This window comes from Lithobates pipiens, unplaced genomic scaffold (genome assembly GCF_037356315.1).
Source record: "Lithobates pipiens isolate NorthernLeopardFrog02 unplaced genomic scaffold, aLitPip1_a1.2 Scaffold_8, whole genome shotgun sequence".
NCBI classification, from domain to species: domain Eukaryota; kingdom Metazoa; phylum Chordata; class Amphibia; order Anura; family Ranidae; genus Lithobates; species Lithobates pipiens.
In genome coordinates this window covers 674,709,516-674,997,873 of record NW_027507903.1, presented here as the reverse complement: position 1 = coordinate 674,997,873, position 288,358 = coordinate 674,709,516, and the positions used below count along the sequence as shown (strand labels likewise).

General features: G+C 45.1%; 1 protein-coding gene across 2 annotated transcripts; it reads left to right on the top strand.

Moving 5' to 3' along the window:
• Positions 1-68,078: 68,078 nt before the first annotated feature.
• LOC143961988 (NACHT, LRR and PYD domains-containing protein 3-like) lies at positions 68,079-242,844 on the top strand. Of its 2 annotated transcripts, none has more exons than XM_077471331.1 (10): positions 68,079-68,125; positions 130,913-130,980; positions 132,832-133,134; positions 156,991-157,029; positions 158,133-159,840; positions 173,115-173,258; positions 211,053-211,223; positions 231,957-232,253; positions 234,293-234,372; positions 241,259-242,844. In XM_077471331.1, exons 2-9 carry the CDS (start codon positions 130,944-130,946, stop codon positions 234,336-234,338), a joined length of 2,745 nt encoding a protein of 914 aa, XP_077327457.1. In that variant the 5' UTR covers positions 68,079-68,125; positions 130,913-130,943; the 3' UTR covers positions 234,339-234,372; positions 241,259-242,844. The 2 variants fall into 2 exon arrangements, with proteins under 2 accessions (XP_077327457.1, XP_077327458.1); XM_077471332.1 differs by lacking the exon at positions 156,991-157,029 and adding an exon at positions 141,586-141,624.
• The last annotated feature ends 45,514 nt before the right edge of the window (positions 242,845-288,358 follow it).

The following is a 288,358-nucleotide window of genomic DNA, read 5'->3' as shown; positions in this document are numbered from 1 at the left end:
CACGACTTAGGAAGCGGTATTACTGACGGAAACACTCAAGCGGATTGTGGGGGACATTCTGTCACACCTCCCATTTCTCATAAGCCCCACCTCTTATAGAATAAACCCACTCCGTCCCCTGTATGCCACCCATATAGTGTCAGGAGTACATAGCTCAGTATCAAAGATCATTGTATATATGTCAGCAGCATCACATATACTGATCTTGCAGCACACTGTCAGCACCCCCACACTGGTGAAGGACATGAAAAGCTCCACCCCGGATCACAGCACACTGGCTCAGAGGTCACAGGACACACTGACAGCAATTCCCCCCCCAGTGGGGATCGAGGCACACTGATAACCTCCCCCACCTCGGGGCTCACAGGACACACTGACAGCAATTCCTCCCCCAGTGGGGATCGAGGCACACTGATAACATAGTTGTCAACTGTCCCGAATTTCGCGGGACATTCCCGCCATTAGGACATTTGTCCCAAATTAATTTTGTGCCGGGAAATGTCCCGCGAAATTCGGTTTGTCATGGGAAATTGAATTTCCCGTTTTTTTGCCGTCGGCCGATAGAGGTCGGCGGCCGGCAGAGACAATGTCTCCGCCGGCCGCCATTTTTAAGAAGACCAGAAGTTGGTCTACACCTGTGGCGCCGCCCACCCCCGCTGCTAGTGTGTGTTTGTGTCAGTGAAGGGCGGTGGGCGGCTCCACAGTTATGTCTGCGCGTGGCAACGGTGGCCAGTATGTCAATGTGTATGTCGGGGCGGGGGCTAGTCAGATGTCGGGGGCCAGTGACAGTCATGGTATGTGGCCAGTCTGTGAATGTAGGGATTCAGTCTGTGAATGTGGGGGGCCAGTCTGTGAATGTGGGGGGCCAGTCTGTGAATGTGGGGGCCAGTGGTATGTGGGGGCCAGTGGTATGTGGGGGGCCAATCTGTGGATGTGGGGGCCAGTCTGTGGATGTGGGGGCCAGTCTGTGGATGTCGGGGGCCAGTTGTATGTCGGGGGCCAGTTGTATATCGGGGGCCAGTCTGTGGATGTTGGGGGGCCAGTGGTATGTTGGGGGCCAGTCTGGAGATGTGGGGGCCGGTCTGTGGAGTATGTGGGGGCAGGTCTGTGCAGGATGTGGGGGGGGCGGTCTGTGGATGTCAGAGGGACACCAGATGTAAGGAGGGGCTCCGCTGATGGACACAGATGTGAGGAAGGTACCTCTGATGGGGCACCTGATGTAAGGACAGACTCCGCTTGGGACACCTGATGGCATCTGGTGGCAGGCAACGTGGCTAGTGACTCGCGCATGGCTCCCACTGATTCTGCATTATGGTGAGTGGAATGATTTCATTTCATATTACAATGTAATAATAGAAATAATGCGCTTCAATCATCCTGACACCATAACAATCATGGTGTCGGGATGATTGAAGCGCCAACACCAGGTATTTGGAGTATCTTTATCTGCTGATTGTCAAACTCTGGAAAACACATATTGCTATTGTGGTGTAGGATCGGGGGGCTGCTGTCCCTCCTTTCCCTCCCCCCTCCTCTCTCCATCCCCCTCCTTTCCCTCTCTCCATCCCCCTCCTTTCCCTCTCTCCATCCTCCTCCTTTCCCTCTCCATTCATCTCAGACTCTAACCACACCCCTTTGAGCCACACCCTATGTAAGTCACGCCCACTATTTAATGTAAACCACACCCACTTTTTTGCCGCGGCGCGCACAGCGCTTCGCATTTTTACCTTTTCCTATGCCACACCTATAAACGCATGTCCCGCCCCCTAATTATACCACGACTCCACCCACTGCCAAAAAGTGTCCCGAATTTTTTTTTTTTTAATGTTGGCAACTATGCGATAACATCCCCCACCTCGGGCCTCACAGGACATACTGACAGCACCACCAGCCAATCCCCCCGGCTTGCAGGCAGGGCTGCTGATAGAAATCACAGGGCCCCATACAGTCTACCTGACAGGCTCCCACCCTCCCTGAAAAGATCAAATGACATTTTTGCTGAAATGCGGTGGTTGCAATGCGGTTTTCTAGCCGTGCCAGAAATGATATCCTTGCTACAGCCACCCCCTGATTTTTGTTATACTTTTTTCAATTGCTGAATGGTAATTTTACATTGTGAGATTGCACTGTGAGCCAAGTGTTTGGCTTGCCGTTGCAGAGTGGCCCCATTGAACTCACCAGGGAGTTTGCTAGGTGATGCCGCCTTGCACACTCTGTAGCCTGGGATAAAAGTGCTGCAGCTGTATAGTAAACCATTGCAGCAACAGCATGTATAAAGCCCTGTCTGGCTGTATCTTTAGGATTTGGGTACACAGCCAGAGATGGCGGTAAATCCATGGCCCAGCCACCCAGGTGAAAGAGTCCTTAGGCCGCATTCACACTTTGCATTTCCTAAAAATGTGACAAAGTGCACAGGAAACGCAAGCTTTGCATTATATTTTATAAATGCATTGCAAACTCGCATAGCACTTGTGGTGCCATTAATTGTTAATGGTGCCACAAAACACTTAGCAGACTTGTGTTTTGTCATGTGGCAATCCTGAAAAGCTGCATGCCACAAAAGAGCATTCTATAGTGCATTTGTCAAACGTGGGGCAGTCCATTCAAGTGAATAGGCTGTCCTATGTGTGAAAAACAGGCTAAAAAAAGTGAGCAGGAGCATGCATTCCCGCTATGCAAAGTGTGAATGGGGCCTCAGAAGTGGCATATAGAAATGGCTGATGCAGAGAAGTCTGTCAGGTGGAGAGGAGTATTCACTGGCCGGTCACGGGACCCGCGGACTCGATCGCCGCGGGCATCCCCGCGATCGTCTTACGGAACGGCCGAATGGAGGAAATGCTGTATAAACAACATTTCTCCATTCTGCCTAGCAACTAGTGACGCTGATCTCTGCTCCATGTGATTGGAGCAGAGATCAGTGTTCACTAAATGAAAGCCCAACCCCCCCCCACAGTTAGTAACACACCCCTAGGAACACTTAACCCCTACACTGCCACCCACTGGTTAACCCTTTCACTGCCAGTGTCATTTACACAGGAATCACTGCATTTATATAGCAGTGATTACTGTAGAAATGACAATGGTCCCAAAAATGTGTAAAAAATGTCCGATGGGTCCCCCAAAATGTCGCAGTCACAATAAAAATCGCTGATCGCCACCATTACTAGTAAAAAAAAATAATAAAAAATTATTAATAAAAATGCTATAAAACTATCCCTATTTTGTAAACGCTATAACTTTTGCACAAACCAATCAATAATCGCTTATTGCGATTTTTTTTACCAAAAATATGTAGAAGAATATGTATCGGCCTAAACTGAGGGAAAAATTGTTTTTTTTAATATTTTTGGGGGATATTTATTATAACAAAAAGTAAAAAATAATGCGTTTTTTTCAAAATTGTCGCTCTATTTTTGTTTATAACGCAAAAAATAAAAACCGCAGGGGTGATCAAATACCACCAAAAGAAAGCTCTATTTGTGGGAAAAAAAGGACGTCAATTTTGTTTGGGAGCCACGTCGCACGACCGCGCAATTGTCAGTTAAAGCGACGCAGTGCCAAATCGCAAAAAGTGGTCTGGTCTTTGACCAGCAAAATGGTCCGGTCTGCAAGTGGATAACCACTTCAGCCCCGGACCAATTGGCAGCCTAAGGACCAGAGGTCTTTTTACAATTTCCCACTGCACTGCTTTAACTGGTAATTGCGCGGTCATGCAATGTTGTAACCAAACAAAATTTGTGTCCTTTTCTTCCCACAAATAGAGCTTTCTTTTGATGGTATTTGATTGCTTCTGCGATTTTTATTTTTTGCGATACAAATGGAAAAAGACTGAAAATTTTGAAAAAAAAAAGATATTTTCTTCTTTTTGTTATAAGAAAAATCGAATAAACTAAATTTTAGTCATACATTTAGGGCAAAATGTATTCAGCCACATGTCTTTAGTAAAAAAAAATGTCAATAAGCGTATATTTATTGGTTTGCGCAGAAGTTATAGCGTCTACAAACTAGAGTAGATTTTCTGGAATTTACACAGCTTTTAATTTATGACTGCCTATCTCATTTCTTGAGGTGCTAAAATGGCAGGTCAGTACAAACCCCCCCCAAATGACCACAGTGCATTTTGGAAAGTAGACACCCCAAGGAAATTGCTGAGGGGCATGTTGAGCCCATTGAATATTTATTTTTTTGTCCTAAGGGATTGAATAATGAAAAAAAAAAAAAAATTGTCACTAAATGATATATTGCTCACACATGCCATGGTTATATGTGGAATTGCACCCCAAAATACATTTTGTTGCTTCTCCTGAGTACGGGGATACCACATGTGTGGGACTTTTTGGGAGCCTAGCTGTGTACGGGGCCCCGAAATCCAATCACCACCTTCTGGATTTCTAAGGGCGCAAATTTTTGATTTTACTCCTCACTACCTATCACAGTTTTGAAGGCCATAAAATGCCAAGATGGCACAAACCCCCCCAAATGACCCCATTTTGGAAAGTAGATACCCCAAGCTATTTTCTGAGGGGCATGTTGAGCCCATTGAATATTTTTTTTTGTCCCAAGGGATTGAATAATGACAAAAAATAAAAATAGTTTTTTTTTTACAAAAAGTTGTCACTAAATTATATATTGCTCACACATTCCATGGTTATATGTGGAATTGCACCTCAAAATACATTTTGCTGCTTCTCCTGAGTACAGGGATACCACATGTGTGGGACTTTTTGGGAGCCTAGCTGTGTACGGGGCCCCAAAAACCAATCGCCACCTTCTGGATTTCTAAGGGCGCAAATTTTTGATTTTCACTCCTCACTACCTATTACAGTTTCGAAGGCCATAGAATGCCAAAATAGCACAAACCCCCCCCCCCCCAAATGACCCCATTTTGGAAAGTAGACACCCCAAGCTATTTGCTGAGAGTCATGTTGGCTGAACGAAAAAAAAGAGATTGATCGGTGGGTATGCCCACCATTAGAATCCACCCACTTCTAATGATGGGCATACATGCACCATTTATATATGCTGAAGCATGGGGGCATCCTCCCACAAAAAAGTTATGCCCCGTACACACGGTCAACTTTTCCACGGGCAAGCCCTCCATCGGAATTTCGACCGTATGTACGCGGCATTAGGAGCAAAATCGCTCCTCCGCCCCTGCTGCCCCCATGCTTCGGCATATATGCTCTTTTTTTTAAACTATAGTAGTGAAATCACCTCCTACAGCGTTGGAGTCACGGCTTTATGTATCTTGGGAGCAAACGCTGTTGCTGTCAAGATAAATAAATCCACGCTGCAACTGAATGGCGTACCTGCTAAGCAAATTATGGTTAACGTTAAAACAAAGTAACATTACAGTATAACAGTAAAACCTTACCATACCATACCTGCAAAGCAAATGCCAAAAAAAAACAGTAAACAGTAAAAAAAAAAAACATTTTTTAACACAACCTGTGCCTAAAATATATATATGCCGAAGCATGGGGGCATCCTCCTGCAAAAGAAGTTATGCCGCATACACACGGTCAAACTTTTCCACGGGCAAGCCCTCCGTCGTAATTTCGACCGTATGTATGCGGCATTAGGAGCAAAATCACTCCTCCTCCCCTGCTGCCCCCCATGCTTCGGCATATATGCTCTTTTTTTTTAACTGTGGTGGTGAAATCACCTCCTACAGCACTGAAGTCACAGCTTTATGTATCGTGGGAGCAAACGCTATTGCTGTCAAGATAAATAAATCCGTGCTGCAGCTGAGAGTCCCTGTGTTAATGTGCCTAGCCTGTGAAATGCTGTACCCTACGCTAATACTTCACTAGTGAATGGTAGCGTTCAAAACATTCACCAAGGCAAAGACCAGGATTGCCAGGACAGCGTGGACAATAACAACGGGTGTCACGCCTATATCCGTGCTTGGTACAGACACAACATCTTCTTTGGGGGGCTCGTTGGGTAAGGGTACTCGGAAGGGCATAAGGATAATGCCTCTCATGCAGCCGGCTTACTGCATTTGGTTGGGAATGGTGAGGTGCAGAACCATCTGGATACAGAAGGTCTTTGACAACCTCTCTCTGGAAAAAAAGAAAGGTTAAAGTCCCGCCTGAAGCTTTGTATAGCACATAAGCATTCAGCAAAGCCAATTGAAATAAGTAAACAGACACTTTTTTGTACCAGCATCTGGCCTTACGGGCAACTAGATACGGTGCCAACAACTGGTCATTGAGGTCCACACCTCCCATATTTTTGTTATATTCGTGGACATAGAGGGGTTTCTCCACAATACCAGTCGCCGTATGAATTTGGATCGTCGTGTCTGCATGAAGGGAGGTAAGAACGAAAACATTCTTATTATCCCTCCACTTCACAGCGAGCAAATTATTACACCGATAGCAGGCTCTCTCCCCCAGCCTAAGACGGGAATCTACAAGCCGCTGGGGAAAGCCCCGGCGATTAGGTCGCACGGTGCCACATGCTCCAATCTGATGATCAAACAAATGACTAAACAGTGGCACGCTCGTGTAATAATTGTCCACGTACAAGTGGTACCCCTTTCCTTTGCTTTGCCTGATGCTTTGGGGAGTATGTCAGGGGGGCGGCTGGGTGCACGGCGCGGGGCCGCGCGGACGCGGGGGTGGTATCGCTTTAGGCGGGCGGTCTGCCCGCCTCCGGCGGGACCCAGGAATCGTTGCAGGCGTTGTTGGGTGGTTTGAAGGATCTGATACAAAGATTTGCTAACGGGGCTTCCGGGGGACCCCCACAGGTTGCGCCCTGGGTGGGGAGCCTGGGGGCGGGGTCGGGTTTGAGTTCCCTTCCAGGGGGCGGGGTGTCCCACGGGGGGGAAGGCCTCGCAGGGGCTAGGGCTTGGGGCGGGCCCGGGGCGGGCCCGGGGCAGGCGGCGCTAGGGTCGCTGGGTTTAGGCTCCCAATCAGTGGTTCCGGTGCCGGCGTCCGGGAGCGTGGCGGTGGAGGTGAGTTCTCAACAGGGGATGACGGTGGCTGGAGCGCCCTCGGTAAGTACAGGGGACGAAAAGGCGGTGAAGGAGGCCGCGGCTGGGGTCGAATTGGTTCGGCTTGCGGACACGGCTAAGTGTGAGGTTTATGTCTGTTACGAAGGGCCCTTGGGGGCACATCTCAAGCAGGAGGTACGGGACAAGATAAAAAAGGGTGAGTATGTGGAGATCTTTTCGTTGCTCCCCTTAGAGAAGTTCAATTTGGATAGGGTCAAGCCCGTTGACTCTAAGAAGGACGATGAGGAAAAGAGGCGGTATCGGCTGATACCGCAGACTTTCCCTAATTGGCTACAGGCATTTGCCATTCTGGCTAGCGTGATTGGCGAGACGGCGCCGGAGCATTGCTCGGCCCTGTTTTGTTACATGGATGCCATCGGGGAAGCACATAGGGTGTATGGGGGTACGGCTTGGCTGCGCTATGACGAGCAGTTTAGGCAGCGGAGGGCCGTGCGGCCTGATATTCGGTGGGACCACAAGGATATCAGCCTTTGGATGCGATTGATGTCGTCAGCGCAGACGCCTTCGCAGTTTTTTTTAGGGGGGGCCTCAGGACTTCCGGCCGGGAAAAAAATGGGGGTGTGCTGGCAGTTTAACGAAGGGGCCTGCAAGTTCGGGGGGTCCTGGCAACCACTCACTCTCCCGTTGTTTTAAAAAAGGCAAGCGTGCCGGGGAGCCTGCGTTCAAGAGGGATAACCCCGGTGAGGGTGGAAAGGATGCAGCCTTTTCTAAATAGGTACCCGGACAAGGGGGCTGCGCGGGTGCTGGGGGAGGGGTTCGCTGTGGGTTTTAGGATTCCGTGTTCCTTGCAAGTAGTTCCTCCGGTGGCCAAGAACTTGCGGTCCGCCTTGCGGAATCCGGGGGTGGTCAGCGAGAAATTGGCGAAGGAGGTTTCGTTGGGGAGGATGTGTGGCCCATTCGCGGAACAACCGTTGCCAGATTTGGTGGTGTCTCCGTTGGGGATGGTGCCTAAGAAGGAGCCTAACAAGTTCCGGCTTATCCATCATCTGTCCTTTCCAAAAGGGGGTTCGTGAACGACGCCATAGACCCGGAGGCCTGCACGGTGTCCTACACGTCGTTTGACGCTGCAGTGGGCTGGGTACGGCATTACGGAAAAGGGGCCCTGATGGCGAAGTCTGACATCGAGGCGGCGTTTCGGCTGTTGCCAGTGCACCCGGAAAGCTTTTGGCTCTTGGGGTGTTGTTGGCAGGAACAGTTTTACGTGGACCAATGCTTGCCCATGGGCTGTTCCGTGTCCTGTGCCTTGTTTGAACTGTTTAGTTCATTCTTGGAATGGGTGGTGCGCGATGTGTCGGGCTGGGCATCCGTGATTCATTACCTGGATGACTTTCTCGTCATGGGCCCCCCGTCTTCCAATGTGTGTGCGATCCTTTTGGCCACGTTGCAGCACATTGCGGAACGATTCGGGGTGCCGTTGGCTGCCGACAAGACGGAAGGGCCTGCCACGGTTTTAAGTTTTTTGGCCTACGGCTGGAACGCAGGTTCCGACCCACTTCATTCGGTTAACTCGGGAACTTAGGGAGGACTTGCGGATTTGGCAGACCTTTTTGGAAGGCTTCAATGGACGGTCGGTGCGGATGAAGGGGCCAGTGAGTAACTTTGACGTGGAGTTGGTGACGGATGCGGCAGGGTCCACGGGCTATGGGGCCTTTTTTCAGGGACAATGGAGCGCGGAGGCCTGGCCCCAGACGTGGGTGGAGGCGGGGTATACAAGGAACCTAGTGCTGCTGGAATTGTTTCCGGTGGTGTTGGCAATGGAGCTGTGGGGAGTGCCGTGCCGGGATCTGAAGATCAGGTTGCACTGCGACAACATGGGCGTGGTGCAGGTGATCAATCGGATGTCGGCGTCTTTGCAGCCGGTGATTCGGCTGCTGCGCCATCTGGTGCTGCGGTGTTTGCAGACGAACATTTTTTTGTATGCCGTCCATATCCCGGGGGTAGACAATAACGTTGCCGATGCCTTATCTCGATTTCAGTGGGAGAGGTTTCGGGCTTTGGCTCTGGATGCGGCGAGAGAGGGGATCCCCTGCCCGGGGTGGCTCTGGGAGGTTGCGTTGGAATCACCGCAGAATGGATCAGGAGGTCGGTGAGCGGTGCAACCTGGGCGGCATACAGTAAGGTGTGGAAGGAATGGCTGGATTTTACACGGCTGCAAGACGCTGAGCTGGGGAGGTGGGGATCAGGGGCTGTTGGTGTTGTGTTTTGTTTCTAAGGTCATGGAACGCTCGGGGTCCGTGGCTTCGATTGAACGTAAGCTAGCGGCGCTGGCCTTTTGGTTTAAGTTGTGCGGGGAGGTGGATCACACGAAAGGGTTTTGGGTGAAGCAGGCGTTCAAGGGGTACAAGAAGGGCAATCCGCGAAAAGATATGAGGAGGCCGGTGACGTTCCATGTCTTGCAGGTAATTTGCAGTCCATTGGGAGAACAGTGCACTTCCAGTTATGAAGTGCGGTTGTTCCGAGCAGCGTTTTCGTTGGCGTCTTTGGGGCTTTTCGGGTGGGGGAGTTGGTTAGTCCGGCGAAGACTGTTGGGGGAGGTCTGTTGGGTCAGGATGTGACGCTGGGGGCCGATAGGGTGCTGTTGAGGCTGCGTAGGTCCAAGACGGACCAAATGGTGAAGGGGGTGGACATATGTCTTTTTGCTCTGCCAGGATCGGGGTTATGCCCGGTGCGGGTGGTCTCGGAGTTTCTGGGGGTTAGACCTCACGGGGTGGGCCCTTTACTGGTGCATCAGGACGGGACTTTTTTAGCGCGATTTCAATTTGTGGCTGTGTTTCGGAAGTGTTTGCGGGTGGGGGGTTTGGATTGCTCGCAGTTCGCCTCCCACTCCTTCCGCATCGGGGCAGCCACTGAGGCGGCCAGATGCGGGTTGGACAAGGCTGTGGTCAAGAGGATTGGGCACTGGGAATCGAGGAGGTTTAGGTCGTACGTGAGGCCACATTTGGTGTAGGTGGAGTTCGGGGGTTTTGGTTTGTGTTTTACAGGTGGGGGGGACGGATGTTTTTTGGGCTGGACGGGGGGACACGGACGGGTGTTGCACAGTTGCTTTAGTATTTTGCCTTTTCATTTCAGATGGAGGTCGCGAACGCCTCGTCTGGATATTGGGGCACTCCTACTTTTTTGGGGTGCCAGGAGAGCGGATGTCAGGCCGGAAGGAAGGCAGCTGGGGATTTCTCGTAGGGAGGTGAGCATAAGGTGGTTGGGGATCCCTGGGATGAAGTGGAGCAGGGTGGTGCCGGAAATTCATTGGTATGCCAGACTGGATAGGCCCCCGGATGTGTTGGTGTTACATGTGGGGGGTAACGACTTAGGGGTCCGGTCCACAAGGGACCTCGTTGCGGATGTCAAACGGGACTTTCTCATGCTTCGGAGGGATTTTCCTAGTATGGTGGTAATCTGGTCCCACATCGTTGCACGGACTGCGTGGCGTATGGCTCGCTCTGTGGTCTGGCTCAATAAAGCCAGGATTAAGGTGAATAAGGCCCTGGGGAGGTTTGTGACACGGAATGGAGCATTGGTTATACGGCACACGGAGTTGGAGGTGAATGTGGGCATGTACCTTAGGGGGGATGGCGTGCATCTGACGGCGGTGGGGACTGACCTTTGGGCCCTGGGGGTGCAGGATGGGATTGAACGGGCTCTGCGGGTGTGGAGGGGCCCTTAAGGCTAAGGTGGTCATCCTTGCGGGCAGTGGCGGTGTCTTTGGTCTTTGACGGGGTAAAGAAAATTAGGTGATGAAAGTGTGTGTGGGGGGGGGGGGCTCATAGGTAGTATGTGCCCCTTTTGGTGTATCCCAGCGGAAGGGTATTCTGGGATACGGGTTTGGTGACACTGCGGGAAGGTGGGGTTGTCTCCGGGCTGTTAAACGGCCGGAGGCCTGGTATGGTAAAATTTTGGTCCCGCAGTGGATTGGGTAAAAGGTAACGTTAAATGGAACCGAGGTACCGTCAAGGACCAAACAACTGGGAGTTGTAATTGCTGTTGCAATATAAGTATTTTTCTATTATAGCAATAAAGTTATTTATTTTATTTTGGTTAAAGTTTTGGTTAAATAAAAGGCTGCTATGGCCAATTTTATACTCCAAACTCCAGTGTGGTCTATTTATTGGGAAAGGGGAAGGTAAAAATGGGAATGGTAAAGGTATGGGTAGTAAAATGGAATATTTACGGGAAGGGGTAATTACCGAATGCATAGGCCATGACCCCGTATCTGGTACGCTTGTTGGGAATGTATTGTTTGAATGACAAGCGACCAGAAAACTTAATCAGGGACTCATCAATGCAGACAACTTGATGGGGAGTAAACAAGTCTGCAAATTGTTAGTTGAAGTGGTTTATGAGGAGCCAAATTTTGTAGAGCCGATCGTATTCAGGGTCTCCACGAGGACGACAGAGTTCATTGTCATTGAAGTGCATGAACTGCAAGATCTGCTCGCATCATTTCCTGGACATGGAGTTAGAGAACACAGACATGTGGTCAGTCGGATGCGTGGACCAATATGCCCGCAACGTCATGAATTTATGTGTGCCCATGTTGAGGGAAAGGCCCAGAAAGGTCTTAAATTCGAAAACCGTAACTGGTTTCCAATCTCTGGCAAGGGAAGGCAACTGGGGATTAGCGGCGATGTGTTGACCAGCATATAAATGAGTTTGGTCCACAATAGATCTATAGAGATCTTCCGTGAAAAACAGCGAATAAAAATCAAGTGGCGTAAAATCAGCTGTATCCACCTGAATACCGGATTGGCCAGTGAATGGGGGAAGTACTGGTGCTGCAGAAGTGGTGGGCACCCAATCAGGATTGGCGAATTCTGCAGGAAGGGCACTATGGGAACGATGGGCCTGCCTTTGTCTTCTTCTTGGTGGCAGCAGGACACTACTTGTGCTTGCCACCTCGCCAGCTTGAACTGCACTTATGGGACTCGCCACATCACCACGTGATGCTGCAGTGCTGGATGTACGTCCAGGGTGTACTAGGCCGCTGGTGCTTGCCAGTTCACCAGAAGGATGAGCGGCTCTAGTACTTCTCTGCTCCATATGAGGGACCTGCGATTCTTGCACCTCAACAACATCAGAAGATCGGGGTCTGGTAGACCTGACGTTAGCAGGGACCTCACCTTCGTCGTCAGAGCTATCTGTCATGGAGCTGCTGTCCTCTACAGGATCATATTCTGAGCCTGAATCTGACAGATCAGTGACTTCCTCTTCACTATCTGTCATGCCCAGAAACGTGTAGGCCTCTTCACTACTGTACCTTCGCTTTGCCATTTTGGGCTCTAAATTTAGGGGTACACTAGTGAGACTCACAGGTAAAAAAGCCCCTAGGCTGTTAGCGACTGTATAAAATGCTACCAAAAAAAAACTGTTAGCAATCGCAGGGATCAGGCCTGACTCTGTGAACGCTGCAGTTATGTGTGTTGTGTTTTGTAAGTGACAGTGATCGATCGATACTGCACTTGGGTGGGCTGGGCTGGGCGGAGGGGCAAAACGCAGGTGCTAGCAGGTATCTGGATTGATCCCGCTAACAATGCATTTTTTTGGAACCCTAAACTGCTGGGGACGCTAGTATAGATCTGATCAGATCAGATATTGATCTTTTCAGATTCTATACCACTAAGGGACGTGTATGCTTTGCGCGTGGGTATTAGCGGTACTGGCACTAACCTAGCACTGCCTGGGGCAACGCAGACCCTATCTGACCCTAAAACCTAATTGATATCACTCGCCGGGTGATCAGGGGGGTTAAACCTTTATTGGGTAATAAATGGCGGGTGCCCTGATGCTATAAAAAGCGAACTACCTAACCAGCGTCACCTGATCACTGGTGAAAGGGCAATCAGGGGGTTAAAACCTTTATTAGGTATTATATGGGGTCCCTGATGCTATATAAAAACCTAACGGGGAACCTAAATAACTAAATAACTAACTGGCTAACCAGCGTCACCAGTGACACTTATACAGTGATCGCTGGTGAAAGGGTTAACTCTAGGGGCAATCAGGGGGTTAAAACCTTTATTAGGTTATATATGGGGGTACCTAACACTATAAAAACCTGCCGGTGAACCTAAAAAAATAACTAGCTTCCTAGCGGCACCAGTGACACTAATGCAGCGACCAGAAAAACAATTGCTTAGTGACATTGGTAAAAGGGGGTGAAAGGGTTAACTGGGGGGCAATCAAGGGGTTAAACATTTATTAGGGGGGGGTAGGGGGCTACCCTGGACCTAAAGGGGCCTAACACTAACTGCCCTGACACTTTTTAAAGTCACAACTGACACTAAATGCAGTGATCAATAAATAAATGATCACTGCAATCAGTGACACTGTGATGGGGGGGGGGGGGGGGCGGGGGGCGATTGGGGGGATGATTGGGTGGGTGATCGGGGGTGACTGGGGTGAAAAGTGTGCCTATGTGTACCTACGTGTCAGTGTAGTGTTGGTGCACTTACTTGGATGTCTTCTCTCCTCGCTGCCCGGTCAAAAAGACCGCCACGAGGGGAGTGACATCACTTCCTGCCTGCCTGTGTTTACACTACACAGGTGGGGGAAGCTTCTCATTCGCCAGGAGCGATCGAGAGGGGATGGCCAGAAACGCAACGGCCATCCCCTCATCCCGAATCACTCCTGATGCAAAACGGACCGCCGCAGCCAGCAGGAGGGGGTCCGATCGGACCGCACATCCGCTGGAAGGCAAGCACGTACATGTACGTGCTTGTGCCTGTCGGTGCCATTCTGCCGACGTACATTGCCATGCGGCGGTCCTTAAGTGGTTATTACACTAAATGTTTTGGCCACTAGATGTCCTCATTACATGAGCCCACAATTCACACACATTATATGTATACATGAAATCTAATTATAAAATGAATGAGTGGGGGAATTAGTTGTATTATTATGGAAATGGATTAAGGGGTTGTAGGAGAAACTCCGACCAAAAGAACGACCTTTGGTGTTGGGAGTATGTAGGGACTATCCAAAAATCATCAGATAATGATTACAAATTAAAAAAAAAAACAATATTTATTGATACAAAAAAGTAAAAAGAATGAGAGAATAGAAGTAGAAATGCAGAGAATGTAATATACATCACATTGATAAGACACTTCCAGGTCACCAAAGATCGATCGTCCCATACTGACCATGGAAGCCTATACAGAGGCATATGGGGAACGCAGAAGGAAATATTCTGATGTGCTCAACCAATCATGGACCACTGAGATCTCCCAAAGGGTGCACGATGCTGGGCCAGCTGACCTCTAGTAGGGAGTGTTGGAAAAGATGGCAGTAATAAGGGGAGCTGGAAGTGTATAAAGATCTAGATTTGTTTACTAGAAATCCTTCATAGAGATGCAGAATGTAGAATTCCACCGATCAACATTTCTTGTAATAAAAGTCATCAATTTTTTTTTAACAGGGAAAGTGTAAAAATAAAAAAATAATAAAATAAACAATAAATAAAGTGCCCCGCCCCCGCGAGCTCACATGCAGAAGAAAACACATACATAGGTTGCGCCCGTATATGTAAAGAACGATCAGACCACACATGTGAGGTATCACCGCGATCATGAGAGCGATAATTCTAGAACTAGACCTCCTCTGTAACTCCAAAAATGTCACCTGGAAAAAGTATTAAAGCATCGCCATGTGAGGTATCTATTTACTCGTTGTGTCAAATTATACAAAAAAATTGGGATAACTTTACTGTTTTTTGTTTTTTATTATTCATAAATGTTTTATTTCCAAAAAAATCACGTTTGAAAAATTTCCAAACCGCCATTTTATTCCCCGGGGTCTCTGCTAAAACACATATATATATATATATATATATATATATATATATATATATATATATATATATATATATATATATATATATATATGTTTGGGGGTTCTGAGTAATTTTATAGCAAAAATAAATGCTGATTTTTCCATGTCGGAGGAAAGCGCCAGAATTGTCTGGTGGGGAAGCGGTTAATGATCGGACATTATTTGGTGATGCGGCACGGAGTCGCTTTAACTGACAATTGCATGATCCTGCGGCGCTGTACACAAATACATTTTATCTCCTTTTTCCCCACAAATAGAGATTTCTTTTGGTGATATTTAATCACCTCTACTCTTAATTTTTTTTTTATTTTTTGCTATATAAACAAAAAAGAGTGACATTTTTTAAAACAAAACAATAATTTTTACTTTTTTCTATAATAAATATCCAAAAAAATGTAGAAAATCTAATTTCTTCTTCAGTTTAGACCGATATTTATTCTTCTATATATTATTGGTAAATAATCTTATATTGATTGGTTTGTGCAAAAGTTATACAAAATAGGGGAAAGATTTATGTCATCTTTATTATATATATTTTTTTTACTAGTAATGGCAGTGATCAGCGATTTTTATCATGACTGCGACATTATGGCGGACAGACCAGACAATTTTGACACATTTTTGGGACAATTCACACTTATACAGCGATCAGTGCTATAAAAATTAACTGATTATTGTGTAAATGTCACTGGCAGGGAAGGGGTTATCACTAGGGGGAGATCAAGGGGTTAAGTGTGTTCCCTGTGTGTGTTCTAACTGTAGGGTAGGGGAGTGACTAGGGGGATGACAGATCGCTGTTCTCAGCTTGTAGGAACTCACAATCTCTCCTCTTCTCACAGAACAGGTGTCTTTACACAACACATTCCTGTTCTGCCTCTCGTTCCCGCGATCACACGCCTGCCAACCTGCCACTGTATAATGACGGTGACTGGTCAGCAAGTGGTTAAAAAGGGGTAACTGGGCTTTTGTTTCCATGGTTACCAAAGCTTCTTATGCACAGTGATGGGCAGTGGGGGAGGGGCTGTAACATCTCATCTCTGATCACATACAGAGCCCGGGGACACACCATTACTAATCATTTATAATACAGGAATAGGATGGAGCAGTTTTGATGGGGCAATTTTGATGGTGACAATATGATGGGACAGTTTGATGCGGGCAATTTGATGGAGTCATTTGATGGGGAAATAGAATGGGGCAGTTTTGATGGAGCAATTTTGATGGTGGCAGTATGATGGGGCAATTTTGATGGTGGCAGTTTTGATGGGTCAATTTTGATGGTGGCAGTATGATGGAGCAATTTTGATGGGGGAAAAATTAATGGGCAATTTTGATGGGGCAATAAGACGGTTTTGATTGGGCAATTTTGGTGGAGAAATTTTGATGGAGCAATTTTGATGGTGGCAGTATGATGGGGCAGTTTTGATGAGGCAATTTTGATGGGGGCAAAATTAAGGGGCAATTTTGATGGGGGCAATAGGATGGGACAATTTTCATGGGAAGATTTTGATGGGGCAATAGGATGGGATAATAGGATTAGGCAGTTTTGATGGGGCAATTTTGATGGTGGCAGTATGATGGGGCAGTTTTGGTGGGGCGATTTTGATGGTGGCAGTATGATGGGGCAGTTTTTATGGGGCAATTTTGATGGGGGCAAAATTAAGGGGCAATTTTGATGGGGGCAATAGGATGAGACAATTTTCATGGGAAGATTTTGATGGGGCAATAGAATGGGATAATAGGATTAGGCAGTTTTGATGGGGCAATTTTGATGGTGGCAGTATGATGGGGCAATGGGATAGGACAATTTTGATGGGGAAATATGATAGGGTAATAGGATGAGGCAGTTTTTATGGGGGGGATTTTGATAGGGTAATTTTGATGGGGCAATATAATGGGGTAATAGGACAAGGCAATTTTGATGGGGAAGTTCCTGCAAAAGGAAATGGCTTTTTAAATTATGCTAATTGTAAATGATATCCCTCTATCTGTGCATATATATATATATATATATATATATATATATATATATATATATATATATATATATATATATATCTCACACACATAAACAAGGGATATCATTTACAATTATCGTCTTTTATAAAGTAAATTCATTTTGCAGGAAATTTTTGTATTTCTAGATTTATAATCTTTGTAAATGTAGATAAACTTCCTGCTTCCTCGAGGGGGAGGGGAGGTTTCCATAGCTAAGGAGGAACTTCCTCTGACACTGCTATTGCTATGGAAACCCGACCTACAACCTATTACACGGCTCGTGCTGCTCTGAGCATGTGTGAGATCTGGAGGTGCATGCTGGGTAACCATGAAATCCAGGAAGAGATACAGTCTGGTTTCAGATGCCCACACATGAGATGGCGGCGGCCTGCTGGGGCTTACAAAAGTAAGAAATCAATGCTGCAAAAATACAAAGTGGACCTTGGATTACAGCGTAACCTTTACTAGAATACATGAATCATGAGGATTATAGGGGGAGATTTATCTACAAAGAAGCATTTCTCCGGAGCACGGCTTTAAATACTTAATAGTTATTATTAGTTAGTTATTTCGGATTTTCGAATTTTCATTCTTGTTTTTGGATTATTGAATTTTGGATTTTTCCAAATGATCAAAATAATGAATCCCGCATCTAAATGAATGGAGCATAGCAAATTCAAATTTTTATGAATCTGAGAATCGGCACCTTGCCCCCATAACGAATGACCCGAAAAAACAACAAAAAATGACTGAAATGAAAAGGAATGCATTTTTTCGGCAGTGCGCATGTGTAAAGAATATGCTGAGCCCCTCCCAGCCTTCTGGCGGGTGATTTCCCTGAGAAGCTCCATACTCACTGCAGCTCAAAAATAAAAAAAAGCTGCTTTTTACCAGCGTTTAAGCTTTTATTTCTCTCTACAGAAGCTTGAAGAAGCTTGTCCTTTTTTGTGATCTTACATTTTTATCGAGCTCTTTCAATCTTTTTTGAGCATAAGCATTTTTTTCCCCACAAACCCTCCTAGAAAGTGTTTTCTTAACCACTCTATAAACAGAACAAAAAGCTGGAACAAAAGTTTTCACTTTTAAGCTGTGTGGGGTACGAGCGCCTCTCAAACACGAGTTTGGTGGTGTTTTTTATATCCCTGAAAATGCCTGAAAAACCCATAGTGTGTACAGGGCATTAGTGTGTATGGACACGTTGGGGGTGATTGACTGAGACAAATGCGCTGCACCACTTCACACCTTAATCGGTGTGCCGGAAAAGTCATTAACCAAACTTTGAAGCGCAAAATTATAGTAAATATGTAAACTGCAACTGTCGCTGGGGCAACTGCGGTTTTCTCATTGATAATAGCGCACGCCCAATCCAATTGGTTAATTTCATCTCATTGGTTGTGTCTTGTTAGGCAATTAGTAGGTGTTCTCAGTGAATTAACCCTTTTGCTGTTAATCTCATTCCTACCACTTCTAATACATCTTTGAAATTTGCTTTTTTTTTTTTCTTTTTTTTTTACCCAAATCTTCCAATACATTACACAGAACAGAGAAGAGTTTCTAAACCCAATCAATTAATATTTTCAGATTTTGATCTTTAAAGGTGACCATACACTGCAAAAACCGTTAGAACTTAATAAATTCTATTTAGTGCAAGAGCCTGATTGATTTCCTATAATTTGAATTAATTGTTCAAGTGCATCTTTCTGTTACCTATTTTTCAGAAATATTGAGTTGTATAGGGATTGGCCGATCATATTGCATAGTGCATGACCATATTAGGTGCCAAATTTGGGATGTAGATGTGCCATGACCCACTTGTGTTTTCCTAACGATATTTCTTTGGCATTATACAAGGAACATGAGAAACCACCTTTTTCCAAGACATGCAAGAGAGATCAGGAATCTTCAAACTACGGCTCTCCAGCTGTTGTGGAACTACATGTCCCATGAGGCATTGTAACACTCTGACATTCACAGACATGACTAGGCAGACATTCCAACCTGTAACAACTCATTTCAGGGAGGTGCGCATGGCTTAAACCGTGCTACATATTTGGCGTGGCTTAAATGGGGTGTGGTTTAATAGAGTCTGACATGACTTCCATAGTGCAAAATGTAGTAATGTTAAATAGGGAATATGTGGAGTGTATGGGGGTATAATGTCCATGTGAGGAGTGTGGAGTGTATGGGGGGTATAATGTCCATGTGAGGAGTGTGGAGAGTATGGCGGAGAGTATAATGTCCATGTGAGGAGTGTGGAGTGTATGGTTGGGGTATAATGACCATGTAAGGAGTGTGGAGTGAACAGGGGGGGATAATGTCCATGTGAGGAGTGTGGAGTGTATGGTGGGGGTATTATGTCCATGTAAGGAGTGTGGAGTGTACGGGGGTATAATGTCCATGTGTGGAGTGTATGGGGGGTATAATGTCCATGTGAGGAGTGTGGAGTGTATGGGGGGTGTGATGTCCATGTGAGGAGTGTGTGGGGGGTATAATGTCCATGTGAGGAGTGTGGAGTGTATGGGAGGTATAATGTCCATGTGAGGAGTGTGGAATGTATGGGGGGTGTAATGTCCATGTGAGGAGTGTGGAGTGTATGGGTGGTATAATGTCCATGTTAGGAGTGTGGAGTGTATGGGGGGTATAATGTCAATGTGAGGAGTGTGGAGTGAATGGGGGTATAATGTCAATGTGAGGAGTGTGGAGTGTATGGCGGGGTGTAATGTCCATGTGAGGAGTGTGGAGTTTATGGCAGGGGGTATAATATCAATGTGAGGAGTGTGGAGTGTATGGCGGGGGTGTAATGTCCATGTGAGGAGTGTGGAGTGTATGGCAGGGGGTATAATGTCAATGTGAGGAGTGTGGAGTGTATGGCGGGGGGTATAATGTGCATATGAGGAGTGTGGAGTGTATGGCGGGGGGTATAATGTCCATGTGAGGATTGTGGAGTGTACGGGAGGTATAATGTCCATGTGAGGAGTGTGGAGTGTATGGTGGGGGTATAATGTCCATGTAAGGAGTGTGGAGTGTACGGGGGTATAATGTCCATGTGAGGAGTGTGGAGAGTATGGCAGGGGTATAATGCCCATGTGAGGAGTGTAGAGTGTATGTCGGGGGGTATAATGTCCATGTGAGGAGTGTGGAGTGTATGGGGGGTATAATGTCCATGTGAGGAGTGTGGAGTGTATGGGGGGTATAATGTCCATGTGAGGAGTGTATGGGGGGTATAATGTCGATGTGAGGAGTGTGGAGAGTATGGCAGGGGTATAATGTCCATGTGAGGAGTGTAGAGTGTATGGCGGGGAGTATAATGTCCATGGGAGGAGTGTGGAGTGTATGGGGGGTATAATGTCCATATGAGGAGTGTGGAGTGTATGGGGGGTATAATGTCCATGTGAGGAGTGTGGAGAGTATGGCAGGGGTATAATGTCCATGTGAGGAGTGTAGAGTGTATGGCGGGGGGTATAATGTACATGTGAGGAGTGTGGAGTGTATGGGGGTATAATGGCCATGTGAGGAGTGTGGCGTGTATGGGGGGTATAATGTCCATGTGAGGAGTGTGGCGTGTATGGGGGGTATAATGTCCATGCGAGGAGTGTGGAGTGTATGGCAGGGGGTATAATGTCCATGGTAAGAGTGTGGAGTGCATGGGGGGTATAATGTCCATGTGAGGAGTGTGGAGTGTATGGGGGTAGGGATGAGCTTCGAGTTCGACTCGAACATTGCCTGTTCGCCTGTTCATCGAACAGTGAACAATTTGTGGTGTTCGCGGCACATTCGAAAAGCCGGAACACCCTTTACAAGTCTATGGGAGAAATCTGAAGTGCTAAAAAGTGTTTGGGGACCTGGGTCCTGCCCTAGGGGACATGGATCAATGCAAAAAAAGTTTTAAAAACTGCCGTTTTTTCAGGAGCAGTGATTTTAATAATGATAAAGTGAAACAATAAAAGTGTAATATTCCTTTAAATTTCGTACCTGGGGGGTGTCTATAGTATGCCTGTGAAGGGGCGCATGTTTCTGGTATGGATATTAAGGGGAACACCATGTCAAATTAAAAAAAAAAAAATTATGTGGGCCCCCCCCCCTAAATATTCATACCAGACCTGAAGGGCCTCACATGGATTTGTCCATGTGAGGAGTGTGGAGTGTATGGCTGGGGGTATAATATCCATGTGAGGAGTGTGGAGTGTATGGGGGTATAATGTCCATGTGTGGAGTGTGGAGTGTATGGTGGGTATAATGTCCAGGTGAGGAGTGTGGAGTGTATGGGGGGTATAATGTCTATGTGAGGAGTGTATGGCGGGGGGGTATAATGTCCATGTGAGGAGTGTGGAGTGTATAGCGGGGGGGTATAATGTCTATGTGAGGAGTGTATGGCTGGGGGTATAATGTCCATGTGAGGAGCAGTGGCGGCCCATCCCCGTGTAGTAAAAAAAAATGTTTTTTAAAACTGCCCCTTTAAGAAAAAAAAAGTCCTTTAACATAGTGCACTGTGTAAGAGCGCCAGACACAGTGCACTATGGAAGCGCCACGTAAATGCAATCACAATATTGCAGACGTGGCGCTTCATTTGCGGGCTTTTATCTCGCCTTGGGGTGCTTTCCGAAGCGCCACTAGCTTCCGCCCGGCGCTCATAGTATCTATGCAGAGTACAATGTTCGGGTATGGCCATCTCAGTCCCCAGACCTGAATATCACTGAACATCTGTGGGGTGATTTGAAGCAGGCTGCTCTGCAACCATAAATCCTAACTGAACTGGAGATGTTTTGTAAGGAGGAATTGTCTAAAATACATTCATCTAGAATCAAAACACTCAGTACAGGCTATAGGAAGCGTCTAGAGGCTGTTATTTCTGCTAAAGGAGGCTCTACTAATATTGATGTGATTTTTCTGTTGGGGTGCCCAAATGTTAAAAGTTGTTTATACTGTATATATATATATATATATATATATATATATATATATATATATACACTGACTGTTATGTCTGAAGGAAGGTATTCTATTGCATCGGCTGTACCACCATCACACCACTTCTGCATCCAGGCCCCTATCCAAGATCCCACAAGCTCAGGGACAACTATTGCCACCTTCTTGCCCAATACAGCCCGATGACCGATAGCCTGTGATTACCAAATAGGGAAGGTACCCATACCGAGATAGGCCCAACCCATTCCACACCATATACTGTATACCTTCCACCATTCTGACTTTCACGAACCAGAGACCCGTGCATACCACCTGAAACAGAAAACATATCATCAAAATTATCAGTATCAACTACAGGGAGGGAGGGAGGGAACAAAAAGTTTCTATGGTGTTGCCTCTTCCCCTGCTTACCCCCAACTGACTAATCCCCACCCCCACTGACCATGTTACCTAAGTAAACCACACCTCTTATCTCTCTAATTGCACCAAACCCATTCTTAACCAAACCTTTTTAACCACACCCCTTCCAGGATTTGGCAGATTTGGCAGAGTTTTTGGAAAGAGTGGAACCTGGCAACTGACTTTGGTTTGATGCTTTTGATAGACCTAGTATAAGCGCTGGTGCACTCAGACACTGCTATGAAAGCATTGTGGTTAGGGATGAGCCGAACACCCCCCCCCCGGTTCGGTTCGCACCAGAACTTTCGAACGGACCCCAAATTCGTACGAAGCTTAGAACCCCATTGAAGTCTATGGGACTCGAACGTTCAAAATTAAAAGTGCTAATTTTAACTGCTAATATGCAAGATACTGTCCTAAAAAAGGGGTTTCGGACCTGGCTCCTGCCCCAGGGGACATGGGTCAATGCCTAAAATGTTTTTAAAAATGGCCGTTTTGGAGGGAGCACTGATTTTAATGACGATTAAAGTGAAAAAAAAAGTGAAATATCCCTTTAAATATCGTGCCTGGGGGGTGTCTATAGTATGCCTGTGAAGTGCCACATGTTTCCCGTGTTTAGAACAGTCCCTGCACAAAATGACATTTAACGGAAATAACGTAATTTAAAACTGCTTGCGGTTTTAACCACTTGCCGACCGCCGCACGCCGATGTACGTCGGCAGAATGGCACGGGCAGGCATAAGGACATACATGTACGTCCTTTGCCTCCCGCGGGTCGGGGGCCCGATCGGGCCCCCGCCCGGTGCCTGCGGCGGTCGGTATTCGTTCGGGAGCGATCCCGGACGAGGGGACGGCCATTCATTCATGGCCACCCCCTCGCGATCGCTCCCGACGAATGAAAATGCTCGGTGACATCACTTCCTCTCCTGTAATGTAAACACAGGAGAGGAAGTGAAGTAATCTCTCCTCGTGTCGGTCTTTTTCGTTCCGGCACGGAGGAGAGAGGATCGGTAAGTTGCACCCAACACTACACTTACAGTAGAACACGCCAGGCACACTTTTCACCCCCCTGATCACCCCCAATCACCCCCCAATCACCCCTGCCCCCCCCCCAGTCACAGTGACACCAAGTGCATTTTTTTTTTTTCTTTTTTTTTTTTTTTTTGCATTGGTGTCATTTGTGACTGTAATAACTGTTAGGGCAGTTAGGGCTAGCCCCCTTTAGCTCTAGGGTGCCCCCCTAACCCCCCCAATAAAGGTTTAACCCCGTGATCACCCCCCGTCGCCAGTGTCACTAATAAGCGATTTTTTTCTGATCGCTGTATTAGTGTCACAGGTGACCCTAGATAGGCAGGTAAGTATTTGGGTTCGCCACAGCTTTTTATAGCGTCAGGGACCCCCATATACTACCGCATAGCCCCCTGATTGCCCCCCAGTTAACCCTTTCACCAGTGATCACCATATAACTGTTACAGGTGACGCTGGTTGGTTAGCTATTTTTTTTTTGTTTCAGGGCACCCGCCATTTATTACCTAATAAAGGTTTAACCCCCTGATCACCCGGCGGGTGATATAAGTTTTTTAGGGTCAGATAAGGCCTGCGTCGCCCCAGCGTCAGGTTAGTGCCAGTACCGCTAACACCCACGCGCAAAGCATACACCTCCCTTAGTAATATAGTATCTGATCAGATATATATTAGCGTTGCCAGCATTTTAGGTTTCCCAAAACGCATTGTTAGCGGGATCAGCCCAGATACCCGCTAGCACCTGCGTTTAGCCCCTCCGCCAAGCCCAGCCCAGCCCACCCAAGTGCAGTATCGATCGATCACTGTCACTTACAAAACACAACACACATAACTGCAGCGTTCGCAGAGTCAGGCTTGATCCCTGCGATCGCTAACAGTTTTTTTTGTAGCGTTTTGAAACAGTCGCTGACAGGCTAGGTGCTTTTTTACCTCTGAGTCTCACTAGTGTACCCCTAAATTTAGAGCCCAAAATGGCAAAGCGAAGGTACACTAGTGATGAGGCCTACACGTTTCTGAGCATGACAGATAGTGAAGAGGACGTCACTCATCTGTCAGATTCAGGCTCAGAATACGATCCTGTAGAGGACAGCGGCTCCATGACAGATAGCTCTGACGACGGAGATGAGGCCTCTGTTAAGAACAGGTGTGCCCAATCCCGTATGTATTCTGTTGTTGAGGTGCAGGAACCGCAGGTCACTCGTATGGAGCAGAGACGTACTAGAGCCGCTCATCCTTCTGGTGAACTGGCAAGCACCAGCGGCCTAGTACACCCTGGACCTACATCCAGCACTGCAGTAACACGTGGTGACGTGGCGAGTCCCATAAGTGCAGTTCAAGCTGGCGAGGTGGCAAGCACAAGTAGTGTCCCGCTGCCACCAAGAAAACAAAGACAGGCCCGTCGTACCCATAGTGCCCTTCCTGCAGAATTCGCCAATCCTATTTGGGTGCCCACCACTTCTGCAGAACCCGTACTTCCCCCATTCACTGGCCAACCTGGCATTAACGTGGAAACAGTTGATTTTACGACACTTGACTTTTACTCACTGTTTTTCACCGAAGATCTCTTTAGATCTATTGTGGACCAAACCAATTTGTACGCTGGTCAACACATCGCCACTATTCCCCAGTCCGCCCTTGCCAGACAATGGAAACCAGTTACGGTTTCCGAATTTAAAATCTTTCTGGGCCTCTCCCTCAACATGGGCATAACCAAAAAGAGTGAGTTGCGGTCATATTGGTCCATTGACCCAATTCACCATATGCGCGTGTTCTCTGCTTCCATGTCCAGGGCACGATATGAGCAGATTTTGCGGTTCATGCACTTCAGCGACAATGAACTCTGTCGTCCTCGTGGAGACCCTGAGTACGATCGGCTCTACAAAATTCGGCCCCTCATAAACCACTTCAACCAACGTTTTGCAGACTTGTATACTCCCGATCAAGTTGTCTGCGTTGATGAGTCCCTGATTAAATTTTCTGGTCGCTTGTCATTCAAACAATACGTCCCCAACAAGCGTTCCAGATACGGGGTCAAGATGTATAAGCTCTGTGACAGGGCCACAGGCTATACACGTAGTTTCATGGTTTATGAGGGAAGAGATAGTCACGTAGAGCCGGAGAACTGCCCTGACTACATAGGAAGCGCTGGCAAGATAGTGTGGGACTTGGTGTCACCCTTATTCGGAAAGGGGTACCACTTGTACGTGGACAATTATTACACAAGCGTGCCACTGTTTAGTCACTTGTTTGATCATCAGATTGGAGCATGTGGCACCGTGCGACCTAATCGCCGGGGCTTTCCCCAGCGGCTTGTAGAGTCCCGTCTTAGGCTGGGGGAGAGAGCCTGCTTGCGCAGTAATAATTTGCTCGCTATGAAGTGGAGGGATAATAAGAATGTTTTCGTTCTTACCTCCCTTCATGCAGACACGACGGTCCAAATTTCTACGGCGACTGGTATTGTGGAGAAACCCCTCTGTGTCCACAAATATAACCTTAACATGGGAGGGGTGGACCTCAATGACCAGTTGTTGGCGCCGTATCTAGTTGCCCGTAAGTCCAGACGCTGGTACAAAAAAGTGTCTGTTTATTTATTCCAATTGGCTATACTGAATGCTTATGTACTACACAAAGCTTCAGGACGGACTGGATCCTTCCTCAAATTCCAGGAGGATATCGTCAGAGCCCTTCTGTATCCAGGCGGTGCTCCACCTCACCTTCCCCTACCAGATGCAGTAAGCCGGCTGCATGAGAGGCATTATTCTTATGTCCTCCCGAGTACCCCTACCCAACGAGCCCCCCAAAGAAAATGTCGTGTCTGCAGAAAGCGCGGATTTAGGCGTGACACCCGTTCTTATTGTCCCCGCTGTCCTGGCCAGCCTGGTCTTTGTCAGGGTGAGTGTTTTGAACGCTACCATGAACTAGTTGAGTATTAGCGTAGGGTACAGCATTGCACAAGCTAGGCACACGTTCACAGGGTCTCCCAAGATGCCATCACATTTTGAGAGACCCAAACCGCTGGAACCGTTAAACAGAAGTGTTAAAGTTACATAAAAAAGTGTTTAAAAAAAAAAAAAAAAGTAAAAAAAACAAAAAAAATATAAAATAAAAAAACCAAAAATAGTTGTCGTTTTATTGTTCTCTCTCTCTCTCTCTATTCTCTCTCTATTGTTCTGCTCCTTTGTACTGTATTCTATTCTGCAATGTTTTATTGTTAACCATTTTTTGTTTTCAGGTACGCCATTCAGCTGTAGCGTGGATTTATTTATCTTGACAGCAACAGCGTTTGCTCCCACGATACGTAAAGCCACGACTCCAGCGCTGTCGGAGGTGATTTCACCACCACAGTTAAAAAAGAGCATATATGCCGAAGCATGGGGGCATAAGGGGTGGAGGAGCGATTTTGCTCCTAATGCCACGTACATACAGTCAAAATTCCGACGGAGGGCTTGCCCGTGGAAAAGTTTAAATGTATGTACGCGGCATAACTTTTTTGCGGGAGGATGCCCCCATGCTTCGGCATATATATATTTTAGGCACAGATTGTGTTAAATGTGTTATTTTTTGCGATTTTTTTTGTATTTGCTTTGCAGGTATGGTAAGTCCTACTGTTATACTGTAATGTTACTTTGTTTTATTGTTAACCATCATTTGCTTAGCAGGTACGCCATTCTGCTGCAGAGCGGATTTATTTATCTTGACAGCAACAGCGTTTGCTCCCATGATACATAAAGCCGCGACTCCAGCGCTGTCGGGGGTGATTTCACCACCACAGTTAAAAAAGAGCATATATGCCGAAGCATGGGGGCATACGGGGTGGAGGAGCGATCTGCTCCTACCTTTTGCGGGAGGATGCCCCCATGCTTCGGCATATATAAATGGTGCATGTATGCCCACCATTAGAAAGTGGGTGGATGAAGGGTGGTATCTAATGGTGGGCATACCCACCGATCAATATTTTTTTTCGTTCAGCCCACAGGCTGCATGAAAAAAAAAATACAATATATGCCCAACCAGTTCCAGCAACATACTGGTATGTTGCGGGACTTTGAGTGCTTATACCAGAATGATGCCTGCAGGTTTAGGTATCATCTTGGTATCATTCTTTTCAGCCAGCAGTCGGCTTTTATGTAAAAGCAATCCTAGCGGCTAATTAGCCTCTAGACTACTTTTACAAGCAGTGGGAGGGAATGTCCCCTCCCCCCGCACCATCTTCCATGGTTTTCTCAGGCTCTCCTGTCCCAACAGGGAACCTGAGAATGCAGCCGGTGGTTCCGCCAGCTGACCACAGAGCTGATCAGAGACCAGAATGGCTCCAATCATCTCTATGGCCTAAGACACCGGAAGCTACGAGCATTTCATGACTTAGATTTTGCGGGATGTAAACAGCGCCATTGGGAAATTGGGAAAGCATTTTATCACACCGATCTTGGTGTGGTCAGATGCTTTGAGGACAGAGGAGAGATCTAGGGTCTGATAGACCCTAATTTTTTTTAAAAAGAGTACCTGTCACTACCTATTGCAATCATAGGGGATATTTACATTCCCTGAGATAACAATAAAAATCATAAAAAAATATATATAAATGAAAGGAACAGTTTAAAAAAAAAAAAAAAAAGCAAAAAAAATAATAAAAAAAAAATAAATAAAAAAAAACACCCCTGTCCCCCCCTGCTAAGGCGCAACGCGGAACACAAGCGTTGGTCTGGTGGCATATGTAAACGGCAATTGCACCATGCATGTGAGGTATCACCACGAAGGTCAGATCGAGGGTACTAATTTTAGCAGTAGACCTCCTCCGTAAATCTAAAGTGGTCACCTGTAAAGGCATTTAAAGGCTTTTAAAAATGTACGTAGTTTGTCGCCGCTGCACGTTTCTGCGCAATTTTAAAGCATGTCGTGTTTGGTATCCATGTACTCGGCCTAAGATCATATTTTTTATTTCATCAAACATTTGGGCAATATAGTGATTTTTAGTGCATTAAAATAAAAAAAAGTGTGTTTTTTCCCCAAAAAATGCGTTTGAAAAATCGCCGCGCAAATACCGTGTGAAAAAAAAAATGAAACACCCACCATTTTAATCGGTAGGGCTTTTGCTTTAAAAAAACACTTCATGTTTGGGGGTTCAAAGTAATTTTCTTGCAAAAAAAAATATTTTTTCATGTAAACAAAAAGTGTCAGAAAGGGCTTTTTCTTCAAGTGGTTAGAAGAGTGGGTGATGTGTGACATAAGCTTCAAAATGTTGTGCATAAAATGCCAGGACAGTTCAAAACCCCCCCAAATGACCCCATTTTAGAAAGTAGACACCCCAAGCTATTTGCTGAGAGGCAGGTCGAGTCCATGGAATATTTTATATTTTGACAAAAGTTGTGGAAAAAATACATTATTATTATTTTTTTTTTTTTTTTTTTGCACAAAGTTGTCATTAAATGATATATTGCTCAAACATGCCATGGTTATATGTAAAATTACACCCCAAAATACATTCTGTTGCTTCTCCTGAGTACGGGGATACCACAAGTGTGAGACCTTTTGGGAGCCTAACCGCGTACGGTACCCCAAAATCCAAGCACCACCTTCAGGATTTCTAAGGGTGTAAATTTTAGATTTCATTCCTCACTGCCTATCACAGTTTCGGAGGCCATGGAATGCCCAGATAGCACAAAATCCCCCCAAGTGACCCCATTTTGGAAAGGAGACACCCCAAGCTATTTGCCGAGAGGTATGGTTAGTATTTTGCAGACCTTCATTTTTGTCACAAAGTTTTGAAAATTGAAAAAAAGAAAAAAAATATACATTATTTTTTTTTTTCTTCATTTTCAAAAACAAATGAGAGCTGCAAAATACTCACCATGCCTCTCGGCAAATAGCTTGGGGTGTCTACTTTCCAAAATGGGGTCATTTTGGGGGGTTTTGTGCTACTTTGGCATTTTATGGCCTTCAAAACTGTGATAGGTAGTGAGGTGTAAAATCAAAAATTTACACCCTTAGGAATCCTGAAGGCGGTTCTTGGTTTTCGGGGCCCCGTACGCGACTAGGCTCCCAAAAAGTCCCACACATGTGGTATCCCCGTACTCAGGAGAAGCAGCAGAATTTATTTTGGGGTGTCATTTCACATATGTCCCTGGCATGTGTGAGCAATATATCATTTAGTGACAACTTTGTGAAAAAAAAATAAAAAAAATAAAAGTTTGTAATTTTCCCGCAACTTGTGGCAAAATATAAAATATTCCATGGACTCAACATGCCTCTCAGCAAATAGCTTGGGGTGTCTACTTTCTAAAATGGGGTCATTTGTGGGGGTTTTGTGCCATCTTGGCATTTTATGGCCTTCAAAACTGTAATAGGTAGTGAGGCGTGAAATCAAAAATTTACGCCCTTAGAAAGCCTGAAGGCGGTTCTTGGCTTTCGGGGCCCCGTACGCACCTAGGCTCCCAAAAAATCCCACACATGTGGTATCCCTGTACTCAGGAGAAGCAGCAGAATTTATTTTGGGGTGTCATTTTACATATGCCCATGGCATGCGTGAGCAATATATCATTTAGTGACAACTTTGTGAAAAAAAAAATAATAAAAAAAAAGTTTGTAATTTTCCCGCAACTTGCGGCAAAATATAAAATATTCCATGGACTCAACATGCCTCTCAGCAAATAGCTTGGGGTGTCTACTTTCTAAAATGGGGTCATTTGTGGGGGTTTTGTGCCATCTTGGCATTTTATGGCCTTCAAAACTGTAATAGGTAGTGAGGCGTGAAATCAAAGATTTACGCCCTTAGAAAGCCTGAAGGCGGTTCTTGGTTTTTGGGGCCCCGTACGCAGCTAGGCTCCCAAAAAGTCCCACATATGTGGTATCCCCGTACTCAGGAGAAGCAGCAGAATTTATTTTGGGGTGTCATTTCACATATGCCCATGGCATGCGTGAGCAATATATCATTTAGTGACAACTTTGTGAAAAAAATAAATAAAAAAAAAAAAGTTTGTAACTTTCCCGCAACTTGCGGCAAAATATAAAATATTCCATGGACTCAACATGCCTCTCAGCAAATAGCTTGGGGTGTCTACTTTCTAAAATGGGGTCATTTGTGGGGGTTTTGTGCCATCTTGGCATTTTATGGCCTTCAAAACTGTAATAGGTAGTGAGGCGTGAAATTAAAAATGTATGCCCTTAGAAAGCCTGAAGGCGGTGCTTGGTTTTCGGGGCCCCGTACGCGGCTAGGCTCCCAAAAAATCCCACACATGTGGTATCCCCGTACTCAGGAGAAGCAGCAGAATTTATTTTGGGGTGTAATTTCACATATGCCCATAGCATGTGTGAGCAATATATCATTTAGTGACAACTTTGTGAAAAATTTATAAAGTTTGTCATTTTCCCGCAACTTGTGGCAAAATATAAAATATTCCATGGACTCAACATGCCTCTCAGCAAATAGCTTGGGGTGTCTACTTTCCAAAATGGGGTCATTTGTGGGGGTTTTGTGCCATCTTGGCATTTTATGGCCTTCAAAACTGTGATAGGTAGTGAGGAGTAAAATGACATATGTATGCCCTTAGAAATCCTGAAGGCGGTGCTTGGCTTTCGGGGCCCCGTACGCGGCTAGGCTTCCAAAAAGTCGACCACATGTGGTATCCCCGTACTCAGGAGAAGCAGCAGAATGTATTTTGGGGTACAATTCCACATATAACCATGGCATGTGTGAGCAATATATCATTTAGTGACAACTTTGTGTAAAAAAAAAAAAAAAATTTTTTTTTTGTCATTATTCAATCGCTTGCGGCAAAAAAATAAAATATTCAATGGGCTCAACATGCCTCTTATCAATTTCCTTAGGGTGTCTACTTTCCAAAATGGGGTCATTTGGGGGGGTTTTGTACTGCCCTGCCATTTTAGCACCTCAAGAAATGAGATAGGCAGTCATAAAATAAAAGCTGCGTAAATTCCAGAAAATGTACCTTAGTTTGTAGATGTGACAACTTTTGCGCAAACCAATAAATATACAGTTATTGACTTTTTTTTTACTAAAGACATGTGGCTGAATACATTTTGGCCTAAATGTATGACTAAAATTGAGTTTATTGGATTTTTCTAATAACAAAAAGTAGAAAATATCATTTTTTTTCAAAATTTGCGGTCTTTTTACGTTTATATCGCAAAAAATAAAAATTGCAGAATCAGTCAAATACCTTTAAAAGAAAGCTCTATTTGTGGGAAGAAAAGGACGCAAATTTCGTTTGGGTACAACATTGCATGACCGCGCAATTACCAGTTAAAGCAGCGCAGTGCCAAAGTGTAAAAAGACCTCTGGTCATTTACCAGCAAAATGGTCCGGTCTGAAAGTGGTTAATGTTATATCTGGTTCCTGCAATATGGTTGAAAATCATTGAGAAAAATGGCATGGGTAGCCCTTCCTGCCCATTACCAGCCCCTTTGGGTCTTGTACGGATATTAAGGGGAACCCCGTACCCATATTAAAAAAAGGAAATATGTGTGGCCCCCAGGCCCTATATACTCAGAACAGCAGTATACAGGCGGTGCAAACAAGACAGGGACTGTGTAGGTTTGTTGTGTTAAGTAGAATCTGTTTGTAATTTTCAACTGGTACATTTTTAAAGTGTAGCTCCAGTCAAAACATCTATTTTTAAGCTTTTTGGAAAACATAGGGAAGGGTTATCACCCCTGTATAATTTGTTTTGTCGTCCATCTTTTTTCATCTCACTTGCTGTTGTCTCCTTCCGTTTGCAAGTAGGAGATGTTTGTAAATTGGATGTTTGAAAGTAGGGGCCTGCCCTATATGCTCTGCAGAAATGGCGGAACAAGGTGTTGGTTTTGCCACAACATTGTAAGCCCTCAAAGTGACTCTTGGTGGGCGCTGGAGCGCCCTGCTGTGAACGATTATATCAAGAATTGTACTTACATGCCATTGTTGAACAGTGGTAGAAAAATTGACCTTTGGTGGTTGTGGTGCTGGTGCCACAACACTATAAGTCCTCACAGTTACTCTGGGTGGGCACAGGAATGGGCCCTCCTGTGAAATATTATATCAAGAATTGTAATTACATGCCCCTGTTAAACAGGGGCAGAAAAATTGGGCTGCTGGCACTGGTGCTGGTGCCACGACACTGCAACCTCTCCCATATACTCTAGTTGTAGTGCAGGAATGAGCCCTGCTGCAAAGCATTGCATCAACAATTGTAATTAAATGCCCCTGTTAAACAGGGGCAGAAAAATTCAGCTGGTGGCATCAGCCAGAACCAAAAATGTTCTTCCAACATATCAGCGGAGGAGGAAGAGGATAGACAATCAACATAACAGGACAGTCACTCAGCATCAGCATAGGCAGTCTTGAAGGGATGTGATATTTCTAAAAATATTATTCGGTTACATCAGCTTCAGGTGCTTGGTAGCTGTGGGGGATCCAAGACTGATTCATCTTGATGAAGGTCAGTCGATCAACTGAGTCGGTGGACAGGCGCACCCTGTGATCGGTAACAAAGCCACCAGCAGCACTGAAGGTGCATTCCGAAAAACGCTGGATGCAGGACAGGCCAGTAGCTCAATTGCATACTGTGCAAGCTCTGGCCAGTGATCCATCCTCAAGACCCAGTAAGCCAGAGGATTTTCGGTGGGAAAGGTGTCCAAGTCTGACCTTTCCCCTAGGTATTCCTGCACCATGTAAATCAGACGCTAGCGATGGTTGCTGGAACCAATCATACCTTAGGGCTGCGGACTAAAAAATTGTCTGAAAGCATCGGTCAGACGGCCACCTTCTCCACCGCTCCTTCTGACCGATGCCTCAGCAACACATTGTCCAGGACCAGAAGTTTGTAACCTCCCAGTCTCTGGGAACGCGTTGCACAGACCTTTCTGCAAGGCCTCTCGGAGATGTCTCATCCTCTGCTCCCTCTGCGACGGCAAGATAAGGTCGGCGACCTTACCCTTGTACCGTGGATCAAGGAGAGTGGCCAGCCAGTAATGGTCCCTCTCCTTGATCCGAAGAATACGAGGATCCTTCCGCAGGCTTTGCAGGATCAGGGAGGCCATGCAGTGTAGGTTAGCTGAGGCATTCGGTCCGGAGTCCTCTGGGTCACTAAGGACAACATGATCCACAGCTACCTCCTCCCAGCTACGTACAAGTCCACAGGTTTCTTGGGACTGTAAATCATCCCTATAAAACTGCTGCTGCTGCTGATGCTGAGTGCTAGCCTCCACCTTCAGGCTGACACAATCATCCTCCTACTCCTCCTCCTCCTCATCCTCTTCCTGTGTGATGGGTGGCACAGCAGGAACACTGTCTGGATAAAGGGGGCCTTGAGAGGCAAGGAAGTCCTCCTCTTCCTGCCTCTGTTCTGCCTCAAGTGCCCTGTCCATTATTCCACGCAGTGTATGCTCCAAGAGGTGGACAAGAGGTACAGTGTCACTGATGCATGCACTGTCACTGCTCACCATCCTTGTGGCCTCCTCAAACAGTGACAGGACAGTGCATGCATCCCTGATCATGCCCCACTGGCATGGTGAGAAAAAACCGAGCTCCCCTGACCCTGTCCTGGTGCTGTAGTCGCACAGGTACTCATTGATGGCCCTCTGCTGGGTGTGCAGCCGCTGCAGCATGGCCAACGTTGAGTTCCACCTGGTGGGCATGTCACATATAAGGCGGTTCTTGGGCAGGTTCAACTCCTTTTGGAGCTCAGCCAGCCGAGCACAGGCATTAAATGATCGGCGGAAATGCACACAGACTTTCCTGGCTTGCTTCAGGACATCCTGTAAGCCCAGGTACCTGCCCAAGAACCGCTGCACCACCAGGTTAAGGACGTGAGCTACACAGGGCACATGGGTCAGTTGTCCCTGTCGGAGGGCGGAGAGGAGGTTGGTGCCATTGTCACAAACCACCATTCCTGGCTTAAGCTGGCGTGGCGTCAACCACCTCTCAGCCTGCCCCTGCATAGCTGACAAAACATCCACCCCAGTGTTGCTCCTGTCCCCCAAACAAACCAGCGCAAGCACGGCATGGCATCGTTTTGCCTGCGTACTTGCGTAGCCCCTGGAACGCCTTCGGCGCACCGCTGGTTCTGAGGACAGAGCACTGGAAGAGGCAATGGAGGAAGAAGAAGAGGAGGGGGTGGAGGAGAGAGGTGTGTCACAACCAATAGTAGCATTTTGGGGGCGTGGTGGCGGAACAACCTCCAACACTACTGCACCTTGTCCTGCATGCTTCCCAGCTGCCAGAAGAGTGACCCAATGGGCCGTGAAAGACAGGTAACGTCCCTGTCCATTCCTGCTGGACCATGAGTCAGCCGTAATATGCACCTTACCGCTGACCGCCCTGTCCAGCGAGGCAAGGACATTGCCTTCCACATGCTGGTAGAGAGCCGGAATCGCCTTCCGTGAGAAAAAGTGGCGTTTGGGGACCTGCCACTGAGGAACCGCACATTGTACATACTCACAGAAGGGGGCCGAGTCTACCAACTGAAAAGGCAGCAGTTGAAGTGCTAGCAATTTAGCCAAGCTAGCATTCAACCGCTGGGCATGTGGATGGCTGGGAGTGAACTTCTTTCACCGGTCCAGCAGCTGTGGCAGGGACATTTGCCTGCTATAATTGGACGTGGGTGTACTGCTAGCAGAGTGCCCGGAAGCACTTGGCTGTGACACAACTAATTCTACACCTTCATTCCTCTCAGAGCAGATTTCAGAGTGGGGTTGGAGATCCCAGCTGATGAGGAGCAAGGAGAGGTCCGCTTTGTTCTTTGGTGTGGGTCTTTGAGGTACTCTTGCCAACAAGCTGCATGGCAGGTCAACATATGTCTGGTCAAGCATGTGGTGCCCAAGCGGCTGATGTTTTGGCCACGCGAGATACGCTTGAGACATATGTTGCAAATAGCAGCGGTTCAATCTGATGCACTCTTCTCAAAAAAGGCCCACACCAAAGAACTTTTAGAATAACGCGCAGAGGCAGCGCCCTGCACAGGCGGAGCTCTGTGGTGTGATTCAGTCGGCGTGCTGCCCCTAAGCTGGCCCCGGAGGGCATCCTGCCTCGTTGGACATGTGCCTCCTCCTCCTCCTCCTCTCTCCTAGCAGGCACCCACGTGGAGTCAGTGCCCTCATCCTCCCCTCCCTCTTCATTGCTGGAGCAAACCTGGCAGTATGCTGCAGCTTGTGGAACATGACTGCCAGATTGCTGTCCTTCTTGAGCATCCCCTCTCTCTGCATTCACGCTACTGCCTTCCTCTAGCTGAGTATCATAATCAGAGCCTACAAAACACTGGGCATCCTACTGGAGCATGTACCCAACACTATGCTCAAAGAGTTCAGGAGACTCCTCAGGAGGACGTGGTGGGTCTAGGGAAGGAGTCACTGATGATAACATTGAGAGGAGGGAAGACGATGCGTTGGCAGCTGCTTTGCTAGTACACTGAGCCTGGGTGAGAGAGGATGAGGAGGATGAAGAGGGCTTGATCATCCACTCTACCAAGTAGTTGGCATGTTGCGGCTCAACATGTCCAGCTGCCGAAAAGAAGGACAAGCGTGTCCCATGGCCACGTGCTGATGATGACGATGCACCGCGTCCATGACCAGCACTGTTGTCTCTAGACACAGAGCCTGCTTGCCCTCTTTTATCAGCTCGTGCCTGTCTGCCTCTCCTTGCTTGCCTTCCAGACATGGTAATGGCCTGAAGGGAGATGGGAAAACCAGCAATTGGGTAGTGTATATTGTGCTGGAGGCACACACAACATCCACTAACTCCTGCAGATGGCAGATGGCTCAATTAGAGAAGAGCTATGTAGGTGGATATAACGGTGTATACTGGGTTCAGGGCACGCAGACAGCACGCACAATCTCCTACAACTGACTGCAAGCTCAATTTAAAAAGAGCAACATAGTTAGCTATATATGTAGATATAGCGGTGTATACTGGGTTCAGAGCATGCAGACAGCACACACAATCTCCTACAACTGTCTGCAAGCTCTATTTAAAACTAGCAAGATAGCTAGCTATATAAATGGATATAGTGGTGTATACTGGGTTCAGAGCACGCAGACAGCACGCACAATCTCCTACAACTGACTGCAAGCTCTATTTAAAAAGAGCAAGATAGGTGGATATAGCGGTGTATACTGGGTTCAGAGCACGCAGACAGCACGCACAATCTCCTACAACTGACTGCAAGCTCTATTTAAAACGAGCAAGATAGCTAGCTATATAGGTGGATATAGCGGTGTATACTGGGTTCAGGGCACGCAGACAGCACGCACAATCTCCTACAACTGACTGCAAGCTCTATTTAAAACGAGCAAGATAGCTAGCTATATAGGTGGATATAGCGGTGTATACTGGGTTCAGGGCACGCATACAGCACGCACAATCTCCTACAACTGACTGCAAGCTCTATTTAAAACGAGCAAGATAGCTAGCTATATAAGTGTATATAGCGGTGTATACTGGGTTCAGGGCATGCAGACAGCACGCACCATCTCCTACAACTGACTGCAAGCTCTATTAAAAAAGAGAAATATAGCTAGCTATATAGGTGGATATAGCGGTGTATACTGCGGTCAGGGCACGCAGGCAACAACCAATACAGAAGAGCAAGAACGCAAAATCGGCCAATAACGATCGGTGTATACTGTGTTGAAGGTACACAGAACACCAAATAACTCCTCCAGACGCCAACACACTACACAAGGCCGCCGCGCTGGCGGCCTTATATAGTGTGGGGCGTGTACTACACAGCCTGAGCTATGATTGGCCACAGGCATCCTGCCTGTGGCCAATCATGGCTCTCCTCGCTGCCGGCGCTGTGAATGGCCAAGAATGCGGGGTCACAGTGTATGCTTGGCCAATCATGAGCCAGCAATGCACTGCGATGGCACAGTGCATTGTGGGCCGTGAGTGCCACACAAATTTGGCGCAATCGACCCATAACGTTCGGAATTCGCTGGACGGCTGAACAGCCGATGTTTGAGTCGAACATATGTTCGACTCGAACACAAAGCTCATCCGTAATTGTGGTTATGCCACTGGAGGGCAGGCAGAACTTCTACAAGAGCCTTCAACATTTCCTATAATGGGAGGTTATTGTTTGGCCAAACACTGAACAAAGCAATTAAGCGAATGACAGGAGGAAAAGACCGGACTGTAGCCACAGACTAGTAGGAGGAAGCCTCCATCCTTCACTCAAGCCTACTGAACTTCAGAAGGTGCAGGAGGCCAAATCTTATAGGACAGGTTGCAGATTTAACAGAGGTGTCTCAAAGTTACTTTTGACATGAAATCAAGTCCAGACCAAGCTGCTAAGAGTGCTGGGAAGTCTTTCTGAAGGTACGTCCAACCAGTCTCTTCCAGTTGGGGCTAGGGGGCCTGAGTAAAGTTGATGAATGTAGCCTCCTTCTGGAGGGTTTGGACGACAATCATCAAAGACCAGTGGGTTCAGAAGATAGGTGGGAGTATAAAGGAGAATTCCAAAGTTGACCACTGAATTCATTAAATTTATGTTCAACAGATCTCAGATTAGAAACAGTTTGCAAGATTTTTATACTACTAAAAGACCATCATGCCAGTGATGCCAGAAACATAGAATTATCTGGGGCCCTTCTCCCCAGTTTTTCTAGTACTTAAGGTAGGAGCCTTCTGGCCTGTTAGAGTTTGAAGTTATCGAATGTGTTCATACACACCAAGAGGTTCAAGATGGAGTCAATGCAGACAGTCACAGGTACAGTTCAGCAGGAGGACCAGTTGGTATCAATCGATTGGCCGACTCATACTTCCATGTACTGATCATTGCCGAGCACCAGAGGCATGTGAGATTTGCGGTGGCCAGATGTCACTTCCAGTTCAAGTGTCTACCTTTTACAGAATTGGCACAGCCCCAAGAATCTTTTTGAAGACCTTATTGACAGTGGTAATACCTTGGCCCAGGTGGTACATGAGGGTGTTTCAATTTGCCTTCTTTAGCCTATGAGCTGGGCCGTCTACGGATCAGAAAATCTTTCGACAATAACTGAAATTTTGGACATCGCCACTGTGCTTCTTTCGGAGGCATGCCTCTCAGCCCAGAAGATGGGATGATTCTGAGGCCAGTCTCTGGGAGTCCACAATCTCAAGAAACAAGTGCAAGGCCATTAGAGCGCAGTGAAGCGCAGACTCTCCAAGTATCTTGAATGGAAGGAAACCTTTTTCCAGCATTGCAAGCCTTTCAGGATCTTCAAGGAGGCCTGAGTAAGGTTAACAACAAGACAGTAGTAACCTACATTGCCTGACAAGGGGACACCAAAAGTAGTTTCTTGTTACGTCTTGAAAAGAAACTTTTTGTGGGGTAGAGAACCACATACAGTCAGTTAAGGTTGGTCTTCTTGTCAGGGAAGCAAATCCAATTATTGGTTCGGTTAGGCAGAATATTTATTTAACAAGTGCCTCGTACCAATATTGGCCCTATGGTACGATCCAGCAGAAGTTCTCAGGGAGACTTCACTGAGCATGCAGTTTCTAATATTTGTAACAGGGTACCAATGCAAAGACTCCGTCATACAAGATAGGTTCACAGTGCCATGGAATTTTCTGTTTGATCTTCATCTTTGGTCGAATGAAATCTTTCATGGCAAGGTCAATAACAGCACCCCAATCAAATGAGACTACTTTTAATAGCCTGGCTATGGAATAGGCTACACTAAAGATGCATGGATTCTCACCTGAGGTTGTTCAGACCTTGGTGACCAGAAGATCATCCATGAACAATACACAGGAAAGGATATGAAAGAAGTGTGTTTTGTTTGCTCAGCAAAAGCTTTCTCTCCTGTGTTCCCTGCTCTAGCCAATATCCTTGACATTTTACAATCAGCGCTAGAGGTTGATCTGTCATACAACTCCATTTAAGGTACAGATCTTTACTTTAGCTTTTCACAGGCTGCATATAGGTGCAAAAGCCAGTGACCAGATGCTTCTTCCAGATGACAATGACCTTGAGGGAAATCCTTATTCCCTCTGTGGGACTTGGGCTTAGATCTGAGAGCACCCTTTGCTCCAATAGGTTTAATTTCCAAGTACTTCGCTGTAAAACTAGTTCTCCTGACAGCAGCTACTTCAGACAGAAGGATGTTGAAGATTGCAACACTTTCCTGAAAGGGCCCTTTGTTTTTTTGTTCCTTTTACCAGATATAAGGATATCATGTTTATCTCCAAAGTTCAATTTTAAAGTGGTATCCAGTTTCCGGAAAAATTGGGAAGTAGTCCTTATGAGTTTTCACATGAGAGGCACTGAGTGCACAGCAGGAAGACTTCAGTTTTCTTACACATGGTTAAGTTACTTGACCAGTGTAGTCCAAATGACCACCATATATTAAAGTGTTATGCACCTATACTCCAACCCACTTTATTACCCACCTAAAATAACTGAGACCACACCTTGATTTGCAGTATAACTGGCCATAGCAGCCTTTATTAACCACTTGACCAATGGGCACTTAAACACCCTTAATAACCAGACCAATTTTCAGCTTTTGGTGCTCTCACATTTTGAATGACAATTACTTAGTCATGCAACACTGTACCCATATGAAATTTGTGTCTTTTTTTCACACAAATGGAGCTTTCTTTTGGTGGTATTTAATCACCGCTGGGTTTTTTATTTTTTGTGCTATAAAAGAAAAAAGACCGAAAATTCTGTAAAAAAAATAATTTTTCTTCGTTTATGTTATAAAATTTTGCAGATTAGTAATTTTTCTTCATAAATTTTGGCCAAAATTTACACTAGTATATATCTTTGGTAAAAATAAGTACAAATTAGTGGATATTATTTTGGTCTTTATGAAAGTTATAGAGTCCACAAGCTATGGTGCCAATATCTGAAAATTGATCACACCTGAAGTACTGATGGCCTATTTCAATTCTTGAGACCTTAACATGCCGTAAAAGTATAAATATCCCCCAAAAGACCCATTTATGAAAAGAAGACATTCCAAGGTATTTAGTAAGAGGCATGATGAGTTTTTTGAAGTTGTAATTTTTTCCCACAATTCTTTGCAAAATCAAGATTTTTTTTTCCTTTTTTTTTCACAAAATTGTCATATTATCAGTTTATTTCTCACACACAGCATATGCATACCACAAATTACACCCCAAAACACATTCTGCTATTACTCCCGAGTACGGCGATACCACATGTGTGACATTTTTAAACAGCGTGGCCACATACAGAGGCCCAACATGCAGGGAGCACCATCAGGCGTTCTGGAGGAACCAGGCCAATTCTGACATTTCTCTCCTACATGTAAAAAATTATCATTTATTTGCTAGAAAATGTACATAGAACCCCAAAACATTATATATGTTTTTTTTTTGCAAAGACCCTAGAAAATACAATGCTGGTCATTGCAAATTTTTATCTCTCACGGTATTTGCGCAGCAATTTTTCGAACGTGTTTTTTTTGGAAAAAAACAGTTTTGTGCTTTAAAAAAAACAAAACAGTAAAGTTAGCCCAATTTTTGCATAATGTGAAAGATGAAGTTACGCTGAGTAAATAGATACCTAACATGTCACTCTTCAAAATTGCACATGCTCGTGGAATGGCGCCAAACTTCGCTACTTAAAAATCCCCATAGGCGATACTTTAATTTTTTTTACTGGTTACATGTTTTGAGTTACAGAGTAGGTCTAGGGCTAGAATTATTGCTCTCGCTCTAACGTTCGCAGCGATACCTCACATGTGTGGTTTGAACACTGTTTTCTGCATGCGAGCACATGGGGACAGGGGCGCTTTATTTATTTATTTTTTATTGTTCATTTTACTTTATTTATTTTAGTTTGAATTTTTTTTCCCCAAAAATAATTTTTTGATCACTTTTATTCCTATTACAAGGAATGTAAACATCCCTTGTAATAGGAATATAGCATGACAGGTCCTCTTTACAGTGAGATATGGGGTCAATAAGACCCAACATCTCACCTCTAGGCTGGGAAGCCTGAAATAAAGAAAAAAAAAAAGATTCTGGCTTTGATCATATTGGCGAGTCAGTAGAAGCACCGGAGGGCAGCGAGGGGGGCGTCTATGGCTGGGTATTGCTGGGTATCTCCGAGAATGGCTGGGTATTGCAGGGTATCTCCGAGTATGGCTGGGTATGGCAATTTATGGCAGGGTATTGCAGAGTATTGGCGGGGTATTTCAGAGTATTGGTGAGTATTGCAGAGTATTGGCAGGGTATTGCAGAGTATTGGTGGGTATTGCAGAGTATTGGTGGGTATGGCTGGTATTGCAGAGTATTGGTGGGTATTGGAGAGTATTGGTGGGTATTGGAGAGTATTGGCAGGGTATTGCAGAGTATTGGCAGGGTATTGCAGTATTGCAGAGTATTGGCTGGTATTGCAGAGTATTGGCGGGTATTGCAGAGTATTGGCAGGGTATTGCAGAGTATTGGCAGGGTATTGCAGAGTATTGGCAGGGTATTGGCAGGGTATTGCAGAGTATTGGCGGGTATTGCAGAATATTGCCAGGGTATTGAGGGGTTAAATTCGGTGAGCAGCGATGTGGGCACTGCAGATGCAGCCCACAGCGCTGCTGACACCGATCTCTTCCTCCTCCGCTGTACCGATCAGTACAGAGAGGGGAGGGAGGAACTGGCGTCATGTCATTTGACGGAGCGATCACGTGGTAAACGGCCGCGATGAGCGGCCGTTTACCGTGATCCCTGATGCGCCGGGTCCACAGGATGCTCTCAAGTGCGCACCCCAGGGGGCGCGCAAGAGCAGAATTCTGGGAGGTTGTTAATTAACGGCCTCTCAGAGTTAAACAACCACCCTGTAGCCGTTAATCGGCTATGGGCCAGTTGTTAAGTGGTTAAACAATCCAACCAAATAACTCCAATATCAAATATAAACATAAAAACACACACCATAAACATTTTATCCCAGTCTGTTGGTCTCTGACAGCGACCCACCTTTTACCATATATACCACCATGCACTGTGGGACCATTTTAAAACCTGTTAGGCCTCCAGCTGTAGCCGTTCAGAGACACCCCTTTCCCGCAGTGCCACCATTACCGTATTCCATCCACCTTGTTGGAATACACCAGAGAGGCTCATACTGCCGATGATCCCCCCACCCCTTTTTGATCACCTACATTTTACTGGCACTGTCAGAGACCAACAAGCAACACCACCACAGCCAGAAAGGGTGATAGACTTACTCTTGAGGGCACCTTCACACCCGCAGGTCCCTTTGAATCCTCTCCTGCAAGCCCATTGTCCAGAGATCTGAAAGATGAACTCCATCCTTCCTCAAATAGAGCTCAACATTTCTCTCCAATTCATTATGTCTGATTACTAAGCCTCCATTCTTAACCACGAACCGCCCCACCACTTTGTTTATACGTATGCGGGTCTTCTGAGTGCTCTCCACTGACCTAGCCCAATCGCCACACTGTCCATGGGACAATGTCCAACCACAGCAATAGAGTACCAGGAAAGTTCACTTTCAACTGTAGAAAATCATACTTGATGTCCGCGATCAGATCCCTGACCGGGCGGACCCCCAAGTCATTGCCCCCTGCGTGTATAGCCAAGACAGTGGGAGGTCTGTCTAAACTGGCATACCTCACCACCTCCCGTACTACTCTCTCCCACTTCATCCTGGGCATACCCAACCATTGCACATAAGCTTCCCTCCGCGAGATGCCCAATTGTCTGCCAGCCGGCCTAACATCTCCTCTCCTGGCCCCCCAACACACATAAGAGTGGCCAAGGATCCAGATGAGGCACGTAGAACCTCCATCTGAAACGAGACAAACAAAAAAGGTAGAAATATCCATCCTACCTTACAACTTACTGACAACCTCATTTCAACCATCATGTGTATCCTGCCTACCCCACCCTTTCCTTTGTTTTTGTATTATTCAACCACCATTTGTGACCTAATATAGGTACAGAATCTCTTTGATTCCCACCTCCCAATCCGTCACGCCGCCTCATCCTACCCACATCTGCCAGCTTCGGTAGCCGCCCCTATGCGGAAGGAGTGTGAAGCGTATTGTGCCCCGTCTAAGCCCGCCCTTGTAAGGCAGTTTCTGAACACCGAAACAAACTGGAATTTTGACAAATAGGACCCATCCTTATGTCTCAAGAATGGCCCTCCCCCAGTCATTCTGACCCTCAAAAATTCCCACACCGCTACCACGGGGCATTCCTCGGACCCCGGCAGCCAAACATCCACCCCTTTTCCTTGTTGGTCTGTTTTCGACCTCTGCAGCCTACAATACACCCTGTCCTCTTCCACCCATAATTCCCGCTCCAAAATCCCACCTGCCGCTACCCTAGATGGGCTCACTAATTCCCCTATCTGGAATGCCCCGTAAAATGCCAATGAAAACACTGCCATAAACAGTAGGACCTCATAACTTGAGGTACACACTGAACTTAACATCCCACAGATGGACATCAAATTGGCAAACGTGAAAGGCCATCTTGTATCCAATATCTTGTGACCCTTCCTGAAACCCTTTATTGCCTGTTTCACCCAAAAATCTTTAGTTCTCTCCGCCATTAGCTTGAAAAGGAATGACAGGCCTGCCATATTCCGCTCGATGGCAGAGACCGATCCCCCACTTTCCATGTTCCGAGACACGAAATACAACACCAACAACCTTACCTTTGCCCTGTCCTTGCCAATCCCGGCCTCCTGTACCAGTGACAACCACTCTTTCCATACCTTATTGTAATACGCCCACGTGGCCTTGCTTACTGACTGTCAAATCCATCCCCTGGCAACTCCAATGCCAGCTTCCAGATCCAATCTGATCAAGGAACTACATCCTTCTCTGCACCCAGGGCCAGCTCTCTGAACCTGTCCCACTGAAATAGAGACAGTGCATCAACCAGCGTATTGTCCACGCCAGGGATGTGAACAGCATATATGAAAACGTTCAATCCCAAGCACCTCAACACCAACCTACGCAATAGCCTTATTTCTGGTGGGGATGACGCCGACATGCAGTTGATCACATGGACCACTCCCATGTTGTCGCAATTCAATCTCAATTTCAGGTTCCAACAAGCCTCCCCCCACAGTTCCACTGCCAGTACTACTGGAAAAAGTTCCAGTAGCACCAGGTTACGCGAAAACCCTGTGTCTACCTATGATTGTGGCCAAGGTTCAGCACTCCACTGCCCGTGGAAAAAAGCACCATAACCCGTGGATCCTGCCGCATCTGTAACTAATTCCATGTCAAATTTACTCACCGTGCTCCACATTCACACTGATCTGCCATTGTATGACTCCAGAAACTCATGCCACACCTTCAAATCCTCCCGGTGTTCCTTGGTAAGCCTAAGAAAATACGTAGGTGCCTTTACCCTTACCGTAGCCACCGACAGCCGTCGGCAGAACACTCTCCCTATCAGGATTATCCTATAAGCGAAATTCAACTTACCCAGTAATGACTGCAAAGCCATCAACTGGACTTTCTGCAGTCCGTGGATCCCTCAAATTTATTTTTGTAAGTCCTCCAACTTACCTCTGGGCAGGCGACACTCCATTGCTTCTGCATCTATCACTGTTCCCAAAAAACTGAGTTCCATCATCGGGCCTTCAGTTTTCACAGCTGCCAAAGGCACTCCAAACCTGCCCGCAATGTGCTGCAACATAGAGAGTAAAATCACACACACAGCGGAGACAGGGGGGGCAATGCACAGAATGTCATCCAAATAATGGATGACCGAATCTAGGCCCGACACGTCCCTAACTACCCACTCCAAAAATGAGCTAAATGCCTCAAACATGGCACAAGAAATGGATCAACCCATTGGTAAGCATTTGTCTACATAGAACTGCTCCTGCCAAAAACAACCCAACAGCCGGAAACTATCCGGATGCACCGGAAGCAAGTGGAACACAGATTCTATGTTTAACTTTGCCATCAGTGCCCCCTTGCCATATCTCCTAACCCACCGCACTGTCACGTCGAATGACATGTAATCATTCACCGGCCCCCTTTTGGAAATGACAAGTGATGAATAAGTTGGAACTTGTTTGGTTCCTTCTTAGGCACCACCCCCAAAGGTGAAACCACCAGGTCCTCCAAGGCCACTTCCTTCGCCAACTTCTCCCCCACCACCCCCGCATGTTGCAATGCAGAGTTCAGATTCCTTTCCAGTGGTGGAACCACTGCCAATGAACAGTGTATGTGAAAACCCTCCCTAAACCCCTGCGGCCAGTAGCCTCGCCGCTTCCTTGTCCTGATACCTATTTAGAAAAGGCTGGATCCTTTCCCCCTTCACCGGAGTCATCCCTTTTGTGAGCAGGCTCCCTGGAATGCTTTCCTTTTTTGAAGCATCGGGACAGTGGGTGGGCTCCCCCACATCCTGAGCACTCCTGCTTAAATTTACAGGATCCCCCAAATTTGCAAGAGCCTTCATTGTACTGCCAGCACCCCCACTTTTTCCTGGCTGAAAGTCCTGAGGCATGTGCACTCCTGGCATCCCCTTGAAGAAACTGTGGTGGGGCCCTCGAGGATGACATAAGTCGCATCCAGAGGCTGATGTCCTTGTGGTCCCAGTGAAGGGAAGGATGAACTGCCCTGCACTGGCAAAACTTCTTGTCGTACCATAGCCAAGCAGAACCACCGTATACCCTGTGTGCCTCCCCAATTGCATCCATGTAACAAAATAATGCCAAGCAATGCTCGAGGTTCTTTTCCCCAATTATGCTTGCCGTAATGGCAAACACCTGAAGCCAGTTTACAAATGTCCGCAGAATCAACCTATACCTCCCTTTCTCCTCGTCCTCTTTCTTGGAGTCATCTGGTTTTACCCTATCCGGGTTAAATTTCTCCAAGGGCAATAGTGAAAATATCTCTACATACTCAACCTTGCAAATCTTATCTCGGACCTCCTGCTTTAAGTGTGCTCCTAGGGGAACCTCGAAGCACACGTACACCTCACACTTTGCCGCATCTGCAATCCTCATCACATCCATTCTGGCTGTTGGCTCCGAACTCCCTTTTGCCCCCCCCCCCCTTTTCAGGGCCCATTCCCCCCTCTGCTGTCCCTGGGGGGGTTTGTCACAGTGTGCATCACTATGCTAGATTTCTCCGCACTTCCTTCCGCTGTCCCAGTTACCAAACCCATCCAAGGGGCCACCTGTGGCGGCTGGTCCTGCCCTTTCTCAAATCTACCCACCAAGGCCCTCAATCCCTCCAGTAAATCCTTCAGTTGTGCCCCTGATCCGGAGCTAGCAGGCCCTTTTGCCGCTAATTGCTGGTCAGGCGCCCCCCCTTGTTGTCTCCACTGTACCCACTGATACAACCCCTAGTAAATCATTCAGTGCATTACTCAAAGATAAGTAAGTAGTGGACTTATCGGGCTGTCTGGGAGCTCGCCCCACCGCCTCTGTACTGGTCTCTCTTGCTGGCACTTGTTGTTCCTCTGCTTCTGACTGTTTGTCTTTCCCCATGACGGGTGGCATTGTCAGCCCCCGGGTGAAGTGGCCCCAGAGGCCATGGCATTCTGGCTGTTTGAGGGCCGACTCGCTCCTTCAGCTGTGCCCCTTACTTATCCACCACTTGGAGTCGCCCTGGCTGCACACTGACCGGCCTGCTTGTGACCACCACCACCATCTTGTCCTTGCGCCCGTCTTTCTTTTAGGCCCCACCCTCTCAAGGACTCGCTGGCTGCTCTTGTCCCCACTCTGATGGCTGCTGCTTTCTCTCTCCTCCCCCCGCTGCCCCCGGGTCACTGCTGTTTTTATGGGATAGCTCCCCACTATGTGGCCTGTGAACACCCGGCGGGGAAGCGGCGCCATAATGGCCCATGGCCCCGCCCCCTGAACTAGGCCCACGGTGTGCGGACCGCTCAGACCCTGTAGAAGCCTGCTGCTGTGTTAGCTTTGCTGGGGGTGCCGATCGGTCCTCCCGCAGGCTCCATGTCTGCCAAATGGGCTGTGATGGGCGGCCTGGGTGAAAAGCAACCTCCGTGTGTGAGGGGTCTCCTCTACTACCGCCGATCCGCACGCTTCTTCCTCCATCAGTGCCCCAACTTGCCTGTGCAGTCAGTCCAGACCTCTTGTCGCCGCTGCAGCCCTCAAACTTGCCAGGATGGTGTCTATGTCAGTCATGGTGATGGAGGAGCAGTGAAGAAAAACTGCCTCCTCATGTATCTTCTTCTTCTGACTGCCCTGTCCTGGCTCCTCATTTCCTTTAAATAATGCCACTCCCCTTCACCAAAAGTTCCTAGTTCCCCCTCCCCTTTAGACACTCCTAATATCACTTTCTGATTAACCCTTTCTGTGTCTCCTTATCCACACTGTCAAGCCTGGCCCTCCCTTATCATTCCTTTCTATCATTTTCTCTCCCAGTCTCACTAACAGTGCATTTGGTCAAAAGAAGTGTACAATATTTGCATTTAGCCATCAGGCCCTCAAGAGTCATCCAGTCTTGGGTTACCAGGGTAATCAGATTGACATGCAGTAAGTACGCTTTTTTTGCTCTGAAACTATTGCAAGCCTATTTGACTAGAGGGGTGGCAGTCTTTGGGGCAGTTATGCCAGGATTGCTTGGAAGACATAGGTAAGGGCTAGCTTGAAGGTCTGGTGCGGCCTTCATTCAAACTTACAAACTAAATATGCGACCAGCAAGTTTGGGACAAGAGAGATCAATTCTTTCTGGCTTTAGCAACTTTTCTCTGATTGTCAGTATCTCTTGATTGGTGGGGACTTCCTCGGACTCCTCCAGCTCTCCTGCCATAACCGATAGAGGAAAACCCGGGGAGCCCTGAGAGGAATCCCCTGTACCCACGTTGTCAGTAGTGTCCAGGAGTTCTGGCACTGAGTCAGGTACTGCGACCGGGTCGGGACGATCCCACAGTTCCCAAAACTTAGGGAAGTCCCTACCAATGATGGCCTTGTGCACCAAGTCGGGGACAAGTCCAACCTGATGGGTCACCGTACCTAAGTCAGTTTTAAACCGAACAGTGGTTATAGGGTACTCCCGGGTATCCCCATGAATACAGATCACAGCAATTTTTTTTTAGAATGACAAGTCACAGGTTCAATCATTTCAGCTGTAACCAAAGTCACTAGACTTCCAGAGTCCAGCAAAGCTGTAATAGGCTTATCATTAACAGTCATTTGGCACATTGGTTTTCCCATATTTGGCGCTGCAGCACATGAAACAGCTGCAAACATAGACTGTCTCCTAATGAAAAAATCACACTGCATCGGTTCATCTGTCAATGGACAATTTGCTGCAACATGTCCCAGTTCTTGGCAACGAAAACACCTGACGTTTCCCCAGTTTGGTTTGCTGACAGGCAGTGGCTTCCCTTGTTTGGGACGCCAAACTTCAGTCCTGGCACCAAAATTCCTCCCCCCTATTTCCTTGCCATATTTATCACCCACTACCCCTGGAACATTCTTACTTTGGGTGGAAAGTTCGTGCAGTTGTAGGGGTGGTGACCAGGTTTTCTGCAGCAAAGTACCTTTCAACGAGTTCCTCCAGATTATCCACCGATTTGGGGTCTCCTTGACTCACCCACTTCTGCAGGGGAATTGGTAGTGACCTCAGGAACCGGTCCATGACCACACGCTCCACTATTTGTGGCCCAGACAGGGACTCCGGCTGTAGCCATTTCCTCACCAGGTGAATTAGGTCGAACATCTGTGATCTTGGGGGCTTCTCACCTTGAAAGAACCAGCTGTGAACCCGCTGTGCTCAAACTGCCAAAGTGACACCAAGTCGTGCCAGGATTTCCCGTTTGACTTTTTCATAGTCCCCCACTTCTGCCAATTCCAAATCATAGTAGGCCTTCTGTGATTCTCCAGAAAGCAAGGGAGCAACCAGTTGGGTTTTAGGCCAACCCTCCCTCTCAGCGGTTTGTTCAAACGTTAGCAGAAAGGTCTCTGGATCATCATCTGCAGTCAGTTAGAAAGAAAGCGACCCACATGGATGACTGAGGGCTTATCTCCAACATCATCCACTTTAGCAGGTGACCGCTGTGCTAGCATCTCCACAACCTCAGCCAAGGTTTTCCTATCTGCTTTTGCATCAGTGGCTAGCTGTTCAAACAGCCTCTGCGATTGCTCCTGTGCGATAGCATTAGCTTGCTGTTGTTCAGCGTGGAGTGCAGCGTTTGCTTGCTGTTGTGCAGCATTGGCTTGCCGTTGTTCATCGTTTACTTGCTGTTGTGCAGCGTGGAGTGCGGCGTTTGCTTGCTGTTGTGCGGATTTGGTTTGCCGTAGTTCAGCTTTGGATATCATCAATTGTTTTAGGATTTCCTCCATGTTTAGTCACTCTAGGTACTGACCTTTTAAGTAGTAACTTACTACAACTGCCCGCATTCTCCACCATATGTAACCTGGGGGACAGGTAGCAGGTACAAAGCTCCCTGGGATGAGCAGTTTCTCAGGCACAGATACCAAATCCAGTGATGAAGTGACAAACACTGCTGTGTTTATTTGTGTTACATACAAGTCTGGTGCGGCCTTCATTCAAACTTACAAACTAAATATGCGACCAGCAAGTTTGGGACAAGAGAGATCAATTCTTTCTGGCTTTAGCAACTTTTCTCTGATTGTCAGTATCTCTTGATTGGTGGGGACTTCCTCGGACTCCTCCAGCTCTCCTGCCATAACCGATAGAGGAAAACCCGGGGAGCCCTGAGAGGAATCCCCTGTACCCACGTTGTCAGTAGTGTCCAGGAGTTCTGGCACTGAGTCAGGTACTGCGACCGGGTCGGGACGATCCCACAGTTCCCAAAACTTAGGGAAGTCCCTACCAATGATGGCCTTGTGCACCAAGTCGGGGACAAGTCCAACCTGATGGGTCACCGTACCTAAGTCAGTTTTAAACCGAACAGTGGTTATAGGGTACTCCCGGGTATCCCCATGAATACAGATCACAGCAATTTTTTTTTAGAATGACAAGTCACAGGTTCAATCATTTCAGCTGTAACCAAAGTCACTAGACTTCCAGAGTCCAGCAAAGCTGTAATAGGCTTATCATTAACAGTCATTTGGCACATTGGTTTTCCCATATTTGGCGCTGCAGCACATGAAACAGCTGCAAACATAGACTGTCTCCTAATGAAAAAATCACACTGCATCGGTTCATCTGTCAATGGACAATTTGCTGCAACATGTCCCAGTTCTTGGCAACGAAAACACCTGACGTTTCCCCAGTTTGGTTTGCTGACAGGCAGTGGCTTCCCTTGTTTGGGACGCCAAACTTCAGTCCTGGCACCAAAATTCCTCCCCCCTATTTCCTTGCCATATTTATCACCCACTTCCCCTGGAACATTCTTACTTTGGGTGGAAAGTCCGTGCAGTTGTAGGGGTGGTGACCAGGTTTTCTGCAGCAAAGTACCTTTCAACGAGTTCCTCCAGATTATCCACCGATTTGGGGTCTCCTTGACTCACCCACTTCTGCAGGGGAATTGGTAGTGACCTCAGGAACCGGTCCATGACCACACGCTCCACTATTTGTGGCCCAGACAGGGACTCCGGCTGTAGCCATTTCCTCACCAGGTGAATTAGGTCGAACATCTGTGATCTTGGGGGCTTCTCACCTTGAAAGAACCAGCTGTGAACCCGCTGTGCTCAAACTGCCAAAGTGACACCAAGTCGTGCCAGGATTTCCCGTTTGACTTTTTCATAGTCCCCCACTTCTGCCAATTCCAAATCATAGTAGGCCTTCTGTGATTCTCCAGAAAGCAAGGGAGCAACCAGTTGGGTTTTAGGCCAACCCTCCCTCTCAGCGGTTTGTTCAAACGTTAGCAGAAAGGTCTCTGGATCATCATCTGCAGTCAGTTAGAAAGAAAGCGACCCACATGGATGACTGAGGGCTTATCTCCAACATCATCCACTTTAGCAGGTGACCGCTGTGCTAGCATCTCCACAACCTCAGCCAAGGTTTTCCTATCTGCTTTTGCATCAGTGGCTAGCTGTTCAAACAGCCTCTGCGATTGCTCCTGTGCGATAGCATTAGCTTGCTGTTGTTCAGCGTGGAGTGCAGCGTTTGCTTGCTGTTGTGCAGCATTGGCTTGCCGTTGTTCATCGTTTACTTGCTGTTGTGCAGCGTGGAGTGCGGCGTTTGCTTGCTGTTGTGCGGATTTGGTTTGCCGTAGTTCAGCTTTGGATATCATCAATTGTTTTAGGATTTCCTCCATGTTTAGTCACTCTAGGTACTGACCTTTTAAGTAGTAACTTACTACAACTGCCCGCATTCTCCACCATATGTAACCTGGGGGACAGGTAGCAGGTACAAAGCTCCCTGGGATGAGCAGTTTCTCAGGCACAGATACCAAATCCAGTGATGAAGTGACAAACACTGCTGTGTTTATTTGTGTTACATACAAGTCCAAATAGAGGTGCTGTATAGTGTTCCAGAAAACAAAATAAAGGACAAAATAGCAAAACACAAATCCTAGCCGTGTCTCGGCTCTAACTATACAATCTGCAGGCCCTCACTACGGGAGGACTCCGCCACTGCCTAATTTTTCCCTCTGACATTCTTATTTGACCTCAATGGAAATGTGAGTTTGATATTTTACTTTTATTAAAGCAAAATTTTTTTTTGAAAAACTTTATCACGCTATGTCGGCTCTACCTTCTTATTTTCATGCCTGAACTGCTGCTGGAGCTGTCTATATATATGTAAAAACGGTGATTATACACAACTTGCCATACTGAATGAACCATTTGTGTTGGGACTCCCCCTACGGTGGAATGCTGAATCCAAGGTTGCAGTAGCTGGGATTACACGCTATTATTGACCCCTTAGGCATATGTCTATTCGGGTCACATCCATCTGGTAAGCCTTTGCCCTTTAAGGTGGTGGGAGCCACACTGGGTGAAATTTCTTTTGGTCACAGTAAAGTGGGACGTTTGTGGACATCGAAGTTTATTGGGACTTGCACCTTGCACGTGTTTGCTTCATTAATCTATGAACTTGAATGTTGTCTTTTTTTCTTTTTATTATATACATATGTTGACAATTATTGCACATTTCTTTCTTACCCCCTTTTTTTTGGGGTTATGTCACAGAAAATTGAGACTTCTTTTTGTTATTTGAATACATATTCACAAGTTGTAGTTTTAGAGATACACAGACTTTAATGTTCATATATTCACTATTTTTGTCTCCCATATATGTTGAGATATCCCCAGATTTGGGGTCACGTTGTATGTATTTACTATATGTACACATATATTGTTTTGTTTCATTCTTCAAGGTTTACCTATTTCAAAAGTCTCATTTACATAAGCTTGGCGCTTACACTTTACATTTGTCGCGTTTTCTGAGCTAAAAAGATCCCAGTTTTAGCGTGTCAGCAGCCTTTCATTCAATTTTCTTTTCTCAGCTTCTTCCTATTGTAGACTATTGCGCAGTGTTATTGTATACATCTACCAGGCTGAACAAGCCTACCACTTGTCAGTCTCTACATAAACAGCTTTTACTAACCTTTCTCTCTTCACAGACCAATTTTGTCTGTATGTCCCAGGCAGAGAGAAAGGCTGTCTGCTCAGGTGAGCTTAAATTAGCCTGGGGAAGAGGACCAAGACCCGAACTGGATCATGGATCAGAGATTTCTGAATGTGTATGAGAGGAGCCTGGGAGACGTATAAACCCCGAACAGGACTTTTCCTGGCTCTCTCTGGGACGCTCTGCTACAATATAAACACAGCAAACCTTCTCACCAGGGGCGTAACTATAGGGGGTGCAGCAGTTGCGACCGCAACCGGGCCCTGTGATGCAGGGGGCCCATGCAGCCCCCTCTACATATGACCAGCAGCAGCATAGGCAGCTAGTGGTACCAGTGCACCATGCACACGAGTGGCTGGAGGGTGACTAGCAGAGCTCCATGCTCGACTATCGCACTGGCTGCTCTTCAGTTGTGCATTCCCCGCATGACCTGTGTCCTCAGCCGGCTCCTCAGAGTACCCCTCTCCTGCTCCATGCATTGCCGCTCAGTCCGAGTCTGTTTTCCCCAGACAGAGTCCCGCCCCCCCCCTCCCCGAGTCCGGCCTGCACTACATACTTCTCCCGGATAAACAAACTTTAAGCACACAGATGCAGTTCAGCCCTATGAGAGCCGGCTCCTGGAGGACATTGCAGGCTTGTGTGCCAGCCCCCCTCCTCCCCCGTCATACACAGATGATGAAAGGTCTTTCTGGGAGATATGCTGATCGCCCGTCCAGCACACTGGATGGAGCCCAGGCCAACATGGATGAGTGCGCAGCCTACAGCTTGGTCATGGTGAGTGAGAGGACCCCATCCCCCACATACCATTCCATACCCCCTCCATCTCCCCCTGGGGACAGGGACCCCTTCTCACCTGGGGGCAGTAGCTTCATCTGCCCTGAAGAAAAGGACCTCATCTCTTCTGGGGACGGGGACCCCATCCTGCCTAGGGACAGTCCCCCAATGAGGCACCTAAATAATAAAAAAAAAATACTGATACCAGTGGTGGAACTACAGGGCTCACAAAGGTCATACCTGTGACCACGCTCTGGAGTACCACCGCCGGACTCGGAGGGAAGGGCGCTGGCTCAGGTTCAGGGGGGCCCTTCATGGTTTCTTGCATCGGGGCCCTGAAGGTTCTAGTTACGCCACTGCTTCTCACTATAGCAGAAGCTAATTATAATTAAAAATACAAACAGGGGTTTCACCCCATCCTCAGCCTAGTAGGCAACAAACTATAATAGAAATAGACCAGGGGTGTCAAACTCAATTTCATTGTGGGCCACATCAACATTATGATTGTCCTCAAAAGGGCCAGTTGTATCTGTAAGATTAGATGTCCAGCGCTTCCCCTCCCCTTACATTCAATGTCAAAAGCCACCCCACCACTCTCCCTAACATCACAGTGCACCCCCTTTCCTTATGCTGCTGCTGAGAAGAAGCTGGAAGCATTTCTTGAAAGCAGAAAGTAGGGGTCTGGAGGAGGACCACAGGAGGGCTGGAGCTCTCCTGCAGCTACAGGAGAGGCTTGAGGGCCACATGAAATGGCCTGGAGGGCCAGATTCGTCCTGCGGGCCTTGTGTTTGACACCTGTGAAGTAGACTGTCCGACTCTTACTCTGTTCTAGAGGCCTGTGAACAGCTCTTTATATATATCCTGGGAGGTATTGTGGATAAATATTACTATTATATTTAATTAACCACCTTCTCATTGCCCATTAAACAGCTGTCCATCATTTTTCTCATTTACCCTGTGCCCCCAATGGACACAGGGTAATTTAGACATAGGAGGTGAAACAAGGGTTTGCCAACCTCTCTAAGGGATTCTGGGTTCCACTGGCCCTCCCATCACAGTAAGTTTTTAGGGGCTGCTACACGCAAAGTTTTTTTTTATCTTACTTTCAATAAATTTTTATTGAAATAACAATGATATACAGAACAACAGCAGAATCGTGCTCAAGTTAATAGCTTACAACAATGAGTTTCACATAGACTGAAATCAAAGCATATGGTATGCTAAAAAAAATTTTTTCTAGCATAATAGAGATAACTAAAGTAGGCATACAAACTGGTACACAAAAAGAATATCTCGAGAGATACCTGCAGGGGTGCATAACAACATTTGGGCTTATAAACCCATAATACTTTCAGTTAAACAGTAGTGGCAGGCCACCCGTGTCCGACACCCCAAATGGGATCACACTGTGCCGGACACCTGAGGGTTCGAACCCATTCAAAATAAAGAAAAAAAAGGAATATCATAAGCCTACAAATAACCTATCAACTGGATTAGGTAAAAAAAAAAAAAAAAATACTCCCTCACCCAAGCCAGTGAAAAACAGCTCTAGTATCAGGTAATTGAAGGAATAATTGAGCGAAATAAAGGCAATTGCCAGGAAAAAGTCATTAAACATATTTAGCATTGTAATGTTGTACTCCTATAGAGTATAGTAACCCATCGTTGAACCTAGATAAGGTAGTAAAGAGAGCACTTGATAGAGAAAAATGGTAAAGAGAAAGAAAAGAAGAAGAATAGGGAGGAAAAGGAAAAATAGAGATAGGAAGGAACAGTTGAAATAGAAGATACTGTCGAACTGGACCGCTCTCACCTGGCTTCAAGGACATAGCTCAGAAGTGTGAAGACATTTGGAAGTGTATCTGATCCACGGATCCCATGTCGCTGTGTGTTTATCTACCTTGTCAAGGAAGATGCTCACTATTTTTTCTTGAACCATAATCCATGATATTTTCCTTTTAACCAATCGCAAGGAAACAGTGGGCTGCTTCCAGGCCCTAGCAATGGTAAGTTTAGTACCGATGAGAATAAATCTAATGAATGAATGAATGAATGAATGAAATACTGTGAGGTTTTGTGTTAATTTTGGGACACCCTGTAGAGAGAAATTTAGTAGGGCTATTTGAGGTGTTTTGTGGATAGGCAAGGTTGTGATCTTCCGGATAATATGGAACACCTTATTCCATAGATTTCTAATTTTGGGGCACTCCCACCAAATGTGTACCATAGAGTCAATATGACCACATTCGCGAAAACAGAGGGGAGAAGCATTCGGGTATATTTTTGCTAGTCTCAGAGGAACCATGTACCACCTCATAAGAACCTTTAAGTTAGCTTCAATAAGAGTTGTATTGAGTAAGCCTTTAGATGCCGCAAGAGATGCCATGTGCCAATCACCTAAAGACCATTGCTGATGGAGATCATTTTCCACTTCCCGCATAAAAAGCGTTTTAGAATCTGTTTGGGCAAGCGCACGATAGATCACAGAAATCCCCCCTCTCTGCTCCATGGCCTGGCCACCCCAAAGTTCATATTCAGTGATTGAGAGAGGAGAGCCTGAAGACAATCCTAGAGATTTGAGGAAATTAGAGATTTGTTGGAATCTGAATCTTTCCGAAACTGGCATGTGCAGTTTCCTCAGACAATGACTTAGAGAAAAAGGACCCGCGGGGGAGACTAGGTGGCCAATCCTATAAATGCCCTTATCTAGCCACCAACGAAATGCCTTAATGTCCTGGCCCGGCGGAAACAGGGGGTTCCTGAAAACGTGAGAGAGGGGCTTCCAATTGGAGGTAATATGTGGATTTGCTTTCATGGAGTCCCAAAGAGCAATAGAGTGTGAGAGTGTAGGTACTAGTATGGCCGGTCTAATCTTAGGTGCACACCAAAGGAGATAGTCAAGTGTAAAGTTGGGTACTGCCTGTCTTTCCATATTAACCCAATCCGGGTGAGCAGTTTTTAAGTATACTGTAGATAGTTTGGACAGTTGTGCAGTTTTTTTTTATCTTGATGCATAGAATGCACCATCTGCCTTTACAAATCCTTCAACCCTTCTGGGAAGGCTGCCCACGATGTTTAGGAGTGTGTCTATGGGAATGTTTGACCATTCTTCCAGAAGTAGACTTGTGAGTTCAGGCACTGATGTTTTATAAGAAGGCCTGGCTCACAGTCTCCACTCTAATTCATCCCAAAGGTGTTCTGTCGGGTTGAGGTCAGGACAGGTGCAAGACAGTCAAGTTCCTCCACCCCAAACTTGCTCATCCATTTCTTTATGGACTTTGCTTTCTGCACTGGTGCAAAGTCATGTTGGAACAGGAAGGGGCTATCCCCAAACTGTTCCCACAAAGTTGTGAGCATGAAATTGTCCAAAATGTCTTGTATACTGACGCCTTACATAGTTACATAATAGGTGAGGTTGAAAAAAGTCACAAGTCCATCAAGTCCAACCTATGTGTGTAATTATATGTCAGTATTACATTGTATATCCCTGTATGTTGTGGTCGTTCAGGTGCTTATCTAATATTTTTTTTAAACTATTGATGCCCCTCGCTAAGACCACCACTAGGGATGAGCCGAACACCCCCAGGTTTGGTTTGCACCAGAACTTTCGAACGGACCGAAAATTTATGCAAACTTTAGAACCTCATTGAACTCTATGGGACTCAGAATAAAAAGCACTAATTTTAATGGCTAATATGCAAGATATTGGTCTAAAAAGGGTTTGGGGACCAGGCTCCCCCAGGGGACATGGGTCAATGCCTAGAATGTTTTAAAAAACTGCAATTTTTTCAGGAGCACTGATTTTAATGATGATTAAAGTGAAAAAAAAGTGAAATATTCTTTTAAATACTGTGCCTGTGGGGTGTCTATAGTATGCCTGTGAAGTGCTACATGTTTCCCGTGTTTAAAACGGTCCCTGCAAAAAATGACATTTAACGGAAACAAAATCATTTAAAACTGCTTGCGGTTTTAATGTAATATCTGTAATACTCCATATACTCTAGTTGGAGTACAGGAATGAGCCCCGCTGGAAAGCATTGCATCAAAAATTGTATTACATGCCCCTGTTAAACAGGGGCTGAAAAATTGGGCCTTAGGCACTGGTGCTGCTGCCACGACACTGCAACCTTTCACGTATACTCTAGTTGGATTGCAGGAATGAGCCCTGCTGCAAAACATTGCATCAAAAATTATATTACATGCCCCTGTTAAACAGGGGCTGAAAAATTAGGCTGGTGGCATCACCCAGAAACAAAAATGTTCTTCCAAGATATCAGCAGGATCATTGAGGAGGAAGAGGATAGTCAGTCAACATAACAGGACAGTCACTCAGCATCAGCATAGGCAGTCTTGATGGGATGTGAAATTTCAAAAAAAATTATTTGGTTACATCAGCTTCAGGTGCTTGGTAGCTGGTGGTGATCCAAGACTGATTCATCTTTATGAAGGTCAGATTATCAACCGAGTCAGTGGACAGGCGCACCCTGTGATCGGTTACAAAGCTACCAGTAGCACTGAAGGTGCGTTCCAAAAGAACGATGGATGCAGGACAGGCCAGTAGCTCAATTGCATACTGTGCAAGCTCTGGCCAGTGATCCATCCTCAAGACACAGTAAGCCAGAGGATTTTCGGTGGGGAAGGTGTTCAAGTCTGACCTTGCCCCTAGGTATTCCTGCAACATGTAAATCAGATGCTGGCGATGGTTGCTGGAATCGATCATACCTTGGGGCTGTGGACTAAAAAATTGTCTGAACGCATCGGTCAGATGGCCACCTCCTCCACCGTTCCTTCTGTGACTGAATGAAGCCTCAGCAAAACGTTGTCCAGGACCAACAGTTTATAACCTCCCAGTCTCTGGGAACGTGTTGGACAGACCTTTCTGCAAGGCCTCCCCGAGATGTCTCATCCTCTGTGATGGCAAGATAAGGTCGGCAACCTTACCCTTGTACCGTGGATCAAGGAGAGTGGCCAGCCAATAATGGTCCCTCTCCTTGATCCGAAGAATACGAGGATCCTTCCGCAGGCTTTGCAGCATCAGGGAGGCCATGCAGCATAGTTTAGCTGAGGCATTCGGTCCGGAGTCCTCTGGGTCACTAAGGACAACATGATCCGCAGCCACCTCCTCCCAGCCACGTACAACTTCACGTGTTTATTGGGACTATAAATCATCCCTAAAAGACTGCTGCTATGGATGCTAAGTGCCAGGCTTCACCTCCATGCTGTCACAAGCCATTTCCTCCTCCTCCTCCTTGTCCTCTTCCTGTGTGATGGGAGGGACAGCAGGAACACTGTCTGGATAAAGGGGGCCTTGAGAGGCAAGAAAGTCCTCCTCTTCCTGCCTCTGTTCTGCCTCAAGTGCCCTGTCCATTATTCCACGCAGTGTATGCTCCAAGAGGTGGACAAGAGGTACAGTGTCACTGATGCATGCACTGTCACTGCTCACCATCCTCGTGGCCTCCTCAAATGGTGACAGGACAGAGCATGCATCCCTGATCATGCCCCACTGGTGTGGTGAAAAAAAAACAAGCTCCCCTGACCCTGTCCTGGTGCCGTAGTTGCACAGGTTCTCATTGATGGCCCTCTGCTGCATGTGCAGCTGCTACAGCAAGGCCAACGTTGAGTTCCACCTGGTGGGCATGTCATATATAAGGCGGTTCTTGGGCAGGTTCAACTCCTTTTGGAGCTCAGCCAGCCGAGCACTGGCATTAAATGATCGGCAGAAATGCACACAGACTTTCCTGGCCTTCCTCAGGAAATCCTGTGAGCCCGGGTACCTGCCCAAGAACCGCTGCACTACCAGGTTAAGGATGTGAGCCACATAGGGCACATGGGTCAGTTGTCCCTGTCGGAGGGCGGAGAGGAGGTTGGTGCCATTGTCGCAAACCATTATTCCTGGCTTAAGCTGGCGTGGCGTCAACCACCCCTTGGCCTGCCCCTGCAGAGCTGACAAAATATCTGCCCCAGTGTGGCTCCTGTCCCCCAAACAAACTAGCGCAAGCACGGCATGGCATCTTTTTGCCTGCGTACTTGCATAGCCCCTTGAACGCCTACAGAGCACCGCTGGTTCCAAGGACAGAGCACTGGAAGAGGCAATGGAGGAAGAAGAAGAGGAGGGGGTAGAGGAGAGAGGTGTGTCACAAACAGTAGTAGCATTTTGGGGGCGTGGTGTTGGAACAACCTCCAAAATTACTGCACCTTGTCCTGCATCCTTCCCACCTGCCAGAAGAGTGACACAATGGACCTTGAAAGATAGGTAACGTCCCTGTCCATGCCTGCTGGACCATGAGTCAGTGGTAATATGCACCTTACCGCTGACCGCCCTGTCCAGCGGGGCACGGACATTGCCTTCCACATGCCGGTAGAGAGCCGGAATCGCCTTCTCTGAGAAAAGTGACATTTGGGGACCTGCCACTGAGGAACCGCACATTGCACAAACTCATGGAAGGGGGCTGAGTCTACCAACTGAAAAGGCAGCAGTTGAAGCGCTAGCAATTTAGCCAAGCTAGCATTCAATCGGTGGGCATGTGGATGGCTGGGAGTGAACTTCTTTTGACGGTCCAGCAGCTGGGGCAGGGAAATTTGCCTGCTACAATCGGACGTGGGTGTACTGCTAGCAGAGTGCCCGCAAGTACTTGGCTGTGACACACCTAATTCTTCACCTTCATTCCTCTCAGTGCAGGCTTCAGAGAGGACTGAAGGTCTAGTGGGGTTGGAGATCCCAGCTGATGAGGAGCAAGGAGAGGTCCACTTTGTTCTTTGGTGTGGGTCTTTAAGGTATGCTAGCCAACGAGCTGCATGGCAGGTCAACATATGTCTGGTCAAGCATGTGGTGCCCAAGCAGCTGATGTTTTGGCCACGCAAAATACGCTTGAGACATATGTTGCAAATAGCAGCGCACTGGTCTCAAAAAAGGCCCACACCAAAGAACTTTTGAAATAATGTGCAGAGGCAGCGCCCTGCACAGGCGGAGCTCTGCAGTGTGATTCAGTCGGTGTGCTGCCCCTAAGTTGGCCCCCGGAGGGCATCCTGCCTCATTGGAGATGTGCCTCCTCCTCCTCCTCTCTCCTATCAGGCACCCACGTGGAGTCAGTGACCTCATCATGCCCTCCCTCTTCATCACTGGAGCAAACCTGGCAGTATGCTGCAGCTTGTGGAACATGACTGGCCGGTTGCTGTCCTTCTTGAGCATCCCCTCTCTCTGCACTCATGCTACTGCCTTCCTCTAGCTGGGTATCATCATCAGAGCCTTCAAAACGCTGGGGATCCTCCTGGAGCATGTACCCAACACTGGGCTCAAACAGTTCGGGGGACTCCTCAGGAGGACATGGTGGGTCTAGGGAAGGAGTGACTGATGACATTGAGACGAGGGAAGAGGATGCGTTGACAGCTGCTTTGCTAGTACCCTGAGCCTGGGTGAAAGATGATGAGGAGGATGAAAAGGGCTTGGTCATCCACTCTACAAAGTCTTCGGCATGATGCGGCTCAACATGTGCAGCTGCTGAAAATAAGGACAAGTGTGTCCCATGGCCACGTGTTGATGACGATGCATCGCGTCCACGACCAGCACTGTTGTCTCTAGACACAGAGCCTGCTTGCTCTCTTTTATTGGCTCGTGACTATCTGCCTCTCCTTGTTGGCCTTCCAGACATAGTAATGGCCTGCAGGGAGATGGGAAAACCAGCAATTGGGTAGTGTATATTGTGCTGGAGGCACACAACACCCACTGTAAAGGCTGCAGATGCCTGTATTAGAGAACACCAGCAAAAAAGGGTAGATACAGGTTTATACTGTGCTGGAGACACACAACACCAACTAACTCCTGCAGATGCCTGTATTACAGAACACCAGCAATAAAGGGTAGATACAGGTGTATACTGTGCTGGAGGCACACAACACCCACTAACTCCTGCAGATGCCTTTTTTATAGAACACCAGCAATAAACTGTACATATAGGTGTATACTGTGCTGGAGGCACACAACACCCACTAACTCCTGCAGATGCCTTTATTATGGAACACTAGCAATAAAGGTTAGATACAGGTGTATACTGTGCTGGAGGCACACAACACCCAGTAACTCCTGCAGATGCCTGTATTAGAGAACACCAGCGAAAAAGGGTAGCTACAGATGTATACTGTGCTGGAGGCACACAACACCCACTTTAACTTCTGCAGATGTCTGTATTAGAGAACGCCAGCAAAAAAGGGTAGATACAGGTGTATACTGTGCTGTGCTGTAGGCACACAACACCCACTAACTCCTGCAGATGCCCGTATTAGAGAACACCAGCAAAAAAGGGTAGACACAAGTGTATACTGTGTTTTGCTGTAGGCACACAACACCCACTAACTCCAGGAGATGCCTGTATTAGAGAACACCAGCAAAAAAGGGTAGATACAGGTGTATACTGTGATGTGCTGGAGGCACACAACACCCACTAACTCCTGCAGATGCGTGTATTAGAGAACACCAGCAAAAAAGGGTAGCTAAAGATGTATACTGTGCTGTAGGCACACAACACCCACTAACTTCTGCAGATGCCTGTATTAGAGAACACCAGCAAAAAAGGGTAGCTACATATGCATACTGTGCTGGAGGCACACAACACCCACTAACTCCTGCAGATGCCTGTATTATAGAACACCAGCAAAAAAGGGTAGCTACAGGTGTATACTGTGCTGGAGGCACACAACACCCACTTAACTCCTGTAGATGCCTGTATTAGAGAACACCAGCAATAAAGGGTAGATACAGGTGTATACTGTGCTGTGCTGGAGGCACACAACACCCACTAACTCCTGCAGATGCCTGTATTAGAGAACAACAGCAATAAAGGGTAGATACAGGTGTATATTGTGCTGGAGGCACACAACACCCACTAACTCCTGCAGATGCGTGAGAAATGAACACACCATCCCTACCTATCTTGCTCTTTCCCTGCACGCTGGAACACACTACACAAGGCCGCCGCGCTGGCAGCCTTATATAGTGTGGGGCATGTACTAAACAAAACAAAACAGAATAGGAGGCCGCACCGACCTAGTGCATTACCACTGATAGAGCTTTATTCAAATCAAACACATAGCAAAATAAATACTCACATACAAGTATTGATAAAAGGCATAATCAATACAGCAGGGTCCACTTCTCCGAACATCAACAAGCCCAGACCTGATGCCAAGTAGATCGAACGATACCCCAACTCAATGGCTGACACGTTTCGGGGGAGAACCCCGTTCGATGACTTGAGCCCTGATTAAAACACATGTCTACCACATACATATGTCCCACTAAAATCACATGTCCCAATGGTTATCTGCACACATATGTCCGTGATCACCTGCGCACATCTGTACATAATCATTTGCATACATCTGTCCGTGATCACACAAACCAATTATTATACACTTAACAAAATTTTTTTTTACCAAAAACATGTAGCAGAATACATTTTGGCTTAAATTTATGACAAAATTCGATTTTATTGTATTTCTTTTAAAATAGAAAGAAGAACATTTTTTTTTTCCAAAATTTTTCTCTTTTTTCGCTTATATCGCAAAAAATAAAAAAACTCAGTCGTGAATAAATACCACCAAAAGAAAGCTCTATTTGTGCAAACAAAATGATAAAAATGTCATTTGGGTACAGCGTAGCGTGACTGCGCAATTGTCAGTAAAAGTGCGAGGGCGCTGAAAATTGGTCTGGGAAGGAAGGGGGCGAAAGTTCCCTTATTGATGTGGTTAAAGAATTTCTTGTGATTTTTTTGCTCTCCTCCGCTGTGTGTCTTTCATGTTCTATCTTAGCTGCCCTAATTGTGCCCTTACATTTCTTGATGCATTCTTTGTAAAGAAGTTCCCTTCACTGGAACTAAGGGGCCAAGCCCAACCTCAGAGGGGCTAGGCCCAACCCCAACCCCTTGGCATAGACAAATACAGGCCTAACTGGAGAGGTAGTTGCTTGGTCCGTAGTATCTCCAGGTTGGAGATGGCCTGGGTACACAAATTAAAGAGCTACACCCCTTTTGGGTTAAATATTGATGTTGACGTCAATTGTTTTATTGACAACTCGTAAATATGGTGTACCTTGTCACCACCCCCCCTGTTTATTAAAGATGATTCCGTCATTCCAATTTAATATATTTTTTTGTTTTTTGAATTTTCGAACTCAGGCATCAATTTTGGGAGTCAAGTATGGCTCTATGCTGCATATAGTTCTTAGCCCTAGGGCGGGATTTGGTTTATTGCCCAGTTTACCTTGTTGTAATCACTGACATAGTGCAACTTAATTTTAATCTTGCTATGGCCACTTATTTAATATAAGATATATTTTCAGTCTGATTTTCAGGTTGGATATTTTTATGTGGCCAAATTTATTTAAGGGGTCTTTTCAGGTCTTTATATCCTGATGGTATGTATGTCAGTATTGTCTATACATATTTTTATGGTTCCGTGACTAGGACGTAATTATGGACGTAATACATACAAACAATTTCTCTCTCTTTTTTATATTTTATTTTATATTTTTTATTTATCATTTTTGCTACATGAGCATCAGAGTTGTTTGTAGCTTAAAATTGTTTTATAAGAGCTGTACAGGTATGGTTTGGCCCTTGGAACTGAGTAGAATACACATGTGGTTAAATTATTCGCTCTTTTGTTTTATTTAGTTTAAATGTTGCCCCTTTTAGGGTTTTTCCTTATGAAATCCTTCTTGGGGCGGCTACATTTACATTAATTTTATTTTTGCCACATATCTATGGGCATAGATTATCTTTATATTTTTATATTTTATTAAACGTATATTTTGGGTTACATTCTCCTCAGCGGAATTATGGAGCCTTTACTCATATTTTATTTTTCATTAACTTTTGCGTGCTAAATCCATGTAATTCATGTGGTGGCCGTTTTTGGCAGCACTAGTCACTGTTAATTTCCCTAAACCAATATGGCGTTTTCTGTCTCGGCCTCGGGGTCAAACCGAGGCATGGTTTAATGTTTGTATTATATAAGCGGTGCGTCAGGACGCCGCCCGTACCCCGTGACCACGTCCTATCGTGACGAAACGCGTAGGGAGGAGCGACGTCCTGACGCCACCATCTCGTGTTGTATGTTTTCGGTGTAACGGGCGCTAACCGAGACTGGCCGGCTCGGTTTTGCTGTAACGATCGTTTTAATCGTCATTTCTGTAAGTGTGCATTTGTCTCTTACGTTCGATTAAAGTTACTTTTGGGTTTTACACTATTGTGAGTCTCATTGCCTTCTATGTAAATCCACAAACGGGAGTGTATCGAGAGACGCGCAGACTCTGAAGTCCCTTACATTTCATCCGTGCAGGCCCTGGACTGGGGAATTAGTCAACATCTTTATATGGTTCTCTGTAATAAGGAACCATTCGTTTCTGGTAAGCGGCAATAATATCATTGGTGGAGGCTGAGCACAAGTCACGTTCGTGTTGGATATCTCTACTGTCACTACTTCACTGTGGGAAACCTTGCAAATAGAGACTGTATATGGACTTTTTGAACATTGTTCCATTCTCATTACGTTCTTAAACAATTTCCATATTCATGTTTCACTAATGTTATGAGATAACGGACCATTGGATGCCACATTATTTCATTATTGTTTTAAGACAACAGATTTTTTGGATGTTATACTGTTTTTTGCAGGTTCACCTTATATGAATATTACTTAATGTAATTTTTATTTTCACCACATATATTTTTTGATACCGAATACGATTCCAATCTTTAGGTATCATTGGTGTAATATATTTTTTTTACACGTTTGGGTTTTATCAGCAAAGGTTTGCTTGCATTATCCCACATTTATTTGATCATTCACTCCTACTAAGGGTATTCGGTGTATAACCACACTAAGAGGTATCTGTTATTTTCACTGATTTAGTACTTTCTATCTTTACTAGATAGTCCCTTTTTTTGTCGCATTCTAATCCTTTTCTGGCATGCGACAAACACACCACTAAGTTCAAACTTTGTTGTTTCACATGGGTAAAATTTTTTTATTTTTTTTGAGTTTAGTTATTTTTTTGTAGCGCAACCCACTCCTTTTTTCTTTTATGCCAAATGTAGTATAACATTTGGGTTGCTGCTCCTTTCTTTAGTTTCTGGTTTAATTTCTTTTTCAAGCGCGGCGTTCCTCTGTTTTCCAACCCCAGAGGGGCCAGGCCCAACCCCTGAAAAACGACCCCACACCATCAGTGGCAGTCTGTCCATTAGGGGAGCACGAGCATTGCCCCCCCTTATTCATGTGTACAGCCCCTAATCTACATGCAGGGCACCAGATGCATGGATTCCAATGGGGTTGGAAAGGCTCTAATAGACTTAAAAAAGGGTGAGCTTCAAAAAAAGGATGGGCTTGGGGTGCAGAGCACTGCGCTCCAAGCCCACCCAGTTGTTTGACAATAGCAAATGAATATTCACTATTTTAACACTGATCCTCCTCCCAGCCAATCAGGAAGTGGACCCTGACACCCAACACCCAATTGGCTGAAAGGACAGGCAATCCTTTTGGATGCCTGGGAGGAGGAGGGAGAAGATGGTAAGTGTGGGGCTAAATGACCGTCCGCAAGACTCCTGTGGGGGAGAGTGCCCCAACCAATTGGGAGCAGAGGGGGTGGTTGTTTGCCTGCCCAAAAAAAAAAACACCAGCCCCCACTGCACATCATAATCCCCCTCCACCAAATGATTTGGACCAGTGCAAGGTCCATAAAGACATGGATGAGCGAGTTTGGGGTAGATGAACCTGACTAACCTGAACCTGATAGAACACCTTTGGGATGAATTTGAGCAGAGGCTGCGAGCCAGGCCTTCTCGTCCAACATCAGTGCCTGACCTCACAAATGTGCTTCTGGAAGAACGGTCAAACATTCCCATAGACACACTCCTAAACCTTGTGGACGGCCTTCCCAGGAGAGTTGAAGCTGTTATAGCTGCAAAGGGTGGGCCAACTCTATATATTCAACCCTATGGACTAAGCCCTTGTACACACGGTCAGAGATTCCGACAGAATGTGTCCTATCGGACCGTTTTGTCGGATAATCCAACTGTGTGTGGTATGCATCGGACTTTTTCCGTCGGAATATCCGTCGCACCCAATTTTCTAACTTGTTGGAAATATTTTCCGACAAACTGGTCCGATCGGACATACTCCGATCATGTGTAGAGAATTTTGATCGGACAAAGTGCCACGCATGCTCAGATCAAATTCCTACACCAAAGCTATTGGCTACTAGCGTGAACGTAGTCCCATCGTAACGAAATAACGTCATCACGTTCTGAACGATCGGATTTTCCGACAACTTGGTCCGACCGTGTGTATGCAACAGTTTCGGACACAATCCGTCGGACAAAATCCGTCGGACAAAATCCAATGGATTTGGTTGGCAGAATGTCCGACCGTGTGTACAAGGGCTAAGACTGGGATGTCATTAAAGTTTGTAAAGGTGGGCGTCCCAATTCTTTTGGTAAGATAGTGTTTCTCAGTGCTGCTGACTGATTGAAAATGATAATATTTCGCCCTGACCGATCGACTCAGTTTGATCGAATCCTAACTAAATTGATTGGATGAGACGTTAAGGCTATTAAATTGTTTGTGGATTTGATTGTTTTGATGGAAAATGCAGCAAGCTGTACTATTTTTAAACACACATAAAGACCACATAATGGTATAAACGAGGTTTATTGAAATACATAAACTTTTTGTTTTGCATATACATTTGTACTGTGTTAAAAAAAAAAACAATAGCGCATCTGAGTGTTGTAAACAAGTCCTGAAGGAGCTCAGAGGGTGAGTTTAAAGTGGTTGTATAACCTGTACACCCTGCACACCTTGTATACCCTGTACACCCTGTACACCCTGCAAACCCTGTACACCCTGTACACTATGTACACCATGCACACCCTGCACACCCTATACACTCTGTACACCCTGCACACTCTGTACACCCTGCAAACCCTGTACACCCTGTACACTCTGTACACCATGCACACCCTGCAAACCCTATATACTCTGTACACCCTGCACACCTTGTATACCCTGTACATCCTGCACACTCTGTACACCATGCACACCCTGTCCACCCTGCACACCCTGTCCACCCTGCACACCCTGCACACCCACTTTTACCTACAGGTAGGCCTATATTAGGGCTTATATTAATGCCTTCCTGTAGGTGCTGGAAATATTTTGTAAACCTTCCACCTTTTAGGAGATATTTACAATAAAGTTGTGTCCGATGCACACTTTAGAAAGGGCAGATCGTGCCGTTTCTAAAGGGGTCATGCCGTGCCTGGCGGCTCCCGCGTGCATGTGCGGGAGTTATGCTATGCGACTTTGACCAATCACAGAGCCTGCTGCCCCAGAAGGAAGAGGGGTGTAGATGGACGCTCTCTGCTAGTGGAGACAGCGGTGACATCGCAGGCTTCGGTTTCAGGTAAGTGGCACATAATGGGCTACTATGCGATGCGATGCATAGTAGCCCATTTTGCTTTACTTTTTGCAGGGAAATAAAGCTGAAGTAAAAAATATCACGGTTTACTTCCCCTGTAACCGCCAGATTTGTACACTTTCCTCTCGGAGACCACAGCTCAGGAAACACGCGATTTCCTGCTATGGGTGTGGGAGAATATATCCAAGAGATTGTTATAAGGAAGTGAAATATTACGAGATTCATCTGAGCGTGTCACAGAGGTAAGAATTTGTTGTATCTTTCTGACTTTTCGTGTCTGAAATGAACGAGGGATAGAGGGAGAAATAGATAGGGAGAGAAGGAGAGAGAAGGAAGGAAAGAAAGAGAGATGGAGGGTCAGCAGGCTCACATCCTACACCACAATAGAAATATGTGTATTCCAGAAATGTTATCAATCAGCAGACAAAGGTACTCCAAACACCTGGTGTTGGTGCTCCAATCATCCCGACACCATGGTTGTTATGGTGTCAGGATGGTTGAAGCGCATTATTTCTATTGTGAAAAAAAATATGTAATGAGGGGCGCTGAAAATTGAACACTAATAATTCCTAGTCGTTGTAACTATAGCTAATGCTGCATACACGCGACCGGACTTTTTGACAGCAAAGGTCCGACGGAACAAGTCCGTCGGACAATTCGATTGTGTGTGGGCTCCATCGAACCTTTGCTTGCCAAAAATCCGGCGGACTTTAGAAATAGAACATGTTTTAAATTTTTCCACCGGAACTCCGCCGGACTGAGAAATCCGTTTGTGTATATGCTAGTCCGACAGACAAAAACCGACGCTAGGGCAGCTATTGGCTACTGGCTATGAACTTCCTTATTATAGTGCAGTCTTACGTCATCACGTTAGAATCCGTCGGACTTTGGTGTGATTGTGTGTGACCAAGTCCGTTCATTCGGAAAGTCCATCGGAACTCCGCCGAAAGTCCGTCGGAAAGACCGTCGTGCCTAGTCCCTCGAAAAGTCCGGTGGTGTGTACGCGGCATTAGTATGCGTGCAAAAAAAAAAATTTTTTACAACAAAATATGATATGAAAAAATTGACCTATAATCACCAAACGCATCTACGTGAAAATAATGCTATTAAACATGAAAGTCCAATCGTAAATAATGTCAGAAAAAATGCAATAAGGTACATAAAATCTGTGCAATCCTGAAAAGAGATCTATATAAATGTCCTCTGTACAGATTCCAATCCGAGCTGTTTGTGATCATGTACAGAAATTACTTCCACTGTGCAGATGAAACCACCGTCACCAATTATAACACACACCCAAATGTGCTCTATGTATGGACGTCTCCTTACCAGCAGGTGACCTTAATGGTTAGAAAAAGGTCAAATGCGCTTTCTGCAAGTGTTACTTGCTGTCTCAACCAAGCATTGTCCCATGCAGAGTTTATGCACCTCCTCTCCACCAGTATATGCCAGCCGGGGTATTTATGCAAAGAAATCAGGCAGCAACATAGTGTAATCCCATTTTACTAAAACATATGATCAAAACAAGATGCCAAATGGGCGCTTACTTTTGATGGTGCCAGCACCCGGCACTGGGGCTAATAAGCGCGTACAATAATGGAGAAACCGCTCTGTATCTGTATACTGCTACAGCGCACATTCCTGCGCTGACAGCCAGAGGGGCCGGAAGAATAAAGATAGACTTGCGTAACCAGGCACGCCTCTACGTACGTTTCTAGTCCCGTCCTCAGGAGACCACGCCTCCTGAGGACGGGACTCGAGATCATTTGGTTACATTTGGTGAGAAGTAGTGCCTGTCAAATGCAACTGGTGATAAAAGACCCCTTTTCCACTGAGGCACTTTACAGGCGCTATAGCGCTAAAAATATCACCTGCATAGCACCTGTAAAGAGCCTCTCCTGTTCCCCCAGTGTGATATCCCGAGGGGTTTCACACTGGAGCTCTGCGCTGGGAGGACGCCAAAAAAAAAGTCCTGCAAGCCGCATCTTTGAGGCGTTTCAGGAGCGCAGCGCCCCTGCCCACTGAAATCAATGGGCATCACCGCCAAGGTGCCCGCAAAGCGCCACTGCAGTGGCGCTTTGAACCCTTTTTCAGGGATTAAAAGCGCCCGCTAGCGGCCAAAAAAGCGCAGCAAAAACCACGGAAAGCGCCGCTAAAAATAGCGGCGCTTTACTGCCGACGCCCCCAATGCCCCAGTGTGAAAGTAGCCTTTTCCCCCGTACACACGATAGGATTTTCAGACAACAAAATCCATGTTTTTTTTCCAACAGGCTCAAGGTTTGTTGGCTCAAACTTGTCTTGCATACACACGGTCACGCAAATGTTGTTGGAAGTTGTGAACGTCAAGAACGCGGTGACGTACAACACGTACGATGAGCCAAGAAAAATTAAGTTCAATAGCCAGCCAGCTCTTCTGCTTGATTCCGAGCATGCGCGGAACTTTGTGCTTCGGAATTGTATACACGCGATCGGAATTTCCGACAATGGATTTTGTTGTCTGAAAATTTGAGAACCAGATCTCAAATTTTGTGTGATGGAAATTCCGATGGAAAATGTCAGATGGAACCTACACACAGAATTTCCAACAACAAGCTCCGATCGAACATTTTCCGTCAGAAAATCCTATCATGTGTACGGGGCATTATTCTTTCTGCAGTTACAAAGCATTGTGGCTCCAGCATGTGTACACCCTCAGCTACTGCCTTGTCAGCAATTCACTCCAGCTTCTGCATTACAACATGCTGTGCTTCCTTTTTTTAACTGCTTGCCAACCGTATATTCTATATATACGGTGGTGGAGCAGCTCTCCTGCACAGGATCCTGTACCTAGTATGTGATCCCGCACTTCCACCCCAGACCTGGAATTGGACACATTGGGAACTGGATTGGACACAGCGGGAGCCCATCAGCGGGTCCAGTGGACTCGATATCTGCTGGCACCCGCCGATCATTCGGGACACAAGCAGAATGCCACTCTGCCTATGTAAACAAGACAGATTGCCATTCTCTCAGTAGGAAAGGTATTGATCCTGTATTCCTGCAAATCAGGAACATAGATCAATGCCTTCCCTTAGTAAAAACTCCTCCCCCACAGTGAATAAGCAATAGCTTGGCACACAGTTAACCCTTTGATCACCCAGATGTTAATTCCTTCCCTGCCAGTGTCATTAGTACAGTGACAGTACATTTTTTTAGCACTGATCACTGTATTTGTGCCACTGGTCTCCCAAAAGTGTCACATTGTATCTGATTTGTCCGCCGCAATATCGCAGTTTCACTATAAGTCGCTGATCACTGCCATTACTAGAAAATAAAAAAATCCAAAAATCGATTCCATAGTTTGTAGACGCTAAAACCTTTGCACAAGCCAATCAATATACGATTATTATATATATATATTGGGATTTTTTTACCAAAAATATGTAGAATAATACATATTGGCCTAAGTTCACATTTCTTAATTCAATGTGTTTTATAGAAGAAAGTAAAAATATATATTTGTATAAGTGTCGCTTTTTTTTCTTTATAGTGCTAAGAATAAAACCTCAATTCAAATCTATCAACTATTTATACTGTCATTCTTGAGAGTAGGTGCGTAAAGTGGGGAAGGCTTGCGGGGCCTCAGTGCATTCATTTGCCCAAGGGTCCATGATGCTATTAAGATGGCCCTGCTGTGGATATCTGGGTTGTGGGCTAATATACCCCTGGTAAGGCTGACTGAGATCAATTGCACTTTGTACTACCTTAGCGTGATGACACGAGGTGCAAGCCCACCCCAAGGAGCAAGGTTATGTCCCGCGTCACCGCGCCACCGACGCTCATGTAGCCTGCCGCTCTGCGCCTCACAGTGAAGCGCAACCAGAAAGGAACCTGTCATCAGGCAGGCTCCAAAGGGCAGGGATGTCCCAAGTGTGGCCCTCAGACAGAAATGTGGCTCGGAGCAGGGATTGACAGGAAGGTGGGGGAGCACTAGGTGAGCCTCATTACTATTCTCTTTGGAGTGCCCAAAGGTGTCTGTTAAGCCCCGTACACTATCAGATTGTCTGCTGAGTTTTTCCTTCAGATTTACCAAAACCATGTAGTAGAAGGGCCTGCCTGATTGCACACACATTGAAACTCCTAAGGTTTGACCTCATATTATATGGTTTTGGTAAATCTGAAGGAAAAACTCAGCAGACAATCTGATAGTGTGTAGGGGGCTTAACAATCCTATAGTGTATGCTAAAACAAAAAAAAAATTACTGTGCGCCGATAAAGTGTTCAGGTTTGGCTTGAAGAAAAAGTGACAACCTTACTCCCCACAAGAGGGCGGTGTCCGTGTATCACTTGTGCTCCCCCTTATGTGATTCACAGTGGTAAACGGGTCTTTCTGTGGATATCTCACTCTCCTTAGTGTAATTGGTCAGCAGGTATCATGTAGTGATAATAAAACACCTCCATAGGGTGATTCTGTTTAATAATTAGAAGGTAAATATTGCACTTCCATCAGGTAACAGGCAACAAGCATTGAAAAGCAGGAAGTCCGGCTTTTGCTGCGCTCCACGGACCCAAACCGGATGTGACATAATGACGTTCTAGCTCCATCACATCCGGTTTGGGTCCGCAGATTGCAGCGAGCACCGGACTTCCTGCTTTTCCATGCTTGTTGTCTGTTATTCATGAATTCTATAGGCTGTTTACTTTAGATCAGGCATGTCCAAAGTCTAATTGCGGCCTGCATTCTGGTTTGATGTGGCCCCCACTTGCAATTTGCATATATATCCTTCTGTGGCCCCTAAGCTTGGGCGTGTTATGTTTTTTGTAACTATATATATATATATATATATATATATATATATATATATATATCTTCTTTAGCCTGAAAAATCCCAGAGTGCCACTCAGGGTTAGGATGAGCTGGGGCGTGTTGCTGGACGTGTTGCTGGGGCATGTTGCTGGGTGTGTTGCTGGGGCATGTTGCTGGGGCATGTTGCTGGGCAAGTTGATGGGCGTGTTGCTGGGGCGTGTTGCTGAGAGTGTTGCCGGGTGTGTTTTTGGACGTGCTGCTGGGTGTGTTGCTGGACATATTGCTGGACATGTTGCTGGGGTGTGTTGCTGGACATGTTAATGGGCATGTTGCTGAACATGTTGCTGGGCATGTTGCTGGGTGTGTAGCTGGGCGTGTTGCTGGGACACTTTCCCAGTCCGCAGCTGCAGTGATTGGGAAATGTCTCAGTGCCTGTGATTTGTGGTGGTGCTGCACGCTCTAAGCTTCCTTGCAGGCTCAATACATGGACTTGTGAACATGCCTGAGCTCATCCTTACACTGGGAGGTACTGGTGGATTTATTTTTTTCAGACTAAATAAGAGATTATTAATGTTATTTAAAAAGAACATAAAAATGTCCGAGCTCCTCCTTACTCTGAGAGGATTGGACAGGGGCTAAAGAAGAGAGATATATATATATTAAAAAAATAACACACTTGAGCTCATTGTTAACCTGAGGGGAGCTCGGGGATAGGGATGGCCTTGCGGTTTACCCGGCGGTCGGTTCGTGGCGAATTTTGTGTGTTCGCGATTCGCCAAACCGGTGGACTTCTTGCGCTGTTTGCCCGGCGGGCATATGCGTTTACATTGTGGAAGAACTTTGACCCATGATGACACATTCATCATGGAGTATAGGACAGCCAATTGAGACATTACAGCACATGGACACTTGGACATTCCCCCTACCTTATAAATAGACCTATTATACTTGACTGTTGACTGATTCTGCAGCTGTCTTTTATCAGTATAGGGACTGAGGGACAGTCTGCAAATCACTAGCTACTAGGTCCACAAAGGTCCTTTTAAGGACTGGTATAGATGTACTATTTGGTGTGCAGTATATAGGGGTGTAATACACATATAAAATATTTTCACATATATAAAGCATAGTATAGTGCATTTCCATTGTGCAGCATTGTGACTGTTGAGCGGTTCTGCAGCGAAACTACAAAGAGTGACAAATGCAATAAAAAAAAAAGTTTTTTAACTGGTGTGATAGACCAGTGGCCCCCAAAAATGACAGATTGAAGCGGGGTGTTATATACCTTCTTCCACATACATACTGCACTTCTCTAGAGACTTTTGTCACAGGGTCATTTAAAAAATGACAGGCAGAGGAAGAGGTGGGCCCTTCCACAGGGGTGGTTTGACACATGAGTTACTCCATGTGTCAATACTGCTGCATATCAGTAAGGACTGTATGATCTATCTCTATGGATTTCTCGTTCTGTCATTATTTGCGTTTCTTGTATCGCTATTTTGGCTGCCTCATCTGCCCTTTTATTTCCCTTTATGATGGGGTCTGTATATTTTGTGTGCGCTTGACATTTGCAGATTATAAACTCTTTTGGTAACTGTATTGCATCTAGGAATTCTAGAATGAAGGCCGTGTGTGAAATTGGTTTACCACTGGAGGTGACCATCCCCCTGTTTTTCCATTGTTGTGCAAAAACATGTACTGTTGAAAAGGCATATTGGCTGTCAGTGTATATGGTTACGGATTTTCCTTCTGATAGTATGCATGCTCTTGTCAGTGCTACAAGTTCTGCAACTTGTGCTAAATAATATTTTGGTAGTGGCCCAGCTTCCATAATCTCATCCTGTGTCACTACTGCATATGCAGTTGCATGACTATTGTATAACAGATGTGACTTACTAAACCCACCGTTTACCCTCTTAAACTGCTACGCCCCCCACTTACTAACCTCAGAAATTAAGACCACACCAATCTGGAGTAAACATGGCCGTAGCAGCCAATTATCTTTATTATCACATATATTCAAAAAACAATTAACATAAATAACATAAATTAACATAACTAAGTCAGGAAGTAAGGCACTTCCTCCATTTCAACTCCTCCCGTTGGTCTGTGCTAGGATAACCCACCAATCACCATCAACCATTATGGCACTGCGGTACCCAAACTATAATGGACCTCAAGCTGACTAACTAGCTCAGAGGCCAAACACTGACCGCAGTGCACCTGATCACCAACTTTATCTAAACTACCGTTAGCTGTATCACCACCGACGGGTACTATACCACCGATAGGCCCTGAACTCTTCCATCCCTGGGGTAAAATCCTTCATCCGCACAGACCAACAACATGCCACAGCACGCAAGGGCAACACCTTACCCTTGCACGCCCTGCCACACCCTCACAGCTCGCTGGATCCCATCCTGAATCCCCAGGGACCATATATCAGTCCCCACATCGTTTAGGTGGACCCCGTCCTTCTTCAAGTAGCGCCAGGTATCCACTTCTAGTTCAAGGTGCTGTATAGCCAACCCCCCATTCCTGACGACAAAAGCGCTAACCTCCTTGTTTACTTTTTTCCTGGCCCTATTCAGCTTATCTACCGACCTCACAAACCTCCATGCCATCCTGGCCACCATGTCAGACCACACAATGATCATGTGTGGAAAAGCAAGGCGGAGCTGCCAAAAATCAAACTTGATTTCCTTGATGAGATCCAGCATGGTCTTGACACCTAGGTCATTGCCTCCAACGTGCAGCACCAGCACATCCGGAGGCCCGTCCCAGCATGCAAAACGGTGTAGTTCCGACACCGCCCTGCCCCACAGCATGCCTGGCACCTCCAGCCATCGGATCAGTGCCTCTTGCCTAGAAAAACCAAGCTGCCGACCCTCCGGGCAGGCATCACCCCGTCTACCCCCCCAACAAACATAGGAGTGGCCTACTATCTACACCACGCCTGGCCGGCCGCCTGTAAGAAATGAAGAGAAGAAAAACATAACCCCAAACATCAATATTGGACATAAGCCAACAAATGAAAAGAAAAAACAAGCAACACATACGCAGTCTCCTACCCCACCGGCACTTTACGTAACCAATAAATGTGGGCGAACGTACAACTGGAACCGCCTGGATTCCCACCTCCCAATTCGCTTCACCGCTGCCTCATCCAAACCCCACCTGAGCGCCTCAGTGGCCACCCTTATGCGGAATGAATGTGAGGAAAACTTCTGCTCCCCCAAACCCAACTCCACCAAGCACTGCTTAAAAATCGCTGTAATCTGGAATCTCAAGAGAAATTGCCCATCCTGATGTACCAATCATATTTTTATTTAAATGTATATTTATTGAAAAAATTTTAAACAGTACAAAAGAGTTGTAAATACGGTACAATAGTCAGTAACATTGGTTAAACATAGTAAGAGCACCATATTGCAGGTTTCAAAAAAGTTAAGTAAAAGAAAAAAAAATCAATTGTAAGTACCATACGAGACAAGAAGGAGGATACACCATGAATCTATATACAATAATAATTGCATAATAAAAAAGAAAAAAAAAAAAACCAAATGTGTGGGTATGGGTGGGAGGCATTGGTCTGATACGCTATGATATATTAAACACAATATCAGATCTCCCTGAGGCTACTCTAGAAAGGGTTGGCAGAGGGGTCAACAGAGGGTTCTGGGTTGAATAGGGAAATATCCCAGGGATCCCATATCTTGGAAAATTTAGGCAGGGAATCATGAACTACTGCCGTCAAATGTTCCATCCTACGCATTTGAGCAATGGATGAGACCACTTGTGCTTGTGTAGGAGGTATAGGAGAGAGCCAATGGGCCGGTATTACTCTTTTTGGCAGCTAGGAGTATAAAAGCCATCAGTTTTTTAGCACATTTAGGGAGACCCAGGATCGGAAGGCCTAAAAGGTAATGTGTTGGATTCAGTGGGATAGCTCTCTTTAATACTGATTGGAGAATGGATTGGACCATAGACCAAAAAGGTGTGATTCGTGGACAGTCCCAGAAGATATGGTAGTGTGTGCCTATATCCTGTAGGCACCTCCAGCATAGATGGGATAGTGAGGGATCATATTTATGTAGAACTTTAGGAGTCCTATACCAAAACATCAATACTTTATAAGCAGTCTCTTTCTGCTCTACACATCTCGAGACTTTGGAGATGGAAGTCCAGATCTCCTGCCACTGAGGGAGAGATATAGCAGTGGGTAGAATCTTGGCCCATTTCCGCATTTAGAGGTGAGAGTCCAGAGTTGGGGGTAGTGAGTCATGGAGAATCTTGTAGATAGCGGATATGAGACCTTTCTCGTGTGGGTCCTGGGTACACAAAACTTCAAAGGTATTAGGTTTTTCTAGGCTCATGGCAGGAGATATGGAGCAAAAATAGTGTTTAAATTGGAGGTAGGCAAAAACGGACTGTTGTGGAATTTCGAATTTGTTTTGAAGGTCTAGGAAGGGCAAAAGTTTGCGGGTCACCGGGACGAAGTTGGAAAATGCCCGCTCGAGTCCAAGGAGTCATAGCCACCGTAGACAGGCTGTCAGGTATGTCCGGGTTGTGAGTAACATTTAAAAGGGGTGGAGAGGAGGAAGAGAGAGAGAATTTCTTGTGGCATTTTTTCCAAATATCTAAAATAAATAGCATTGGTGCTAGGCAGATACGTTTAAGTTGTGACATAGAAGAGGATAGGTCAGACCATAACATAGAACAAGGATGAACGGGGTCGGTGACACTCATCTCTATCTCTGCCCAACGACTCATCGCAGAATAAAAGGACCAGGAGACCGTCGCAGATAAGTGGACCGCGTAGTAATACCATACAATATCGGGAGCTCCTAGACCTCCATGTGAGCGCGGAGCAAAGACAACCATGTGGGCAATTCTATGTGCTTTGTTTCCCCATATAAATTTAGTAAAGGCCCGCTGGATACTTCGAAGCTGAGGCATGGGAAGGGCAATAGGTAAGGTTTCGAAAAGATACAAAAATTTGGGGAGTATAGCCATTTTGAGAACATTTATCCTACCTAAAAGGGACAGAGGGCATTCCATCCATTTACGGAGTAGACTGTGCGTTTCTGAGATTAAAGAGAGGAAGTTGGCTTGGTATAGTGTGCGGTAGGACGCCTTTAAATGAATGCCTAAATATTTGAGTGACTCAGAGCGCCACTGATAAGGGAAGGTGTTTTGTAAAGCGACAAGAAGTGGGGGAGGGATGTGAATGGGGAGTGCTTCGGTCTTAGCTGTATTAACTTTATATCCTGAAATTCTGCCGAATTTATCTAATAGGGCGTGGAGGTTGGGGAGTGAGGTGTGTGGTTTTGTTAAAGTAAGCAGTATGTCGTCTGCAAATAAAGACAGTTTATATTCCTTCTGTCGCAAAGAGACCCCCCTTATGTCTGGGTTTTCCCAGATGCGTGCAGCCAAGGGTTCGAGGCACAATATAAATAACAAGGGGGAAAGGGGGCAACCCTGTCTAGTACCATTACCGTGTGTAAATGTTGGGGGTATGAAGGATGCCAATTGAACTTGTGAGGTGGGGCGGGAGCAGAGGGCTTGGAGAGCCGATATAAAGGAGCCCGAAAAACCGTATCGCGCAAGTGTGGCAAACATGTAGGGCCAACCAAGCCTATCAAAAGCTTTTTGGGCATCTAAGCTGAGGATAAGGGCAGAACGAGAGGTTTTATCAAGCATATCAATTAAATTAATGGCACGTCTAGTGTTATCGCCTGCTCGTCTACCCAAAACAAAACCCACCTGATCGTTATGAACAAGGGTGGGGAATCATAGAGGAAAGTCTGTTGACTAAGATTTTAGTAAAGATTTTATAATCTGAGTTGAGTAGGGCTATGGGTCTGTAATTATCTGGCAGGGACGGGGGCTTGCCTGGTTTTGGAAGGACCGTGATATGAGCGTGTAGAAATTGTGAATGTGGAACGATCCCTTTTTGTAGGGAGGAGTAGAGCTTTAATAAGTGGGGGCTGAGGATGGGAAGGAAAGTCTTATAATACTGATATGGTAAACCATCAGGTCCAGGAGATTTATGTAAGGGCAGTTCCTTCACTACTGCTGCTAACTCATCTGGTGGGATACCCGCATTTAGGGTGGCTACCTGTGACGGTGATAGTTTAGGCAGCTTTAAGGGGGAGCAAAAAGAGTCAAATGCCTCTTGAGTAAATAGGTGTTTAGAGTCGGAGGCCAAACAGTTGTACAGTTTGTCGTAAAATGTGCCAAAAACTTTGGACATCATCAATGGACAATGAGTCGGGGAACCATCTGCCTGAAGGAGGAGTTCAGGATAAGATTGAAAAGGACGTGGTTTAACCACTTTCAGACCGGACCATTTTGCTGGTAAATGACCAGAGGTCTTTTTACACTTTGGCACTGCGCTGCTTTAACTGGTAATTGCGCGGTCATGCAATGTTGTACCCAAACAAAATTTGCGTCCTTTTCTTCCCACAAATAGAGCTTTCTTTTGATGGTATTTGATTGCCTCTGCGATTTTTATTTTTTGCGATATAAACGTAAAAAGACCGCAAATTTTGAAAAAAAATGATATTTTCTACTTTTTGTTATTAGAAAAATCCAATAAACTCAATTTTAGTCATACATTTAGGCCAAAATGTATTCAGCCACATGTCTTTGGTAAAAAAAAAGTCAATAATTGTATATTTATTGGTTTGCGCAAAAGTTGTCACATCTACAAACTAAGGTACGTTTTCTGGAATTTACGCAGCTTTTAGTTTACGACTGTCTATCTCATTTCTTGAGGTGCTAAAATGACAGGGCAGTACAAAACCCCCCCAAATGACCCCATTTTGGAAAGTAGACCCCCTAAGGAAATTGATAAGAGGCATGTTGAGCCCATTGAATATTTTATTTTTTTGCCTCAAGCGATTGAATAATGACAAAAAAAAAATTTTTTTTTTTTTTTTACACAAAGTTGTCACTAAATGATATATTGCTCACACATGCTATGGGCGTATGTGAAATGACACCCCAAAATAAATTCTGCTGCTTCTCCTGAGTACGGGGATACCACATATGTGGGACTTTTTGGGAGCCTAGCCGCGTACAGGGCCCCGAAAACCAAGCACCGCCTTCAGGCTTTCTAAGGGCGTAAATTTTTGATTTCACGCCTCACTACCTATTACAGTTTTGAAGGCCATAAAATGCCAAGATGGCACAAAACCCCCACAAATGACCCCATTTTAGAAAGTAGACACCCCAAGCTATTTGCTGAGAGGCATGTTGAGTCCATGGAATATTTTATATTTTGCCACAAGTTGCGGGAAAATTACAAACTTTTTTTTTTTTTTTTTTTTTTTCACAAAGTTGTCACTAAATGATATATTGCTCATGCATGCCATGGGCATATGTGAAATGACACCCCAAAATAAATTCTGCTGCTTCTCCTGAGTACGGGGATACCACATATGTGGGACTTTTTGGGAGCCTAGCCGCGTACGGGGCCCCGAAAACCAAGCACCGCCTTCAGGCTTTCTAAGGGCGTAAATTTTTGATTTCACGCCTCACTACCTATTACAGTTTTGAAGGCCATAAAATGCCAAGATGGCACAAAACCCCCACAAATGACCCCATTTTAGAAAGTAGACACCCCAAGCTATTTGCTGAGAGGCATGTTGAGTCCATGGAATATTTTATATTTTGCCACAAGTTGCGGGAAAATTACAAACTTTTTTTTTTTTTTTTTTTTTTTCACAAAGTTGTCACTAAATGATATATTGCTCATGCATGCCATGGGCATATGTGAAATGACACCCCAAAATAAATTCTGCTGCTTCTCGTGAGTACGGGGATACCACATATGTGGGACTTTTTGGGAGCCTAGCCGCGTACGGGGCCCCGAAATCCAAGCACCGCCTTCAGGCTTTCTAAGGGCGTAATTTTTTGAGTTCACTTCTCACTACCTATTACAGTTTTGAAGGCCATAAAATGCCAAGATGGCACAAAACCCCCACAAATGACCCCATTTTAGAAAGTAGACACCCCAAGCTATTTGCTGAGAGGCATGTTGAGTCCATGGAATATTTTATATTTTGCCACAAGTTGCGGGAAAATTACAAACTTTTTTTTTTTTTCACAAAGTTGTCACTAAATGATATATTGCTCACGCATGCCATGGGCATATGTGAAATGACACCCCAAAATAAATTCTGCTGCTTCTCCTGAGTACGGGGATACCACATATGTGGGACTTTTTGGGAGCCTAGCCGCGTACGGGGCCCCAAAAACCAAGCACCGCCTTCAGGCTTTCTAAGGGCGTTACAGTTTTGAAGGCCATAAAATGCCAAGATGGCACAAACCCCCCCCCCCAAATGACCCCATTTTAGAAAGTAGACACCCCTAAATTTAGGGGTACACTAGTGAGACTAGGTAATAAATGGCGGGTGCCCTGAAACTATAAAAAAATAACTAACCAACCAGCGTCACCTGTAACAGTTATATGGTGATCACTGGTGAAAGGGTTAACTAGGGGGCAATCAGGGGGCTTTATGCGGTAGTATATGGGGGTCCCTGGCGCTATAAAAAGCTGCGGCGAACCTAAATACCTACCTGCCTAACTAGCGTCACCTGTGACACTAATACAGCGATCAGAAAAACGATCGCTTATTAGGCTGGGTTCACACTGGAGCGATGCGGGAACGCCACGAATGCGCGGCGGGTTCCCGCATCGCATGCCTCCCGGCGGCAGTTCACACTGCCCTATGCGAACTGCTGGGAGTGTCAGTGAAATGTTAATGACACCCCCAGATCAGTTCGCATATCGCAGTGCGATCTGCAAACTTGGATCGCATGGTGTGAACACCCATGCGATCCGATTCTGCTGCGGACCAAAAAAAGGGTCCCGTGCGAGTTTGCGGCGGGTGCGGCGGGTGCGACACGAATTCAGCCATACTATCTGTATAGCTGAACTCGAATCGCACAGAGATCGGATGTGATTTGCACTGCAGTGCGGTGCGAATCACATCCGTTCTCATAAACCGCTGCAATGTGAACCCAGCCTTAGTGACACTGGCGACGGGGGGTGATCACGGGGTTAAACCTTTATTGGGGGGGTTAGGGGGGTACCTTAGAACTAAAGGGGGCTAACCCTAACTGCCCTAACAGTTATTAGTCACAAATGACACCTGCCGGGTGATCAGGGGGTTAAACCTTTATTAGGTAATAAATGGCGGGTGCCCTGAAACTATAAAAAAATAACTAACCAACCAGCGTCACCTGTAACAGTTATATGGTGATCACTGGTGAAAGGGTTAACTAGGGGGCAATCAGGGGGCTTTATGCGGTAGTATATGGGGGTCCCTAGCGCTATAAAAAGCTGCGGCGAACCTAAATACCTACCTGCCTAACTAGCGTCACCTGTGACACTAATACGGCGATCAGAAAAATGATCGCTTATTAGGCTGGGTTCACACTGGAGCGATGCGGAAACGCCGCGAATCCGCGGCGGGTTCCCGCATCGCATGCCTCCCGGCGGCAGTTCACACTGCCCTATGCGAACTGCTGGGAGTGTCAGTGAAATGTTACTGACACCCCCAGATCAGTTCGCATATCGCAGTGCGATCTGCAAACTCGGATCGCATGGTGTGAACACCCATGCGATCCGATTCTGCTGCGGGCCAAAAAAAGGGTCCCGTGCGAATTTGCGGCGGGTGCGGCGGGTGTGGCGGGTGCGGCGGGTGCGGCGAATGGCTGAACTCGAATCGCACAGAGATCGGATGTGATTTGCACTGCAGTGCGGTGCGAATCACATTCGTTCTCATAAACCGCTGCAATGTGAACCCAGCCTTAGTGACACTGGCGACGGGGGGTGATCACGGGGTTAAACCTTTATTGGGGGGGTTAGGGGGGTACATTAGAACTAAAGGGGGCTAACCCTAACTGCCCTAACAGTTATTACAGTCACAAATGACACCAATGCAAAAAAAAAAAAAAAAAAAAAAAAAAATGACATTGGTGTCACTGTGACTGGGGGGCAGGGGTAATTGGGGGGGTGATCGGGGGGTAAAGGGGGGGTGTGAGTGTGCCTGGCATGTTCTACTGTGTGTGGGATGTGTTGGTGCAACTCACTGATCCGCTCTCCTCCGTGTCGGAACGAAAAATACCGACACGGAGGAGAGAATACATCACTTCCTCTCCTGTGTTTACATTACAGGAGAGGAAGTGATGTCACCGGGGATTTCCATTCGTCGGGAGCGATCGCGAGGGGGTGGCCATGAATGAATGGCCGTCCCCTCGTCCGGGATCGCTCCCGAACGAAAACCGACCGCCGCAGGCACCGGGCGGGGGCCCGATCGGGCCCCCGACCCGCGGGAGGCAAAGCACGTACATGTACGTGCTTATGCCTGCCCGTGCCATTCTGATGACGTACATCGGCGTGAGGCGGTCGGCAAGTGGTTAAGCTTGTTCACTAGCATCCTATGGGGCTTATTAGCGAACTCATAAAATTTCTGCTTCACCCAAATTAGGGCCCTAGAGCATTTTTGCATGTCTAATGATCTTAAACGCTCACGAAGGGATGTAACTGTGCGTAGGCGTGTCACCGTAGGGGAAGCCAGAAGTAAATTTTCAGCCTTACGGAGCTGCAAGAGAGTATCCTGCCTCTGAGCTGCCGAGTCCCGCTTTAAGCGGGAGCCGGCAGAGATGCATGCACCTCTAAAAAACGCCTTGTGGGCTTCCCATAGGGTAGACACCTCCGCCACCAAGCCCTCATTCAGTTGGAAAAAATCTGATACATTTTGGGATAATTGTGCCTCAAAAATAGGGTTGCAGAAAAGAAAGTCATTGAGTCTCCAATGACAGGTTCTCGGCGTGGAACAGGCAAGTGCTAGATCAAGCTGAACGGAGGCATGGTCCGACCACGTTATGGGGTTTAGCTCCGACGCGACCGCCGATGTCAGTAAAGGCGCTGTTATAAAGAGGTGGTCGAGTCTGGAGTACATCTTATGTGGGGGAGAGAAAAAATAAAATTGCCTGCTGGTGGGGTGCTTAATTCTCCATATATCCAACAGGTTATGGGCCCTGATTAGTTTGCGAAATGCGGTGGACTGGCGTTCTACTTTAGATGAGGGATTGGAAGGGAAAAGTGTCTGTCTGTCTCTTCTAGGAGACATGATCATGTTAAAATCACCTTCTACAATCATGAAGGGTTGAGCGTATTTGCCTAAGCTGTCCAATAAGTCAGAGAGAAATTGGATTTGACCCGAGTTAGGAGCGTAAACATTAATCACAGTAAGAGAGCATGAGAGATATTCGCAGTCCAGGAGAATATATCTACCCCGGGGATCTATAAACAAAGATTTTACCCTCAACGGGCATGATTTCTTAATCAGGATTGCAACCCCCGCTTTGCCAGAGGGGTCAGAAGCCATAAAAGAATTTGGAAAGTGCTTAGCAGCAAATTTAAGAGAACCCCAGGGAAGAAAATGAGTCTCCTGGACCAGGACTATGTCTTCAGCTGAAGATTTGAACTCTTTCAGAGCCAACCAGCATTTGTGAATAGAGTTCAAGCCTTTAACATTATAAGTAAGAACCCTTAAAGCCATCTTTATGGATTGGCATTAGTGCAATGTAAGCATAACAAACACATATTGACCAAAAATACCCATATGAATTAACTAGGCAACATGTACCATGGTGTATCCTGTGGAAGGAAAGCAGACGTATGCATATAACATCAACCATAAGGAAAGAAGTTACAGAAGACCATGAGTAGTGTAAGTCAAAAGTAGCAAATAGGCCAAAAAAAGGCCTATAAAAAGAAAAAAAAAAGAAAAAACTGGAGAAAAAGAGCCTGGGGGGTAAAAACCACCCAGGAGTCCACGGCCAAGGCCGTGGAACAAAAGGAGGCACACAAGGGGTTCCATCTCATCTGGAGTGGTCCCCCCCGCCGCCCTCCATCAGCGACTGAAGATAGCAAAAACTTAACTTATCTCTAGTCCGTAGGAGTGGTGAAAACCCATAATTATGGGTGTGGATGACCCCAAAACAAGGGAAACATGGTGACACATGGGCCGAAGCCAATCCCAGCCAGGTTGTGGGGATGAGTTCCCCTCAGGGAGGATGTCTGGCAAACGGAGAGCGTTGAGGGGTAGAAAAGTTCTTCTGTGGCTTTTGACGAGCGGGGGTCCAGATCCGTCCTGGGATGGATGTGGGTTTAGGCGTCATGGGAAGAGGAGTGGGATCTTCATCTGGGATCGGTGGAAGACCAAGGTTGCGGAAAAATGCTTCGCTTTCCTGTAAGTCCCTCATGGAGTATTGAATTCCGTCTTTCGTGGCCGATAGGCGGAAGGGGAACCCCCACCGGTACGGGAATTGATGATTCTGTAGATGTGTGGTCACAGGTCGGAAGCTGCGGCGTTTAGCAAGAGAGATTGGAGACAGGTCGCTGAAAATCTGTATCTTTGTCCCCTTAAACTCTAGGCGGGGGCCACAGTTAAAGCTTCTTTACTGTCATAATAATGAAAGGGTACTATGATGTCTCTGGGAATAGCACCTGCTGGGGGCTTAGGGGCCAGGGATCTGTGTGACCTATCCAGTCTCCAGTCAATGTCCGGAATCCGGGGGGCCATCACATTAAACAAGCTGAGAAGGTAAGGTCTGATCTCCCCCTCGCCAACGGTCTCAGGCACACCTCTGATACATAGATTTTGACGGCGTTCCCTATTTTCCAAGTCCTCTTGCTGGGACTGGAGCTGGGAAATTCATTGTTTCAAGCCAGCATTGTCCTCTTCTAGAACGTGAACGTATTGTATCAAATCATCAAACTTCGTTTCCAAGACATCAGTGCGTTCACCGATTTGAGCCAGCTCCCCCCGCAGTTCGTGTGCAAGTTTTCCCATTTCCTTAGAGACGTTACTGGTCAGATCTTGCAGGAGGGCCTTTAGTTTGTCATCAAGGACTTCTACCGTGACAGGGGCGGCCATTGTTTCTGGGGTGATGTCTGATGAGCACTTAGAGGCGTTTTGCACTGCAGCTTGAGAAGATGCCTGTGTGGAAGAGGTATCTACCAAGGGTGGGGGAGGGGACGCAGGTCTACTCAGAAAGCAATCAAGCTTCTGTGAGGGTCGCAGGTCTGGAGATTGAGACTGAGTGGGATGCTTTGGCCCATACTTCACCATGAGGCACTTGGACTAGGTATCAGACAATTGCGCTGTCCCCCGTTGTAAAGGTGCTTGTTATGCGTTGTAGGGGGGATAGGAAGGCGGCTTGGGTCGACGTAGAATGGTTACATGGCTCTCATCCTATGGGGCCTGATGTGCGGCTCCCACAGTAGAGAATGCAACACATGAAGCAAAGGACAACACGGGGGGGGGGTTGACATGAAGTCCCTAGTTGAATTGGAGGATTCCGGGGAGGACAGGAACACTGCCAGGTAAAAGGAGGGGTAAAAGGGGGGGGGGGTGAGAAGCTGGTGGGGCTAGGGAGTCAGGAGAGGAGATAGGAACAGTTTTTAATGGAAAGGCCTCGAGAGTCCCAATATGGCCGCCAGCTAGGCCAGAGCCCCAACATTCAGCAGAGGGTGGTTGTAGGGGGGAGACAGAGGTCTGCTGCCCTGCCTGTATTGACAAAGTTCAGAGCCAGGCCAGCGGGAAAACCAGTGGCAATAAACTCCCAGGGCGTCTTCCCACCCTAGGCCCTGGGTGTAGCAAGATGGCCGCCAGGGCTCACCTGGAGTCTGAAGAGCTGCCTCACCTCGATGCCATCCAATAACCCACTACAGGCTCCCCACCGTGTGTGTGACCAACCTCAGTGTCTTGCAGTGGACGTGTGGTGGATGGATGTGTCCGCCTTCTGGACGGAGCCCGGAGCCAGCAGGGCCTGATGGCAAGATGGCGGCGACAGGGCTACCGTTGTGGCACCGGCCGCGCACTAGGCCGTGGATGGTAGGAGCGCCGCGGAGCGAAAATTCCGCCCGCAAGTCGAGCCGAGTGATTCCCTCACTTATGATGAACCTTTTCAGGGCATTAGAGAACGATCCTGAGTGTGGATGGAGGTGGATGGAGAAGGGGATATACGGAGCTCTTCTCCAATGCGTCCGTCCACCTCGGCTTCCGGCCACGCCCCCCAGTGTGGATGGGTTTAATGTAGTACACCTCTGTATTGTTAAGTGAGGTGTCAAAAGTATCGTCGTACAGGAAAGTGTCCTGCTGAGCTCAAGTGTAATAAAGGATAACAGACACTGCATGTGGTACTTTAACCACTTTCAGACCGGACCAATTTGCTGGTCAAAGACCAGACCACTTTTTGTGATTCGGCACTGCGTCACTTTAACTGACAATTGCGCGGTCGTGCGACGTGGCTCCCAAACAAAATTGACGTCCTTTTTTTCCCACAAATAGAGCTTTCTTTTGGTGGTATTTGATCACCCCTGCGGTTTTTATTTTTTGCGCTCTAAACAAAAATAGAGCGACAATTTTGAAAAAAAACACATTATTTTTTACTTTTTGTTATAATAAATATCCCCCAAAAATATATAAAAAAACATTTTTTTCCCTCAATTTAGGCTGATACGTATTCTTCTACATATTTTTGGTAAAAAAATCGCAATAAGCGATTATTGATTGGTTTGCGCAAAAGATATAGCGTTTACAAAATAGGGATAGTTTTATAGCATTTTTATTAATAATTTTTTATTATTTTTTTTTTTACTAGTAATAGCGGCGATCTGCGATTTTTATTGTGACTGCGACATTGTCGGGGACCCATCGGACATTTTTGACACCATTGTCATTTATACAGTAATCACTGCTATATAAATGCAGTGATTCCTGTGTAAATGACACTGGCAGTGAAAGGGTTAACCAGTGGGTGGCAGTGTAGGGGTTAAGTGTTCCTAGGGGAGTGTTACTAACTGTGGGGGGGTTGGGCTTTCATTTAGTGTACACTGATCTCTGCTCCAATCACATGGAGCAGAGATCAGCGTCACTAGTTGCTAGGCAGAATGAGAAAATGTTGTTTATACAGCATTTCCTCCATTCCGCCGCTCCGTGAGACGATCGCGGGGATGCCCGCGGCGATCGAGTCCGCGGGTCCCGCGACCGGACTCACGGGGGTCCCGACCAGCGCGGGAGCGTGCCGCCGGCGGCGCGCTCCCGATGGCACGGCGGCAACGAATATTGGACGTACATGTACGCCAATATGCCTGCCCGTGCCATGCTGTCGACGTACATCGTCGTGCGCTGGTCGGGAAGTGGTTAAGTGTCAGCGTGTGATATAGCACTACAGATGCTGAGGTCATGACTGCTTCAGCTGCAGCTACCAGTGCCTGTACACAGGGTGGAAGTGCTCTAGTTACACTGTCTAATTTTGTATAGTAAGCAATCGGCCTCTGGTGCCCGCCATGTAAATACTGATGTCATGTGACCTTCCCTTGAGTCTACTGTTTGTTTGAAAGGTTTGTCATTGGTTGGTAAGGCTAGTACTGATGAACTAGAAAGGACTTGTTTTATGTCAGTAAAATCCGTCTGTTTCCTCACTCCATTTTATGGCATCCTGGGGGGCCATTGGGCTCCCATGTATTGCCTGTACCAATGGGGCAGTCAGCATGGAATGCCCAGGAATCCAGGCTCTACAAAAATTTGTCATACCCAGGAAGGACATCACTTGTTTTTGTTTCTAAGGACTGTGTAGTCTACATTATTTCATACCTTCATTTAATTCTCTAAACTCTAAAATACCTCCTAAAGGTTCAGTTTTGTACTCATTCATGTAATCAGTAGACACCCACCCCATAGAAAGGAACGCGCCTCATTCTTCGGTTGTGTAGAAGGAGGGGGGTGGGGGGTGTCATATCTGCACTTGAATTTGGGCTGGGAAAATGGATACTCTTTATCTAACAGGATCACAGATCAAACTACCAAATGCCCTCCTTACCTTGAAGTTGTTAAAAACAATATTCTTTCATTTATAAAAATACATATATTACACACACACACACACACACCTGAATATATTTCCTCAGACCCCAATATTTTAGCAAAATTTAAGAAAACTTGAACCTCTTTTGTATTGTTCCCCTCATTCTCTGGTCCCAAGTGAAATCCACAGGGTCCCAAAATAGAACTTTCTTTCTTTTTAATTAATATTTAATATTCTGATTCAGAACTTAGCCTTTTAACTTTATAAATGTACCCAAATATAAACAGCATTGTATCATTAACACTTCACAGTTGAAAGTCTGTGAATTCTAAAAATAACTTATCCAATATAAATATTTACTTTAAGACTATTATTCAGACTTTCTTTCCCACCAAAAGTACTAATATTTTCACAGATGCACAAATTAACCTCTGTGTGCTCAAAGGGTTAATGCTGCCCTATGTCACCCATTGTTGTCTCCATCTCTTCTGCTACCTCTGTCAGGCAATCTGCATTTTCTTGTTTCAGAGAAACAGCTTCTTGACCATCATAGTAATGAAAACATCCTCAGCCTTTTCTTTTCTCACATTCATCAAGCCACCTGATAATAATTCTACAACATTCTATTCACTCCACAGTGCAATCCACCTTCATGTCTCCCATCCACCTCCAAACCATCAACAATTTCTGCCACTTGCTTCCTGTAACACCATGGCTTGCTAAAATAATAAAGCAACCTGGTGTTATCAGTGTACCTTTTTTCTTTTATGCTAAGTTTCAATTTTTTTTTTAATTTATATAATCTTTATTTATTTTCCATAATCATTTTTCCATTCATAAACTTTATACAGTTAAACACTCCGTTTTCCACATTAACATTTCCCTCCCCCTCCCCCCCCCCCCCCCCTCACGTACATAACAGGAAGAATAACCCTTCTGTATTGTCATAGTTGGTCAAGAGTTAACTTTTTACAGAAACAACCTTTCACACAGGAATTTGAAGAGCATTTCTCACTCCTTACATGAGGGGAGGGGGAGGGGGGGGTGAGTCTGGTGTGTAGCTTTCTTTTTTTTTTTTTACAGACACACAGAACATGAGAACATGAAGAATGATTCTTATCTCCTTCTAATGGCACATTAGGAATACGCAGCACAAAACATGTAAAAGAACAAAGACTGTTTTACCCGATCCACGGTAACAATAGGAATACAAGAGTAAAAATATCAGCACTCTGTACACTACATACTATAGAGAGAATCAAAAAAGGTTAAACATGAGCAAAGATAAAGTAAACACACACAGAGGAAAGTTAGCCTAGCGATCTTTTTAGATCACTTAACCACTTGCCGACCGCCTCACGCCGATGTACGTCATCAGAATGGCACGGGCAGGCATAAGCACATATATGTACGTCCTTTGCCTCCCGCGGGTCGGGGGCCCGATCGGGCCCCCGCCCGGTGCCTGCGGCGGTCGGTTTTCGTTCGGGAGCGATCCCGGACGAGGGGACGGCCATTCATTCATGGCCACCCCCTCGCGATCGCTCCCGACGAATGGAAATCCCCGGTGACATCACTTCCTCTCCTGTAATGTAAACACAGGAGAGGAAGTGATGTATTCTCTCCTCCGTGTCGGTATTTTTCGTTCCGACACGGAGGAGAGCGGATCAGTGAGTTGCACCAACACATCCCACACACAGTAGAACATGCCAGGCACACTCACACCCCCCCTTTACCCCCCGATCACCCCCCCAATTACCCCTGCCCCCCAGTCACAGTGACACCAATGTCATTTTTTTTTTTTTTTTTTTTTTTTTTGCATTGGTGTCATTTGTGACTGTAATAACTGTTAGGGCAGTTAGGGTTAGCCCCCTTTAGTTCTAATGTACCCCCCTAACCCCCCCAATAAAGGTTTAACCCCGTGATCACCCCCCGTCGCCAGTGTCACTAAGGCTGGGTTCACATTGCAGCGGTTTATGAGAACGAATGTGATTCGCACCGCACTGCAGTGCAAATCACATCCGATCTCTGTGCGATTCGAGTTCAGCCATTCGCCGCACCCGCCGCACCCGCCACACCCGCCGCACCCGCCGCAAATTCGCACGGGACCCTTTTTTTGGCCCGCAGCAGAATCGGATCGCATGGGTGTTCACACCATGCGATCCGAGTTTGCAGATCGCACTGCGATATGCGAACTGATCTGGGGGTGTCAGTAACATTTCACTGACACTCCCAGCAGTTCGCATAGGGCAGTGTGAACTGCCGCCGGGAGGCATGCGATGCGGGAACCCGCCGCGGATTCGCGGCGTTTCCGCATCGCTCCAGTGTGAACCCAGCCTAATAAGCGATCATTTTTCTGATCGCCGTATTAGTGTCACAGGTGACGCTAGTTAGGCAGGTAGGTATTTAGGTTCGCCGCAGCTTTTTATAGCGCCAGGGACCCCCATATACTACCGCATAAAGCCCCCTGATTGCCCCCTAGTTAACCCTTTCACCAGTGATCACCATATAACTGTTACAGGTGACGCTGGTTGGTTAGTTATTTTTTTATAGTTTCAGGGCACCCGCCATTTATTACCTAGTCTCACTAGTGTACCCCTAAATTTAGGGGTGTCTACTTTCTAAAATGGGGTCATTTGGGGGGGGGGGGTTTGTGCCATCTTGGCATTTTATGGCCTTCAAAACTGTAACGCCCTTAGAAAGCCTGAAGGCGGTGCTTGGTTTTTGGGGCCCCGTACGCGGCTAGGCTCCCAAAAAGTCCCACATATGTGGTATCCCCGTACTCAGGAGAAGCAGCAGAATTTATTTTGGGGTGTCATTTCACATATGCCCATGGCATGCGTGAGCAATATATCATTTAGTGACAACTTTGTGAAAAAAAAAAAAAGTTTGTAATTTTCCCGCAACTTGTGGCAAAATATAAAATATTCCATGGACTCAACATGCCTCTCAGCAAATAGCTTGGGGTGTCTACTTTCTAAAATGGGGTCATTTGTGGGGGTTTTGTGCCATCTTGGCATTTTATGGCCTTCAAAACTGTAATAGGTAGTGAGAAGTGAACTCAAAAAATTACGCCCTTAGAAAGCCTGAAGGCGGTGCTTGGTTTTCGGGGCCCCGTACGCGGCTAGGCTCCCAAAAAGTCCCACATATGTGGTATCCCCGTACTCAGGAGAAGCAGCAGAATTTATTTTGGGGTGTCATTTCACATATGCCCATGGCATGCATGAGCAATATATCATTTAGTGACAACTTTGTGAAAAAAAAAAAAAAAAAAAAAAGTTTGTAATTTTCCCGCAACTTGTGGCAAAATATAAAATATTCCATGGACTCAACATGCCTCTCAGCAAATAGCTTGGGGTGTCTACTTTCTAAAATGGGGTCATTTGTGGGGGTTTTGTGCCATCTTGGCATTTTATGGCCTTCAAAACTGTAATAGGTAGTGAGGCGTGAAATCAAAAATTGACGCCCTTAGAAAGCCTGAAGGCGGTGCTTGGTTTTCGGGGCCCTGTACGCGGCTAGGCTCCCAAAAAGTCCCACATATGTGGTATCCCCGTACTCAGGAGAAGCAGCAGAATTTATTTTGGGGTGTCATTTCACATACGCCCATAGCATGTGTGAGCAATATATCATTTAGTGACAACTTTGTGTAAAAAAAAAAAAAAAATTTTTTTTTTGTCATTATTCAATCGCTTGAGGCAAAAAAATAAAATATTCAATGGGCTCAACATGCCTCTTATCAATTTCCTTAGGGGGTCTACTTTCCAAAATGGGGTCATTTGGGGGGGTTTTGTACTGCCCTGTCATTTTAGCACCTCAAGAAATGAGATAGGCAGTCGTAAACTAAAAGCTGCGTAAATTCCAGAAAACGTACCTTAGTTTGTAGATGTGACAACTTTTGCGCAAACCAATAAATATACAATTATTGACTTTTTTTTTACCAAAGACATGTGGCTGAATACATTTTGTCCTAAATGTATGACTAAAATTGAGTTTATTGGATTTTTCTAATAACAAAAAGTAGAAAATATCATTTTTTTTCAAAATTTGCGGTCTTTTTACGTTTATATCGCAAAAAATAAAAATCGCAGAGGCAATCAAATACCATCAAAAGAAAGCTCTATTTGTGGGAAGAAAAGGACGCAAATTTTGTTTGGGTACAACATTGCATGACCGCGCAATTACCAGTTAAAGCAGCGCAGTGCCAAAGTGTAAAAAGACCTCTGGTCATTTACCAGCAAAATGGTCCGGTCTGAAAGTGGTTAACTAAACAGCGCTTAAATCATCGGGCATTCAACCTCCGACAGCATCAGGCAATCAACCTCTGACGTTCGGTATACCTCAAATCTTTTTGTTATCTGTCCAGACAGCGGGCAACGTAATTCTTTACCTTAGACAACGTCCCCAAGTGTCTCTGTCTATGAGCACTGGATCGTCTAGATATTATACGATCAATACCAATGTCGGCAATTACAACACATAATTAAACCAGAATCAAAGAAAAAGAGAAGAAAAGACTCTTAGAAAGAATTAAGAACAATTTAAATTATCTTACCTCTCAAACACCTGGACTAGATCACACAAGTTCGGAAACACAGTGGAATTCAGATCTTAGGCCCCCGCCCCTGTTTCACCACTAACGTTGAGTGGGGGGACTTTTATTTCTCAGTGAGCTCCTAAGTCCAATACTCACCAAAGTTTTGTTGGGGCCATCTGATCCAAAAACCAACTAGTTGTTTGCAGCATCGAAGGACCAAAAATGTTAGGAATTTTCTCTTGTGATCAGTCAAACTCCAGATATATTGAGAAGCAGACAATTTATTTCTGATGTGGCCCACAAAAGGGAGATCCTTACAAACAGAAGTTGCAGTAAGAAATCACACAAAATAAAGCATCTCCCCCCTCCTCATACCTACTATGATACCACCTCTATGCTTCTATTGGCTGAGGAAACATAGATAGCGTGCCTGGTATACAATGGTACTTTATTTTGGCTATCAGGGTTTCCTGTACAATCTTATACTACTATATATAGTAAAGCATAATCATCCTACAACTTACTATGGAGTTAGTTAAGACAAAACGTTACAGCAAGTTAATACAACAACGTGCTCAGAAGTCATTTTAAAAATCAGTCTCAGGGTTATTGTTTTTCTAATAATCACACAATAAACATTTAAAACTTTTCTAAGAAAAGGTATTTAACTTTTACTGCCCACTGGGTGAACCTTCTGATGGCCGTCAAGCATGTAACCTGTGGCACCCATGTAGATTTGGTTTTACCGCCATGGATTTCATGCAGGCCTGCCTCTTCTTCTCCTCCTGCTCCATCCTCCTCCCTCTCCTCATCGGCTGACTCCTCCTTTTCCGCTGCTAGCGTCTCTTCCGCTGCGCCGCCCAAGATCCCCAGAACCTATTCAACATGCCAGGTGAGACGTTGCCATGCTGTGCTGCGTCTGTTGTGCCTGGAAGCCAAGAGCCACACTGGCCCTGCACTCCTTTCAGCTTTGCGTTCACAGGCAGATCAGTGGCTAACACCGCTCAATTTGACAGTTGGTAAAGTGGTGTGTGACAACGGTGCCAATCTGCTTAGTGCATTGAAACAGGGAAAAATTACACACGTGGCATGCATGGCACACGTCTTAAACTTGGTCGTGCAGCGATTCGTTGTCCAATACTCTGGGGTCCAGGACATCTTGCGGCAGGCAAGGAAATTCTCGGCCCATTTCAGAAGATCTTACACGGCCATGGCTCGCCTTGCTGACATTCAGCGGTGACACAATCTGCCAGTCAGACGTCTTATTTGCGATTGCCCGACGCGATGGAACGCAACCTTCTATATGCTTGATAGGCTGCTCCAGCAGAAACGTGCAGTTAATGACTACCTGTACGAACTCTGCAGCAGAACAGGTTCTGGGGAGCTTGGATTTTTTTCACTGCGCCAGTGGCTGCTCATGCACGACGCATGCAGACTTCTGCGGCCATTTTATAAGATCACCAAACTGGTCAGTCGCAGCCATGGCGCCATCAGTGACATGGTACCTTATGCCTTCTTTATGGAGCATGCATTGTGTTGTGTCATTGATCAAACAGTGGAGGAGCAGGAGCAGGAAGATGAGGAAGTCGCAATGCTGGATGAATTCCCAGGGGGGCTACTCTATCTGAGACAAGTCAACAACAGGAGTCTGAAGAGGAGTCAGAGGAGGATGGTGCCGGAGTGGATGAGGAGGAGCAAGAAGAGCATGCCTTAAACCTTTCTGGAATCCCTGTTGTTGTGCGTTGATGGGGAGAGGAGAACGAGGAGGACGACATTATCCTGGATGATGAGCAGGAGTCAGGCCACCACACCGCTTCCAGTTTAGTGCAAATGGGGACCTTCATGCTCCAGTGTTTTAACAGGGACCCCTGTATATAAAGCATAAAGGTCAAGGACCAGTACTGGGTGGCAACGTACTTAGACCCTGGTACAAACACAAAATGGCGGAAATATTACCACCGTCACAGATGGCTGTCAGAATGGAGCACTTACAGGCCTTGCTTCAAGAAATGCTGCATTCTGCTTTTGCGTGAGCTGTCAGAGGAGGAATTCCCACTCCCAGAGAAAGAGTTGCGGGTACCAATCCAACAGTGCCTGCAAGAAGAGGGTGGTTTGAAGATGTGTTGGTGACTTCTGATATGAGGTCATTCTTTCAGCCGACCCATCAACAGGTATCATCTGCATCCAGCATCAGGGAACGCCTAGACCGTCAGGTGTCCAATTACATCGGGGTAACGGGCGTTGTGGACACTCTGAGGAGTGATGAACCCCTGGACTACTAGGTGGGCAGGCTTGACCTCTGGCCAGAGCTTGCTAAATTTGCAATGGAACTGTTGGCTTGCCCCTCGTCCAGTGTCCTGTCTGAAAGTATGTTCAGCTCAGCAGGGGGGATAAGCGCACTCGCCTAGCTCAGGACAGTGTTGATTACCTCACATTTATAAAAATGAACGAGGCATGGATCTCAGAGGAATTCAACACATGTGACCAGTAGACCATGTATATGCATAACTCTATAAACGATTTGTTTAATCAAGCACACGGACCTTTTTTCTATCTTTTGGCTCACTTCCTTGTACAAAAAAAGCACACCGTACTATATGCCCATACCCTCCTGTTTGAAGAGGTTGAGCGGTGTCATATTTTTGGGTCCCGCAGCGAGTTGTTGGTATCAGTGCTGCTGTCAGTGCTTTCTATCTTGGAGCTGGTGTCAGTGCTCTCTATCACGGTGCTGGTATGGTGTCAGTGCCCTCTCTCTATCTCGGTGCTGGTGTGGTGTTAGTGCGCTCTATCACGGTGCTGGTGTCAGTGCTCAGTCTCTATTGCAGGGCTGGTTTCAGACAGTGAGAGTGATAGCAGCGGAGAAGTCAATCAGCAGGCAGTGTACACCAGCAGGAATGGCTACACTAAAAGTTGGGGTGGACCTGGAATTACCTCATGACTTACTAATCGGGCGAGACTGCCCTATGTTTTGGGACTTGTATGAGCAAAAGCTCAAAGGTTCGGGAGTTTACCCCAAAAAGCAAGACCCCACAGAGGGGGTAAATAATACTGTGTTGCAGGAGGTTGTAACTGAGGATCAGTACCAGGTTGCTGAACCAGCAGGAAGTGGTCCCCTGGAGGTGTTTATGGGATTGGAATCGGAAAGTACATCCTCTGAGCCAGATATGTCAGATCTCGGGGCTTCCGGGAAGATTTCCTTAGTGCTCAAATGAGGGACCCCACGTTGATCCCCCCCATTGAAGAGGCCACGGTCTTAAACGGTGAACCATAGCACCATGGGGCAGACGCGCAGTTCCCCAATTTTGCTGTGAATCATGACTTGTACCAAGTAACTAAAGTCAATAAAGAAGTGTTGGAACAACTGGTGGTACCCAAACCTTTTAGGTCTAGGGTGTTGCATTTGGCTTATAGTCATGTACTTGGGGGTCACCTTGGAACGGATACAATTCAGGAACAGGTTTTACAGCGGTTTTTTTTTTGGCCAGGTGTATATCGACAAATTAAGGACTACTGTGAGTCCTACCCTACCTGTCAAAGAACCGCCCCAGCACTCCATTTTCACAGTCTGCTGGTACCACTTCCAATTATCGAGGTTGCCTTTGATTGCATAGCCATGGACATGGTGGGCCGCTTACCTAAGTCAGCTAGGGCACACCAATATATTTTAGTTTTCCTCGACTATGCCACCAGGTATCTGGGAGCGGTCTCTTTAAGAAATTGGTCATGGGGGGACGTGGCTACCGCGCTGCTGGATGGATGTCTGCTAGCACAGCTCCACTCCAGCAACGGGAACCGAGCAACATACATCCACCACTGCTGACTTTTAGACGCATTACTGGTCACCTGAAGACCCGGGCACCTGGGTGAAATGTCCAGGAAGCGGAGGGGAGCGGTGGCTCCACAGAAACTGGACGATTTCTTCCGACGGGCAGGCCGCGACCCGAGGCAAGATGGTGCCGGCCCATGCTCACGCGCGGCCTCCTCCTCAGACGGCTCTGCAGCAACCAGCCCGGAGAATGGAGAGGCAGATTACCGCCGCTCCCCGGAGGTCTCCACACCGCTGTCTCACAGCCCAGCCAAATCCAAGCCACGAATGGCTTTGGACATCACACAGGTGAGCAAGGGCCGGGATCCATTAGAAGACACGAGGGAACTCATTGACCCCTTCACTGCCTTCCCCACCACGGACGGGCCTATATCTGACACAACCCTGAAAGAGATGCTTCTCTCACTCCGCACCTCCATGCACAATGACATGCTTCTTTGCCTTAATAACTTTAAAACTGAGGTAGGAGAACTGGGCTCGCGAGTTGACCATATTGAATCTAAAATGGGAGACTTTGCCACTTCACACAATACCCTGATTGACGCGCACAGTGACCAAGCGGCAGAAGTCGCATGGCTCAAAGCTAAAGTCGCAGACTTGGAAGACAGGTCCCGCAGGAATAATATTAAGGTGCGGGGGGTTCCGGAGGATGTCCTCCCTGCACAACTTCAGCAGTATGCCCAGGACCTAATGAGGGCATTCCTCCCCTCTCTGCCCCATACAGAGTTGCAAATAGACCGTATACACCGGTTGCCCAAACCTGCTTTTCTCCCTGACAATATACCTCGTGATGTCTTAATGAGAGTTCACTTTTTTCAAACAAAGGAGCAACTCATGTCTGCTTTCCGCAAACAACAGAACCCGCCTGCAGAATACGCTCGCATCCAATTGTTTGCCGACCTCTCACAGTTTACTATGCAGAAGCGCAAATCCCTTCTGTCGGTAACTAAGGCTTTGCGTAACCACAATATTCAGTACAGGTGGGGATACCCAGTTAAACTAACAGTCACCCACGAGGGCAAAGCTACTGTGATCACCCCCATTGATGAAGGCCTCGCACTGTTGCGGTCATTAGACATTCTCCCTGCCCCGTCTTCAGTTGGCGCTTCCCCCTCCTCTAACGACCATTTACAAATGGACTGGCAAAAGGTGGTGCGCAAGAAGAAAAACAAATGAAGTCAGCCTCGGATACACATCTCCCGGTGTGTTTATGTTATTCTCTCAACAATAGTGTTCCTGTTGCACTGAGAACCCCAACTCAGTGCGTTTATTCTTCCCCCCCTTGAATATGGGCAGATGTTATGCCTCTACGTGCAGGTTTGCACCTACTTTTTTACAGATCTTTGTTTGCTTGTTTTTCTTTTTATTTTTTTTCTCTTCCCCCCCCCCCCCTTTACTCCCTTCCTAGAGGGCCTGCTCGGTCTGCCTGTCGTTACACTCACCGCTCTGACAGCAAGTCTCCTTGACGCAACAGAAGAAGACCTTTGGGACAGTCTGGAATCGTGCCTCAGGTACCCACCTTATCTTTTAATCATCCTGCTGCTTAATGATGGCTATTAATATAGTTTTGTTTAACGTTAATGGTCTGAACCACCCTGCCAAGAGGTCTTCTCTTTGGAAAGAGGCGGTTAAATTAAATGCCGATGTTCTCTGCATCCAGGAGACCCACTTTGCGGCTGACTCTGTGCCCCAATTTCGCCACAAAAACTTTCCACACATCTTCATGGCATCTAGCGCCAAAAAGCAAAAAGGAGTCCTAATCGCTATCAAAGATTCAGTCGCATTCACCATGAAAGGCCTTCTAGCTGACCCGGAAGGTCGTTATCTTATACTGAGCTGTGATCTCAATAACAAACCCTACACTGTAGTAAACCTGTATGCACCCAACTCTCACCAACTACGATTTCTGAAACGCCTTCACAGGAGAATTTATGCCAACAAGAATGGATCGGTAGTGATATGTGGAGATCATAACCTGACGCCGGATCACACTATGGACACTACCTCCACAGCTAGACGACAACCACCTTCACTTCAACCTCTCCTACATGCGGAGGACTTGTTTGATGTTTGGAGATGTCAGCACGCCAACGAGCGTGATTATTCCTATCACTCCTTAAGGCATAATACGTATTCTAGAATTGATTTAATTTTAGTTGATAAACATCTCTTGCAGGCAGTGTCCTCTTCCACCATACATGATATCACATGGTCTGATCATGCTCCCGTTTCTGTCGTGGTGGTGGAGGGGCACACTCCAGGCCCTGCGTATTTATGGAGGGCTAACCTTCGTATTTTTCAAAAACCAGAACATTCTCTGAATGTGGCTGCTAACCTCTCTGAATTTTTCTCCTTAAATGACCAGTCGGTTTCAGATCCCATGATGTTGTGGTGTGCGCACAAAGCGTATATAAGAGGTGTAATGTTACAAATATGTGCAAGAGAAAAAAGGCAGAGGACACAAAAACTTGACCAAATTATCCATAAGATTAGATCCTTAGAATCACTTAATAAGATAGGTGCGACCTTACAGCTTGCGCATAGTCTTGCTCAATACCGCTCTGATCTCAGACTTCTATTGATAGAACAAAACGACAAACATGTCAGATATTTCAAACTGTCCCACTATTCCTCTGGGAATCGGGCGGGCAAGTTTCTCGCCCAGAGGCTCAGAGCAGCAAGAATTAAATCAAAAATTTCGTACCTAATACATCCTCCAACTAAACGGAAAATCTATAACCCCAAAGAAATAGCAAACTCATTTGCTGAGTACTATGCCTCACTCTATAATTTAAAAGACGACCCCAACACCCCTCAACCAAATGAACATACTATACAAGAGTTCTTGGCGAAAATTAATTTGCCCTCCCTTACCCCCGATCAACTTAACTCCTTGAACTCCCCTATTACGGAACCTGAGATTAGAAGAATCATTAGAACTCTCCCTCTGGGGAAGTCCCCAGGCCCAGATGGGCTCCCCAATGACTATTATAGGTCTTTTCAAGACAACCTTATCCCAACACTTATAAATGTTTTTTCAACAGCAATGTCCTCTGCCTCGTTTCCTGCAGAAATGCTTAAAGCATATGTGGTTACTATCCCGAAACCAGGAAAAGAACCCACTTCACCAGCCAACTTTAGGCCGATCTCATTACTTAACTCTGATGTTAAGCTATATGCGAAAATCCTCGCACATAGACTACTCACGATCCTGCCTGGTCTGGTGAGTGCTGACCAAGCGGGCTTCACTCCGGGTAGGCAGGCCTCTGATGCCACGAGAAGAGTTATTAACATTATGCAATACGCTGGAGCCTGTCGGGTGCCTTCTCTGCTCCTCTCTTTGGATGCGGAGAAGGCATTCGACAGGATTCATTGGGGATACATGAGACTTACATTGCAGAAATATGGCTTTACAGGCCCTATCCTATCGGCCATAATGGCCCTCTACTCATCCCCCTGTGCACAAGTCTATACGTCTAATATGCTATCGACCACGTTTTCCATATCTGATGGTACTAGACAGGGCTGTCCTCTATCTCCTACTATCTTTAACTTACTCATGGAGCCCTTAGCGGAAAGGATTAGAACTCACCCTAATATTGCTGGCTTCGATCTTCTGCATGGTTCACATCATCAATTTATTTGCGGACAATATCATCCTGTTTCTAACCTCGCCACGAACTTCCCTTCCCTACACCCACAGCACACTTATGGAATTTAGTAATATATCCTACTATAAAGTCAACTGCACGAAATCGCTTATTTTCCCATTAGGACTTCCTTCCCCCCTTTGTGAATCTTTACAGAACGCTTTCCCCTACACATGGAACAAAGAGGGTATAACTTACCTGGGCATAAAAATTACTGATCTAAAGACGATAGCAGACGCTAATTATGGGCCCCTCATAGACAAGCTTAATAAAGAAGCCAAACGCTTGGCTAATACTGAACTGACCTGGTCAGGTAGACTTGCTACATTTAAAATGCTACTTCTCCCTCAAGTGCTGTATGTCTTCCGGACCCTGCCTATCCCGGTAAAATCGAAGCATATCAAGGCTCTCAACTCTCTACTTAAAAATTTCATTTGGAAAGATTCGAGACCTAGATGCGCAAAACCTTTACTGACCAAACACAGGTCGGCCGGGGGGATGGGTCTGGTCGACATACAGGACTACTATAGAGCTTCCATTCTCACTCAACTGCGGAAGTGGTTCCACCAACCGATGGACACCCCTTGGTGCAATGTCGAACGTGCCCTGAGCCCGACCAAAGATCTTATACAGCTGCTGTGGGCTGACGCCCTACATCCAACTCCCACACATGGTTTTCCCCCCACTCTCCGTGCCTCCCTGGATGTCTGGAGGACTTTTTTAAAACTTCCTCTGCCATCTGACAGACTGACTACCGTCCCAATACCCTTATCGACCTTACAACAGGCCATACCCAACTTATCAATCACGAGCTGGCAGGAAAAGGGACTACACTTTATTTCTGACCTATATGATGGGAACTCTCTTATCCCCTTCGACACTCTCCGTCTTCGTTTTAACTTATATGCATCTGATCAATATAAATACAACCAAGTCCATCACTTTTGTAGATCAATTACTACACCCACCATTCGCCTTTCAAAAGAGGCCTGGCAATTTTTTCATACGACCCTTTTATCTGTTAAAGGTATCTCCTTATTTTATAATCTATTCCAATGTAAAATGGACTTTGTTAAATCACCCCCCTATCTCAAATGGGAAGCCGACCTCCAGACGACTTTTACTATTCCACAGTGGAAGGAAGCTTTCAAGTGGATATACAGAGCCTCTAAATGCGTGAACCATTGGGAACTGTCACAAAAGATTGCCCTGCGGTGGTATATTACCCCATACAGGGTTGCCCAGTTCGGTAGGGATGGCTCACCGTTGTGCTGGAGGAGCTGTGGGGAAGTAGGCAACTTACTCCATATGTTTTGGACTTGTAAACATCTCACTAGCTACTGGAATTCCATATTCCGTTCGATCTCCAGTATCACGGGCATTATCATTCCCCCCAGCTCGGCCCTGGCCATACTAAATCTGGGAATAGACTCTTTTCCACCAGAATTCAGAATAGTAGTTACCCACGTGTTGATAATTGCCAGGTCTCTAATTAATGGAAGAACAACAAAGCAGCCCAGGGTTGTCGGATGGCTACCTTACGTACGAGTTAAGATATGTCTGATTCACAGTCTGACACTCCCTGGCCTGCGCATTTGTTGAAATTTGCATCGGATGGTTTACTCACATCACTGTACCGATATCCTGTAACTGAGATTTGGGGTTTCTGTTTTCTATGTTATTTTTATTTTACTTTTCTCTCCTTCTCTTTCTTGCCAGTAGGCCTAAGACAATGTGAGATCGGCATATGTTAATTGCTGGGCAAGTTGTTTTCTTTCTGCCCTATGTTTCTTGTATTTTTGTACTCTGAAAAATCTTAATAAAGACTATTTACAAAAAAAAAGAAATTGGTCATGGGATGGCATGGGAGTTGTTTCAGATGTTCATGAGAACAGGGCTCCTATCCGAGATCTTGACAGACCAAGGTACCCCATTCATGTCAAAAATGATGAAGGAACTATGCAAACTATTTAAGATTGAACACTTGCGAACTTCATTGTATCACCCACAAACTGATGGGTTAGTGGAGCGGTTCAACAAAACCTTAAAGGGAATGCTAAAGAAAGCAGTTGAGGAGGCTGGTCGGGATTGGGATTGCTTGTTGCTTCCCTTGTTGTTTGCCATAAGAGAGGTACCCCAGGCCTCCACGGGCTTCTCCCCTTTGAGTTGGTTCATGGGAGACACCCCATGGACTACTTGACATAATGAAAGAGACGTGGGAACAAGAAGCTTAGTTGTATTGGAGTGTGGTAGAACACGTCTCTCAAATGCAGGACCGAATAACATAAGTTATGCCCACAGTACGGGAACATTTGCAGGCTGTGGAAAAATTGCCCAGAGTCATGTATACAAACGATCTGCCAAGGTTAGAGAGTTTAAACCTGGGGATCGGGTACTGTTCTTAGTGCCTACCATGGAGAGTAGGTTTCATGCCAAGTGGCAAGGACCCTTTGAGATAGTTGAGAGGGTGGGCAAGGCCAACTATAAAGTCCATCAGCCCACCAAACATAAACCCTACCAAATTTACCATGTCAACTTGATCAAACCATAGAAAGATAGACAGACAGGTTTTGACAGTCAGTCTGAAGGTCCCGGAAGACCCTGATGCTGAAATTAAGAAGGTAGGGATTTCAGAGGCTCTCTCCCCTTCTCAAAAACAGGAGTCCTGGGAGTTTTTTCAGAGGAATCAAGACATTTTTTAAAACCTGCTGGGCCTAACCTCGGTAATTGAACATAATGTCATTACAGACCCTAGCGTTCGAGTAAACTTCAAACCCTATCGCATACCCGAAGCTCGCCAGGATATTGTCTTGGCCTAGCTTAAGAGTATGTTGGACCTTGGGATCATTGAGGAGTCTTCAAGTAGCTGGTCCAGCCCTATAGTCCTTATACCCAAGCCGAATGGAACCTGGTAGTTATGCAATAACTTTCACAAGTTAAATGAAGTCTCCAAGCCAGACGTGTATCCCATGTCCTGGGTGAATGAGTTAATCGATAGATCAGGAATGGGCAGGTACATCACCACTCTTGACTTGACCAAGGGATACTGGCAGATACCGTTTTCCCCAGAGGCTAAAGAAAAAAATGCATTTGCTACACCAGAGGGGTTATGGCAGTATCCCTGAATGCCGTTTGGGCTACATGGGGCCCCAGCCACTTTCCAGAGGGCCATGGACTTCATCCTGAGACCTTATAACCATTCATTCATAAGGAATTCTCAGGAGCCTATCTTGATAACATTGTCATCTTTAGTCAGGACTTGGAGAGTCACTGGTCTTGGATGCACTTCGAAGGGTGGGGTTCACAGTGAACCCAGAAAAGAGCAAGGTTGGGTTGGAGGAGGCCCACTACCTGTGGTATTTTGTAGGCAGGGTTGTGATTAAACCCCAACTAAACTTACAAAGAAACAGGTACATTCTTTCCTTGGCATTGAGGGCTATTATAGGAGGTTTGTTCCCAACTTTGCCAGTCTAGCAGTGCCTCTCACTGATCTCACCATGTTAAAGAATGCAACTGTTGTTCAGTGGAGTGCAGAAGCAGCATTCTGATGGTTGAAGCAAAGAACCAGTGTTGGTAGCTCCCAACTAGAGCTGCACAATTAATTGTCAAGAATCCTTATCGCAATCTTGAATAAAGGGTTTCACAATTCTTAGCTCATGCCAGCGAAGAGGAATTATTCCATTGTGGAAAGGGAGTGTCTCGCAATAAAATGGGCTTTGAAGAAACTCTGCTACTACTTGTTGGGCCAACCCTTCAAGTTAGTTTCAGATCATGCGCCCCTTACGTGGATGGCCCAAAATAAAGATAAAAACTCCAGAATCTTCCATTGGTTCCTTGCTCTACAGGAATTCAGGTTTGTAGTGGTACATAGACCGGGAAAGGTACATCAGAATGTGGGGGCCCTTTCCCCAGGTCTATTTCCACTGGATTTGTGGTGTCCAGACCCCTGGCCTGGAATAGAGGGGGGATATGTAGAGGGTCAGCCTGGGGTAGGGTTAAGAAGGGGTTAATCGAAGGGGGAAGGTACTTCCCCTTCAGACCTGCTTATTGTCAGCTGGGCTGAAAAAGTCAGAGGGGAGCTGTTTGAGTAGGACAGAGAGACACAGCAGCACCTTGTGTGAAAAGGTCCATTGCTGGATGATGTACCTGCTGGGTGAGCTTAACCACAAAAAGATTGTAACTCTGATTGGAGCCATGAACTGTTACCCGTAAGCCTGTGTGATGCTGAACTGTGAGCTGTACCCGTGTGCACAACCATGTGGCAAGACAAGCCTGTCTTGTCTTCTGTTTGTTTTTGCCATTTTGCTGAATAAAGCCACTTTTATTTTACTGGACTGTCTGAGCCAGCTGTTCACCCATCTGATCCCCTACAGTACACATACATGAGATAGATTATATATACACGATCAGACTATCCGACGGACTTAGTACGGTGGACTTAGTGTGGCGGACAACCCACCGGACTATGGCGGGAGACGACCGGACTTTTGAAATGAACAGACTTGCCCACACATGGAGGAAAGTCCGTTCATTTTGAACGCGGCTTCAGGTAGACGGGACTAGCGCAGGAAGTCAATGTTGCCGCCTCCATCGGCGAGATTGACACCTCATGAGCCCTGTCACCTGGTATGGACTTAAAGGGGAAGCGATACACAGAAAAAACAGTGCGGGGGTTCCCCACAGAGTCCACATCAGACCCTTATCCCGCAGGCAACATTGACTTCCTGCGCTAGTCCCGTCTACCTGGAGCCGCGTTCAAAATGAACAGACTTTTCTCCGTGTGTGGGCAAGTCCGTTCATTTCAAAAGTCTGGCGGAAAAGCACACAGACGGGTGGATTTTGAGTCAAAAATTCTTTCTAAATCCGCCGGACTTTTGGAAAGAAAAAGTACGCCGGGGCCCACACATGGGCGGGTTGCCCTGCGGACTCTTGTCCACCGGATAGTCTGATCGTGTGTACGCAGCATTAGTATCAAAGTCATTATTGAAGAACTTGCTTACTTTGACTGTATCCAGAGAATAGCCATTCACAACTGGTTAGACAGTCCCTCTCTCACAAGGCCTAGCAGCCAACAAGGTGCTTACTCAGGAAAGTCTCTGCCACAGACATTGTTGTAGAACATACAAAGATAAGTCTCTACCACAGATGTTGTTGTAGAACATACAAAGATAAGTCTCTGCCACAGATGATGTTGTAGAACACGTAGGAAAACTAAATTTGTAGAACACTCATGTGATACCTGGATCTTTCAGCCAGCTTGGCGATATTCATGAGACCGGATTCTCTTGGGTACTTCAGCCTTTCCAGGCTCTTGCTAAAAAACCAAACCGTACGTGGTCTTCTTCTGAAGAGTCCTCCCCTGGAATGCTATGAAGTTAATGGGTCTCTCCCAAACCGGAGACGGCACCCAAACACCTCAGAATCCTCCTTTAGTTTCCTTGCCTCGGCTAGCCAAGACAACAAGATCGGGTGGATCTGCACCCCAGGCCATAGCCTTCCTGGGGGCTGGTCAGGAGGACCAGGACCATGAAGTCAGTACATCTTTCTGGACCGGCACCTCGAACCACGTGACATCCGCATCTTAAATACCCTCTCCCAGAAAGCACAGCAAGAGTGCCACTCCCACTGGGCGGGCTCAGAGAGAGAGTAACTTAAACACCCAACAAGACCATAGTTCCATGCCTGCCAGAAGAGACAGTGCCCCCTGCAGCCAGGCTGAACATCTCATAGTCCAGTCAGACTGTTGATGAGGTCCAAATTTAGACAATTGTACCCAAACCAAACTGCAGTTCAGGTGTAACCTTAAATTTTAAAAACACATAGCACATGCTCTTCAGGAGCTGGCGCTACACACTCCCCCTGCCAATTTAGACAATGTCCTCATCATCTGGGAAAGACAGGAAAAACCCAGAGATAACAAAACTATCTCTATCTAAGAAATTAATTAGTGTAGGTAGGTACGCATACAGACGCTCACTTACCTCTCACAGAAATGTTACTTTGTGTGCAGAAACATCCAGACATAACCCGGCTCTGCAATGTGATTGATATGAATAGTTGCTGTCATGGGTGTCTGCATAACTTTTTTCAGGGGGGCATTATTTTATGGTCTGGTCATGTGATCTTACCTGTGTCAGTCAACAACGGCTGCAGGGGAGAAAGCGAGAGGCGATGGGCAGTGCTCAAATTTTTGGGGGGCGCAAACAAACTGAAAATCCCATCAAATGCAGCCTCACTGTGCCCCATCAAACGCAGCCTCGCTGTGCCCCATCATATGCAGCCTTACCTTACAGGCATCTCCGCTCGGGCTGTGCGTTCCACAGAGCTGCTGACGTCACTTTCCCTCTGGATCTTGGATACCGGAAGTAACCTCCTAATTTGAACAACAAAGCTCCCGCCCGTAGTAATACTATGGGCGGAAGCTGTTCAGTGCTTTGGAATGCACCGCAAAGAAGGTCAAAAGCTGGAAAATGAAGCTCCTCATCTGCAATCTTGTGATTGCATTTACGTGGCGCTTCCCATAGTTTACTGTGTCCAGCACCCAAATACAGTGCACTGTGAATTTTTTTTTACATTTTTTTGTAAAGGGGTCTTTTAAAAAAAAAATTGTGACTGCTGGGTGGGGGGGAAGTGCCCGTGTACCCCCTATGGACGGGCCGCCACTGGCGATGGCTGATAAAGCCTGAAGAGGTGATGCCACCCATAGGTTCACAGTTGTTATTGGTGCTCCCTCCTCTCCTCTGCATACGCTGCTGGATTGCACAGGTGAGATAACATGACCAGAATGGAACAGTCTGAAAATAGGTTGGTCAGCATAGGTGTGAGGGTGGATTCACACCTATGCATTTTTAGTGCTTTTTGCATTTTGGAGGTTTGCACTACAGAACGTGTTCTATAGGAAATCATATTAAATGGACTGTAGTGCAAATCTGCAAAATGCAAAAAGCACTAAAAATGAATAGGTGTGAATCCAGCCATAGGGGTAAGAGGGCAGGGGCAGTTTTTAAGGCTAGCACAAGCTGGAATTTTACTTTCAATCTACACTCCCTATTGGTGGCTTGTTGCAGTGTTAAAGCAGAGCTCTACCCAAAGGGGAAGCTCCACTTGTTTGTAACCTCCCCCTTCCACTGTAACATTTGGCACTTTTTGGGGGAGAGAGTGTACCTGATTTTGCTGTGGCGATCTGAGCCACATGCAAAATATGCTGCGAGCGACCACAGCAAGTGAAGGAATAAATAAACATGCAATTAGGCAATCGATTACAAAAAAAAAAAAAACTACACCTGCATGGCGCAGCATTGCCTTAAGCCAGTGGAAATTTTAAAATCTATATGGAAACAATAGCATAATTATGATGTTGGGCCCATATAGCTGCTTTTGTGCCCATATAAATGCTGGTGTGCTTTTATATGGGTACAACAGCATCTATATAGGCACAGTCGCAGTTATATGGGCGAAATGGCATAAAGATGATATTCTGTCTATACTGTATAACTCCTGTTGTGGCCATACAAATGAGACTGTCTCCTATTGTGCCCAGTGACATTGACCTTGCAGCGCTGCCAGTGCCGGGACAAGGTTATCTGGTAAACAGGGCGAAGATGCCAAACTGTGCTAAAATTTGTTTGTCTTTAGTTAGCCTAAAATACAGATTTCTTGTAAAATATTAACAGCTACATACAGAATGCCCAAAATGATTTATACTGAGTAGGGATGAGCCGAACACCCCCAGTTTGGTTCGCATCAGAACTTTCGAACGGACTGCAAATTCGTACGAATTTTAGAACCCCATTGAAGTCTATGGGACTCGAATGTTCGAAATAAAAATTTTAATGGCTAATATGCAAGATACTGTCCTAAAAAGGGTTTGGGGACCTGGCTCCTGCCCCAGGGGACATGGGTCAATGCCTAAAATGTTTTTAAAAATGGCCGTTTTGGCAGGAGCACTGATTTTAATGATGATTAAAGTGAAAAAAAAGTGAAATATTCCTTTAAATATCGTGCCTGGGGGGTGTCTATAGTATGCCTGTGAAGTGCCACGTGTTTCCAGTGTTTAGAACAGTCCCTGCACAAAATGACATTTAACGGAAAAAAAAAGTCATTTAAAACTGCTTGCGGTTTTAATGTAATATCTGGTTCCAGCAATATGGATGAAAATTTTTGAGAAAAATGGCATGGGTAGCCCCCCCTGGCCATTACCAGCCCCTTTGGGTCTTGTACGAATATTAAGGGGAACCCCGTACCCATATTAAAAAAAGGAAAGACGTGGGGCCCTCAGGCCCTATATACTCAGAACAGCAGTATACAGGGACTGTGTAGGTTTGTTGTGTTAAGTAGAATCTGTTTGTAATTTTGAACTGGTACATTTTTAAAGTGTAGCTCCAGTGAAAAAATGTATTTTTAAGCTTTTTGGAAAACATAGGGAAGGGTTATCACCCCTGTATAATTTGTTTTGCCGTCCGTCTTTTTTCATCTCACTTCCTGTTGTCTCCTTCCATTTGCAAGTAGCAGATGTTTGTAAGTTGGATGTTTGAAAGTAGGGGCCTGCCCTATATGCTCTGCAGAAATGGCGGAACAAGGTGTTGGTGTTGCCACAACATTGTAAGCCTTCAAAGTGACTCTTGGTGGGTGCTGGAGCGCCCTGCTGTGAACGATTATATCAAGAATTGTAATTACATGCCATTGTTGAACAGTGGTAGAAAAATTGGGCCTTTGGTGGTTGTGGTGCTAGTGCCACAACACTAGTCCTCACAATTAGTCTCCGTGGGCACAGGAACTGGCCCGGTTGTGAAATATTATATCAAGAATTGTAATTACATGCCCCTGTTAAACAGGGGCTGAAAAATTGGGCCTTAGGCACTGGTGCTTATGCCACAACACTGCAACCTCTCCCATATATTCTAGTTGTAGTGCAGGAATGAGCCCTGCTGCAAATCATTGCATCAAAAATTGTAATTAAATGCCCCCGTTAAACAGGGGCTGAAAAATTAGGCCTTAGGCACTGGTGCTGGTGCCACGACACTGCAACCTTTCCCGTATACTTTAGTTGTAGTGCAGGAATGAGCCCTGCTGCAAAGCATTGCATCAAAAAATTGTAATTAAATGCCCCTGTTAAACAGGGGCTGAAAAATTGGGCCTTAGGCACTGGTGCTACGACACTGCAACCTCTCCCATATACTCTAGTTGTAGTGCAGAAATGAGCCCTGCTGCAAAGCATTGCATCAAAATTGTAATTAAGCGCCCCTGTTAAACAGGGGTGGACAAATTGGGCCTTAAGCACTGGTGCTGGTGCCACGACACTACAACCTTTCCCATATACTCTAGTTGTGGTGCAGGAATGAGCACTGCTGCAAAGCATTGCATCAAACATTGTAATTAAACACCCCTGTTAAACAGGGGCTGAAAAATTGGGCTGGTGGCATCACCCAGAACCAAAAATGTTCTTCCAACATATCAGCGGAGGAGGAAGAGGATAGAAAATCAACATAACAGGACAGTCACTCAGCATCAGCATAGGCAGTCTTGAAGGGATGTGATATTTTAAAAAAAAATTATTCGGTTACATCAGCTTCAGGTGCTTGGTAGCTGTGGGTGATCCAAGATTGATTCATCTTTATGAAGGTCAGTCGATCAACCGAGTCAGTGGACAGGCGCACCCTGTGATCAGTTACAAAGCCACATATATATATATATATATATATATATATATATATATATATATATATATATCCTGCTTTTATAGTTGCCCCCCTACTTTTGTCCCTATCCCCCATGTGCCCCCCTAAATATGAAATCTGGAGTCGCCACTGGATCCAAGACGGATTCATTTTTATGAAGGTCGGTCGATTGGCGCACCCTGTTATCGGTTACAAAGCCACACACATATATATAAATAAAATTGCTTTTTATAGTTGCCCCCTACTTTTGTCCATGTCCCCCCATGTGCCCCCCTAAATATGAAAGCTGGAGTCGCCACTGGATCCAAGACTGATTCATTTTTTTTTTTTTTTCCAAGTGAATAGGTTTATTGGAAACAAACAATCAGCATACAGTATACGTAAAACAAGGCCTTTACATTGTAATACAGAGGGCGTAGTCACAGTGCGGTGGACGAAAGCACTTAACATATAAACAATCTTTTACCAACATCATCACAGGTGAAGAAGTTGTGAAGCAATAATGCTTAGTCGGTCTGATATCTGATTAAGTCTAACAGTAAACTACTAACAAAGGCAGGGTATAGTAAATATAGGCATGCGCCATGTCTGTGGACATATTATAGCTTCTGCCTGTAACATAAACGAACAAAAGCGTCTAAAAACATAACTAACGGAACTGAAGAAGTAAAAGGAACTCGAAGTCACTTAGTCACTTCAGTAACAACAAGAAAGATGGAGGGATGCGGTCACGGACCTCTAGCGATCCCTCTTTAAGAGACCTCTAGAAAGAAAACAGTAACTCAGCCCATAAAGGGTAGAGGGGGTGCAGGGAAAACCGGGGAAAAAGAAATAAAAATAAAAAAAAAAATAAATAATAAAAAAGAAAAACAAAGTCCCATAAATGGGAAGAGAGGGGAGTGAGAAGTGAGAAGGGTATAAGAAATACCTACGATGGGGCGGTATGCTCCTCACCCACACATCTGAGTAATGTTTGGGTCAATAAGCATGGAGGGGTTAAAAGGATTTAATCCTGCCTAAAGAGGGTAAGAGGAGTAGGGATCACCCATAATTTAGATCTGGAAACTACACCTCGCCATCTGTGAGTAAAAGTTTATATTCATTGGACAGTTTAAAATGAGTCCAACAGGACCAAACATTCCTATATTTGTTAGCTGTATCTTTAGATTGATGAATGAGCTCCTCCATCTCAGCAATTCTGGAAATGCGCCGAAACCAATCTGCTGTCGTGGGAGTTTTCGTAGATTTCCAGAATGCAGGGATGCACATCTTTGCCGCATTAATTAGGTGTAAAGCAAGTGAGCGGTGGTAATGTCGGAAGGGAATGGAAGAATAATGTAGTAGCATTTGGGCTGGAGAAAAGTCAATATGATAAGTCGTGACATCAGAAGTAATTTTGTGTACTGTTTTCCAGAAGGGTTGAATTCTAGGGCAGGACCACCAAATGTGTATCATTGAACCAATACCCTCACAACATCTCCAACAAGTGGGAGGGATGGATGGGGAGATCTTGTTCAACTTAGTTGTGGTTTTGTACCATTTAGAGAAAATTTTGAAACCATTTTCTTGGGCTGTCACATTGATGGATCCCTTGTGGATAAGAGTATAAATGTTTTCCCAATCTGCAGAGGAAAGATTGATGGAGAGGTCTCTTTCCCAACTTTGGGTGGCTATGTTGGATTTAGGGTCATGAGTCGAGAATAGCAGGGGGTACACGCTGGAGACTAGGTGTCTTTGCTGTTCCGTTTGCGAGCATAAGGTCTCAAATGGGGAAAGTGGTCTAGAGAAGTCAGCACGTTTGTGGGGATCATTAAGAAAGTGTCTCAGTTGGAAGTACGTCCAGAGAGGACAATGTAGTTCCGGATTTCTCGAGGGTACATCTGAGAGATTCAGAAACTTCCCATTAGCAAAAAAGTGACGAGCCTGAAACTCGGTAAAAGGCCAAAATTCGTTCATAAAGAGAGCAGATAAACCTATCGGGAAGTCCGGATTTTGTCTGATTGGGGTCAGGGGGCTCTGCATCGAGGAGAGACGATGAAGTCTGCATGCCTTCTGAAATGCTTTTAGAGTACTTCCTATGAGCGGGTGTTGCGTACAAAGTTGGGGGGTATGAGTCGGGGCCAACCAAGGTAGTGAACCTAGCGGGAGTCGAGCAAATACCTGTTCTATGTTAGTCCAAGCTTTCGAACGCCTGTGTACATTCCAATCAATGATACGTATTAGTTGGCAAGCCCAATGGTATTTGGCTACGTCTGGCAATCCTATACCCCCTTTCAATTTGGGTAGGGAGAGTCTCTCAAGGCTGAGTCTAGGACGTTGTTTACCCCACAGGAATTAACTGATGGCAGCCCTATATGAGGCAAAAAATGTCGGGGGTACGTGAATGGGGATAGTCTGAAAAATATAAAGCAAGCATGGGAGGACGTTCATCTGCAGTATGGCCGCCCTGCCAAACCAGGAAAACATTCCAGACGACCAAGCTTTAAGATCCTTCTGAATGTTTTGGAGCAGGGGGATGTAATTGGATGAGTATAGGTTGGACAGGCGAGTTGGGAGTTTGATTCCTAAATAAGTGATGGCGTCATTTACCCATCTAAAAGGGGAATTTGCTTTGCACCGTGAGAGATCAGCTGGGTGCAGAGAGACATTCAGGGCTTCTGACTTAGTAAAGTTAATCTGGAGGTTAGACATGGTCTTAAAGGTGGCAAAATCTGCGAGTAGGTTAGGAAGTGACGTGTGGGGCTCTGTCAGGAAAAGGAGGATGTCGTCCGCAAAGGCGGCAAGTTTATATGTGGTGTCAGCTATTGTGACTCCTTTAATGTCAGGATTGGCTCGAAGTCGATGAAGCATCGGTTCAAGAGTCAATACGAATATCAGGGGGGAGAGGGGACATCCTTGGCGCGTTCCATTTGATACGGAGAAGGCGTTCGACAGGGTGCCATTAACACGCACCTTCGCGCTCGGGACTGAGTAAAGGGCTAAGATATATTGAAGCATGCGATCACGTAAACCTATCTTTTTGAGAACTGCCGACATATAGTCCCAGGCTACCCTGTCAAACGCCTTCTCCGCATCAAGGGACAGAAAGAAGCCTTGTTGTTGGGAACATGAGAGCCAATGGTGAATGTTGATAGCTTTGGTTGTATTGTCTCTTGCCTCTCTGCCAGGGATAAATCCTACCTGATCTAAGGAGATCAGGTCGGGCAGGAGAGGCAAGAGACGGTTAGCAAGTATTTTAGCGTAGATTTTTAGGTCCACATTTAGTAAGGAAATGGGCCTATAATTAGTCACTAGGGAAGGATCTTTATTCGGTTTGAGGATTACGGAGATGTGGGCTGTTAGTAGATCTCTAGGAGGGAGAGAACCAGAAGCTAGAGAGTTGAATGCTTTCAAAAAGTGTGATTTAAGGGAATCTATAAAAGTCTTGTAATACCCCGTCGTCAGCCCGTCCGGACCCGGACTTTTTCCAGGTTTCAATTGTTTGAGAACTGTATCCAGTTCCATTGATGATAAGGGTCGTTCCAGGTCTAGAGCAGCGTCCTCTGAAAGAGAGTCGGGAGCGTAAGAAGCAAGGAAGTCTTCAATCAAATGAAGACGAGAAGTAACATGTGCGGGGGGTGCATTAGGGCATATATTGTATAGTTGGGAATAATAATGAACAAATTGGTTTGCAATTAGCCGATAGTTTCTTACCTTGAGGGTCAACTATGGAATGAATGGTCATATCTGCTTTTTTCTTTCTGAGTGCCCTGGCTAGGTATTTACCAGCCTTGTTGCCATACTCGTAAAAGGTTTTATGTGCGAGGGCATAGTTTCGTCTTATCTGAACATTTAGTGTCTCTAGAAGCTCCTTGCGGGCCTGAAGTAACTCTGGAAGGGCTGCTAATGCTAGAGAATTTTTATGGGCAGTTTCCAAAACGTGTATCCGCTTTGATAGATTAGAGATGTGTGCAATCCTATCTCTTTTCCTTTTGGCTGAGATTGCCATGAGTTCTCCCCTTATAGTGCTTTTATGTGCTTCCCAAAGCACCATAGGGGAGATCTCTGGTGAGGAATTTTCTTGAAAGTATAGATTCAGTCGTTGAGTTATGTTAGTGGTGACAGTTTCGTCCGTAAGAAGTGATGGGTCCAGTCTCCATATAGAGGATCTGTTGGGGATAGAATGTGCTACGTCTACAGTCAATGAGATCGGATTATGATCTGAAAAATACATGGGGTGGATCGAAGTGGCGCGTATTGAGGGCAGGTCAGCTTGTGAAATAAACATGTAATCTATTCTGGAGTACTTATTACGAGGAGATGAATAAAATGTGAAGTCTTTGACATTGGGGTTTAATGTTCTCCAAGAATCATGCACTGCTAGTTCACGCAATCGCTTCTTAATTGTCTTAAGTGCAATGTAAGGTACAGAGGAAGCCCCATTAGACGTATCGAGGGAAGGGTTCAGAGGGACATTGAAATCCCCTCCCAAGATTAACATGCCCTCCTGGAATTCGGCTAGTTCTCGAAGAGTCGCATTAGTGGCATGGAATGAGGTAGGAAAGCGGGCATTGGAAAATTTCGGTGTAGACCCCGTCTTAAAGTGCGTCTCCTGGAGAAAGGCCACATCTGCTTTGTATCTGTGGAGCCCGAGTAAAACTTGGGATCGCTTCTCAGGCAAATTCAACCCTCTAACATTGATAGACACTATAGTAGTGAGTAATTTGTTAGAACTACAGTGCGGTTTTGCCATTGTGAACGGAACAGAGTAAGATACCTAATATCCTGATGACGTTTTAGTAATAATGGTGAGGAGCAAGTGTAATTTGTGAGAGGTGTAGGCCCAGAACCAGAGTCCGGAAACTGGACTGGTGCGAGAGAGAGAAAAAAAAAAAAAAAAATTATTAAAAATAAAAACAGAAAGGAAAAACAATAGCTGCAGAAAGGGAAAGGGAGAAAAAAAAGAACGGAAGGGTTATGGGATTTAATGAAAAATGGAGACCAATAAGCAGAACCAGTAAACACAGTTTGCAAAAACTTCCACTAAAGGTCAATGGTAAAGTATGTGGCTATTAGCAAGAGCCTGCTTGCTAATCAGTTGGGAACAGAGAGACTGATCCCTAACAATTATACCAAAATGAGGCAGTGGGGAGAATTAATACAATAGTTGTAATAACCCAAATAATAGGTCCACTGAGCGGGGTTGGCTAGAGACAGCGGGGAGTGGTGCAGCGACGACTAAGGACCAGCATTAGCCAACTGGAGAGAGATTAGAAAGTAGATTAAGGGAGGAAAGCTAATCCCGATAAGGGGCAGGTAATTGTGGGCTCGCCTACACCCCAGGGCTTAAGTACGGTGTATAATAATGAGCAGCAGTGATTCGGCCATGTCAACGCTAACGGTGGGGCAGTGTGTATGCTTAGTGAGCAGGAACGTGGACCGAAAGAGAGCCAAAAGAAGAGGAAAAGGAAAAAGAAAAAGAGGGGAGGTCCCCCAACCTTCCCCCTCCTCTCCTCTTTTTTTTTTTTTTTTTGGTGTTGGAAAACCTCTGAAAGCTTAGGGATGAACCTTTAGTCAACAAGGGGGAGCCCAAGGGGGTCAGGACAGATATAGCATCCTATCTCTGTGGAAGATAAAACAGGGCGTTCGTTGTCATGCCAGAGATAAAACGCCTTATATAATAACCTGCTGGTAGGGATTGAAGAGGGAAAGAGGGTGGGGCAGAAATAATTAGGGCCCAACCAGTTATGTTGCCAAACATAGGACCACCAGTATTGCCATGTATAGATGAACCTCTATTCCCTGAGACCTGAGAACATTAGGAGATCAGGCAGACTGTCCCGGGGTATCAGGTGCGGGCGGAAGCCCTCCCATGTTGTATCCGTTAGGAAATTACAGGAACATGCGGTAAAATGGAAGACGCTGGGAGATAGAACTCTATCAATTACATATGCTTACCAGTTTGCTATAGATACAATCTGGTGAGAACACACAGGTCTAGAGTTTTAGGGAGAAACATTGCAAAAACGTCCTCAGGTGGAACAAATAAAATATGTGCAAGAACGCATGGAGGGTGCCCTGACCCTAACCGATACCCCAAGATAGCAGTGTTCTAAAACAAAAGTATCTAAAATTCTACTATGAAAGAGTAGTTTAACAACAAATCAAAAGGGACCTAGAGCAACTCCAAGTTAAATAATGAATTATATAATGTTTCACTTAGTTGACATTGAGAGGAGGGGGAAGGAGAGATAGAACTAGGAAAGAGAGGTGAAACAAAATCCAGTAGTCGTTACCCAGTTAAAATGCAACGTTAGGGAGGCCAAGGTAATGGGTCACAAATCCGGGTTAAAACAGCTCAGAGCAAAGACAGGCTCTAGTGATCACTTAACCGGGTCAGCAGGGCCAGTCAGCAATGCAGGTAACTTAGCAGGCCGAAGAAATTTTTCAGCGTCGCTCCTCAGCGGTCTCGACGTGCTCTCCTGGGATGAGGAGCCTTGGTCGGGCTTAGACCATGTTGCGAACCAGCAGCAGTGGGATGTTCTCTTGGATCCGAGGGGGATCTTCTCCTCCTGGAGCGTGAATCTTGAGTATCCATTCCCTCGTCGGTCGGAGCAGATCTTCTGAAAGCCGCCGGTCTGAAATCTGCATACCAGTCCGGAACCGCGGTGAACGGTATGTCAAGTGTCTCGCAAAAGTAGCGTAAATCTTCCGGGACCCTGAGGAGAGCAGGGCGGCCGTGTGCAGATGCAGATAGGCCGAACGGGAACCTCCAACGATAGGGGATTCCCTTGGCCCGCAATACTTCCAGGAGTGGGCGCAGTTCCCTACGACGCTGCAAGGTGATGTTTGACAAGTCCTGAAACATTTGTACAGTGGCACCATTATGAGTAAGCGGGTTTGCATCACGAGCCCTCCTCAGAATTTCCTCTTTCAGCTGATAATCAATCACACAGCAAATTACATCTCGAGGAGGGTCGGATTCTTTACCCCTCAGGCGTAGAGCGCGGTGGATACGCTCCATACCAATCGGGGTAGATGAAGGCCTGCTCAATAAGTCATTGAAGAGGGATGTTACCTCCTCTTGCAAATGTTCTGCATCGATGGTTTCAGGCATGCCACGTATGCGGAGATTGTGCCTCCTACCGCGGTTATCCAAATCCTCGATATGACGGTTGAGGTCCCTCAGCTGCAAGGTATGCGTATCAATTGCTTGACAGGAACGGCGAAGCACTGTGGAATGAGTCGCCATTACAGTCTCCACTTCCTGCACTCTTCCTGTAATGGCTTGAATGTCTATTCTGAGGTCAGAGATTGCCGCCGTGAGGGCTGCGGTGAGAGTCTCTTTAATATCGGTAGCCACCGATCTAAGGTCGTGTAGGCTCGGTTGTTGCTGTGGCGTGAGTACAATGCCCTCATCCTCCGGGGGGTTTCGCTGGCGCGCAGCATGAGATCTGCCTGAGGCTTGTGAGGCGCCTCATGGCGCCGCCATGTTGCTGGCCTGGCTCCGGAACATTTCAGGGATGTTCTGACTCGTGCGCCCGGTATGCTCTCTAGGAGATCTGGAGCGGGATGCCGATGAGCTGCGGGAAGACGTTCCCATGGTTCTTGAGGTGAATCGGGTATAGGAATCCTCCGTTAGAGGCTGAAGAATCTCTCAGTCGGCCGGAGCTAAAGGATTAGGCAGCCATTCTCCACCGAGGTCAAGCCACGCCCCTGATTCATTTTTATGAAGGTCAGACGATTGACCGAGTCGGTGGACAGGCGCACCCTGTGATCGGTTACAAAGCCTCCAGCAGGAGGTGCCTTCTGAAAGAATGCTGGATGCAGGACAGGCCAGTAGTTCAATTGCATACTGTGCAAGCTCTGGCCAGTGATCCATCCTCAAGACCCTGTAAGCCAGAGGATTTTTGGTGGGAAAGGTGTCCAAGTCTGACCTTGCCCCTAGGTATTCCTGCACCATATAAATTATACGCTGGCGATAGTTGCTAGAACCGATCATACCTTGGGGCTGTGGACTAAAAAATTGTCTGAATGCATCGGTCAGACCGCCACCTTCTCCACCGCTCCTTCTGACCGGTGCCTCAGCAACACGTTGTCCAGGACCAGGAGTTTGAAACCTCCCATACTCTGGGAACGCATTGGACAGACCTTTCTGCAAGGCCTCCCAGAGATGTCTCATCCTCTGCTCCCTCTGTGATGGCAAGATATGCTCGGCAACCTTACCCTTGTACCGTGGATCAAGGAGAGTGGCCAGCCAGTAATGGTCCCTCTCCTTAATCCGGAGAATATGAGGATCCTTCCGCAGGCTTTGCAGGATCAGGGAGACCATGCAGCGTAGGTTAGCTGAGGCATTCGGTCCGGAGTCCTCTGGATCACTAAGGACAACATGATCCGCAGCTACCTTCTCCCAGCCACGTACAAGTCCACACAATCATCCTCCTCCTCCTCCTCCTCCTCGTCCTCTTCCTGAGTGATGGGTGGGACAGCAGGAACACTGTCTGAATAAAGGGGGCCTTGAGAGGCAAGGAAGTCCTCCTCTTCCTGCCTCTGTTCTGCCTCAAGTGCCCTATCAATTATTCCATGCAGTATATGCTCCAACAGGTGGACAAGAGGTACAGTGTCACTGATGCATGCACTGTCACTGCTCACCATCCTTGTGGCCTCCTCAAACGGTGACAGGACAGTGCATGCATCCCTGATCATGCCCCACTGGCGTGGTGAGAAAAAACCAAGCTCCCCTGACCCTGTCCAGGTACTCATTGATGGCCCTCTGCTGTGTGTGCAGCTGCTGCAGCATAGCCAACGTTGAATTCCACCTGGTGAGCATGTCACATATAGGGCGGTTCTTGGGCAGGTTCAACTCCTTTTGGAGCTCATCCAGCCGAGCATAGGCATTAAATGATCGGCAGAAATGCACACAGACTTTCCTGGCCTGCTTCAGGACATCCTGTAAGCCCGGGTACCTGCCCAAGAACTGCTGCACCACCAGGTTAAGGACGTGAGCCACATAGAGCACATGGGTCAGTTGTCCTTGTCGGAGGGCGGAGAGGAGGTTGGTGCCATTGTCGCAAACCACCATTCCTGGCTTAAGCTGGCGTGGTGTCAACCACCTCTCGGCCTGCCCCTGCAGAGCTGACAAAATATCTGCCCCGGTATGGCTCCTGTCCCCCAAATAAACCAGCGCAAGCACGGCATGGCATCGTTTTGCCTGCGTACTTGCGCAGCCCCTTGAACGCCTACGGAGCACCGCTGGTTCTGAGGACAGAGCACTGGAAGAGGCCATGGAGGAAGAAGAAGAGGAGGGGGTGGAGGAGAGAGGTGTGTCACAACCAGGAGTAGCATTTTGGAGGCGTGGTGGCGGAACAACCTCCAACACTACTGCACCTTATCCTGCATCCTTCCCAGCTGCCAGAAGAGTGACCCAATGGGCCGTGAAAGACAGGTAACGTCCCTGTCCATGCCTGCTGGACCATGAGTCAGTGGTAATATGCACCTTACCACTGACCGCCCTGTCCAGCGAGGCAAGGACATTACCTTCCACATGCCGGTAGAGAGCCGGAATCGTCTTCCGTGAGAAAAAATGGCGTTTGGGGACCTGCCACTGAGGAACCACACATTGTACAAACTCACGGAAGGGAGCCGAGTCTATCAACTGAAAAGGCAGCAATTGAAGTGCTAGCAATTTAGCCAAGCTAGCATTCAACCGCTTGGCATGTGGATGGCTGGGAGTGAACTTCTTTCGCCAGTCCAGCAGCTGGGGCAGGGAAATTTGCCTGCTATAATCGGACATGGGTGCACTGCTAGCAGAGTGCCTGGAAGCACTTGGCTGTGACACACCTAATTCTACACCTTCATTCCTCTCAGAGCAGGTTCCAGAGAGGACTGAAGGTCTAGTGGGGTTGGAGATGCCAGCTGATGAGGAGCAAGGAGAGGTCCGCTTTGTTCTTTGGTGTGGGTCTTTGAGGTACGCTTGTCAATGAGCTCCATGGCAGGTCAACATATGTCTGGTCAAGCATGTGGTGCCCAAGCGGCTGATGTTTTGGCCATGTGAGATACGCTTGAGACATATGTTGCAAATAGCAGCGGTGCGATCTGATGCACTCATCTCAAAAAAGGTCCACACCAAAGAACTTTTAGAATAACGTACAGAGGCAGCGCCCTGCACAGGCGGAGCTCTGCGGTGTGATTCAGTCCGTGTGCTGCCTCTAAGCTAGCCCCCGGAAGGCATCCTGCCTCGTTGGACATGTGCCTCCTCCTCTCTCCTACGAGGCACCCACGTGGAGTCAGCGCCCTCATCATCCCCTCCCTCTTCATCGCTGGAGCAAACCTGGCAGTATGCTGCAGCTTGTGGAACATGACTGCCAGATTGCTGTCCTTCTTGAGCATCCCCTCTCACTGCGCTCATGCTATTGCCTTCCTCTAGCTGAGCATCATCATCAAAGCCTACAAAACACTGGGCATCCTCCTGGAGCATGTACCCAACACTGTGCTCAAAGAGTTCAGGAGACTCCTCAGGAGGACGTGGTGGGTCTAGGGAAGGAGTCACTGATGATGACATTGAGACGAGGGAAGAGGATGCGTTGGCAGCTGCTTTGCTAGTACCCTGAGCCTGGGTGAGAGAGGATGAGGAGGATGAAGAGGGCTTGGTCATCCACTCTACCAAGTCTTCGGCATGATGTGGCTCAACACGTCCAGCTGCCAAAAATAAGGACAAGCGTGTCCCATAGCCACGTGCTGATGATGACGATGCACCGCGTCCACGACCAGCACTGTTGTCTCTAGACACAGAGCCTGCTTGCCCTCTTTTATGGGCTCGTGCCTGTCTGCCTCGCCTTGTTGGCCTTCCAGACATGGTAATGGCCTGAAGGGAGATGGGTAAACCAGCAATTGGGTAGTGTATATTATGCTGGAGACATCAACACCCACTAACTCCTTCAAATGCCTTTATTATAGAACAGGAATTAAAGGGTAGATACTGGTGTATACTGTGCTGTGCTGGAGGCACACAACACCAACTAACTCCTGCAGATGGCAGATGGCTCAATTAGAGAAGAGCTATATAGGTGAATAATGGTGTATACTGCGGTCAGGGCACACAGACAACACCCACAATCTCCTACAGCTGAATGAAAGTTCTATTACAGAAGAGCAATATAGCTAGCTATATAGGTGGATATAATGGTGTATAGTGCGGTCAGGGCACGCAGACAACACCCACAATCTCCTACAACTGACTGAAAGCTCTATTACAGAAGAGAAATATAGCTAGCTATATAGGTGGATATAATGGTGTATACTGCGGTCAGGGCACGCAGACAACAGCCACAATCTCCTACAACTGACTGAAAGCTCTATTACAGAAGAGCAATATAGCTAGCTATATAGGTGGATATAATGGTGTATAGTGCGGTCAGGGCACGCAGACAACATCCACAAACTCCTGCAGATTGCTAAAAGATCAATTACAGAAGAGCAAGAAAGCTAAATCGGCTGATAACGAACGGTGTATACTGTGTTGAAGGTACACAGAGAACACCCACTAACTCCTACAGACGCCAACACACTACACAAGGTCACCTCGCTGGCGGCCTTATATAGTGTGGGGCGTGTACTACACAGCCTGCTTGTGGCCAATCATGGCTCTCCTCACTGCCGGCGCTGTGATTGGCCAAGCATGTGGGGTCACAGTGCATGCTTGGCCAATCATGAGCCAGCAATGCACTGCTATGGCGCAGTGCATTGTGGGCCGTGAGCGTCACACGAATTTGGCGCGAACGGCCCATAACGTTTGGTATTCGCCGAACGTGCGAACAGCCGATGTTTGAGTCGAACATATGTTCAAGTCGAACATCAAGCTCATCCCTAATACTGAGTGAGAGAGTGATGTTTAGACATTTGTAACTGACCTTAAAGAATATGTAACTGATCACATGCTTGGTCAGAAATGAATTCTTGCAGACGCTCACCTCCTTTGCAATCAAAACATGTAGCCTTAAAAATGTCTATTACAGATTTGTAATGAGCCTGGAAATTAGTAGAATTGTCCTTGTCTGGGGTCTTATCAGAGTTGTTGGATACAGATAAGTAGGGATGAGCTCGATGTTTGGATCAAACATCAGTTTGACTCGAACATTGGGTATTCACAGAAGAACAAATATTATGGGGCGTTTGTGGCAAATGTGAGCGCCCGCGGAACGCCCCATAATGCACAGCGAGATCGCAGTGCATTTCTGTATGATGATTGGCCAAAGCATGCACCTGACCTGCATGCTTTGGCCAATCCCAGCGCCCTCTGCTAAGAGAGCCATAATTGGCCAAAAGCAGGGTGCCTTTGGGGCCAAGTCCATACCCCGCACTATATAAGGCTGCCTGCACGTTGGCCCTGTGTAGTGTTTTTGGTGTGAACAGAGAGCTTGATTTAGATTAAGCAAGCAGATTATTTCGTTAGTGGCAGTGTATTATATATATATATATATATATATATATATATATATATACATATATATATATATACATATATATATATATACATATATATATATATATATATATATATATATATATATATATATATATATATATATATATATATATATATATATAGTCTGCATCCAGTCAGTATAGCTTATGTCTACAGTGCATTCTGTGGTGTACTATTTATAATCTACTTCAGGCGGTGTATTTGAGATATATATACAGTGGTGTGAAAAAGTGTTTGCCCCCTTCCTCATTTCCTGTTCCTTTGCATGTTTGTCACACTTAAGTGTTTCGGAACATCAAACCAATCTAAACAATAGTCAAGGACAACACAAGTAAACACAAAATGCAATTTGTAAATGAAGGTGTTTATTATTAAAGGTGAAAAAAAATCCAAACCATCATGGCCCTGTGTGAAAAAGTGATTGCCCCCTTGTTAAAACATACTATAACTGTGGTTGTCCACACCTGAGTTCAATTTCTCTAGCCACACCCAGGCCTGATTATTGCCACACCTGTTCACAATCAAGGCATCACTTAAATAGGAGCTGCTTGACACAGTAAGGTCCACCAGAAGATCCTTAAAAGCTACACATCATGCCGAGACCCAAAGAAATTCAGGAACAATTGAGAAAGAAAGTAATTGAGATCTATCAGTCTGGAAAGGGTTATAAAGCCATTTCCAAAGCTTTGGGAATCCAGCAAACCACAGTGAGAGCCATTATCCACAAATGGCGAAGACATGGAACAGTGGTGAACCTTCCCAGGAGTGGCCGGCCGCCCAAAATTACCCCAAGAGCGCAGCGACGACTCATCCAAGAGGTCACAAAAGACCCCACAACAACGTCCAAGGAACTGCAGGCCTCACTTGCCTCAGTTAAGGTCAGCGTTCATGCCTCCGCCATCAGGAAAAGACTGGGAAAAAATGGCCTGCATGGCAGAGTTCCAAGGAGAAAACCACTGCTGAGCAAAAAGAACATCAAAGCTCGTCTCAATTTCTCCACAACACATCTTGATGATCCCCAAGACTTTTGGGACAACATTCTGTGGACCGATGAGACAAAAGTGGAACTCTTTGGAAGGTGTGTGTCCAAGTATATCTGGCGTAGAAGGAACACTGCATTTCATAAAAAGAACATTATACCAACAGTAAAATATGGTGGTGGTAGTGTGATGGTCTGGGGCTGTTTTGCTGCTTCAGGACCTGAAAGACTTGCCGTGATAAAAGGAACTATGAATTCTGCTGTCTACCAAGAGATCCTGAAGGAGAATGTCCGACCATCTGTTCGTGTACTCAAGCTGAAACGAACTTGGGTTCTGCAGCAGGACAATGATCCTAAACACACCAGCAAGTCCACCACCGAATGGCTGAAGAAAAACAAAATGAAGACTTTGGAGTGGCCTAGCCAAAGTCCTGACCTGAATCCTATTGAGATGTTGTGGTATGACCTTAAAAAGGCCGTTCATGCTCGAAAACCCTCTAATGTAACTGAATTAGGACAATTCTGCAGAGATGAGTGGGCCAAAATTCCTCCAGGACGCTGTAAAAGCCTCATTGCACGTTATCGCAAACGCTTGGTTGCAGTTGTTGCTGCTAAGGGTGGCCCAACCAGTTATTAGGTTTAGGGGGCAATCACTTTTTCACACAGGGCCATGATGGTTTGGATTTTTTTTCACCTTTAATAATAAACACCTTCATTTACAAATTGCATTTTGTGTTTACTTGTGTTGTCCTTGACTATTGTTTAAATTGGTTTGATGTTCCGAAACACTTAAGTGTGACAAACATGCAAAGGAACAGGAAATTAGGAATGTATATACCACTGTATATATATACTGTGAAGCATCCAGTGTAGCTTATACCTACAGTGCATTCCATGGTGTTCCATTTCTACTACTTTTCTGGTGGTGTACACGATCCACAATACAGTGCAGCCATAGTTCAGTTGCTACTACTTTTCTGGTGGTGTACACAATACAGTGCAGTGTGCCAAACAAAATATACATCATATTCGAAAGGCCACCAAGGAGAGGAAGATGCTCACAGGCCACTAAAAGTGGGCAAGCAGGCTCTGTGTCTACAGCCAACAGTGCTGGTCATGGACATGGTGCATCCTCTGCAGGTGGCCGTGGGGCACGCTTGTCCTTTTTTTTTTTTTTTTTTTCTGCTGCTGGCCATGTTAATGAGCCAAAACATGCAGAAGAGTTGGTGGAGTGGATAACAAAGCCATCCTCATCCTCTGTCCCCCAGGCTCAGAGTAGTTTGCCTTCCAATGCAGATGCCAAAGCGGCCTATTCCATCGGCTCCATGTCAACAGTTACTCCTTCCCACCATCAAGACATGTACGTAGCTGTAGGGCAACGTAAGCGTAGGACATACATGACAGGATGCAAGGCTTACGCAGGGGAATGGTACGAGGGGTTAAGAAAGCTGCAAGGCTTACCTGATTGAAGGATGGAGTAAGAGGGGGTGGAGTAGAGTTGATGTGAAGGCACGTGAGTTTAGGAAGGTCAGCAGTCTGGAGCAGCAGGTCAGGAGGAACGTTCCCGCCCGCCCGCCCGCCCTTAATACAAGGAGGGTGTGGGGACTATGTGTTGAAAATGAGTGCAGGTGGCAGTAGGGTCCTTGACGGCTGATATACAAATTATACTGTTTCAAGATGAGGTTTTGAAAAGTTAGGACCCATCATATGTATGGAGTCCTCCCGGGGGGTCTGGCGGCTGGCCAGACTGACGGGCTAATAAGTTGGGGGTCTGTGGTCAATTGGTAAGTCCCCGAGGCAAGTTGGCGGCTGGGGACGAATGCCATAAAAAAGTTGGTATTACAGGCTCAAGAAAAAATGGGGTTTCATAGTTTCATAGTTTCATAGTTAGTAAAGTTGAATAAAGACACCAGTCCATCCAGTTCAACCTGAGTGAGTGTCTACAATTATCCCTTCACATTGCACACTCACATCGATCCCTACCCTCAAGGAGCCCACAATACAAGGTCCCCGCTCATATACTAGGGCAAATTTTGGACAGAAGCCAATTAACCTACCTGCATGTCTTTGGATTGTGGGAGGAAACCGGAGTACCCGGAGGAAACCCACGCAGGCACAGTGAGAACATGCAAACTCCAGGCAGGTAGTGTCGTGGTTGGGATTCGAACCAGCGACCCTTCTTACTGCTAGGTGAGAGTGCTAACCACCACACCACTGTGCTGCCCATTAAAGTTGTCAGGGATCAACAACTGTTGATCTGATGAGCTGGTTTTTGTTACAAGAAAATAGATAGAAAAATAAAAATGGTTTACAGAAGTTTTAAATAAAAAGTTTATTTTGGTTTGTTGTTAAAATAAAGGTCTAAAAGGCCATTTACATCCAGCAGGTGTCTGTGTCATTATTTATAGAATAAGGTATAAAAGGGGGGGTGTACATGTATGGATTGGCGTAGTAAGGTATCTGGCTACCTTGTCATGCATGGAGGAGTCCCCCGAACTATTTGACCATAGTGTCGGGTACATGCTGATGTAGTTATTGGCCATAAAATGGGTATGGGGTCCTAGAACCCACCCTAAGGGCCATATATCAATGTCACCAATTTGGACAACCCCAAAAAGGAAACAAGGAGAAGTGCCTTTAAACATGCACAATTGCTGAAAAGCTAGTAACTTGGGGGGGGGGGGTGGGGGGTGGGTTAATCTGCCTGTAAAGTAGTGCATCTGTAGCATGTACCCAAAATGCTGCTTCACAGATGTACGGCTTTAGAGAAAATTTAGGCCTCATGTACACCGCTGCTGGTAAATGGACATACAGAGGCAGTTGGGTGTTTATTTTATGTTATCTTATGTGTACATGCATGGGCGTCCGCAGAACTTTTTCCAAGGGGGGGCATCATTTTAAGGCAACTCATGCTCCGCCCCTTTTCGACAATCTCATGGAAATCTTTCCACTGGTAATACATATGTGTTATATAACAGATAATTCATCTTCACTTTGTATTGGAAGTTACTCTGGCGGCTGTGTTCCATGCCCATATAGCCTAGAGAATGTACATCTTTTTACATTGTAATACATCTGTTGTGGCCATATTTTGATCTCATACTGTCACTGTATAGGCTGTTTTCATCAAGATAAAAATATGGCAACAACAGATGTGTTGCAATGTAAAAAGATGTACATTCTCGAGGCTATATGGGCATGGTACGCAGCCACCTGAGTAACCTTGTGGATGCCCATGCTTTCAAAAACCAGCCCTGTAAAAAATTTCATACCAGCCTCGCAGCATTATTATATCAGCCCAACAGGATAACGTCATTATTTTCTTGTTCATGAAATGGAAAACCATACATTTTAAAGCACATTTGATGAAGAGAGTATTATATATAGATATGAAATCACAATCACATAGGGCTTTATATATATATATATATATATATATATATATATATATATATATATATATATATATACAAATTCCAGTTAATAGTGGTAAGTGATCAATCATCAAGGGGGACCCCAGGAACTCAGAACGTGGGGGGAACACCTTCTGCAGAAAGAATACTCTAAGGTAAGGGGGGTGGGTTACTAATATAAGGAGGAAACCCTTTATATCAGTGCCCCTTATATTATCATATTCACTCCCCCTTACATCAGTGACCCCCCCCGACTGGCCTGGCGGTGCTTTCACTGACCTCCTCTCAGGTGCACTGTGCAGGGCTCAGTCAGTCGGCTCCAGCTTGGTGGCTCTGGTTTTATCCTATAGTCTCCTGTCCACAGTCCCCCCAAGTCTGACTTCTCCCATGACCCCCATCCCGGCGGTGCTCCCACTCTTGACTCCTCTCCAGACTCCCTCAGAGACTGCAGATATGCTACAGGAGATGGTCAGAGACTGCAGACTTGATGCAAGAGCTCAATGCAGCCTCACCAGTGCCCATCAAATGCAGCCTCACTGTGCCCATCAAATGCAGCCTTACTGTGCCCATCAAATGCAGCCTTACTGTGCCCACCAAATGCAGCCTCACTGTGCCCACCAAATGCAGCCTCACTGTGCCCATCAAATGCAGCCTTACTGTGCCCACCAATGCAGCCTCACTGTGCCCACCAAATGCAGCCTCACTGTGCCTATCAAATGCAGCCTCACTGTGCCCATCAAATGCAGCTTTACTGTGCCGTGAATGCAGTCTCACTGTGCCCATCATTGCAGCCCCTCCTGTGCCCCATGTCCCAGTCTGCAGTCCCTGTCTGTGGGAAGGTGTGTTGTTGATGCTTGGTACGGTACCTTGCATGCCAGCAGGATATCCATGACGGCCAGCAGCAGGCAGGGTCTGTTCTCGTTTTGGATGGGTATGGTGCTCCTTCCAGAGTATCTGTCTGATGTGAGATGGAGTGGTCCCTGGCCACCTACACCTGCAGCCGTCCTCATTTTCCGGCCCCAGTCAGCCTGTCATCTGGTCCTGGGGAAGTGGAGAGCACTGGGTGGGAGTTGGAGAGAAGGGGGAGCAGAGAGTACTGGCAGGGTTGGAGAACACATGGGTGGGGGCAAAGAGTGAGGGGGAGTGGAGATCACAGGGGTGGGGAGCGGAGAGCGCTGGGGGGGAACTTGAGAGCACTGGGGGGCCAATAAGAACAGGGGTAGAGAGCATGGTAGGCTGAGAGCACTGGGGGGCTAAGAATGTGGGGTGGTGAAGAGCACTGGGGGGGCAGAAAAACAGGGGTGGAGAGCATGGGGGCTGGAGAGTACTGGAAGGGTACAAAGAGCAGGGGGAGTGGAGAGCAATGGGGGGGAGCTTGAGAGCACTAGTGGGGGCCAGAAAGAACAGGGGTGGAAAGCACAGGGGACTAGAGAGCACTATGGGGGGTGGAGAGCACATGGGTGAGGGCAAAATGCAGGGGGAGTGGAGAGTACAGGGGTGGGGAGTGGAGAGTTCTGGGGGGAGCCAAAAAGAAGAGGGGTGGAGAACATGGAGGGTAGAGAGCACTGGGGGGGCTGGAGAGCACCAGGGGGGCAGAAAGAACAGGGGTGGGGAGAATGGGGGGCTGGAGAGCACTGGGGTGGGGGCTGGAGAGTGATGGGGAGAGCTGAAGAGCACTGGGGGGAAAGAACAGGGGGAGAGCACTGGGGGGGAGAGGAGAGCCCTGGGGGGGAAGAAAAGGGGAGAGCACTGGGGGGAAAGAACAGGGGGGAGAGCACTGGGGGGAGTGGAGGGCACTGAGGGGGCAGAGCACTGGGGGGAAAGAACAGGGGGGAGAGCACCGTGGGAATAACAGGGGGAGAGCACTGGGGAGAGAACAGGGGGGAGAGCACTGGGGAGAGAACAGGGGAGAGAGCACTGGGAAGAGAACAGGGGGGAGAGCACAGAGGGGAGAGGACTGGGGTGAGTGGAGAGCACTGTGGGGGAGCACTGGGGGGAGTGGAGAGCACAGGGGGAGAGCACGGAGGATAGAGTACTGGAGAGCACTGTGGGGGGGAACGGGGGGCACTGGGGGGAGTGGAGAGCACTGGGGGAGAACAGGGGGGGAGAGCACTGGGGGGAGTGGAGAGCACTGGGATGGTGGCTAGAGAAGGATGGGGAGAGCTGGAGAGCAGGGGGGCAGCAAGAACAGGGGAGGAGAGAACTGTGGGGGGCAGGAGAGTGTGGTGGTGGAGGAGAGCACGGGGAGGCAGGAGAGTGTGGTGGTGGAGGAGAGCACTGGGGGGGGGGGCAGGAGAGTGTGGAGGAGAGCACTGGGGGGCAGGAGAGTGTGGTGGTAGAGGAGAGCACTGGGGGGCAGGAGAGTGTGGTGGTGGAGGAGAGCACTGGGGGGGGGCAGGAGAGTGTGGTGGTGGAGGAGAGCACTGGGGGGGCAGGAGAGTGTGGTGGTGGAGGAGAGCACTGGGGGGCAGGAGAGTGTGGTGGTGGAGGAGAGCACTGGGGGGGCGCAGGAGAGTGTGGTGGTGGAGGAGAGCACTGGGGGGGCAGGAGAGTGTGGTGGTGGAGGAGAGCACTGGGGGGGCAGAGAGCACAAGGTGAACTGGGGACAGTAAATTAAGTTGGATAGGAGAATCGGCAGGGGGGCCCCTCGCAGCCCCCCACTCGAACCTCCTATCCAGGCACTGTGTGGCACACAGGGCGGGCTGTACCTGCAGCATCTCCTCCTCTGGATCACAACACTGGCTGGCTCTGTGTTCGGCGACCGCTCTGTAACACGGCCCCACCCCCCAGACGGCTCATGTGATAGGCGGAACGTTGATTCTATCTACTATCACACGAGCAGGTCTGGGGGGGCGGGACTGTGTTACAGCGTGGGCGCCGAACACAGAGACTCCATTAAGAGACTGTGTTATCTTCTAAAATAAATAACCCAAAAGAGGATCCAGTGTCAAAGACCTCAAGACCTCAAATTTTGTGTGTCGGAAATTCCGATGGAAAAAGTCAGATGGAGCCTACACACGGTCAGAATTTCCATCAACAAACTCTGATCGCACATTTTCCGTCGGAAAGTCCAACCATGTGTATGCGGCATAGAGTCTTTGTCGTTTTATAACATTTGTAACCTGTGGTTCATCAGAAGGTTATTCTTCATATCTCCTTCAGAATTCATATGATTAATTATAATTTAATATCAGAAAACCTGACATAACATTATAGTCTGGGCTGAAGGACACACACAAATCTCTCCTATTAAAGTGTACTGTACACCTTTCCCTCACAAAGTGGTCACTAAAGAGCCACACAATGTGTTGTTTGTGTTTTAACCTGTTTTTCTGATCAATAAATACCGACCATCCTGAAGAATCCTCTTGGAAGCATCTTATTAGTGAATGGAGGTCTCTGCTGACCACACACGGCTTCCATTTTGGGGTCTTCTCCTTTTTATCACCTGACCTCTCTGTAGACATCTTACTGGCTGATACTTTGGTGCCACTTAGTAACAGTCTTGGCTATGAATGGAACAGATTTGTGGAGGTGACACCTAAAAATACGAGTCTGTATAAATGATGGCCCTAAACAGGGTAGGATTCCTTTGTGACCCCGATATAACAACTAGAGGAATGCCGAGTAGAAGGTTATGATTGATACTCATAGTTATGGGTTGAAAATGACAGAAATCCATCCAATTCTAATTCTTTCTAACTGGACAACCAGTAAGCCAATTGTTATCCACAGAAGGGAACAAATCCTCCTTATTGATTCCATTCATTGTACTACAAATGAGTTTATTATTGTTTGTGCCTCTTCCAGGTGATGTCATCTCGGGTCATCTCCTGATATCATGGCGACCTCTTCCTCCTCATCCTCCTCCTCACAAGGTATGACTGCTGATCCTGACAACCCTTTCCAATGTTTTCCTCCATCTCACATCTCCAGGGATTGGAATTAGATGATAGGACATCTTAAGTCTCCATAGTCTGGACATTTCCAGTAGACATCTGGTCAGTCCACTCATTAGAAGAGTTCAGGAGTTTTTATCAATTCCACCATCAAATTCCCGTCTCTTCAGATTTTATTTATCATTGATGATCCATAATGACTGGGGGACCCCAAATTTTATGGCTATTTGTGTAGTAGTCGGAGGAATCCTTTGTCTATAATCCTATGGAGAAAACAGCCCAGTGTCACATGACACATACTGCTGGGAGATTTTGGGGTAATCGGAGTTCTTAGTTCACACTGATCAGACACATCATTATTCATGGGGGAAGGTTATTTAAAGAGGAAGTAAACCCTGATGGGTTTACTTCCTCTTTTTTTCCCTGCAAAGGTAAAGCATAATGGACTACTATGCATCGCATAGTAGCTCATTATGTGTCACTTACCTGACACAGGAGCCAGCGAAGTCGCCGCTGTCCCCTGTAGTCCGCCGCATCCATGTTGCTCGTGGCGTCTCGCAGCTCCGACGAATCACAGCGGCGAAGCCGCGATGACGTCACTCCCGCGCATGCGCACGGGAGTCGCGTCTCGCAGCTCCGCCGCTGCCATTCGGCGAGGCCGCGATGACGTCACTCCCGCGCATGCGCACGGGAGTCGACAAATTAGGCAAATCCATTCTTGGACTTGCCGCATTTAGTGCGCCTGCGCGCCGCTGTCTACGGCGCATGCGCCGTAGACAGCGGTGCCCGTTTTTGGGCAAATATCTCCTAAACCATATAGGTTTAGGAGATATTGCTTGGACCTACAGGTAAGCCTTAATCTAGGCTTACCTGTAGGTCCAAGTGGTTTGGAAGGGTTTACTTCCTCTTTAAAGGTTTTATACATATATTGTTTTAGTTGGTTAGCACTCTCGCCTAGCAGTAAGAAGGGTCGCTGGTTCGAATCCCAACCACGATACTACCTGCCTGGAGTTTGCATGTTCTCCCTGTGCCCGCGTGGGTTTCCTCCGGGTACTCCGGTTTTCTCCCACACTCCAAAGACATGCAGGTAGGTTAATTGGCTACTGTCCAAAATTGACCCTAGTATATGAATGGGGACCTTGGATTGTGGGCTCCTTGAAGGTAGGGACCAATGTGAGTGTGCGATGTACAGGGATAGGGACAATTGTTGACACTCACAGGTTGAACTGGATGGACTGGTGTCTTTATTCAACCTTGCTAACTATGAAACAATCAATAAACATGAGGTTTAAAATGATCATCCATACATATACATTAGGAGATCTGTATATAAAATAATTACTATGAGTTTGTGTCATTTGTACAGTCATCACTAATAATCCCCGTAATTTGTCTAATAGATTTACTTCCTATGATCATCAGCTCATAATATATTATTTTCTTGAAATACCTCAACCGGTAAGATATGGCATTATGACCATTAGATGGAGCTGATGATCATAGGAAATAAACATATTAGACACATTATAGGGATGATTTACAAAGGTGATTTTTTTTTTTAAATAGCCCCCCCCCCTAGGTGTTTGTACCCAATATTAATCCATCTGAGAGGTAATTTACCACTATGGAGGCAATCATATTGGATTACCACAGGGAATCCAATCCCTCCATAGGATAATGTACATATAGACATATTTGGGGATCATTTCTTTCCCTTCTATATGCTTTTTATAGCATTGCTGGCTGCCAGCACAGACTTATCTGCTGTCATGTGTCAGAAATCCTCCAATCAGGATGAAGGTTTATGATTGCCGATTGTCCTCTCTGCAGGGTCGGCTCCTGGTGTCCTGGGAAAGAGGAAACAAACCCCCGGGGATCTTATCATATATTCTCTGGAGGATCTGAAAGGAAGTGACTTCAAGAGATTTAGGAACAAATTGTCTGATTTCTCCTATAAAGATGAACGTCCCATCCCCCGAGGAAAACTAGAAAATGCAGACTGGATCACCACCAAGGACATCCTGATAGACACATATGGAGAAGAAGGGGCTCTGGATGTCACCATTCATGTCCTTAAACTGATCAGTCTGATGGGACCCGCAAATGACCTCCAGGAGAGGAGAGCACAACATGGTGAGTTCCCACCTATAATGACCATTTCCTACAAATTCCTGATCAATATCTGTGTGAGGAAGAACTAGGAATGTCCTCCAGGGAAAGCCAATGACTACAGTTTGGGTTTGTACCGAACTTTTGGCTTTTTGGGTACCGAACCCGAATAATTGACTGTATGTTCGGGTTCGGGTCCGGTGTTCGGCAACGTAATGGCACATTTTAATAAGCCCTGCAGCAGTCAATCAACATTTGTTTAACTGGTGTGCCCTTAGAAGCCATCAAAGCCATGCCTACTAATGGCATGGCTGTGATTGGACAGTGCAGCATGTGACCCAGCCTCTATTTAAGCTAGAGGCACACAGCATATCACATCACTCTGCTTTAGACAGTGTAGGGAAAGGTTCCTGGCTGCTGCTGCTGCTGTGAGGGATAGAATTACATAATAGGAGTCCTGATTCTGAAATCTATTCTAATTAGTCAGCGATCTACATTGATTTAGTTGTGTGGGTGCAGTGCACAAGCTTTTTACATGTCACTGAGAGAAAAGATAGTGTGTAGGGCAAGGTTCCTGTTGCTGCTTTGAGGGAGAGAGAATTATGTAGGAGTCCAGATTCAGAAATCTATTCTAATAATTCAGCGATCTACATAGATTTACCTGGTTGGGTTGCAGTGTCTTTTTACACTGCCATGAGCCCAGTGCCAGAGAGAATATAACTTTTATCTGCGAGCTCAGTGCACCAGCACTGCATATGTTACTGTGAGATACACCCTTTACATACAATTCGGAGGAAGAGGTGGTGGTTGCACAGAGCCACCAGCACAGCAGAAGAGGGAGCAAGGTGCAAAAGCGGAGTGTCCGTCCCCTAGACAGTACGCCTCCTACTGCCCAAAGCAGCAAGGGACCGGGCACACCAAAGCCAGGTCCAAGGAGTTCCCTAGCGTGGCAGTTCTTCAGAAAATGTGCTGATGACGAGACACGAGTGGTTTGCACGCTGTGCAATCAGAGCCTGAAGCGAGGCATAAACGTTCTCAACCTGAGCACAACCTGCATGACCAGGCATCTAAGTGCAAAGCACGAGCTGCAGTGGAGTAGACACCTCAAAAACCAAGAAAGGTCTCTGGCTCCTCCTGCTTCCTCTTCTGCTGCAGTCTTGGCCTCTTCATCCACCTCTGTAGTGACAGTGGCACCTGCCAACCCACAAACAGAGGATCTGCCAGCAACACTACCACCTGGGTCACCAACCATCTCCACAACGTCCCATGGAAGCGTTCAGCTCTCTATCTCCCAAACACTGGAGCGGAGGAAGTATCCCCCTAGCCACCCACGATCCCTGGCCTTTAATGCCAGCATTTCAAAATTCCTCGCATTTGAAATGCTGTCATTCCGTCTGGTGGAGACGCAGAGTTTTAAAAGCCTGATGGCATTGGCTGTCCCACAGTACGTCGTTCCCAGCCGCCACTACTTTTCCGGGCGAGCCATCCCTTCCCTGCACAACCAAGTGGGGGACAAAATCAGGTGTGCACTGCGCAACGCCATCTGTGGCAAGGTCCACCTAACTACGGATGCGTGGACCAGTAAGCATGGTCAGAGATGTTATATCTCCCTAACAGCACACTGGGTAAATGCAGTTGCAGCTGGGCCTGAGGCGGATAGCAGTTTGGCGCATGTCCTTCCACCGCCGAGGATTGCAGGGCGCTTTAGTTTGCCTCCTGTTGCTAACTCCTCCTACTCCGCTCCCTCATCTTCTACCGCCTCCTCATCCGGTCAGCGTAACACCTTCACCACCAACTTCAGCACAGCCAGGGGTAAACAACAGCAGGCAGTTTTAAAACTTTCCTGTTTGGGGGAAAAACCCAACACCATGCAGGAGTTGTGGAGGCACATGGAACAACAGACCGATGAGTGGTTGGTGGCAGTGAGCCTTAAGCCCGGCCTGGTGGTGTGCGATAATGGGCGAAATCTCATAGCAGCTCTGGGCCTAGCCGGTTTTACGCACATCCCTTGCCTGGTGCATTTGCTGAACTTGGTGGTCCAGAGGTTCCTTAAACATGACCCCGATATTCCAGAGCTGTCAGCGATGCAGCGTAACTTTGGCCTTCCCGCTCACCGCCTCATATGCGACGTGCCCACAAGGTGGAACTCCACCTTGCACATGCTGGCATTGTATACACACAGGATATAGTATATCATACCGTGCATTGCGTTCTTTCTAATAAAGAAAAAAATAGCTAGATCAAGGTTTAATCCGGGTCAGTACCAGATTTCGTTTTAGGGTCAAAGGTCAGAGGTCATGTTAGGGGTCAGGGTTAGTGTATTTTGGGTAGGTTTCTTTTTTAACCACTTAGGGACTGAGCCTCTTTCTGAGATTTGGTGTTTACAAGTTTTTTTTTTTTGCTAGAAAATTACTTAGAACCCCAAACATTATATATTTTTTTTCTAACACCCTAGAGAATAAAATGGCAGTCATTGCAATACTTTCTGTCACATCGTGTTTGCACAATGGTCTTACAAGCACACTTTTTTTGGAAAAAATACACTTTTTCTAAATAAAAAAAATAAGACAACAGTTAACTTAGCCCATGTTTTTATATTGTGAAAGATAATATTACGCCGAGTAAATTGATACCCAACATGTCATGTTTCAAAGATGTGCCCGCTCGTGGAAAGGCAACAAACTTTTACCCTTAAAAATCTGTATAGGCAACATTTAAAAAATTCTACAAGTTGCATGTTTTGAGTTATAGCGAAGGTCTAGGACTAGAATTATTGCTCCCGCTCTCCTGATCGCAGCGATACCTCACATGTGTGGTTTGAACACCATTTTCATATTTGGGTGCTGATCGCGTATGCGTTCGCCTCTGCACGCGAGCTCAGCGGGACAGGGTGCGTTTAAATTTTCTTATTTATTTTACCTTTTATTTATTTTTTTTACACTGTTCTTTTTAAAAAAAATTGTGTCACTTTTATTCCTATTACAAGATATGTAAACATCACTTGTAATAGAAAAAAGGCATGACAGGACCTCTTAGGCCCGTTTCACACGTGCGGACAGTAAGTCCGTATTTCATCCACCCCTTTTCAGATGAAATACGGATATACATGCATCCCTATGGGATAGCAGATGTCTCCGGATGAACATCCACTGACACCCGATATCATCCGTCCCCGCTCTGGTCCGATTCTGCAGACAGAGGAAAATCCTATTTTTCTATCCGTCTGCAGAGCGGATCAGATGAACATGGACAGACGGTCTGTGTTCATCCGATCCCCCCATAGGGGAGAGCGGAGATCTGACAGGGCGGTCCCTGCACAGTATGCAGGGACCGCCCTGTCATCCGCCAGCTCAGTGAGGATCAACAGAGCGATCCCCACTGATCCCCGCTGAGCAAGAGGATGTTCAAGGGGCGGATCATCACGGATCCGTCCTGTGTGAAAGGACCCTTAAATATGAGATCTGGGGTCAAAAAGACCTCAGATCTCATATTTACACTAAAATGCAATAAAAATGCAATAAAAGAAATCTCTTTAAGAGCTGTGAGCAGAAGTGACGTTTTGTTTTCGTTTCTGCCCTGCAATAGTATGGAGACAGGTGGGGGCCATCTTCCACTCACTCAGCTCCATGCCACACACAGGAGAGGATGTGATCGCCTCTGCCTCTAGCAACGGCTCTGGTAAGCGGTGGAGGGCACCGGAGAGCGGCGGGAGGGGGGCCCCTCTCCCGCCGTTGATAATGGATCTTGCAGTGAATCCGCCTCAGAGACCACTTTTATCGGAAACCAGACTGCTCACTGAAGAAGAGGATACCGGGGTTATGGTAGCTGTTGCCATAAGAACAATATCCCTTTTCAAAGTGCCGATGTATATCAGCATCAGAAAGTGGTTAAACATTTTCTAAATTAGTATCAGTGTCAGATTTTTTAGGTAGGATAAAAAAGCAAACTGTCTGCAATGTTTTTTAGGCCGTACTACGGGTACAAATCTCAAACAACAGTGTCGGTGTCATTGTTACCAAAAGAAGCTCAATTTGTCCTGAAATTAACCACTTGCCGACCGCCGCACGACGATATACGTCGGCAGAATGGCACGGGCAGGCATATGGGCGTATATATAAGTCCCTGCCTGCCCGCGGGTGGGGGGCCCGATCGGGCCCCCCCCCGGTGCCTGCGGCGGTCGGCATTTCTTCGAGAGCGATCCGGGATGAGGGGGCGGCCATTCATTCATGGCCACCCCCTCGCGATCGCTCTCGACGAATGGAAATCCCCGGTGACATCACTTCCTCTCCTGTAATGTAAACACAGGAGAGGAAGTGATGTATTCTCTCCTCCGTGTCGGTATTTTCCGTTCCGACACGGAGGAGAGCGGATCGGTGAGTTGCACCAACACTCTACACACACAGTAGAACATGCCAGGCACACTCACACCCCCCCTTTACCCCCCGATCACCCCCCCAATTACCCCTGCCCCCCAGTCACAGTGACACCAATGTCATATTTTTTTTTTTTTTTTTTTTTTTTGCATTGGTGTCATTTGTGACTGTAATAACTGTTAGGGCAGTTAGAGTTAGCCCCCTTTAGTTCTAATGTACCCCCCTAACCCCCCCAATAAAGGTTTAACCCCGTGATCACCCCCCGTCGCCAGTGTCACTAAGGCTGGGTTCACATTGCAGCGGTTTATGAGAACGAATGTGATTCGCACCGCACTGCAGTGCAAATCACATCCGATCTCTGTGCGATTCGAGTTCAGCCATTCGCCGCACCCGCCGCACCCGCCGCACCCGCCGCAAATTCGCACGGGACCCTTTTTTTGGCCCGCAGCAGAATCGGATCGCATGGGTGTTCACACCATGCGATCCGAGTTTGCAGATCGCACTGCGATATGCGAACTGATCTGGGGGTGTCAGTAACATTTCACTGACACTCCCAGCAGTTCGCATAGGGCAGTGTGAACTGCCGCCGGGAGGCATGCGATGCGGGAACCCGCCGCGCATTCGTGGCGTTCCCGCATCGCTCCAGTGTGAACCCAGCCTAATAAGCGATCGTTTTTCTGATTGCTGTATTAGTGTCACAGGTGACGCTAGTTAGGCAGGTAGGTATTTAGGTTCGCCGCAGCTTTTTATAGCGCCAGGGACCCCCATATACTACCGCATAAAGCCCCCTGATTGCCCCCTAGTTAACCCTTTCACCAGTGATCACCATATAACTGTTACAGGTGACGCTGGTTGGTTAGTTATTTTTTTATAGTTTCAGGGCACCCGCCATTTATTACCTAATAAAGGTTTAACCCCCTGATCACCCGGCGGGTGTCATTTGTGACTAATAACTGTTAGGGCAGTTAGGGTTAGCCCCCTTTAGTTCTAAGGTACCCCCCTAACCCCCCCAATAAAGGTTTAACCCCGTGATCACCCCCCGTCGCCAGTGTCACTAAGGCTGGGTTCAGATTGCAGCGGTTTGAGAACGGATGTGATTCGCACCGCACTGCAGTGCAAATCACATCCGATCTCTGTGCGATTCGAGTTCAGCCATTCGCCGCACCCGCCGCACCCGCCACACCCGCCGCACCCGCCGCAAATTCGCACGGGACCCTTTTTTTGGCCCGCAGCAGAATCGGATCGCATGGGTGTTCACACCATGCGATCCGAGTTTGCAGATCGCACTGCGATATGCGAACTGATCTGGGGGTGTCAGTAACATTTCACTGACACTCCCAGCAGTTCGCATAGGGCAGTGTGAACTGCCGCCGGGAGGCATGCGATGCGGGAACCCGCCGCGCATTCGTGGCGTTCCCGCATCGCTCCAGTGTGAACCCAGCCTAATAAGCGATCGTTTTTCTGATCGCTGTATTAGTGTCACAGGTGACGCTAGTTAGGCAGGTAGGTATTTAGGTTCGCCGCAGCTTTTTATAGCGCCAGGGACCCCCATATACTACCGCATAAAGCCCCCTGATTGCCCCCTAGTTAACCCTTTCACCAGTGATCACCATATAACTGTTACAGGTGACGCTGGTTGGTTAGTTATTTTTTTATAGTTTCAGGGCACCCGCCATTTATTACCTAGTCTCACTAGTGTACCCCTAAATTTAGGGGTGTCTACTTTCCAAAATGGGGTCATTTGGGGGGGGTTTGTGCCATCTTGGCATTTTATGGCCTTCAAAACTGTAACGCCCTTAGAAAGCCTGAAGGCGGTGCTTGGTTTTCGGGGCCCCGTACGCGGCTAGGCTCCCAAAAAGTCCCACATATGTGGTATCCCCGTACTCAGGAGAAGCAGCAGAATTTATTTTGGGGTGTCATTTCACATATGCCTATGGCATGCGTGAGCAATATATCATTTAGTGACAACTTTGTGAAAAAAAAAAAAAAAAAAAAAAGTTTGTAATTTTCCCGCAACTTGTGGCAAAATATAAAATATTCCATGGACTCAACATGCCTCTCAGCAAATAGCTTGGGGTGTCTACTTTCTAAAATGGGGTCATTTGTGGGGGTTTTGTGCCATCTTGGCATTTTATGGCCTTCAAAACTGTAATAGGTAGTGAGGAGTGAAGTCAAATATTTACGCCCTTAGAAAGCCTGAAGGCGGTGCTTGGTTTTCGGGGCCCCGTACGCGGCTAGGCTCCCAAAAAGTCCCACATATGTGGTATCCCCGTACTCAGGAGAAGCAGCAGAATTTATTTTGGGGTGTCATTTCACATATGCCCATGGCATGTGTGAGCAATATATCATTTAGTGACAACTTTGTGAAAAAAAAAAAAAAAAAAAAAAAGTTTGTAATTTTCCCGCAACTTGTGGCAAAATATAAAATATTCCATGAACTCAACATGCCTCTCAGCAAATAGCTTGGGGTGTCTACTTTCTAAAATGGGGTCATTTGTGGGGGTTTTGTGCCATCTTGGCATTTTATGGCCTTCAAAACTGTAATAGGTAGTGAGAAGTGAACTCAAAAATTTACGCCCTTAGAAAGCCTGAAGGCGGTGCTTGGTTTTCGGGGCCCCGTACGTGGCTAGGCTCCCAAAAAGTCCCACATATGTGGTATCCCCGTACTCAGGAGAAGCAGCAGAATTTATTTTGGGGTGTCATTTCACATACGCCCATAGCATGTGTGAGCAATATATCATTTAGTGACAACTTTGTGTAAAAAAAAAAAAAAAAATTTTTTTTGGTCATTATTCAATCGCTTGAGGCAAAAAAATAAAATATTCAATGGGCTCAACATGCCTCTTATCAATTTCCTTAGGGGGTCTACTTTCCAAAATGGGGTCATTTGGGGGGGTTTTGTACTGCCCTGCCATTTTAGCACCTCAAGAAATGAGATAGGCAGTCGTAAACTAAAAGCTGCGTAAATTCCAGAAAACGTACCTTAGTTTGTAGATGTGACAACTTTTGCGCAAACCAATAAATATACAATTATTGACTTTTTTTTTACCAAAGACATGTGGCTGAATACATTTTGGCCTAAATGTATGACTAAAATTGAGTTTATTGGATTTTTCTAATAACAAAAAGTAGAAAATATCATTTTTTTTCAAAATTTGCGGTCTTTTTACGTTTATATCGCAAAAAATAAAAATCGCAGAGGCAATCAAATACCATCAAAAGAAAGCTCTATTTGTGGGAAGAAAAGGACGCAAATTTTGTTTGGGTACAACATTGCATGACCGCGCAATTACCAGTTAAAGCAGCGCAGTGCCAAAGTGTAAAAAGACCTCTGGTCATTTACCAGCAAAATGGTCCGGTCTGAAAGTGGTTAATATGGTATAATCCTCCTGGATACACAATGTAGTTGGGATGATATGTACAGATTTACTAACACAGGTCAAAGTTGTAAAATTGTGTTCAGGCATTAACATTTGTTTTCCCCTCAGTCACTAAGGGGTTAAACAATCTTTACTGAGGGAGTTTACAGAATAAAATACATTTGGGTATAAAATTGTGGATGAAGGAAAAGGCTACAGAGTTCAGGAACATTGTAAAATGGAAGCAGAGTAACACTTCTCCAGGATGCCGGCAGTCAGTCACCATAACACAATGATATCACTCAGCATGCCGAGCAGAGCAATACAATCACAGCCACTTGTCTATTATACAGAACCTCCATATTTATAGCTGTATTCCTAGGAGATCCTCATGATTGTTGCTCGGGGTTCTGAGCCTTGTGCCCCATGCATCCATCTCAACCTCCATCAGAAAGAGGAGTCAAGGCTCCAGATTCTAGGTGTGTGCCTGTAATCCCTGCATAGAGAATTGGGGGCTTTTCTGGTCCCCCCACCATGGTCACATGTCACTGCAATGTGTGGAGATGTTACCAGGCAGACAAAGACTCTCCCCATCACCTGGAGGAGGAGAGACCCCAATCTACAGAGGGTTGGTGGGATGATGGTGTCTGGGAGGATCTGCTACACTAATAACTCTCTTAGTTATTATTTTATACATTTCAGAGGTTTGTCAGGACTAATCGCTTCCCTAATCTTATTTCCAGCCAAACCGAAGAAGATGACACATGACAACAGATTATCAGGTTAGTAGGACATCCATGTTTCATATGAAATCTCTTCTGGATGAACATTTTGTTTTTTATTGTAGTCCAGATCAGTGGTGGAACTGCCAGGGTTGCAAAGATTGCACTTAAGACCGGGCCCTGGCGTTCTGCCGCTGAAGGGGGCCCAAGATGGCAGGAAGGGGGCCAACTGCAGAACATGGGCTCAGTTCAGACTGTTGTGATTCCAAGTTGCAATTGTGTGATTTGACATTGCAGTCTATGGCCACTCAAATCACACCAACGCCCTAGAAAAGTATTCAACGCCCTAGAAAAGTTCTATGTACACACACAGTGGCTTAAAGAACAAATCCACGTTCAATCCCAAATCTAGCTGTAACCAGCAGATTGAGGTTTTTTTAAAAAATGGTGGAGAAGGAGATAAAAACTATAATACCAGAGAAACCAAAGAAGATTGATAGGGTATGGCAAGGCATTAAGAAATTGGAAAAAACAAAAAAATATAGTGATAAGACCTGCAGATAAAGGGGTGGGGATTGGTAGTTCTAACCAAAGAGAATTGTGGAGCAGAATTAGAAAGATTGGTGAGGGATAACACAACATACCAAGTATTAACCACTTGCTTACTGGGCACTTAAACCCCCCTCCTGCCTAGACCAATTTTCAGCTTTCAGCGCTGATGCACTTTGAATGACAATTGCGCAGTCATGCAACACTGTACCCAAATGACATTTTTATCATTTTTTCCCCACAAATAGAGCTTTCTTTTGGTGGTATTTAATTACAGCTCGGAGTTTTATTTTTTGCTAAACAAACAAAAAAAGATGCAAAATAAAAAATAAAATAAAAAATCATGTTTAATAGTTTGTTATAAAATTTTGCAAACAGGTCATTTTTCTCCTTCATTGAAATGCGCTGATGAGGCGGCACTGGTGGGCACTGATAGGCACGGTCAAGGTGGCACCGATAGGCACGGTTAAGGTGGCACCGATAGGCACGGTTAAGGTGGCACCGATAGGCACAGATAAGGCGGCACTGATAGGCACAGATAAGGCAGCACTAATGGACAAAGATAAGGCGGCACTGATGGACACAGATAAGGCGGCACTGATGGGCAAAGATGGGCACAGATAAGATGGGTGGCACGGATGGGTGGCATGGATGGGCACGGATGGGTACAACTGATAGATGGGACTGATGGGTACTGATAGGTGGCACTGATAGGTGGCTCTGATAGGTGGCACTGCTGGTCATTGATGGGCGGCACTGATGGGCACTGGTAGATGACACTGATGGGCACGGATATGTGGCATATGAGGTGCAGCACTGTTGTTGAGGAAGATTGTGGGCACTGATAGGTGGCACTGTGGGCACTGATGGGTGGCACTATGGGCACTAATGGGTGGCACTATGGGCGGCACTTTTACTGTAAGTAGGTTGCACTGGCAGGGGGCAGGTGGGCACTGATGACTTGGCCGTGATCGGGACTGAAGTCCCTCTCACGGCCGACGGTGGTCGGCTTGACAGCGCGAGGAGGAACAACTGCCGATTACCGGCTCTGTTGTGATCACATGATCAGCTGTCATTGGCTGACAGCTGATCACGTGGTAAGGGGTCGGGATCGACCCCTTGCTCCGATCCGTGATCAGGCGAGTCTCAAAGACTCGCTGATCACAGAGCGCACCGCGCGTGCCCCTCAGGGGGCGCGCAGGCCGCTCGTGCACGGGACGACGTCAATAGACGTAGTCCCGGCAAAGCAGGTCCACGCTGTAGCCGTCATTCGGCTATAGCGCGGATCTCAAGCGAAGAAGAATCCCAATAAGGAATTTAGATCCAAACTAAAAGAATTTCTAAAACAAGGGGATTGCAGATAAAATATTAAACAAAAAAGAGGGTCGATATTTATTGTCCGATGCACCAAAAATACTGGTTATTTACCAGGTACCGAAAGTCCATAAACATAAAACAAAAGCACCAAGTAGGCCCATAATTAGCGGCATAGGGTCAGTACATTCTAGGCTAGGAGAATACCTATATGTGTTTTTGCAACCTCTGGCAGGAAAGGGACAAGCCTTTATCAAGGACAGCAAGGACATCATTCAATTGCTGAGATCTGTTGGGGTTGACGACTCCACGTTGTTGGTAACTATCGACGTGGAGTTGTTATACACCAATATCAGGCAAACTGATGCCTTGGCTGCAGTGGCATGGGCCCTAAAACACTTCTCTGATTTAAGACTAAAGTAGAGAAGGTTTATTCTGGAGGGATTAAGAATGGCCATGGGCAGTAATTTTTTCTGGCATAATCACAAATTTTATAGACAAATCAGGGGGGTGGGAATGGGGAACAAATATGCCCCTAGTGTGGCCAACATTTTCCTGAATAAATGGGAGGCAGAGGAGATATTCAGAAAGTGTTGGCCACACATGGCTGTCTATAGAAGATTTATAGATGACATTATAGTGGTCTGGAAGGGTAGTCGGAAAGAATTAGATGAATTGATCCAACATATAGGTGAGAACCAATATGGGATTAAATTCATATCAGGAAACCATAAACTTTTTGAACCTTGAAATATTCAAAAATGGCAACAAATTGAATACTAGAACTAATTTCAAAGAAACTGACAGGAACGGATATATCCCGTTCACTAGCTGTCATCACCCTCAATGGAAGAGGGCAATCCCGAAAGGGCAATTTATCAGGAATAAATGTAACTGTAATTTGATGGTAGATTACCAGGAACATACAGAGGTATTTATAGAGAGGTTTGTGGAAAAGGGGTACAAAAGAAGGGAATTTGAGAAGATCAGAGAGAAAATTGGGCATCTTGATAGGGACAAGCTATTAGAAAGTAAAAATAGACCTTCCATGGGGGACAAGGTACCATTTATTACAGGATTCAACAGTCAGTACAAAACATTAGAAGGGATTATAGCAAAGAACTGGCTCATAATTTGCAATGATCAACATCTGAGCAAAATCCTTCCACGAAAGCCAGAATTTATTTATAGGAGAGTGAAAAGAGTAAGGGATGTTTTTGTAAAAAACGTATCAGATAAACCCAAAAAAATGGCGTTTTTCGACCATAAAGGTTTTTTATAGGTGCGGAAAATGCAAACCTTGCATAGTCACTAATGGGAATAAAAAAACTATAAAATTCCAGTCAGATGTTACGAAACAGGAGTTCGCAATTGATAAACTTATCACATGTGGCAGCACACATGTTACCTACGTGCTGGAGTGCAGCTGTGGGCTCCAGTACGTGGGTAGAACTACCAGAACTTTAACAACACGCATCAGTGAACATGTGAGAAATATTAAAAAAGGATATAAATATCACAGTGTCTCAAAGCACTTTAGGGACACAAACAATAGGGATCCACGCCACCTTAAATTTTACGCAATTGATAAAATATAACAAAATTGGAGGAATTTAAACCTACGTAGAGAGGTATCGCGTAATGAAACATATTGGATTTTTTAATTAAGTACAATGAGGCCTCTAGGAATTAACGTGGAACTTGATATAAATTGTTTCATAGAAGACTATTGACCTACCCATCTGTTCTCTATTTCTCGAGCTGTATTTTTTGGATTTGTAATTTTATTTTATATATTTTTTTATGTTTATTTTTATTATTTTCATTTTTATTTTTATATTTTCTTATTTTTCTTTTTATATTTATTTTTATTTACATTTTTATTCATTTTTTTTTTTATTTCATTTTCTTTTTTTTCTTTTTATAATTTTTTTTTTTGGGAGAACAGATGGATATGTGAATGTTCGAGATTAATTCTAGGAAAAGTAAATATAGAATTATTTATATTAGTTTATTATTTTCTTAATAGAGAATACATTTATTTTAAATTGGTTATTGTAAATTGGTTGTACTTAGGAAATTGATGCAAGTTTTTAATTTTATAGGTTTTAATTAATTAAAAGATTGTGAAAGCTATCCAGCGGTATACATGGGGAAACTCCAGGAAGCGCCAGGAACAAAAATGGTGATCATATCATTTCCGGTAGCACGGGAATAATATAATAGGGAAAATACAGGAATAAAGATGACGGATGGAAGACTTCCGGTGGAGGACTTCTGGTATACAATAGTGTAATATAGAAACAAAGATGGCGAACGGTAGACTTCCAGCGGGGAACTTCCGATATAGTGGGGTTTCCTGGGATGGATGCTAAATTGGTAATTAGTATATTTGGCGGGATTGTAGGATATATAACAGGGAGGATGGAGGCATATGGCAGCTTCCTGATGACGCAAGACAATTTGCAAAATGCGTAGAGGCTGCTGGGAACTCAGTTTCTTCACTTCCGGTATAACGAAAAAGGAGGCTTGGAACGCCCCCCGAGGTTGTGGGATGCACGCCGCTATTTGGAGGGGATAGGAGTGATAGGGTGATAGACCTGAACACCATCCCCACGTACACGGCTGGACATGCTTGGTGCCAACATAGGCACAGGCACATGTGAGTTTAAACTTTGCTTTTTTATCTTTTACATTCTTTTTAATTTACTACACTATGATGGCCATTTATATATCTTTATGAGAAACAATTAGCGCAAGAGGCTCTTACATACTGCTTGGAAAGGCTGTTGGTGAAATCCTTAACGGAGTGGTTATCCTAAATGAACTAAAGGCACATATACAGATTTATCTGGTGAATGGCTATTGCAGCAGGTGGTGGTGAAGTCACTCATTTGGTGGATCAAAGAAGCACTTTATAAAAGAAGCACTTTATACAGGAGGAATTCATTGGCACTGAAGTTATCGCTCACTTAAAGCGGAGGTCCACCCTAAAATGGACCTTCCACTTATCGGATTCCTCCCCCCCTCCGGCGCCACAATTGGCACCTTTCAGGGGGGAGGGGGGTGCAGTTACCTGGATAATCCAGGTAACTGCACCCACTTCCGAGCTAGCTCTCTGTGGAAAGGGGCGTACGTTACGCCCCTTTCCGCAAGCGCCCGCCCCCTTCAGCAAGTGCCCCGCTGCCTGCTGGGAAACACACAGCTCCCAGAGGCAGCGGGGACCGTCCTCATTGCGCAGCGCGGCTCGCGCATGCGCAGTAGGGAACCGGGAAATGAAGCCGAAAGGCTCCATTTCCTGATTCCCATACCCAAGATGGCGGCGGCAGCACTCGAGTGTCGATCTAGAGATCGGCTTCGGGTGCCGACATCGCGGGCGCGCTGGACAGGTAAGTGTCACTATTTTAAAAGCCAGCAGCTGCAGTATTTGTAGCTGCTGGCTTTTAAAAAAAAAAAAAAAACGCGGAGTCCCGGCGGACTCCCGCTTTAAGACATTCATTTTGCACTGGAATTAATTACTTTTTCTGTCTATATACATTTTTTCTGTTCTCTTTTTCCTTCTATTTTTTTGGTTTGTTTACAATAATGAATTGCACTCTGTATAGCAATATGGAATATATATACCTTTATTAAGGGTGTAGCGAGAAGCTTATAGGAGTATTAATTTATGAACGGCACTTTTGGTTTTTATAAGGCACTATGAAAGTGATATTTGACATTTAATAAGTTGTGGTGGTAGTTAGTGCAATCCATATTACAGGTATAAAAAATTCTACAGGTTGCATGTTTTGAGTTACAGAGAAGGTCTAGGACTAGAATTATTGCTCCCGCTCTGCTGATCGCGGCGATACCTCACATGTGTGGTTTAAACACCGTTCTCTTCTGCACGCGAGCTCGGAGGGACGGGGTGCGTTTACATTTTTTCTTATTTATTTGACCTTTTTATTTTTACACTGTTCTTTAAAAAAAAAATTGTCACTTTTATTCCTATTACAAGATATATAAACATCACTTGCAATAGAAAAAAAAGCATGACAGGACCTCTTAGGCCCGTTTCACACGTGTGAACAGTAAGTCCGTATTTCATCCATCCGTTTTCACATGAAATACGGACATACAGGCATCCCTATGGGATAGCAGGTATCTGCGGATTAACATCCACTGACACCCAATATCATCCATCCCCGCTATGGTCCGATTCTGCAGACGGAGGAAAATCCTATTTTTCTATCAGTCTGCAGAGCGGATCGGATGAACATGGACAGACGGTCTGTGTTCATCCGATCCCCCCATAGGGGAGAGCGGAGATCTGACAGGGCGGTCCCTGCACAGTATGCAGGGACCGCCCTGTCATCCACCGGCTCAGCGAGGATCAACAGAGCGATCCCCACTGATCCCCGCTGAGCAAGAGGATGTTCAAGGGGCAGATCATCACGGATCCGTCCTGTGTGAAAGGACCCTTAAATATGAGATCTGGGGTCAAAAAGACCTCAGATCTCATATTTACACTAAAATGCAATACAAATGCAATAAAAAAAATCTCTTTAAGCCCTTGTACACACGGTCGAACATTCTGACAACCAAATCCGTCGGATTTTGTCCGACGGATTTTGTCCGACGGATTTTGTCCGAAACTGTTGCATACACACGGTCGGACAAAGTTGATGGAAAATCCGATGTGATGACGTTATTTAGTTACGACGGGACTACGATCAGGCTAGTAGCCAATAGCTTTGGTGTAGGAATTTGATCTGAGCATGCGTGGCACTTTGTCCGATCGGAATTCTCTACACATGATCGGAGTATGTCCGATCGGAGCATTTTGTCGGAAAATTTTACCAACAAGTTGGAAAACTTGGTCCGTCGGATACTCCTACGGAAACAGTCCGATGGAGACCACACACAGTCGGAATATCCGACAAAACGGTCCGATCGGACACATTCCATCGGAATCTCCGACCGTGTGTACAAGGGCTAAGAGCTGTGGGCAGAAGTGACGTTTTGATGTTGTTTCCTCCCTGCAATAGTATGGAGACGGGTGGGGATCTTCCCCTCCCTCAGCTCCATACCACACACGGGAGAGGACGTGATCGCCTCCGCCTCTATCAACGGCTCTGGTAAGCGGTGGAGGGCACCGGAGAGCGGCGGGAGGGGGGCCCCTCTCCCGCCGTCGATAAGTGATCTTGCAGTGAATCCACCACAGAGACCACTTTTATTGAAAACCAGACCGCTCACTGAAGAATAGGATACCGGGGTTATGGTAGCTGCTGCCATAAGAATAATATCCCTTTTCAAAGCGCCGATGTATATCAGCGTGAGGAAGTGGTTAAACATTTTCTAAATTAGTATCAGTGTCAGTTTTTTTAGGTAGGATAAAAAAAAGCAAAAAGACTGCAATGTTTTTTAGGCCGTACTATGGGTACAAACCACAATTAATAGTGTTAGTGCCAGTGTTACCAAAAGAAGCTCAATTTGTCCTGAAATGAATACGGTATAATCCTCTTGGATACACAGGTCACAGTTGTAAAATTGTGTTCAGGCATTAACGTTTGTTTTCCCCTCAGTCACTAAGGGGTTAAACAATCTTTACTGAGGGAGTTTACAGAATAAAATAGATTTGGGTATAAAATTGTAGATGAAGGAAAAGGCTAAAGAGTTCAGGAACAATGTAAAAGGGAAGCAGGGGGGGCGTGGCTTGCCGTGAGAGAAGATGGCAGCATAACTCCTGAGCTCCATCACACCCTAGCCTCTATTTAGCTAAAGTCGAGGAGACGAATAAGCTTTCATACATCGGATGATGGGGACGGCATCCAGAGGAACCTCACACTCTAGATCGCGATCCCCCAGAGAAAATCTTAATCGAGGAACACAGAATATCTCCGATCTCTTCAGAGCACAGAGGGCCAACATGGCAGCCTCTTCCACAGCCTCCTCACAAGACAGGATAATTTTGTTACCGACCCCCTCTCCTCCCGCACTGACGGATCCCTCACCAGCTGCTCTTCAACAACCGAGCCTACTAGACCTACGCACCGTCGCGGCTGACATTAAGGACACCCTCTTTGCTGCCATCACGGATCTCAGGAATGAGATACATAATATAGCGGGCAGAGTCCATGAGGTGGAGAAAAAGACCGCCATTCAGCAAACTACGATCTCTCGGATGCATCGCTCCATTGACACGCACACTGCCCAACTTAGAGACATCCAGAGACATCCAGAGACATGTCGAGGATTTGGACAATAGGGGCAGAAGACACAACCTTCGGGGGAGAGGACTCCCCGAAAGCGTGGATACCAACCAATTGCTACCAGTGATATCATCACTCTTCAACAAATTGCTAGACAAGCCCAACCAATCTACCATATCAATGGAGAGAATACACAGAGCGCTCAGACCTCGCGGTCGAGACACAGACCCACCGCGAGATGTAGTGTGCTGTCTGTGCGATTATCAACTTAAGGAAGCAATTCTCAAAGAAGCCAGAACGCAGAGACGACTAGAATTCAACGAACATCACATCACCATCTCCCAGGATCTCTCAGCTATCACGCTAAGGAACAGATGGGCCCTCCGCCCCTTGTTGGAGATACTGAAAAGCAAAGGGATACCTTATCGTTGGCGGTTTCCGTTCGGTCTCTCAGCTTCTAACCAGGGAAGAACGGCACTCCTTCGGGTCCCCGAGGATCTAGAAGCCTTCTGTTATGCCATGGACATTCCTCTAGTGTCCCTTCCCAATTGGTATGCAAAATTTGTCATTCCGAATACCCGCTTCAATCACCACACTGAAGACCAGATGGAGACCCAACAATCCCACTTCAGACGACAACGCTTACCATATCAGCCACGATCACAGCAAGCAGTGGCCCTACAACACCAACAGGTACATTTGCGCAGCCCCACGGCCGCCCCGACCTCCCACAGGGCTCGCCGTGACCGCTAACGGAGGATTCCGCAATACAGCAGATAAGTAGCAGCCACATGTTTCTTTCATTTAGTCATGTTTAACTGTTATTGTTACCTTAGTTTTGGCCGATCGATCTGATATGGCGACAGACTGCATCAACGAGCATAAGTATAAGCCCGTCAATCTCATCTACTATCTATTTGAGGTGCCCTTCCCTCTATGTCTGTCGACACACGTGTTATAATGAAATCACCCTGCTACGAGTGAAAACCGTCTCTTTGCCTCATACCCGCTGACCTACTAGCTATAAGTCCCTCCGCTGCACCTGTAATAACTTATCTCGTAACTTACCAGTCGTAAGCCCTGAGTCATTAACAGATGTATCGTGTTCTACGACAAACCCCCGCCGAATCCAAATGATAGTTTATCTCATCTCTTGCTTGTATCGTAACTGCCTTACACATAACAGCACTGGTTTCCCAATCGGACATGAACTCCGCCTCACCAAACTGTCATCGGGCAAACTGTTGTTACACCCCTCAAGAAAGGTTTTGATGGTCAAGAAACTATCACTAGCGGGAAACCGATTCCATCATACCCCATGTCGTCGGTTCTATGGCTGCATCAGAAGAGACACTAAGTTATCTCTGATTTAAGAAGAGACAGAGCATACTCTAAGCATTGATTATCGTTTCCGACATGATACCGGTTTTCACATACAGACCAATGCCTAAGATGGACTATCAGAAGACTTTCCAGTAGAGCAGTTAGTTTTTTTTTTTTTGTTTTTTTTTTTGTTATCTTATACGCCAGGACCCTGAAAGCTAATGCATGATCCATTGATAAGCCAAAATGTTAGTGATAGCTTAGTGGTGGCGTAACGTGCTGGCGTGTCGGTCGAGTCCTCTCATTCGAATCGAGATTGTTTCATATGGAGTTATATTAACATTACCAAAAGAGTTTTATTACCTAGGCTTTTTTAATGGCCTTCCATTTTACGTATGTTCAGATCCCTCACTAACTTACTGCACCCCAAAAGGACTCAAGCGATTTGCCAGAATAGACTGCCTCCAGTATACGGAATGTTATGATTGTTCTTGTTTTGCTAATCGGTCCTGACTAATACATATCAACATTTGAAATCATACAGATCACTAGACTGCCCTCCGCTTCTAAATATCTACACCACAACCTAGATCTCAATTGTTTTTCCAGGACTGTCTTGCTTGATTTTTAATGATGTAAACAGGAACACTTAGTCTCTGCCCAGACATTCCAAAAATCCGGTTAGGGTATACAAGGAATGGCTCCTCTAACCTTTTTGATATTGCACAAGATCATCCTGGACACATACTATTGTATCAATTCTCCCTCGTCCAGAGCATGTCTCTTAAAATAGGCTATGGGTGTGAGGGACTCACCCTTACGTGATCGTTCTCCTAGGCAATCACCTCCCCCTCAGTGACTTGGAGTTCTACTCTGTATCTCAACATACGGAGCTTGATCTACAGGTCCCTATCTACTCCCGGCTTCCTCATACCTTAAGTGAACAGGTGAGCAGGCACTCACCTGTTGCCGGGTAACCCTTTCCTCACCCAACCCAACCCTTAGCCTCTTACAAGTAAGTGCCTCAACACTTGCTTTCACCTCCGTTTATTTGTACTCCTTCCCCCCTTCCCCTCCCTCTTTTTTTTTTTTTTTTATTATTATTATACCTATTTTTCTGATTCACCAGGTACCACAATTAATAAAACCAACATGACTAATAAGGCAAACATAACTAACCTTGACCATCTCAAGCTCATTTCCCTGAACGCAAAGGGGCTCAACATCCCAGAAAAGAGATCGCAACTCCTCCTTTCCATGCACAAACACAAAGCAGACATTATTTTTCTCCAAGAAACCCATTTCCGCACCACATCGATTCCGAAATTGTATAGTCGTCACTATCCCACCGCTTATCACTCTACAACGCCCAATGCGAAGACCAAAGGTGTCTCCATTCTTCTTGCGAAACACCTTCCCTTCCTGCTCACTGACACTATGGTCGATGACAATGGCAGATTTTTATTTCTTAAAGGCACGTACCAAAACAAGACAATAACGCTTGCAAATATATATGCGTCAAACACCCATCAAGTAGCATTCATCAGGGATATTGTCCACAAACTAACCGTCTTCCAGGAAGGAATACTTTTGCTAGGGGGCGACTTTAATGTTCCCCTAGACCCGCTACTCGATACATCCTCTGGCACCTCGTCACTCACGTACGCTGCCCTGAAAGCAATAAAATCTCAACTACAAATCCTCCTTTTACATGACGCTTGGCGTACCCTTAATCCAGATACGAAAGATTACACCTTCTATTCGACTCCACATAACAAATACTCCAGAATTGATTTTCTCTTTTTATCACAGCATGCTCTGCCCGCCCTTACAAAAGCATCCATTGACCCAATGTTTATCTCGGACCACACCCCCCTATCGATTACGCTCTCCTTCCCATCAAATCAATCAAGATCACACTCATGGAAATTAGACCATTCCCTTCTCACAGATCCTGCTGTAGCAACAGAAATTGAACAAGGTATCTCACAGTTCTTTGTAGACAATAAAGCCATAGATACTTCTCCTTTTATAAATTGGGAAGCACACAAATGTGTAGTATGGGGTCTTCTCATTGCAGCGGCCGCTAGAAAGAAAAAGGAATCCAAACAACAATTCCTAGATTTGGCTTCCAAAATCAAACAATTAGAAAACACACACAAACTCACCAGAGCAACAACACTTCTCGCCACCCTAACCCAGGCCAGGAAAGATATGTTAGACTTGCTAGGGAGACAAACGAAACGCAAATACATTCTCACCAAAAAAACTTATTACGAATATGGCAATAAATCAAGTAAAATGCTAGCGAGAGCACTTCAAACAAAGAAAGCACGTAATACGATCCATTACATTAATGACCCTTCGGGACGAAAATTACACTCGACACCTGACATAGCCGATGAATTTGTAAATTACTACTCCAAACTATACAACCTATCTCACCCGCCCGCTAATAGCACTATGTCGGAATGGAATAGGAAAAAGATTATCTCTGATTTCCTAGGCAAAATCAGTCCATCCCCAATTTCCGAAGAATCTTTCCAACAGCTTGATGTTCCCCTCTCAACTGAAGAAGCTAAGGTAGCGCTTAAATCGATGCAGACAGGTAAGAGCCCGGGCCACGACGGCTTTACAGTTGGATATTATAAAACTTACGAACACTTATTGCTCCCACATTTTCTTTTTTTTTTTTTTTTTCCCCACATTTTCTCTCCTCTTTTAACACTTATGCATCCCGTATCGACCCCCCCCCCCCGTGAATTATTGACGGCCCATATAGCCGTCATTCCGAAACCAGGTAAAGACACTACAATAGTAAATAACTACAGACCTATATCACTCTTAAATGTCACTCTTAAATGTCGACATTAAATGGTATGCAAAAAATCCTAGCCAATAGACTTCTCCCCCTGATCTCCCCCTGATCTCGTCCACCCCGACCAGGTGGGTTTCATACCGGGGAGGGAGGCGAGAGATAACACCCTTAAGGCTCTCAATATACATCACTGGCTCACGTCCCAACAACAAAAAGGATTTTTTCTATCTTTAGACGCCAAGAATGCATTCGACAGGGTGGCATGGGACTACATGGACGCCATGTTAAAAGCTATCGGCTTACCGGACAGAATGCTAAACTTCATTCATGCGCTCTATTCAGGTCCCACAGCTAGGGTGCGTGTCAATGGCCACCTGTCGGATGCCTTCTCCATCACAAACAGCACATGCCAGGGATGCCCACTTTCCCCGTTAATTTTTGTACTCTCACTTGAACCACTTCTATGACAAATAAGAGCCAACCCAGACATAAAAGGGATAGATGTCAGAGGCCGCGCCTTCAAGATTGCTGCCTTTGCGGACGATATTCTTCTGTTCCTAATGAAACCTCTGACATCTATTCCTAACCTGTTGAAAACATTAGACTATTTCAAATCTATATCTAACCTCCAAATTAATTTTTCGAAGTCGACGGCGCTAAACATATCTCTGCCTGAAGAGCAGCGCTCCCAGTCTAATCTAATTTCCCTTTTCGATGGAGTTCAAAGAGCTTGACGTATCTAGGAATACAACTACCAAAATCACTGACTGACCTATACTCCCTCAACTTTTTGACACTCTTACAAACCTTGACAACTGATATAACGAAGTGGTCTAGGGGAATCTTCTCCTGGTTTGGCAGAGCAGCCATCATAAAAATGAACGCACTGCCTAGAATTCTATATCTACTACAGACACTCCCGATTAAACTCCCAAAGGCCTTTTTCGTTTCCATCCGCAGACTATTCACAAGTTTTATTTGGAACGCACTTCAACCCAGGTTGAGTCTTGAGCGTCTCACACCCCCGAAATTGCATGGAGATATAGGCTTACCCAACATACACAAGTACTACCTAGCATGCCACTTAACTAAGATCATCGACTGGAATGTCCACCACCATACAAAAGACTGGGTCCAACTTGAGAAGTCGCTCGCCCAGATCCCCCTAGCCCAAACCCCTTGGCTACACCCTAAATTTGTCCCTCCAGTCTACTCCTCCCATCTGATAATTGCTCCAACATTTGCAGCGTTTCATCATGCTTGCACTCAATACCGTATCTCTACGCCTTTGGGACCTATGACACCAGTTAAATTTAATCCTGATTTCCCCCCTGGCATGAGCTCTTCGTTTTTAACCATATTCTGGCCGCATTCTTCAGTCCTGACCAAACACTTTTATGAAAATAACCAACTCCTGTCCTACCGAGATCTTACAAAAAAACTAAAAACTGACCAGCTCTCCGTGTGGACATACAACCAAATCAGACATTTCCTCACGACTACAACCCACAAAGTAGAAAGGTCTAGAAATCTGACCCCTTATGAAGACATATGCACTCGTAATGAACCACAAAGACACTTAATCTCATTTTCGTACAACTTGCTTTTCCCTCACCCTCCTAAATTCGACCACTGGACCAATAAGAAGTGGCAAAAAAACCTACACGCTGACTTAACGGACGAAGACTGGGAAAAAAATCTACGCTATCGCTCACAAGGGCTCATTGAATGTGAGTGCCCAAGAAAACATGTACAAGTTACTATCTAGATGGTACAAAACACCATCCATATTGCAACGTACATTCCCGTCCGCCTCTCCTTTATGCTGGAGATGCCAAACTGACCTAGGTACTCTTGAACATATCTGGTGGTCTTGCCCCGCTATTCAAAGTTTCTGGAAGGAGGTGCATCGCCTTACTCAGGCGATTACCACCTTCCCACTAGACTATACCCCTGTGCAACTATTGCTTCACGCCTCAACACGATCCAAACGATCCTACTCTGGATCTCTAACCATGCACCTACTAATGGCAGGCAACTTATGCATACCTGCCAAATGGAAACCTGCAGATCCACCGTCGATACGGGACTGGTTCCGTAGAATAAAAAAAACAGGTGAAATGGAGGAACTAATCCACCAATCGAAAGATAACCCCTCTAAATACACTAACACTTGGTCATGTTGGTTACACTTCCGCAACTCCACTGAATATCGGTCAGTGCTTCCTTAACTCATCAGGCTGGGATACCATTCTTTCCTCTGTATCTCCCCGCCTTGTTTTTTTTTTATTTTTATTTATTCAATTGTACTTATACTAGTCGTACCTCATACCTCTAACAACCTAACCGCCGTGGTTGGATACTACCCCTCTTACTGGAGGCCCTTCGTTCCTATTTACACATAATGTGTCGAATCAATACTCACACCATGGCCTTACGAGCTACTCGACCATAAGATATCTATCCAACATTATTTGTACAAATATCATTGCCTTCTTGCTAACTTAGGGACATAGAGAGTTGTTTGGTGAACTGTTTACCCCTGTGATTCCTATTTTGCTCGATAGGCAAATAAGTTGTTATAAGTGTGCTGTTAACCATCTCTGTATTACACGCAGCGGTTGCATCCGCTCTTCTTGTCTAAATTTTCATGCACTCTCTGTATTGTTATGTTTTGTTTTGAGAAATATTCAATAAAAATTACTTTAGAAGAAAAAAAAAAAAAAAGGGAAGCAGAGTAACACTTCTCCAGGATGCCGGCAGTCAGTCACCATAACACAATGACATCACTCAGCATGCCGAGCAAAGCAATTCAATCACAGCCACTTGTCTGTTATACAGACCCTCCATATTTATAGCTGTATTCCTAGAAGACCCTCATGATTGTTGCTTGGGGTTCTGAGCCTTGTGCCCCATGCATCCACTTGAACCTCCATCAGAAAGAGGAGTCAAGGCTCCAGATTCTAGGTGTGTGTCTGTAATCCCTGCATAGAGAATTGGGGGCTTTTCTGGTCCCCCCACCATGGTCACATGTCACTGCAATGTGCTGAGATGTTACCAGGCAGACAAAGACTCTCCCCATCACCTGGAGGAGGAGAGACTCCAATCTACAGAGGGTTGGTGGGATGATGGTGTCTGGGAGGATCTGCTACACTAATAACTCTCTTAGTTATTATTTTATACATTTCAGAGGTTTGTCGGGACTAATCACTTCCCTAATCTTATTTCCAGCCAAACTGAAGAAGAGGACACATGGCAAAACATTATCAGGTTAGTAGGACATCCACGTTTCATATGAAATCTCTTCTGGATAAACATTTTGTTTTTATTGTAGTCCAGATCAGTGGTAGAACTGCCAGGGTCGCAAAGATTGCACTTTAGACCAGGCCCTGGTGTTCTGCCACTGTAGGGGGCCCAAGATGGCAGGAAGGGGGCCCACTGCAGAACATGGGCTCAGTTCAGACTGTTGTGATCCCAAGTTGCAATTTTGTGATTTGACATTGCAGTCTATGCCACTCAAATCACACCAGCACCCTAGAAAAGTATTGCCTTTTTCTTTGTTGCGGTGACTTTAGTCACATTTATTAGGACAGCGCCCATTGAAATGAATGTGTTTTGACTTGTCATGCGGCTTTGTGTTGAAAGTCACATAATAAGTCACAGCATTCTGAACCTAAAGGGCCCCACAACAGGAATAAGCAGAAAGGGCCCCTGCCTTAGGGTTGCCATCTCATCCCTTTAAACCCAAACATATATGAATTACACAGGTTCTGAGACTAATTGAGGCCTGATTCACATCTATGCAATTTTTTTGCTTTTTGCATTTTGCAGATTTGCACTACAGTCCATTTAACATGGCTTCCTATGGAACACATTCTGTAGTGCAAATCTGCAAAATGTAAAAAGCACTAAAACTGCAAGGTGTGAATCCAGCCTTAGTGCAGGTAAGGCACCAAGTGAGTTTAATTACAACCTTAATCATCCACAGAACCTGTGTAATCACTATGTGTTTGGGTTTAAAGGGATAAGGTGGCAACTCTTTCCTGCCTCAGAGAGAAGAGCCCCAACCTTGTAGGGAGGGGACCTGGGACCAGAGGAAAGGGCCTGAGACCGATGGAAAGGACCCCAGCAGTCAGGGGGTACCCTTCATGGTTTCTTGCACCGGAGCCCTGTAGGTTCTATTTATGCCTCTGGTCTGGATGGTGTGTCCATAGTTTGGATGCTTTCATAGTCCTCCTGTATTTCATGGGATACCTTCTTTCAGGGTTCCATTCTTCGGGTTTATGGTTAGAATACAATATTCCCAACTCTGTCTTATAAATACTATTTCATGTGTGTATGAGGAATAAAATATTCTCTTTTCTCTCATAAAGACATCAGTAAAGAACACAGAGAGAAAGAGAAATTCCAGAGGATTAAAGAATATAATTCCTGTATGGGGGAGACTGTTCATCTACAGGAAAGATTCACCAAGTTATTGATGATAAACGGACCCCAGCATAAAGAGGGAAAAGCAGAAGAAATAAGGCGTTCAGGCAGAAGACATCTACAGATCATGGAGAAAAGATCCCCAATCACAATCCAGGCCCTCTTTGACCCTGATAAATATGAGTTCATCCCTAAGATTGTGGTGTTACAAGGACCTGCTGGGATTGGAAAAACAATGACCTCCAAGAAGATCATGCTGGACTGGGCCTCTGGGGATCTCTACCAAGACCAGTTTGATTTTGTGTTTTATCTGAGCTGTAGAGAAATCAACACCATCCCTGAAAACATAAGCCTTGTGGGACTTTTATCCAGAACCTGCAGACTGAGTTCAGATGACCTGGTGTATGTTCTGAAGGATCCTGGAAGTCAGAGAAAACTTCTCACCATAGTTGATGGGTTTGATGAACTGAGGTGGACTCTGGAGGAGAAATCTGAGGGTTGTCTTGACATTTCTATGGAAACCCACAAAGAAATAATTCTCCAAAGCTTGCTCAGGGGACAGGTTCTCCCAGAATCTTCTCTGATCATCACCACAAGGTCTCTGGCCATGGAGAAACTTAACACATTCATCAATGATTATCGCAATGTGGAAATCCAGGGATTTACAAGGGACGATCGGGAAGAATTTGTCCATAAATTCTTTGGAAATAAAGAAGATGCAGACAAGGTTCTCAGTATAATAAAGGACAATGTCGTTGTGTACACCATGTGTGCCGTCCCCATCACATGCTGGATTGTCTGCACTGTAATGAAACAAGAAATAAGAAAAGATTTGGATGTAATTCAGTGTCATACAACGACTTCAATTTACCTTCTCTACCTGGAGGTTTTACTAACCCATCACAGCAAGAAGGAGCAGTCTGTACACCGGAAACAAACCTGTCTTAAGAAGCTGTGTGCTCTGGCCAATCAGGGAGTTTGGAAGCAACAAATCTTATTTGCGAAGAAAGATCTAGAGAGACATGGACTTTCTCTGGATGAGGTGGAGTCTGTATTTCTGAATAAGAACATCTTTCATTGGGACGTCCGCAGCCAGACCTGCTACAGCTTCATCCACCTGAGTGTACAGGAGTTCCTTGCTGCTCTCTATTATGTATTGGATGATGGGTCTGGGTCTATGGAAGGTACTTTCCTCCTGGAGATCTGTAAAGGGAAATCACTCCGTTTCTTCTGTTCAGTTTACTCACATTTAGCATTATTTGTACAATTCCTGTTTGGTCTCTTAAATGAAAGTCAGGTGAAGACATTCTCAGAGATCACAGGAATCACCATCTCACTCCGAGCCAAACCTGCAATGATAGAATGGGCCATCAAGGGCAATGATCAGACTTTCCGTACTCAGACCATCTTCTGTCTGTATGAGACTCAGGATAAGGACTTCATTAGGAGAGTCATGTCTGATTGTACAGATTTGGAGCTCTGGGGCTCATATACTGATCACTTGTGGATGAAGAATTATTCTAAGCAGCTGATCTATTGCTTGAAGACTTTGAAGAGAGAACGTTTTCGGTCTTTATATTTTGTATCTCTCACTGTGGGTCCAGAGTGCCAGAAACTTCTATCTCCATTCCTACACAGGATTCAGAAGGTCAGGTAAGTAAGTGTGAGGATATCCTAACTGAATCCAGAGAATGGGCAGGAACCTGTACAGGGCCGTCTTTAAGGCAGGGCAAAAGGGGCAGCTGCCCTGGGCCCTGTCATTGTTGGGGGCCCAAAGCAGCTGCCTCATATTTGCCAACTATCCCAGTTTAAATTCCCTTGTCCCTTGAAGTTTTAGTCCTGTGCTGTGTCCCGATATCTGGTACTAATGCTGCCCAGCTCTGCCCTATTGTATACAAGTAACTCAACTGTAGACCCTGTGTTTACATGTAAATAACCGGCATTCATATGTAAATAGCAGCAGCATTAGTAAGTAAATAGATGCGGCCGACGGCATTGATATGTAAATGAAGGCAGCATTCATATGTATATCATGCTCCCCTACAGTGAGGTGATGATGTGCTGTAAACTCTAGCAATGAATCAGTGAGCCATAATGTGTGCTGTAACCTCTAGCAACCAGTCAGTAAGCAGCAATGATATGCTGTAACTTCTGAAAACCAATCGCAATTTCTGCCTGATCTGATACAGTAAACTGATTTTAAGTCTAGTTGTTATTTATTGTATGTCTCAGAGCAGGTGGAAAGTGAAATTGCATGGGGGGGCCAAGAATTTTTTTGCCCCGGGTCCAATCAATATTAAAGACGGCCCTCGCAGCACAGGGAGGCCATGAGGGGGAGGAGTCTAGTATTGGAGTGTGTCTGCACCTAGCACGTCAGGTGTGCATCAGGTCTCCCTCTACAGCAGTGATGCCGCCGCTCGTTCCTAACTGACCCAGGCTCTAGCTTCGCGTATATGCTGTAGGCGCTCCTCTCCCTCCGCTCTTTCCCCCCCCATTTCGCATACCGTGTAGCAGTGCCTGCAGTCGGACGCTCCGTGCAGACGTGGGCTCTCTCGTCCGAGAGTGAGCCCGACGAGGCGAGTGAGAGTCTTGGAGAAGGACGCCGGCTGTGACTCCTGGAGAGGGACGGTATCCCGAGCGAGATCGGAGATCTCTGGAGAAACGACAGCGCCGGGCGCCCTCTGCTGTTGAAGGAGACACGGTGCACTTAGAGAATGGCCATGGAATGTCAATACTGACAGAGGAGGACGCCAAAGCCCCACGAGACGTTTGTGTTCCAGCAGTCCCAGCGGGAGATGCCTGGAGAGAGAGTGCCTGCCTAAAGGGTATGTGGACTTACATTATGAGTTATTAAACCCCTGAAAAATGGCATTGTGGAAGTTTTTCTAAGTGTGGATAGTAAAAAGGTGAATGTGAACTAGTTGCTGAGGATAGTACCGTAAATAGCTACGCTGGGATTAACGGGAGACCCATGGAAAATAAAAAAAAGTTCCATCTTTTAAATATATCTCTTAAACATTAACTGGAAGAAAAAAAAAAAGAGAACTGATTGCTTGTGTGTTTAAAGTAAATCCATAAGGCTGCCTCCTATCAGACCTGGACAGTAAATCTATACTATATAAATCTTACAGGGGTTGCAAGTAACACTCGGCAGCACTCAGAATCAGCAGCAGTATAATAACATAGAAATAAAGGCGAGAAAAAGAAAAAATCTACTTACTCCATAATTAGAAGCCTCTATGATTTTTTTCCCTTTTGGATAAAGACTGTAAGGGAAGGGAGAGAAAGGAGGAAGAAAAGGAGAGAAAACTTGTGTAGGTTTTAAGGCTGCCACAGTGGATTGAAACTATGGGAATGTAAATGTATCACATAACAAAGAATAAGGCGGTTTCTTGAATATGTTTTTTTTTTTGCCTTTTTTTTGTATCGCTCTAGTATACTGACGTCTATCGCAGTAAGCACCATTTTCCCCTAATGGTCGGGCACAACCAGGAAAAGAGATATCTTAAACAGTCATCATTAAAAAATAAAATTATACAAATAAATTGGAGTGTGTTGGTGTGCCTGGATAAATGAAAGGAAAGACACTGAAGACAGGAGCCATCCCAAAATCGCCTCGGCGGAGCCTGGTTACCAGCCCTGGCGCAATGAATAATATGTCACGCAAACGGGGGTAATGGAGAAACAACAGCTTGAAAAAAAACAACAAACAAGAAGTTCACAAGCTGAAGCACAAGCTGAAAATAAAGACAAAAAGGAAAAAGAAAGAGATAAGAAAGACAAAGAAAAAAGAAGGCAACAAGCGCAAAACAACTCTTTACAGGACCAAGACATACCGCCTGAGGTGGAGATGGACCAAATAGTAGAACCAGAGCGCGAAATAGAAGGTACACAGACTCACCCGACCCAACAGGAAAACCTCCAATCTTTGCCTATAAAAAAGGAAATAATCTCTATGTTTGCAGCTCTGGAAAACTCCATGAAATCGGAAATGGAAAGATTACACAAGAATCTTGGACACATACTGGAGCGGGTAGAAAACATAGAAAAAAAAATGGAAAAAGATACTAATATAATAAAGAAATTAGAAGTAGAAATAGTATATCTAAAAAAAGCACAACAAGAACAAGCATATAAAGTTGAAGACCAAGAAAATAGACAGAAGAAAAAATCTAAGAATACGTGGAGTCCCGGACTCATCACAGAGAGAGGATCTTATAGATATAATAAAGAAGATCTGCAATCCATTGATGAATAAAGATATAACTAACCCAATAAATATTGAAAGGGTTCATTGATTAAGGAAACCTAAGGACCAGCCACAAGATATGCCACGGGATATAATTTCAAAACGAAGAAGATAAATATCAAATATGGAGAAACATAAGAGCAAGCGCACCAATAGAATATGAAGGAAAGGACATTCAGATATTCCAGGAAATATCTCAAGAAACCCTAAGGAGAAGAAGAGCCCTAAAACCTTTACTAACAGTGTTGATCGAGAACGGGGTACAATATAACTGGGGCTTCCCTGTATGCCTAATAGGCAGAAAGAATGGTCGAATAGGAAGACTTATCGAAGAAATAACAGAATTTTGTAAAAAAACTTGATATCCCAGTACCAGGGACATAGAGGTGGGGGAGGGGGTGGAGGGGGGGAGGAGACGAATGGGGAACTGGTCCCCCCCTCATCTGTAATGGGAGAGGGAGAGAGGATAAGTGAAGATAGATAAAGATAGGGGTGTTGTGCCCTTTTTTGTTTTTTTTCCCCGGGTCGTTTCCTCCCTCTCCCTCCCGCTCACTCGTCCCCCCCCCTTTTTTAGGAGGGGGTGGGTAGAGGGGAGAGAGTTGGGCGGTGGGGGGGACGGGTCGGTTTGGGGGAGACAAGATGTACCTGGCATGTTGGTTAACCGTCTTGCAAATAATAGGTGAGATGGATTGCGACACCGCCAAACAGAATTCCACCCTTGGACCATGGGACAAATGGATAAAGGGGGTTCCTGATAAAATGCCCTGGACCATGAGGTCATATTTATGCCAAAAGAGGGAGCAGGGAGGGGGGTGGGAACGATGGGAGGGTAAATCTGTTGGCTTGAATCCACTAAACGAAATAAGAAAGTACCTAGATTGGTCTAATGCCGGAGATAAAGATAATAACATACAACGTTAGAGGAATGAATTCTCCTAAAAAAAGGTATAACATTCTCAAAGAGTTGGAGGGATATTCTGTGGATATTATTTTTTTGCAGGAATCTATCTCTAGATTCCAACACTAGGTTAAACACAGCAAAATTCCCAACTTGGTACTATGCAGACTCCCTGATTAAGGGATCTAGGGGGGTAGCTATTGGGATCTCGAAAAACGTTAATTGGAATGTAGAAGGAATTAATGTGGACCCAGAGGGGAGGTTTTTAATCCTAAATGGCAACATATCAAAGAAAAGATACACATTAGCTAATATCTACTGCCCCAATAAGGGCCCAAAAAAATATCTAAATGGGATTTTGAATACACTAGAGAAATATAAACAGGGCCAAGTGATCTTAGCTGGTGATCTAAATTTTGCTATGGATCCCGAAATAGATAGCACGTCACATGGTTTTCCCCAGGAAATCAAACAACACAGAACCCTAAAAAGGAAAATATACACACAACAGCTAGTGGACACATGGAGAATATGTAATTTGGGAAAAAAAGATTATACGTATTTTTCCTCGGTTCATGGCATGTACGTGAGACTGGATTACATATTTGTAGACCATGAATTTTTGGAAAACGTGGTAGACGCAGAAATAGGAACCATTACTCTGTCGGACCACGCACCGGTGATAGTTAAAATTAGAGAGCATGAAATGGAGTGCAGAAAAGGGACTTGGAGACTCAATGAGGCTCTATTAGAAAATGAGGAAACAGAGAACACTATAAAAATAGAGATCGAACAATACTTTAAAACCAATGACACAGTAGAAGTGTCTAAAGCTACTTTATGGGAGGCTCATAAAGCCCTAATCCGAGGGAAATTAATTTCCATAGGTGCCGGGGAAAAAAAAGAAAGTGAAATGAAATTCAATAATTTAAAAAAAGAACTTCATGAGCTAGAACAAAAGCATAAGAAACAATTAGACAAAAATATATATAAAGAGATCACCCAAAAACGCATACAACTAAACGACATGATGGAACAAGAGTCAAGAAAAGTATACAAAAATGTAGCTAAAGAAAGATATATGTGGGGAAACAAGACGGGGAAACACCTGGCAAGATTAGAACGGGAAAAAAAAGCCTCAAATTACATAGAAAAGATTAAAAACGCACATGGGGAAATGAAATTCAGAACATCGGAGATAGCAAACGCTTTTAAAACATACTATAGAGCTCTATACTCAATTAGGAATACCGAGACAGAAAAAGAGAAGGGGATTAGGAAAACTAAAATCCAAGAATATTTAAGTGATACAGACTTACCCAAAATAACTGAAGAAATGGCTAAGAGGCTAGATGAGCCGATTACGCCAGACGAAGTTTACAAAGCGATAAACGAAACGCCGAACGGGAAAAGTCCGGGACCGGATGGTTTTACCATCAGGTACTATAAGAAATTTAAACAGCAACTGGTCCCAGAATTAAGAAAATTTTGGAATAAATTGGGGGAGGAGGAGGTTCTGAGAAAAGAATCACTATTGGCGAACATAACAGTTATTCCAAAACCAGGCAAAGATAAATCTATTTGTTCCAATTACCGCCCTATAGCACTGTTGAATACAGATACTAAATTATATGCGAAGGTATTAGCAACAAGAATAAAAAATCTTATGCCAGAATTAATTAATGGTGATCAAGTAGGATTCGTTCCCGGCAGGGAAGGCCGAGATAATAGTCTGAGAACTTTGTTACTCATGGGTAGAGATAAGGAAAGCAAGCCCCCAATGATATTAATTTCGATTGATGCCGAAAAGGCATTCGATCGAGTAGACTGGTGTTTTATAATGGAAACTCTCCAGAATGCAGGTCTTGGACTAAAAATGCTGAAATGGATAAATAATCTATACACTCACCCTTCAGCCAGAGTGGGGGTAAATGTGAGTATGTCATCCTCATTCGAAATGTTAAATGGGACAAGGCAGGGGTGCCCCCTCTCGCCCTTACTGTATGTGATCGCTTTGGAGCCATTATTGGCAAAGATTTGAAATAATGTTAACATAGGGGGGTTAGAATGGGGGGAGAAGAATATAAGGTGGCGGCATATGCGGATGACATACTCCTATACATGACTAATCCACGATTGTCTTTACCTAGTTTAATATAAGAAATTAGGGAATACGGCGCACTTTCAAACTTTAAAATAAACCCAATAAAAACAGTTATTTTGAATATAGGCTTAGACAATTGGGAAGAGAAAATGCTACAACAGGAATTCCCCTTCACATGCGAAAAAAAAGAAATAATATATCTAGGTATAAAAATAACAAAGACGGTCCACGAGTTATATCAAGCTAACTATATTCCATTGGTAAATGAAATTAAAACATTGTTAAGGAACATAAAAAAGGGACCAATTACATGGCCGGGTAGAATTAATATGTTGAAGATGGTGGTCTTACCAAAAATTACCTATAAACTCCAAATGCTTCCGATCAACATTCCAAATAGTTTTTTTTTTTAAATAATAAAAACACTTTTCTTAAAATTTATATGGCAAAATAAAAAATTAAGGATAAATTATAATATATTAACTAGAAGAAAAAAAAATAGAGGGGGAATGGCATTGCCAGACACTTATAGATATTATATTGCAATTACTTTGGCGAGATTGGTGGAGTGGACAAATCTAGGCACTAAGAAGAATTGGGTAAAAATGGAGGAGTCACTTATTGGATCACAATTACAAAAAAATATTTGGATCCCACCAAAACTTAGAGTAGTTAGTAATAGGGCTCACAAAATCACCTTAACAACACTTAAAATATGGGACGTAGTACACCGGAGAAATAAATGGGTATACAATTCACCATTAATTCCACTTGAGGGCATGATTTTTTTTATTCCAGGAAATGGCACGCAACTAGGGAAACAAATGATAAATTTACAATTAAAAGATATCACGAGGGGTGGTAAGTTAATGTTGAAACAAGATCTAATAAAGAAGCCAAGTTGGCAAACTTTAAGGGATTGGGAATACTTACAGATTCAACATTTTGTCAACTCAATCCCAAAACCAATAAGAGACGAAAACACATTAACGCCAATGGAAAAGCTTTGTATTGCAAAAATAACAGTAAAACATAGTGTGTCACGGGTATATGATATCCTTTCAGAAATAGAGGGGCAAAGGGCTATACCAGCTATAGCCAAATAGGAACAGGATATGGGTATTAAAGTAGATGAGACTCAGATGATCGATGTGGTGCACAGTTATGTATCGGACACAATGTCAGTTGAGGCCAATTATAAGTGCCTGATGAGATGGCATTGGACACCAGATAGATTACACAATAGATCCCTCCAAATCCATACAGTGTTGGAGAGAATGTAAATTACCCGGAACAACATTTCACATATGGTGGGAATGCCCAGAGATAAAACAATACTGACACAACATAATAGACTACATAGAAATAATAACTGGTGAAAGAATACCATGTTGTCCCTGGGTGTGTCTGTTCTTGGGGGTAGAAGAAAAAACTGGTAACCAATTTAAAAAAATAAATAAAAACTACCTGGTATTGGTACCTTTTTTGCTTAATGTGGCAAAAGCCTTGATACCTAAAAACTGGTTACAAGTCAAAAAAAACCCTATCAGAGAGTGGATACAGAGAATTGAATATATTAATAATATGGAATATTTAAGTAAAATGGAGGAAAACAAAATAAATAGATATTGGGTAATCTGGCAAAAGTGGAGATCATTCAAAAAGACAGAATATTTCATTCAGGCACTAGCAGAATAATTGGGAATGGATTCAAGGAGGGCCAACGGACTACGGGGAGGAGGGGAGGGTGGATTGGGATAAAAGGAAAATAGAAGGGTAAACAGGATAAAGTTGGTAAGGGATTAAAGTTGAAAATATATGTATTTGTACTCTATGAGATATTTTTTAAAAATACAATGAAATTTAAATAAAATTTAAATAAAAATAAAAATAAAAGACGGCCCTGAACCTGCATAACGGTGATTATCAGACATGTTCTCCATCTACCACACTTGTTAGAAGTCCTGGGAACTCACACTTTCCTCAGCCCTAAGCCCTGCTTCACACTACAGCAATTTTCCAGCGACATTCTGATGACATGTAAAGTTGCAGGTCAGGTGAAAACACAAAGATTTTATTGGGTGTTGTCTCAATTGCTGCGATTTGAGTCACTGCAACAAAAGAAAGCTCTTCCTGCACTACTTTTGGGTGACTCTTGTGCTGCACGACTCCCATAGACTTCAATGTAAAATCCCCAGAAAGTCGCACATTTGTCTGAATCTTTAAGACTTTGCTGCGACTTCTGAGGCTTCTTTACCCCTCACCTCTCCTCCCTGGTCATCCTTGCTGCCTAAAATCTTCCTCCCAACACATCCCAGTCACACCTGAGCGTAGAGGAAACGCACTTTCCCACTCCCATTATTTGTGTATTTTCCATGTGTAATCACACATTGTATATAGGGAGCCCATTCACTGGAATGTTCTGCCCGACATGCAGCAAACACCCCAAAGTAGCTCAAGAATCTTCTCAGACATGGAGCGTCATGCATCTTGGCAGCAAAACATGCGTCTGATAACTGTGATTGGGGCGTCATTAACAATCAGCCGGCATTCATATCTGCGTGTTTCCGAATACGAGGCGACCCACACAGAAAATGTGCGCTTTGTCATACATCTAAAAAATGCACAGCAACGCACGCCACACATGGGCAGATGTAAATGAATGATAACACAAAAGCAATGCTCCTTCTTGTGCTCCTTTGAAACATACAGCAAAGCGCATGTATTCTTGCGGTCTGCCATGCATTCCAAAATGTGCAAATGAATAATAACGCAAGTTGAAACGCACAGCAAAGCATGGATTTTCTTGCAGGTTGCTGTGCAGTTGGAAAGGTACAGATGTGAATGAATGGAAACGCATTTACAACTGACGGCAACCCGCAAGAAAACACATGCTTTGCTGCGTGTTTTGTGTGGCAATGCGCATCACACTTGTTGCCATTCATCTGCATCTTCATGTTTCTAAACGCATGCCAACCTGCAAGAAAATGCATGCCAACCCGTAAGAAAACGCATGCTTTGCTGTGCTTTTTGAAAATGTGCCACAACACACATTGCACTTGCGATACCATTTGTTGGCGTCTGCACCATAGGGGTGCTCAGCCTATTGCATTAGGGTGTGCACCCCAAAGCTCAAATGCAAATGCGTCTTTATATGTGTGTGTGTGTGTATAATTTATATATATATATATATTACACACACACATACACACTGTATTACCAGAAGTATTCTTCCAGAAGAGCATTTGTGAGGTCAGGCACTGATGTTGGATGAGAAGGCCTGGCTCACAGTCTCTACTTTAATGTGAAGGCAGTCAAGTTTCTCCACCCCAAACTCACTCATCCATGTCTTTATGGACCTTGCTTTGTGCACTGGTCCAAATCGTTTGGAGGGAGCACTGATAGCCAGAACTGATTGGCACTAATAGGCGACACTGGCAGCACTCATGGGCACTATTAGGTGGTACTGGTTGGCAGCACTGCACAATGGCACTGATAGGTGGCACTAATGGACAGCACTGATTGGCACGGATGGGCAGCACTGATGGTCACTGATATTCATCACTGATAGGTGGCACTGATGGGCATTAATAGGCAGCACTGATGGGCACTGATTGGCAACACTGATAGGTGGCACTGATAGGCAAAACTGAGTACTGATAAGCAGCACTGTTGGGCATTGATTGGCACTGATAGGTGGCATTGGTTGGCACTGACTGGCAGCACTGATTGGCACTGACAGGTGGCACGGATTGTCTCTAATAGGTGGCATTGGTGGGCACTGACATGTGGTACTGGTGGGCATTGACAGGTGGCACTGGTGGGCACTGACAGGTGGCACTGATGGTCACTGATAGGTGGCATTGGTTGACAATGATGGGAATTGATAGGCGGCACTGATTGGCACTGATCTAGGAGAGGGGAAGTTTCCCATTGAGCAGTCAGCTAGGCATGTAAGAGATAGAAAGGAGGTGAAGCCATATACACAGAGTACCAGCCCTCGACATCAGCGTGTTTGATAGGCTAGTTTGGTCCCACCCACCCCCGACATCAGCCCGAGTTCTGACAGCTGCTATCTGCAAGCAGTGACATTAGATTACCGTTTAAAGCACTAAGCGGCTCTTACATGCCTCCCTGACTGCTCAATGGGAAACTGTCTCAAAGGCAGCTCCCTATACAGACTCTTACAGCATCTTACAGAAGATCTCCAGACACACATTAGGGTGTGCCCAGGCACATTCTGCACACCCTGTGTGCATGCCTATGGTCTGAATGTTTCTGAATGCCCGACAACCTGCAGGAAAACAGATGCTTTGCCACACATTTTGGAAACATGCATGGTGCTCGCCTTGCCATTTTCGTAGTACAAGCGTGGCGCACGGTCGCAGTGCATTTCTGAAACGTGCGGCAAAGCACACAATTTCTGTGCGGTTGATGTGCATTCAGAATCATGCAGATGTAAATGCAGCCTGATTCGCAATCACGGTTATCAGACACATGTTTTGTCATGTGACAAAACACGCTATAAACACGAATCCATCAAAGTCACATAGGAATGCTTCTCAGTAAAGTCATTTTGAAGTTGCACCTGGTCGCCGGGAAGTTGTAGAGCAAAGTCAAGCTGATAGTGGCTGCGACTTTCATGTTGTGCTGTGTGAACCAGAGCTAAATGGTGGTTCCCACTAAGGATGAACCTGCGAACAGACTTAAACTTTGTGTGAACTTTAGAACCCTATTAAAGTCTATGGGACTCGAACGTTCACAATCTAAAGTTCTAATTTTAAAGGCTAATATGCAAGTTACTGTCCTAAAAAGTGTTTGGGGACCCGGGTCCTGCCCCAGGGGACATGGATCAATGCAAAAAAAAGTTTTAAAAACGGCCGTTTTTTCAGGAGCAGTGATTTTAATAATGATTAAAGTGAAACAATAAAAGTGTAATATTCCTTTAAATTTCGTACCTGGGGGGTATCTATAGTATGCCTGTGAAGGGGCGCATGTTTCCCATGCTTAGAACTGTCCCTGCACAAAGTGTCATTTCGCAAGGAAAAAAAGTCTTTTAAAATCACTTTGAATTTCCGGCTCCCGTAATACAGAGAACACTGAATGAGTTTTCTTTGTATTACAGAGCGAACAATTCATTCATTGATAAAAAAAAAAGCTTGGGGTTCCCCTAAATTCAATGATGAGGCCCTTCAGGTCTGGTATGGATATTAAGGGGAACCCCGTGTCAAATTTTTTTTTTTTTAATTGACGTGGGGGTCCCCCTAAAAATCCATACCAGACCCTTTATCTGAGAACGCAACCTGGCAGGCCACAGGAAAAGAGGGGGGGATGACAGAGCGCCCCCCCTCCTGAATCGTACCAGGCCAAATGCCCTCAACATTGGGAGGATGCTTTGGGGGTCTGTGACCCCTCAAAGCACCATGTCCCATGTTGATGGGGACAAGGGCCTCATCCACACAACCTTGGCAGGTGGTTGTGGGGGTCTGCGGGCGGGGGGCTTATTATAATCTGGAAGCCCCCTTTAACAAGGGGACCCCCTGATCCCGGCCCCCCCCTGTTTGAAATAGTAAGAGGGTACAAAAGTACCATTTCACAAAAAAAGTGTAAAAAATGGTTAAATAAGACAAACACACTTTTGAAAAATTCCTTTATTAAAAATAAAAAATAAAAAAAAGATTCCAGCGGTGGTAATCCACTCTTGCTATCCAGCGATGGATGATCATCTCTCCGGGGTCCAGCGATGGCTGATCTGATCCAGCGATGGGTGATTTTCAGTCCAGCGCAGTCCATCCATGCATCTGTCTTCTGTCTCCACTGAGGAGACTCTGCGGGGATCGCGGCGCCTGACGTTTCTTATATTAGGAGGGTGGGGCCACCCGTCACCTGACCCCCCCCCTGACGCTAGTGAGGGAAGCCAGGGCTTCCCCAATGACGTATGGGTGACCCTGCCCCCCTCTGATGTAACGCTGTAAAGCGTCAGAGGGGGTGGGGTCAGGTGACGGGTGGCCCCGCCCTCCTAATATAAGAAACGTCAGGCGCTGGGATCCCGCATTGTCTACTCAGTGGAGGCAGAAGATGGATGCATGGATGGACTGCGCTGAACTGAAAATCACCCGTCACTGGATCAGATCAACCATCGCTGGACCCCGGAGAGATGATCATCTGTCGCTGGATAGCAAGAGTGGATTACCACCGCTGGAATCTTTTTTTTTTTTATAAAGGAATTTTTCAAAAGTGTGTTTGTCTTATTTAACCATTTTTTACACTTTCTTTGTGAAATGGTAAGGATACTTTTGTACCCCCTTACTATTTCAAACAGGGGGTGGGATCTGGGGGTCCCCTTGTTAAAGGGGGCTTCCAGATTATGATAAGCCCCCCACCCGCAGACCCCCACAACCACCGGCCAGGGTTGTGGGGATGAGGCCCTTGTCCCCATCAACATGGGGACATGGTGCTTTGAGGGGTCACAGACCCCCAAAGCATCCTCCCAATGTTGAGGGCATGTGGCCTGGTACGGTTCAAAAGGGGGCACGCTCTCTCATCCCCCCTCTTTTCCTGCGGCCTCCCAGGTTGCGTGCTCGGATAAAGGGTCTGGTATGGATATTTAGGGGGACCCCCACGTCAATTTTTTTTTTTTATTTGACGCAGGGTTCCCCTTAGTATCCATACCAGACCCGAAGGGCCTAGTAATTGAATTTAGGGGAACACCACGCTTTTTTTTTTTTTATCAATGAATGAATTGTCCGCTCAGTAATACAGAGAACACTCATTGAGTGTTCTCTGTATTACGGGAGCCGACAATTGAAAGTGATTTTAAAAGACTCTTTTTCCTTGCGAAATGACACTTTAAAGGAATATTACACTTTTATTGTTTCACTTTAATCATTATTAAAATCACTGCTCCTGAAAAAACTGCCGTTTTTAAAACTTTTTTTTGCATTGATCCATGTTCCCTGGGGCATGACCCAGGTCCCCAAACACTTTTTAGGACAGTAACTTGCATATTAGCCTTTAAAATTAGCACTTTATATTTCACCCATAGACTTGTAAATGGGTGTTCCGCGGCTTTTCGAATTTGCCGCAAACAGCCCAAATTGTTCACCCTTCGCTGAACAGGAGAACAGGCAATGTTCGAGTCGAACTCGAAGCTCATCCCTAGATCCCACATATCACCTTCTACACAACTTCTGGTAACAATCACATCATTTACATCATATTAACCCTTTCCCTGCCCCCAATTATACCATTTATCACACAGAACATTTGTAGGGAAAGCTTCATGTTCAGAGATCTGGGGGAGGGAAATAATGTCAGGGGTGTGATATCATCATCCCAACATTGGAGGGACCAATTGTCTGCAGAAGTGGGCGGAGATGGGAATGTCTGGACTGCATTTTATATCTGGAACTAAAGTGGTGTTCCAGGATTTTCCAGAAGCTGAATGGAGACCCCTGTATACATATTAGGGGTCTCCTTTAAGTTTTGTCTGGCGTGTGACTTCAAAGACCACTCATAGCCACCAATGAGAAGTCCTCATCAGGTCCAGTATGAGACTGTAGAGCCGGAGGGAAGGCAGCCATGTGGAAGGGAAATGTTGAGGGTTACATTGTTATTCTTGGTGTCAGAGGTCATACATTCTTGGTGCTAATTATTATCTCATTATTGGCTTTTAGATTTGAGGGTTGTACTATTTCCAGTAAAGATTGTCCGGGAGAGGACAAAGCAGAAGAAGAAGATTCCTCCTCTTCAGGATATAAAATGAAGTCTGATTCTCTTTCCTTTCTGGTGAACCCGGAGAGTAAAATTCAGGAATTACGGTAAGAGAAATGTGTGATGTGCCGTGATGGGGAAATGTGACCTCTTGTGATTGTTCCCGTCTCTCAGTGTCTCCTTCTATCTCTGGGTGTCCTCCATCCTCACCCATGTAGAATCTTCCATCACCTGTCCTCTTCTCATGTCTTCTCCTCTCTCTGAGGGAATCTTTCTCTTTGTAATCTCCATCCATGGGATTTGGGGTTCCCCTTATAGTAGAACAGTGACCAGGCTCTGTACATATGGAATGACCATCCATATTCCTAACAAGCAGGAAATCCTGATTGGCAGCCCACGACTTCTGCAGCGTCTGTACCTCCCACATTCATTGGCCAACCCGGAATTCAGGTGGAAACAGGGGATTTTAGTACCCTTGACTAGGGATGAGCCGAACACCCCCACTTCAGTTTGCACCAGAACTTGTGAACAGAGAAAAAAATTTGATCAAACACGCAAACACCATTTAAGTCTATGGGACACGAACATGAAAAATAAAAACTGCTAATTTTAAAGGCTTATATGTAAGTTATTGCCATAAAAAAGTGTTTGCGGACCTTGTTCCTGCCCCAGGGGACATGTATCAATGCAAAAAAAGTTTTTGAAATGGCCGTTTTTTCAGGAGCAGTGATTTGAATAATGCTTAATGTGAAAAAAATGAAATACTCCTTTAAATATCATGCCTGGGGGGTCTACTTTGTCTGCCTGTTTTCCCCATGTTTCATTCAAAATTGCTCATGGCTGTAATGTATTGCCAGATCCCGGCAATATACATAAAAAAAATTAAAAAACCCCAGGTCTGGTATGGAAAGTAAGGGGAACTCCATGCCAATGTTTTTTTTAACCACTTCAATACAGGGCATTAATACACCCTTCCTTCCCAGACCATGTTTTAGCTTTCAGTGCTCTCACAATTTGAATGGCAATTACTCAGTCATTCAACACTGTACCCAAACAATTTTTTTATAATTTTTTTCGTACAAATAGAACTTTCTTTTGGTGGTATTTAATCAGCACTGTTTTTGTTTTTTTTTTGCGACATAAGTGAAAAAAGAGCGGAAATGTTGAAGTTGTATTTTTTCCCCACAATTCTTGGGGGAAAAAGAAGAATGTGTTTGTTTGTTTTTTTGCTAAATTTTCATAAAAACAAGTTATTTCTCACATACAGCATATGTATACTTCCATACTTCCAATTACACCCTAAAATACATTCTGCAACTCCTCCCGAGTATGGCAATACCACACGAGTGGGACTTTTACGCAGCCTGGCTACACAGAGAGGTCCAACATGCAGGGAACCCCGTCAGGGGTTCTAGGAGCATAAATGGCACCTCTAATTTCCTAATCACCTATTACATTTTTGAAGGCCCTGGAGCACCAAGACAGTGGAATTACCCACAAAATGACCCCATTTTGGAAAGCAAGCACCCCAACGTCTATTCCATGAGGCATATTGAGTCTTTTGAACAGTTCATTTTTTTCCACAGGTCTTTGGAAACGTGGAAAGAAAATGAAAATATATTTTTTTTACACAAAGTGTAATCATACTGAGTATGGCAATACCGCATGTGTGAGATTTTTACACAGCATGGCCACATACAAAGGCCCAACATGCAAGGAGCACCGTCAGGCATTCTAGGAGCATAAATTACACCTCTAATTTCCCATAGACCTATTACATTTGTGAAGGCCCTGTAAATGAATTACACAAACTTTTCTTTAAGGCATCCTGTAGATGTTTCATCCTCTGCTTCCTCTGCGAAGGCAGGATGAGTTCTGCAACCTTATTGTTGTAATATGGATCAAGAAGGGTTGCCAGCCAGTAATGATCCCTCTCCTTAATACCACAAATCCTAGGGTCCTTTTGCAGGCTTTGCAGAATCAGGGAGGCCATGCAATGTAAGTTTGCAGAGGCATTCGAGTCTTCTGGGTCACTAAGGATCACATTATCCGTAACTACCTCCTCCCAGACATGTTCCAATCCTTGGGTTTCTGGGGACTGCAAAGCATCCCTTGAAGACTGCTGCATGTTATCCTTGAATTCCATGCTGACACAATCCTCAGCTTCCTCCTTCTCTTCTTTCTGTGTGTTTGACTCGCAGAAATGGTATCTGGATAAAGGGGGCCTTGAGAGGAAAGGAGGTCCTCCTCTTCCTTCTGCTGTTCTGCCTCAAGTGCCCTGTCCATGATTCCATGAAGCGTGTGCTAGAATAGAAGGACAGTGTCACTGAAGCATGCATTGTTGCTGCTCACCATCCTTGTGGCCTCCTCAAATGGTGACAGGACAGTGCATGCATCTCTGATCAGTAGCCACTAGTGTGGTGAAAAGAAGCCAAGCTCCCCTGACCCTGTCTTGGTGCCATACTTGCACAGGTACTCATTGATGGCCCTCTGCTGTGTGTGAAGCTGCTGCAGCATTGCCAACATTGAGTTCCACCTGGTGGGCATGTCACAAATGAGGCGGATGATAGGCAGGTTGCATTCCCTTTTGAATGTCAACCAGCCGTGCACTGGCATTATATGACCGTGGAAATGACCATAGACTTTTCTGGCCTGCCACAGGAGATATTGTAAGCCTGGGTACCTGGTCAAGAAACACTGCACCACCAAATCCAGGACGTGTGGCAAACATGCAACATGGTCAAGTGTCCCTGTTGGAGAGCAGAGAGAAGGTTGGTGCCATTGTCACGTACAACCATTCCTGGCTGAAGCTGACATCAACCACCTCTGAGCCTGCACCTATAGAGCTAACAGAATCTCTGCCCCAGTGTGGCTCCTGTCCCCTATGCAGACCAACTGAAGCCCCGCATGACATGTTTTTGCCTGACTGCTTGCGTAGCCCCTTGAGCGTTTAGAGAGCACTGGTGGTTCATAGGACAATTCTGCAGAAGAGGTCATAGAGGAAGAAGAGGAGGGAGGGGAGCATACAGATGTTGTATTATAATCACCACTAGCTTTTTGGAGGCGTGGTGGTGGTGGAACAAGCTCCAGCAGTGCGCAGGAGCACTAAGCACTAATGTGCCGCGAGTGGCGGCTCCCGTGCGCGGGAGTGACGTCATTGCGGCTCCGTCGAATGACAGCGCCGGAGCAGCGAGACCCACCAAGAAGATGGAGGCTCTGTACACAAAGGGACATCAGTGACTTCGCTGGCTCCTGTGTCAGGTACTACCCATACACCACATAGATAGCAGAGCTCCCAGGTGCTCGATCCACAGTCGCTGGCTGAGTAGAGTAATATAGAAAAATGATCCGCACTTTGGTTGTTTTTAAAATGTCTTAATTTTATTGAATAGCCACAGTGAACAAACAAAGAGTAAGTCAGTTGATGCATTTCAGCCTATAAGGCCTTAGTCATAACCATATTACAGACATAAAACTTTGAAATAAATAGCTCTAAAGATCACAGGCTCCACCCATTGATTGTCTTAATTGACCGCAGGCAATTATCCAAAAAAGAGAATCAGCTGCAATACATATAGGGTGATCCATCTGTATGCCACTAATTTTCCCACACCTTGTAGTGACAATATGCACATGCATGTACACTCATATATATATATATATATATATATATATATATATATATACACACCATAACTTATGAAGGTCTCCATTCAGCCATCCAATTACATGCGAAAATACTAGGAGACGTACACACACAGGGAACCAGGTGAGAACCCCCATGCCCCATGCCTTGCATTTGGGATGTTTGTTTGCAGTAATGTTCCTCTATACGGGCTCTCAGAGGATGTGTGGTACAACCTACATATTGAAGGCTGCATAAAATACAGGTGATCAGGTAAATTACATAGTTTGTGCCACAGTTGATGTATTGCTGTATAATGAACTCTTCATCTGTGGCTGTGGCAACAAACGTTTTACCCAAAAGACACAAATTACAGTACCTACAGGTTTTTGTATTACAAGGGTAACTTCCAGGATAGGAGAGTCAGGTGGGTTGGCATTGTTTAAAAGAATAGGTGATAGTGCAGTCCCTAATGTGGGCACACATCGGCTAGAAAAATGGCAACCTGCTTGCAAAATCCCATTTAAATGTATACAGTATTGGCAGATTATTTTTTATTATTCTAACTGATGATATTCTTGGGAAAATGTAGTTACAAATGTAATAGGATTGCCCGTTCTTCCATTTCTAGAGTTGTAAGGTTTATAAGATTTATTCTTATTTTTATACTCCTCTCTTGGTTTTAGGTTTATCTGATGCCACATATACACGATCGGAATTCTCGTCGGAAGAAGCTCTGATGGTTTTCCTGATGATATTCCGACGGAATTCGGCTCAAGCTGTCTTGCCTACACGCGGTCACACCAAATTTACGATCGTTTATAACACGTTGACGTGCAACACGTATGACGACACTAGAAGAAGGAAGTTCAATAGCCAGTAGCCAATAGCTTCTGTCTCGTAGTTGAATCTGAGCATGCGTGATTTTTGGCGTGTCGGAATTGTATACACATGATCGGAATTACCGATAGAAAGTTTTTCCGTCGGGAAAAGTGAGAACATGCTATCAATTTTTGGCTGGCGGAAATTCGGACAGCTAAATTTCGATGGAGCATACACACGGTCGCATTTTCCGATGAAAAGCTCTCATCGGTCTTTTTCTGGACGGAATTCCGTTTGTGAGTACATGGCATGACAGTAATTCCTCTGTCCATTATCAAAACCCTTTCCAGTCCTTGGTGTATAACAGATTTGTTATAACCTCGGTCCAATAAGCGCTGATGAATGTCCTTGCATTCCAGCTCAAAGGATGAGTCTGTTAAACAATATTGTTTGGCTCGAATAAACTCCCCATAAGGGATGGCATTGATGGTGTGGGATGGAGGACATCTGGCTGCAAAAAGTGTAGTGTTACCAGAGCTTGGTTTCCTATAAGTGCATGTTGAAACATCACCTGTAGTTGGATCGCCCATTAGAGTGATGTCTAAAAAGTTGATACTGAAAGCATCATGCTCAATTGAAAAATGAAAATGTAACTGATTGTCATTAAGGCATGTCCAAAATTCATGTAATCCTATGGTGTCACCATCCCACACCATCACAAGGTCATCAATATAGCGACCATACCATACAATCTGCCTGACAAAAGGTTGCTGGGAGAGAAAAACATGTGTTCCTCCCACCAATCCATGTAGAGATGCGCCATGGAAAGTGAGAATCTACCACCCATCGATGCCCCACAGCGTTGGACATAATACACACCATTAAATAAAAAATAATTGTGCTTTAATAAGAGCTCAACGCTTAACAAAATAAACTCCTGTAGCTACTGAGAATAGGAGCTATAGCGTTGAAGATGATATTGGATGGCCTGCAATCCAGCGCTGTGGGGGATCGACAAATAAAGTGCCCTCACATCCAGTGTAGCCCACACATAGGTGGATGTCCATTTGACAGATGTAATATGGGATAGGACTGTGCTCGTATCTCTAATGTAGCCAGGCAATCTGTATACTAAAGGCTGTAGGTGCCAGTCTACCCATTTTCCCAAATGCTCCAATAAGGAACCAATTCCGGCCACAATTGGTCACCCCTGTAAAGGACAATCGATTTTGTGAATTTAAGGGAGATGATGGCACCTCAGGTTTATCCACAGTTTTGGATGACAAAACTCTCATACTATTATTATTATTATTATTAATTTATATAGCGCCAACAGTTTACGCAGCGCTTTACAATGTATAGTGCCCAACTGTAAAAAAGGGTTGATTGAAAAGGTATAGTGGGATCGTTGGACAGGGGACGATATTTATGACTGTCACTAAGCTGTCTAATAGCTTCAGATCTATATTGTTCCCTAGTCATCACCACCACTGCTCCTCCCTTATCTGCTTCCTTTATCACTAACCCCTTATTGCTTTTTAACTGCTGTAGAGCCTGTCTCTCTTCCTTAGAGATGTTTGTTTTCCTAGATGTTAAGCTACATTGTTTCAATTGTATAAATTCCCCTTCTATTACAGCCTGAAAAGTATCTATAGTGGAATTTCTTGCATTTACAGGGTAGAAAAACTTGCCCCCATATTATGATGTAATACATGAAACTCCATAGGAGCCCATATGTGACTCAGAGTGCAGCTGATTCTCTTTTTTGGATAATTGCCTGCGGTCAATTAAGACAATCAATGGGTGGAGCCTGTAATCTTTAGAGCAACTATTTATTTCAGTTTTATGTCTGTAATGTGGTTATGACTAAGGCCTTATAGGCTGAAACGCGTCTGACTTAATCTGCGTTTGTTCACTGTGGCTATTCAATAAAATGAAGAAATTTTAAGAGCAACAACCGGAGTGCAGATAATTTTTTCTACAACATCCCTGCCCATGCCTGCTGGACCATGAGTCAGCGGTAATATGAACCGTTCTCCTGATTGACCTGTCTAATAAGGCCAAAACATTGCCTTCCACATGGCAATAGAGAGCCGGAATGGCCTTACATGAAAAGAAATGCCATTTTGGAACCTGCCACTGTGATACAGCACATTCCACAAATTCACAAAAGGGTGCTGAGTCTACCAGCTGAAAAGGCAGCAGTTGTAGTGCTAGCAATTTTGGCAAAGCTAGCATTTAGACGCTGAGCATGTGGATGGCTGAGACCAAATTTCTTTTTACGGTTCAGCATCTGGGGTAAGGAAATTTGCCTGCTAAAATCAACTATTGTGTGTTGCTAGCAGATTGGCTGCAAGTACTTGTGACACCTATTTCTATACCTTCATTCCTCTCAGTGCATGTTTATGAGAGGGCTGGAGGTATAGTAGGGTTTGAGATCCCAGATGAGGAGCAAGGAGAAGTCTGCCCTTTTCTAGGATGTGGGTGTTTCAGGTGCTGCTGCCAATGGACTGCACGGCAGGTCATCATATGTCTGGTCAAGAAGTTGGTGCCCAAGTGGCTGCTGTTTTGGCCATTCTTGATCTGCTTCAGACATAGGTTGCAAACAGCAATGGTGCACTCTGCTGCACACATGTTTAAAAAGGCCCACACCAAGGAACTTTTAAAAGTTAGCAGGGAGCCACCAGTGCCCTGCACCTGCGGAGCTCTGTGGTATGATGCAATAGGGTGGCTGCCCTTAAGCTGCCCCTAGAGGACATCCTGCCTTGTTGGAGTTGTGCCTCCTCCACCTCACTTTGTTCCTCTCTTCTCTCAGGCACCCAAGTATAGTCAGTGACCTCATGATCCCCTCCCACCTCATCTCTGGAGCAAACTTGGCAGTACAATGCAGCTTGGGGAACATGACTGCCAGTTTCTTGTCTTTTTGTGGCACCCACTCTCTCTAAGGTCACGTTACTCCCTTCCTCCACCTGGGAACCATTATCAAAGCCTTCAAATTGCTGTGCATCCTCCAGCAGCATGTAACTGATACTGTGGTTGAATAATTCTAGGGGCTTCTTAATCACAGTGCATTATGGGGTGTTCCGCGGCACTTAAATTTCCCATGAACGCCCCATATTGTTCGTTGTTCGGCGAATGGTCGAACACTCGATGTTCAAGCTCATCCTTACCCTTGACTTTTATTTGCTGTTTTTTACAGTAAAGATCTGTAGAGCTCTATTGTGGACCAAAGCAATTTATACGCTGGTCAATTTATCACCACAAATCCTCATTTGACCCTTGCCAGAGAATGTGTCTGGAAACCTCTTACCGTTCCCAAATTTAAGACTTTTCTGGACCTATCTCTCCTCAGGGGCATTACTAAAAAGTGTGAGTTGCAGTCATATTGGTCCACTGACCCAATTTACTGTATGCCGTGTTCTCTACTTCCATGGCCAGGGCTAGATACAAGCAAATCTTGTGGTTTATGCACTTCAACGTCAATGAACTCTGTCGTGCTTGGGGTGATCCTTAATATGATCGGCTCCGCATTATTCGGCCCCTCTAAAAGCACTTCAACCAACAATTCGCAACCTTGTTTTTTTCTCGATCAGATTGTCTGCGTTGATGACTTCCTAATTACATTTTCAGGCCTTCTTCCTTTCAGTTTCTCCCCAGCAAGCGGGCCACACGCTATACATATAGTTTTATGGTTTACGAGGGAAAGGATAGTCACACAACTGCCCAGGCTACATAGGGGGCAGCGGTAAGATTATTTGGGACTTGTTGACACCCTTATTCAGAAAGGGGTACCATTTATATGTGGACAATTATTACACAAACGTGCTACTTTTTAGTCACCTTTTTGATTCTGGAATTGGCACCATGCGATCTAATTGCCAGGGCTTCCCCCATCGACTTTTAGATTACAGAATTAGATGGGGGAGAGAGCCTGCTTGAAGTATAAAAAATCGCTTGCAGTAAAGTGGAGGGACACACAGAATGTTTTTGTTCTGTCCTCCATTCACGCAGATACGACAGTCCAAATTCCAACAGCGACTGGTGTTGAGAAGCCCCCCTGTGTCCATGAATACAATGAATACAACCTTAACATGGGAGGGGTGGACTTCAATGACCAGATGATGGCATTGTACTTAATTGCCCTAAGGCCAGACGGGACAATAAAGTGTCCGTATACTTATTTCAACTGTCTCTGCTGAACGCTTAAGTGCTATACAAAGCGTCAGGATGAACTGGATCCTTCCTAAAATTCCAAGAAGAGATCATCACAGCCCTTCTGTTTTCAGACAGTGCTGTAGCCCAGCTTCCCAATGCAAATGCAGTGAGCCGGCTGCATGAAAGGCATTTTCCGGTTGTCCTCCCTGGTACCTCTACAGAACAGTCTTCTGGACCGTACCTTTTCCACTTTAGTAGGTATTGTACTTGTTTGTGCCTTCTCCTACAATCTAGAATGGCCTCTACTTCTAACTTCCAGCTCCTCACTACCATCAATAAGAACAGGTTCTGGTGGCCTAGACCCTCTGTCAGGGAAGGGATCGGATACTGCAGGTTTTAACAGTGAGATGTGGAACACAGGATGGATTTTCAATGAGTCAGGTAAAGATAGTTCATACGATACCTCATTTCGTTTCCTCTTTACTGGGAATGGTCCTATGAACTTGGGTGCCAACTTTCTTGATGGACATGCCATCCTGAGGTTGATTATGGAATGTCATACCTGGTCGCCCAACTGCAGATTCAGTTCCCCTCTTCTCCTCCTTTTATCAAAAGTCTTCTTGCTGTCAGCCTGGGTCTTCGTCACTGCCCCCTGTAAGACCTGGTTTTTGCAACTGAGGAAATCCATGGTGCTCTGGACTGCTATAACTGAAGATTCTGGAAAAAAGTCAGGTAGAAATGACAGGTGAAAGTCATAATTAGCATTGAAAGGGGACTGCCCTGTAGCTGAGTGACTGGAATTGTTGTAGGCAAATTCTGCTAAGGGCATTAATGACACCCAATCATCTTGAACAAAGGACGTGAAACATTGAATATATTGTTCAAGTTTCTGATTAGTCCTTTCTGTCTGCCTGTTTGTTTGGGGGTTGTAAGCTGAGGACAAGGCCAATTCAATTTTCAAGGTTTCACATAAGAAGCATGAAGTGAATTGAACACCTTTATCGGACACAATGTTTGCAGGGACTCTGTGTAGTCTGACAATTTCCTTTATAAACACTTTGGCAGTTTCCATAGTGGATGGGGTGCCTTTTAACGGCAGGAAATGGGCCATTTTGGACAATTGGTACACAACTACAAAGACTGCAGTACATCCTTCAGAGGGAAGGAACTCTACTATAAAACCTTGGAGATCATCCTACATGGTCTATCAGGAACAGGCAAGGGTGGAGGGGCAGAGCTGGAAGCCAGAGTGGACGGTGGTGGGAGATAGGAGCTCTGCCACAGTGGATGATACATCACGGCTCACAGCCCATCTACAGAGGCACAAATAGCATCCACAGAGAGGAGACAGAGGGGCACACAGCATAAAAGAAAATAGAAAGAGGGACCAAGAAAACTCACTGATTTCTTCCCCCTAGCGGCGGGCCAATAAATCCAAAATGGCCCCCAGGAGCCACTCATCCTCATCTGCAGCCAGCGTGCTCGGAGTCACAACAAAAAGACCATCCACTGCAATCCTCTCCCTTTAACAGCCCGGTCAAACAAAAAAGGAGGCTTGGGGAGGAAGAAGAGGCTCTAGATGATGCAGGGAATGGAGGGGAAAATATGGGGGGAATCCTCCACATATGGCAAGCACCTTGATGCATTCCCCACCTCAGGGCAGCCCATTCTAGACACAACTATGAAGGAGATGCTGCAAAAACCGTGGGGGGGGGGGGGGGCTCTATCATGATATGGCAGTCTTTATGCATTCCACACAGAGAAATGAAAGAGTTCAGCAACAGGTTAGAATATGTGGAGCAGAAAATGGAAGAAATCACTCCACTTAATGAGCTGGTAGATGCTCACTTTGATGTGGATGAGGAGCTCAAAGCCATGCGTCTTAAAATGGTGGATATTGAAGACAGGGCTCGCAGGAACAATGTTAAATTCAGAGGGAACCCTGAATCGATTAAACCAGCTGACCTTTGGAGATACCCATGTCTCAGATTTACGGGTCCCTACTGGTTGCGGCCGTCCCCGAGCTGTCCTCCCTCCGCAGGAAATGGGTGGAAGACATACCGGGGCTGGATGATGATGACTGGAGGGAGATCTGGGATTTTCCGTTTTCCCCTTTGGTTTCGGCCAGGGACAAATTGGTCCAATACAAAATTGTACACAGAGCCCACTACACGCCCCACAGACTGCACCAGATGTCGCTGACGCACTCCCCGGCGTGCTGGTGCTGCTCCTATCAGCCGAGAGACTTCATTCACATTTTCTGGGCTTGCCCAGTGATTGTATGCTTTTGGAAAGAGGTTCTCCTGGTGATAGTTAAGACCACTGAGGTTAATATTCCTTACGATCCTAAATATTGTCTGCTGGGGCTGGCGGAACAAATGTCGATCCTCAGGGCTAGGAAAACACTCATATCCCTGTTACTCTACTATGCACGCAAGGCCATCACCATGACCTGGAAACAATCGTCTCCCCCCTCTATCAAATTCTGGAAAAACCTGGTGAACGCTAGCTTACCCCTCTATAGGGCCACCTACTTGAGCAGGGGTTGCCCACAGAAATTTGAGAAGGTGTGGAACCGCTGGTTGGATGATAACACTACGGCAACGGATGTAGTGAATAACCCATAGATTTAAAAATACAGGCTCTGGTATATAATATTATAGCATATCAGTGGATAAACAGTATATGCAACATTTAATACAAAATAGGTTACAGGAACAATTTACAAGTACAGCACTTTTTCAAAAGTTGCAAAATAGCACCCGTTGAATCAATAAAATAAATATAACTTTTCACGGATTTATCTCTGCTTCTTGTTGCTGCCTGAAAACCCCAAGGGGAACTCTTCTTTTTTATTCTCTCTTGAATACTTAGGGGTGTGCAGCTAGCTCGTTTTTCATTAATTTATTTACATTTATGCACTTTTTTCCTCCTTATGTTTGTGTTGATTTGCCCTGTTGCGGTCGGTTGCTGCATCAGAGGCAGAATATATGTTATGTAATGTGCCTTTTTGCAGCCTGTTGCCACATTTGGAAGTTTGCCCCTGTGTGGGAAATATTGGGCCCCTGCATGGGCAATTTTGTACGTCACCAAAAAATTCAATAAAAAAAGATTTTACAAAAAAAACAAAAAACAGCTGACCTTTCTGCGTATTTGCAAAAGCTTATGACAACAGCCCTTCCATCCTTGGGACCAGCTGACATAATAGGCAGGGCTCACAGACTGCCTAAACCTAAACCTAAATCATTCCTGCCTGACCAGGTCCCCAGGAACGTCATTGCAAGGATCCACTTTTATCATGTTAAAGACCAACTGATGGGATACGCTAGACAGCATCCTGCAATCCCAGACCCTTTCACAGGAATTGCACTCTATGCCGACTTGTCTAAAGCTACACTGACGGTGCTGCACAATCTGGTCCCTATCACCAAAATTTTGCGTAACCACAAAATTCTCTACAAGTGGGGCTTTCCGGCCAAACTGCTGGTGGATATGCATAATAAATTGCATTTGATCAATTCACTGGAGAAAGGCATGGAACTCCTCACAAAATGGCGCCTCCTCCCTGAGAATGGAGACCCTGCATCCCCTGAGCTCCTCCAGGACAGATACACTAATAATCACCAAAACCGGCAGGGTAATTGAACTACTCCTGTCTATAGTCCTGCAGGATCACCCGCAAGCCTACCACACTACTCAGAGCCACTGAACCCTCTGTGCCTTCTAGTCTAATAACATGCATTTCTATTGGAACACCCTATCTCCCGCTCTTTGGCTGATTTAAGTACTGTTCTTTCCCCAACCTCATTAAGGTGATGTTTCCCATAACCTGCTTTTTCAGCAAGTACTGCTTAACTGTTTTAAGTTACTGAACAATCCAGTTTGGTATTTTTTTCTTGTTTCTTTTGTTTTTTTGATGGTTATATTGGAGGACTTATCTCTGGTCATACACATGTCATACCAAACATTAACAAAACTTCTCATACCAATTTTTACCACTAGATGGCGACAAAGCATGTACTACCATTTGAATGGAACTTAAAGAGGAAGTAAACCCTGATGAGTTTACTTCCTCTTTCATTCCCTGCAAAGGCAAAGCATAATGGACTACTATGCATCGCATAGTAGTCCATTATGTGTCACTTACCTGACACAGGAGCCAGCGATGTCACCGCTGTCCCCTGTAGTCAGGCGCATCCATCTTCTCGGTGGGGTTTCGGTGGTCCGCTGCTGTCATTTGGCGAAGCCGCGATGACGTCACTCCCGTGCATGCGCATGGGAGCCGACACGCGCGGCATCTTCATCGTTGACGGTGCCGCGCTCAGTGCGCCTGCGCGCCACTGTCTATGGCGCATACGCCGTAGACAGCGGTGCCTGTCTTTCGGTAAATATCTCCTAAACTGTGTAGGTTTAGGAGATATTTCTTGGACCTACAGGTAAGCCTTAATCTAGGCTTACCTGTAGGTCAAAGTGTGTTGTAAGGGTTTACAAACACTTTAAAGTGGTTGTAAACCCTTACAAACCACTTTGACCTACAGGTAAGCCTAGATTAAGGCTTACCTGTAGGTCCAATAAATATCTCCTAAACCTATACGGTTTAGGAGATATTTGCCCAAAGACAGGCACCGCTGTCTACGGCGCATGCGCCGTAGACAGCAGAGCGCAGGCGCACTGAGTGCGGCATTTCCAACAATGGAGCTGCTGCGCGTGTCGGCTCCCGTGCGCATGCGTGGGAGTGACGTCATCGCGGCTCCGCCAAATGATAGCGGCGGAGCTGCGAGACCCCACCGAAAAGATGGATGCGCCAGACTACAGGGGACAGCGGTGACATCGCTGGCTCTTGTGTCAGGTAAGTGACACATAATGGGCTACTATGCATAGTAGCCCATTATGCTTTGCCTTTGCAGGGAATGAAAGAGGAAGTAAACCCATCAGGGTTTACTTCCTCTTTAAACTAATGTCATACAATGTTAGAGGCTTGAACAGTCAAAAGAAGAGCATTATGGAAAACGGCACTGGTCTTAAAATGCGATATTCTATGTGAGATGCATTTATCTAGCATGAAACCCCCAAAGTGCTCACACATAAAATTTAACGTATCTTTACATCCAACAATACTTCCAAAAACATGGTGTTTTAATTGATTTTCAGGACACTCTAACATTTTCTTTATTGCAGGACCATATTGACCCACAAGGACACTTTATCATACTGGTTGCAGAAATAGACCGGGTCATCTACACACTGGTGAACTTATATGCACCTAATGTAAAGGCAATGACATTTATTTGTAAAGTCTTTAAGCTAGCTAAAACAATACAAAAGGGTAATCTAATTATGTGTGGGGATTTTAATATGATCTTGAATGACTCCTCCTCGGTGGCCCACAGACATCTTTAGGATCTTTGTGCCATGAAGAAAGGCTCTTTGATCCTTGGCGATGCCTGAGAGCCACTGAGCGGGACTACATGTACTACTTCACGGTGCATAGTAGCTAATGTAGAATGTATACTCTATAGAAAGTCTGAAATGCTGATATCCACAACATCACATGATTGGACCATGAGCAAGTAACTATCGATGTTGTGGATACGAGCAAAACATCTCACAAACTGCTGTGGCGCAACAACACTTTCCTCCAATCACACCCCAAGATTAGGGATGAGGTAGAAGGGAAACTCAGAATATTTCCAATTCAATGACAATGGAGAATGCTCTCCCTTGACACCATGGTGTGCACATAAGTTATTCACTAGAGGAACCCTCATCCAAATTGCATTTAGAGAAAGGGAAAAAAACAACACAGCGCATATCGCAGCTCCATAAATCCATTGCTGATTTAGAGGCTCAACACAAAAATCCCATTACTACTTCCACCCAATTACTAGAAAGCCTTACTTCCTGCCATGAGGAATTGTGGCAGGAACTCAGGGCAGACTATGACACATTCTTCAAATGCATGAAATTGTCATTCTACCCTCAAAACAGGGCAGGTAAACTTAGCCTCCCTACACAAAAAAGGCAAGCGCGCTAATCTCACACATCTCACACATATCATACATCACCAAACTAACACCATGTTCCACAACCCTAAAGATATAGCCAACGCCTTGAGAGATTACTATGAATCCCTCTAAAACCTTAACAAAGACCCACACACCCATCAACTGACGGAAGTAGAGATAAATAACTTTCTACAAGGAATTCAGCTCCCTGCCAAGGATGTCACCACACTTCAAAAATTGAATACTCCCTTCACCATCGGAGAGATCGAAACTGTCATAAAATAGGCCCCAAAAGCCATAAAATAGGACTTTTCACTGACGATATCATCCTAACTATGACCAAACCAGAATCCTCTATTCCAGAAGTAAAATCCCTATTAAACAGATTTGAATATATAGTGGTGAACCATCCATGAGAAACATGAAGTTCCCAAATTCCTAAAATTTATAGAAAAAAATCTTTATATACAGGTACAACAGTACCCGCTGGTACAGTGGGACTTTTAAGGTGAACAAATGATTTTTATAAAATATTATTTATTAGAAAAAGTTTTTTTTAAAAACAACATGTAAACAAACGTGATGATAATCCATACAAAACATCAATGCATGGATGCATAAATATATATTATTAACAGATTTGATTATATGATTATTAAAATTTGCTCCATTAGCCTGACATGTTTCAGGAGAACTTCCATTCTTCAGAGGTGTGTTTAGGATAAAAGATATGCCTAGCGAACCAACACACATGGAATTATCCATTCATGTTGAAAAATCACTCCATCAGCAAGTGTTCTATCGCTGTTAAAACAAATTTTCTCTTATATTCACCGACCGACACAGCTCCTCTCTGTAACTAAATGGGTTGTTTAGCCTGCCATTAGGAGAACTAGGCAAAATTGTTACACAATACACAGAACTTTTAGTCCCGCCCCAGGGGGCGGACCCTGTGCTAAGCAACCCTCCCCACTGCTCCCAGCAGCCTCAGTTTTTATTTTGCCTAGTAAGGAGAATGACCTAGGAACCCTGTGGGCCCTTTTGGTCCATTCTTTTGATGCAGGTTTGATATTTTTTTTGTGCAAGATGAAAGATCCTGGGATCAACTTCCGGCTGAGTGACAGGCTGGTTAATGATATCCTTGTAGTCTCCCCAGTCCGGCCATCATGCGTGTGCAGGCCGCAGCTGAGGCTCGGCAGGCCACAACATGCCTCAGCTCCAGAGGTGGTCGGTGAGCTTCAATGCTCCGGGGTATACATATGACCGGGCTACTGCTGTCTGGATCACAGTATACCTGGCCAGCAGCTACCCTGTAACTGTGCAGGAGTAGGTCTGTGATGGAATGTCTCCCAGCTCTTCAAAATTGGTAAGTACGGCTCCCCCTGCTTAGGTGGGGTGAGCAGCTGGGCATTCTCTGGGGGGTCAGTTCGGGGGCCACCTCACCTCCTTATCTTCTCTCCCAAGTCCCTATCTCCCCTCATTCCCCCCTCTGAGGGGGGTGGCTGCATGAGCTGCGGGTGGTGTGTGTGTGTTCGTTGGATTCTCACTTGTGGGGGCTCTGTGCGGCTAGCGTTGGTCCTGGTCCCGGTTTGGGGTGTCCCAAAAGAGTCTCTGGGTTTGTTCTGTCACCGCATGGTGCTGGCCGGTGGCCATCTTGGATGTGGGAAATGCTGACTGAGTGGGCAAAACTTTTGACCGTAAATTGGGGGAACAAAACGCCTCCCCTGTCTGCGTGGAGCTAGCAGACCAACTGGTGCAAGGCCTTAAGTACGTTTGTGACACGGATACTCTCCCTCTGTTATGCAAGGCTTCATTGTCAGCTGTGGTGCTGAGGGGCCTAATTTGGCAAAAATGCTGGTTGGCTGACCAGACATCCAAGAAAGCCCTGATGGATCTTCCCTTCCTTGGCGAGCGGCTCTTTGGAGCCTCGTTGGATGACATTATTAAATTGGTGGTAAGAGTACCCTACTCCCACAGGCCAGGAAGGCTAAGGAGCCACACCGCAGGCAAGGGCCCTCCTTTTCCGCTCACAAGTGGATTTTTCGTCCGCCCGGTGATTCAGCAAAACCCCCCCCAGCCCGACGGGATGCCCATGGACGGTCAGAAGCGTCCCTGGAACCGCAAACCAACAAGCCTGCGAACAAAAGTGCTACTGCATGAAGGTTTGCCCCCACCCACATATCGGGTGGGGGTTGTCTTCGGGAGTTTGCAGGTTATCCGACCACTGGGTCTGCGATCTGATTTCCACAGGCTACAAGATAGAGTTTCTCTCTTGGCCGCCAAACAGGTTCTTCCCCTCCAGCATACCCGTATCCCCGGTTTACCGGGAGGCCCTGTTAGGGGCGGGAAGAGACTTGCTGACTCAAGGGGTGATTGTACCGGTTCCGGAATTGGAACGCTTCCAGGGGTTCTACTAAAATCTGTTTGTGGTTCCCAAGAAGGAAGGGGTACATCCGATCTTGGACTTAAAAGCCCTCAATCACTTTGTATAGAAGCAGAGGTTCAGAATGGAATCAGTTCGCTCAGTACTCGCTGCACTCCATCAAGGGGACTACCTGGCGTCCTTGGACATCCAGGATGCATACCTGCACATACCCATATGCCTTCGGCATCAAAAATTTCTGCGTTTGGCAGTCGGGGAAGCCCACTACCAGTTTGTGGCTCTTCCTTTTGGCCTGCATCAGCCCCCTGAGTCTTTACCAAGGTATTAGCTCCAGTATTGGCGTTGCTGAGGCAACGTGGGATCGCGGTCGTGGGTTACCTAGACGATCTCCTCCTGAGGGCATCTTCCACCTCAGTCTTAGAGGAGGATGTGGCGATCACTGTGCAGACCCTGCAAGAATTTGGGTGGCTGTTGAACCTAAAGAAGTCTGTTGTCGTACCGACTCAGCGCCTGGAGTACCTGGGTTTACTATTGAACTCCAGGGAAGTGAGGGTTTTTCTCCCCTCACACAAATTGCAGACTCTCAGAGCTGCGGTCAAGCTACCAATGAGCGAGTGGCTGTCACTCCGCTTTTGCATGCGGGTGCTGGGGCTCATGGTGGCCTCCTTCGAGGCGGTACCTTATGTCCAGTTCCACACCAGAGTCCTGCAGAAGGAGATTTTGCCAAAATGGGACAAATCTCCGTTGTCCCTGGATCGGCAGATCCAGGTGAGCCAACCAGTCAGGGACTCCCTGATCTGGTGGTTAAGGTCCCCGATGATTCAGTCCGGAAAATCGTTCCTTCCTCTGACATGGACAGTGATCACTACGGACGCCAGTCTGTCCAGCTGGGGTGGAGTGATGGGGATTCAGTCGGCTCAGGGCCTCTGGTCGATGGAGGAATCCATGTTGCCGATCAATCTGCTCGAATTGAGAGAGATCAGGCTGTGCCTCCACACTTGGTCAATGAGTCTTCAAGGGCGTCCGATCAGTATACAGTCGGACAATGCCACGACTGTGGCGTACATAAATCACCAAGGGGGAACAAGAAGCTCAGCCGCTGCTCGGGAGGTCGCTCACATACTTCGGTGGGCAGAGCGACACGTACCGGCCCTGTCGGCCATTTACATCCCAGGGGTGGAAAATTGGAAGGCAAACTATCTGAGTTGACAGATGCTGGACCCAGGAGAATGGGCATTGCATCCGGTGATATTCAGGCTGCTGTGCCTGAAGTGGGGCACACCAGATGTGGATCTATTGGCCTCCCGTCTCAATCAGAAGGTACCAAGATTCGTGTCCAGGACCAGAGATCCATGGGCTGGTGCGTCAGATGCGCTGGTGGCTCCGTGGGATCAGTACCAGCTGATCTACGCCTTTCCTCCACTGAAACTGTTGCCACGCCTGCTGCGCAGAGTGGAAGCTGAGGGGATCCCAGTAATCCTGGTGGCCCCAGATTGGCCTCAGCAGTCCTGGTACGCAGACCTGGTGCATCTGGTAGCAGACGCTCCCTAGCGGCTGCCACTGTGGGAGGACCTCTTATTTCAAGGTCCAATCTTTCACCCTGCTTTACCATCGCTGGCTTTAATGGCATGGCTATTGAGAGTCAGGTGTTGAGGAACCGGGGTCTGTCAGACTTGGTGATTCCAACTATGTTGAGGGCATGGAAATCTTCTTCGAGGAAGATATACCATCGTACTTGGAAGGCCTATATCTCCATGTGTGAGGAGAAAGGGTGGCATCCGCACTCCTTCTCTATATCCAGGATCCTGCTGTTTCTTCAGCGAGGTGTAGACCAGAAGTTGGCGTTGAGCACCATCAAAGGGCAAATTTCAGCTTTGGCTGTTTTTTTCCAGCGACCCCTGGCATCTCACTCATTAGTGAGTACCTTTGTTCAGTGGGTGCAGCATATAGTCCCTCCAGTGCGTCCTCCGTTACCTCCGTGGGATTTGAACCTGGTGTGGTCGGCGCTTCAGAAGCTGCCGCTTGAGAATATCAGGGAGATTCCCTTGTTGACCCTTTCACAAAAAGTGTTTTTTCAGGTTGCCATCACATCAGCCAGGAGGGTTTCGGAATTGGGGGCCTTGTCATGCAAGTCGCCTTATCTGGTCATCCACAGGGATAAGGTGGTGTTGCGTCCGCAACCGTCCTTTCTACCGAAGGTGTTTCGGCCTTTCATATCAATGAGGACATTGCTTTACCATCGTTGTGTCCTAAGCTGAAGCACCCCAAAGAGGTGGCCCTTCACGCTCTCGATGTGGTTAGGGCCTGAGGGTGTACTTGTCTGCCACTGCTCCCTTTCGGAAGTCAGACTCACCGTTTGTTTCGGTGGCTGGTCCAAAGAAGGGTATGATGGTCTCGTCGGCCACCATTTCCAGGTGGATCAGACAGATTGTGGTCCAAGCCTACGCCTTGAAGGTACAGGAGCCCACTCTACCAGAGCAATCGGAACATCGTGGGCCTTTCGACACCAAGTGTCTGTCGCTCAGGTGTGTAAGGCAGCGACCTGGTCTTCTGTCCATACATTTACCAAGTTCTACAAGGTAGAAGTCAGTGCATCGGCTGATGCCTGTTTTGGCCGCAAAGTTTTGCAGGCGGCCGTGTAGTTGCAATTGAGATTTTTTTTCCTGGTTTTTCGATAAAAATGCAGTACTGTTTGTTAATGCACTGTTGCATTACTTCCGCAATGGTTGCGGTCTTGGGGTTCACTCCTGTCGAGGATACCCGGTTATACAGTAGGTGACCGCGATATTGTGTCAATCTCATCGCTTTTATCGGCGAGATTGACACCCTGCAAGCGCCGTCACGGGAGCCAGCGCCGAGCCGGCTCGCATTGGGAAAGGAAACATTTTTATTTTCCTTTACCGATAAGCGACAAGCATCGCTGGCCGGGTTCACACTGGTGCGGGAATCCGAATTGGATTCCCGCCAATACCAGGCACTGTATTTGGTATGAATCCTAAGGGAGAACTCCACGCCAAATTAAAAAAAAAAACGGCATGGGTTCCCCCTCCGGAGGCATACCAGGCCCTTAGATCCGGTAGGGATTTTAAGGGGAATCCCCAACGCCGAAAAAAACGGCGTGGGGTCCCCCCAAAATCCATACCAGACCCCTATCCGAGCCTGTTTTGGCCACAAAGTTTTGCAGGCGGCCGTGTAGTTGCAATTGAGATTTTTTTTCCTGGTTTTTCGATAAAAATGCAGTACTGTTTGTTAATGCACTGTTGCATTACTTCCGCAATGGTTGCGGTCTTGGGGTTCACTCCTGTCGAGGATACCCGGTTATACAGTAGGTGACCGCGATATTGTGTCAATCTCATCGCTTTTATCGGCGAGATTGACACCCTGCAAGCGCTGTCACGGGAGCCAGCGCCGAGCCGGCTCGCATTGGGAAAGGAAACATTTTTATTTTCCTTTACCGATAAGCGACAAGCATCGCTGGCCGGGTTCACACTGGTGCGGGAATCCGAATTGGATTCCCGCCAATACCAGGCACTGTATTTGGTATGAATCCTAAGGGAGAACTCCACGCCAAATAAAAAAAAAAAACGGCATGGGTTCCCCCTCCGGAGGCATACCAGGCCCTTAGATCCGGTAGGGATTTTAAGGGGAATCCCCAACGCCGAAAAAAACGGCGTGGGGTCCCCCCAAAATCCATACCAGACCCCTATCCGAGCACGCAGCCCGGGAGATCAGGAAAGGGGGTGGGGACGAGCGAGCGCCCCCTCCTGAGCCGTAACAGGCCACGTGTCCACAACATGGGGGGGTGGGTGCTTTGGGGGAAGGGGGCACCCTGCGGCCCCCCCACCCCAAAGCACCTTGTCCCCATGTTGATGAGGACAAGGGCCTCTTTCCAACAACCCTGGCTTATCGGAATCCGGGAGCCCCCTTTAATAAGGAGGCCCCCGGATCCTGGCCCCCCACCCTATGTGAATGAGCATGGGGTACCATGTACCCCTACCCATTCACCTGTGGAAAAAAAAAAAACAACAACAACACACAAGGTTTAAAAATAATTTATTGCACTGCTTCGGGGGTCTTCCGTCTTGAGGGGTCTTCTCGCTGGACTCCTCCACTATCTTCTGCTCTTTTACTAGCGGAGGAGCCCGGTTTTCTTCTTCGCTGCTGCCTAGGGGTCTTCTTCCGACTTCGGGGGTCTTCTCTCCTTCTTCGGGGGTCTTGTCCCCCTCTTCGGTTCTTCTTGCCAGGCCACGGCTTCTTCTTCCAGCTCTTTTACTATCGGTGGCCCGGTCTTCTGCCGCTGCCGCCGCCACCTTCCATTCTTCCGTTCTTCTGTTCTTCTTCTGGAGATGTTGACTCGACACTCTCTCTGGCCGCAATGCCAGGGATGTGGTGTGCGGCGACTTAAATAGGGGCAAGGGGGCGGGGTCAAGAGTTGAGGTCACATGGTGACCTCACCCCCTTATGATGTCACAGTCCCAGCATCCTCCGGTAGTAAAAGAGCTAAAGGAAGAAAGCGGACGCCCGGCAAGAAGAACCGTAGAGGGGGACAAGACCCCCGAAGAGGGAGACAAGACCCCCGAAGTTGGAAGAAGACCCCTGGGCAGCGGCGAAGAAGAAAGCCGGGCTCCTCTGCTAGTAAAAGAGCTAGTAAAAGAGTAGAACATAGTGGAGGAGTCAGGCGAGAAGACCCCCCAAGACGGAAGACCGGCGGAGCAGTGCAATAAATTATTTTTAAACCTTGTGTGTTTTTTTTTTTTTAATTCACAGGTGAATGGGTAGGGGTACATTGTACCCCATACTCATTCACATAGTGTGGGGGCCGGGATCTGGGGGCCCCCTTAGTAAAGGGGCTCCCGGATTCTGATAAGCCCCCCACCCGCAGACCCCGACAACCAACGGCCAGGGTTGTCGGGAAGAGGCCCTTGTCCTCATCAACATGGGGACAAGATGCTTTGGGGTGGGGGGCCACAGGGCGCTCCCCCTTCCCCCAAAGCGCCCACCCCCCATGTTGAGGGCACGTGGCCTGGTATGGCTCGGGGGGGCACTCGCTTGTCCCCACCCCCTTTCCTGACCAGCCGGGCTGCGTGCTTGGACAGGGGTCTGGTATGTATTTTGGGGGGACCCCACATCGTTTTTTTCAGCGTAGGGGATTCCCCTTAAAATCCCTACCGGACCTAAGGGCCTGGTATGCCCCTGAAGGCATGCAGGCTTCATTAGTAAGGCGACATTATCGACGATCTCTCTCGCTCAATACTATAGAAAAATGAAATTTTCCTATTGCAGCCAGAGCGAGAACCAGCGCAACGGGATCGCGCTGGTTAGAGAAGCCTGTTACTAGCGCAACAGAATCGCGCTGGAAACACAATATCGGCGGCACCTACTGTATGGTTGTGTAATTCACCAACCAACACAGCACCCACCCCTCCTTTTCTCTGCGTTATACTGCTTGTTGACGTACTGAGGCTGCTGGGAGCAGCGGGGAGGGTTGCTTAGCACAGGGTCCGCCCGCTGGGGTGGGACTAAAAGTTCTGTGTATTGTGTAACAATTTTGCCTAGTTCTCCTAATGGCAGGCTAAACAACCCATTTAGTTACAGAGAGGAGCTCTGTCGGTTGGTGAATTGCAGAGAAAAGGATTTTACGGTGAGTACAAAAATCCTATTTTATCTATGCCTATGTGGTTTTGGTCATCCTCTTTGGCACCTTGGTGAAGGTTGGCCTGCATCTGGATGGAGACCCACTGCCCTGTGGTATATATTGCAGCAAAACAATACCTTAAATACTAATGGAAAACAGTTGTATAAATATCCATACACAAACCAACAGTAATTACAATTACCATATTTATTGGCATATAACACGCACTTTTTTCCCCTTAAAAGCAGGGAAAAATTGTGGATGCATGTTATACGCCGACCCCCCGCAGTTCAGCCACCTTCAGCTCTTCTCGTGGCTTTCCATTCTCGGCAGCTTTCGGCTGCCTTCGGCTCTTTTCGGCAGCTTTCTGAAAGCTGCCGAGAATGGCCGAAAGCTTCCGAGAAGAGCCGAAAGCAGCATTTAAAAAAAAAATGAGGCAAATAAAACTGACAAGGCTGCAATGGTGGACAAGGCTGCATGACAAGGCTGCAATGGTGGACGAGGCTGCATGACAAGGCTGCAATGGTGGACGAGGCTGCATGACAAGGCTGCAATTGTGGACAAGGCTGCATGACAAGGCTGCATGACAAGGATGCAATGGTGGACAAGGCTGCATGACAAGGCTGCAATGGTGGACAAGGCTGCATGACAAGGCTGCAATGGTGGACGAGGCTGCATGACAAGGCTGCAATGGTGGACAAGGCTGCATGACAAGGCTGCATGACAAGGATGCAATGGTGGACAAGGCTGCATGACAAGGCTGCGTGACAAGGATGCAATGGTGGACAAGGCTGCATGACAAGGCTGCATGACAAGGATGCAATGGTGGACGAGGCTGCATGACAAGGCTGCAATGGTGGACAAGGCTGCATGACAAGGCTGCATGACAAGGATGCAATGGTGGATAAGGCTGCATGACAAGGCTGCATGACAGGATGCAATGGTGGACAAGGCTGCATGACAAGGCTGCAATGGTGAACGAGGCTGCATGACAAGGCTGCAATGGTGGACAAGGCTGCATGACAAGGATGCAATGGTGGACAAGGCTGCATGACAAGGCTGCATGACAAAGCTACAAATGACACTGACAAGGCTTCAATGGTGGACAAGGCTGCATATGACACTGACAAGGCTGCAATGATGGACAAGGCTGTAGATGGACAATGATAGGCTGCATTGATGGGGATTTAAAAGTAAGGTTTTTTTTCCCTTAAACTTCCCTCCTAAAAGTTTTTTTCCTTAAAATTCCCTCCTAAACTTGGGGTGCGTGTTATACGCCAATGCGTGTTATGCGTTGATAAATACGGTATATCTTTCTCCTAAATGCCTCTGAAGAAAGGAAGTTCTCCTGAAACATGTCAGGCTAATGGAGCAAATTTATATAATAATATAATCATATAATCAAATCTGTTAATAATATACATTTATGCATCCATGCATTGATGTTTTGTATGGATTATCTGTTCGTTTACTTGTTGTTTTTAAAAAAAAACTTTTTTTCTAATAAATAATATTTGATAAAAATCATCTTTTTGCCTTAAAAGTCCCACTGTTGGGGAGGGGGGGGGGGGGGGGGTACTCTTGTCCCTATACATGGGGATTTTTTTTCTATTAAACAAATTTGGGAAGGTATCCTTCTATAAAGTCAAAACTAATACATTTTTTGCCTTGGCACTTAATGTACCCAAGGAAGAAAAATCCAGGATCAAAAACACATTCCTATGTAACTGGGAAACTCCCTCAATTACATATCTTGGGATAAAGCTAACTTCCCCCTCCTCTAACATCTATTTGTACAACTTTCCTCCATTACTGACTAAAATAGAAGAGGAATTAAACCAGATCAGTAAACTGCACCTCACATGGATGAGGAGAATAGCTACATACCAAATGCATGTGCTGTCTAAATTACTATACCACTTCAGAACATTAACCCCTATCCCACATAAATTATTATCACAATTAGCAGTTAATCTGAACAAATACATATAGGCAGGGAAGAACCTAGAATTGCTCTAGCACACCTGTAAAAACCCAAACACTTATGGGGCATGGGCCTTCCCAACGCTCAAACCTACTACGCTGCAGTGGTACTTGACCAAATGCGATACTGGTTTTCTTGCCAAATAGATAACAGGTGGTCTAACAAAAAAAAGCAAAGTCATCCCAGGACACAACCTCCCTGCGGTGGCTCTAGCGGCATGTCTACACCACAGCCCAAAAATTGCACTCTATCCAAGCCACTCTTTCAGCATGGTCCTCCTTGGATAGACAACACTTTACTGATACACCACTATGCAAAATAAAGATTCCACTAGTGACCTATGAACACTTAATCCCTGGTTTGTCAACCCAAAACTGGAGGAAACAAGAGGTACACTTCTCCACATCTGATTTACCTGAACAGGGAGGGCCGCTGATAAGCCAGTACAACTGACCCTGTTGTACCGGGCCCAGCCAGCAGGGGGGGGCCCGAGCAAACTTAACAGCATTTAGAATAAAAAAAAATTTAAAAAAAAGTCTGACTGCACAGGACTGACCGAGGGAGGAGGAGAGCATCACCCCAGGAGCCTGGATATCACCAACTCTCAGATAACAGGGGTCTATTGATAAGAGAAGAGCAGACTTGTATTCCTATCAGCACCCGAGCCTCCCTCTTCCTCCTCGGGAAGGACAGAACACCTGAGCTCTCCTTAAGGCAAGATAACAGGTGATAGATTGCATTCTTCTCCTCTGATCATCACTGTTCTGCCTCTGTACAAATCTGTGCTGTAAACTTGCCCTGTACCTCAGCAGGACAGGTCTGGTGGAAGTGAAAGCTAAATTCATGAATATGTTAGGAAAATAATGGGACTTTTCAGGTACTACACACAGGTGCATTTCACAAAATCATTCTTTTAATATATGTGTATGTTGAATATATTTATATAGCACCTGAAAAGTCCTAGTATATTCCTAACATATTCATAACGTTGAGTATTAACAGCAAAGAAAGTGTATACATATATATAATACAACCCATCTCCAGGAAATTAAATAAAGTCCAGCCATCAAACCTCATCACATCGCAAGGGGGCTGAAGCGTGAGCAACTGGGCTTAGGTGTCCGTTTATGAAGCAGTGATCAGCAGTGATCCAGAGGCAGTATTAGGGGCCGTTCTCCAGTGTTAGAAGCATTTGTAGATCGCTTCACTCCTCCAAGGGTGAAGCGATCTACTCCGTTTTATAAACTGGCATACAGAGGAGAAAGATCTCCTCTGTGAATGCCAGAGAATGAAGCAGTGAATAATTTCACTGCTTCATAAAAGGACACCATATTCAGTAAAACATACACAAGCGCTGTAGGGAACCATTCAGCGCTGGAAGAAGCCAGCTAAAGCAAGAAATTGGGTAAAGCTGGGTACACACACATCAAAATTCAGTTTAGCAGTAATCGGACAAATTTTGATCTATGTGTAGCCCACCTTAGTATATTCATATACCATCCCACATACTGACTCCTACCACCTTTGATCACTTCAAATCACTGAAGTGGTCATTGTGGTTAGAGTGTTCCTTTAATATCTCTCAGAAAAAAATAACCTCTGTATACTGATTCCATTTCATTTGATCATCCTCTAGTTGTGTTAAATTGGTGGTGGGGGGGGGGTGCTGTCTGTATACCCTAGCCTCTCGGTATAGGGGCGGGGCCAGGGATGGGGCTAAAGGGGGCCCCGTTAGGTAGGCTGTACGGGGCCCCATGATTTCTATCAGCAGCCCTGCGAACAGGACATGATGGATAAATACAAAATACTCCAATTAAAGCACTACTCAAAGCACTACTCAGAAACTAACAAAAATGGCCCCATAGAGCTACCTCAAATACTTTGGGATTACCAGAGTAGAAACCCAACCAAACACAAGGGGATATCTCTATTCTACAAATTCTCTACCCCCCTGAATATGTACATTAAAATACCCAACATGGTAAAATGGGAAAAAGAATTACAAAAAAATTCCCCCTACACCAATGGCACTTAGCTATAAAATATAATAGCAGATCATTGGGAAAACACACAAATGATACTTCATAGATGGTACCTCACACCCTTATGCCTAAAAAAAAGGAACCCAGAAATATCGTCATTATGCTGGCGAGATTGCCAAGCTACTGGTAGTCTACTACACATATTTTGGAGCTGTAAAGTAATTTGTTCCTTCTGGTCGGATGTCTCATCCCTTATCAAGGCTACTACAGGTATTAATCAGGAACTAACACCAGCTTTCACTCTCCTTAGCATAGGTATTGAAAACTTTCCCCTGCTGACAAGGAAAGTAGTCTTACATAACCCACTCGTAGCGCGCATTATGCTAGCAAAAGAGTGGTGCTTCCAAGCGCATCCAAAAATTGTAGAAGTAATTTCTAGAACGAGCGCACAATACACCATGGAAAAAATTCTTGCCTATAAAGAAAACAGAGCCCCAACATTTCATAAACACTGGGAGATCTGAAGGACATTTAAAAAGACCTCCTCACATCTATGACACATATTTATGACTAACATTTATAACTCTATTTTATGACGAGTACATTAGAACTTACGACCATTTAGTGGTAATAACCAATGTTAGCTGTGGTCACTTCCGGTGACCCAAAATTCACAGTGTGAGTGGACGTCCACAGCACTACCAGCATGTGTGTACTAATTTGTGCCAGAGGAGAAGTTTTTTTTTTTTTTTACAAACGTTTTTATTGGTGGTAAAAGAAACATAAGTAGATCAACAGACACAAGTACATGACAGCATCAATGGAAAGCATAATAGATATACACATCATACAAATGTTGCTGGCACAGCAGCGGACCAGGCCCAACAAGGAGCTTTTTTTTTAAAAAGGTGATTAAAGTATACAGCCTGGACCGTATGCACCAGAAGATGCTTATCAGGTGCAAAGATGTACATAATAGAAAGTTAGTAAAACAAGGGAAAATAAAAGAAACACAAATAGAAAGTTAACCTTGCAATAATTATTACTATTGACTTCACAGACAGATAGCTAATACTCTACAGTACTGTTTCCAAGCTGGTGCTAGTCACAGGCCCGGAACCAAGATATAGGAGAATAAGCCATCAAAAAGATAGAACTATAAGAATTCAATGGGACCGCCTGGACACCAGTGTATCACCTACTGAGGGATATATGGGGAGGGACCCCCCATAGGACCAGAGCACACCGGCCACTCGGACCATTTGGCAGTATGGATATGCATGGTGTCCATAATGGTGTGGTGTACCCGTTCCATTAGACGGATAGCGTCCATCCTACCAAGAACCCCCGGCCAGGAGGTGACTTGCGAGCGCCAATGTAGCGCTATCGTCCAGTGGACAGCACAGAACAATGTATTGATCAACCTTTGGGTGGGACGGGAAACCCCTGCTATAGGAGCGAACAGCAAACAGTGTGCAGGTGACAAGTCAACCACGGATCCAACAATCGAGGACACCGTGGTGCGTACCCGATCCCAAACCCCCTGGAGCTGGGGACAGCTCCAGAAGGTATGGATCAGAGAGCCCGTTTCCGGGCATCCCCTAAAACAGTGGTCAGGAACCGTGGGGTAAAACCTGTGAATCCTATCCGGGGTGAGGTACCACCGAGTGTGAAGCTTCACAACAGTGTCCTTCACCGCCATAGATCTGGCACATTTATGCATATTCACAAGCATCACACTCCATTCCTCAGGCGAGAACTCTGTGTCCAGATCAGCTTCCCAGAGGCACATCGCCCTAGTTTTCTCTGGCATCTGAGATTCCAGAAGGTGTTTGTACACCGTAGAAATAATACCCCTGTCCCTGGAGTGACTATAGCATAAGGATTCAAATTGGGAATTAGAGATGTCGCCTAAAGAACTATAATGTGTTTGAAAAAAGTGTCTAATCTGGAGATATTTGTAAAATTCGGCTCTGGGTACCTCATGTTGTGATTGGAGTTGTGAAAAGGAGGTGAAGATCCCTCGTCTACCAGAAAGGGCCCGCAGAGTGACCAAAGACCTCTGGATCCACCATCTGAAGGCAGCAGGAGACCCAAATGCCAGGGGGAATCTCCTATCGCCCAAAAATGATGCCAAAGTAGGCCTGTTAGGTCGCAGAGGAGAAGTTTTTAATGTAGCACCTTAGAACTTACTATGCATCCTCTATCCAAAGACCCTCAATAATGTCCAAGGCGGGCTCCCTCCTAATAAGTCTAATAGTGAGCCTGATCACAGTGAGAACCCGTTTGGGATGATAGGCCATACCTCCAGTTGAGGTCTTATTATGCATCTTTTTATGAAGCCCCAGTAACAGTTACAATGCTTTTATAGTAAGTTTGATTTTCTGTACCCACTCTGTATCTTTATTATATTTTAAGTCGTGTTTTCTATTTCACATGTATACTGTGGAAATTAATAAATATCTATGGTTAAAAAAAAGAACAGGCAAGGGTTTCAATAGCCCCAGGCCCTACTTCTGGCTGTGTTGTTTTGAGTGCAGACAGAACATGAGTTCACATACTTCTTGCAAAACTCCTCCAGACCAGGCCATCAGAATGTGTATCGTACCAGGTCAAGGGTTTTATGGATGCCAAAGTGAAATGCCAGTGGATGATCATGAAGTAACTTCAAGACCTCTACTTGTACATCTTTTATAATAAAAATGTATCTTGGCTTCCAAAGTAAGCAATCCCTAAATGTCAGGGTGGCCCCAGGGGGCCTAGAAATGTCTGCAGAGGCTTCTTTGATTTGGGAGAGTTGATCTGTTTGCAGTAGCAGGAAGTTACCTGCGGGCAAGATAGTGTCTGGAACAGATAAGTGCTTAGGGTCATCGAACATATGAGATAATGCTTTGGGTTTAATATTCTTTGATCCAGGTCGGTAGATAATATGGAAGGAAAAGTGTGAAAAAAACAGGGCCCATCGAGCTTGCCCTGGTTTCAGCTGCCTGGTGGATCTTAAACACTCAAGATTTTTATGATCTGTGTATGTATGTAGGAAAAAGCTACAGGATGCATTAAGTCTTTGATACCCTGACACTGGGAAATAGCTGCCCCTACTGCCATTTCGGATGCATCTACCTCAAGGATGTAGGGCAATGAGGTGTCAGGGTGACTGAGGATTGGGGCTGAAGTGAAAAGTCTCTAAAGTGTCTTAAAAGCATCTTGTGCCTCTGGATTCCAGCGGAATCATAGGTTTTGCTTGGTCAGCTGCGTGATGGAAGTGATTATGACAGAGAACCCCTTAATGAACTTCCTTTATAAAAGTTTGCTAAGCCTACAAAACATTGTACTCCTTTTTTGTTCCGCAGGTACAGGACAATCCAGTATGGTGGACACCTTCTGTGGGTCCATTTTAATTCCTGTCGGGGAAATCACCAACCCTAAAAATGGAATGCTCTGCTGCTCAAATTCACATTTTTCTGCCTTTGTATGCAATGCGTGCCAGCGAAACCAGCATAACACCCTGCAGACATGTTCTTGATGCTGGTCAAGAGATCCAGAGAAAATCTGAATATCATAGATGGTTACAACAATGTCTAAAAAGTCAATAAACACACCATTGATAAAATGTTGCTATGACCAGATATTCGTAGCGACCGAATCTGGTATGAACAGCTGTCTTCCACTCATCCCCAGCTCGGATGCAGACCAGGTTACAGGCTCCTCTCAGATCTAATTTGGTTAAGATAGTTGCAGACCTTAATTGCTGAAATAGCTTGGGCATCACAGTCAGGGGATAGCAGTTTTTGACAGTGATTTTGTTTAATTCTTGATGGTCCACACATGGATGAAGGGACTTGTCCTTCATTATAAAGAAGATCCCTGCACCTGCTGGAGAGGTAAAAGGGAGGATAAACCCCTGTTCAAGGTTTTTGTTGATGTTTTTCTTCAATGCCTCCTGCTCCCGTTCTGCCAGTGAAAAAATGCGCCCAAAGGGGGTCTCAGCCCTAGGAAGAAGTTCAATCGGCAAATCATATGGACGATGAGAGGGAAGTGTGTCTGCCCCTCATTTGCGGAAGACGTCAATAAATTTGTGATACGGTTCAGGCACTGACTGGAGTATGTTTTGATCAGAGTCCATACATAACAATGTGGCTGATGGATTAGGGGGCTTTGATACACAATGTCTTTGGCAGTAGGCTGACAAGAATTTGACTTCTCTAGATATCCAGTTGATCTGGGGATTGTGGGCCTGAAGCCAGGGTAGGCCCAAGATGACAGGGAACAATGGGGCAGAGATGGCATCTAGGCTCAGTAGTTCCCTATGTTGGATGGAGATAACAGGTAATGGAGGTGTATCCTGGGTTACCTGTCCTGACAAGAGCCATCACCCAAGTAGACAGAAAGTTCATGCATCTTTTGTTGGAGGGGGGTAAGTCACTGAGTGGTGAAAGTTAGGTCAATGAAGCAGCTGAATGCTCGGGAGTCAATGATAGCATTGACTGAGATTGTTCTTCACGGGAATTGGAATGAGAGTGGAAGAGCAAGGTGAGTGGCATTATCAGAATGTTGACATTGTCTGTGTGAGGTGCTGACAAATCTCCTCCATCGGCGAGGTTCCTTCTATAGTCTCAGACATGACTGTTTGATACTGTTATGTACCTTATCGTAGAGCCTGATTTGTAGGAGGAGAGCGCTCCTTCAGCCGTGGCTCAGGAGCCACTGGAGTTGGGACAGTGGTCTCGAGAGCACAGTGAGGTAGGCGTGCCTGTGAGATCTGTGGTAGCTGGCACAGAAGGGTGGATGATGGATCACCAGGGAAGACCAGAATGCGGTTGGCAGCAAATGCAGGTCAGCGATCCAGTGAGCTGGGTGATGCAGGATCAGCAGCAGGATGGAGCAGGGTAAGACAAGCCAGGTCAGACACAGATAATCAGGTAGAGCAAGGCAGTTATGCATGTCTCTTTGAAACCGCGACAGCTGTGGCAGTTCCTTTGGCCTGCCACGCCCAGGCAGAATGCATGTGTCAGAGGCTCCCACAGCCCTCTGCTGGAAAGTTGGTGCCCTGTTGTGATGGGTATCTGTAGATTGTCTAATAGGGGGTACTGGGGGTGTTGGGAAGGTGGCTATGCTTTCCGGAGCCTACTCCTTTGGGAGCTGCTGGGTAGTTCACTACAGTACTGCTGAAATGCCCCTGTTCTTCCACCCCACTCGATTCACAACAGATACAGTCAAACAGTTGAAAGTGAACTTTTATTCTCTTGTTGTGGTCCATAGTATTAGTGGTAGTACAGGAAAGTATGAGCTGCCTCTTCTTCTTGGTTGCCCTGAGTAGTAAAGTCCCTTTCCCTTAGCGAACTGGCCGATGCCCCTCTGAAAAGCATCTTGGTAAATTGGATGCTGGAAGTCCCAGGCCTCACCTGCCTTTCTTGCCTCCTGCAATCCTCCCCAGGCCAGTTCAGGAAAGTCCGGATACACCCTGGTCTAATCTCTATCCGCTTTGCAGCTACTTCCCGTTTCTTGTGCAAGGGTCCATCCCAGCCGGGATGCCTGGTTCCTTCTCCCAGGATTTCTTGATTGGTTTGTGTGCTTGAACCATCCAGCTCTGAGGTCTCTGAACCCTCAGGCCTTCCTGTTAGGTTGCTGCTCTCCAGCGCTGGGGTTCTGAACCCCCAGGCCTTCAAGCCTGCTCTTTAAGGTTGCATTGGGCTGTTACTCTGGACCTAGTTTCTTCCCATCTCCCCACAGGAAGCATGTGACCTCAGTATATATGTATGTCCCACCCCTGCCCATACAAATTGATTGGGCCAGGGCCATATACACTGTCTGCTCTTCAGTCACTGACCTGCTTCCTTTCCAGAAAAGCAAAGGACATCTTCCAGGGTGAAGTACAGGTGGTCACACCCCCCTCTATTCTACTTCTCCTCCCCAAACCAAATCAACGACCACGCCTAAACAAAAGAAAGTGTAAAGCACTGGCACTTTCACCTAACATCTACCTATTAGCATTCACCTAAATGTGGTGGGCACTACATATACAAATACCCCTGATGAAAGGACTTTGAACCTGAAACATGTTGGGTACAGGATAGCTTTTCCTGGATTTGTTTACCAGAAATTGTTTTTGGTTACTCATTCCATTAGTGTTTTTGCTAATTTAAAGTCCCAATTGGGGGTATTCTAACTTTCTCTATATATACTGTAGGTGTAGCGGCGGCTCCTGAAGAGCATGCGCTATGCATTTTTTCAAAGTTAAAGTTATGCCTAAACTGCAGTTTGGTTTGGGTACAATTGTCTAAATTTAGACTTCAGCATCAGTCTGACTGGACAGTGATATGTTCAGCCTGGCCACAGGGGGCGCTGTTACTTGTGGCAGGCATGGAACTGTGGTCTGGTTAGGTGTTTAACTTACTCTCTCTCTGAGCCCGCCCAGTGGGAGTGGCACTCTCACTGTGCTTTCTGGGAGAGGGTATTTAAGATGCGGAAGTCACGTGGTTCGGGGTTCTGGTCCAGAATGATGTACTGACTTCATGGTCCTGGCCCTCCTGACCAGCCCTCAGGAAGGCTATGGCCTGGGGTACGGATCCACCCAATTTTGATGTCTCGGGGCTGGCTAGCCCGAGGCAAGGAAACTAAAGGAGGATTCTGAGGTGGTTGGGTGCTGTCTCCGGTTTGGGAGAGACCCAGTGACTTCAAGCATTCCAGGGGAGGACTCTTCAGAAGACCACGTATGGGTTGGTTTCTCAGTAAGAGCCTGGAAGGGCTGAGGTATCCAAGAGAATCCAGTCTTGTGGGTATCGCCAAGCTGGCTGAAAGATCCAGGTATCCTACCAGTGTTTTCAAGTTTAGTTTCCCTACGTGTTCTACAACAATGTCTGTGGCAGAGACATTATCTTGAACGTTCTACAACAACGTCTGTGGCAGAGACTTGTTCCTGAGTAAGCACCTTGTTGGCTGCTGGGCCTTGTGAGAGAGGGACTGTCCAACCTGAGTGATCATCCAGTTGCGAATGGCTATTCTCTGGATGCAGTCAAAGTAAGCAAGTTCTTCAACATTTTGACACTAAGGCCGCGTACACACGCGGGGACTGTTCGCTCAACTTTGTCCGTCAAACAGTTTCAGCGGACAGTCCGCTCAAAATTAGCATGGACGGACTTGCCCACACACGACGAACGAACAGTCCGCTGAAACCGTGCGCGATGGCGTGAACGGCACGTACGACGGGACGAAAAATACGACGTCCTATACACTGCAATGCAAACTTCGGCGTGTAAATCCTTTCTGAGCATGCGCGGAACTTAGTTTGACGAACAAGCCTACACACGAGGGGACTGTTCGCTGAAACAAAGTTTCAGCGGAAAGTTTTTCGGAATTTCCGAAAAACTTTGCTCAGCAGACTGTCCGCTGAAACTGTCCGCTGAAAGCCCACACACGAGCGGACTGTCCGCCGAAACACTGTTCAGCGGACAAAGTTGAGCGAACAGTCCCCGCGTGTGTACGCGGCCTAAGAGTACTTGAATTTCCTTTCCAACCCTTTGATCCCAATTTAAGAGACTGTTCATTGTCTACGTTTTGCAAATAAAATGCATTCAAGTGGATCTGTTGTCGGTCTCTCAAGTTACTGGGCCATTTACCATGGGACACCCCTAGACGTGCAACGAGGAAAACAGAATGTAACGGTAAGCCCAAATCTAACCAGCAGCTCCTTTGGGGATTAGTGCTACATAGGGATGTGGCAAACTCACTTTTTTTTCTGGTATGGCAAAAACATTTATCATATGATGTTTGGGGGTTCAAAGTAATTTTATAACAAAAAAATATATTTTTCATGTAAACAAAAAGTGCCAGAAAGGTGGTTCAAGTGGTTAGAAGAGTGGGTGATGTGTGGCATAAACTTCTAATGTTGGGCATAAAATGCCAGGACAGTTCAATCCCCCCAAATGACCCCCTTTTGGAAAGTAGACACCACAAGCTATTTGCTGAGAGCCATGTTGAGTCCATGGAATATTTTATATGTTGCCACAAGTTTCAGGAATATATATATATATATATATATATATATATATATATATATATATATATATATATATATATACATATATATATATATTTATTTACACTAAGTTGTCTCTAAATTATATAAAATGGGGTCATTAGGGGGGCTGTGCTATCTTGGCATTTCATGGCCTCTGAAACTGTGATAGGTAGTGAGAAGTAAAATCCATTTTAAAAAGATTGGGCAGAGCCGCGCTTATGCGATACAGGAAGCAGAAAAAACACAAAGAGCAAAAAGCATACAAATATCTGTATATATAGGTTGCAGCCCCCCAACCAAGAAATCCCCGCAAGGGTCTTTCAGAATAGTTAGTAATCTCAAGAGAATGTGGGGTATCCGGCGCTACCTAATATCAAAGATGAGGGCCACTCTTATTTCCAATAAACCAAATATCACCACAAACCAGTAGGTTATTCATTATAAATTAGTTGAAAGCAGTCTAGTCCTCGCAATAAAAATTCAATACACTGTGAAAAAAATCTTATAAAGTGCTTTTTGTGCAAAAATGAGTGCTGTATATAATACTTGATGTGAGTTGCACGCAAATTAACACAATTCCCTATGTGTGTTAAATTAATCAACATTAATAAACTACAAGCTATCAAATGATCAAGTTGAAGTGCAACCTCATAAAAAAAATTAAAAAAAAGAAGAGGTGAGTTGGGGAGGAAGTAGAGAGGAGACATCTCTGGAGGTTTCAGCAGAGGAGGATTAAATTGGACTCCCTCTTTCTTGGACTGCGTATATGGTACTTGAGAACCGGAATCACATTTAAAGGTGCAGTACCCCGGTAGAGGTGTATTTCTTGGAGCAATCGTATCGCATATGGATTTGAAGATTGGAATCACACAAAGATTGATCTGAAGGCACAGTACCCCTGTAGGAGTGTATCGTTCTGGTGAGTGTGGGGGAGCACACAGTCACCTGAAGAACTTAGTCGCAAGCACGAAAGTCACTTTAATTCTGCTGGATTTGCACAATCAAGGATTCTGTTTGATTTTTTATTCTATTCATTTTTTCACATGTGGACATTAATAGACTCTTTTTTTGTGTTTTTTTTCCTTTTTTCTGTTTTTGTCTATCTTATTTTTGGCTCTATTGCTTATTCACTATTGTTTTGGAAAAATTCTTTATTTATTTTTTATTTATTTCTAATTTAAACAAATTTTTTCATATATTTGTTATTTCTATGCACATAATTATATATATATATATATATATATATATATATATATATATATATATATATATATATTCTCCTTTTGTCTACAATATATAAGTAATTTGGTTGATATATATTTCATACACATATACCTAGCTAATGTTTTTTTGTAATTTTGCACAATTAGATACATGAGGTTTTGGAGTTTCTGTTTATAAATTTTATAGCCATATTGGTTTTTTTTTTTGGTTTTTTTATGAGGTTGCACTTCAACTTGATCATTTGATAGCTTGTAGTTTATTAATGTTGATTAATTTAACACACATAGGGAATTGTGTGAATTGCGTGCAACTCACATCAAGTATTATATACAGCACTCATTTTTGCACAAAAGGCACTTTATAAGATTTTTTTCACAGTGTATTGATTTTTTATTGCGAGGACTAGACTGCTTTCAACGAATTTATAACAAATAACCTACTGGTTTGTGGTGATATATGGTTTAGTGGAAATAAGAGTGGCCCTCATCTTTGATATTAGGTAGCGCCGGATACCCCACATTCTCTTGAGATTGCTAAAATCCATTTTACACCCTTAGAAATCTTGAAGGAGGTGATTGGATTTCGGGGTCCTGTACACAGCTAGGCTCCCAAAAAGTCCCACACATGTGGTATCCCCGTAATCAGGAGAAGACGAAGAATGTATTTTGGGGTGTAATTCTACATATATCCATGTAATGCGTGAGCAATATATCATTTAGTGACAACTTTATGTATTTTTTTTCTTTTGTAATTTTTCAATCACTTGTGACAAAAAAATAAAATATTCAATGAGCTCAACATGCCTCTCAGAAAATTCTTTGGGGTGTCTACTTTCCAAAATGGGGTAATTTGGGGGGTTTTGTACTATCCTGTCATTTTAGCACCTCAAGAAATGAGATAGGCAGTCAAGCTAAAAGTTACCTAAATTCCAGTAAATGTACCCTAGTTTGTGGATACTATAACTTTTGTGCAAATTGATAAATATAAGCTTATTATTATTATTTATCTTTTACCCAAGACATGTGGCTGAATACATTTTGGCCTAAATGTATGACTAAAATTGAGTTTATTGAATTTTTTTATAACAAAAAATAGAAATATTATTATTTTTCAACATTTTCAGTCTTTTTTCATTTATATTGCAAAAAATAAAAATCCCAGAGGTGATAAAATACCACCAAAATAAAGCTCTATTTGTGGGAAAAAAAGGACAAAAATGTTGTTTGTGTACAGCATTGCATGACCGCACAATTACCAGATAAAGCAGTGCAGTGCCAAATTGTAAAAAGTTCTCTGGTCATTAAGGGGGTAAAACCTTCCAGGGGTGAAGTGGTTAAGGTATAAAACCTTCATCCTTTACATCCTCTGTAATAATTCCTGTAACATCCTAGTATATGATCTATATCTATGGAGATGATATCTGATTGCTGGAGACACTAAAGAATGGGGGATGGAAGAATGAAGTGCTTTAATGTGAAGTGTCCCCCATGTTAATGTAGAATCCCATTGTAAATGTGGAATATCCACCAATATAGTACTTGTATCTCTAATATATCCCAGAAGTCTCAGCACTAAAGGCTGGAAATGTATATCCACCCCTCCCCCCTACATTCTCTATAAGGGATCCTTTTCCTGCCACAATCCGTTGACCTTCAATGGGAACTTCTGATTTGTGGACTTTAGGAAGGTGATGGAATATTGGGGTCACTGAGGTATCCACCATCAGAAATTCTGCTGTTTTATTTCATAAACCCCCCAGATCCTTTCCTTTTATGTATCAATTTCAGAAGCCCCTGTATGAGACACTGTGTGAGGTCCTGCTTAATAACCGGGTACATAAGGGGGTGACTGAGATGTCACAGTGCCCCCCCTTTATACTGTGTAGACATAAGTACTACAACAGCTTCACCATTATCAGCTTCCCTAATAACAAGATCTTTCCTCTGTATAACATTCTGTAAATCCTGATATTCCGCTTTAGTGATGTTATGTTACTTTTCACTAAATGGGAATAATTCCTCATATTCATCTTGTAATATAATATCATGTGTCTGGATTTGTCTCTGCAGGTTGGAGGGATGTGGTGTGACTTCCTCTGGCTGTGATGATCTCCGATCCATTCTTATCAATAATCGATCCCTCACCAGACTGGAATTATCACAGAATAATCTGGAAGACTTTGGAATAAAACTTCTATGTGAGGGGCTCAGACATCCTGGCTGTACTCTGCAGTGGCTGAGGTGAGAATTATCCTATAAATGATATAATATTCTGCAGGATTCTGGTATAAATCTTCTATGTGAGGGATCCAGACATGTCACCTAGATGAAAGTTATACAAAGACAGACTTCTGATTGGACCGGATATCACTGGGAGTTCTCATCATAGTCCTTCAGATCACTTGCTGTTGTTGACTTTCATCCTCTCCCCCCTCCACTGACTATCAGAGATCAGACTTTGTCTGGGGTCACACTGGAGGTCACAGCGGGTCACAGCAGGGGGTCCGATGTGTCTCCATTCACTGTTTCAGGTCCGATTTCAGCCCGAATTCTGGGTTGAATTCAGACCTGAAACAGACTAGAAGATGCACAGGACTCCGTATTCTCTTCATTCAGTGACCAATCATAGACAGATGGTCCTCAATTAGAATCTAGAAGGACAGAGCGAGTCTCTAGACCAGAAGTGACCTCTAGATGACAATAAATCCCCCATCCTTGTATATATAAAAATGTCACCTCACTGAGCCTCAAAGAGAAGTCCTAGTCATTTCATCTACAAGCCCAGCAGGGGACGAGGCCAATACAGGGAGAAGACCCTGAACTGTCTGCCAGACATTGATTTATATCAGAGATCAGAGGAATCTATTTTATCTCTCATACAAAATAAAATATTAGTTGCAGAGAGATGTAAATAATTGCCCCTGATTGTAGACATGTTGGGGTACATGTACATATAACATTGTATGTGCAGTGAGGATAGAATCCAGGAGAAACTCCCAGAATGGTTCTATGGGGTCTGATCACACCAGACAAGCATTGATTGGTCTTGTTGGGATCAGACTGACATGCCGATGTTACCAATCCTCATCCATCAGAACCATTCATGTTCCATTTAGCTCTGGTTCCTTCAGAACACAGGACCGACTTGTGGGCTGGGCAGAGAACACCCCCCAGAGTTGATTGGCTGATGGCTAAACTCCTCCCACATTGTCATGATCTAAGGGGAGGCCGAGATGCTGAGAGGGCTCCCCTTGCGGCCGAGTGCAGCACAACCCTGAAGATGACACAGGGATGCAGTGCCCACAGTAGCACAGGTTGCCTGGTAGCAGCAGCAGATGATAATAGCTGAGTAAACAAGTCTCCGGAGGCAACTGTGCAAGGAAGTTCAGGAGAGAGATAACAGAAGTCCAATAGCAGGGTCAAGGCCAGGCCAAGGCTCAAACATGGAAGATCAGTCCTGAGGTCGGAGCAACGGGTCCTGAGCTGAAGACCGGAGAGCAGGAGCCAAGCGAAGCCGACGTCGGGTGCAGAGAGCAGACAAGGAACGTCGGGTACAAGCCAGAGGTAGGAGCCAGGAGAACAACAGAAGCAGGTCAAACAAGCTGGGTCGGTACACAGGAGATCAGACAGCAGGAATCATGGACACAGGTACACAGGAGAAGCTGACGATAATCCAGCAATGCGGCACTGTCAGGTGAACGTTTAAATAGGCAAGGTGCCTAGGTCACGTCGTGTGCGCGCCATAGCGTTCGTACGCCTATGACGTGTAACGTTATGCGTTCGTATCACGCCGCGTACTCGCACTCGATCAGACGCAACGTCGGGCATTCGTCTTGGAACCACATTGCGCCTCCGTGTGCGCTGACGCGCGTTAACACGAACGTACCTCGCGAGGTTGCGCCTATTTCCCTGACAGTGCCTCCCCCCAAGGGGCAGCCTCCGGATACCTAAACGAGCCCATTTTTCGGGATGACGGCTGCGAAACCTGTGTATAAGCCTAGGAGCATGTACATAACTTGCAGGTTCCCAAGAATTCTCTTCAGCAGAATACCCCTTCCACTTAATTAGAAACTGGATTGTCCTACCTCTCCGACGACAGTCAAGGATAGACTCAACTTCGAATTCAGTTTCATCACCAACCTGAACCGGAGGCGGGGGCACTTCTTCTCTCCCTGAAAAAGGACTGAAGATGACACGTTTAAGAAGAGAAACATGAAACACAGGATGGATTCTGAAAGATTTAGGCAAAACAAGTTCAAATGCTACAGGGTTAATTTCACGTTTAATCTAAAAAGGACCCAGGAATTTAGTTCCCAACTTCCGGGATGGACATGACAGTTTAAGATTCGCTGCTGAGAGCCACACTTTGTCCCCTATCTTAAAGGTAGGGTTAACTCTCTTCCTTTTGTCATAATGTCTCTTGTACTCTTCCTGAGCCTTCTTCATGGTATCCTGAAGCATTTGATAGTTTGCTTGAATGAGGTTTACTCTATCTTGAACTGCCGGGACGGTGGATTCAGGAATGGTATTAGGTAAAAATGAAGGATGGAATCAGTAATTTGCCCAAAAATGTGATTAGTTAGTAGAGGCGTGCACTGAGTTGTTATAAGAAAATTCCACACAAGGTAGCAAGAAAACCCAATCATCCTGGGAAAAAGAACAGAAGCATCGTAGGTATTGTTCAAGCGTCTGGTTGGTTCTTTCAGTTTGACCGTTACTCTGTGGATGATAGGCCGAGGATAAACATATTCTAATTGACAGTAACTTACAGAGCTCTTTCCAAAACCTGGAGGTAAACTGTACCCCTCTATCTGATACAATGCTGTCAGGTACTCCATGTAATCGGACAATTTCTTTTATAAAGGTTTTTTCTGTATCCAAGGCGGGGGGGTCCCTTTCATCGGCAAAAAATGCGCCATCTTGGATAAACGGTCCACCACCACCAAGATGGTCGTATACTCTTCTGAGAGAGGTAACTCCACAATGAAATCCATGGAGATTTCTTTCCAAGGTTTTTCCGGGACTGGCAGCGGCCTTAACAGGACCCAGGATCTGGCGTTAGACCCTTTGCTACGCTGGCAGGTTGTACAGGAGTCAACGTACTCTTTACAGTCTGATCTTAGGGTAGGCCACCATAAGGACCGCTGCACAAGGTCAATTGTTTTCCAGACTCCAAAGTGGCCAGCTAGTTGATGGTCGTGAAAGGTCTTTAATACGAGTAACCTGGCTTGCTGGGGAACAAAAATCTTACCCTGATGCCATAGAAGCCCTTCTTGGCTTCTCAGGGAAGAAACTTCAGTTTCCGTACACTGGCTAGAGGCCTGCTCAATTGAAGATCTTAGATCCAGTTGGATTAGTAGGAAATTTTGAGGGGACAAAATTGTACTGGGTGGGATTCCTTCCGGGGTATCTGGGAACATTCGGGACAAAGCATCTGCTTTGCTATTCTTTGATCCTGGGCGATAGGTTATATGGAAATTGAACCTCGAGAAGAATAAAGCCCATCGGGCCTGTCGGGGTCTTAGAAGTTTGGCCGTGCGGAGGTATTCTAAGTTTTTATGATCGGTAAAAAACAGGATGGGGTGAGCGGCACCCTCCAGGAGATACCTCCACTCTTCGAGGGCGGTTTTGATTGCAAGAAGTTCCCGATCCCCTACATCGTAGTTTTTCTCCGGGGGACTCATTTTTCGTGAGAAAAAAGCTACGGGATGCAGTAATGCCTTGGGGCCTTGACGTTGGGATAGAATCGCCCCTGTGGCTACCTCGGAGGCGTCAACTTCCAGCACGTAGGGTAAGGCGGGATCTGGATGCTGCAGAATTGGTGCGGTAGTGAAGAGGGTCTTGAGCTGGTCAAAGGCGGACTGCGCTGCTGAGGAGCAATGGAACTTGGTATGTTGACGAGTAGTCTGAGTAATGGGTGCTACAATGGTGGAGAAGTTCCTTATGAATCTTTGGTAGAATTTTGCAAACCCAATAAATCTCTGAACACCCTTCTTGTCAGAAGGAGCGGGCCAGTCTAGGATAGACTTCACCTTTTGGGGGTCCATGGCAATTCCACCTGTGGTGATGATGAGTCCCAAGAATTGAATGGATTCCTTTTCAAAATCGCACTTCTCGGCCTTAACGAATAATCCATGTGTCCTAAGGATACATAATACTTTCTTAACGTGTATTCTGTGAAGTTCCAGAGTGGTCGAAAAAATAAGAATGTCTTCAAGATAAGCGACAACAAAGTGGTCTAAATGCTCCCAGAAGATGTCGTTAATGAAGTGCTGAAAAGGTTGCCGGGGCATTGCACAATCCGAAAGGCATGACTAAATATTCTAAATGCCCGAATCTCATTCTGAATGCCGTCTTCCACTCGTCCCCCTCCCGGATACGAACAAGATTGTAGGCTCCACGTAAATCAAGTTTGGTGAAGTGAAGTGTGGAATCTTTGGAAAAGTTCGGGGATGAGCGGAAGTGGGTAGCGGTTCTTAAGGGTGACATTATTTAATTCCCTGTAGTCCACACATGGTCTTAAAGTCTTGTCCTTCTTTTCTACGAAGAAGATGCCTGCACCGGCAGGGGATGAAGAGGGACGAATGAATCCTTTTACCAGGTTCTCGTCTATGTATTGTCTCAGGGCCTCAAGTTCAGTTTCAGAAAGGGGAAATATCCGGCCAAAGGGAATGGGAGCTCCCGGTAATAACTCGATGGGGCAATCATAGGGGCGATGTGGAGGTAAGATATCTGCCTTCTTCTTGTCGAACACATCTTTGAATTCCTGATAAGCTGCTGGTATGTTAGGAACTGGACTGGGTATGAGTTGTACGGTCAAACAACTGGACAAGTCTCTAGATTTGGAATCCAGACAAAGTTGCTGGCAGTAGGCGGAAATGAAGGATATCTCCTTCTTGAGCCAATCAATCCGAGGGTTGTGTGCCTGCAGCCATGGAATTCCTAGGATGATGGGAAACATAGGAGAACACAGGACATCAAACTTAAAAAATTCCTGAAGAACCGAATCTGTGGTCGTTAGGATGGGTATTGTTTCCCTGGTGACATGGCCAGAGCTAGGTAAGGAGCCATCGGCCAGACGGACAGTCAATCTTTGTTTCTTGAGAAGGAGTGGAAGAGCAAGACTCTTAGCTAGGGTTAAATCCAGAAAACAGCTACAGGCCCCGGAGTCAAGTATTGCCTGTAGATGAACTCCTTTGCCTGCCACCATCAACGTGACAGGAAGGGTGATATGGGCTGGAGCTGTCTTCGTTACTTGGAGGTGAAATGGAGTACAGAGGATTGGCTTACTTGGTCTTGTGGGGCAGTTGTTTATGAAATGTCCTGATTCCCCACAATAGAAACAAAGGTGTGCCTGTCGGCGACGAAGTCTTTCCTCAGAGGTTAAGGAGGGACGGAACAGGCCATTCAGAACAGAAGTTGCCGCCGGGCAGACCGAAGGTGGAGCCTGGATAGGATAAAGAGTCCGAGCGCGTTCAGACTGGCATTCCCGTAGACGCCTATCAAGCTGGATGGTAAGTTGGATAAGATCCTCAAGTGTTGGGGGAACCTCTAATCTGGCTAGCTCGTCTTTGAGGACTTCAGACAACCCCACCCGATATTGATATTTTAGAGCCGCTTCATTCCAGCCGGAATCTGTAGACCATGTGCGTAATTCCACTGTATAGTCCTCTGCAGGTCGCTCACCCTGGCGAAGGGAGTACAAAGTTGCTTCAGCTGTTGTTGTCCGTAAGGGGTCATCATATAGACGTGCCATAGCTTGGAAAAACTGGTCCAAAGTATTAATGAAAGGGCTGCATTTCTCCAGTAGGCCATGGGCCCACGTCTGGGGATCGTCCCTTAATAGGAAAATGGTAAAACCCACTTTGGTCACTTCAGAAGCAAAAGTCTGAGGTTGCAGGGAGAAGTATGTAACGGCACCCCTAATATAAAGGGGGTTAACGCCGTTTACGATGTTCCCTCTCCTAGACACACATCCACTCGCTACCAATATCCACAGCTAAACGACCCTTTCCTATAGGAGCCGACCCCTCTGGCAAAAAGACAAGACGCACTCTGTCTCTTCTGTAGTAGGAATGACTTTATTAATGAGAAACATTGTCACTTTATACACAATTCAAGGCACATGCTTTAACATGAACAAGGGCCCAGCTCCACCCACACATCCCAAGACTCAACACCTCATCCTAACATCTGCTAGGCTTCAAACGATCCCACCCAATACACATCTTTTCACAAAGGGTTGGCAGCCAGTCTGTCTGGCACTTTACAATACACAAGGACAGACTTAAATAAACAATATAAATGCAAAACAACTTAATTCCTCACAGCAATGATACTTAACCCCCATATACAGTATACATCCAATCTATATACAATGTATATACAGCCTTGAATATGGCTATCACAGACCATATCGGGGGTTTCTTTTATTCACCCTGTGTCCAAAGTGACCCCACTGTCACACATCTCCCCTTTCGGCAGGGGACTAACAGAGGAGGGGACCCCAGACGGGTTGACTCCGCAGTTAGTCCATGGGTCCATTCTTCCAATACTGGATAACCCATCAACATTGCACTAGGAGCCCGGGAGGGCGTCGGTTTGCCGGGACAACCCATCAGCATTGCCGTTTTGCTTACCGGGTCGGTAGCTGATGGTGAAGTTGTAAGGTTGTAGGGCTAAACTCCACCGTAGCAACCTGCCATTATCTCCGAAGACCCGGTTAAGCCAGACCAATGGGTTGTGGTCGGTGACCAGTGAAAATTCCTGTCCGTATAAGTAGGGGTTCAGCTTTTTAAGGGCCCAGACCAGGGCCAAACACTCCTTCTCCACTGCCGCATAGCTCACTTCCCGGGGTAATAGTTTTCTACTCAGGTATGCGACAGGGTGTTCTCCTCCATCCTCCCCAACTTGGCTCAGCACCGCCCCCAGTCCAAACATGGAAGCATCGGTGTGGACAAGAAAACGTTTGTTAGGTACTGGGGCAGCCAAGACAGGGGCATTTACAAGTGCTTGCTTGAGGGCTAGAAACGCGGATTCACAAGCTGGAGACCAGAAGACTTGCCTAGGTAAATTCTTTTTCGTCAGGTCAGTCAGGGGTTTGGCGATAGCACTATAATTAGGGACAAAACGTCGGTAGTACCCTGCAGTTCCCAAGAAGGCCAATACCTGGGTCTTAGTACGGGGCGTAGGCCAGTTAGCTACTGCCTCTACCTTGGCTGGCTCGGGTCTCTGGTTCCCACACCCCACTCGGTGTCCCAGGTACTGCACCTCTGCCATCCCTAGATGGCACTTGTCTGGTTTCAAGGTCAGGCCTGCGGCCCGGATTTTGTCCAGAACCACTCCTACGTGAACCAGGTGCTCCTCCCAAGACCCACTGTAGATCCCAATGTCATCCAGATATGCACATGCAAAATCCTGGAAGCCATCGAGGAGCCTATCCACCATACGTTGGAAGGTCGCCGGGGCATTTTTCATTCCAAATGGCATGACCTTAGACTGGTACAGGCCAAATGGGGTAACAAATGCCGACTTGGGGATAGCATCCTCGGCCAGGGGGATCTGCCAATAACCTTTACACAGGTCTATTGTAGTTAAATAACGTCCCCTGGCTATACGATCTAGTAGTTCGTCTACCCTGGGCATCGGGTAGGCATCGGTGGTGGTCTTCTCGTTGAGTCGCCTGTAGTCCACGCAGAACCGGGTAGTCCCGTCTTTCTTAGGCACCAGGACTACAGGCGAGGCCCAAGGGCTGTCAGAAGGCTCAATGACTCCTAACTGAATCATCTCCTGTATCTCCTTCCGCATTTCCTCTCAGACTGCTTCAGGGATACGGTAGGGGGGCTGGAAGAGGGCTGCTTGTCCAGGGGTCTCTACCTTATGTACAGCCAAGGTCGTATAGCCCGGTCTTTGGGAGAACGTCGCCTGTTTCTCCCACAGAAGCCGCTTAGCCTGTTCCTTCTTTGTGGGGCTTAACCGGTCTCCTAGCTGTACAAGGCTAATGAGGTCAGTCTGGGGCTCTCTCTCTAGTAAGTCAGGAAGGGGTAAACCTTCTGAGTCGTCTGCAGCAGGGGCACATACTGCAGCAACATCCTCCTGCCGTTCCTGATACTCCTTCAGCATGTTCACATGAAAGGTTCGCTGGATTCTTTCATCTGCACAGCTGGCAATGACATAGGTAGTATCACATACCTGGGCTGCTACTTTATACGAGCCCTGCCAAGATGCCTGCATCTTGTCGGTCTTCACAGGCTTGAGCACTAAGACCTTCTGCCCAACCTGGAAGACCCGCTGTCGGGCCCCCCGGTCGTACCATCTCTTCTGTCTTCCCTGGGCCGCCTGGAGATTCTCTCTTACCATCAGAGACAGTTGCTCCACGCGGTCCCTGAGTTCCAGATCATAGGGTACTATGGGGGTCCCTTCTTGCTCTGTCTCTTCCTCCCAGTGTCCTCTGATGAGATCGAGGGGTCCGCGGACCCTTCTCCCATAGAGCAACTCGAAGGGCGAGAACCCAGTAGATTCCTGGGGTACCTCTCTGTACGCAAATAACAGGTGAGGCAGGAATCTCTCCCAGTCTCTGCAAGAGTCCGAAAAGGTCCTCAGCATTTGCTTGAGGGTCCCGTTAAAGCATTCGCAGAGACCATTAGTCTGGGGGTGGTAGGGGGAGCTCAGTAAGGGCTTAATATTGCACACCTTCCACAACTGCCGGGTGAGTACCGCGGTAAACTGGGTTCCCTGGTCAGAGAGAATCTCCTTAGGGAACCCCACTCTGGTAAAAATCTTAACCAGGGCATCAGCTACTGTCTCTGCTTCAATGTTGGACATAGCTACTGCCTCTGGGTAACGGGTGGCGTAGTCCACCGCTGTGAGAATATACTTCTTTCCGGATGGACTAGGCCGGGCCAGGGGACCCACAATGTCAACGGCTATGTGGTAAAAGGGCTCCCCAATAATAGGCATGGACATGAGTTTAGCCTTAGGGTGGTCCCCCCTCTTCCCTATCCGTTGACATGTGTCACACGTTTTGCAGTATTGTCGCACATCCTGGCTAAAATTGGGCCAGAAGAAATTCTGTGTGATCCTATGGGCCGTGCGACGGAACCCTAGATGTCCTGCTAGTGGCACATCATGCCCGATTCGCAGAATCTCCAGCTGGTATTTCTTAGGTACCACCAGCTGTTGTTTCTGCGAAGGGGCCTTACTTCTCTGAGATGGCTTAGGGATCCTATACAGTCTATCCCCATCCCATTCAAACAGCTCCCCATCTATTCCCCTTTCCTGAGTATCTGCCTTAGCCCTATACTTGTGTAAGGTCGGGTCCTCCCGAGTTTCCCTCCCGAATGCTTCTGTGGTATCCCAGCCTAGGCGCGCCTGATCTAAGGTACGTGTCGGGGAGGATAGTCTCACCTGGGTCTCTGCAGCGAGCGGGCCGGTTCCAGCAGTACGTGTCTGTGCACGGGTAGTCACAGGGTTGACTTCATCGGGGCCCATCGGGGTGTAAGCAGAAAGGAGGGGGGCCAAATCATTCCCCAGTAGTACATTCGCAGGCAAGTCCTTCATCACCCCCACATTCACGTGTCCCAAACCAACCCCCCAGTCCAGGTGAACACGGGCCATGGGTAGTCGGAAGATGGTACCTCCCGCTACTCACGGCTACAGTGTCTCCGGTGTGTTGGCTCTCTGTGATGAGGTTCTTCTGTAGTAGGGTCATGGTAGAGCCGCTATCACGTAAGCCATTGGCTACCGTTCCATTAACCCGGACCGTCTGCCTGTGTTGTTGCCTGTTGTCCCGGTTAGCTGCTTGTATTGGATCAGCCTCGTGCAGGACGCCCCAATGTTCTTCCTCCTCAACGCAGTGGGCCGCAGGCATGGGTGTGCGGGAGCTCCCCCTTGCTGGTTGTCTCCATGACTGGGACTGGATGGCTGGATTTAATGGACAGTTTGGCCTTTTGTTGCCCTAGCTGTTTACATCCGAAACACCTGATGGGTTGTGCATAGTCCTGGGAGTTTGAACCTGGGCTGCTGAGGATAAGTGGCCGCTGGGGTTGGTGCTGAAGCTGTGTTAGAGGCTGATAAACTGGGCCGAGATGGTGGATAGCGCTCGCTTCCGCCTGACCTTCGAGAGTCCAGATATTCATCGGCCAAAGTAGCCGCTTGCTGTACAGTCCGTGGTTGCTTATCTCGTACCCAATCCCGTAGTACCGGAGGGGTGTGGTTAAAGAACTGTTCTAAGAGTACTAGTTGGGTGATGTCCTCTATGATATGAGCGTGGCTTCCCTGGATCCAGCCCTTAAGGTCTTGCTGCAGACGATGTGCCCACTCCACGTATGTTATGTGGGTTTGTTTCCGGGATTCTCCATACTTAATCCGGCTGGCTTCGGGTGTAATGGCAAATCGGGCTAGTAGAGCTTCTTTTACCCGGTCATAGTCTTTAGCGTCCTCATCCTCCAGGGCCCGATACGCATCCGCCACTCTGCCAGTTAAATTACTTGCCAGTAAGGTGATCCAATCTTGGGGCAGTACTTCATGTATCTGGCATAGTCTCTCAAAGTCCTGCAGGAATGCTTCAACTTCCTCCTCTCCCTCCTTAAATAGTTTGAACGCCTGAAAGGGCAACTTACGGACAGGCGCTGCATCTTTAGGTGTTGTCTCCGATTGCCGTATTTCTGCCATTCTCTGCTCATGCTGCCGCTCTAGTTCTCTCTCCTGTCGCTCATCCTGCAGCTGGATGGCTCTAATGGCATTCTGTATGGCGGTCTCTGATGGGTTAGCACCATATAATGCCACCCGCTGTCGAACTCGTTGCTGAAACAAGTCTTCAACTGACCGGGGTCCTGCATCACCATCCCTCTGATCCATCTCGGTTAGTTCCCTGATCAAGGTGGCCTTGTTCTTTGTCCCACTGGTCCCTCCACGGCTCTCAAGTAAGTCTTTCAGTGTGGCTTTCCTGCAGGCTACATAGCTGGTCATTTACTGTGGTGGTTTGAAGTGTCCCAGTAACTGGAGGGAAGATCCCACTGCTGCCACCAATGTAACGGAACCCCTAATATAAAGGGGGTTAACGCCATTTACGATGTTCCCCCTCCTAGACACACATCCACTCGCTACCAATATCCACAGCTAAACGACCCTTTCCTATAGGAGCCGACCCCTCTGGCAAAAAGACGAGACGCACTCTGTAGTAGGAATGACTTTAGGAATGAGAAACATTGTCACTTTATACACAATTCAAGGCACATGCTTTAACATGAACAAGGGCCCAGCTCCACCCACACATCCCAAGACTCAACACCTCATCCTGACGTCTGCTAGGCTTCAAACGAACCCATCCAATACATATCTTTTCACAAAGGGTTGGCAGCCAGTCTGTCTGGCACTTTACAATACACACAAGGACAGACTTAAATGAACAATAGAAATGCAAAACAACTTAATTCCTCACAGCAATGATACTTAACCCCCATATACAGTATACATCCAATCTATATACAATGTATATACAGCCTTGAATATGGCTATCACAGACCATATCGGGGGTTTCTTTTATTCACCCTGTGTCCAAAGTGAGCCCACTGTCACAAAGTATAAATAACATGAGTTCTTGAAGTATCTAAATTTTCTTCTGTCCCCATGAAAGCACTCTGGGGCTAGAACTCGTGGCTCTGGAGAGGTTGTAATTATGGTAGCAGAACCTTGGCCGGAGGGGATGGGCGACTCAGGAGAGTGCTGCAAATGTTCCTTCAGCCAGAGATACCTTTCTTGGAGTTCCTGAATAGCTGGGGTAAGGGCCATGACTTCTTGTAGAATGGCCTCCATTGGGGAGTCACCTCTGTCGGCCTCTGACATGGCTGGATTATACTGTTACGATCTAAGGGGAGGCCGAGATGCTGAAAGGGCTCCCCTTGCGGCCGAGTGCAGCACAACCCTGAAGATGACACAGGGATGCAGTGCCCACAGTAGCACAGGTTGCCTGGTAGCAGCAGCAGATGATAATAGCTGAGTAAACAAGTCCCCGGAGGCAACTGTGCAAGGAAGTTCAGGAGAGAGATAACAGAAGTCCAATAGCAGGGTCAAGGCCAGGCCAAGGCTCAAACACAGAAGATCAGTCCTGAGGTCGGAGCAATGGGTCCTGAGCTGAAGACCGGAGAGCAGGAGCCAAGCCAAGCCGAGGTTGGGTGCAGGGAGCAGACAAGGGACGTCGGGTACAAGCCAGAGGTAGGAGCCAGGAGAACAACAGAAGCAGGTCAAACAAGCAGGGTCGGTACACAGGAGATCAGACAGCAGGAATCACGGACACAGGTACACAGGAGAAGCTGACGATAATCCAGCGATGCGGCACTGTCAGGTGACCATTTAACCACTTCAGCTCCGGACCAATAAACACCTTAAGGACCAGAGGTCTTTTTGCAATTTCGCACTGCGCTGCTTTAACTGGTAATTGCGCGGTCATGCAATATTGCACCCAAACGAAATTTGCGTCCTTTTCTTTCCACAAATAGAGCTTTCTTTTGATGGTATTTGATTGCCTCTGCGATTTTTTTTTTTGCGATATAAATGGAAAAAGAGCGAAAATTTTGAAAAAAAAAGATATTTTCTTCTTTTTGTTATAAGAAAAATCGAATAAACTAAATTTTAGTCATACATTGAGGGCAAAATTTATTCAGCCACATGTCTTTAGTAAAAAAAATGTCAATAAGCGTATATTTTTTGGTTTGCGCAAAAGTTATAGCGTCTACAAACTAGAGTACATTTTCTGGAATTTACACAGCTTTTAATTTATGACTGCCGATCTCATTTCTTGAGGTGCTAAAATGGCAGGGCAGTACAAATCCCCCCCAAATGACCCCATTTTGGAAAGTAGACACCCCAAGGAAATTGCTGATGGGTATGTTGAGCCCATTGAATATTTATTTTTTTTGTCCTAAGGGATTGAATAATGACAAAAAAAAAAAAAAAAAATTTTTTTTACAAAAAGTTGTCACTAAATGATATATTGCTCACACATGCCATGGTTATATGTGGAATTGCACCCCAAAATATATTCCGCTACTTCTCCCGAGTATGGCGATACCACGTGTGTGGGACTTTTTGGGAGTCTAGTTGCGCACGGCACCCCGAAAACCAATCACCACCTTCAGGATTTCTAAGGGTGCAAATTTTTGATTTAACTCCTCACTACCTATCACAGTTTCGAAGGCCATAAAATGCCAAAATAGCACAAAACCCCCCAAAATGACCCCATTTTGGAAAGTAGACACCCCAAGCTATTTACTGAGAGGCATGTTGAGTCCATGGAATATTTTATATTTTGCCACAAGTTGCGGGAATATTACAAACTTTTTTTTTTTTTGCACCAAGTTGTCACTAAATGATATATTGCTCACACATGCTATGGGCATATGTGAAATGACACCCCAAAATACATTCTGCTGCTTCTCCCGAGTACGGGGATACCACATGTGTGGGACTTTTTGGGAGTCTAGTCGCGCACGGCACCCCGAAAACCAATCACCATCTTCAGGATTTCTAAGGGTGCAAATTTTTGATTTAACTCCTCACTACCTATCACAGTTTCGAAGGCCATAAAATGCCAAAATAGCACAAAACCCCCCCAAATGACCCCATTTTGGAAAGTAGACACCCCAAGCTATTTACTGAGAGGCATGTTGAGTCCATGGAATATTTTATATTTTGCCAAAAGTTGCGGGAATATTACAAACTTTTTTTTTTTTTTGCACAAAGTTGTCACTAAATGATATATTGCTCACACATGCTATGGGCAGAAGTCAAATTACACCCCAAAATAAATTCTGCTGCTTCTCCCGAGTACGGGGATACCACATGTGGGGGACTTTTTGGGAGCCTAGCCACGTACGGGACCCCGAAAACCAAGCACTGCCTTCCGGATTTGAATATAAAATGCTATAAAAAACAAACTAACCAGAGTCACCCGTAACACTTATACGGTGATCAGTGGTGAAAGGGTTAACTAGGGGCAATCAGGGGGTTCAAATTTTTATTAGGTAGTATATGGGGGTCCCTGGCGCTATATAAAAACCTGACGGGGAACCTAAATAACTAACTGGCTAACCAGCGTCACCAGTGACACTTATACTGTGATCGCTGGCAAAAGGGGGTGAAAGGGTTAACTAGCGGAAATCAGGGGGTTAAAACCATTATTGGGTAGTATATCGGGGTACCTAGCGCTATAAAAACCTGGCGGTGAACCTAAAAAAATAACTAGCTACCTAGCGACTGTAGCGACACTAATGCAGCGATCAGAAAAACGATCGCTTAGTGACACTGGCAAAAGGGGGTGAAAGGGTTAACTAGCGGCAATCAGGGGGTTAAAACCATTATTGGGTAGTATATCGGGGTACCTAGCGATATAAAAACCTGGCGGTGAACCTAAAAAAATAACTAGCTACCTAGCGACACATGCAGCGATCAGAAAAATGATCGCTTAGTGACACTGGCAAAAGGGGGTGAAAGGGTTAACTAGCGGCAATCAGGGGGTTAAAAACATTATTGGGTAGTATATCGGGGTACCTAGCGCTATAAAAACCTGGCGGTGAACCTAAAAAAATAACTAGCTACCTAGCGACTGTAGCGACACTAATGCAGCGATCAGAAAAACGATCGCTTAGTGACACTGGCAAAAGGGGGTGAAAGGGTTAACTAGCGGCAATCAGGGGGTTAAAAACATTATTGGGTAGTATATCGGGGTACCTAGCGATATAAAAACCTGGCGGTGAACCTAAAAAAATAACTAGCTACCTAGCGACACTAGCGACACATGCAGCGATCAGAAAAATGATCGCTTAGTGACACTGGCAAAAGGGGGTGAAAGGGTTAACTCTAGGGGCAATCAGGGGGTTAAATCTTTATTGGGGGGTGATAGGGGGCTACCCTGGACCTAACACTAACTGTCCTGACAGTTTTTACTGTCACAACTGACACTGAATGCATTGATCAGTAAAGAAATGATCAATGCAATCAGTGACACTGTGACTGGGGGGGGAGGGGGGGCGGGGGGGGATCGGGGGGCGATCGGGGGGGGGATCGGGGGGGGTTTGTGTGCCTGTGTGTACCTACATGTCAGTGTAGTGTTGGTGCACACTTACTTTTACTCTTCTCCTCGTAGTCCGGTCAAAAAGACCGCCCCGAGGAGAATGACATCACTTCCTCCTTCCTGTGTAAACAATACACAGGGGAGGAAGCTTCTCATTGGCCAGGAGCGATCCAGAGGGGGTGGCCGAAAACCAACGGCCATCCCCTCATCACGGAGCGCTCCTGGACCGAATCGGACCGCCGTAAACAGCGGGAGGGGGTCCGATCGGACCCCCCACCCGCTGGAAGGCAATCACGTAGATGTACGTGATTGTGCCTGCCTGTGCCATTGTGCTGACGTACAATGGCAATACGGCGGTCCTCAAGTGGTTAAATAGGCAAGGTGCCTAGGTCACGTCGTGTGCGCGCCATAGCGTTCGTACGCCTATGACGCGTAACACACCGCGTACTCGCACTCGATCAGACGTAACGTCGGGCGTTGATCTTGGAACCACATTGCGCCTCCGCGTGCACTGACGCGCGTTAACACGAACGTACCTCGCAAGGTTGCGCCTATTTCCCTGACACACATCCATAAATTGAGGATCCTGAGATATGGACGGGGTGATTCCCATGGTGCCGGTCTAACTGGTGAATAGCGGATGTTCCTGACATGTTCCTGTCACAGGATAATCCTCAGAAAAAGTTTTTTCTGTTTTATTCTCACAGGCAGACTGTGTCTGTCCTTTTGTCTTTGTTGTATCTTCTGTCATTCTTTATGTTTGTTCATATTTTATACACTAAATAACAAACTAGTGTAGCTCTGCTCTATATTACACAGACAGACAACCTACCTGCAGAGGTAAGTGTTAACACAACCCCAGTGTTACTATACAGCTGTGTAACTATGTAACAAACCACCTAACCGCCTGATCCTGATACTTACAAATAATAATTACACAACAAAAATGATAATACAAAGCAAATACTACATAGAATATATGTCTGCTACTACCACAACCTCAGTGCTGGAACAATGTGCTGCAGAATAATGAATTGGTATTAATACACTTTATACAGAAAACTAACAACTTTATCCCGGTAATTATAGAAATGGAGTCGGTGAGGATTTCCTCTCAGTAGTGCCACATTCAAAACTTGTTAGAAACAAATAAATACCCCTAAGGGGACATTTAAGGCACTTGTATATATAAAGCCGTGCTCTGGAGAAATGTTACTTTGTAGATAAATCTCCCCCTATAATCCTCATGATTCATGTATTCTAGTAAAGGTCTCAAACCTCTGCACAGAAAGAGGGATATCATTTACAATTAGAATTGTTTAAAAAGCAATTACATTTTGCAGAAGCTATCTCCATTATACTTCCACCACCAAAATTGCCCCATAAAAACTGCCCAATCATATTGCCCTAATCAAAAATGCTCCATCCTACTGCCACCATCAAAATTGCCCCATCATACTGCCACCATCAAAATTTCCCCATCATACTGCCCCATCAAAATTGCCCCATCCTACTGCCACCATCAAAATGGCCCCATCCTACTGCCACCATCAAAATGGCCCCATCCTACTGCCCCCATCAAAAATGCCCCATCCTACTGCCACCATCAAAATTGTCCCATCCTACTGCCACCATCAAAATTGCCCCATCATATTGCCCCCATCAAATTTGCCCCTTTATACTGCCACCATCAAAATTGCCCCATCAAAACTGCCCCATCCTATTGCCCTCATCAAAATTGCTCCATAAAATTTCTCCATCAAAATTGCCCCATCAGATTGCCCTCATCAAAATTGCTCCATCAAAACTACCCCATCAAATTGCCCCCATCAAATTTCCCTATCCTATTGCCCTTATGACTTTGACTTCTATGCTCACCCCCTCAGGTCCCCACTCACCGGATCCCTGTATCCACAGGGGGTAGTTATGCGTGTAAATCCCAATCTCCAAACACTTGTCAGCCAGATCATCCACCTTATTTCACTCCTCTGGTGTGCGGTTGATGCCTCTATAGGTCAGGTGCAGGCAAGCCAGTAGATCCTCAGGGAGATGAAAAAATATATCCCATAGTGCAGTAACTTGTTGTCACCAAAAAAGCTTTGATTCGTTAAAACATTTTAATTACAGACCGTCTCAAAAAGCCATAAAAAATCATCCAAAGCCCACAGATACAATTAGGATGAAAAAATAAAAATAAAAATAAAAGGACAAAAATGAAAAAGTCCTTAGTTGGTTAAAAAATACTTAAAAAATGGCCAGGACCAGAAATATATTAATTAGTTGATAAATTTGTAAATTATCAAATGAATAAATGCAGGGGACAGAGGTAGTTCAATTGAGTATGTCCATTAACCGGTTCCCGTCCAGCACACGCCGATGTATGGCACGGGCAGGCATATTGGCATACAGGTACGTCCAATCTTCAATGCCGCCCTGCCATCACGAGCGCACCGGTCGGGACCCCCGTGAGTCCGGTTGCGGGTCCTGCAGACTCAATCGCCACGGGCATACCCGCGATCGTCTCATGGGGCGGCTGAATGGACAAATGCCGTTGTAATTAAACAGCATTTCCACATTCTGCCTAGCAACTAGTGACGCTGACCTCTGCTCCATGTGATTGGAGCAGAGATCAGTGTTCACTAAATGAAAGCCCAACCCCCCACAGTTAGTAACACACCCCTAGCAACACTTAACCCCTACACTGCCACCCACTGGTTAACCCCTTCACTGCCAGTGTCATTTACACAGGAATCACTGCATTTATATAGCACTGATTGCTGTATAACTGACAATGGTCCCAAAAATGTGTCAAAAATGTCCGATGTGTCCGCCATGATGTCGCAGTCACAATAAAAATTGCTGATCACCGCCATTACTAGTAAAAAAATAATAAAAAATTATGAATAAAAATGCCATAAAACTATCCCTATTTTGTAAACGCTATAACTTTTGCGCAAACCAATCAATAATCGCTTATTGCGATTTTTTTACAAAAAATATGTAGAAGAATACGTATCAGCCTAAACTGAGCAAAAAAAATTTTTTTTTATATATTTTTGGGGATATTTATTATAACAAAAAGTTAAAAATAATGTGATTTTCAAAATTGACGCTCCATTTTTGTTTATAGCGCAATATATAAAAAAATAAATAAAATAAAAACCGCAGGGGTGATCAAATACCACCAAAAGAAAGCTCTATTTGTGGGAAAAAAAGGACATCAATTTTGTTTGGGAGCCAAGTCGCATGACAGTGCAATTTTCAGTTAAAGCGACGCAGTGTCGAATCACAAAAAGTGGTCTGGTCTTTGACCAGCAAAATGGTCCGGTCTGTAAGTGGTTAAGTAAGAGCGCCTTGAACACCCTGGTTTTTCAAAAGAACAATGCCCCCATACACTGAAGCAAAAATTAGGGGAGAAATGTATATTATAAGCTCCGGTTTGTAAACCAGGAAGCAACGGGGAGACAGCATGCGTTCCTCTCCCCGCTGCTTCCTGGTATACAAACCGGAGCTTATAATAGAAATTTCTCCCCTAATTTTTGCTTCAGTGTATGGGGCATTGTTCTTTTGAGAAACCAGGGTGTTCAAGACGTTCTTACTTAATGGACATACTCAATTGAACTACCTCTGTCCCCTGCATTTATTAATTTGATAATTTACAAATTTATCAACTAATTAATATATTTCTGGTCCTGGCCATTTTTAAGTATTTTTTAACCAACTAAGGACTTTTTCATTTTTGTCATTTTTTTTGTATGGTCTTTGCTGTTTTTTTTTAATTTCTGTACTTTTATCTTTATTTTAATTTTTTCATCCTAATTGTATCTGTGGGCTTTGGATGATTTTTATGGCTTTTTGAGACGGTCTGTAATTAAAATGTTTTAACGAATAAAAGCTTTTTTGGTGACAACAAGTTACTGCACTATGGGATATATTTTTCCATCTCCCTGAGGATCTACTGGCTTGCCTGCACCTGACCTATAGAGGCATCAACCGCACACCAGAGGAGTGAAATAAGGTGGATGATCTGGCTGATCTACCCATAAAATAAGGACTGTACAAACTATATATAACCAGATAAGTGGGAAGTGACAGTAAGCTATATAAGCCAATTATTGTCCTATTATTTTATTTTTATTTCAATTTTACTTTTATTGCCTGGTTATGTGTCTATGATGTGATATACCTTATCAATTTAGATTATCCCTACCACATAGTACCCTCATAGATTGACACAGATGTATACAGAAAAAAGGGGGGTGGTTGGACCTTACCCTGTGCCTGTTATTATACACCTAAGAATATAATTTTTTTTTAGGTGGTCTGGACTATATAGTCTGGTCTTTTTCCTGTTCATATTGGGATCTTTCTCCTATTACCCACGGGATATAGGATTAATATAGTAGATAGACCTCAGATCACCTCATGTGATAAGGGTGTACCCTATAATTTATACACTCTTGAGGTAGCGCCAGGGTCCCTATTCTTATTTATATATCAGTTGCAAATTCACTGCCTCCAAGGGGGCTGAGAATTAGGGGGACGGCAGCAACCTATTAGATTAATACCTCAGCGCGGCTTATTTTATCTATATTTCAATCTTCCTCAATGATGGCGCCCCCTCCAGTGTGTTACTACAAAATGAAGTGTGTTCAGAGTCCTCCACCTCCGTGCTGATGAAATGTCCCCTCAGGTATTGCCCCATATACAATATAGGTGTCATGTGCTTGTCCCCCCTCTGGGGGCTTAATGGGCCCGGGGGACTTCCCACAAGATCAGCTGTCACAAGTGTGGGGTCCTTTTAAGGGAACTGGTCCCTCCTGATTGGCTGGATATAGAACTTCAAACAAAACAAAAATGTCCCCAATAGTGAAGTCCGTCCTTCAAAACAATTGTCTCTTTATTGACAATAAATGCACTGACAACCAATAATATGTCAGCATATCCAGAAGCCAATTGGGTAGTAGATAATATCACTCACCAGAACCACTTCATGTTTCAGTTCCAGGCAGGAAATGACATCACCTGGCTCTGCCCGAGGGCTGACTGTCCAATGATTGGTTGATCTGCTGACATATTATCATTACTTGTCAGTGTGTTTAGAGATCCTCATGGATTTTGCTGCATGGAGACGCGTGTGAAGTAGAAATCCCATTATTTCCTATGTGGCCGCTTCCCATCGATGTGCCACAGTTTAGTGTGAAAGGGAATCTATATGGAGCTATTCACACCTCCAATGTGTGCGTTACCACGTACGCTGCAATGTACCCGCAACAGTGTAACGCTACACTAATGCCCCGTACACATGATCGCACATTCTGACAACAAAATCCACTGATTTTTTCTGACGGATGTTGGCTCAAACTTATCTTGCATACACACGGTCACACAATGTTGGTCAGAAATTCCGAATGTCAAGAACGCGGTGAGGTACAAGACGTATGACGAGCCAAGAAAAATGTAGTTCAACAGCCAGTGCGACTCTTCTGCTTGAATCCGAGCATGTGTGGAACTTTGTACATCGGAATTGTGTGCACACGATCAAAATTTCCAACAACGGATTTTGTTGTTGGAAAATTTTAGATCCAGCTCTCAAACTTTGTGTGTCGGAAATTTAGATGGGAAAAGTCCGATGGAGCCCACACACGGTTGGAATTTCCGACAACATGATGATCCGATCGCACATTTTCCGTCAGAAAGTCCGACCGTGTGTACGGAGCATTAGACTATTCAGGTGGGTGACGACTTACCTCCATTTCACAGGGGAGGTCCTACCAATATTCCATCCAAATGTCCCAACATTTCATTTTCTAAGACCCCGCCCACTGATTTTTTCATTGGATGTGTCTACTTCTGCCCCTCCCTGGAAGAACATTTCACCTCTTTCCTGCTTCTCCCTCCAGTATTAGGTGCAGTAATGGGACATTACGGTGCTGTGATGATCTTTCCTTCGTTATCTCCACAAACCGAACTCTGACCTATCTGTATATAACATTGGGTGATCATTATTATGATTATTACATTGATGATGATGATGATGATTATTACAATGATGATGATGATTATTACAATGATGATGATGATGATGATGATGATGATGATGATGATCATGACGATGACGATGATGAGAAGATCTCAAAGTCAGAAGTGAGACGATGTTGTGAGGTCCTCCGGAATGCCGGCTTCTCTGTGAAAAGACGGTAAGATCTGTTATATTGGAGGAAACACACATACTAAGTCTTAGAATGTGAATAGTAAATAGAAGCAAGATGCAAAAAAAATGCACTTTATAGGCACCAATTATAAAAAGTGACATAATTGTTTATTAAACACATAATAATACAAAAGAACATATTTGAAAACTTTTTTGCAATAAAAGCAAAACTGACATCTCTCTTGGACAAAAAATGAATGACATTAAACATCATTGTAATCCTGCAAACATGATGTAGTATGCAAAAAAAAAGCGCTCTACATGTTTCACAATTGAAAGCTTCTTCGGGAGCTTATTAATTGTTCTTGGAAATCATATGGTAAAGTACGTCTCAGTAGGACCCAGGTCCTGATAACATGTTAGGCACAGTAATAAACTGAGATAATATAACCAGTCAGCAACAAAGCCTGACACTATTAGTAGTCAGCACACAAATGTAGAACCAGATTGTCAGTTCAGCAAACAAACATAATTGCATGCTAGCACACCTGACAGGCCTCCCACAACACAAGTGTGAAGCAGCTCATAAGCAGGCGGCATGGTAAAAGTAGCATAGATTCATCTTTAGCAGCTGAGTGTTGAAATAAGCCTGATAGAGAAGTAGAAGAAACAAACTCTCACCAGAGAAGGATGCCAACAAAAATGTGAATAATAAAATGTAGACCACATTGGATGGGGATGAGATGATGGGGATGAGATGATGGGGATGAGATGATGGGGGTGAGATGATGGGGATGAGATGATGGAGTGAGATGATGGAGGTGAGATGATGGAGGTGAGATGATGGGGATAAGATGATGGTGATGAGATGATGGAGGGGAGATGATGGGGATGAGATGATGGAGTGAGATGATGGAGGTGAGATGATGGAGGTGAGATGATAGGGATGAGATGATGGGGATGAGATAATGGGGGTGAGATGATGGAGGTGAGATGATGGAGGTGAGATGATGGGGGTGAGATGATGGGGATGAGATGATGGAGTGAGATGATGGGGATGAGATGGTGGTGAGATGATGGAGGTGAGATGATGTAGATGAGATGATGGAGGCGAGATGATGGAGATGAGATGGTGGGGATGAGATGATGGAGGTGAGATGATGGGGATAAGATGATGGTGATGAGATGATGGAGGTGAGATGATATGATGGAGATGAGATGATGGAGGTGAGATGATGGTGATGAGATGATGGAGGTGAGATGATGGTGATGAGATGATGGAGATGAGATGATGGCGGTGAGATGATGGAGGTGAGATGAAGGGTATGAGATGATGGAGATGAGATGATGGGGATGAGATGATGAGATGATGGAGATGAGATGATGGGGATGAGATGATGGCGATGAGATGATGGCGATGAGATGATGCAGATGAGATGATGGGGATGAGATGATGAGGATGAGATGATGGGGATGAGATGATGGGGGTGAGATGATGGAGATGAGATGATGGAGATGGGACATTGTTGGGAGGTCTTCTGACTCCCGGGCTGCTCTGTAATGAAAATGGAAGGACGGGTGACAAACATTCTATACAATTTCTGTAGAGCCCATTGGAGGTCTCTGTAGTTATACAGATAATGAGAGAGATGATTGAGATTTCCTGTGCCAGTCACAGATTTCCCAGATGATGGAGAATTTATTCCTCATCCCAAGTTTTATCATTACAGATGGGGGATGGGAAAAACAGATCCACCAATAATAATATTAGTCCGGTCCTACAATCTTCCACAAGGTTTTACCTTTACAGAAAAAATAACCCATCCCCCGAGGTCCATCCAATGTGTCAGTATAAATGAGCCAATCAGATGTGTGTTCTCAGCCTGTACACATGACAGCCCAGCACACTCGGCATACAGTCTGATATCCCAATGGTTGGATGGAGATGAGTGTGTGGCCCCTGCCATGGTGAGGGCCCCTCACTTTTCCATCATTTCTTACAGAGCTCAGTATGAACCCCTCCCCCCTTCCATCATCACAGCGACATTTCTTCCTCTAACACTCTCATTTTATTCTTCTATGAAGGGGTGAAGGAAGAGGCTGGAAAGTATCTATAGACAGAAGAAGATAAGAAGATGGTGTGTGGGAGCCCCTCCCCCTCTCAGGTAATACACGGATCCTGATATGAAGAGAATGTCCAGAATGGATGATATCGGAGTAAAGTCACATCAACTCTCAGCTTTTATTTTCTCTTTCTGATCCTTAAATATAGAATTCCAGTAAGGCCGCGTACACACGCGGGGACTGTTCGGCCAACTTTGTCCGTCAAACAGTTTCGGCAAACAGTCCGCTCAAAATTAGCATGGACGGACATGGCCACACACGACGGACAAACAGTTTGCTGAAACCGTGCGCGATGACGTGAACGGCACGTACGACGGGACGAAAAATACGACGTCCTATACACTGCATTATAACTTTCGGCGTGTAAAGCCTTTCTGAGCATGCGCGGAACTTAGTTTGTCGAACAAGCCTACACACGAGGGAACTGTTCGCTGAAACAAGGTTTCAGCGGACAGTTTTTCGGAAATTCCGAAAAACCTTGTTCAGCGGACTGTTCGCTGAAACTGTCCGCTGAACGCCCACACACGGGCGGACTGTCCGCCGAAACACTGTTCAGCGGACAAAGTTGGCCGAACAGTCCCCGCGTGTGTACGCGGCCTAATAGTAATCTTTGTCTTCTTTCCCTCTTCTAAATGGCATCATTTCTGTTCAGTATTGTGTGTGACCTGTACCCCCTTCACAGCACTGATCTGATAGGGGCACCTGTGCATGCGCGCTCCCATCTATTGTACTACAAGCCTGCGGTGACACACTGGCTGCACCGCCCATCAGATCACCGCTACAGCTCCACCTCCATTGTCATTTGATTGGAGCCCCGCCTCTGCCCCACCTACTCTCTATGAGTGACAGCGGTTCCTGCACTTTCAGAGCTGCATGTGGATTGGCTCCTGGATGATGTTCTGTGACAACGGCACAAGGACCAAACATTACAACAAACTTTATTCATACAAGACACTGTCCTGTTGTGTCAAAGTTTACTGACAATACATTTTACTGACCCAATTTTCATTGGAAAAAATTGTTTATTTTAACCATCACTCCCAATCATTGTGTGTCACCCCCCAGGAAGATTCTGTGTCACCCCCTCCTAGTTCATTGTGTGTTACCCCTACCAGGGCATTGTGTGTCACCCATCCCACTGCAGAGTATTATGTGTAGTCACTAGTGATGGGCTGAACATCCTCTTGTTTGGTTCATGGCAGAACTTTCAAACATCACAAAAGTTTGGACCTGAATGGCAAACCCCATTGTAGTTTATGGGACCCGAACTGCAAAAATCAAAAGTCCCTATTTTGAAGGCTTATATGCAATTAATTGGCCATAAAAAGGGTAAGGGGCCGGGTACTGCCCTGGGGGACATCAATGAAAAACATTTGTTAAAAACAATCTTCTTTAACCACTTCCTCACCACCACACGCCCATATAAGTCCTCACTTTGAAGAGGGATATCATTGTTATGCAGCAGCTAGCTGAATGGGATGGAAATTCAGTCGTACAAATCTGAATGTCTGTATTTGCATGGCCCTGACATTGCATGTGATTTGCACAGATGTCACACAGGGCACTGAGCGCAGCACTGTGTAAACCCGGCCCAAATCACAGAGCACACAATCATTCTGTATATTACAATGAGCTGTGTATGTAGGAGCCAGCAGCATGACTCCTGAATCTATGAATGACTCCATCTAGAGAGCTCACAATGAGTCTCTATGGAATCACAAGCAAATAATAACTGAATATCAGATGCAACTTCCCAGTTAAAAAAGTTTAAAAAATCTTTTTTTTAAATTTGAACTTAAAACCGGAGCAGATAATAATGTTTTTCAATGTTCAGGTCAGGATCCATTTAACCTTTATTTTTTTCATGTTTTTGGTGTGCAGAACGAGGTATAATTTGTATTTTTGGTTATGTTAATATTTTTTTATAATTCAAGGTATCTGTTTTTTAATTTTTTGCTGTACTGCAGAGTTTATAGAATAGTTCTTGCAGCAAAATAAAGTTACTTAACATTGAATATGCTGACTGTACTGACTGAGAGTATCACAGGACTGAAGTTATGATCCTTAACCACTACAATACAGGGCACTTTCACCCCCTTCCTTCCCAGCCCAATTTTCAGCTTTCAGCGCTCTAGCGCTTTCAGTGACAATTGCGCGGTCATGCTACACTGTACCCAAATGAAATTGTTATCATTTTGTTCGCACAAATAGAGCTTTATTTTGGTGTTATTTATTCACGACTCCGTTTTTTTTTTTTTGCGATATAAGCGCAAAAATAGCGGAAATTTGGAAAAAAAACAATATTTTCTTTTTTCTATTTGAAAAGAAATCCAATAAAATCTAATTTTGTCATAAATTTAAGCCAAAATGTATTCTGCTACATGTTTTTTGTAAAAAAAAATTCCGTTAAGTGTATAATAATTGGTTTGTGTGATCACGGACATATGTACGCAAATGATCATGTACATATGTGTGCAGGTGATCACGTACATATGTGTGCAGATAATCATTGGGACATGTGATTTTAGTGGGACATATGTGGGGGACATGTTTTTATTATTAGGGACAAGTGTTTTTATTATTTGGGGACATGTATGTTTTGGGGACATGTGTGTTTTGGGGACATATGTGGGGACTGTGTTTGTACTGTGTGGTGTGTTGTGTGTTTACACTACACTGATGATCAGTGAGTAAAAAGCTGTAAAAAGCAGCCCATACTCACTGATCATCAGCCGGCTGCAGCGTTCTGCTCTCCTCTCCTCAGCGGTGACTTCCGTGTGAGGAGAGGAGAGCCGATTGCCTAGCAACCGGCTGTTTGTTTACATCACATGACGGCCGTGATTGGACACGGCCGTCATGTGATCAGGAGGGCCAATCACAGAGCCCTCCTGCCGATCTGAGATGTGCCGTGTCCGGGTGACACGAGCACATCGGGATCGCGCCGCTGCGCGAGCGCGCGCGCGCGCGATCCCGCTACTCCTGAAGGACGTTCCTGAACGGCCTATCAGGAGTAGACGGCTCCCACCCGGCCGTATATATGCATTGGCCGGGTGGGAAGTGGTTAATCTTAGCTTGGAGGAAATGAGTCGTGAGTCCATTCAGTGATTCAAATCATTTCACTGAACTGATCCAAATGATTCAAATCACTAAAATGAATCCCTCTGCCCAAGTCTAAATCCCACAGAGGCAATACCTGGGTGGATATTTATATTCCTTCTTGGTCCCCGTTCTTAAGCAACTTCAGGGTCACATCACTTCCAGTTTCAGACGTCCGCCCACTTGGAATGCACAGCGCCAATGATGCACTTCCGCTTTGCGTAATTTCCGGAGCTCAGCCAGCCCCGATCCTCTCCCCGGTCATTGGCACAGCCCTGCCTCCCCCTTGCTGATAGAGATCAGCTGGAAGCAATTTAGCCGCCACCCACATTCCATCTGGGATACCTGGAAGATGGATTCGGAGGAGGTACACACCACGGCTGTGACGTGAGACTCATCTGGCATGTCAATGGTAAGATGAGCCCTCTCCCGTCCCTCCGGATCCTACAGAATCCACTTGGATCCTTTATCCAGGTGATGTGAGTAGCCTCAGGGATCCCCCCTTCCTCCTCCCCTCGTAATTACCACAGACTTCCCTACATATATATTTATACACCATAACTCATGAAGGTCTCCATTCAGCGGTCCAATTACATGTGGAAACACTGGAAGGAGACTTACACACACAGGGAACCAGGTGAGAACCCCCATGCTGGGACAAATTGTACTATGACATCACTATTTGATCTAATAGACCCCCATTTTATGCAATTACTGTTCGGTAGGTCCTTCTATGGTTTTCCCTTATAATGTCATCCATTGGGATTAAGAGTGAAAAACAAGGGTGGCTTGGCTTATACCCACAGTCATTAAACCTATCTTCTTTTACAAATATATACATATATATTTTTGAACTTCTCAGATCATACACTGGCTTCCCTGTTAGTGTGAGGTAAGACCCTACAATATTCACAAGTTCCTTCACTTTTTTGCTTTCACTTTTATTTTTTTGCCATACTAACATTAATCGTATGACCACCATTACATAGAAGTCTGTTTCTCTTCCCCGGTGAGGATGCAGAGGTCATCCCCACGGGCACATCAGGCTCCCTCCCCATTGGACTAACTGCAGTATTGACATTACTCAGGTGATATAACAATATACTAATATAACCTTGCACCACAGGATTTAATTGATCTATTTGTCCCTCTGCTCCTTTCTTGGTACTGACACATTGTTTGAAATCCAAAGTAATCTATGCAAAAATATACAATCTAATATATCCTATATAACAATTGCATACATGTATTAGCTTGCCTATCCCTATAAATTAGCTAGTCTATAAGAGTCTGATAAGCACAATAATATAACAAACACATCTGCTTAGTAAGCAATGTTACATTTATTTCCCAAGAAAATAAGAATATACTAAACAGCAGAATTAGGAAACTAACATATAAGTATTAAAATATTTTACAATATTACAAAGCTTACAATCAGAACACAATACAAGAATATACTTATCACATCCTCTAGAAAAGACTCTTTAGCTGGTCTTCAGATGTTGAAAGAGAGAGCTCTCAGTTTGAAACAGCCCTTTTTACAATCACACCTCTTCCAAACCCCTCCCATTGCCAGCCCAATTCCATTTTGGACAAATCAGAATATCACTGGGGCGTTCCTCAACAGGTTATATTACTAACCGTCCTGGGATATTGTCCACTAGGGGGCAGTGTTTGTATATGAATCACCACTGTCTGACCTGAGTCAAATCTTCATAGATATCTGTGTCTTTGATCTTCTGTATCTCAACTCATCAATTATCTCTGCCAGTCATGCTCTTTTTGAAGCTCACTTGCAGAGCAGTTAATCAGGAATTCTCATAGACAGATCAGAGTCAGAATTGTCATGCAGAATTAGAGGCTTAATTGCCTGTAAACTCAACTTGGGGGGGGGGGGGGGCATCCTGTCCTCCAGGGAGTGAGAATATCTTCATCCTTTCAAAAACCATGGAAGCCTGGCAGATTTTGGGAATAAAAACAGATATGTATAAAATCCAGAAATATGACATTGGACCATGTCTACTTCCAACAACATCAAATAAATAAATGGAATTCAACTTTAATCTGTTCTATATTGTACTGTAATGTCATTTAACTGCTTAAGCCCCGGACCATTTGGCTGGCCAAAGACCAGAGCACTTTTTTGCGATTTGGCACTGTGTTGCTTTAATCAACAATTGCGCTGTCGTGCGATGTGGCTCCTAAACAAAATTGACGTCCTTTTTTCCCCATAAATAGAGCTTTCGTTTGGTGGTATTTGATCACCTTATAGTGTCTACAAACTAGGGGATAGTTTATGGCATTTTTAATAATAATTGTTTTTTTTTTACTAGTAATGATGATGATCAGCAATTTTTATTGTGACTGCGACATTATGGCGGACACATCGGACACTTTTGACACATTTTTTGGGACCATTGGCATTAATACAGCGACCAGTGCGATTAAAATTAACACTAGGGGGCAGTGAAGGGGTTAATGTGTGTCCTAGTTTGTGTTCTAACTGAAGGGGGATTGGACTGTGCAGGGAAACTAACAGATCGCTGTTCATACTCTGTATGAACAGACAATCTGTCAGTTTCTCCCCTCAGAGAACCGAAAACTGTGTGTTTACACACACCGTTCTGGGTTCTCCGTGTGCCCCCGAGCGATCGCGGGAGCCCAGTGGTGATCGAGACTGACGGGAACTCGCATCGGCTCGAGGAGAGAGCGGGGGGCCCCCTAGTGGCCGTTTATGTTACTAACGTAACATAACAGGGATTTGTGCAGCCGAGCCATGTTGCCGCAGTACAGCTGTGGCGGCTGGTTGGCAAGTGGTTAAGTAATTATGAATGTTTTATACATTTCTTAAATTTTCTGCTTCTATATTGATTAAAATATTTATCTATATTTATTTATAACCTTGTTAATATTTTATTCATAGGCTATTATAATATTTGTTACAATGTACATACAAAATCCCACTCCACCTTACCTTTGTTATTGATTTTTGCATGTATAGAACCTGCTGCAGCAAAACTGACATTTATAAACAAAAAAAATCACATTTAAATTGTTCTTTCCTGCAAGCTTTCTTTCATGGGTGTCCGCAGGTAGGGGCAAGGGGGGTCAAGTGCCCCCCTTGGAATTGATGATCAGATCTTAAATTCAGCACAGTTGCGTCACTATGGCTTCCTGCCCGCTCCTTTGCTTCCCTATTGGCCATAACTGTACATGTTTGCAAAGATTGGCAGCCCCATTTTCCACAGGGAGGAGGCTACAGCTCGATCAAGAGAGATTGATAGACTGCAGCCTGAAAAAAAGCTGAGGGAGAGAGTGCTACAGGACAAAGAATGAGGAGTGTGTAGGAAGCCAGAGAGACCAAGGTACAGACATGCTACACTACTGACCAGAGTCGCCCCCGGGGGACCCAGAGTGATCGATCATCCAGCCAGAAGGATTACTGCTGTAGTTTAGCTGGGTCTGGTAAGAGGGCCTGTTGGTCAATATACGTTACTTATCCTAGGGACTGTACTAAGTCTGCAGTCTCTGACCATGATAATGTGATAATGACATTGTTGGAAAGGGGCGGTAAATGCATGACCCTAAAATGATGCCCCCCCTGAAAAAAGTTCTGAGGACTCCCATGCTTTCTTTATTTTATAAATAATGGCTGGGGGGCCGGTCTGTATGATGAGGCCACAATGTAGTGCACTGGGAACAAGAAAAAATGTAAAGTAAAATGGAATGATATACACATCACATTCACATATATATGTATTGATGAAACATTTCATGGAATGTATACAATGTAATATCTCCGTGTAATTGTACAATTATCTCTTGTAGATGGACAGAGATTCGTCTGGTGATTGTGTCCCGGTGTTGGGTCTGCTGGACCTCTTCCATGTATAGAGGATCTCCTCACCGACACCTCGGATTTCTCTGCAACCCTCTAAAGGAAAGTCTTCTACTCTTCATGGATATAATGGTCGCCTCCCATTGTGAATTACCTCTTCTCCCCTCTGTAGGATTCCACACTTTCCAATATTATCAATACTTACTGTGATGATGATGAGAATCCGACTCATTATTAGGACTCATTTTATGGTGGGAAAAAAGTTTCTGATTGATAAAAGCTGACTGGAACAATCACTAATACAGAGAAAGAGATTGCATCTTCCTCTTACTGCTGTCCTACTCTCCATCCTCCATACTGCTCTCCATCCTCCATACTTCTCTCCATCCTCCATACTGCTCTCCATCCTACACATTCCTCTGCATCCTCCTCTCCATCCTCCATACTACACTCCATCCTCCATAATACTCTCCATCCTCCACACTGCTCTCCATCCTCCACACTGCTCTCCATTCTCCATACTGCTCTCCATCCTCCATACTGCTTTCCATCCTCCTCTCCATCCTCCATACTCCTCTCCATCCACCATACTCCTCCTCTCCATCCTCCATACTACACTCCATCCTCCATACTCCTCTCCATCCTCCATACTCCTCTCCATCCTCCTCTCCATCCTCCATACTCCTCTCCAACCTCCATACTCCTCCCCATCCTCCATACTACTCTCCATCCTCCTCTTCATCCACCATACTGCTCTCCATCCTCCATACTCCTCCCCATCCTCCATACTGTTCTCCATCCTCCATACTGCTCTCCATCCTCCTCTCCATCCTCCATACTACTCTCTATACTCCTCTCCATCCTCCATACTCCTCTTCCTGCACTCTCCTATTATTGCATTTTCTCTGTTTTTCCTACATTCTCTCCTCTCCTTGGATGTAATAAAGTGATGCGGCTCTATCTAACATATATGGCATTCCCGGCTCCCAGTGTCTCTCTCTGCAATGTCTTTCTCCATGTTGCTGACATTATCTTGTATAAGAACAGAACCCGATCCATCAGCAATCCCAAGGAGAGACAGACATCTCATAGCCGGCTCTCTGCTGCCTTATATCAGAGTTTTTCTTCCACAACCAGAACTTTATCTCCCTGAATGACAAGCTTAGCCAAGTCATCCCATTTCTAGAAGTTCATCTTTACTTCTGCCAACTCCCCCATCTCTGCTCTGCATGACTCTCTGCCAACACGGCTCCTAAGATTTCATTGTGCCGAGTCCGTTCAGCCGCTTCGCCTTTCACTGACAACTTGCTGCAAATGTTATTATATCATCTAAATGGATTTATCCACCGATTGTTCTGATTACATTTCATGTCTGATATATTGTATATGAGGATCATGTATTATTCCCCGAAGGATTTCATGTCATGGATCATCACCCAAAGGGATGCGATTATTCCGATTGATTATTGGGCTACCAATATTATTACCTAATTATTGGAAGGTGTTATTCTCTATAGATTTACCTCATTGAGGTTTCTTACTCATCAATAAAGTTTTGTATATTTTATTAACATTATTCTGTGATTCTGTGATTATTACCAACTTCTTCTTAGCTTGTTCTCCACAGCCGATACCCTCTCACCTCTCCCTTCCCCCTCTCACCTCTCCCTTCCCCCTCCTCCCTTCTCCCTCTCACCTCTCCCTTCTCACTTCCCCCTCTCGCCTCCCCCTCTCTCACCTCTCCCTTCCCCCTCTCTCCCTCTCTCTCATCTCTCTCTGCGCTCTCCCGTCCCCCTCTCTGCATTCTTTCCTTTCCTTGCACTCTCACTGCCCTCTCTCTATATTTACCACATAATATGTTCCTTCCATACACTGTAAATATGCATGTATTTTATGGTACACATTTTATGTCATGTTTCCTGTATATTAGCCCCACATTAGATGCACAGAATGCAGGGGTTGCAGATGGAGCATTGAGGACACCTAGTGGTAGGTGAAGAAATTACAACCCAGTCCAATCACAACTTGCTATGGCTAGGAAGAAGGTAGGTGCAGGCAGGAGAAGCAGGAATCTCCTGAGGTCTCCGGTGAAGCACATTTCCCTTCTATGGAAATATGAGTCTGTCAGAGCTGCAGGCAATGCTATAGGTAGGAATAGGGAAGAAATGTCTGTGCTGTGTGCAGTTCGAATAAGAGACTGACGGATATCATACACAAGGTGGAGGGGGTGTGATCTCCTCAGGTGGAGGCAGAAGTATGTGTTGCCCCCCCCCCCCAAATCAGCTCATGTGTTCCCAGTGCTAATCCACCATCATACAAAGACATTGTAGACAGTTGTGCTCCTCCAATCTTGTGGTTGGTGAAGACAATTTTCTATTCCCCCATGACGGTCCACCTGAGATTTCCACCTGTACACATTGTCAGAACACGGCCAAACTGTATCCCAAAATTCATATTTTTTTATTATAAAAATACAAAGAGAAAAGGCAACCCTTCTGGACACTCCCACAAAACTAAGGCATACTGGGAGTAGGAGGGGCTATACTGGGCCCACAATTTTTGTTTGCCAGTGTCCCATTCTTCCTGTAGGAGGCAGTATAACCAGACATTCTCTGAATTCCTGGGCCCCTCAAAGAAGAAGAAATAAATGCAGATTTTGTTTTCCTTGACAGAGAGATTTCAATGGTAACACAGAAGGGTCATCAGAACACCTGGGGCCCCTGGAGAGATGCAGCACACCAGCCAGGGGCCCACCTAGAGCCAATGATTCCACCTGCTGCTAATGGGTCACTGAATGAGGACTTGTTACAAAGGGGAATCTATGATGCCAGCTGGATCAATATTTCCCAGATGGGTTCCTATCAGATCACTGGGATCTAGTAATTGGTGGACAGGAGACTTGAAAATCTGGGCTCTCTTCTTGCACTCCATCCATGAACAGGTCCTCTTATCTTCACTATTCATCAGCAAGGCCACTGTCTGTCCTTGTTATACATAAAGAACATATGTATCTGCATAGGAAATACAGCCATGGAAATATGGAACAGCAAAGCACATTAATAATGTGCAAGTCACACCCAACAGCAATAATATAAATCTGAATTCTGATTCCATTGCAGGGTCCAGAGTGGAAGGCCAGCCTCCATCTTTGTCCATCCACAAATCACTGTGAGATGTGATGACAATGTGTGTGGCTCCTCATGTACTGATTGGCTGGATATGAATTGGGCCCCCAATATGGTGGCACTACACCCAGCTGATGGGGTTATAGGGAAGAGTCGTGTTCAGGGACATCCCGATAACCCTATCTGTAGCATCCCAATATACACATATGTTCTCTTGTGTGATGTCCACATCTGTCACATGACCTCTGCTGGAAGGCAACATGGTTTAATATCATATTACTGGAGTTTCTCTTTCTTGTTGATGCATTCCAGTCACCTGGTAACAAGCTGCACATGAAAGCTTTGTAGAACAAAAGCTTGGCTCCTGACCAACTGGTGTGATGGAAATCCTTGATTAGCATTCTACAAGCAAGCTTTAAAGAGAGATGATTGATCTTCTGTAGCAAGACATTCATGAATGGGCCAGCTAAGATTGAAGATGGTCCAGGTCACATAGCAATGATCCATGGACAAATACTGCCTCTAGAGGCCAATACAGCAGGACGGACAGAAATATAATACATTGAAAGGGCTGCCTCTTGGCAATATCTCATTGGACAGGAGGCTAGTGGGGTGTGGTTATGAGTGGGTTTGAATGCAGTGTAAAAGTGCACACAGAAGGGAAGTTGTCCCTTTTTTCCACTCTTGGCTCTTGTCTGATGGTTCTCTGAGCCTCATGCCTCTTTCTGTTACCATTTTGAGCCCAGCTGACGAGACAATATCTAGAGGACAACATTGCGATAAGTATATTTGATGTTCTTTTGTTATAATCTATATAATATTTTCCTTTAGTGTTTTCATGTTAACAATTTCCTATTTCCTTGGGAATTAAATAAGGCATTGCTTTACTAATCAGTGTGTTTGTTTTCATAGCTAACCTTATATCATTGTGCTTATCAACAGTATCATTATCAGAGTTTTAATAGACTAGCTAACACATATATGCAATAAATAGAGGGAATCCATAACCACCCTTGGATAATATCTGTAATACTGAAATAAATGCTAAACTAAATAAATAACTTTTTTCATGTATACCACCCTGAAGAAGAATTTGTTATAGCTTATGAAATTCAAAACGCGTTGGGATATTATTTTCTTCACCACCCTGTGTGCTGACTGTTCCAATAGTTATCTGCCATGTAAACTGCATCAGATTTTTAACCTTTTATATGTACCGTATATACTCGAGTATAAGCCGAGATTTTCAGCCTCTTTTTTGAGGCTGAAAGTGCCCCCCTCGGCTTATACTCGAGTCATCGCTGTCTGCCTGCTCGATCAGCGTGTCGAGCAGACAGACAGCGGCTATTCTATAATTCAAAAGCCGCGCCTCCGGCTCCGCCTTCGCCTGTGATAGGCGGAACACTGAATTTCCCAGCAGCCTGTGTTCCGCCTATCACGGACATCGTCTCATCCTCGTACTACGGACGAGGATGAAAGGATGTCCGTGATAGGCGGAACACAGACTGCTGGGAAATTGTGTTCCGCCTATCACAGACAGGGAGGCGCGGCATTTGAACAGGGGAATGGGCGCCGACGAAGAGCGGTGATCCTGGGACGGGACCGGACGGAGGCTCGGCTCGGGACGGGACGGGACGGGACCGGACGGAGTCTCGGGACGGGACGGGACCGGACGGAGGCTCGGGACGGGACGGGACCGGACGGAGGCTCGGCTCGGGACGGGACGGGACCGGACAGAGGCTCGGGACACAGGTAGGCTGGACACACAAGGCCACACACACACACACACACACACACACACACACACACACACACAGGGATGGATGGATGGATGGACACACACACAGGGATGGATGGATGGACACACACACACACAGGGATGGATGGATGGATGGACACACACACAGGGATGGATGGATGGATGGACACACACACACACAGGGATGGATGGACACACACACACACACAGGGATGGATGGATGGATGGACACACACACAGGGATGGACAGGCATATCTCACCCTCGGCTTATACACGAGTCAATAGGTTTCCCAGTTTTTTGGGGGTAAATTGGGGGCCTCGGCTTATACTCGGGTCGGCCTATACTCGAGTATATACGGTAACTGTTTTTAACTTGTTCCAATTAACCACTTCAGCCCCGGACCAATTAACAGCCTAAGGACCAGAGGTCTTTTTACAATTTCGCACTGCACTGCTTTAACTGGTAATTGCGCAGTCATGCAATGTTGTACCCAAACGAAATTTGCGTCCTTTTCTTCCCATAAATAGAGCTTTCTTTTGATGGTATTTGATTGCCTCTGCTATTTTTATTTTTTGCGATATAAATGGAAAAGGACCAAAAATTTTGAGAAAAAATTATATTTTCTACTTTTTGTTATAAGAAAAATCGAATAAACTAAATTTTAGTCATACATTTAGGGCAAAATGTATTCAGCCACATGTCTTTAGTAAAAAAATGTCAATAAGCGTATATTTATTGGTTTGCGCAAAAGTCATAGCGTCTACAAACTAGAGTACATTTTCTGGAATTTACACAGCTTTTAATTTACGACTGCCTATCTCATTTCTTGAGGTGCTAAAATGGCAGGTCAGTACAAACCCCCCCCCAAATTACCCCATTTTGGAAAGTAGACACCCCAAGGAAGTTGTGGAGAGGCATGTTGAATATTTTTTTTGTCCCAAGTGATTGAATAATGACACAAAAAAAAAAAAGTTTCCAAAAAGTTATCACTAAATGATATATTGCTCACACATGCCATAGTTATATGTGGAATTGCACCCCAAAATATATTCTGCTGCTTCTCCTGAGTACGGGGATACCACATATGTGGGACTTTTTGGGAGTCTAGCCGCGTACGGCACCCCGAAAACCAATCACTGCCTTCAGGATTTCTAAGGGTGCAAATTTTCGATTTCACTCCTCACTACCTATCACATCGGGGGGGTTTGTGTGCCTGTGTGTACCTACATGTCAGTGTAGTGTTGGTGCACACTTACTTTCTGTCTTCTCCTCGTAGTCCGGTCAAAAAGACCGCCCCGAGGAGAATGACATCACTTCCTCCCTGCCTGTGTATACAATACACAGTGGGAGGAAGCTTCTCATTCGCCAGGAGCGATCGAGAGGGGATGGCCAGAAACCAACGGCCATCCCCTCATCTCGGACTGCTCCTGGAGCAAAACGGACCGCCGTATCCAGCGGGAGGGGGTCCGATCGGACCCCCCACCCGCTGGAAGGCAAGTACATGTACGTGCGTGCTTGTGCCTGTACATGCAATTGTGATGACGTACAATGGCATGCGGCGGTCCTTAAGTGGTTAAGAATATAATTTGTATAAACATTATTGATTTTGTGGATGCCCAAAAGTCCCATTTAGAGGGTGGCTTAAAACCCACACCAGACCCAAGGTCCTTTTTTTTAAATAATTTTTTTATTGCTGGCAAATTTGGCAATTTTTTTTTTTCATTCAGCTGTCAGCGGGGGAGCATGCTGACAGCTGATGACTCATCAGTTGTTAATGAGTGGATGAGCGGAGCTGGGAAGCCGGCCACTGTATCTTTAACAACCTATTGACTGTACGCTCAGTGGGCAAACATCCTACCGAGCGATGTTTGGTCTGAACTCATGCTCGGCCCAAACCATTTGCCCATCCCTACTTACAAGTGCTCCAATCCCAGCTGCAGTAAAATGATATTACCAGCCCCATAAGAGGATATTACCACCTCCTTAACAGGATATTACTACCCCCATAATAGGATATTATCACCTCCTTAACAGGATATTTCTACCCCCATAACAGGATATTACCACCTCCATAACAGGATATTACCACCCCCATAATAAGATATTACCACCTCCATGTTTTACTGTAGGAATGGTGTTATTTGGATGGATTCCTGCCAGACATATTGTTTGTTGTTGAGGCCAAATCATTCAATTTTACTCTCATCTGACCAGAACATCTTTTACCATGTGGCCTCAGAATCTTGGTGGTGCATTTTGGCAAAGCTCAGTGGTGATGGCATGTGGCCTTTCTTGAGGCGTGGTTTTATTTTTGTTACCCTCCCCCCATACAAGCCACATTTGGGGGGGGGGGGATATGTGATATTGGTGTCATATGCATACAATGACTACTCTTTGTCAGAGTTGCTGTAGGCCTCTTGGTAGCCTCTCTGACCAGTTTCCTCTAGTTTAACTATAAAGCCTTTGTATATAACTTGAGCCTGTCCACAACTTTATCCCATCGATACCGCTTAGAGTACCACCCATAGGTGATTGTTGCACTACCGGGGACTGAAATGCTCCAGGAAAGATCTTTTCGTGCTGAGCTCATCAAAATGACCACGGCTTATCTCCGGGAAAAGTCACATGGCTTTGTGTGCCATTGAGAAGATCATGAGCTACACCTTATTGACATTTTAGGAGGGGGAGGGGGTGATCATTTTTCCAACTTACTGATTCTGTTCTCTGACATGTTGGTGTTCTATCTTTCACTTGAATGTTTACGTTGCACTAAGTAAATGCAGCTGTTTAAAAAAAAAAATTGTCTGTCTTCAATTCAGGCTGCAAAGAAAGAAAATGGGATTATTTTATCTTACAAAAGTCTCATCACCATAGATAAGAAGTATTCCTATGCAACTTTTTTTAACCTTCACCTCTCCTTCCTGGTCATTCTTGCTGCCTAAAGGCTAGGTTCACACCAAAACAGCTTAGATTCTTCCTTCAATTAACCCTTCCTTCCATCTATCGATCATTCCTTCTTTCAATTGATCAACCATTCCTTAGATCAATCAACCCTTCCTTCTGTTGATTGATCAATCAATCCTCCTTTCTAATTGATCAATCTTTCCTTCAGTTGATCAATCCTTCCTTCAAAGGAAGAATGGAATGTTTGAAGTATAAAAATAAGGAAGGAGCGATACGTGGAAGGGTCAATAGATAGAAGGGCAGATCAATCGAAGGAAGGTTCAATTGATCAATGAAAGGCTTGATCAAAGGAAGAAAGGATTGCTTGAAGGGAAGATTGATATAATGGAAGCTTGCTATAGGGGGGCACTTGTGAGGACTTCCTCCTGAGCTGGCTCTGTGTGTCCATAGACACACAGAGTGAAGATCGGCCCCACCCCCCTCTCCCTCCTCACTGGTTGTGATTATAAGCAGTGGGGGTCAATGGCTCCTGTTGCTGTCTCTTAGCCAATGAGGAGGGACAGAGCGGAGAGACCTGTGCGTTACCACTGCAATTTAAGTCCCTTCTCTATATTCACTATATGTATATCAACCTCAGAAGCAAATGAATCTTAAAACATTTAGAGGTTATGGGAATAGCATGGCAGATTCTCCAACTAATGCCTCTTCTTTCCAGCATCATTCTTCTTTTAGACAAAGAGGTACTGAGCGCAATAAGAGACAAAGGCATCACGAAGAACCACAGGAACAATCAGTAAAAAAATCACTACGAGGGCAGAATACACATCCAACACAGAATTCACAAACTTCGGGCACATCTAACCTTTCGGTGACAAGTAACTCACATATAGGGGCTTCTGCAGAACTATCCTCTATTTCTCCCTATGAAGATGCACAGGATCGTACAAATTCGAGACACCCTATTGATCGTAGAGACACTAACTCTACCCCTATGGCACCTATTTTCTCTTCTTCTTCTTTTCCAAATCGCCTAGGCCCAAACACGACCAAAGGGAACAAAACGGCTTATGCGCCGACAATCACTTAAATCATTCGGTGATAGTCTCTTCTAATATACAGATGAACATAATCAATTTATCTTTATACACTTTAACTAGTTTAGAAACAGATGTTCTTTTGAAAGGTTTGGGGTTTTGTCCAAATGAAAATTTGAGTAAGTTTGAGGTAGTGAGGGACCTGTTTGTAAGAAAACTTCTTTTAAAAAATATGTACAATAAAACGCCCAATCAAAATACACAGCTAAGCAAGGAAGAGGAGAAGGCGATTGATCAATTGATCTCTCTCCTTGATGAAAATGATCAAGCTGAGTTGATTGATTGTCTGGATATTGAAAAACTCTTATCCATTAAGGATGAGAATTTAGAAGAAAAGTTAGGAAGATCTAAATCTGGATTAAAGAAAAAATCAGCTCAATATCCAGCACCCAGTTCCAATCTCAATGCAGCAATTTTTCTAAAACTTGTAACCAGAGATCTAAACAGGCTAGCATGTAAAGACACAATAGATGGCAACCTAACCCCAGGTGAGAAGCAAGCTCTAAACAATCTATCCAAAAACAGTGCAATAACAATTAAACCATCAGACAAAGGTGGTAATATCGTGATTATGAACAATGATCAATATACTATGATGTGCAAAAAAATTCTTAAAAACTCAAATTGGTACCGTCCTATTTCTATTCAAACAATTGAAAAATTCAATACAAAATTTTATGAATTAGTGGACTCAGCAGGTCAAAGGGGCATTATTAATGCAAGACATGGAAATATATACGTGTGGAACATCCAAAAATTCCCACTTTCTATTCACTCCCGAAAGTCCATAAAAATGAGAGGGACCCCCCAGGACATCCGATTATTTCGGGCAAGGGATCTATTTTGGAAAAATGAAGCTGTCTGATTGACAAGCATCTTAGACCTTTTGTGGTGAGCCTGCCATCATATGTGAAAGATAAAATCCATTTTCTCAAAATGTTGGATGATCTTGTGATCCCTGAGTATTCTACACTGGTAACGATAGACGTTGAGGCACTATATAGTTCCATCCCACACTCCCTGGGGCTGGCTGCCATCCAACACATTCTGTCTCAACAACATGAGAATGAATGGCCATATAGTGACTTTAGCGTGCAGTCTCTAGACTTTATTTTGAACCATAATGTGTTTTCTTTTGATGGCTCCCACTACCTCCAGGTGCAGGGTGTTGCGATGGGGACTTGCTGTGCCCCATCGTATGCAAACCTGTACCTGGGGGAGTGGGAGCGCTTTTTGATGGCAGATGAAAAGATGATGCTATACACTGACCACATTTGGATGTGGGCCAGATATATTGATGATTTTTTTTGATTTGGGATGGGCTGACAGAGATCCTGCCCGACTTTTTGGCAAGGTTGAACAAAAATCACTTCAATCTCATGTTCACCATGTTCCATCACCCTGACGAGATACAATTTCTGGATGTCAAAGTCTTTCGTGGTGAGGGCGGTGCCATCCAGGCGCGTCTCTTCAGAAAGCCCACAGCAGGAAATTCGATCCTGCATGCGTCAAGCTTTCACCCCAAGTCTCTTAAAACATCGATACCTTGTGGCCAATATCTAAGGACTAGGAGAAACTGTTCGGACGAAGAAAGTTTCCAGGTTGAAGCTAAAGATTTACAAATCCACCTTCTGGAGAGAGGGTACTCCAAGACCTCTCTCAAGAAGGCATACAAAAAAGCCTTGGAAAAAACAAGGTATGAACTTCTGTATTCTCAGAAACAGAAGGTTGACAAGTGTGGAGGCAATGAGGGTATGACTAGAATCATACTATAATATTCAAACCAGCATAACAAAATTCGCAATATCATACAAAAATATTGGCATCTTTTACATATAGATCCCAATTTAGGTAGATTTGTACCAAACAAACCACCAATTACTTTTAGAAGCGCAATAACGCAATAACGGCAATAAGGGACAAAATCATCCAAAGTGAGTTCAAAGGGGAAAATCGAAGAGACCCATGTACAGTCAAGGGAACATATACATGTGGGGGCTGCACCTTTTGTAAATATCTGCAGGTGGGACCCATGTGTATATTGCCCATTGGAAAATCGTTGAAAACGACACCCTTCGCCAATTGTAAGACGAAAGGGGTGATATATCTACTCTCATATGAGTGTAATTGTTTCTATATAGGAAAAAACAAATTGGAATTGCGATCACTGATATCCAAACACGTATGGAGCATGAAAAAAGCCATCCCTGATCTGCCCCTGGGAAGGCATGTTATCTCCTTACATGGAGGTACCTTTCCCAGGGTTAGATTTATGGTTTTGGATAGAATACCCCCCAATAAAAGAGGGGGGGATTGGAATAAGGCTCTACTGCAAAGAGAACTAAAATGGATCTTTCAAATACAAGCTACAACCTTCCCCGGCCTGAACGAGGCAGTAAACTATAGACCTTTTTTGTAAGGCTTTGTATCAGGAGGTATGGAGAAGCAGATATGTAAATATGGAACAGCTCTCCTCCCTTTTTTTTTTTCTGCTCCCACCTTGTGTTTATTCTTTTCCCCTTGATGAGAAGAGCCCTCCTTTTTAAATTTCAAACTATAGGGGTCTGCTTTGGGTGGGATCCTGGCACGCATAGGCCACTATGGATGGGAGGATGCTGTTTTTGAATGTTTTCAATCAGCATGTACTGTCTTGTCCTGGTGGCCTTTCTTTTCACAGTCATGTTCATTTTTTTGTGAACAGCGGGGGAAGGGTGTCATATCGCCCTATCCTTCCATTTTTCTCTGTTGCTCTTTTTCACGTCCGTCCTGTAAATACTTGGGGCGGACGCACAGCCGAATATACTTACACATTTGACATGAATGCGCTGCTGCCAGCCGGGACTGTAGATGTAGTCTATCTGACGCTTTTTGTTTCCATCTATAGGTTACATAGGAACGGTCTGCGCATGCGTGTTGGTGGGAATGTGACACATGGCGTCACTCCTCCCACGGCGCTATTTTGGATGTGGGTATGGGGCGACGCTGTGCGCCGTGCACTCGGGGGACCGCCACTAGAGGTGGGAGGCGATACAGGTGATTGATACCATCTTCACCTGCAAGGTGAGGTAAGAAGGCGGGGTTGTGGGATATATTAATGAGCCACGAGTGGTCTGTACTCAGTCCGCAATGGTCAGTGAGGAGGCTCCTTTCCAGGGATACAGCTGAAGGTAACAAACCAATTTTTTACGCTGCTTTTCTATGCTTCCCTGCTCGGTAATGAATGGGGACTAATTGTATGCAATGTCCCTTCCTCGGGTTGGACTTGGTCTGTATGCCCCATGTGAAATCTTCCATACAGTGCTATAGATGGAAGATATTTTTTGACTATTAGGCGCTGCGGCGATTTTGAAAGTTTTATACTATCGGAGTAGGCGAATGGACTACCCCCTGCATTGAAGTATGCAAATAATAATTTTGGAAATCTCCCTCTAAATGACATGCTTTGAGCATGATGACTTCACTCTTTTCTGGACATATGAGACCATCTTAAAAGACACTTCTGTTACAGGATCAGCCAAAAGGTAGTTTGACATTTTTGGTTTAGTGTACCGTTATCATTATATATTTTTCTATGTATATTTTCCCTATTTAGGGCTGTCCTTCTATTTTAGGACAACAATGGGAATTAACTGGGAGGGGATATAAAAAAACTTTCTATACTTATATTTTCGTTACAACAAAATATTCTTAGTATTTATCTAAATAAAGGCATGTGTAATTACATGCATCCATTCCACTCTCGTGTCTCCTCCCCTACAGCTAACCTACCACTGCGGTCCCAGTTTCCATCCAGAGAGGTGACCCCCGTTGGGCCCATATCTGCGTCCTGGGGTGAAGAACGTAGAGGTGGTGCGTGCCCCCCTCCCCCCCCCCCTTTTTTTTTCCTCTCCTCTCCCTTTTTTCTTCCATTGAAAAAATGTGTGTATATATGTATATATATTTTTTTCTTATGTTTTATAGATTCTTCTTCCTTTTTTCAAAATAAATGTGCAAAAATGAATTATCCCTGAAGAAGGAGCTTAAGACTCCGTAACGCATAGGCTACATTGGACGCACAATATTTATTTTGTTCAATTGTCTTCAGAATGTGCATACGTACAATGTGATAAGAGTACGCCTTCGGAATAATAAGTATACAACAGTCATATGGTTTTATGAATATGAGTACATGAAGGAAATAATGTCCTTTTCTTTTGTAATGTATAAATGAATGTATATATTTTTTTCTTGTGTTTCAATAAAAGTATTTTATATATTCTTACAAACTATTGTAGGTGTTACAGTTTATGCCTTCCATATTGTTCTATTTTGGGATGTTGGCTAATAGCAAGCGGATTTCAATACATACCTCGTAAATCTTGATTTTTATCTATATTCACTATGAGGAAAGAGCTGCTAACACTGCGAGGTGTGTCTAAAAAGTTTGATGAATGGAGTCAGAAAACAAGCAAAATGGAAGATATAAATGACCTTTTTTTGACCATCAGAATAATCGCCGTTCTTCACAATGCACTTCAGACAACATTCATAAAGCTTCTGGAAACTGTCAGCAAAGGTTTCTTTAGGAATCGATCGCTGAGCCGCTGTCACACATTCTTGGATGATGCCATCGTTGTTGAAGTAGGAGATCAACACTTGACCTTGGACTTTTTCAGGTGACTCTTTTTGGGTCACAGGGAAGACGGTGAATGCCATTCCATGGATTGGCGCTTAGATTCTGTGTGGAACTGGTAGCCCCGGCTCTCCTCTCCTGTGACGATGGTTGTCAGGTGCGGATGGATCCCAGTCTTACATGGTGATGAGATCTCCAGAGGTTTCCATCTGTTTTTGCTTTCTGCCCGTCTGTCAGTTTGTGCGGCACAAACCGGGAACAGAACGGGGATCCAAAAGAACATAAGCAGCCACTATAACAATCAATCGATCGTCACAAAAATATGCTACAGAAAAGCGATAACATTAGGAGCGCTGACCAATCACAAGAAAGGATTGAGATTTTAATGTCCATTTAAAAAAAAAAATTGTGAATCATGAATTGTCCATCAAACAAGTTCATACGGGGTTAAATCCAGCTGAATACCGACACCACACCGCGTGTGCAACAATCCCCTAAGGCAGTGATGGCGAACCTTGGCACCCCAGATGTTTTGGAACTACATTTCCAATGATGCTCAACTACACTGCAGATTGCCTGAGCATCATGGGAAATGTAGTTCCAAAACATCTGGGGTGCCAAGGTTTGCCATCACTGCCTTAAAGTAATGAACTTACCAGACAACCAAAGGGATTGCGATTGTGTTTATAACAATCTCTGTCAGCAGGCACTGCGTCTCTCCATCTAGGTATTGATCACAGCAAGCAAGAGAAAAAAATGCACATAGAGTAATCCAGTAATATTTATTAATGATAAAATGAAAACCTTCCAAATCTCTCGTCACTATCATATGTACACCTCTCACTGCTCAGCTGATTTCTCATAAAGCGGTGTTCCTGGGCTGGGTAAACAGATAGTCTGATAGCATAGGATACTGCGTGGTCACACTCTGATGTGTTTTGTCATCACTTCATCAGAGGGCGTGGCCACGTAACGCATCGCCCATCCTTATATACACCTACGAGTGACAGAGTATTACCCCTGCACGCGCGTTTCGTCATACTGGTCTGATACGCAGCATCCGCCACATCACATTCAGAGAGATTATGCAATCTAACAAAACATTATATTGTCAATCCAGCAGTGCATGGTAAAACCACAATCACTGAGTGGCGCAATATACACCCATCATAGATTGCGGGTAGGTATGCTAAATTGCTACCATATGTGTTTATATTCGATCAGTGAAATCACCGTTGTTTTCAACGTTTGAAACCATGTATGGTGACACAATTTATAAAGAGACACTAATCAATGATGAGACTGAGCATTAAATTAAAGTCACAGTTCATTCCACCATCCATCATGTGCTCACTATAGCCCTCTTATTGTTTTGATTCAACATATATACAATGTTCAACTTAGATTCCAATATATGTTAAAATCATATTAGACATTAAACAGTCTGATACATCAAATTCACATTTTTAAAAGGGATTTTAATCCCATACATATATCACAACAACATCATAGCATAAGATTATGTAAAATTGATTACATAATCACAGAAACCTTTTGCTATATAAAAAAAGTAAAATTTGATTATAAAATCCCATTATAAAATTTGCTCAAAATTCAATAATTACTGATAAAACAATTTAAATCCAACTCAATGTTCATTCCCTTGGGACATAAAAGTGTCAGTAAAATAAATCCATTTGGTCTCGCACTTTGATAATTCTCTTACCCTATTACTCCCTCTCCAATCTGGGTAAATATTTTCCACTCCCCAAAATTTTAGTTCCGAGTGATCCCTATTGTGCTTGCAGCGAGAGTACATGGATACACTGTGATCTTTAAAACCCATCTTAATGTTGTTAATGTGTTCCGATACACGCTTATCCAAAGTACATTTAGTACGACCAATGTACATCAGACCACATGGGCACTGGAGCGCACATACAACATAAACAATTTAATTTCGTGCAATTTGACTTATTTTAACCCCTTGCCGACTGCTGCATAACGATGTTCGTTGGCAGAATGGCACGGCAGGCATATGGGCGTACCTGTACCCGCGGGTGGTGGGCCCTGCGGTGGTCGGCCTCATTGTGGGAGTGATCGGAGATGAGGGGGAGGCCACTCATTCGTGGCCACCCTCTCGCGATCACTTCCAGCCAATGAAACTCTTCCTCTGTAATGTAAGCAGAGGTAGAGGAAGTGATGTCATCTCTCCTCATGTCAATCTTTTCGTTCTGGCGCCGAGGAGAGAAGACATCAAGAAAGTGCACCAAACACTACACTAACAGATAGCAACACTCTAGGCACTCTTTTCACCCCCCAGTCACCCCCCCCCCCAATCACCCCCCGTCACACTGACACCAAAGCAGTTTTTTTACTGCATTGGTGCATTGTGACTGCAATAACTGTAAAGCCTTGTAAACACGGTCGGAGAATCCGTCGGAATGTGTCCTATTGGACCGTGTCATCGGATAATCTGACTGTGTGTGGTATGCATCGGACTGATTCCGTCCGAATATCCGTCGGACCCAATTTTCCAACATGTTGGAAATATTTCCCGACCAACTGGGCTGATCATTTTGATCGGACCAAGTGCCACGCATGCTCAGATCAAATTCCTACATCAAAGCTATTGGCTACTAGCCTGAATGTAGTCCCAACCTAACGAAATTACGTCAGGGGCTTAGGGCAGTTAGATTTAGCCCCCTTTAGGTCTAGGAACCCCCCCAATAAAGGTTTAACCCCGTAATCGCCAGTGTCACTAAGTAATCATTTTTATGATCTCTGTATTAGTGTCACAGGTGACGCTAGTTAAGGAGGTAGGTACTTAGGTTTGCTGACAGCGTTTTATAACGTCAGGGACCCCCATATACTACCTACTAAAGGTATTAACCCCCATTGATTTTGGCCCCTCGTAAACCACTTCAACCAACGTTTTGCAGACTTGTTTACTCCTGATCAGGAAATATAGAAAACTGCGCCAACATACAAAAAGTATTATATACACCAACTTCCCAAAATATAAAATATGAGAAAATTATAATAAATTAATAAATAATTAATAAACTTCAAACTTATAACAAAATAGTGACAGTCAATATGAATCCATAATTAATGAGTTCATGAAAAAAAGTCCATAGATGGTCAACACTTGCGATCCTATGTAAAAACACCACGGTGGTTGCACACACTTGAAACTGCGCACACGTGCCCGTTACCCTATAGTGAGTGCGAAATTGGGAGGGAGGTTAGTCCGCCAAACTTCCATACAAACATATATCAAATAATATAACATATACAATAGTAGACAGAAAATTAAGAATTATCAATAAAAGCATTGACATCGGTGTCAAAATTAAGTCCGTGTGGGGCATAGGTTCTTAAACGATAAATCCAAGACATTTCGAGTTTTGAAATTTCCCTTACTAGGGAACTTCCCCGCCAATGGGATTTATATTTATCGATTCCTAAAAATAGGGTTTTAGAAGGGTCCTTATTATGGACCATCAAGTAGTGTTTGGACACTGAATGGTTGGGAAAACCAATTAGTATATTTGTTACGTGTTCATTGAGTCTCACCTGTAATGGACACTTGGTCCGCCACACATATTGCAGTCCGCATGGGCACTGCAACATGTAGACCACCCCAGTGGTAGCACATGTAATACATGGCTTAATATTGTGGTCCATCCCTTTGGCTGTACTATTGAATGTAGTGGTCCGTCTATTAGAGCAGGAATTCATGGAACAGACCCTACATCTTCCGCATTTATAAAACTCAGTGAGCTGGTCAAAAAAACCTCTACTTTGCGTGGGTGGATCAATAACATTAGGTGCCAAACGATTCCGTACTGATGGTGCACCCCTAAAGACTATTTATGGTCTTTCGCCCACTACATTTTTCAATGTGGCATCACCACTTACAATGTGCCAATGTTTGTTAATCAACCTTTTTATGCCGTTCTGTTGAAGTGAATAAGTGATCACAAAGAGGACACTTCCCTGGATGGCGTTTTCACGTGGGCCTTTCTCAATCAAGAGATTTTGTCTGTCAATGTTGGTCACCTCGTTGAGGGTCTCGACCAGAAAATCCCGCTGGTATCCCTTTGAGAAATCTCGAAGTGAGGACTTCAGCCTGTATTAAAAACTCACTCACTTCTGAGCAATTACGCCTCAATCTAATGTATTGACTCTTGGGGACTGACCTTAGCCAAGGGATGTGATGACAACTGTCAATAGGGATAAAGGAGTTTCTATCGGTATCCTTAAAAAAGGTTGAGGTAACAAAACGATCCTCCACCACAGAGATCGTCAGATCCAGAAAATTAATTCTTGATTGGCTAATCTCGTAGTTGAGTTGTATGTCCCTTCCATTTCTGTTCAAAGAATCCAAAAAATCTCTCAAATCGCATTCCTGACCTTCCCATAGGAGGAGGATGTCATCTATATACCTAGCCCATAAGGCAATTTGGTTTATATTATGAGCATAGATGACATCCTCCTCCCACCTGGCCATAAAGAGATTCGCCAAACTGGGGGCATATTTTGCCCCCATGGCTACTCCCATGGTCTGTCTATAATATTGATTCCCAAACCAAAAATAGTTATGGGAAGCAGCGAATTCCAAAAGAGACATAAGAAAAGTCACTTGTCAGGTGGGAAGGCCAGAATCTCTCTCCAAATAAAAATGAACCGCTTCAAAATCCAAACTATGTGGAATGATCGTATACAAGGAGGCCACATCAGCTGTGACCATCCATGTATTAGTTCCAGCGGACACACCCTCAAGGAGATTGATGATGTGTCTCGAGTCCTTAACAAACGAATGAGTCTTCCGAACCAAAGGCTGTAAGTATGAATCTATATATCTGCCCACCCGGGAGGTGATGGAATCAATACCACTAACAATGGGTCTTCCCGGGGGGCAGATAGGGTTCTTATGTACTTTAGGTAAATAGTATAGAATTTGTGTACGTGGGGCCCTAGGAATTAGAAATAAACTCTCCTTGGAATTTAAAAGGCCTGCCTCTCGGCCCGCCTTTACCAACGTTTCAAGCTTTTTTATATATGCAAATTTCGGATCGGAAGGTAATATAGTGTAGGTACTAGTATCTAGTACTAGTTGTGTGTTAGTGATTAGCAGACTGTACGTCAGTCCCAATACCGATGAAGGACTGCTGCAGTATAGGGAAGCGGTCAGCAGTAGTGCACCTCAACCCTATGTATTGTGGACCGATACCAGTCCTTATAGAATGGCAGACTGTGCCTCACTCAACGCTATGTACTGTAGTACCCTATACCTTACCAGTCCTTATAAGGACTTTTGTGGACCAAGTAGGTTGTGTGTGAGTGATTAGCAGACTGTACGTCAGTCCCTATACTGATGAAGGACTGCTGCAGTATAGGGCAGCGGTCAGCAGTAGTGCACCTCAACCCTATGTACTGTGGACCTATACCAGTCCTTATAGAATAGCAGACTGTACCTCACTCAACCCTATGTACTGTAGCACCCTAGACAGACCAAGTTACCAGTCTTTATAAGGAGCTTTGTGGAACAAGTGGGTTGTGAATGATTAGCAGACTGCAGCAGAAGGGCAGCAGTCAAGTATAATATTCTTTCTATATTTGGAAGAAAGAATATTATACGTGTACAAGCCTATTACCATACCACTGATACCAGTCCTGAAAAGAACCTTTGTGAAACTAATAGTAACAGCAACTGATTAAACTGACCCTCACTGCCTCACACACTGCTTCCTGCCTGTCCCTATATAAACTGACAAAACAGAGGCTGCTGAAACAATAACTTGTTACTGGAATAGCACTTTTGTGGACCTGATAGTAACAGCTAATGACTAAACTGGCTGTCCCTGCAGCACACACCGTCCTGTCCCTTTCTCTAAACTGACAAAAGACACTCAGGCTGCTGCAACAATCACTAGCACAGCACTGCCTATCCTGAACTACACCTAACACCTATACCAGTCCTGAAAAGAACTTTTGTGTACCAAATAGCTAGCGATTTGGGTCACTGTAATCTCTCCCTGCTCCACACAGCAAGCTCTCCCTATAGTGACAGAAGAAAGAATGTAAAATGGCCGCCGGACCGGGTGTATTTATAAGTTAGGGGGAATGTCCAAGTGTCCATGTGCTGTAATGTCTCAATTGGCTGTCCTGTACCGCACGATGGATGTGTCATCATAGGTCAAAGTTCTTTTACAAAGTAAACACGGAAGTCCGCCGGGCGAACGGCGCCAATATTCCGCCGAACGGGCGGACCGTGAACAGCCGAAATTCGCTGCGAAACGACCGCCGGGCAAACCGTTCGGCCATCACTACTCCCTTCATGCAGATATGACGGTCCAAATTACTACGGTGACTAGTGTTGTGGAGAAACCCCTCTGTGTCCATGAATATAACCAAAATATGGGAGGGTTGGACCTCAATGACCAGTTGTTGGCACCGTACCTGGTTGCTTGTAAGGCCAGACGCTGGTACAAAAAAGTGTCTGTTTATTTCAATTGGCTTTGCTGAACGCTCATGTGCTACACAGAGCTTCAGGACGGACTGGATCCTACCTTAAATTCCAGGAAGATATTTTGTATCCAGACGGTGCTCCACCTCACCTTCCCAATCCAAATGCAGTAAGCTGGCTGCTCTTTTTTACTGTATTCTTTCTATTCTGCAATGTTTTATTGTGTTTTACTGTTAACCATTTTTTTTTGTTTTCAGGTACGCCATTCAGTTGCAGCGCAGATTTATTTATGTTGACACCAACAGTGTTTGCTCCCACGATACATAAAGCCGTGACTCCAGAACTGTTGGAGGTGATTTTACCACCACAGTTAAAAAAAAAGAGCATACCGTATATACTCGAGTATAGGCCGACCCGAATATAAGCCGAGGCCCCCAATTTACCCCCAAAAAAACTGGCAAACTTATTGACTCGTGTATAAGCCGAGGGTAAGACATGCCTGTCCATCCCTGTGTGTGTGTCCGTCCATCCCTGTGTGTCCGTCCATCCCTGTGTGTCCGTCCATCCCTGTGTGTCCGTCCATCCATCCCTGTGTGTGTGTGTCTCCATCCATCCATCCATCCCTGTGTGTGTGTGTATCCGTGTGTGTGTGTGTGTGTGTGTGTGTGTGTGTGTGTGTGTGTGTGTGTGTGTGTGTGTGTGTGTGTGTGTGTGTGTCCAGCCTACCTGTGTCCTGAGCCTTTGTCCCGAGCCTCCGTCCCGTGCCGAGCCTCCTTGCCTCCGTGCCTCGCCGCCGTGCCTCGCCGCCGTGCCTCGCCGCCGTGCCTCGCCGCCATGCCTTGCCTCCGGTCCCGTCCCGTCCCGTCCCGTGCCGTGCCGTCCTGTGCCTTGCCTCCGTCCCGTGCCCTCTTCGTTCGTCGGCGGCCATTGTAAAATTCAAAAGCTGCGCCGCCGCCTTCGCCTGTGATAGGCGGAACACTGAATTTCCCAGCAGCCTGTGTTCCGCCTATCACGTACATCGTATCATCCTCGTCCGTAGTACGAGGATGATACGAAGTCCGTGATAGGCGGAACACAGGCTGCTGGGAAATTCAGTGTTCCGCCTATCACAGGCGAAGGGGGAGCCGGAGGCGCGGCTTTTGAATCAGAATGGCCGCTGTCTGTCTGCTCGACACGCTGATCGAGCGGGCAGACAGCGATGACTCGAGTATAAGCCGAGGGGGGCACTTTCAGCCTCAAAAAAGAGGCTGAAAATCTCGGCTTATACTCGAGTATATACGGTATATGCCGAAGCATGGGGGCAGCAGGGGCGGAGGAACGATTTGCTCCTACCTTTTGCGAGAGGATGCCCCCATGCTTCGGCATATATACATTTTAGGCACAGGTTGCGTTAAAAATGTTTTATTTTTTGCTATGTTTTTTTTTTTGTATTTGCTTTGCAGGTATGGTATGTCTTACTGTTATACTGTAATGTTACTTTGTTACTTTGTTTTATTGTTAACCATCATTTGCTTAGCAGGTACAACATTTGGCTGCAGCACAGATTTATTTATCTTGACAGCGCTGTTGGAGGTGATTGCAACACCACAGTTAAAAACAAAATGGTGCAGGTATGCCCATCATTAGAAGTGGGTGGATGAAGGGAGGTATTCTAATGGTGGGTATACCCACTGATCAATCTCTTTTTTTCATTCAGCCCATAGGCTGCATGAACAAAAGATTACAATATATATGCCAAACAAGGACCAACAATGTACTGGTATGTTGCTGGAATTTTAGTGGTTAAACCAGAATGATGCCGCCGGGTTTAGGTATCATCTTGGTATCATTCTTTTCAGCCAGTGGTCGGCTTTCATGTAAAAGTAATCCTAGTGGCTAATTATCCTCTAGACTGCTTTTACAACAGTCTTCCATGGTTTTCTTTGGTTTTCTTTGGCTCTTCTGTCCCAACAGGGAAGCTGAGAATGCAGCCGGTGGTTCCACCAGCTGACCATAGAGCTGATCAGAGACCAGAATGGCTCCAATCATCTCTATGGCCTAAGAAACTGGAAGCTACAAGCATTTCATGATTTAGATTTTGCCGGATATAAACAGCGCCATTGGGAAATTGGGAAAAGCATTTTATCACACCGATCTTGGGTGGTCAGATGCTTTGAGGGTAGAGGAGAGATCTAGGGTCTAATAGACCACATTTTTTTTCAAAAAAGAGTACCTGTCACTACCTATTGCTATCATAGGGGATATTTACATTCCCCGAGATAACTATACAAACGATTAAAAAAAATATATAAATGAAATTAAAAATAAAATAAAAAAGCAAAAAAAATAAAAAAAATAAAAGAAGCACCCCTGTCCCCCCGTGCTCTTGTGCAAAGGCGAACACAAGCATCGGTCTGGTGTCATATGTAAACAGCAGATAAGGAAGAAAGGTGGGACTTTATATGAAGCATACACCCCTGGAGATATCACGATATACATGAAGATGGGCGGTACTAAGTATATCAGAACTATGGACATTCCATGACAGCATTACAAAACAACAGCGCAGATATATATGTAAGTCTGTGGGTCGAATGTGCATCTGTGGGGGGTTCTCCATGTCTGTACATTTGCTTATTTTACTTTAAATTTCTTATCTATTTATCTATAATATTTTTTTTTTCTTCTTCCAAAAAATGGTTGTTTATTCTATTTTTATTTTATTTTATTTTATTCATAGGCTACCACTACGGTGTTGCTCCTGACGAGTGGCTATAAGGTCACAAAACGCGTAGAGCTTTCAACTGCCGTTTTGTGTATACAATTGTCAACAAAGCATGAACGTTCCTTTTTGATTTTTGTTCTTTTAATTCTATGGTTTTTCTCTAAATGACGCCTCTAATGTGTCATGTATTTATACATAATCTGTGCTTATTGAATACTCAGTTCTTCGCATGTTTACAATTAAGTCCTTGTTGGAATGTGTAAACATTGATGAAATAGAAAACATTAATTTATGACTGTGCAATAACATGTAAATATATGATTACTTGTATTTATTAAAAATTTACTTTTTACCAAATTTTATGCTTCTGCTCCCGTGTGCCTCATACAAAGTCCCGCCTGCTGCTTTTTTCTTTTTTAAATTACAAAACAACAATTGGCAGTCATTGGTTTATTGATATAAAAATAACAATAATAGTAATACCATGATAAAATATTGACATAGTAAGTTCATAATATAACCATTAAATAGAACAAAGTTCATTGGAATATATAAATTATGACAATGATAATAATGACATAATATACTAGTAACATAATGAGTTCATATTGTACACATTGTATATGTAGCGCCCACACTTTATTAAGTGTGTGCTATCAATGTAAATTTAGTTTTTCTCAGAACTGTAATGGAGTTCTGGGGGTTAATTGTACAGGATTTACTTTGGCATCAGTCTGGCTGGGCTGTACTGAGGTTCCGCCTGGTCATAGGTGCAGTGAGGCACCTGTGACAGGCCGAGAACCAAGCCTAGTTGGACGCGTTAGGTACCGTACTTTCCCGGAGCCAATCAGTGGGCGCGTCTGGCCCCTCTGTGCAGTCTGGGAAAGGGTATTTAAGGTGCTGAAGTCACGTGTTCAGGGTTCGGCTGCTGCTTTGATTCCTAGTTCCAGTCCGAGGCAGCCCCGTGAGAGGTTCCAGACCCAGGAGTGTCTGCCATCCCGCAAGCATGGTCACCCTGACCATCCCCAGAGGCCCTCATGGTCTGGGGTGGGATCTGTCCGTTCCCAAGCCTCGGAACTGGTTAGTTTGAGGCCCAGTAACTGAAGGAGGATTCAAAGGCGTCCCGGTGTGCTCTCTGTATTGGAGGGACACAGCAACTCATACAAGTGACCAGGGGAGGACTCTTCAGAGGAGGGCCAACAAGCTGGCTGCTCAGTAAGAGCCTGGGAGCTGAGTTGTATGGACACTAGAGAATCCACACTTCATACAGTATCATCAAGAAGGCTGAGAGATCCAGGTACTGTGGGAAAGGTTCCTACTTATCTTCAGTTACAATCTAGTCTGTGGCAGAGGCTTTGAAAAGTTTCCAGATCACATCTTGGCTGTTAGATCTCTGGCTAGAGGTTTATCCAGCAGTGAAGCGCCCAGCTGCAAGTAGCTACTCTCTGGGTTAATTAGAGACATTCAGTGGATGTCAGCAGTTCAAAGTGCCTGAGTTTTGTGACCCGTGCCCTCCTGAGACTGTTTTATTGTTAGATGTTACCCCTGCAAAATAAAAACCTTGAAAAGGACTTTTATGTGTCAGCATCTGAAGTCACTGGGTACTAACCCTGGGAACCCCTAGACAACAAGCGACAAGCCACAAGGAGGTAATTGGTAAGCCCAGAAAAGTCAAGGCAGTCCCTCGGGGTTATGGCCGCTATACATAGAACTATTTTCATGAAAGCGTGTCTCCCTGGTAAAAAAACAATATCTCAACTTCATTGGTACAATCCGATTGGTAAGTATGATCATTGATGGTGTTGCAAATTATGAGCGAAAAAGGCATCTATTGGCTCAACGCGTTTCATGGCGACTGTCACTCTACACCCCAAAATACATTCTACTGCTTCTCCTGAGTACGGGGATACCACATGTGTGGGACTTCTTGGGAGCCTAGCCATGTACAGGACCCCAAAATCCAATCACCGCCTTCAGGATTTTGAAGGGCGTAAATTTTTGATTTCACTCCTCACTGCCTAGCACAGTTTTGAAGGCCATAAAATGCCAAGATGGCACAAAACCCCCAAATGACCCCATTTTGGAAAGTAGACACCACAAGCTTTTTGCTGAGAGGCATGGTGAGTATTTTGCAGATCTCATTTGTTTTGGAAAATGAAGAAAACATATATATTTTTTTCTTTTTTCAAATTTCAAAACTTTATGACAAAAAGTGAGATCTACAAAATACTCCCCATGCCTCTCAGCAAATAGCTTGGGGTGTCTACTTTCCACAATGGGGTCATGGGGGAGGGGGGGGGTTGAAACTGTCCTAGCATTTTATGCACAATATTTAGAAGCTTATGTCACACATCACCCACTCTTCTAACCACTTGAAGACAAAGCTCTGACGTTTTTTGTTTTACATTATTTATTTATTTTTTGCAAGAAAATTACTTTGCTTTTTTTTTTTAATTTAATCTTTATTATATTATTTCTATAATAATCCATACATTTCATCTTAAAACTTTATTATACAATTATTATTCTTTCCCCTCCCCCCCCCCCCCCCCGTATTCTGTTAACCCCCTTTGAATCCATTCTATGTTGTTTCTCCTATTGCCTGATAGTATACTTCTGTCATTTTAAATATTCTCCACTTTTCCCACGTTGCCCAGTATCTTTTCATTTGATCTTTCTCCATATTGATTAAATATTCCATATTGTTGATATACTCAACTCTCTGTATCCATTCTCTGATAGTAGGTTTTTTTGTCTCTAGCCATTTTTTAGGGATGAGGGCTTTTGCCACATGAAGCAAAAATGGTACTAAGGTTTCTTTGTTTTGATTCCTAGTTTTCTCCGTGCCATAGAATAAGCAAGCCCAGGGGTAATTTGATATCTTATCCCCAGTTATGATCTCTATATGGTCTAGTATACTTTGCCAGTATTGTTTTATCTCTGGGCATTCCCACCATATATGGAATGTTGTTCCGAGTAATTTGCATTCTCTCCAACACTGTGAGGATTTGGAGGGGTATATTCTATGCAACTTTTCCGGGGTCAAGTGCCACCTTATCAGACACTTGTAATTTAATTCTATGGACCTTATATCCGATGCATAATTATATGCTGCGTTTATCATTTGTGTCTCCTCCAATTTAATATTCATGTCCTGTTCCCATTTTGCTATTGCGAGTATAGCCCCCTGCCCCTCTATTTCTGTAAGAATTTCATATACCCGAGATATACTATGTTTCATTGTAATTTTTGAGTTACAGAGCTTTTTCCATTGGCGTTAGTGTGCTTTCATCCCTTATTGGGCCTGGGATTGAATTAACAAAATGTTGAATTTGTAAATATTTCCAATCTTTTAAGTTTTGCAACCCATTCTTCTTTATTATTTCCTCTTTTGACATTATGTCTTTTAATTGTTTATTTAACATTTGTTTCCCTATTTTTAACATTATTTAACATTTGTTTCCCTAATTATGTACCATTACCTGGAATAAAAAAAAATTGTACCCTCTAGTGGAATTAATGGTGAATTATATATCCACTTTTCCCTACGGTGTAGTGCGTCCCATAATTGAAGTGCTATTAAAGTTATATCATGTGCTCTATTACTTCCTATTCTATATTTTGGTCGGATCCATATGTTTTTTTAATTGTGAACCAAAGAGTATCTCCTCCATTTTCACCCATTTCTTAGTTGTGCCAGTGTTAACCCATTCTACCATTCTCGGTAAGGAGATAGCTATATAATACCTATATGTGTCAGGCAGTGCCAACCCTCCTTTTTTTTTTCTAGTTAATAAATTATAAATTACCCTTAATTTTTTATTTTGCCATATACATTTTAAGAAAAGTGTTTTAATTACCTTAAAAAAACTTTTTGGAATACTAATCGGGAGCATTTGAAATTTATAAGTATTTTTTGGTAAAATCACCATCTTCAACATGGTAATTCTACCCATCCATGTGATTGATCCCTTTTTTATATTCCCTAGCTATGCTTTGATTTTGTTTAATAATGGAATATAATTAGCTTGGTATAGATCTTGGGCCTTACTTGTGATTTTTATTCCTAAGTATGTTATTTCTTTTTTCTCCCATGTAAAGGGGAATTCTTGTTGTAATATTTTCTCCTCCTTTTTGTCTAATCCTATATTCAGTATAATTGTTTTTCTAGGATTTATTTTAAAATTCGAGAGAGCTCCATAATCTCTATTCTCTTTTATTAAACAGAGAAGGGACAATCGTGGGTTAGTCATGTATAGGAGTATGTCATCTGGGTATGCCGCTACTTTATGTTCCTCATCACCCAATTTTACCCATCTTATGTTAACGTTATTTCGAATTTTTGCCAGTAATGGTTCCAGGGCAATCACATAAAGGAGGGGTGAAAGCGGACACCCCTGCCTTGTGCCATTCAGCATCTCAAATGCGGGTGACATCCTCCCATTAACTCCCACTCTCGCTGTTCGCTGTGTGTACAAATTTTTTTTATCCATTTCAACATCTTTGGGCCTAAGTCTATGTTCTGGAGAGTTTCCATCATAAAGCACCAATCTACTCGGTCAAATGCCTTTTCGGCATTGATCGATATTAATATCATTGGGAGCTGGTTTTCCTTATCTTTACCCGAAAGTAAAAGAGTTCTCAGACTATTGTCCCTGCCCTCCCTACCTGGTACAAATCCTACTTGGTCCCCATTTATTAGTTCCGGCATAAGATTTTTCAATCTTGTTGCTAACACCTTCGCATATAGCTTTGTGTCAGTGTTCAGCAGCGCTATTGGCCTATAATTAGAACAGACTGACCTATCTTTCCCGGGCTTCGGTATAACCGTTAGATTTGCCAACAACGATTCTTTCCTAATATCCTCGTTCTTCCGTATTTTGTTTAAGTATTTGCACATTTCTATGGCTAATTGCTCTTTAAATTTCTTGTAATATTTAATTGAGAAACCGTCCGGACCCGGACTTTTCCCGTTAGGGGATTCCTTTATTGCTTTATATATTTCATCTAACGTTATGGGCTCATCTAGACTCTTAGCACTTCCTGCTGTTATTTTAGGTACATTTATTTCAGCCAAATAATCTTGTATTTTTGCTTTTCTAATCTGCTTTTGTTCTCCTGTCTCTGTACCTCTAATTGAATATAGTGCTCTATAGTATGTTTTAAAAGCGTTGGCTATCTCTGATGTTTTATATTTCATTTCCCCGTACTCATTTTTGATCTTTTCGATGTAGTTTAAGGTTTTTTTTTTCCCTTGATATCCTTGCCAGATGTTTCCCCGGCTTATTTCCCCACATGTATCTTTCTTTAGCTACATTCCTAAATACTTTTCTTGTCTCTTGTTCCAACATATCATTTAATTGTGCACATTTTTTGATAATCTAATTATGTATGCTTCTATCTACATATTTTTTATGATTTTGCTCAAGCTCATATAGTTCTTTTTTTATATTATTCAATCTCTGTTCACTTTCTTTTTTTATCCCAGCACCAATGGAGATTAATTCCCCCGTATCAGGGCCTTATGAGCCTCCCAGAGTGTTGCTTTAGACACATCTATTGTGTCGTTGGTTTTAAAATATTGTATGATCTCCGCTTTTATTATTCTCTCTACTTCCCCATTTTCTATTAGGGCCTCGTTAAGTCTCCAAGTGCCTTTTCTGTGCTCCATTTCCCCTTCTCTAATTTTAACTATCACAGGTGTGTGGTCCGATGAGGTGATTATTCCAATCTCCGCATCTACCACGCTTTCCATTGTTTCATGGTCTACTAGTAAATAATCCAACCTCGCATACATTTCATGCACTGTGGAGTAATAAGTATAATCCTTTTTTTCCAAGTTAATTATTCTCCATATGTCCACAAGCTGTAATGTATGTATTTTTTTAAAATATTCTGTTGTTTAAATTCCTGTGGGGGGAAACGCAACGTATTGTCTAAGTCCGGGTCGAATGAAAAATTTAGATCCCCTGCTAAGATCACTTGGCCTTGCTTAAATTCCACTAGAGCATTCAAAATCCCATTTAAGTATTTTTTTGTTGGGCACTTATTAGTACAGTAGACATTTACCAATGTGTATCTTTTCCTATGTAGGGTTCCTTTTAAAAATAAAAACCTCCCCTCTGGGTCAACCTTCCTATCCTCAATTACAAAGTTCACATTTTTCGATATTCCTATAGCTACTCCCTTAGCCTCCCTATTTGGGGAGTCTGCATAGTACCACGTGGGGAATGTATATGTATTTAGCTGGATGTTGGAATAAAGGGATATGTGCATCTTCTGTAGGAAAATAATATCCGTAGAGTCTCTCTCGACTTTCTTGAGGATAATATGTATTTTCTTGGGAGAATTCAGGCCTATTACATTATTTGTTAAAAGTTTAAACTCTATCATTAGGCATATCTTGTACCATTCTTATTTCATTTAATGGATTTGGGTCAACAGATTTTCCCTCGCTTCTAAATGACCACAAGGTGGCAGTACATGTAGAGTACATTCAGTGGAGGTGTGCTGATTATGTTATTATGGAGCACTTCTGATAAATGACCACAAGGTGGCAGTACATGTAGAGTACGCTGAGTGGAGGTGTGTGGATTATGTATTATTATGGGCACTTCTGATAAATGACCACAGGGTGGAGGTACATGTAGAGTACACTGAGTGGAGGTGTGTGGATTATGTTATTATGGTGCACGTCTGATGAATGACCACAAGGTGGCAGTACATGTAGTGTACGCTGAGTGAAGGTTTGCAGATTATGTATTATTATGGGACACTTCTGATAAATGACCACAAAGTGGCAGTACATGCAGAGTATACTGAGTGGAGGTGTGTGGATTATGTATTATTATGGGGCACTTCTGATAAATGACCACAAGGTGGAAGTACATGTAGGGTATACTGAGTGGAGGTGTGTGGACTATGTTATTATGGTGCACTTCTGATAAATGGCCACAAGGTGGCAGTACATGTAGAGTACACTGAGTGGAGGTGTGCTGATTATGTGTTATTATGGAGTACTTCTGATAAATGACCACAAGGTGGCAGTACATGTAGAGTGCGCTGAGTGGAGGTGTGTGGATTATGTTATTATGATGCACTTCTGATAAATGACCACAAGGTGGCAGTACATGCACAGTACACTGAGAGGAAGTGTATGGATTAAGTGTTATTATGGTGCACTTCTGATAAATGACCACAAGGTGGCAGTACATGTAGAGTACACTGAGTGGAGGAGTGTGGATTTTGTGTTATTATGGAGTGCTTCTGATAAATGACTACAAGGTGGTAGTACATGTAGAGTACACTGAGTGGTGTTGAGCGGATTGTGCGTTATTATGGGGAACTTCTGATAAATGACCACAAGGTGGCAGTACATGTAGGGTATACTGAGTGGAGGTGTGTGGATTATGTTATTATGGTGCACTTCTGATAAATGACCACAAGGTGGCAGTACATGCACAGTACACTGAGTGGAGGTGTATGGATTAAGTGTTATTATGCGGCACTTCTGATAAATGACCACAAGGTGGCAGTACATGTAGAGTACACTGAGTGGAGATGTGTGGATTTTGTGTTATTATGGAGCACTTCTGATAAATGACCACAAGGTGGCAGTACATGTAGAGTACACTGAGTGGAGGTGTGTGGATTATGTATTTTTATGGTGCACTTCTGATAAATGACCAGAAGGTGGCAGTACATGTACAGTACACTGAGTGGAGGTGTGTGGATTATGTATTATTATGGTGCATTTCTGATAAATGACCACAAGGTGGCAGTACATGTAGAGTACACTGAGTGGAGGTGTGCAGATTATGTATTATTATGGGGCACTTCTGATAAATGACCACAAGGTGGCAGTACATGTAGAGTACACTGAGTGGAGGTGTGTGGATTTTGTGTTATTATGGAGCGCTTCTGATAAATGACCACAAGGTGGCAGTACATGTAGAGTACACTGAGTGGAGGTGTGTGGATTATGTCAATGGGGCACTTCTGATGAATGACCACAAGGTGGCAGTACACGTAGAGTACGCTGAGTGGAGGTGTGTGGATTATGTATTATTATGGTGCACTTCTGATGAATGACCACAAGGTGGCAGTACATGCAGAGTATACTGAGTGGAGGTGTGTGGATTATGTATTATTATGGGGCACTTCTGATACATGACCACAAGGTGGCAGTACATGTAGGGTACAATGAGTGGAGGTGTGTGGATTATGTTATTATGGGACAACTCTGATGAATGACCACAAGGTGGCAGCACATGCAGGGTATACTGAGTGGAGGTGTGTGGATTATGTATTATTATGGAGCACTTCTGATAAATGACCACAAGGTGGCAGTACATGTACAGTACACTTAGTGGAGGTGTATGGATTGTGTTATTATGGGGCACTTCTGATAAATGACCACAAGGTGGCAGTACATGTACAGTACACTGAGTGGAGGTGTGTGGAGTATGTTAATGGCGCACTTCTGATGAATGACCACAAGGTGGCAGCACATGCAGAGTATACTGAGTGTAGGTGTGTGGATTATGTATTATTATGGTGCATTTCTGATAAATGACCACAAGGTGGCAGTACATGTAGAGTACACTGAGTGGAGGTGTGTGGATTTTGTGTTATTATGGAGCGCTTCTGATAAATGACCACAAGGTGGCAGTACATGTAGAGTACACTGAGTGGAGGTGTGTGGATTATGTCAATGGGGCACTTCTGATGAATGACCACAAGGTGGCAGTACACGTAGAGTACGCTGAGTGGAGGTGTGTGGATTATGTATTATTATGGTGCACTTCTGATGAATGACCACAAGGTGGCAGTACATGCAGAGTATACTGAGTGGAGGTGTGTGGATTATGTATTATTATGGGGCACTTCTGATACATGACCACAAGGTGGCAGTACATGTAGGGTACAATGAGTGGAGGTGTGTGGATTATGTTATTATGGGACAACTCTGATGAATGACCACAAGGTGGCAGCACATGCAGGGTATACTGAGTGGAGGTGTGTGGATTATGTATTATTATGGAGCACTTCTGATAAATGACCACAAGGTGGCAGTACATGTACAGTACACTTAGTGGAGGTGTATGGATTGTGTTATTATGGGGCACTTCTGATAAATGACCACAAGGTGGCAGTACATGTACAGTACACTGAGTGGAGGTGTGTGGAGTATGTTAATGGCGCACTTCTGATGAATGACCACAAGGTGGCAGCACATGCAGAGTATACTGAGTGGAGGTGTGTGGATTATGTATTATTTTGGAGCACTTCTGATGAATGACCACAAGGTGGCAGTACATGCACAGTACACTTAGTGGAGGTGTATGGATTACGTGTTATTATGGGGCACTTCTGATAAATGACCACAAGGTGGCAGTACATGTAGAGTATGCTGAGTGGAGGTGTGCGGATTATGTGGTATTATGCAGCACTTCTGATAAATGGCCACAAGGTGGCAGTACATGTAGAGTACGCTGAGTGGAGGTGTGCGGATTATGTATTAGTATGGGGCACTTCTGATTAATGACCACAAGGTGGCAGTACATGCACAGTACACTTAGTGGAGGTGTATGGATTAAGTGTTATTATGGGGCACTTCTGATAAATGACCACAAGGTGGCAGTACATGTAGAGGACACTGAGTGGAGGTGTGTGGGTTAAGTGTTATTATGGGGCACGTCGGATAAATGGCCACAAGGTGGCAGTACATGTAGAGTACACTGAGTGGAGGTGTGTGGATTGTGTTAATGGGGCACTTCTGATGAATGACCACAAGGTGGCAGTACATGTAGAGTACACTGAGTGGAGGTGTGTGGATTGTGTTAATGGGGCACTTTTGATAAATGACCACAAGGTGGCAATACATGTAGAGTACGCTGAGTGGAGGAGTGTGGATTATGTATTATTATGGGGCACTTCTCATAAATGACCACAAGGTGGCAGTACATGTAGGGTACGCTGAGTGGAGGAGTGTGGATTATGTTATTATGGGGCGCTTCTGATGAATGACCACAAGGTGGCAGTACATGTAGAGTCCAATGAGTGGAGGGGTATGGATTAGGTGTTATTATGGGGCACTTCTGATAAATGAACACAAGGTGGCAATATATGCTGAGTACACTGAGTGGAGGAGTGTATATTATGTAATAAAGACGCACATCTCATAAATGACCACACGGTGGCAGTAAATGTAGAATACGCTGAGAGGATGCGTGTGGATAATGTTATTATGGAGCACTTCTGATAAATGACCACAAGGAGGCAGTACATGTCCTCTACTTGTACTGCCACATTGTGGTCATTTATCAGAAGTGCCCCATAAAAATACATATTCCGCACACCTCCACTCAGCGTACTGAGCATGTACTGCCACCTTGTGGTCATTCATAAGAAATGCCCCATTAACATAATCCACACACCTCCACTCAGTTTACTCTACATGTACTGCCACCTTGTGGTCATTTATCAGAAGTGCCCCATAATAATACATAATCCACACTCCTGAACTCAGCGTACTGTGCATGTACTGCCACCTTGTGGTCATTTATGAGAAGTTCCCCCATAATGATACATAATCCACACTCCTGCACTCAGTGTACTCTACATGTACTGCCACCTTGTGGTCATTCATCAGAAGTGCCCCATAATAATACATAATCCACACACCTCCACTCAGCGTACTGTGCATGTACTGCCACCTTGTGGTCATTTATGAGAAGTGCCCCATAATGATACATAATCCACACACCTCCACTCATTGTACTCTACATGTACTGCCACCTGGTGGTCATTCATCAAAAGTGCCCCATTAACACAATCCACACACCTCCACTCAGCGTACTCTACATGTACTGCCACCTTGTGGCCATTTATCCGACGTGCCCCATAATAACACTTAACCCACACACCTCCACTCAGTGTCCTCTACATGTACTGCCACCTTGTGGTCATTTATCAGAATTGCCCCATAATAACATAATCCACACACCTCCACTCAGTGCACTCTACATGTACTGCCACCTTGTGGTCATTTATCAGAAGTGCCCCATATTAACATAATCCACACTCCTGCACTCAGTGTACTCTACATGTACTGCCACCTTGTGGTCATTCATCAGACGTGCCCCATTAACATAATCCACACACCTCCACTCAGTGTACTCTACATGTACTGCCACCTTGTGGTCATTTATCAGAAGTGCCCCATAATAATACAAAATCCGCACACCTCCACTCAGTGTACTCTACATGTACTGCCACCTTGTGGTCATTTATCAGAAGTGCCCCATAATAATACAAAATCCGCACACCTTCACTCAGTGTACTGTGCATGTACTGCCACCTTGTGGTCATTTATGAGAAGTGCCCCATAATGATACATAATCCACACACCTCCACTCAGTGTACTCTACATGTACTGCCACCTTGTGGTCATTCATCAGAAGTGCCCCATAATAATACATAATCCACACACCTCCACTCAGCGTACTGTGCATGTACTGCCACCTTGTGGTCATTTATGAGAAGTGCCCCATAATGATACATAATCCACACACCTCCACTCATTGTACTCTACATGTACTGCCACCTGGTGGTCATTCATCAAAAGTGCCCCATTAACACAATCCACACACCTCCACTCAGCGTACTCTACATGTACTGCCACCTTGTGGCCATTTATCCGACGTGCCCCATAATAACACTTAACCCACACACCTCCACTCAGTGTCCTCTACATGTACTGCCACCTTGTGGTCATTTATCAGAATTGCCCCATAATAACATAATCCACACACCTCCACTCAGTGCACTCTACATGTACTGCCACCTTGTGGTCATTTATCAGAAGTGCCCCATATTAACATAATCCACACTCCTGCACTCAGTGTACTCTACATGTACTGCCACCTTGTGGTCATTCATCAGACGTGCCCCATTAACATAATCCACACACCTCCACTCAGTGTACTCTACATGTACTGCCACCTTGTGGTCATTTATCAGAAGTGCCCCATAATAATACAAAATCCGCACACCTCCACTCAGTGTACTCTACATGTACTGCCACCTTGTGGTCATTTATCAGAAGTGCCCCATAATAATACAAAATCCGCACACCTTCACTCAGTGTACTGTGCATGTACTGCCACCTTGTGGTCTTTTATCAGAAGTGCCCCATAATAACATAATCCTCACACCTCCACTTAGCGTACTCCACATGTACTGCCACCTTGTGGTCATTTATCAGAAGTGCCCCATAATAATACATAATCCGCAAACCTCCACTCAGCGTACTGTTCATGTACTGCCACCTTGTGATCATTTATCAGAAGTGCACCATAATAACATAATCCATACATCTCCACTCAGTGTACTGTGCATGTACTGCCACCTTGTGGTCTTTTATCAGAAGTGCCCCATAATAACATAATCCGCACACCTCCACTCCGCGTACACTACATGTACTACCACCTTGTGGTCATTTATTAGAATTGCACCATAATAACATAATCCGCACACCTCCACTCCGCGTACACTACATGTACTGCCACCTTGTGGTCATTTATCAGAATTGCCCCATAATAACACTTACGCTACACACCTCCACTCAGCATACTCTACATGTACTGCCACCTTGTGGCCATTTATCACTAGTGCCCCATAATAACATAATCCACACTCCTCCATCAAGTGTACTCTACATGTACTGCCACCTTGTGGTCATTTATCAGATGTGCCCCATAATACCACATAATCCACACACCTCCACTCAGCGTCCTCTACATGTACTGCCACCTTGTGGTCATTTATCAAAAGTGAACCATAATAATATATAATCCGCACACCTCCACTTAGCGTACTCTACATGTACTGCCACCTTGTGGTCATTTATCAGAAGTGCCCCATAATAATACATAATCCGCACACCTCCACTCAGCGTACTGTGCATGTACTGCCACCTTGTGGTCATTTATCAGAAGTGCACTATAATAACATAATACACACACCTCCACTCAGTGTACTGTGCATGTACTGCCACCTTGTGGTCATTTATCAGAAGTGCCCCATAATAACACTTAATCCTCACACCTCCACTCAGCGTACTCTACATTACTGCCACTTTGTGGTCATTTATCAGAAGTGCCCCATAATGCCACATAATTCACACACCTCCACTCAGCGTACTCTACATGTACTGCCACCTTGTGGTCATTTAGTAGAATTGCACCATAATAACATAATCCACACACCTCCACTCAGCGTACTCTACATGTACTGCCACCTTGTGGTCATTTATCAGAAGTGCCCCATAATAATACATAATCCGCACACCTCCACTCAGCGTACTGTGCATGTACTGCCACCTTGTGGTCATTTATCAGAAGATCACCATAATAACATAATCCACACACCTCCACTCAGTGTACTTTGCATGTACTGCCACCTTGTGGTCATTTATCAGAAGTGCCCCATAATAGCACTTAATCCGCACACCTCCACTCAGCGTACACTACATTACTGCCACCTTGTGGTCATTTAGTAGAATTGCACCATAATAACATAATCCACACACCTCCACTCAGCGTACTCTACATGTACTGCCACCTTGTGGTCATTTATCAGAAGTGCTCCATAATAACATAATCCATACACCTCCACTCCGTGTACTCTACATGTACTGCCACCTTGTGGTCATTTATCAGAAATGCTCCATAATAACACATAATCCACACACCTTTACTCAGTGTATAATATATGTACTGCTACCTTGTGGTCATTTATCCGAGGTGTCCCATAATAACATAATCCACACACCACCATTCAGTGTACTCTACATGTACTGCCACCTTGTGGTCATTATTAAGAAGTGCTCCATAATAACATAATCCACACATCTGCACTCAGTGCATAATATATGTACTGCCACCTTGTGGTCATTTATCCGAGGTGCCCCATAATAACATAATCCACACACCTCCACTCAGCGTACTCTACATGTACTGCCACCTTGTGGTCATTTATGAGAAGTGCTCCATAATAACATAATCCACACACCTCCACTCAGTGTACTCTACATGTACTGCCACCTTGTGGTAATTTATCAGAAGTGCCCCATAATAACACTTAATCCACACACCTCCACTCAGCATACTCTACATGTACTGCCACCGTGTGGCCATTTATCAGAAGTGCTCCATAATACCACATAATCCGCACACCTCCACTCAGCGTACTCTACATGTACTGCCACCTTGTGATCATTTATCAGAAGTGCCCCATAAAACCACATAATCCAGACACTTCCACTCAGCGTACTCTACATGTACTGCCACCTTGTGGCCATTTATCAGAAGTGCCCCATAATAATACATAATCGGCACACCTCCACTCAGGGTACTGTGCATGTACTGCCACCTTGTGGTCATTTATCAGAAGTGCCCGATAATAATACATAATCCATACACCTCCACTCAGTGTACTCTACGTGTACTGCCACCTTCTGGTCATTTATCAGAAGTGCCCCATAATAATACATAATCCGCACACCTCCACTCAGCGTACTCTACATGTACTGCCACCTTGTGATCATTTATCAGAAGTGCACCATAATAACATAATCCATACACCTCCACTCAGTGTACTGTGCATGTACTGTCACCTTGTGGTCTTTTATCAGAAGTGCCACATAATAACATAATCCGCACACCTCCACTTAGCGTACTCTACATGTACTGCCACCTTGTGGTCATTTATCAGAAGTGCCCCATAATAATACATAATCCGCACACCTCCACTCAGCGTACTGTGCATGTACTGCCACCTTGTGATCATTTATCAGAAGTGCACCATAATAACATAATCCATACACCTCCACTAAGTGTACTGTGCATGTACTGCCACCTTGTGGTCTTTTATCACAAGTGCCCCATAATAACATAATCTGCACACCTCCACTCAGCGTACACTACATGTACTGCCACCTTGTGGTCAATTATTAGAATTGCACCATAATAACATAATCCACACACCTCCACTCAGCGTACTCTACATGTACTGCCACCTTGTGGTCATTTATCAGAAGTGCCCCATAATAACACTTACTCCACACACCTCAACTCAGCATACTCTACATGTACTGCCACCTTGTGGCCATTTATCAGAAGTGCCCCATAATAATGCATAATCCGCACACCTCCACTCAGCGTACTCTACATGTACTGCCACCTTGTGGTCATGTATCAGAAGCGCCCCATAATAACATAATCCACACTCCTCCACTCAGCATACTCTACATGTACTGCCACCTTGTGGTCATTTATCAGAAGTGCCCCATAATACCACATAATCCACACACTTCAACTCAGCGTACTCTACATGTACTGCCACCTGGTGGCCATTTATCCGAAGTGCCCCATAATAACACTTAACCCACACATCTCCACTCAGTGTACTCTACATGTACTGCCACCTTGTGGTCATTTATCAGAAGTGCTCCATAATAACATAATCAGCACACCTCCACTCAGTGTACTCTTCATTTACTGCCACCTTGTCTTCATTTATCAGAAGTGCTCCATAATAACACACAATCCACACACCTCTACTCAGTGTACTCTACATGTACTGCCACCCTCTGACTATTGTCCCTGCCCTCCCTACCTGGTACAAATCCTACTTGGTCCCCATTTATTAGTTCCAGAATAAGATTTTTATATCTTGTTGCTAACACCTTCGCATATAGCTTTGTGTCAGTGTTCAGCAGCGCTATTGGCCTATAATTAGAACAGACTGACCTATCTTTCCTGGGCTTCGGTATAACCGTTAGATTTGCCAACAATGATTCTTTCCTCATATCCTCGTTCTCCCCTATTTTGTTTAAGTATTTTCAGAGTTCTGGGGCTAATTGCTCTTTAAATTTCTTGTAATATTCAATTGAGAAACTGTCTGGACCCGGACTTTTCCCGTTAGGGGTTTCCTTTATTGCTTTATATATTTAATCTAAAAAATAAAATAAAATAATGGGTATTTTATGTAGGAAAAAGAGAGGGGAAATAACCTCTTTCTGGATGGCATTCTGGCACTCCATGCCTGCATCCAGTGTCATTGGCATTCCTGTAAGTAGTCTTGGTAAATTGGTGTTATTTCCCCTCTCTTTTTCCTACATAAAATTCCCATTATTTTATTTTATTTTTACAAATGAACTATGTGTTTCAATACTTAGACATCTACCCCATACTTGCTACTGAAGAGTGGCAGTCACCACGAAACGTGTCGAACCAATAGGTGCAACACCATCAATGACCATACTTACCAATTGGATTGTACCGAGGAATTTGAGATATCGTTTTTTTACCAGGGAGACACGCTTTCATGAAAATAGTTCTATACAATGTGTACAATATGAACTCATTATGTTACTAGTATATTATGTCATTATTATCATTGTCATAATTTATATATTCCAACGAATTTTGTTCTATTTAATGGTTATATTATGAACTTACTATGTCAATATTGTATCATGGTATTACTATTATTGTTATTTTTATATCATTAAACCAATGACTGTCATTTGTTGTTTTGCAGTGCTGTCATGGAATGTCCCTAGTTCTAATATACTTAGTACTGCCCATCTTCATGTATATTGTGATATCTCCAGGGGTCTATGCTTCATATAAAGTCCCACCTTTCTTCCTTCTTATCAATTAATAGGGATGGAGGCGCTTGACGGTGTTAGCCTTGCTTTCTCATAGAAAATCCCAACTGGTTGCTCTTGTTTTTTATATATATAAACAGCAATTGCACCAAGCATGTGAGGTATCACCATGAAGGTCAGATCGAGGGCAGTCATTTTAGCAGTAGACCTCTTCTGTAAATCTATAATGGTAACCTGCAAAGGCTTTTAAAGGCTTTTAAAAATGTATGTAGTTTGTCGCTGCTGCATGTTTGCACGTAATTTTAAAGCATGTCATGTATGGTATCCATGTACTCGGCCTAAGATCATCTTTTTTATTCCATCAAACATTTGGGCAATATAGTGTGTTTTGGTATCATTAAAGTTAAAAAAGTGTGTTTTTTCCAAAAAAATGCATTTGAAAAATTACTGTGCAAATACTGTGTGAAAAAATAAATAAACACCCACCATTTTAATCTGTAGGGCCTTTGCTTTAAAAAAAAATATATGTAATGTTTGGGGGTTCAAAGTAATTTTCTTGCAAAAAAAATAAAAAAAATAATGTAAAACAAAAAGCGCCAGAAAGGGAGGAGAGAAGAGTGGGTGATGTGTGACATAAGCTTCTAAATGTTGTGCATAAAATACCAGGACAGTTCAACCCCCCCCCCCCCCCAATGATCCCATTTTGGAAAGTAGACACCCCAAGCTATCTGCTGAGAGGCATGGGGAGTATTTTGCAGATCTCGCTTTTTGTCACAAAGTTTTGAAAATTGAAAAAAAGAAAGAAATATATATTTTTTCTTCATTTTCAAAAACAAATGAGATCTGCAAAATACTCCCCATGCCTCTCAGCAAATAGCTTGGGGTGTCTACTTTCCAAAATGGGGTCATTTGGTGTTGTGTTATATTGGCATTTTATGGCCTTCAAAACTGTAATAGGCAGTGAGGAGTGAAATCAAAAAAATTTAGAAATCCTGAAGGCGGTGATTGGTTTTCGGGGTCCTGTATGCGGCTAGACTCCCAAAAAGCCCCACACATGTCGTATCCCCGTACTCAGGAGAAGCAGAAGAATATATTTTGGGGTATAATTTCACATATACCCATGTCATGTGTGAGCAATATATCACTGCGTGAATTCCAGACAATGTACCCGAGTCTGTAGACCAGTGATTCTCAACCAGGGTTCCTCCAGAGGTTGCTCGGGGTTCCTTCAGCATTAGGCAATTTCTGCCTCTCAGATAAGTTCCCACTGACACCGTTGATCTTTTTAACTATCTGTAAGGAGGTAATTCTTCCCAATGACCACAAGTGTAAGGACCGTTCTTCCCACTGACCATCACACTAATGTATCACAGGTTGTAGATTTCTAATTTTTAGCAGGGGGTTCCCTCAGACCACAGAACTATTTCATGGGTTCCTCTGTGTTGAAAAGGTTGAGAAAGGCTGCTGTAGATGATATAACTTTTTGTGCAAACCAATAAATAAATATACGCTTTTTAACATTTTTTTACCAAAGACATGAGGCCGAATACATTTTGGCCTAAATCAGCAACAAAGTTTGTTCCAATTTCTGCGATGTACAGAGATCACCCCCTGAGGGGAATGTTTTTTTCCTCAACAAAAGTGGAGTATATTTTTACTGCTAAAATTAACAGTTGTGATCAGTTCAGGATTTTACAATTGTATTTTTAGTATTTACAGAAGATTTGTGTAAATTTAACACAATTTTTTTGCATTTCAATTTACAACATTTTGATGTCATTATTTTACATAATTTTACAGGTAATTTCACAGACATTTGTTACCATGTAGGTTAAATGTTAGTGTTAAGGGTGATGGTTAGTGTTAAATGTTAGAGTTCGGCCACTTCCACACTGAGGCGTTTTACAGGCATTTTTGCTCTACAAATAGCGCCTGAAAAGCGCCTGTAACCTGCCTCTTCTGCAGCCCCAATATGGAGGTCCCAGAGCTTCCACACCGGGGCGGAGCGCTTGCAGGACACAGGGAGACATAATGGCTGTGCATTTATTTCATAGAAACCAAATCAACTTCACTTTCCTATTACAGAAAACAACCGAGAGCGATCATTATCTGTACCGTGACCCCTCCCCCTCCACACACCAATCATATTTCCCCAATGGATGTTTCCTCATATTTCTGTACAAACCCCGAGAGAGAAATCTTCACATCAACAACAAAGAGATTTCTACCCAAGAGAGAAAACCAGAAATACAACATTTTACAGATTTATATCTTGTTTACTGTGTTATACCTCCGACATGACATGTCCCCTCCCCCACAGTCACACTATTATTATTATTATACATTTATATATCTCTGATATATACCGCAGTGCTGTACAGAGAACACTGACACTGTCACATCAGTCTCTGTACAGAGGAGCTTACACTCTAATGTTCCCTCCCTCACAGTCACACACTATTATTATTATACAATTATATATCTCTGACATATACCACAGTGCTGTACAGAGAACACTGACACTGTCACATAATTTTCTGTACCAGAGGAGCTTACACTCTAATGTCCCCTCCCCCACAGTCACATCAGACTCTGTACAGAAGAGCTTACACTCTGATATCCCCCCCCCCCCCCCCCACAGTCACATCAGTCTCTGTACAGAGGAGCTTACACTCTAATGTCCCCTCCCCCACAGTCACATCAGACTCTGTACAGAGGAGCTTACACTCTAATGTCCCCCCCCCCCCACAGTCACATCATTTTCTTTACCAGAGGAGCTTACACTCTAATGTCCCCTCCCCCCACAGTCACATCAGTCTCTGTACAGAGGATCTTACACTCTAATGTCCCTTCCCCCCACAGTCACATCAGTCTCTGTACAGAGGAGCTTACACTCTAATGTCCCCCCCTCCCCACAGTCACATCAGTCTCTGTACCAGAGAGGTTGTGTGTGCTGCAGCTCTCCTCTCCAGACACCAGGGGGCAGGTGAGTTCCTTGGCCCCAGTGAGGATGGGAGATTCTGGGGATGACTCGGGCGATGGTCCCCCTGGAGGATCCAAGCGCGTTTCGCACCATTAAAGGCGCTTAATCATAGCTGTAGGACGACCGATCGCAATCTGTCTTTTATACACAGAATAATATATGGTGGTCACCTGACCGATTGTATCCAATCCAGATAGCGATCAGCTGTGGTCCTGCAGAAACCTTTCACACATGTGGGGGAGGAGCGGTCAAGCAGGTGATCGAGGCAACCGATATATTAGATCATTTCATCCCATAAAAGAAAAAGGAGCTAAATAATAAAGATATATTGGATGACCTTATAAATTCTGGGTTAGATTAATGGGCTGCAGCAGGTCGTCTCCTTGGCACTCCGTAAATATAATATATTTCTATATCACATACATAACATACGATATTCATGTGTCTGCCAAATACCCAATAAAACCGATAAGTGAGGTATAAACATCAATAAATGTGCAAAACAAAACATGTGATATAAAATGTGTTAGAAGATTCTATAAATGTGCGCATACATGTCGTTCCGTGTATGTGGCTGGATATCCATATCCGATGTTCAGGATGAAAGCAGAACAAAGCGAAATGCTTCACGCATTAAATAAGGTGATAATAGAAACACACACGGATGTATACATACATGTACATGGTGATAATAGCCACACACATGGATGTATACATACATGTACATGGCGATAAAAGACACACACACAGATGTATACACACATTTACATGGTGATAATAGACATGCACACGGATGTATACACACATGTACATGGCGATCATAGACACACACACAGATGTATACACACATGTACATTGCGATAAAAGACACACACACAGATGTATACACACATGTACATTGCGATAAAAGACACACACATGGATGTATACACACATGTACATGGTGATAATAGACATGCACACGGATGTATACACACATGTACATGGCGATAATAGACACACACGGATGTATACACACATGTACATGGGCATAATAGACACACACACGGATGTATACACACACACACGGATGTATACACACATGTATAAGGCGATAATAGACACACACACATGGATGTATACACACGTGTAGATGACGATAATAACACAGATGTATACACACATGTACATGGGGATAATAGACACACACGGATGTATAAAACACATGTACATGGTTATAATAGACACACACACGGATGTATACACACATGTAAAAGGGGATCCTACATGATAGAAAAGGCAGGTCAGGGACAGAAACCGTTTTGTATAATGTGTGGAATAAGAACATATTGCTCCTCAACAACCTAAATGTGGCCACATGTGACATGAGACCTCATAATCTACGTGTCCATAGAACTCCAGACGTTTCATGTTTGTGTAACATTTGAATATTCATCATCACTTCAGATCACTAATATAGTCCTAGTGTGTTATAGCAATAGAAGAAAGTGAGGTGAAAGGACTATATAGTACCGAGCGATGTGAGGGAGGAAAGGGACTGTTTATACAAAGTAACATGAAACTCAATAGATAGGAATGGGGGGCAAACAGGCAAAATATAACAGGCAAAATATACCGGAGAATGAAAATGCCTAAAACAAGTGAAATAGTGAATGGAAGGGATTATGTGAATATCATATACTATAAATGATGTTTTCAATCGTGAAAGTAGAACAAATCCCATTCAAAATGTGAACATCGGATATCGATATCCAGCCACATACACGGAACGACATGTATGCGCACATTTATAGAATCTTCTAACACATTTTATATCACATGTTTTGTTTTGCACATTTATTGATGTTTATACCTCACTTATCGGTTTTATTGGGTATTTGTCAGACACATGAATATCGTATGTTATGTATGTGATATAGAAATATATTATATGTACGGAGTGCCAAGGAGACGACCTGCTGCAGCCCATTAATCTAACCCGGAATTTATAAGGTCATCCAATATATCTTTATTATTTATCTCCTTTATCTTTTATGGGATGAAATGATCTAATATATCGGTTGCCTTGATCACCTCCTTGACCGCTCCTCTCCCACATGTGTGAAAGGTTTCTGCAGGACCACAGCTGATCGCTATCTGGATTGGATACAATCGGTCAAGTGACCACCATATATTATTCTGTGTGTATAAAAGACAGATTGTGATCGGTAGTCCTACAGTTATGATTAAGCGCCTTTAATGGTGCAAAACGTGTCAGTTATCATCTGGACCTGTGTCTCTGACTGATATATGGATTTAGGTTCAATAAGTTTTTATTAATCTTTTTTATCGGAATATAGGCAATTAAAGATTGTAAAGTCAATAAAGAAACATAAGGTAGGAACAGGGCCAGGTGTCCAACAATGGACTGGCTGGTCCAACAATGTTAAACACAGTATATACTTTACAGGTAATGATAGGATAAGGCATATTGTTACAGTCATGTAGCACATTGGGGTTCCCATCTATATTCACAGTAGAGAGCATGTAAATTATACAATATGGGTATCCTACTCCCTGAACTGGGTGCCCCTATGGGAACCTGCAGCGTCCAGTACCAGGGGAGGGCGGGTATTAACGCTAAGTCTGCTACGACGAGCCTGACCGAAAGGACAAGGTCCATATGGAACCCTTAATGTGCAGCGGTTACAAATCAGTGAACCAGGATGCCTGTAAGCACGTAGGAAGGCCAAGAGAGGTCTGATAGGATAGGAAAGAAGACAGAGGTGGGGGAAAGTAGTGGGGGGGAAAGGCAGACAGGGGGGAAAGGAGGGACAGGAGGGGAAAGGGGCAGGGCAAAGGGACAGCGAGCTTCATTGAGACTGGGAGTTTCAGGGTATAAGACCTAAGGTCTTCCAGAGAGATTAGATCAATATCTCAGGTGGATGCAAATGCTAAGTAGAGTAATGCCTCCATATACTCCAGGTAAAGGAGAATTTAGCCTATTTATTAAGTACCTTTGCTTGCATGTCCTCAATGAGCATCAAGTTGTTAATTTTGCCCACCCATTCTAATAAGGATGGGGAGGTAGTAGTTTTCCAATGTCTAGGGATAAGCTGTCGCCCTACACATAGGAAACATTTTAGTAAATTGTTTTTCTGTGATTTAATAGACTCTGGGAGAAGAGACAGAAGGGCAATGTTGATGTATGGATTTAGATTTATTCAATAAAGGCATTATTTTGGAGTGCGGCCGTCCTTTTCCATTTTCGGCCAATTGATTTTTCCGAGCCGGCACCCTTCATCTCCTATATACTAGGATGGTGTGAACACAAGTGATACCACCTGGAGTAGTAATTACCTTGATTTGATGTTTCTGGACTATGGAGAGCAGCATGGAGAGCATACGTGCCAACAGTCCCAATCAGAGGCTGTCCCAAATAAAATTACGGGAGTTGCTTCTGGCTCCAAAAACATGGCCGCCACTGCGAGATCTCTTTCCTGCTTCCCCTGGCTCAGATCTGAACTCCATCCCTCCAGCCCTCTGCATTGCAGCTCCTCCCACTCTCCCTCACAATGTTATTTGGCTGTCCCCGCCCACATTTTCATGGTGTTGTACTGCGACAGTTTTAACCCCTTGAAAACTGGGGGGCGTGCACGGGGGTGGGGGCGGTAGACGGCTGAATAACATTATGACAGAGTGGGAGGAGCTGCAGTGGAGAGGGCTGGAGGGGTGGAGATTAGGAGGAGCTGGACTGGAGGCTATAGGGGCAGAGTTTCGATCTCAGCTGAGAGCCAGGGGAAACTGATTTCATCACACTGGTCTGTGAGAGGCGGAGCCAAGGGACTGCACTGCACTGGGGACACCTGATCTAAGGAAGGACTTCACTTGGGACATCTGATCTAAGGAGGGTCTCTGCTGGGGACATCTGCTCTAAGGAGTGACTCCGCTGGGGACACTGGCTCTAAGGAGGGACTCCCCTGGGGACATCTGCTCTAAGGAGGGACACCACTGGGGACACCTTATCTAAGGAGGGACTCCGCTTAGGACACCTGATCTTAGGAGGGACTCCGCTGGGGACACCTGATCTCAGGAGGGACTCTACTGGGGATTTTGCCTCCTTATGTCCAGAAATGAAGTGCTCTCTGTGTGAGGACCTGGGGCATCTGGCTTAGGATTGCAATAATATAAAATGCAATCTTTGTGATAAGTTTGGACATGTGTATAGTCAGTGCCCTGAGGCCTTACATAATCAGTCACTATGGTGGAAGAGATTTTTTTTCTGGATATGGTGGAGGCAGAGGAGATTGGGGTTTTCTCTGTCCCTGTTGTCTCAGTGCAATTAGTGTCTGATGGTCCATCCAATGTTCTGTCATCCCCTTGTGTTGTACCCCCGGAGTCGGTGTCTATGGATGTTGTGTCTGATCCCCTGTGTCAGTCTCCCCATAGGTAAGGGGGCTGTGGTGGGAGTTGGACCAGTGTGTATGGTTGCAGTGATCTCTGCTCCCCAGCATCTGAGGACCAAATGGTGTGAGACACTGGGGGATGGAGTGAATGATGGTGGGGTGCTGGGGTGAAGGGTGGGGGACTGTTGTGGTGAGTGGAGGGAGTGGGGTGGATGATGTTGTGGGTGATGGTAGAATGGAAGGTGAGGGGGCTTTTCAGTCAGGATTGTCTCATGATAATATGGAGTGGTTGGAGGCAAAAAGAAAGTCTGGGAAGAGGAAGAACAAGAAGGATTTGCTTGTACCTGAACTTGGGATTGTGTAGGTGTC

What these genes read in the sequence shown, in the direction of transcription:
- LOC143961988 (XM_077471331.1), top strand. Translation starts at nt 130,944, where the DNA reads ATGGCGACCTCTTCCTCCTCATCCTCCTCCTCACAAG. An exon ending in CTCATCCTCCTCCTCACAAG is followed by an intron (nt 130,981 to 132,831) that starts GTATGACTGCTG and finishes TCCTCTCTGCAG; the next exon opens with GGTCGGCTCCTGGTGTCCTG. An exon ending in GGAGAGGAGAGCACAACATG is followed by an intron (nt 133,135 to 156,990) that starts GTGAGTTCCCAC and finishes TCTTATTTCCAG; the next exon opens with CCAAACTGAAGAAGAGGACA.